The sequence below is a fragment of the Oryzias latipes genome, chromosome 8 (genome assembly GCF_053564925.1).
Source record: "Oryzias latipes strain Hd-rR chromosome 8, Olatipes_Hd-rR_3.1".
NCBI lineage: Eukaryota > Metazoa > Chordata > Actinopteri > Beloniformes > Adrianichthyidae > Oryzias > Oryzias latipes.
The window spans coordinates 9,127,893-9,396,222 of NC_136244.1; the positions used below are offsets into that span (position 1 = coordinate 9,127,893).

The following is a 268,330-nucleotide window of genomic DNA, read 5'->3' on the forward strand; positions in this document are numbered from 1 at the left end:
ATATTGTGTTTTTTGTTTTTTAAAGTACAAATATATTAAACACAATGCCATTTGCAGCTCCAGGATTTGTTGCAGAAAGTAAAAATGTTGGTTTGACTCCCAAACTGTTATTGCCTCATGCCTGTGATCACACGAATCCATGCACGCCCGGATGAAACTCCACATCATTGACGTATTATGCACCAAAACAAACTAGAAATGGTTTTATATGAACCTGCAAGAGTAAATGTTGATTTATTGACAGGTTTTAATATTTAAATGATAAAAAATTAATTAGAATTATAGCTAATTTTCTTTATTTATTAATTATATATTAGAATATTTTATTTCAATACAAAGGAAGTACATTTAAAGATGATTTATTTTAATTTACTGACACCTTATGTCCATTTATTGTCAATTTATTGTGTTTTCGCAGCAACTTATCTCATGAAACAAGGATATTTACTCATTGTGGGTTTTTTTTGGTGCCTTCAGCCACTGAATACAATTTTTGTGCTCAGTAAAGGTCTTTGCTTAAAATTGACCAATTCATGCAAAGTTCATAAAACAATTTTTTTACCCACAATTCATAAAGGACAGTTCCATTCATGGCATGCTTTAGAGAATAGAAGTGAAGAACCGCTATTGTTCATAAAGTTTTGTTGTCTCTGGGTCGAGTTGGGCTTTTGCTGGTTGTATTTAATACTCTCAAAGTATTACTAAGTAGCTTGGGGTGCTTGAGTATCATAGTTTTGTGTTTTTGTCTATCGTGTGGTAGATGAAATTAAATATTCTGGCATCTTCTGGCCTGTGTACACTGCCGTGGTTTTGGTCAACTGTAAGTCGGTATGTTTATTTGGTAAACAGAGTGTGTGTGTGTGTGTGTGTGTGTGTGGGTGTGTGTGTGTGTGATTCTGTCCAGGGTTTGTCAAAAACATGAAAATATCATTTTTGGGTCACCCTTTTCAGAACAATTCTAACAGAAATCAGTGCTCATTCTGTCAGACTAAGGTAAATACATCAGGGTTGTATTGAGCCATGCAGGTGCCATCAGTAATGTGCTTTTTTTTTTTAAATTGCATGGATGTTACAGTACATATGCGACTTTTCGACCTACCCAATTTGATACTGAAATTTAAAATTAACATCCCCCATTAACTAATGAATAAATGAAGATAGGTTTTTGTAGTGTTTCCCTATTAACACTGTTTTTTTTATTTATTATTATTTGGAAGGTGTTTGGGCTCTTCATTGTAAACTTTCTATGTACAGAGATGTGTGTAACTGTCTATTACCTGAATGTTTCTGAAGTGCAGTCTGACTGTCACACCAATAAAGACAAAAACATGTTTTAGACTGCCCGTTTCTCTGATTTGTAGGTTTTTTAAAAGGAAAAATAAATACATGCACACAAAAAATTTAGTTAGAGGTTAGATCAGCGGTTCAGCTCAGGTAGCGCGGCTAGTCTGCAGCCCCCCCCCCCCCCCCCTTTGACTTTAATCATACACATTTATCTTTAAACTAATATAAACATATGCATTTTTTTTAATTTATTCATCTTTAAATCTACTGGTACTGTTCTCGCGATGCATCAATTCACCTTCCTGATTTTGTATAAACCTTAATTTTTGGGTTACTGTGCAACAACAAAAAAATAATAATTAAGAACAATACTTTTTTAATTTGCCAATAAGCATGTAACGGAAGAAAAACCTTTCAGTTGGCTTTTACTAAGCCTGGTGTAATGTAATAAAACAAAAAACCCTTAAATTTAGCACAATATTTGGCACTTTCATATAAACATACTATGCAGTAGGAAAGCTACAATGCAACAATTTACATGAATGAAATACACCCTTGCCCCTTTTAATATTTACATTTTAATAAATTATTCCTCTAAAATAAGTTCTGCCATCTCTAATAATGTAAATCTTACATAATTGTGCATTATTTTTGTGCGATGCATGCGCAAATTTTGTGGCTTTCCACAACCACTCCACATATGTCTAACAGACTTATCACAGATGTACCACCGATGCATAACTTTTATATCGCATACATATCACGTTCAAGTTGCGTAATTGAGGCACGAATCACTCATGAATTGCATATAAACACCGCAATTAGCATGCACTGTTCATGTTATACATTAATTTACATGTTCTTTGCATGGTTCATTCGTGCTTCTTCCACAGTTTTAATGTGGTTCATTCGAGATTCATCTGTGAAAATTTCACGTAAAGACAACAACATTTTACATTTTTCTACGGATTTTCATGTATGATCAATTTTCATCTGGGAAATACACACGTAGTGGCTGTGTGACATTGCCTTCAGATATAATCTCTTAAACTATCATGTTTCATTACAGAAAAGCTTTATAATGTACTTTTATCTTCATTTTATTGTTTTTTGTTTTAAAGGTGCCACAATGATACTAGTGGTAAATTATAATTTTTTCATAATTGCTTTTTTTTCACAAGTTACTTTTAGCATCAGAGTCTGTATGTTTTCTAATTTTGGGTTGTTGTTGACTTCTTCGGATCTGGGCGCCATTCAAAGTGGCTTGCTCCTGCCAGCATTAGTGTGAGAAGCTCAGACTCCTAGTCAGAGTCTTTAAAGCTTACCTGATATGTAAAAAATAAAAATTAAAAATTTTTAAGCTCAGGCTCAACCAAGTCAAAGTTCATCAGTAAACTCAGGCCAAGTTAAACCTCCCTCTTGGTAACCACAGAGTGTACAAACAAGCCCCATAATTCCAATGAAATACTCAGCATTTACAATAATAAAAGGCACGTTAACATCGTTTTAAATTCAGTCTGACTGACGCCGTTGAACGTGTAATCACTGACCTGCTGTAACCAAACTGGTAGAAACAGTCATTCTCTTGAAATCTGTCTTTACTAATCACCTCAAATGAAATCAGACTGAGTGGATTTAACATATTCAAAGTCAATTTCTTTAGTATGGACAACTGCAAGAAATGTTGTACTGTATTAGCCATCAAGAGGACTCTTATCAAATGTCTTTGAAAAGAAAGAAAAAACAAAAGTCTGAATTTCATTGATTTTTTTTTATTTTACTTTTCATTTGAAATGTGCAGTGCAAGAGCCCTGATGAGCCTATCAATCAAAGAAAAACATTTCTGATGTTTAATTTGAAGACGAGAAGATTACAGGTAAATTTCAAGTATGAAACTGAAGTTTGTTCTGATTTCCAAACAGCTTCGTCCCCATCTGACGAGCTAACAATCTGTCCACTCAGAGAACGCAGGCCCGACAAGAAAAGTCGTGAAGATTTACACAGAGCATTTGAAAGGCTGATGGTTTTCTACTAAAGCAGCACCACTAGGACACATGCACTTTGTTCAAATGCTGATGTGTTGACTAATGAAAAAGCAAAATAAGACAGTTTCAGTTAAGGAGCAAAGTGCTGTAGGAGGAGACACCATTTGTAAGTGTCAAGTTGAAGCATCTGCAGGAGATGAGAAAAGATGGAGCCAACACCACCCACCTGTAAACCACACACACAAACCAATCCCTATGGTCCTTAGAGCACTAATGCCCCAAACCAGCGTCTTTCATCTTGAGAGACAGACCTTTAACCTCTTTGGGATTTGCCTGGAAACGGGCTGTTGCCCCCCATGTGCTTCATCTGATGATGCGACTAATTGACTGCAAGGAGGGGAATTCTTCATTTTCTGTGATGTGCAGGGTCTTATGGGAGTTAAAGTCCTTGGGGGCAAGTACCTGTCTGCAAGTGGGGCAAACCTGGCAGTCCAGTTCGGCTGCGGTGTTAGCCGCCGAATGGGGTGTGTGCCAGGCATTGTTCCTGTTCCTGTTTTTCCTTCCTCTGCCCGCCTGCCTCTCCACAGCCTTGCAGTCTGCGTGGGCTGTCAGCAGCTCCTGCTGCTTGGTGGTGTCGGGCAGTAGTACCAGCAGCTCGTTGAAGATCCTGTTGAAGTTGTCTCCGAGTAGGTCCTCGCAGCAGCAGTGGTACTGTGCCGCTGAGATCACACTCTAGACGCAGAATAAACGCAGAGATTAGGGGAGTGATCAAAGTGCACGGAGGCTTTTATCTGGGCTGGTACCTGTCTGAATTGAGCAGAGTAGTTTTTGAACTGGTTGAACTTGGACTCGTCGTTGTTGAGGTACTTTTTAATGGACTGGATGAGCTCCAGGTTCCTCTGCTGGAAGTCATCTGGGACCAGGTAACCACTGCTTAACGCCTTGGGAGCGCTGGAGATTGAACAGACATCATAACAGGGGTCTACAACTGTGACAACAATAAACACTTGATCTGTCTGTTTGTATTTTTTAGATTTGAGAGGGAACAATGGGTTTGACTGACAATCTCCTTTTGCCTTTGTTTCTGTGTTAAGGCCATACACAAAGGTCATATTGAGTTCATCATTCACTCTGCGTACACACTGATGTATGCAGATGTCTGTCGAGGGTTTCGGCAGACATCTTTATGTGAATTCTGTTTTGAATTGTTGAAAAAGGGTCCATTCAGGCAGCACTGTTACTGTGACCCCGCCCACCTGTGATAAATAATGCCACTTTTCCATGTCAGCCTTTAATGAACAGGCAATTCAAATCAATGCGCACCATAAAATGGTAAATGGCATGTACTTGTATTGCGCCATTTACCTTCCTCTAAGGCCCAAAGCGCTTTACAGACACACACACACATTCACACACACACACACACACACACACTGGTGACGGCTCTGCTGCCGAACACTGGCGCCTTTTTTAGTGACCTTCCACCAGAGGCAAGGAGGAGTTCCGTGCCTTGCCCAAGGACACTTTTACACATGTGCGGGTGTGGCAGGAACCGAACTTCCCTTCTGATCAGAGGTCGACCGCCTTATCGCTGCCCCACGTACCACAGAAGTTCTTGTTTCAAACAAACATAGTTGCAAAACTACTTTAACTTGATGTGACAGTGTGGCAGCGTCAGCTGGTGGTGGCATCCACACTGTTATTTATTTTATGTATAAGACTGTTTCCTGTGACCTTACCTGTGGACTAATGGAGATCAACGCCCAGTAGGAGGGGCTTATGGGTTAAAAGGAAGTATCACAGGAAGTGAAAATGGAGAGAGAGACAGGTGTCACGACCTGATGTGCCCTGCGTGGAGCAGTTGTAGTGCTCGGGTTCTTGAATAAATGAAAGAACGTTCCCACCTTGACTCCTCTGCATTATTTCCCGGCGGGACCCACGACACTTTGGCCTATTTTCCTTATGCATTATTGTTATGAAAGCTAAATGTGTTTATGAAAGCTATCTGACCTGCCCTTTGTGAATTAAATAAATTTCAGATATATTGAACATGTTTTTGTATTTTTTTTGTATTAGTTCACATCATAGTTGGTGATGTCACAGTTGTTAAGGAGAAAATTTTAACTTGGTACTTCATGTCATACACATTGCTGACCCCTGCAATGAGTTATATAGGCTAGAGCAATGAGTTATATCACTAGAGGAGACGTCACGTGGTTCCTCATGGGAGGAGAGCACCGCCATCGTGGTGATGTCAAGTCACTGCTGCAGTGCATGCATGTGAACACATTTTTGCAAAATACCAGTTCATTGTGCAGGTTTCAACTGCCAAAATCTGAGAAATGAGTCCACGAAGGAGGAAGGCATAACATTTCACAGGTATGTTCTATAATTTTTTTTCTTTTAATGCTGCAGGGCCTTCATTAATAGTACACATGTTGACATGCATGATGCTGCAGGGCTATTAGCAACATGTACGTATAATCTGCTGTCGACATAAATGTAAACTTTATTGTGTTAAACCTATATACAGTATACTAGGACTACGCTATTATAGTTATATAAATTTTTGTACATTTCTGATATTTCTGATAGCTAAGTGGGCCTTAGCTATCACAAGAGCTAACCCATATGGATCACTGTGGTACCAACTAGTAATACAGTCTGGATATGTTCAAAACATTTCGTGGAACCAGATTTTGATAAGACCGGCCAGACTGTTCGCTTGAAACTCGGCACCATACTATCTGTGTTACACCAAATTGATCATTCACATGAATCAGTAAATCTATTGTTTTTCTTTGTTTTTTGTTTTTTTCTTTATTAGGGTAAATCTGTTGATGACTTTTGGATTCATTGTTGACATTGATTCATTATTATTATTGATTTATTGTTATCATTTATTATTAACAATTGATTTATTATTATTGACTTATTGTTGGGCTTTTCTAAATAATTTAAATTCCATGTCAGAGGTCTAAAACTTCTACATTTTTAAAAAATATTTTTAAAAATTCTTTGTGATCATTTTTTTTATTTGTTAGAAGTCCTGCAACTATGCATTTTTCATTAAAGTTTGAGCTTTTAAGGCTAACTGTTTCTCTTATTTAGCAAGAACAAATGATGTATAAATATCAATTATATACATATATATTATATATTTATCTATATGTATAAATATATAGAAATAATAATATATATAAATTATATAAAAGCTACTTAGATGCCACTAAAGGCTATAGAAAGCATTATCATGTGGGCGCCGATGACCTCACCAAGATGGCGTCGCACTCTGCCACTGTCGGCCAGGGGTCCCAAGCGGGCGTGTCTCCTCTAGCGATATAACTCATTGGGCTAGAGTAGTTACACTAGCTTGTTGCGTAAGCAAAGGTTGGACACCATATTGGATAGGTGGAGATACCGGCTCACAGGTGTGCTACAACTGCATAGACAGCAGGGAAAACAAGATAGTGACTTTCCTTTACTGTCACAACAGTGAATTTTTAGGCTGATCTTGTAGTCTATTCAAAGTCAGTGGTAGCATTATACTTCAAAATATTTCCACGTTCTCTAGCAGGACCAATCTTTTTTGGTTTTTTGGAGGATTGCCTGCTGAATTGAAGCATATTACTAAGCAGAGAAAATGAAACTAACCAGGATTCCCTCAGTAGCGGCGAGCGAAGACCGCCAGGTGCACACCCTTCACAGCGGTGCGTCGCAACCAGCCTGACAAGCCCTGGCCGCCCCGTGTTTTACAGGGAAGGCCCCCAGAACCTCACTGCACCGGGACCGTGGACAGAAGTGCTCACTGCGACCTCTTTCCCGTCCACGGGGCCCCCCAGACTGGCACAACTGTTACCATATACATTGGGCACAAAGCTGTCTGCTGCGACGTTGGCTACCTACCGACCTGTTTTGAAACACAGACTGAGGAGTCTAACAGTGTGTGTAAATCTTAGTATGTCTGTAGATTTAAATAAAATCGCAACCATTTATTAGGTATGCATTGCATTATATATATATATGTCCTATATTATGCAGTAATTTTTCATAGAAAAGTTTCAAATGTCCATCTGTTGCACATTACTACCATGACATGAGTCTTATTTTTATGATAAGAGTTTTTTTCTTTTTAAAATCAGACCAAAATTAAGCATTTTATGGTCATTTTACTGTAACTGCTAAGCCTCGTCTTATTGTTTACAGACCTTTCCAATATGGCGTCGCTCTTTACGCATCTTGGGCTAGCATCTCTAGCCATATAACTCATTGGACCCCTGCATTAAAGCATTAGCTTAAACGACACATCAAGAGAAGTTTCAGATCTGCTGACCTGTTAACTGCAGAGGGTGCAACCTCCACCACATTGCTGTTGAGGGGGATTCCTGTGAAGCCTGGAGGCGGCTTTGGGGCAGCGATTCCCAAACCAGGTGGAGGTGGGGGCATTGGTAAGGCTGAGGGGGGCACGGAGGCTGTTAATGGGAAGGAGGCCCTGAAACCTGACAGAAGAAAACAAAACAAAACAGTTTGAGCTTCCACTTCTACTGAAAACCTGTGTAAGAATCAATAAAGCATCTTAAATATTTCTATTTACAGGGAAAACAGACAAGAGCTCCAAAAAGAGACTTAAAGCACTTTGCATCATGTAATAGGTTGGAAGTCCGCCAACGTCCACTATCTACTTTATCGAATCTGTTTTTTAAGCGATCAGCCTAAGGTTATGTTAAACATAACCCAGAAAAAAATAAATGCTACGACAATGGGCAACCTCTGGTCCCCAAATATGAGGGATGCTGTCCATTTCTGTGTTTGTTCTTTCAAAGAATAACGTTTCGCATGTTGTCGTTTACAAATTGAGAATTCATTAGCAATAAAAACCTGATGTCAGGTGAGTTTTATTGTGATGCGTTCACATCTAACGAGTCTGAAAACTTTATTTGGACAAACCAGATAGCAGAACTAGCAGAACATTAGAAGCAGCTAAAATCCGTGGTCTCCAACCTTTTACAGGTCACGTACTGGTTTAATGTCCATGTTGTCACGGTCCGGTCTGTACAGGGCTGAAGGTGGTGTCTTATTTATTTTTTCTGTCATCCAGTTTTCCTTAATTTGAGGATAAAGTTTATCTTCATCCTAAAATATCGGAAGCTGATTTAAATTTTATTAATACACTAGATTTCGCATTTAGATAAAATGTGATATTTTTCCTTAACCCGTAGCTCCTAAAGTAGAAGCTAAAATATCAGTCTCATCCGACAACTAGTATTTTCTAAATAGAATATGAAACTTAAATCCACTGTTTAAACAGCTTTATTACTCTGACAGTTGATTGCTCAATATTATGCATTAATATTATGGTGTGTGGTAACAACTGTTGTATTAAAATCCATTTTTGAAGTACAGACTCCTGTTTTGTCTGTTAAATGAAGATTTCTTTTATTTTGAAGTCAAAGCCTCTTCTGTTTCCTCACTGGCTCACTTTTCTGCAAAAAAGAAACTTTCCAAATAAATTAGTTTATTGTCAAACTTTGCTAGCTTGGGCTTTTTTAATTTAGCTGTCTGTGAAGCCGTTTTAAGAAAGAAGCAGATGAATTTTCAACACGTGACTGAGTGAGTGACCTGACATGCATCAAGAAAAAGTTTAAAAGAGAGTCAAGTAATTTTCCAAAATCTCCTTCAGACTCAATTATACATAAAATAAAAAGTTCTTATTTTTTCTCTGCGCCCAGGTACCAACTGACCGGTGCTGGTCCGGTTCCCACTGTCTTAAAGTGTTGATCACATTAGAGTTTATCAAATTATTTAGTATCAACAAATAAACAGATGGAAAAGAAAGATATTTATGAAATTATTTAAAGTTGTGAAGCTAACCTGGAGGTGGTTTCTTAGTCGCGAGGGCCGGGAATTCCTCCTCCTGGTCTGGGGGGGGTTCGGTGCTTGAGACTGGGATTAGTAGCGGGTTTTCTTTGCCAACACTCTGAGGCGGATCGGGATATCCATTTGCCAACCTGCTCATCTCTGCCGGGGCTGTAACGCTGGAGTTCGGTTTGTTCCGCGTTTTCTCTGGGAGGTTTTCCTTCTGGGCAGCTGTCTCCACAGAGATTGGATTCACATCAGCAGTCATGCCAGGAGCTGTGAACGCAGACGTAGAAGCAGCACCTGCATTCTTCTGCTTTTTCTTCTTGCTGTTTTTGGGTGCAGGGGAGTCTGCACTGGCAGTGGAGTTTGAAGGGGGGGCGTGGACAGTCGAGGATTTGCTGTTGTCGGTTTTGACAGTAAGAAGCGAGGAGATATCCAACATGGTGGGGACTGAGCGAAACTCCCGCTGTGTCATCCCACTGCTCTCATCATCAGAGAGAGAAGGAGAGTGGCGAGAAGCCGCTTTTATGTTCTCGCCGACTTTCTTTTTCTTGCGCGATGATACAGAGTTTGATGAAGAGAGGAGCTCAGGCCCAGAAGTTGATAATGAGACAGGAGGGGTGGGTCTGGAGAATGGCGGAGGATGAGTGATGGGTGCAGCTACAGCTGTATGGTTGGACCATGCAGAACTGGTGCTTGCCGCAGGTTTGCGGGGGCGGACTTTGGGAACAAGAGCGGGAAAATCCTCCTCTTGAAAAGATGAAGTCTTCCTGGGCTGGGCGGAGTAGGCGGGGGTCATCGGGGCTGAAACGGCAGCAGCGGAGAGACTGGGGTACTCCTCCTCCTTTAGGGTTGCAGCACCTCCCACAGAAGCAGGCTTCACACTAGGAGGGAAAAAAGCCAAATGTCATACTTTTTGCACAAAAATAAATAAGCCTCTGAGAGGTGGGCAGGGCCGATGGCATGGGGCAACCCTGCCCCCCTTTCAGTTATGAGAGCTTGCCATTTCCTCGTTCTCCCTCTAGCTTACAGCCCCTCACAATCCCAATTTAACATTTGGGGGTGCAACAAAAATGGCAAGCAATATTGGAGCCATCCAGTCGTACAGTTTTGATCCAGATGCCAGAGCCAGACTTCTCCCTCAATTCAGTAACTTAGCAACCACTGTTAGTTAAAACACCACACAGTTTTCCACACAAGAGTCTTCTACAAGTGGATGATGCAGCAGAGCAGGGAGCTTGTGGCCTGACCAATGTATTTTCTCCGTCACAAATACAATCTTTTTCCAACTGCATTTTTTTTGTCTGCTCCTGATTCACCACAATTTGAATAAAGAAATACTCAGAAATGCAACTTTAAAGTTTTCGTTTCCTTATATATGTCCCCAGTGATCAGAAAAATGCAACAACAACACCATGTTCAAAACACAATTTTCATCAGAGTGGGTCTTTAAGGCTGCAGTTTACCTGGGGATTAAAGCTGTGGCTCCTAAAACTGGAAACTCATCATCACCTGGATTGGAGCTTTTCAAAGTTTTCACTATCAAAAAAAAAATAAATTCAAATTTTAGAACAGCAGCTTCAGCACTATAATTTTAAGATGGCAATAACAAAGAAAGTTGTGTATTTCAATTAAATATTGGTAAAGTTGAATTAAAACTTAAAACAAAGCAGGCATTTTATCCTCGTTTATTTATTTATTTTGTTTTACCTGGAGGTCTGTTAACTGTCTTGTGTCCAGTGTTGGCTTTGGGCTCCTCTGGTTCTGTTCTGTCGACCCGGTCCTCCCTGCAGTGTTTGGGAGTGCTCCTCTCTTGCACTGCAGCTCTCTCCGCCTGCCTTCGCATTGCCATGGAGGCTCTCAGAGCAGCCTCCACCTGCCTGTCCTCCTCTTCTCTTTCTCTGCTCGGACAAAACGAGCAAAAATCGAATACAGAAACCAAAATGATCTTGAGATTTTGACTGACTAAATGAGATGACATTTAAACAATGGTTGAGTGGAACAGAATGACTGAAATGGTCATTTGAACTCACCTGGAGTACCTCCAGCTCTTCTGACCTCCTGGCGGCCTTCCTCTTCCTCCACGATTCTGCCTCATTTCCTCATAGTCCTCGCCTGTCAGCATACCTACATGGATGAACACGTTACCTTTATTGAGTCATTTTAGAAAGTTACACATGATGACAGCGTGGCAACCAACCTTCGTTCCTCCTTTGTTGTCTCGTGGCGTAGTTAAACTGCAGCTCGATCTGGCGGTTCTGCCGCGCCTCAGCTCTATTCTTGCTATGCGCTGCGGCCTTGTGGGCTTTGTAGTCGATCTCAGAGCGGAAGGCGTGAGTAAACTGTTCGGTGGCACACCGACCTTCCTCGCACAGATAGTGACTCTCCCTGAAGTGTTCGCTCAGATACTGGTAGTCACTGTGGACAAAAAAAAAGTTGTAATTTTGCATAAATAAAATCAGAAAGAGCAGAACGCGCAGCCTTTTCTTTAAATAAAAACCTGTAATATTCCTGAGAGCCATCGGCATCACAGAAATGGCAGAAATAGTGATCCCTGCGCAGGTGCTTCAGCAGCTCATCATTATCGAGGTAACGGTCATCACAGAATTTGCAGAGTGGGTGTCCTCGGTGGCTGGTGTCATCCGTGTCGCCATGAGCTCTGTGACGAGCGAGCTCCTTACGATTGTACCATTTCCGTTCGTGAGAAAAGATCTGGTGAGAAATCAGAATTTTTGGCTGAAGAGTTGAATAGGAAAAACTAAGAACTGATTTTTAAAGATGAGTAAAAGAAATGGACTTTTGAGAATGATCTAAATATAAAATATTTTATATTTTCCTGCAAATCTAAAGTCATGTTTGGTGCATCCAATAGAAAATGTTTTGTGATTCTTAGAATGTTGAAAATACCATGTAGTCAAATTTTGATGCTTTAAGATTTTCCAAAAACAAAAAGTTTTACCTAACATGTCAAAACTAACATAACCTCATCTTTAAGGTAGATATTTGACCCGGTAGAATTTTACCTTAAGATGTTTTGTGCAGAGTTTGCAGCAAAACAGCTCATGCTGCTTTCTCATGTGCTTCTCCAGCTCTTCAAACGTGCAGAAAATCTTGGGCTCGGGGCAGCGGGGGCATTCTGAGAACAACAGACGCCTGATTTTGGGGGAGCAGATAACAAAAGAAAAACTTCTGTTAAAATATAAAGATGTAAAAAGCTAAATGTATATTAAAGCAGCTGAGTAATAGTACAGAAGCTGTGATATATTGATTAGCAAAAACTGGAAAACATCAACAGGAACATTAAAATATGAATATTTAACAGGAACAACAAACAAACGTCTCTGAACTGACACTCTTGAGAGAATCATCTCTGTATGTGTCAAACACAAGGATGATTTCATCAAAGTCTTGTGTAAGGAACATTTGCCTGTCATTGAATCGTTCACTAAGATGTTTGACTGTCACCATGGTTGCTGGTTTCTTGGCCATCTACCATTCCATCTACCAAGGCTATCTTGTGACTTGGAGTACCTGGAATGATGCACATTCAATCTCTTGGCTGCTGCTCTTCCTGTAACACTTCTAGGCGACCTCGTAGGCGACTTGATAAGGAGGTGCATCAACTTTGATTTTTCCAGGCATGGCAGGATTGTACCATCTGCAGCAAAATGGGCTCTTGGTGTCAGAGTAAACTCATAGTTTCCAATGGCTTCTTTCTGGTTGATGTCTCTGCTGGACCTGGCGAGGACCATCAGTCTGCCATTCATGTCCTTGGTCTCTTTTAGATCCAGATTATAGTCTAGCAGTTTCACTGTAGTTTTATGTTTTGCAGACAGGAACATCTAGTTGTTCTCCTTCTTTACAGGTGCCCATATGCTGACATCTTCATTGATTTGCTCTGTAACATAGTCTTCATACAGTTTTTGACCAGTCACATCTGGATTCAAGATACTTGGTACATACTCATAAGGGATGTAAGCATGAATCCAATGTTGATTAACTTTTTTTTTTTAAGCAAGTGTCTATTCGCACGTAATTTTTGAAATACGTGCGGCCAGCCCTGAACTTTTTTCTTGACCTAGAACAGTGCTTCTCAATTAGTGGGGCGTGCCCCCATGCGTTGCCAGGGGGGACGCGTACTAGTAGCGGTTTTAGGCACAGAAAATACGGTCAATTGCCCGGGGCGCAAATTTAACGGGGGGCGGTGGCGGCAGCAACTCAGTGCTTGGAAAAAAGTTCTGCGCCACTATTGGTTTCCTATATCTGTTATATCTGAGTGTTTGTAACAGCCTAAAACCTGTGAAATGCCGTCCCAGCAGCTGCGCGCTCCTGTCTTTGAGAAGTGAGCGAGAAGGAAAAAGGGAGGGATAGTGCGGTCAGGCTGCGAGGTGGAACAGCGCACGGAGCACAGCCTCGATTGCACAACACCAGGATCATCTCCTGGTGTTGAGATTTTTTTCCCAGTCACTTTAAGCTTCTTTTCTGTTTTAGACTATAACAGGGTTTCTTTGCGGCAAAATAAAGTTAATATTTCTTGAAAGTGGATTTATATTGCTTTTTTCATTTGTTGATGTAAAAAGATACAATTTTAGGTATACCTACAGAATTTTTATAGATACTGATCTTATCTATAGTCAATGCGGCGAGTGGGGGCGCGAAACATTTTCGTTTTCCTTGCAAAAAATAATTGAGAAGCACTGAGCTAGAGGAAGGATTAAGGTTAGGATTAGAGTTGTGGTTAGGGTTAAACCACCAAATAGTACCAGAGCGCGCCTGTTTCTGCAGCTCACCGCTCCTCCAGAGGATGGATCAAATGGAGAGAACACATTTCACACACCTAGGTGTGTGACACATAATAGGACTTTAACTTTAAGATTAATTTTATATACATGCAACAACAACATGCAACCTTGGATGCTAACACATAATACTGAGAAAATTAACATCACTGTGTCAAGAAATCAACAAAAAGCAAAACAAGAGTCATCTCATACCTGTACTGTGAATAGATCATCTCGTCCCCAAAATAAATATCATATGTTTTTTCACAGGGGAAATTCTGATACGATAGAGACTGAAAAGCCTCCAGTTTTTTCACAAACACCACCTATAACAGAAAGAGACAAAGAAGATGGGAAAGGTCACTAGCAAACATACAAAGAATCCTACATCAGAAGCAAAATATCGTTCTTCAGATGTGCAATTTCTGTTAAAGGGCAGAATATAACTTGCTGGGTTTCTTGATTCAAATTTGCAATGGAATCGAGATCTGGATTTTGGATTATTATCATTCTACATACGCTTATAATGGATTTATAAATGTTCCAAGTATAAGTTATTTAAGGGTCTTTCTTTTAACATATCTGGGTTTTATGACTTTCCTATAGACCACGTGTAGCTCAAACTAATGTCAAACAGCTGACCGTTGGAGCACAGAAAAGCTCTCCTAGCAGCAAACAATCATAACCACTAACCGGAAGTTAGAATCCCTAGCAAATTAAAAGCCTTTCTATATAGATAGATGTGTGGGACATAATGTAAGACCTAGCGTTCATTTAACCTAAACGACAATATGGGTTTCTTATCAAAAATGTACATCCGATATGTGGCAAAATGGAATGATGTTTTCAATCCTGGTGGTTGAAAACATACCTTTACTTAGTACCTAGCCACGGGTTGACAAATTAAACAAACAAAATTATAAATTAGTTAGAAAGTTAAACAATAGTGTCCTTATAGAGAAAATACAGCAAATTACGCCGATTATTGTAGACTACTTTATGTTAAACACTGGACTGACACTGACAGTGGGATGGGATGTTAGCATTAGCTTGATTGGCTAAAGACTACGAAGATAAACTGTTACTTTGGTTTAACGAATGTATGGACCAACATTTCTCGTTGAATGAAAAGCTTTTGTTTTTAAACAGATGCTAACACCGAACTAACATTAGAGCTGTGATTCCCCCTTAAAAAAAGCACTACTCAGCTGTATGGCCTGTCTAGCTTAGTCGGACCTCGAGTTAAAGTAGAAGGGACCACGAACCTTGTCGAGCTCCTCCCGGCAGACAGCGCAGTATTTCTGCTCGCACAGCACCCTCATCTTCGTCGAGCAACGATAGCAAACTGGGTGATCACATTTTCCCAAAGCAAATATTTCAACGTCTTGACAACACAAGACACATGTCTTTTCTGGGTCTTTTGCTGGATCCATGTTGGTGATAAAGGCACAACTCAACGACTAAGGAAGTCCACAGCCGATGAAATGCTTACGTAATTACGACAGCGCGAACTATTGCCGGCTGACGCCGGCCGGGGCACGGACGACCTATAAACGATATGGACGTCACAAACTTACGGACACCGGATGTTGCTTTACCCCACCCTGTCATTATAGATCTACATAAAATATCTTGACTGATCCACGTGTGGAGTGAAGTGTGCCGTCCTGTGTTTGCTGACGGTGTAGTTTAAAAACGCTCACGTGTTTCTTTTTTACATCTAGGATTATAGAGAAAAATTATGCTCTGTTAGGTTCTTTATATGTGAATTTTTTTTTTACAAATCTTAAGAGTTTGCTGCAAAGACAATGTTATATGTTTTTATTCTAAATGCATTTTTTATGGGCAAGAACTTCATATTTAAAGACCCACTCCGATAAACAAAAATGGTGTTCAAACATGTTATTGTGGCATTTTTTCATTATGGAGGACATGCACCAAGAAAATTAAGCCTAAAATATAATTTGGGACTATTTCTTTATTTCTAAGAAATGTAAATGTGAGTCAGGAGCAAGTAAAAAAAAGTTGCTTGAAAAATATTGCATTTGAAGCTATTACGGCAATTAGAAGCTATTCGCACCATTCTGAGGCATCTGCTTCTTGCAAACCAACAGATCCATGTACATCTTTGTTGTCCTCGTGTGAGCTGGGATCTGGTTAAAAACTTTACGTCTGGATAGCTCCAATATTGCTCATTTTTGTTGCAATGTTCGATCAAGGTTGTGAGGGGCTGTAAGCTAGCAGAAGAACATGTAAACAGATGGATGATGGGAAATGAGCCCAGGCTTTCTCAGTGCCAACATTCCCACCCACAACTCCAAGGTCAAATAAACTCTTGCCTCTCTGCAGAAAGTATGTCCTAGAAAATGACACAGTTTTTTTTCCCATTTTGCCTGAAAACGGCATAATCACAATTAAAAGACACTGGTAAAACGTTTACAATAGATCAAAAGATGATTGGAGTGGTTCTTTGAGTAGATATTATTTGAGCTTGTGCTGGACAAGTGTACTCAGCCAACCTAACTACACACGGTATTCTTCTGTCTCATTGTTGTGTGCTGGTTTTGTCGAAAGGGGTAGAAGTAACCAGATTACAATTTGTATTCAGTAGTAATTTGGTATCTTCAAAGTCATGCCAATAACAAAATGAGTTTATGCTTTAAAAATCTTGTTAACCTTAATAAATGATGGGAATCTGCTTTGTTTAAGCATACAAATGATAATTAGTAAAAGCTGTTTAAAGACCCACTCTGATGAAAATTGTCTATCTAGCTAGGGTCCGTTTTTGTTTTTTTTTAACATTTTTTTAACAACTTTAGGCATTTTTCCTATGATGGTGGTCATATATTAAGAAAATTACGTTTAAAATGGCATGTTTAATGTATTAATTGTTGTGAATCAGGAGCAGACAAAAAAAATCTTTCAGAAAAATACAAACTCTCTTAAATGTGGTGTGCCTCAAGGTTCCTTGGCCCCTTGCTTTTTAAAACCCTTGTGCTATCCTAGGCACTTTAACATTGGGAGTTGGATCATCTAGACCAACTAGACAGTGCTCTGAACCTTTTTTCTTCAATGATTTGTGAACCTCACTGGTGTTCATGGATTACATGAAATTTTTCCACCTTTATTATCCACCTTTGTCATGGTAGGAATAACACGTCAATGTAAGGGTGGGGTCATCTAAGATAGCACAAGGGTTACCATGCTTCCTCTGGGGAATGTCATCAGAAGCCAAAACATCAGTTATCATAGCTATGCTGATGATACCCAGCTGTACATAGCTATCTAGCTAGGGTCCGCCCACCACTCTCTCTTGCTAATATGGAGATGCCAATGCATGCTTTTATCATCAGTAGAATTGATTATTGTAACACCCTGCTTGCTGGTTTTCAAAAACATTAAGAACCTTCAGCTCATCTCTGCTGCACGAGTTCTTACCAAGACCAGGAGGCGGCCTCACATCACCCCAATTTTAAAAAACCCTTTTGGCTCCCCATAGGCTTCAGGATCGATTTTAAGATACTTTAAACAATTTTTAAATGTCTTAACGGTCTCGTGCCTTCTTATTTATCAGATCTTGTAGTAAAATATTAACCCTCGCGGAACCTGAGATCCTCGGGCGCTGGTCTATTAACCATTCAACCTGTAAAAACCAAAACCAATGGAGAGGCCGCTTTTCAGCACTATGACCCCTGTTTGTGGAACAGTCTGCCAGAGGACCTGAGAGCCGCAGAGAGCATTAATGCTTTTAAGAAAAGGCTCAAGACCTATCTGTTTAACCGGGCTTTTAGCTAATTTTACTACTTTTATTATTTCTTTTTCTCATTTTATTTAAAATTTGTATTTATTTATCCATTTTATCCTGTTTTATGAATTTTAGGTTATCAATGATTTATTTTTATTTACTTGTTTTCAATGTTTTATTGTTTATTTGTTTATTGCTTTTATCAGTATGTTTTACTCTTTAATTCTCATTTTTATTTTTGCTTCATCAGTTGGATCTTCTCGCTCTGGGTCGGCTGCTGTTCAGCCGCTGCAGCTCTAGATGGGGGGCCTGCATTGCCGCCCTGCTGTGGTGGGGCTGGTCCCCGCCTGTGATGCTGCATTTTATGCAGCTTTTCACAGAGAGGGAGGTTCCAATTATTATTAGCGTTTCCAATGACAAACATTTGGTTCTCGTGCTCAGCCTATTTCCTATTTCTCATTGTCTTTCCCCATCAGTTAGGGGGTGGGAGGTGTGAAAGGGTTGGGGGGTTGTGTGTAGGTACGGGAGGGGGCTCTTTTAATTTTCGTGCTTGTTTTTATATATTTATTTTCTTTTGTTTTAAGGTAAAGCACTTTGTGTTATGCTTTCATAGGAAAAGTGCTATATAAATAAAGTTTTATTTAAATTGGTTTGCTGCGCACCAATAGTCCTGCCCACGATTCAAAAGCCAATTTCTAATAAACTATTGCCACTTTGCCGAAACTATGTCCTAGACAATGACAGGTTTTTTGTTTTGGGCTAAAAATGGCATAATCACAATTAAAAGACCACTGAGAATGCTTTTAATATAGATCAGAAGATGATGGTCTGATCTTGAAAGACAAGAGCAGCTGGATGAAGTGGTAAAATGTCCTTAAGAGGTTGTGGAAGCTGGAAAATCAGATTACTGTGTACATGTAAACCTGTAAAATGCTCCACTGGTAACCAGGTTTTCTCTAGGAACCAGCAGACAGAGACTGTGTGCAGTTGTAGATTCAGAGCATGTCCCATAGGTGGCAGCCTAAGATTATTGTAAAATGTTATGCTTGGAAGTCAGAGAATTTGAGACAAATAATGAAGAGCCTTGAGTGGGATGTCTTGCCCAGTGACACAGCGACGGTTGGCTGGGGATTGAGCCACTGCCCCTTCAGTCATGGCCGACTTGCTCAACCACCTGAGCCACTGCCGCTGTAATACTCATGTTTGATTCTATAATGAAAATTCTTTAGTTTCATTGCTTTTAATCTTTATTGGAACACTTTTAATATTCAATATTTGAACATTTGTGACTAAATAATTTATTTTACTTATGCTTTATTGTAACAAAACACCATCTCATCCCCCATGTTGGTAAATTTTATGCTCAAATCAATGTTTGCTGGGTTAGTCAGTAGCTAACACAGCAATTTCCTTTAAATTTAAGATAAACTAAGACAGGAAAGTGTTTTTATAAGTTTTAAGCAACTAATGATAGCACGTGTACGATAAAGGCCTGTAAGAAGATCACTGATGCTGCAACAGGTATAAAAAGAAGAAAGTATTCAACATTTTTTGTGTAATCATGTTTTTTTCACCTTTTTGTTAAAAAATTACAAATCAACTCAAGCATTAAAGAACAAACTCACTTAAAAAAAACAACAGTTTTTTTTACTATTAGGACCACAGGATTTGAATTTCGATCACAGGAATTTTAAGTAGATTTAAAACATTCATCACAGTTTTCCTTAAGTGGTCGAGTGTCCAGGATTACTGGGTGTCCCGACGACTAGCGTTTCTTGAGATGGCTGTTGCCGAGTCCCATGACTCTGAAGGTGAAGCTGACGATTTTCTCGTAGAGAAGAAACATGAGAGCAGCAGTCAACACGGTCTGCAGAAGTTTGGCTTCCAAGCCTTTAAATATGCCCAGAATGCCATGCTTCCTGCACAAGAAAGAAAAGGTTAAAACAGCAAATCCATATTAAACTGAAGCAATTTAAACTGCATGACAACAAGAAGCGAACAGTTAAGCAGAGCAGCCTTCTTTGAGCATCTGAAGGTATTCGCACTGGATGACTCTGATCTACAAAACTCTTTTTGATCTTGTCCCAACTTATAGCTTTTAATTCTGCTGCATCTTCTGCCTAGAACACCTTACAGACTGAAATGAAGGTGTCTAATTTTATTCCTCTCAATCTTAAAAAAAAAAAAGTCTTTGGAACAGCGCCTATGTTTCTGATATCACTATCTCTCTATATCTATTTATATATATATATATATATATATATATATATATATATATATATATATATTTATATATAATATGTCTTGTTAATAAATGTCAAATAAAAGACAATGTCTGCGGAAAAAAAGATGGGATTTGGGCAACACGTCAAAAACCATTAGCTCCACCTTCATTTGAATTTCCTGGGAAGTTCCTTACAGATGCAACTTCCCACAAGTGTTACACAACTTTCATCTTTGCTTTTTTCACTTTCCTTTTAAACCTCTGAAAAACAACTGAAAAAAAGGATGTCAACTGTATATCAGTCTAATTTGACGAAACCCACCTTGCTTTATTGACCAAAAGAGTCTTGATGGTCCTCAAACTGGACAATAGTTTGGATTTTTCTGTGGGTGTTCTGCACTGACCAAACTGTGTAAAAGCAACAAGAAAAACACACATTTGAGGGGAAAATAAACTTTTTGGTGAAATCTCTTTTTTTTTTCTTTTGACATAAAGACATTCACAGACACTTACCCTCAGAATGGACTGTACAGTTTGAAGTGGATATGTTACAGTAGTGGAAACAGCTTTGGCAATAGCCCCGATTACAAAAACCTCCAGGGATAAAAGCTTTGGGCAAAAGAAACAGACTTTATGACAAAAAAGATGTGGAGGATTCAAACACCCCTGCTAAAAAAGTAAGCAACATTCTTTCCCTCTTAACTGTAAGCACATGACAGTCTAGGACTATTACCGGTATTATGTTTCACCTGTGGTGCTCTAGTGTACCACAAAAATTGCTCCATACTTTCAAAAAGTAACAATAAATCTATGATCCACTCAAGGGATGAAGACTGAATATCATGTGTCTTCTTATCTACAAAACCTCAGAATGTTCAAATCCGTTTAAGCCACACACCTCCCTGGAAACCTCTCTTCTGAGCCACCTCTTCAGAGTTTCATAAATCATGAATTGGATGGCGGGGTTCAACACAAGCAGCAAAGAAGGGAAGGTGCCATTCCACAGTGCTCCAACGCCTTCCTCTTGGATGATTTGTGCAAATGCATCTGGACAAAGCCAAAAGTGCAATTTGAGAAATGGGTGAAAAAAAACACAAAAAAAACCTTCATGCCTATTGATGCAAGAATGTATCAAACACCTTTAGCTCCAAATTTACAGGTACTTTAATTTAGCCTCAACATGAAACCAAAAACATAAGTGAAATTTTACTTTTACATAACTGGTAATAAATTCAGGTGTCAAGGGATTAACAAATGTAAAGGAACTAATCTAGCAAACAACTTCTTACCCAGAATCCCAGAGTAGTTGGTGGGTCTTATGTCTGTGTTGCGAAACTTGGAACCCTGAAGCTTGAGCCTGGTATTCACCACCCACAGTGGGGTAGTGACCAGTACATTTACTACGCCTGGAGAGATAACATCAGTCAGGGCAAAGATTCACTGTGCTGCTGTAGATTTTCCAGTTTAACTCACAGCAACTTGTGGGTGAACATGTTCTCTGAAAACCTGACAATGACTCTTAAAAATGCAAATAATCAACTTTGAAAGGGCCTAAATCATTTTCTTAACCGGAAGTAAAATGACTCGATCTCTGAGGCACTGGTTGATCACCGCTAGCTCTGTGGAAAAGGTGTGTGTGTTAGTGGTGGGGGCGGTGCTGGGAGCGCAGACTTTTTCTGGAATGGGATGTTCCTCACTTTCATAAGTATAAATGTGAGAATCCACTTCCATGGATTGTGAGGGGCTGGTCCTCACAGTGCAGGTTTTTACTCTGAATATTTTTAAGGCAAACCTGCCACTCATTCTTCGAGAATTCCAACCCAAAGTAGCTTTTTGGAGCTCTTGTCATATTCAAAATCTGGCTCCAAGTTTTCAATAAATGGAGTTTTGTTGCCGAGAGCAAAGGTTGCTAAAAGAAAACTCAGAAATGGGCGAATGGTTTAAAATACCACTTTGGGGTTATTTTTGTGAGGAATTAACATTATAATACACTTAAAAGCTCAAAAAGTTGATTTAGCATCATATAAGCTCTTCATATGTTATGCATTGATGAAGTCAGGAAGGCATAAAAACTAGAGACACAGATATCAGTCTAGTCAGAGGCTACATTCAAATTCCCTCACTACTCCCCAATTTCGAAAAGACTTTATAGTGCAAGACTATCTAGTGTGCTGAATTTAACATATTTCAAACACATGCTTACTATTTACTTTTTTTAAAACAGCAAATGTGACATCACTGATTTGCCAAAGGAAGAACCTAATAAATTGTGGTGCATTGTGTTCTATATTGAAGTAGTGAGCATCGACACACAGTAGGTTTTTGCAGAGACTTCTGGGAAATTTCTAGGCAACTGGATTTTGGAATTGTGGATAGGGACACCCCAAAAAAATGTTGACCGCAATATATATTGCATTGGATTGTCAGGAAGTTCGGACACAACCTGAGACTCCAAGATTAAATGGAGTGGCGTTTCACCAAAGCTAGGTTTTTTAGGTTTTGTTCAGTGGCCATCTCACCTGCAGCGATGCCTGTGATCAGGTCAGTGCTGGACGTTGAAGGCCTTCCCTTCAGCAGGCTTGCTTTGAGGCAGTGATAGCAGTAGAAGTAGACAAAGTTGGAGCAACACAGGCTGCAGATGACAGGGAACCAGCCTCTATAGGGGGCTAGCCTGCAGACAAAACACAGACTTTTATTCACTTTTTAAATAATCTGTATTAGCCTATTACAGACACAAAACTTGTCTTAAGTTATCAGAATGACACACAGAGGACATTATTTCACTCACAAGCCTTCTTCTCTGACTATGTCTTTCAGAATAGCTAGAGTTGATTTGGCTTTCCTGTTTTCATCCACTAAAAACAAGCAAAGGACAAGCTGTTTTCATGAAAATGTTAGGTCTCAACTAACACAAATGCATCTACAGTCTTTGTAACGTAACATTTCTGCTGTTCCTTACCCTGAAGTCGCAGCCTGGTAGTATCAAGGGGGAAAAATAGTGTCATTGAAGCCACACTTCCCTAAAGCAAGGACAAAATTTAGTTAACTTCTTGAAATTCAGAAGAAATAAAGTTTGTGGACAAAATCAACATATAGTGCTTAAATAGCACAGGGAAATCAACTATAAAGAACTTTTATTAAAGAGAATTGAATTAATTGCCCAAATCAGACATTTACCATTCCAGTACTGACAAAAAAGTCATCTGTCAGCTTAATAGATTAACATAAAGTTACTTTCTCTTTTGTTACTTTTGTAACCCCACCCGCCTTTTGCAAAAATGTACAATTCATAGTTCTATGCTCCTTTCTGTGTTTGTCATGACATGCTCTGAATAAAGTATTTTAATAGGTCTGTACTCTGTTACAATACTGCAGTTAGTTGCATTGTGAAATCCAAGTCAAGCAGGTGACGCAAACTTACCACGGCTCCCGCTACAGCATGAACGAGGCTCTCGTACGAGAAAACTTCGGAAGCCATCGTCTCGGTGGTTTGTTTTAATACTAGGTCCTGCCCGGAGGAGCACAAATATAAATCGTCTTATTATGAGCGCATTTCTGGTGTTACTATGGCCGTTTCCGCTGTTAGCTTTATTGTTCGTACGTCATTTCCTTTTCTTTGGATTTGCATAACGGGTAATGTAGTTTGATGAAGAGTGCACGCGCAAACAAAACATTACATTTTTGGGGATGATAGCTCATAGCCAGTATTTTATGCACATGACGTGAATCCTTACTTGTTTTCTATTTATTGAGGTGTTTGTAAAATAGAATGAAAATGCAGGAAAAGTGTTCTAAATTAGCTTAGTTAGATGAAGCGTTAATAATTTTGCTACAACTTTATATAATTTTAGGTGGTAAAAGTAAAATTGCTCTTAACACAGTTTTGAAATATATATTATGGATACAGACAGGATTTTATAAGTATTTAAACAACTCTAAATTAAAATGGTTACGAAAACAATTAAAAATAACAATTGTATTTAACCCATTTTTGGTTCATATTTAATGCAACAATTACACTTACTGCAGGTTTTCAGTTTAAATGTGTAATAGCAATTTTTACTAATACTTAGTAAGCCGGGAACGTTTTGGGCCGGTTTTACAATGTACTGTACTTATTTATCTTCAAAACAGTTTTTTGTGGCATTACTTGATATACATCTTTTTAGTACAACCTCAGCTTCTATTTTACAGATTTTTTTATTATATTACACAATGTTTCCCAATGAACCTTAAAGTGTCTAAAAAAACATTTTATGCTGCAAAAATCACAGGTGAGATCAAGCAGTTTTTGTTTTATAACAAAAAGATCAAACATGTAGAGTCAAAACAAATATCAACAAAAAAGCAAGGACGAGGTCAACACAAAGAAACAAAAAAAACAGGCAAAGCTCCACTCAAACGTTCCATGGATTTCTAATGACAATAAGGTATCATAACTCTTGTTTTGTTTGTTTTAAACCAAATATTTTAAAGCTAAAAATGTTTTGAAATATTCACGATAAATTTTGAATAGAAACAAAACTATTCATACTGTTCTTTTTTTTTTGCAATCGATTGGACAAACTGATAGAGGTGTGCATCTGTGATCGGGAGGAGAACTGTGTTGCAGAAGAGGATGAGGGCCTTAACTCAAAGCATACTGGACAATCCCAGACATCCCCTTCGCAACACGATGTCTGAACAGAGGAGCACATGGAGTAAAAGGCTCCTTTCACTGCGCTGCAGGACAGAACGCTTTAGAAACTCATTTGTCCCTTCAGCTATCAGGCTGTTTAATGAACATGCCTTATATAAACTGAAATTTTATTAACTGTCATTTTATTGTTATTTATTGTGTGTGTTTTGCTGCTGGACACCTGAATTTCTCCCTTGGGAGATTAATAAAGTTTCTATCTATCTATCTATTATTTTTGCTTCAATACTTTACAGTGAGGCTTGGTAGATGCTAAACCAAGCAGGGCACATGGTAATAAAAAGTGCATAAATTATTGTCACACATGCTTTTTCTTCTTTTAAAAGTTTAATAAGCTTGTGAGAGAAAATTAGACACCTATAAGGTAGTTGGAATTTTTGTAAACATGATGGAGTTGGTCCCCCACACAGTATGTGAGCATATATGAACATGGCATATATGTTCCTTCACTTTATGCAAGGACAGATAAAATAAAAAAGAAAATAAATAAAAGACCTTGCCGTCCCATCAGTCCACAGCCCATTCACTCAACCACTGCTGACATATCCTCCTTTGCTCTTCACTCTCTTCAATGCTCTCATCCTTCTTCAGTTTTATTTCTCCCTTCTCTATTTCTACCAAACCTTTATCCTCTTTTTTAGTCTTTCTGTTTTCCAACAAAGCCTCCACTGTGGGTGTCAGTGTCCGTAATGAGCGCTGCGGGAGCCATTTTGGGTCAACTGTTGGGACAAAAGGGTCTCCGGCAGTAACCAGCAGAGGATCTGGTTCCAGGGGAATGTGAAGGAGGTGAGCATGCAACATCATTCTGTACGGCGAGTTATCAGTCCCCAAGCTGTAGGTAAAGTCCCCAACAATGGAGTGGCCAATAGCGCTGCAGTGAACCCTCAGCTGGTGGGTTCGACCTGAGACAGGCAGAAGACAAAAAATATATTTTCCAATTTTGTAAAAACATTTCTGTGGATTCAACAAAGCACATCTAGTTTCTGTGAAATCATTAAAAAAGATTGAATAAAATATCAACTTATTATGATTTTACATTAAAGGTAGTTTAATTACCAGTGAGTGGCTGCAGCAACACCTTAGTGACAGGATCTCCATCATACAACCCATACTCCAAGACTGTAAGCTTTGTTTCCGATGGTTTAGGATTCTCACAGCCTGCCATGGTGCGACAGGGTAACTTAAAGCAAATGTGCTGCACAGCATTATAAACTTTAAAAATGTCAGTCACACCGGAAACATTTACCTTCAGATCCCTCAATAAGCATCATATGCTTTTTTCCTTCTGTGCTATTTTTGCCAATTGAGAAGCGTATAGTTTGTGTGGTTTCTTCTACCGTCCCACGGACCTGAGCACCAGAAAAATGTCAAGATAAGTAATAACAATTCTTAAATAAAAACTCATAATGCAGTCTGAAAATGAAATATATAACTATATATTAAATTGATGTTAAATTGTAATATTATTGCATGCAGGCAACCACTGCACTCAGTACCAGAGCGAGGTAGGCTTTGGTGACAGTCCGATCTTTAAAACAGCGATAAGCTCGACCAGCAGCAGCCTTGTTAAGTGCAACACAAAGAGCCCCACTGGTGGAGAAATCCAACTGATGACAGAACCTGTCGTAAAAACATCAAAAATAATGAAAATGTAGCTTGTGATGCTAAACACATTGAAAAAAATGCATTTACCTGAATCCATAGTAAGTGCTGGGGTCGGCCAGATCAGGAAAGTGGTGCTGAAGTTGTGCCTGCACTGTCAGTTTCTCATACCACATCTTACTGTCTATGCGAATGTCCCAGTGTTTGTCTAATACAAGAAAATCTTTACTGTGGTGCAGAACATGCAGGTTCTCGATGCTTGCAGGTTCTGTGGTCATCATGTCTCAACAGCTCTGTTGGGAGAGAAAACAACGCTCATTTTAGAAAATATACTAAATACAACATTGTTCAAAAAGATATAAAGCACAATCCAAAAGGTTTTCATCGTTAAAAAAAACTCCATAATTTTGAAAACATTAGTATTAGTATATTAATTCTACACACACAACATTGTTAACATTTAAACACAAATTATTTTTTAACTATATGTTTGAACCCCAGAAAATCCAGCTGTCACGCTTCCTTTGTGCTCCTAAGATGATTTTTGTAACAAGAAAGAATTAGCAAGATATAAGTAAAGCATGACAACACAACGCACGGGCTAAAATACGTAGCTTATCAGTCCGTTTCTATCTGTTACTATAAGGCAACACGATACATTCCTATTTGAAATTTATTTGACTATTTCATAGTTTTATTATTATTATTTTTTAAATAGGGCATAACTTACCTGCAAAATTTTAAGACGCAAGCTCAGAAATTGTAGACAAACCTGAAGGCTTCAAAATGCGCAGGCGCAGAGCGTTCACAAAGTTTTTTTTTTTTGAAGCAGGGTGACGGTGAGAACACTGCCACTAACTGGTGTGGAGGTCAAAATACATCAGCATTTGATCTCAAATCTTTTAAGCACAAATACTACATATTTTTTAAATAAATGAAAACATCTTACTGGTAACTGTATAACATTTTTACTTATGTTCTCAGTTTTTTTGACATCTTTTTAAAATCGTTTTAAAGAAAGGGGTTTTTGCTACCCATTCACTCTTTTATGTTGTGTTGTGCAAGGGTTGGGCATATTTGTCATTACAGACACGACATTTTGCCTGTTATGTTTCATATTTGCATATACACAACCCATTGTTCCGCAGTTTCTCATATAAAATAAAAAAAACAATGATTAAACATTACAAAAGGAGTGTAGGCTACTCAAAAAACAATAGGAAAGATCATCTGAGGTGTATCAGAATTAAATAAACATCGGGCCCTTACCAAAAAGTAGTCTTTGCAAGTATACTACAAGTTTGCTTAAAAGCAAGACAGTATACTTGATTGTATTTTGTCAACTTAAAATTTCCCAATGTAGTTTAAAAAAGTGTTCCGTTAGTTTGTTTCCCAAGCTACACATTCATGGTCTATAGTATACTTGTCATACCTATACTCAAGTATACTTAATAAAATAAACTTCAGGTGCTTTTTGCTAAGGGGTGTGGAGATCAGAGCACTAACAGTCAGACAATTTGTGCCCAGTTATCAAATCAGGAATAGTTCTCAAATCCGTTTTTTTTTCAGTTTCTGTTTCCATAAATTTCCCAGACAGTTCAAAGCTGACACAAGGAGTGATTACTGGAAACACAATGTGCTGAACATAGGTGAATAATATCCCAGCTTTTCCATGGAATAATCCTTGACTGCAGCCAGGTGTGACTTAGAGGTAAGATGATTAGGAATGGTTACATAAGTCATATTTCATAACTCAGCCACTGTTGAATTTCCCAGAACACAGTATGTCAGAGGAAAACCTAGATGTGCTGTTGTGTCTCCGCAGTTGATTTTCTGGTTATTGTTGCGCAACATGTCATAGAACTGAGTGACGGATTGCCAATCCACTGCTTTGCGTGCAAACTCACAGACAAAGATGGGATGGGAATCAAAAATGATACCATCAGATGGTTGAGGGTGCAGATGAAGAGAGGACCAGTAGATACAGCACAAAGATGCAGGTATTCCTGAAGTTGTTTTCCTAATAGGAAGAATTTGCTTTTTGAGCAAATTTGGATTTCAAGTTTTTTGGACCCTCAAGTGCAACAATTTTGGAGAACCTGGTCAAGTGATATTTGTTGTTTTATGTTTTTCTTCTCAGTGAAGAAAGAGCCATCTCTACTTTTGACCTTTTTGTTTTTTGTTGCATTGAAGAAACTTTCCTCAAATCAAGTGCAAAGTATTTTTCCCAGGATGCACAGCACCACGTTCATGCAGGCTCGATGTGATGAGCCTTTAACAGCGTCGGACTGCTGCCTCCCTCTACTGCTGGCCTTGCTGACGCTGGCCCTCTTGTACTCCTTCCTGTATCTGCCGGCCACAGCCCAGAGAGCCCTGCTGGAGCAGGCACTCAACTCCAACAACACCACGGCTTTGCTTCACAAATGACTGGAGTGGACAGACAAATGCAGACAAACATCATATACCATCTCACATTGTGTTTACATCCCCTCTTTGTTCTGCTCCTGTTCAGTTTTCTTCATGTTGTGGTGAACATTGGCTTGCTTGGAGAAGTTTCTTGTATTTTTAAAGTGGCAGCTGGTAAGAAAATCATTGACTTTGCTGGTTTAGACACAGCACTTCACCGCAGAGAAGAAGCATTCTGCATTTCTGTCATTGCTTCAAAATCCACTTAACTTACTGTTCAAACATGCATTTGAAACACCCTCTTTTTCACCTGATAATCATAAACGTGGATATGTTTTTTTCCCCTTTTGACTATTATTCAATCAAAACCAACAAAAATATAATTTGTGTTTTGTCCTTTTTGTGCTTCCTGTGCATTTTTAAGCCCGTTTTTGATTTTATTTTGAAATGCTTCTCTGGTTAGAACATAGAAAAGCTTCTTCATTTTTCCCTTGTGCTATCCTAGGCACTTTAACATTGGGAGTGAGGTCATCGAGACCCCACAAGACAGTGCGCTGAACTTTTTTCTTCACTGATTTGTGGTCTTCACTGGTTTCCAATGAAATCCTCTCCACCTTTGTCATGGTAGGGGGAACACATGGTCATCTTGACCCCATAGGATAACACAAGGGTTAACCCCACATCTTAAAAAAATAAAACCATGCTGTTGTCAAAACCAATAAACAACCAATATGTCAAAGTGGGGCTGAGGGATTCAAGCATCAGCCACATGCCTTTAATCCCCTGGCACCGCTTCACAAATTATGCAATTCAAATCCCATTAAATACAGCTCATCTTCTCATATTTAAGGTTGCTTGGACAGTATTAGCACTGAGTTATGTGAGCATATGGTGGACTTATCTGACCCCCATTCTCATGGGAAACATTTAATGTTTTGACAAAAACGTGTTGCTATTTCATCCTTCCTGTGCTATTAAATGATTTAAAACATTGAATAAAATTGTGTCTTGTTGCATTTTGCTGTTGACTGTCATTTAACTGCAGCTGAGTGTAATTTTAGGATGTTTTGTACAATTTTGCCTCCTTTGGTGATGTAAGACAGACTTTTTTAGTTAGCGGGCTAATTACTTTGAGATATAATGGCTTTAGTTGTTGAATTTTTTTTAATTAATTTTATTAATTATTGTATTATGATACAAGAGATTCAACAGCAATAGTAGAAGATGCGACACTTGTTACAGACAACTCATTGCAGCCTTCAGAAATAATCCCTGTAAATACTTTATGTGAAGGAACTGCAACCACCTGGGCACATGGATCTTTTTGCTTCTTCTTATTTTTCAAAATTCATTATATTTAGAATTTATTCCTAAAAAAAAGAATTCAACCATGCAGCACACAATAAACCAATGTTTACAGTTTGTCTTAGACCACAACAACTCAATAAAACAGTGTTATGTTTGGATACATGAACCAATTCCAAAGTCTTCTTTTTTGTTCATTTTCATTAGCTGGAAAGCTTCAAACACATCTTTAGTTACGTCTAGTCCGTTTACTATCAGTGAAAACTTACTTTTTTGGAAAACATTTCACATACAGCAAACATTGTGAAATCCTACGGAACTTACATGCATCTCCATCTACAATATATACAGTCAAGTTTTAGTTGTGCTGTTTCTACAAACTTTGAGCTTTTAGGAAGAAAAATTAAAACTCATATGATCAAGTATAACTTAAAATACTTTTTGAAACAAAATTGTGTCAGCGTTTCTTTTTTTATAATTTACAATAAAGAAAAGGAGAAACTGTAAAGCTCAGATTAAAAAAAGATTGTATATTTGTTATTAAAGACAAGTAGAAAAATTAGCACTTAAAAAAACATCTCTTGATTTTCATTTTCTTTTGTGAAAAAGAAGTTGTTGTTTTTTTGTTCTAAAGTGTATAGCGATGCTTTTAATTTGGTGATTTATGACTAACTTTTTACAGGCTACTATTGATATCCAACTACGTTAATGTGCATTCCTTTCATTAAGCATTAAAGAATGAAGGCAAAAGTCACCTCAAGCTAGAAGATAGGCATCTCATAACCCTGAATTTAGATTTAGATTAAACAAAACTGCTTGGTTTGCTTTGGGAGCTGTTGTTCATGAGCACCACACTATATCTTCGGCTAAATCTACCCTTTCATAACGGACTCCCTTTCTAGGACAGGCTGGAGAAGAGAAAAGGAAACGGAGGAATCTAGGATCTGAAGGACCCAGAGGAAGAAGAGGAAGAGGGCAATATTAAGGGATGAGATGAAGAACAGGAGAAAAAGAGGAGCCAAAATGTGCTCCCTTAGTTCCAGTCCTTGCTGATGTTGATGTTCCACTCCCAGGTTAGGTGGATATTCTTGTCATCATCAGTGAAGCAGGACTTGACTAGGTATTGGCCACGGGACAAGACGCCTTTTGGCGTTTTGTCAGGGGGGCACAAAAACTCCTGCTCCTCCTCCCGGGGGCCGTAACTTCCCACCATGAACACCATCTTGTTGACTGGAAGATAGATGATAGAGAGTACATCATGCAGAAATAAAAGCTGCCAAAATCAAAGATCTGTGATAAACCTCATACTTTTCACTCCTTTTCTGTAGGTCACATGCCGGTACTTCAGGCCAGAAACTATTTCTCTGTTCACCTGTAAACACATAGATTTACATTTTAATATGACATGAGACTAAATTTGATTTTTCATCAACTCTTACCTGACATGTCAAGAGTTTTTAAAGTAAAAGCTTCTCAAGCTGTAAAAATCATGTCATTTGAGAAAAAAAAATCAAAATCTGACCGGGTTCATTTTAGGTTAGAATTTTGAAGCAAAAAATGTTTTTTTTTAATTATTTAGACTGAAGCTTCATTTTAAACATGCACTATGCATTTATGAATGTGGAAACAACTTTTACAAACTTTTTGCTCGTCTTTATCTTTCTGAACAAGCTGCATGTCTGGTTTTCTTTGATAAAAGCACTGGCTTCAAAACATTCTTTTTAAGTTTTACGATGCTTGCCTCCTCTGCATCTCATCCTCTGGCTATAAAGACATTTACATCTCATTCTCTAAGTACAATGAGTCTTGTATTACTGTCTGCAAATGGAAGCAGATGAAATGGGAAAAGGCTTTTCAGTTTTGCTCCAACTTCATGTGAAATAATTTTATATCTTTTTATGTATATGTATGTATATACACATACATATATATATACATATATATACTGTGTATATACATACATACACATCAATAACAATAATGACTTGTAAGGAAAATGCTTCTGATAACGTTTAAAATTAATTTCAACATTTAGCCTTTATTCTGAAAGGCCAAACTTGACCTTTATTTTTCTTTCATGTTGTTGACAATGCTTCATGTTAATGATTACAGTAAATGCAAGATCAACATCTACGTTGACATTTTTGGATCTTTCTTTGTTTTTCATCACATTTTTTGTTTAAATTAGAGTTTAGTCCTGTTTATGCTAATTTATTGATTTAAAAAAGCAATGTGATGACATGATGAATTTAGGATGTCATAATTAATTCTCGGTGCATTACAGATGCAACACAACTCAATCCTGTGAAGCTTTGCACATAGAAAAACCTGAAAAGACAGAAAAATCTGTCTTAAATAAAGTGGTTTTGTTTGATGCTATACGGGGTCTGATTTTAAAGTGCACATTGAGTCTTATTTAGCACTGTGTTATCAGGCATATTACCTTGAAGTGTATCTTTAGCCTGTATTTCACTCCTTCCTGCAAGGTGAAGCTCTTCTCCTTCAGAGCGTTCAGGTCACCTGCCAAAAGACAAACAGTGATATTATTAAAGGTGATGTCCCATGAAACAGTTGGAAAGGAGGCAGCATCGTGTTCAAGAGATTTATCTGCAAATGTGCTCTTATTTTTTCGATTTTGACTCCCAGCTGAACCGGGAAGAAGATTTAGAACATGCATCATCATTTGTGGTTCAATGAGGTCTTGCTTAGAAGGAGGATGAGGAGGAAAGCATCTCGAAATGTGGAAGCAGAGGGAGAGATGCAGCCACTTTCTAATCATTTTATATGTCAATTTCACTGAGCAGCAGTGCTGAGTGTTTTCTAATGGAGGGAAGGAAAGTAGGAGAAAAAGGAGAGATAAAGGGAGAGGGGGAATAAACAGCAGACAGCAGAGTTATGAGGAGGTGAAGAGCACGGCTTAGATTACTGTTCACATATTTAAAAATTTTTGTTTTTAAGACTTTATGACACATTTTAAAAGTTTTTAAGTATATATCTAATATCTCCAAGGGTTTCCTAATCGAGGCTAAGATCTGTTTTGAATCAAATCCTACGTCCTCTTCTTCCTCCTCCATTGCCTCGTTTCACCCTCTCTTCCTAATTCATCCCTAATTCATCTCCTCCTCTGTTTTGTGTCGCCTCATGACACCAAGACAACGGGGGGGGGGGGGGGGGGGGGGGACTTGCATTTTGTGGGAACGTTTGAAAAAGACAGTAGGTCAGTGTGGAATGCTCTCAACCTGTCCAACACACTCACAGGTCTGTCTTTGACTGTCACAGCAGATGAGCCAATCCTGAATGTGAATTACATTCATACCGCTAAAACATGTACGTGATACCTTGTAGGAATTTATGCAAAATGTACAACCATGTCCCATTAAAAGCAAAACTGTTTTTGCAACTTTTAAAGAAAATGCACAACTTTTTTTATATTCTAACATATAGAAAAAAGTTTATTTACTGTAAAAAAAAAAAAAAATTTACTGTAATCTTATTGTGGTCCTCTGGTTACTGTTGAGAATGAGGGTTTTAAAGTTCCACTCTGATCATCTTTTGATCTATTTCAAAGGGTTCCCAGTGGTCTTTAACCATAACTGTGTGGGTTTTTGCCAAAATAGAAGAACACTGATTTTTTTTCTTGAACAGCAGTAGTTCATTAGAAATTTGCCTCTGAATTATGGGCGGGACCATTTGCCCAGAGCAAGCTCCCCCTCCCCATTGCTGAGACCTTTTTTACGATCATTTTCAAACAGCATTTTTTCATTTTTTCATGTGCTCCTGATTCACAATGATTTGAATTTTAAAAAACTCTTTAATCTTTAGCTGTTATTGGAGCTGTGTATCTTCCCTTCAGAGGGAAACAGAAACTGACATATTTATAAAGCTGCAAAACACTAAAACCCTTTTCTGTTTTTGAGGCTTTGGAATAGGCTTGAAACAGAGTTTGAGCAATTTTCAAGCTGGAGTCAGTTGAAAAAGCTGTTCAGAATCATACTTTTTATAAAACACAACAAGCGTGTCATCTTGACTTAGAGTTTATAAGCAATGTGGATCTATCTGGTCTAGTTTAAGAATGCAGCTAGAACCTCATGTTAATGTGGACTATTTGTACAAACAATCAAAAATATGGCAAACGAGGTAAACACAACTCAAATACTTTGTCAGTCAGGAATACAGAGAGTCAGTAGATATCAAATGTAATGATGATTTTGACTGAATCTTCCATGTCAAGTTTTTAAATAAAGTTGGCTGTATTTTGGACGGCTCTGACAAACAGTATGACACAAACATCTGTATAACAAATCAAACATGTTTAGAGATGAAAACTCTGCAATCTTTTTAAATTCTGCTTTTTGTGTGTTCTTGTAACAGAATTTGGATATGATTTAAGACAGCCACACATCTACTTTCCAATTTGACGATTTTTGCTCAGGCGCTTGAACAGGTTGCCCATTGATCGACCCCTGTAGGTACCAAAAGTATTCAGCTTGCAATAACTGTTCAGGGTCCTGCGACTATGATGACATCACACCGCTTGGACAAACTACAAAGCTACGTAATGTCGAGCTGTTCTTTTCCCTCATAACTAATAATGCCTTCCTGCAGTAAATACAAAAAAGCAATTCAAACATGTTATTTTGCTCAGCTTTATAATTTAATATAAGTGTAACGGTTTTAGTTTCTTTACTTTTGTTTTCCAGTTGTCTTTTGTTTTTTCATCTTTGGAGTTAACTTCCTGTTTTGTTTTATAGGTTTCCTGTTTTGTTGTTGTTTCGAGTTTTACTTTTGGACCCCATCTGCCCTCATTGTTTCCATCTGTTCCTCGTCAGTCCTGTATGTATTTAAGTCCTCTCTTTCCCTTCCTCCTGTGCTGGTCCATAGTCTGTTACTATGCTGTCCCCCCTGTTTCGTGTATATCAGATGTTTCTAGTGTTTCGGGTTTGCCTGCCTACAGCAATGGTTTTTGGTTTGTAGTTTTGTTAGGTTATTTTTTGAGTATTTAAGATCCTGGGGGGGGTATTCCAGAAAGCAGGTTATACTAGCTCCCACGGTAAGTTTGAGGCTAAGGAAGTTGATAACCTCAGCTTTCGGTGCCAGAAATGGAGGTATGTTTCAGGGTAGGTCAAGTTGCCATAGTAACTCATGCTCTGAACATAACCTGGTCTGGAGCAGGTTTAGTTGAAGGTTAGTTTGTTTACAGAGAGGTGAAGCAGCATGCCGTGTCCATTTGAAGATGATTTAGTGAATGAAGAAGCTCAGATAATACTTTTTCCACCGTGAGAGGGTGATTAGACCACGTATGGATGTTGGAAAAATAAACTTTTTTACTTTGATCTAACTTAAATATTTGCTTCAGTTAAGATAATTAAAAATCTTTTTTTGTTAAGTCAGTTTAAAAATAACACATAGTTTTCAGACAGTTATTTTGCTTACATTGAAATTAATTCAATTAAGCAGGTGTATCTTTGGTGCTGCTGTTAGATTGGCACCGCAAAGGATTGTGGGATACCATCCCCTTTGCCTGTCTGGACGGATTTGGGTTTAAGTGTGGTTTTTTGACTAAATGTGTTTAGTTGTTTAGCTGTTTTACTGTGTTTAACCGTGTTTTGCCGGGTTATTTTGTCCTACTTTGCTCAAGTCTCTGCACCATGAGTGAGAGGGAGGGAGAGGATGATGAGTTTATATAGCATCCCTACGGACAATTAAAATATTGACAATGTTGGAAAATTCCAAAATGAAAGAACCCTCTACGCATAAACTGTTTTGTTCTTTTTATTGTTATAAAAATGAGGATCTGCCGGCTCAAACTTAGACATATGAGAGTTCAAGAATTATAATTCATTACGATGGAAAAAAGATTACTTGAATTGGAGTAATATGACATTTAGTTAAATAAATATGTAAATTTGAGTTGTATTAACAATTATTGAGTATTATAGACATAAAAAAATTCGGTTGAATACATTTAACTCAATTAAGTGTTACCAATAGGAGTAATTCATTTAAGCTGGCAACATTGGATAAGGTGTGTGTGTGTGTCTGTGGGTGTGTGTGTGTGTGTGGGTGGGTGGGTGGGTAACTAACTTATCCAATGTTGCCAACTTAAATGAATTACTTCTATTCTGAATTACTTCTGAAGTATAGCGCTTTCTTTTTTTCTCCACGCGTTTCCATGGTGACTCCGGAAATCAGCGATCTAATGAGAATGTCTTTATGTACCTGCTGTGCACGTGCATTAACCCAGTGTTACCAAGTCGAGCGTAATTGCGCCAACTCATTACCGGTCTTTTGGAACCGACATACCCCGAGTAAGCAAGTTCAGGTGGATTTCAGCCAGAGTTCAGGATTAAAGTCAGGCTAGTTTAAACATGCTTCCTGATCTCCTGGAACCTTCTGCCTCTTTCTCCTCTCTGCATCTGGGTACTCTCCCAATCCCCCGCCGTAACAATAAGTTTATTGTCTTTATATCCAACCTGGCGTTTACTTTGAACAATTGATGTACATTTTATTGTTTTTTTGTTTTTTTGCTGTATGTCACCTGTGTTCTAAAACGAATAAAATAATAAAAAACTGCGAGGTTGTTTGATTTCTCCTAAGGAGTAGCGGCTTTACCAACATTGCAACCCAACCCAAAATGGACCTGAGACCTGAGTCTGCAGTGCACCTCCACCTGGAGGCCACAAACCACTCGTTAGAGGAAGGTAAATGGCATATGCTTATATAGCGCTTTCTACCTTCTTTCGAAGGCCCAAAGGTGAAGGTGAAGTCCGAATTCTAGCCAGAAAAGATGGTTTGACCGAGGAGTCAGAGAAGCCATCTTTGTCAAGAAGGATAAACCTTCTCTTAATAAGAATGGTTTCAGGTTTATTCTTCCATCCATCTACGGCAGTGTTCTTCTACACCCAAACAAACCGAACCAGTTCCACCTGGGTCGTTGACAGCTGAAAGAGATGACCAGTTTGGGGAGGGAGTCACTGTCTCCCCAACCCCCAGCTGAGGACGAAGGACTCTTAACGACCTGAAACCATGTAGTCTCAGGCAACATTTACACTACATGGTTCAAGTGACCCAATTCCAATTTTTCCTCTCATGTGGCACAGATCGGATATGACCGGTGAACGTGTAAGCAGGACAAAAGCGCATGGATTCCGATTTTCTCAGATCGGATACAGGCCTCATTCATATGTGGAAATAAATCGGATACGTGCATTTGCGTGTGCCATGTAAGCAGACAAATCGGAATTTCCCCCGTAAATGTGAGTCGTACGTCAGTGACGTCAACTCAGGACACCACCAACTGAGATCACATGACTTATTAAGGTGCTTTTGTGCGCTGATGTAGCTGTGTTACCTTTCAGCCTCAGGCTTCAGATCGTAATTGGAAACCGCTGTTATTTCCGGTCCGGTCCCGGTAGGAACGCAAACGGTAACTAATCAAGCTGGACACCGTTGCTATGGAACAGGCTATAAGCCGGTTATATCTTTACTTGTGTTGTTGCGGAGTGGGGACGTGTATGTGTGTAAGGAGAGGAGAGGGGGTGTGAGCGCGGAGCGGGAGAGTGTCGGAGAACCGTAATAAAAGGTGTCTCCCCCAAAAGAACTGTTTTGGAGGCTTTCTTAACCCACTTTGGAGGCTGAGGATTCCGAACGGGAAAGTGAACCCCGAAGTAGAATCCGCCTTCGGCCCTGGAGAAAATCTCCTGTGCGTTTCTGACCACGATCGGAAAAAGAGAGGTCATCGCGCAGGAAAGGTTCAGCGCTTGAATCAAACTGTTAGTACAGCACGTCTGCAAACCCTTCCTCATTCAAAACTCAGAGAGAGCACATAAGCCGGCCGAGCAGCCCCCCTTTTTCCTTTCGTATCCCCTCTCATTCGCCTGCTCCATCCTGGAGCGCCCAAGGCAACGCCTCCTTCCTTTGCTGCGTTGCCTCCATAACAACCACAGTCACACAAAAGTCCGAAGTAGGTCTGCGCAAGGCTGCTACGTAGTCCTCAGAACGTCTACGTTTGATAGGTTCAACATTGTATAGTGTAAATGCAAAAATCAGATACGGTGATGTCAGCGGGTCGTCAAAAAAATCGGACATAGTCAGAAAATCGGAAATGGGCATCAAGACCTGCAGTGTAAATGTGGCCTATGATATTAGTTATCCAGTTTCAGGTTTGTCTCCTCCCCCATGAGTCTTAATAGATAAGAATTAATATACTTATTATGTCTATGAAGACTCTCATTCATTCAGGTTGATTCCATCATAGTAGTAGGTTTAAAGGTTGTCATCTGGACATGGTTTTTAAAGTTGAAGATGTGACAGACAGGGTTGTGGGTGGTAGTCCCTCATGGTGTACCATAGGCTAACATTCAAGGCCACCACCTGTCTGTTGAGCTGTGATTGGCCCATGAGGTTGATAAGTAGCAGCTGTGGGACTTCCAGCTAGATGCTGGTTTCCTGGTTTGGCCTTGGTGAGTGATCTTGACATGTGGACCTTTTTACTAAAGTTTTTAATAATTTGAGTCCTTTTACTGAAGGTTTTAAGCATTTGAGTTTGCAACATTTTAAATTGTATTTATATTAACAGGTGGTGGAATGAGTTCTGACCCTGGGACATGAGAGGTAACATAAGGCTTTGTAAACATGTTTGTCCCAGGGATAACTAATTTGTTTTGTTTTGTTTTTTTTTCCAGCAGAGTTGCCACTGCCGTTTTGCATTTACTTTTTTTAGCGACTGTTTTTAATGGTTTAATCAAGCTTGACACCCTTGTTTTTATCCATTTTAAACTGTGTTTTGTGCCCCTTTTTAGTCTTTTGGTGGTTGGACCTGGCTGGAGGTGGCTGCCTCCTCCCTTCATCCTTATGGTAGCTGGTGGGTGCCATATAGTCGCATCGCGTAAGGGGGTCCCCTGTTTCGGCTTACAAGTAGTGGTGTACTGCTCAGGTCCTCTGTTTTGTGTTTTCTATTAATCACTGTTGGGGTTGTGGTGCGTTTGTGTATTGGGGCCCTGAACAGGTACTCCCGGTGAGGGTTTTGATTGGAGATCTCCCTTGGCGTTGTTAGTGGTAACCCACCGGTACGGTGGGGCTAAGGATTCCCTGGAGGCAGCTGCCCTCATGCAGTGTTGGAGCGTGGTCCAACTGTCTGAGTACATTGTAACCTTATCTTTTATGGAACTTGTGTCAAGTTTAATTGTATATTAACCACTACCAAATCCAGGCTCCATTTGGGGTGCAAATGTAAGCGGGCATTCGGTCACAAAGATGATTCACCTCTTATCCAAAAGGCTTTGTCAACACAGGGGTGAATGAATAATGGACACATAAGCACTTTGAGCATCTGGAAAATGGCAGATGAATCCAATCCATTATAATTATTTAAAAAAACTCATATGGAGTTCTGATCGAAATTTTGAGAACAATCTAATGGGTCATGGTTTGCATTGAAAAGCCTTTAGTGTATTTTGTTAAACTCTGCATTAAAACTGAGAAATGCTGAACAAGTAACTGTAGCTTTACCTTTTACAGATTTAACTGGTAAACACAATTGCTCCATTCTTTTATGATATAATAAATGCTATCTGGTAAGTTTATAACAAATTTTCCTTTAGAAGTTCCAATAAATGTTGTAGGTTCTGTTGCTTTAACTCTTTGCTGAACACTCCATGCTTTTAAGTTCACCATCTTGTTTTTTTTTTTTTTCCCCTTACTGGCATCCAGCTGCCAGTAAGTTCCTGAAATCTACAGCAACTTGTTTAGTGTAGCTTGGAGTTATGCTTTGGGTCTTTAATGTAAGCATTTTGGGGGTTTGACAGATTAACTACTGTTGGCACATTTACAAACGCTGCAAAAAAATGTGGCTACCAAAGCATGAATTAAAAATTGCCAAATGAGTTTCAGGTATTCTAGTAATACAATATTGATTTCCACACAGCAGTCTTGTTTCAGACTGTGGAAGAAAACGAAAATACTTTTTGTTTCTACTATGCCAGCTGTGAAATGCTGGAGTTTACTCTAGGCTCTTTACTGTAGTATGAACCTGACTCTTGCTCTTCTCCCTTTCATGGTAATATCGTTGTAAGTCACTGCTGCAGTCTGGAGAGTATAATGGGGTCTCTAATGCATTTAGCCTACAATGAAAATTCCATTTTATGTCAAGAGCCACACGCTTGCATTTCTAATTGCAACATGAAACCAGTGTGTCTCATTACAGCACTGCAGCTCCAGATTTACAACGGTTGGTTTTGTTTTTTTTACACATTTAGTTTAAGTTTTCTGCCAAAAAAATTCCCTTCCTTTAAAAAAAAATGATTTCACCAAACATTTTTGTTGGATTAAGAAAAAGGGAGATTTTGTTTAAAACAATATTTAAAATAAATACACTGTTTTTTTTTAAATATTTAATAGAGGTAACGATAATCAGAGAGTAAAATCAAATTAGCAACTGACAATCTACTTCACCTGCCCAATAATTACTCTAAAGTAAATCAATTTTAAACTAAAATAACCCTTAGGTGTTAAACCACCAAGCAGTTCCCTAATTCTGCCTAATACTCTTCTAACATTCTAGATAAATTTTAACTAATCAATAAATGGCTTCATTAACCCTGTAAACCACACTATACTAAATAATCGACAGAAAATTCATTTCTTTGGAAATAAAATGCTTTTCAAACCCTTAATTGAAATCTATAAAAACATTTTGCAATTTTTTTTTTATTTATTTAATGAGCTATAGATAGTATCAAGTATGATACTTTGAGTGATTTGGTAACTTTTCGCTCACAACAACCTTAGTTGAAGTTGCAAAATTGTTGAGTTTTTAGAAAAAAGCACCTAACCCACTGTCTCAAATTTGATCCAAAAATTTTTAAGATTTTTTAACTTACAAAATAGTTATCAGCACATTTTCCATTTTTTTCTAACAGGTAGTAATTTGAAAAATGTATAACTATGGCGTTTCATGCCTGCCATTATTTAAACGAGCGCAAAGACAACTGAGCAAGTGTTTTCTGGAACTGAGTGAGCAAACCTTACAACTGCGCAAGCCCAATTCTAACGGAGCGACCCCGCATTTTACAGCTGCACGGTTGCAATCGTAAAATTAAAATGTTTTTATAATGGCAACCATTATTTTACAAAAATGACAGTAAAAATTGTCAAGTCATTTAATGACGGATCAAGCAAAGTCGCGGAAGACGTGAGTTAACTTCAAATTAAAGTGAGAAACCCACAGGTCTATGGTTGTTGAGCGGCGATCCTGTGAGCTCGTTGGGTTTGCGCGCAGTGTTGAGGGGGTGTTTTTGTCACTTGGGGACGGTGTTCAGGGGGTGTGTTTGTCACTTGGGGACGGTAACCTTTCTGGTTGATCTGATTGGCTGAAATTTGCATGTCAAATCCGCTGAGGCAGCTTTCATTTTTTTTAGAGGTTTTAATAGAAAAAAAACTGTGGATATAACGTGGATTAAAACGTTAATGAATACTGTGATTTTCACATTAGAAGAACTTGCAGCACAAAAAAAAAACACTGCACTTTCTTACCTTGGTCTTGGGTCGTTGGTTAACATTTTAATCCACATTACATCCGCTGTTTTTTATGCTATTAAAGCCTCTTAAATAGCGGTGGTGAACAAGTTTAACACAAAGAGCTGAAATTTTTAATTGTGATTGTCAAAGAGCCACACCACGCACTGAACTGCAAACGCAGGAGCGAAGTGAGCACGCAGGACCACCGCACCGTTAGGATTGCAACCGTGCAATCCAGTTGTAAAATGCAGGGTCGCTCAGTTAGAATTGCGCCTAAGCGGTTGTAAGGTTCGCTCACTCAGTTCCTGAACACACCCGCTCAGTTGTCTTTGCGATCGTTCAATTCATGGCAGTGATGAAACCCCACAGGTAATGCTGTCTTTTTTGAAACAATTTAAAGCTCAATGTAACATTTTACTTTCGAAAAAGTATGACTTTTTCTTGTAAATTACGACTTTTTTAGGCATGATTGTATAACTTTATTCTTAAAAATTGCTGAATTTGATTTCGTAATAGTACAACTTCATACACAAGATTTTTTTACTTTTTTACTCACAATTTTACAAATTTAATCTCACATATTTGTTAATTTTCTTTTTTTATATGGTGGCACTAACACTCCGTCCCACCTTTTAAATACCCAAATTAAGATTTTAAAAAGTGAAATAAACGATGGATTCTTCTCACTGGTTGAAATTAAGTGAAATTAATAGCCTGATCTCTGCCTTTAGGAGCAGGTGATTGCTTTTTATTTTGTATTTTTTGAAAGTAAACAAAAATATTGTGGTAATGAGGAAATTTCTCATTGAAAAAAGACAGAAAAATATTTTATTAGGAAAGAGCATCTATTCTAAAGCTTGTACCTGTCAGATCCATGGTGATTGGTTGAGGAGCCTCGTCACACACCAGGGTCAGTCTGGTCACCTTCACTTCTGGCCCAGAGGGGTCTTGGGGGTGGAAACAAAGTGTTTTTATTAAAGAGGAAGGAAACAGATTCATTTAATCAACTGTTTACTGTTTGATGTTTGAAATAAAAAAGACAAAATTATGTACAAGCTTGGCAAAAGAGTAATTGGAGACAATTTAAAAAAATTATCAGATAAATTACAAATTATAAAGCTGAAATAAATGCATCTATAATTGCTTTGTAACTAAAGTCAATGTCCTCATGTATTGATCACTATTTAAGCTATTATTTAATTTATTTGATCTATTTTATGTGAAGCAAAAATGAAGATTCAAAACAATAAACAAATGTGAACATTTCTATATTAAAATTAATCAAGAATTTAATTTTTTTTTTATGTATAAATGTTTTTTACTTTTTACACATTTTGATTTTTTTACATACGGAAAAATAATAGTTAAAAATAATCCAAGTTGTTTGTTGGGTTGTTTTAACTCAACTCTGAGGTTAAAAAGGATTAACTTTTTAATGTTGATTTGATTCTGGAAAGAAAAAAACGTACATTGGGTCAAAATGAAACCACTATAACCTAAAAAATTAGTATTGCTCCAAAGATAACCCAACATGAATAAACAAATTGGTTAAAGAAATAATCCAACTGTTTGAAGACTGTAGTCTAATATATTATTTTTTTGTAAATATCTATTCAAAAACATATCTAAAATTAAAATGTGAAGTGTTTTTGGGTAAGGTAAGAAAAAAAAATCTGCTGTTCATCATTATTGTCAAATGAAAAATGTGGCTTTTTACTCCATCTTTTTGTCTCCCATGGCTGCACTTTCATGTGTTGTTTGGGATTTGTGTATAGACTTTTTGTCTATAGAATCCTTTAGTGGATGTATGGATTTAACATCTCAATTTGGTGAAATACACAGGTTAAAATGGACAGTAACTTCCTCTGGTCTTTCTTCTCTCTTGTAACAGCCTTTGATGTAAAAGCTGCTGAGCTGTGCTTAGTTGCAGCAGAGGGAGCTGTCAGGGCTATTTCACTGAAATCAAGACTCTACGTCTGGACTGAAGATGCTGATGTAGCAGATCTGCAGTATATGTGTGAGTAAAGCTCAAAGACGTTTGGAGTGAAAATTGGTATCAGATCCACTGTCATGCTCACTGACATCGAGTCCTCTGTCACCTTTGGCCCGGCAAACCAAAACGCCCACCTGCTGTCACAGCTTCCGGCCCCAGCAGAGTCTGCTTGTACTTCACCAGGCTCTCGTCGTCTTTGTCCATCTGCTGGATCTCCTGCAGCGACTTCTGAGTTGGAGGATTGTAGTTCAGGTTCCCTTCATCCTCCTCTTCCTCAACTGGCAAGTTGTTCTTGTCAGCCAACAGCCCTTCAGAATATAGCAGGCAGAGAAGCCATTTTGTTCAACTTTGTATTCTGCATCGTTCAGGCTGAAAGTCACTTCATATTTGTACGGGAATACAATTGCATTTTGCTTGTAATTTCTTTAATAGAAATTCATTCATTCATTTTCTTAACAGTTTTTCCCTTTCGGGGTCACGGGGCTGCCGGAGCCTATCCCGGCCACTTGTGGGTGAAGGCAGGGGACGACCTGGACACCTACGGACAATTTTAGAGTTGCCAATTAACCAATGAAGCATGTTTTTGGATGGTGGGAGGAAGCCAGAGACCCCGGAGAGAACCCACGCATACACAGGGAGAACATGCAAACTCCACACAGAAAGGTCCCCCGTTGATGTAGTTTTTCACGTCCCCCAGCCGGGACTTGAACCGGAGGCCTTCTTGCTGTGAGGCAAGAGCGCTAACCACTGATCTCCTGCAGGAAATATAGCTCACCTAAAACTTGGTCACACGAAGGCATTACTGTGTGCAGGACAATCAGGGCCATAATTCTTCAAAGAATTTAAGGTGATATTACATCACAGGTGAAGTATAATACCCTCTGCAAGCTTAGATTTCATTGTAATACATGGATACATTCCCTTTCACCCCCACAAAGGTTAGAAAACTTAAGTAAAAGGGGTAATTTGACCAAATGAAACCATGTTTGGTAGTCACAACATTTTTATGCAAATTGGAAGACGAGCAATTTGGAGAGTTGACAGATGAGTCACAATTACTACAAAAAAAAGATGCACAATCATTTTGCTCCAGTCACAAATTCCCCCACACAACTCTGAATTTAATTATAAAGAAAAACACGAACATACCCATGGAACACAATAATCCTCTGTTTCAGTAATACTAAAACAATAGAGTGGAGATCAGCCTGCAGAGGTGTGAAAGGTGGCAGTTAGATGCAGAGACTACAAAAAACACACAATTCTACATGCCTGCACAAATGCCAACGGTGCAGAACTGTTGCAATGAACTCTGCTATCCGTGTGGGTTTGCCACAGTCAGGACCAAGCCCATCGCCATGGCAACCTCTCTTCACTCTCCTTGCGGTGACATCACCTTTTGCAATGGATGTGTTTTGGAAACTGTTATACAACCCTGTGCTAGTGCACACAGATTCGCATTAAAGACTCATTACGATAAAAACTGTTATTTTTTTTAATGTTCTTGTGTTTTTTAATGCTGATTATGGAGGACATATATAAAAAAAATTAAACTTAAAATTGTATTTCCAAGTATTTCTTTATTCAAGTTGTTGTGAATAAAGAGCAGACAAAAAATGCTTTTTAAGAAATGGTGTATCTGTGATGTAGAAAATACGCTGGGCAGGTCACAAGCTCCCTTCTCCGCCCCAATCTAATGCATCCACTTGTGGACGACAAAATCCATGTAGTTGTTTCAGGTGGGGGTGTGAGGAGCTGTAATCTAGCTGGAGAGTGTGTAAAGAGAGCTCTCAGTTATAGGTGGTAGGAAAGAGGGGCGGGGTTGGACTGCATCAATGACCCCCCCCCTACAGCTGAGAGGGAATTTGTTTGAACTGCTGCCGCGCTGCAGAAAACACAGGATTTTTGATTTGGGCTAAAACTGCATAAGCGTAATTAAAAGATCACTGGGGACATTATGAAAATAAATCAAAAGATGATCTTTGTTTGGTTTTTTGGTATAGAACACACATGTGCAAATTAATAACAATCTTATTTTTTGATTTCATGTACTATTTCAGATAATTTACACTGTATCTGTGTTCAGATCTTCTACAAGTTCACCTCTTTTCCCATTTTCCCATTTCAGTTGCTTAGTTTCAAACCCTTGTTTGAAATCTACAAAAATATTTTCAAATTTATTTTTTTTAATGCGAAGGTATCAATTATGACACATCGAGTGATTTGGTAAGTTTTTGATCACAACAACGTTAGTTTAAGATGCAAAAATGTAGACACGAGTGTTCAGGGGACAAAGCACCATTCTCTCAAATTCTCACATTTTTAACATGATGTAACCGTGTTAAAAAAAATTATCAATGAAATTTCATTTTTTCAATATAGAAAGTAGTGCATAACAATACCATAACAATAGCTGAGTTATTCTCACCATAAGGTTTTGAAAATTAGAATAAAAATCCTGCCAAGGGTTTTTTAAGATTTAATGGCAGCAGTTATTTTGAAATGAGCAGGAAACGTGCTTCTACTGCCCCTAGTGGAATGATGATGAACTACAAGGTGAAAACATGGACAAAGTATCACAAAATGGGTTTTTAACAAAAAGTTTTAATCGCGCCAATGAGATAGAGGTTTCAAAAGTGTATGCATCAAATATATGAATGATTATATGGGATTAAAATATAAACAGTTAACTAAGTCAAGCTTTCACAAAATTGAGGTAAATTTAGGATTGTAATGTAATTTTTTTTTATTGAAATCATGAAAAAAAAATTTTTAACAGCGACAATGGTGGGCTTTAATGAACAAAAGGTGTGTAACCTTCATCCATGAGCACATTTGCATATGTTATACATAATATTATATAGGATCTTAAAAAATATTTTTAAGAAACACTTGTATTCTTTTGAAATTGCAATTACTTTTGGTCACTATAAAAAAGTAAAAACCAGTTGTTTTAAAGTAATGCAGAAATTCCTGAATTCCATAAGAATTGCCAAAAATTCCAAAACCTGTCTGTAATCCGATGTGGATACTACAGTCTTTCAAATATGAATCACATTTCTGCATTTACATATCAAACTGTGCAGTCCTCCCACGCGTGATGGCGTAAGTGCACACATTTGCACACACTGTGTTCTTCAAACCAGTATGAAGGCTTTTATTAAAAAAATACAGCTTCCTTTCTGACATCTGGGAGCTTATCTTTGATCTCCAGACTGCTGACCTGTCACACCAACTCAGTCAATTACCATTCGTTTTTTGAGAGGCGAATTTTTGCACCGCAGAGAAGCGATTCCCTGAAACTCAGAGAGCTTTAATATTGACGCCTTGTTAAGCTAGAGCACATGAGAAGAAATACAATCTTTGAAGAATGTCTACTTTGTTTAAAGGAACGTCAAAGAGTGTGCTGTCTTTAAAGAAAAACTAAAAATTTGACTTTTTCTTAAACTCAGTATTAGAAAAAAAACATAAAAAAGTACACATTTCCAGTAATTGACAAGTTTAACACATGCATCCCTAATGGAGAACATCGACCATTTTGTTCTGTTAGTGAAAAAAACAACTTCACAAACCTGAACCTAGAGTTTTTTGCAACATTAAGAGTGATGCAGTTACAAACTGCAACATGTTTTTGTTTGCTGGTAATTACCAATAAAACCAACAAGCTTTGAGAAAATAGACAGAGAAATCTGTTTGGCAGCTCTCACAGAGCTTCAGGGAAGGCTGCCTGCAGAGGACTGCTCACATGAGAGATGACAAATACACACACTGTGGTGCACACATGGATACACAAAAAGGTAAGTTTTGGCTCAAAGGAACGAGGAGCACTCTCATTTATTTATGGCAGATATGGAGTAAAAGCCTACAGTCTGGCTCTGTCCTGTGATACAAAACATCCACTTAGTGTGTAATGAGATGAAGCGTTCAAGCCCCAGATTCCCACAATCTGTCAAAACAAGCAGGAACACTGGTTTAGGGTGAATACGTGTGCCGAGTTGAGTTTTCCCAGTGGTTTCATCCACTGCAGATTAAGACAAAGTCTACCAGTATATGTTTGCAAAACAGCTGTCCTTACTGAATTCTGTACAGCGAATACACAGGGCAGAATGTTTTTTTTATTTTATTTTTTATTTATAGTCATGATGCTAACCATTAAATAAACCAAAACAATTGTGTCAGGATCACTAATAAGTGTCTCGATTTCCCATCTGAAGCTAAGAAGAGATTTCCAATGAAAAGTCTATGTAAACGTTTGTATACAGATGTTTGGCCTTCCGCATTCAAAAGTCTTGCGTTCACGCTTTTCCATTTTCCGGCTCTACTTACAAAACGTGCGGCCATTAAACACAAGCTGTAAGTCAAATCAACTTTGACCAATCAAGGACTCGGGTTTGATAGTGACTCATGGTTGACATCCCTTTTAATTCACGGAAATGCCAGCCGTTTGAATATTGATCATGGAGGGGAAATTAATCATTGTGGTTTGTGCCCAGCTGGAATAACATAACATGTCTTTCATATATTGGAACAGAGCTCTGAAAGAAAAAGGCTGGAGCACGATTTGTGAGATTTGCACTGCTTTGACAATTCACATTGAAGTCTCTCCCAACTGCAGGTGGTGGACATGTGTTAGGAGTAAAAGAAAAAGAAGCCGCTCCCTGTTTGTCCAGTGTAAACACCATGGGCCAACCGTGCTTTTAAGAACCCGCGTTAAGTACATTTTTGAATCTGTGTCAAATCCCCAGAATCTCTGTGGCTTCAGTATATTTCTCCCTAAGAGAAGAGATCACATCTCCCGTATTGTCAAAGCTCTTTATTGGCTCCTGGTTGCTTACCCCTTTAAATATAAAATATCAGTGCTGAATTGTAGGGCGCTCCATGGTCAAGCTCCTTTATATGTCTGTTATCTGATCCCCCCCAAAAGACAATCTCATGCATTGAAGTTGGTGGATCAGAACCTTTTAACCCTTGTGCTATCCTAGGCACTTTAACATTGGGAGCTGGGTCATCTAGACCCACTAGACAGTGCGCTGCACTTTTTTCTTCAATGATTTGTGATCTTCACTGGTGTCCATGGATTACATTAAATCCATTTCTCCTTTATCCACCTTTGTCATGGAAGGGGGAACACGTCAATGTAAGGGTGGGGTCATAGGATTGCACAAGGGTTAATGGTTTCTCACACACCCTTTCGGACCAGAGTTGACAGATTCTTCCAGTCTGCTGCTCCTAACCTCTGGAATGATCCATTGTCCCTGCATTCCTTTTATAAGTCTCTATGGTCACAGTTCATCCAAACACGCAAGACATCACCGACCCAGAGCCAAACCACCAAAGATGAAATGACTGCAGCTAAAAAACTTCTGTCCACTTGGGCCAATACGAACCAGCAATGACGTTTTTTGTTCTTTATACTAGTTAAGCACCTTGTGACTTCTGTCTGTGAAGTCACAAGGTGCTATATAAATAAAACTTACTTACAGATACTAATGTACAGGATAACATTTTTTGTAAAAAGTGTTAAATGTGAGTGTTTTTGAAAATGCAAAATTTGTTCTTTACAAATAGGACGTTCTTGAAAGGAATGTGTTTAAAGTTTTGTGCCAATTTGTTTAAAGAAAAGAGTTTGGTATTCATTTATGAAAAATTACGTTAATGAAATATCCTTTTTTAATGTTTTCTTTACTTATTAAAAAATTAATCATGTACACAGCCCTGCTTTTGTGAATGTAACAGTCTGTTCTATTCTGTTCTCACATCGTAAAAATTTGAAATAAATTGGAATTAGCTAAAAAAATGCTGCAAACACAACAGCTCATGGGTAGGAGGGAGGAAGTTACTTGAAGTTTTGACACTTTGATTTTGCGTATTTTAATTCACTCTTTATATTTCGGATACAAACATTTTTGTTATCGTGCAGCAGTTTGTTGTTCCACTTTCTTTTTGGTTGCTTGGAAACAGCTCATAGCCAGAATGAGGTGCATGTGCTTTATTTTTACACCCAACTGATAAAATGAATACATTTTTATTTTAACCTCAAGATTTGATTTAAAAAAAAGAAAAATCTGCAGGAGGATAACCATATAAATCAAAAAGGGAAAATATGACTCCTATGAAAAAAAATAAGGCAGAAACCCTGCAGTCATAAGGCTTTTATAATAACTTTGCCTCTTTTTCTCTTCACCCAGAAAACCTAAAACTGTGTCAAAAAAACGTTTTTCTGCTGTACACTTGTGTTTGCAGCATAAAGTTTATTTGCTGTTTTTTATGGTCCTAAAGCATTAATATTTGGAATTAAGAACCGGATACTGATAATTTTAAATAAAAAATAAAAAGTTAAGTAAAGCAGGGGTGGGATTATATAAGTTTGCTTCCTCGAACTCCCTTTGAAGCATTCTTTTGAACTTCTTGTGGCAATTGTGGTAGTTAATAGTTTAATTATGTTATGTTTTATATACAAAAAGCAAATGTGTTTATTTATTTTTAAGAGTAATAATTGAATAAGTTGACTTGAAACGTTCAAAAGTAACAATAAATTAAAATTTATTGAAAATTAAATAATCAAAATCAGCCATTACTTTTGAGTTGTTGATTAACAGAATTATTTAAAAAAACAAACTAACCACTGTAAATCTAGTCATCCACAAGTAGAAGAAATCAGGATGGAGCAAGGCAGAGAGAATCACAGATATGATCTTTTTCAAATGGCCTCTGCTCCTGACTTACAACAATTACAGAAATACCCAGAAATACCCAGAAAGTCCGATTTTCTTCATATATGTCCTTCATCGTGAGAAAATGCCACACAAATGTGTTAAAAACACAACTTTCAACGTGAATCTTTAATAAAATTTATTTGTTTTTGGGTTAAGGTTAAAGTACACCCTCCTGCTGATTTATCTTGAAGTAAACAATTGTAAAGTTGTGTAAAAGGAGCTCTGTGCTCCAATGGCTGCAGGTTTTTAGAGAACTGTGAAGACAACTGTGTTCATCCATTCAATCAGCACCATTTCTGATTCCCACAGAAACACCCATCTTCAGTGGCTCGATGGTGAAACAGCAGCCTATGTAATGGACCCACTTGGCGGGCCTCACACTCACCTCTGCATACTCCTCCTCTTTTTGTGTCAAGGACCAATAAAAGGTAGGATGTGAGACGCAGATTCAGCACAGCTGCTGATAGACTCTTAAACTGACGGCAGGAGTTTGTCGAGGTGGAAGTGACAAGAAACAAGTGCAAAGCAGTGAGGATGAAGCAGCGAGCTGACAATCTGGTGTTCTGGCTCAGAGAGGTAGAGCAAGGATGAGACTACCAGAGAGGAGTGACAGGAAAGAGAGAACTGAGGAAGATGAGAAGCAGCAGATAACAAACTCTTCAGGAAATGAGCAGACAAGACGAAGAAGGACAGAGGGATGGGAATTATGTGGATGATAGACAATAGTAGTAATAGACGTGTCTGAATTCCCTCTGGTGTCTGATGACTGACAACTGAAAAGACTGCATCAATTTAAACGACACCCACTCTTTTATTTTAAAAGATGCCTCCTTTATCATTCCATATTTTTGCTTTTTTGATCACATTTCCTTCCACATTCAACATTAAAAAAGAACATGATTTTAAGATTAAAACATTAAAGCAGCTAGAATGACTTAATATTGAAAAAAATACAGTGCCTTGCGAAAGTACTCGGCCCCCCTGAACTTTTCAACCTTTTGCCACATTTCAGGCTTTAAACATAAATATATAAAACTGTAATTTTTTGTGAAGAATCAACAAGTGGGACACAATCATGAAGTGAAACAAAATGTATTGGATATTTCAAATTTGTTTAACAAAAAAAATGGAACTATTGGGCATGCAATTTGCCATGATACAAATTCTAACAGTCCATTCAGTAGGACTATCAGCTGTGTTTCTACCTGACTTCTGCACAACACAACTGATGGTCCCAACCCCATTCATAAGGCAAGAAATCACACTTATTAAACCTGACAGGGCACACCTGTGAAGTGAAAAACATCTCAGGTGACTACCTCTTGAAGCTCATCAAGAGAATGTCAAGAGTATGCAAAGCAGTAATCAAAGCAAAAGATGGCTACTATGAAGAGCCTACAATATGACATATTTTCAGTTGTTGCACACTTTTTTGTCAGCCTGAAATGTGGCAAAAGGTTGAAAAGTTTTATGGGGCCGAAAACTTTTGCAAGGCACTGTATAATCCACATAGATTTGTTTTCTTGTGACTAACATCAAGTACTGTCATGTGTGCCTGGTAAAATGCATTAGATTTAATCTTCTTGCATATCAAGGAAAACATATTAGGATTCTTTTAAAATATATAATTTTAAATCGGTAAAGTTAATGTTTTTAGTTTTTTTTTTTTTGTGGGATTACAGTGCAAAATATGAAAATCTGTTAAATTTGTTTTCAATAAATAAAAGTTTATAAAAAATCCATACAATCAAAAGATTAATTTCACATTAACAAAAAAAGGGGTTATTTAAAAATGTCAATTCGTACAGTTAAAAAGTTCAAAGACAACTAGAAATTTAATTGAACAATACAACAAAAAGTCTTAAATGTGTTTTGTTTTGTTGTAAGTAAACTCCTAAAAACCTGTATGGATAAAACACAGTTATCCACTGCAAAGTTTGCATTTTTATTGCACTTAACTATTTGTGCAAAGTTTTAGTGTGTTTTAAAGGGACCCGAATCATTAACTATGAAATTTCAGATGTGGTTAATTAAATAAAAACTATTGAAAATACATTAAATAATTAATAGTAAAAACAATCATTTACCAATCTTTGAAAACATAAAAATCATGTAACAATAGTAGAAAAACAGTATCAAATCTTTTAAAATGAACCATAAAAATAAATAAAAGAAATGGTTTGGTTTCTTCTTTTACTTTACCTCACTTTATCTTTTTTGTATTTAGGCAGTGATATTTTTCAACTAAATTCTTTAAGCTTTTAGTGTCATAATCATAAATTATTTTTTGAAGCTGTTATTTAGATTATCCAAATCTTCTTTAAGCACACTTTAGATGAGAAAGCTCCTTAATTTTTTTTTCTAGCTTTTAAAAGCTGGAAGTGGAGCCAGGAAATTTTGTTCTGCTTAAAATTCACAAAACCACATTGTCCTTCTTGCTTTGAGATCTGCTATTGTATATCCTTTTTTCTTTCCCGTTGGTTTGCTTTATACCTTTTTCATTTGCATAAACTTTCCTGTTTTTTTTTCTCTGATAAAATTCTTTTGCACACATCTGTATGAACAGAGACCCCGGTTCAGTTACACCATCTGTTACTCCTTAGCAGCTCTGGAGTCAAACACATCATGCTGCTGCAAAAACAGAAAAGGCACAGTTTGACTTCCGTATCATCTTGTTGAAACACACCTTTACCCTCCTGCCAGCAATTCCAGTGCTGTATTTTGACTGTAATTACCAACCATGAGCAAATCCACACATGCAGCAGGGGGAAATCAATAGTTTTTTTATCCCCTTTGACAAGCATTTTCTACACCACACATAAAACTGTCCACACCCACCAGGATAGAGACCCACACAAACACACACACTTAGTTAAATCATCGATAGTGCAACACGCTTTTCAGCAAAGTGGGGTTTCAGCTTTAGAAGACCAACTTCCATGGGTGAACTCTCACCTCTGTAGCACATGGTGAGCCAGAGCAGCTCCAGCGCCTGACCCCCAAACTCACAGACGTCCAAGCCCAGCATGCTTCCTCTTTGTCAGGCGTTCTGAAGGGAACTGGAGGACCTCCACAGGTAGCAGGGAACAGAGGAGCATCCACAGAAGTCTTTCGGAGAGAATTCTTTTGGGGGGGTTTCAGTAAGGAGATGCAGTTGGAGATTTTGAAGAGGAGCAGGGGGGAAATGGGGTGGTGTGGAGATGCAGTGAAGCAAGCAGGGTATCCTTGGGTGTGGGTGTGGATGTGTGAGCTAGAGAGAAGGAGGATGGAGGGAGGGAGAGGCAGACGTGGGAATCAGTTGGATTTCTGCATGACCCCTCTTCCTATAAAGTGGCTGCAAAAAACAAGTAAGTTTCAGAGCGGAAACGCTAACAAATGTCCTTTTTTCTATGTTTTCTTTTTTAAATTATAAATTATTGGTGGAAGGCAGAGATGCCGAGAGCTTGCTACTGGAGACAGATGCTGCTACAACCGGCAGAGCTGTGTTCAGCTGGGCGTGCGCCGCACTCAGACACTGGCTATCGATTTGCAGACAAGCAGCCAACCCCTCCCCCCCTGCACTTCTCCTCGTGTCATCAGACTGCAATGAGCTCATCTTTTACTCCTTCCTACCTTCCTCTTACTCTCCTTTCCCAGGCTCCTTTCTTTCTGGATCTCCTTTCCTTCTCCATCCCCTGTTTTACGCCCTTTCAACTCCTAATTTTTGTCGTCACTCTATCTATGGTGTCCACACTCCCCCTAGTCAATGTGTTTAGTTACTCTCTTTTTATATCATTTATTTCTTGTGGAATCCTTTTGTCCTCATTTTTTTATCTGTGACCACGCCCTGTCAGCAGCACACATCAACCCTATAGATTTTTTCTGTGTTTTTCTGTCTCTGAAGTTTTGACTCTGCTTTCATCTCTTCTCCTAATATCCCTGGAGCTGTGAGTGGTAATCTGGAGTACAAAGCAGGGTTTGATTCTCCCACTGGACCAGCAGACACCTCCCTTTTTCACGTACAAGCCTCACTCTGTCAGTCATTGTCTGACACAATTTTTGTGTTAAATATGTCATCCTTCCTTCTATTTTTACTTAAATTTATTAATTAAATTGAACATTTACAAAATTGCATGTTTAAAAACATGTTTTGCTCTTTCTTCAATCAATACTGACGATAGATTATAACACTTTGGCAGAGCTGAGATCAATTTCCTGAACAAGAAAATACCTGGTAGATCACAAAAATCCATAATAAAGTAATCAAAGTGAACACAATAAATTATTTTAAAAAGAATTACAACACAAATTTTGTGAAAAGGTGTAACAAAAGATGAGAAACAAACTCATCCTTCAGTTTTCAGACATGGTGAGAGCCAAAATTCAGAACAATCTGACCTAAATGAGGCTGCATCTACAGAAATTAATTCAGGAGCACATAGATCGCATTCAGGTTACTGATTTGGAAAAACTCTGTTTTTTGTTTTTTACCCAAAATGCATCAGGTGGAGGAAAGTAATTTGATTAGAAAAACAGCCACACCTCAGTCGCAGAACACAACCTTAAAGATGGTTGTCACTTTATTCAAATTCAATCTATACTGTATAAAATGTTTTGCTACTTTAACGATTTTAACGTCTTTGGTTCAAGAATGTGTCTTTCTTACTGTAAATTTGTCAATTACAATTTATTTATAATCTCATGTCATACAACAGTCCCTAAAAGTCCTTTAAGACACATCAAATAAATATATAAATACAATCAAAAGTAAAAACTGCTTTATAAAATGGAGGTCCCAAAACTTCCACTTATTGAGAGAAAAGTATGTGATTCAAAGAAACATTTCAAGCTAAAAACATTTTCTTTTCCATGTTTTTTAATAGTTTTTCAACCGTTTTCAGAACACCCTGAACAAGTTGCCAGTCTGTTGCAGGACTAAATACTTTTTAAAAGAAAATTGTATTTACCAGTATTGGTACTTATATCTCTGCTGCGATTAACGCAGTTTCTAGTCATATCAATCAATAATTTTTAGTGCATAGCAAAATCAGGTTGAGTTGCATTTTGTCTGTTTTATTTATTTATTCATTTTTGTTTTTGAAACAATAACATACAGTGTGTTCCAAATTATTATGCAAAATGTATTTAAGTTTCAAAAAGATAAAATTCTTTGTTTTCAATTAAACCTATTGATGATATTCTGTCTCAGGGCTCTTTGGATCACTGACATGAATATCAGATACCTGTGATGATTAGTTTGCCAGGTGAGTTCAATTACAGGAAAAACTACTCAAGAGGGACGTTCCACATTATTAAGCAGACAAACATTTACAAGAAATTTGGGAAAGGGAAAAAAAAAAAGGATCTCTCTGCTGCTGAAAAAGCATGAAATAGTTAAATGCCTTGGAAAAGGTATGAGAACCTTGGATATTTCATGAAAACTTGTAAAATTAAGAGATTTGTGGCTGATTAAGAGCACACACAGGTTTGTGCTATGATGGGATAATGATGCCTCAATGAGTGAAGAGTATTGACACATTACCCAAACTGTGTTGTTATATTGACATTGTTGCTCCCTCTCCTGTGAACTCTTCAATAATTGTAAAATCATTGCAAGTAAATGAAAAAAATAATAAGAATTGGAAAAATGAAAAAAGCTGTTAAAGTCCCACTTGAATGAAAATGGTGTTTTTAACATGTTCTAGGAGTATTTTGGAGGATGGAGGACATGAATAAAGAAAATTAACATTAAAACTGCCTTTTTGAGTATTTCTTTATTCAAAATGTAGTGAGTCAGCTCCCTGCTCCTCTCAATTCCGATCCATCACTTGTGGACAAATAAATCCATGTTCATCTTCATTTTCCTGGTCTGAGCTGACATCTGGATCAAAACTGTACTGTACAAAACAGCATGGACATAGTTGCAAGCATATTTGAAGCTCCAAGTGTCTCTGGAGTCCCACGAACATCAAGGTGTAGGATCCTCCAGTAGGGGTCACCAACCCTGTTCCTTGTGGGCTACCACCTTGCTTGTTTTGCAGCTGCTTCAGTAGATGCTGATTAGCTGGACTGAATCAGCCCAGTTTCTGATCGACTAAATACACCTGATCCAGATGAGCTGATGAGCATTTTTAGTTTATTAGCTTTTAATTTTTTGCATAATCTTATCTTGTTGCATAATCTTATATTGTTGATAAATGAAGCATCAAAAAGCCTAAAGAGCCGTTTGGGAGCTGAAAGAGGCCCTTTATAGAGAGCCAAACTAAAACAGCTGAATCTCTAGGAAAATCCAGAATTTCCATCACAACAATGAACCCACACTGGCAACAATGTTTCGGTCCGTTATAAAGTCTGGGTAAAGTGCAGCACCTATTCTGTTCAAATCGCATGTCAAACAACTTGGCCATTGACAGACTGTAAATGTGCTCAACAAATGAATTGACGTGATGAGGCCTCGTTTCCATCGGTAACGTGATTTATCGTCTACTCGAATCACTACTGAGCAACACTTCCAGTTAAACAAAAACGGATGCTGTGTCGACGAGGTGTTAAGCTGGACATGTCTAATGGTCAGCCACCCCTAAACAACACTCACAAACAGAAATGGCTGCAGTGGCGCCCACTGCAGCATTATGTCTGCGCCAGACATAATGAAGACTAACTTTCAGTCTTGTTGACTGATGACTAGCATGCAACCCTGGATGGTTCAGATGGATGAAGAAGTGGGTGGTTGGTGGATGGCCGCCCTGTCCCAACAAGGCTCAGCAAGGAGGTGGCAGAGTGATCTTTTGAGCCAGAATCATGAGAGAGATGGTTGGCCTCTTATTGGTCCCTGAAGGTGTGAAAGTGACTTCTTAAAAGTATGTGGAGTTTCTGACTGAGCACGTTCTTTCGTGGTACAAAGAGAAGAACCGTGCTTTCCATAAGAAAATGATCTTCATGCATGACAATGCACCATCTCATGATGAAAGGAATACCTCTGCATCTTTGGCTACTACGGGTATAAAAGGAGATAAACGGATGGTGTTGCCCCCATCCTCCCCTGACCACAGCCATATTGAGAACCTTTGGAGCATCCTCAAATACCTCAAATTATATGAGGGTGGGAGGCAGTTCACATCCAAACAGCAGCTATGGGAGGCTATTCTGACGTCTTGCAAAGAAATTCAAGCAGAAACTCTTTAAAAACTCACAAGTTTAGTGAATGCAAGAATGTTGAAGCTGCTATAAGGGACCCTATGTTCAAATGTAACTGGACCAATTGAGATGATACTTCTACCTTCCGTCTCTTCTCTATTCTTGATCATTATTCATCATTTAGTTCTCCTGCTCCTACACCTGGCTGTGGATTCTGCCTCTGGCTCGTCTCTGCTCTGTACCTGGCCGTGTACCTCGTCTCTGCTCCTGCTCCTACACCTGGCTGTGGATCCTGTCTCCGGCTCGACTCACGCCCCTGACTGTCCCCCCAACTTCGGCTGAATGAAGCTCGTCTGCTGGACTATTTAAATGTATAGTTGTAGAGTTAGATAATCTAATTCTTCTCTAAGAGTTCTGGAAAATCGCCTGTCCGTCCTGGGGGAGGATCCCTCCTTCATGTGGGCACCCCTGAGGTTTTTTGGTTTTTCCGGAATCTGTTTTTTTTAGGAGTTTTTCCTTACCGAGAAAGGGGGTCTAAGGGCAGGGATGCCAGTTTAGCATAGTCAGTTTGTTAGTTCAATTTAGTATTTTCCTATTGAACTCTTTGTATTCATGATCCTTTTGAGTTCATGTTTCACTTTTTCAATTACCGATACGAAGCCCATTGAGACTACTGTTGTTGTGAATTTGGGCTATACCAATAAAATTGAATTGAATCTAATTGAATTTTGATCGGAATAGCGTTTCCTTCCAATATGACCTCCTAATCCAGCAAATTAAATAAATGACCATTCACAGTTCTTTAGAATCTATTAAATGTTTACCAGTGCATTCGAATGTTTTTATTTTTGAAGAAAAATACTATTATATTTGGGAGTTATTTTCAATAATATTTAATATTTACTCTAATGGTTAGTGACTAGCAAATTATGCTGTCATTTGGATTAAGTCAATATCCTTAACTTTTTTATCTCTGTCACAAAGCCTGTAGTGGGACTAAGTATTTCTAGTACTAATTTTTCTTTTATATTTTTACTTCTTTTAATATTTTTTACTCCTGTGTCCCTTTAGTGCCTCCGTACTTAGTCGTCATCAACAATGTAAATATTATTTTTGTATAAAATTAAAGTTTTACCAATGTTGTACAGTGTTTAATCCATAGTTTTAGCATTACTGTTAAAGGATTTCACACTCATACAACAGATTAGATATAAAAACTTCATTAGAAAGCTCTTATTGAACAGTTTGTAACATTACCAGAAACTTTTTTTCAGTAGAAAAGCAACCAAAAACTGTTGCAACACTGCCATCTGTCTACTAATAACAGAAAGCAGCCTCTGATTAAGAGATTTTAAGGTACTCTTTGAATTCTTCACCATGCTGTTAAAAAAAACATTTATTCTTTTTTTGTTTTGCAAGATTAAATAATTTAAATATCCTTTAATTAAAAAATCAAACTGGCTAATTTGAACATATGATCAAAAATCTGTTTAAGACCTGAGTAACAGAATAATCCCCTAAACTCAGGAAAAGCTTCACATGTGGATTATCACAGTTTATAAGAGGTTTATGATTTTAAAACATTTAATAACCTGCACTTTGATTAGCTGCAAGTCAAGTTCAGAAAATCAAATTACTGAGTCTCCAAATGTTTTACTGATCTGACAAAATGCTTGCAAAAAATGATTTTTAGTGTACTCTAAAAGTCTTCAACAAGTACAAATATATTTAATATATCTGTAACATTAAAAAAAGATAAGCTAAAACACCTTTTGAGCAATTTTACTCCAACAACTACAGAATGTCTTTATTAATTCACAAAACTTTCTAGTGGGTAAAAAACAGGCAAAGAGGCCATTTCTCCATTTAGTATAATACAACTAAGATAAGACAGAAGACATAAATCATAAACAGTGACAAAAAATAACACTGATAGCTTCAGAAATGTTAGATTCAAGCAGCAAAATGAAAAACAAACAAATACACATTTGGTCAAATACCTCTGTGTTGGCATTTTGGGGGCTTTAAACCGCTGACTCCTGTTCAGTAGGAGAACAAAGTGCAAAACCTTCAAAAGTTATGAAGGAAACAGTTTCCTACATTTAAGTACCAATACGATTTTTGCCTGCAGTCGTCCCGCACACAAAAGGTACTGAGGTCAATGATAAAGAGGTACACAGAGGAGGTATTTGCCCCTTTGAGCAAACAAAACATGAGCAATAAATATGATTTACTCAGTGCAAACCTTCACAAACACAGACAGCTTGAAAACTCACCAAGTGATGGGAAGCCAACCGTTGCGCACAATGGATGCATTTTTGGAATAAACTTCAACTTTTCACAATTTGATGGATCTTAACATGACTTTGGACTTATGTTATGGTCATATAGACAGAGATTTTGTGTATTCAATCTGAAGATAATTTCACATGAGAATATTTTCGAAATTAAAGTTTTTCAACATTTAATTTGCAATTTGAAAAATTAACATTCTGTTATTGTAGTTTATCTGGGTTATCTGAAACCAAATAAAGCTTTCGGCCTTATTTATGCTAAATACAGCAGCTGAAACATTAGAAGTTTCACTATAATCTATGCTAGAAAAAGCATCAAAGTGAAGCTACATTAAAAAGAAGGGATCCAGAAAGAGTGTCAGTGAAGCTTAAAGTGTCACCAGTTATTCTGACTTGAGTTGAAAGGCATTCAATTAAATAAAAACAAGAAGTGATGCAGATAGCATGATGAGGAAGTACAAAAACAGCCAGTAATCAGAAAACTTTGGAACAAAGTCCAACTTTCAAAACCATGAGGAACTTTGTGGATTTTGTTTTCTTTTTGAGAAACAGCAGATCTCTTGGGAACTTCAGGCGTGTTGTTAAAGCTGCACAGCAGGCAGTCTCTGAGGCATCAGGCGGTCACAGTTTGTGTTTGTATTATGTCTGAGCCAGGTGGAGCTCCTCCAGCCCATGTTTGCCCAGGTGATATCTGGCCAAGTCTTTTCTGGTCACCAATCCGACCACCTGAAAAGAACCATGGTGACAATCTTCAGTTTCCAGGAGAAAACCATTGACATGTACAAATTCAGAACCCTTACCCGGTTTGTATCGTCTATGACAACCAGGTGTCTAAGCCCGAGAGCTCTGAACAGCTTAAACACTCGAGGCAATGAAGTTTCCTGCAGGTGAAAATTGTTTAGCATGAGCGTTCGTATAACATCCGTCAGCGTGGTTTCAGTAGAATCCGTTACCTGTGTGACGGTGTAGGGGGTTGGGTTCATGAACTCAGTGAGATCCATCAAACACTCCCTCTCATCCTGGGAGACGTGGATGCTCTGGATCGGGGGGAAACGGGGGTATGCATCCCTGAAATCTTTTAACTGAAGCTTCCTGCGGGTCAGCCGGGACCCGGCTAACTCAACAAACACCTGTTGGGAGAAAGCGGGAAGGGTCGTCACATAAAAGCTGCTTTTTTTGTTGATGCACACAGAGCTGCAGGCGTTGCTGTAGTTACCTTGTGCTTGAGGAGAACGATGAGCTGCGAGCGGAGGATGAGGCCACAGAGCTTAGCTGGCTGAGGGGGGGGGGGGGGGTCATTTTTATATAAGAGCATGACATTATTGCAGAAAATATGAAAATAAAAATGCAATAAAAATACCTCATCGTTTTCAGAAACCTGCACGACAACAGGGAAGCCGTTATGATTGGTGGAGGTGTTGCTGAGGACATCTACGATGGTTCCCACTTTCTCTATCCTGTTCAGACATGTGACTGGAGAGCTCATCACCTCTCTGGGTTATGAAAGGGGGGGTGGGGGTGGGAAAGAGTTTTAAAAGCGAAGGAAAAGAAAATAATTAGAGCATTTCTAATGAATCAGGAAGGATTGTACCTGGTGGTCAGCCAGTGCGAGGTGGCAGGAGCCTCCCAGTGCAGGAAGGGAACGCTCTGCAGCTTGATGTGAATGTCGTACAAACCCTGAAACCGGAAGATCGGTTCAGACACAATGTTTACAGGAAAATAATTACAAACAACAAATAAAAAGGATCCCATGTACATTCAGTCAGCAGATGTTCTGTTTGGTTTGTTCTAACAATATTATTCTGGAGATTTATTAATAAAAATCTGCTCATAATACCCGTAAAACTATGAAATTTGCAAACATCATTGTATAAAATTGCATTTTCATTTAGTTTTTTCACATTTTAAATTATTTTTGAGAATACTTGCAAATTTTGCTTTTTTTAGGAGCTAAACCATTGTGGAAAGAAGTTCTAAGAGCATTTTTAAGTTAATTGTTTGGGCTGTGGATGACTTTTTACAGATGACATATGCACTCTTGTTAGTAAGCTTTTAAGAAAGAGTTACAAACACTGATTTCTTGCTTAAGTTAGTTATTTTTTCTATTAAAATTATCAAAAAGTAAGAGGAAAATGACAACAAAACCAAACTGTCATGACATGTTGGTTTTAATTTAAATCAGGCATGTACAATGTCTGGCCCACGGGCCTAATAAGCCCGCATTCAAATTTTTTACCGGCGCTCAAGCACATGTCATAAATTCATTAATCAGAATCAGAATCTTTTATTGTCGTTATGCAGTGAACAAAGAAATTATTTTTGAGCAGCTTTTTTCAATAAATACTTACACAAGTATGAAAGACTGTACAGTAAAATAGAAATGATCATTGCACATAAATTTAAAGTGCAGCCAGAGCATGTGACAGTGTATTTAGTGACGAGTGACTAGTGGGTTATGTTAAGTCTGTGTGTGGGTGGGAGGGAAACATGTGTGTAATTGGTGGAGGAGGGGGGGTGGATGGACTTCACAGCTCTGGGGAAGAAGCTGTTTCTCAGTCTTTTGGTGTGAGGTCTGATGCTCCTGTATCTCTTTCCAGAGGGAAGAGGTACAAACAGTTGGTGTCCCAGGTGGGTGGGGTCAGCAGCTATCCCACCAGCCTTCCGTCGGACCCAGCTGTCGTACACTGAGTCGAGTTGTGGGAGAGGTCCTCCCACAATCTCCTACCGCTACCAGGAAAGTGGAAATTGACTTTTTTTGGTGCAAAGACAAAACAACTGTGTCTGCCTAATATGCCAAAAGACCGTAGCTGTTTTTAAGGAATTTAATATCAAGAGGAGACATTCAAACTTTGACAAACTAACTGGAACAAAACGGTGAGAAAACTTAAAGCAACTGGAAATTCTTAATGGCACAGCTGCGTTTTTCGAAAGAACCCTCGAGTCAAATGAAAATGCCACAAAAGCGAGCTACGAGGTAGCGACACTCATTACAAAACACTGCAAACCTTTTACCAATGGCCGATTTATTGAAGGTTGTGTGATGAAAATGGTGGAGAACATTTGCCTGAGATGAAGCAGGAGTTTGCTCATGTTTGCCTGAATTGGAACACTGTGGTCCGGAGAAATTAAGACATTTCATCCAATATTATCTGTTCATCCGACAGTAGAAGGCCAAAGGAGTGGAATTTGAGGGAGGGGTTTTTCATTTGCCTGAGATGAAAGCATGGCCGTGTTGAACACTGCTCATGTTTTTGAGATGTTTTTCTCCATGCATCCAAATGATGCTCCAGACCACCTGCAGACAGTGCTGATTGAGCAGCACGCGACGTTGAGGGAAGCAGTCCACAACAACAGCTCCCTCTTCTCACTTTTTACCGCCAGCTGGATAAAGGCAGCTTTCAACAGATGCAAAACATCTGCTATGAAAATGTTGAGCTGTGAAAAGACATTCTCCATCACGAACTTTAACAAAAAATGTGTGGGACTAAGGGACTGTCACTTAATTAACATATTGCACATCAAAACTTTGAGAGTCTTTGAGACAGATTTGGCCTTTTTTGATGCAGTCGAGATCTCAGTTATTTGATTGTCTTCTGTGGTGATTAAATAATAAAATTCCAGTATTGTGTGCGATTAAAACTGTATTTAGACGCGTTTGTGTACTATGTGTAGAAATGAAAATACCACTGCAATAAAAATGTTCACTAAACTTGTCATTTGTATTTAAATCTTATATAAACAGTTCAAGAATGCAGGCCAAATGGTTGGCCTAAATTCTTTGGACACCCTTGATTTAAATGATTTTAGTGGCATTTTTCTTTCTTTTCTTTTGGTTGTTTTTAACTGTAAATTGCTTTGAGTATTTCAAAGCATGAGACACACTTTATAAACATAAATTTTGATTTAATTGAAGTAAAAATACACCAAAAAAAATCAAGGGCAGAAATATTTTATATAGTTTCTAGAAATCCCACCAAAGAGTTGCTTTGGACCACTTTGGGTAGAAATGGGGGTTGATTTCTTGCCCTGTGGCTCATAACTGACCTCCTGAAAGTAATCCCCAACGATTTTAGCAGTCAAAAGGACAAGCATTATGGGAAGGCCGTATGTTACGTTTCCCGTCGCCTCCACCAGTATGACAGTCAAGCTGAGCGTCATTCTGACTATCCCACCTGTCCAGAGAAAATGGTGTTAAGGCAAACCTTCAGAATGAACAGATTTATTATTCATCAACAGCAAAAGCTAAAAGCTGAGGGATGTACTCACCTAACTGAGCTGCAGCTCCGATTAAGGCGTATTTACCAGGATCGGCCCAGATCTATCAGAAGAAAAAAAATACTTTCAATATATCTTCTAGACCAGTGGTCCCCAACCTTTTTAGCGCCACGTCACACAAAGTTCTCACGGACCGGCCTTTTTTCTTTTTTTCTCCAATAAACTTTATTGCACATTTCTCAACTTGACGGACCGGTCTTAAGATGTTGGCGGAGAATTACTGTAGCAACGCCACGCAGAAGGAGGAACAGATATGTGACAACACAAATCCCGAGCTTTAATTTTGACACGCATGGATAGAACATCGCGCAGGAGTCATCATCCTCTCCCCTTCCCACACTCATGGTGCAAAAAAGAAGTACTGTCTATTAAATGTAGCGTTCTTTTTTGGAAGTTGAAGGCTCCTCTTCTGTCTCCTGGCTGGGCGTTTTCCCCTTGGCAAAGAAACTTTCCAAAGATGTTCGTTATTTACTCATTTTGCTAGCTTCTTGGTTTTGTTTGTCCGGTAACCTATCACGTGACCGAGAAGAGCGCCTTGGCCTGCTTCAAGAGTGACATAGTAACAGAGAATCAGGAAATTTTTCAAAATAAAAAATCTTTCAGATTCCGATAGAAATAAACCGGAAGTCATGTAAGTTATTCTATTTTTTCTGTGCTGCCCAGTACCAAATGACCCACAGTCCGGTAACGGCCCGCGGCCCGGGGGTTGGGGACCACTGTTCTAGACACTATCTGCTCTCAAGCCACTTTCCTAGTTTTATTCAGAACCAGAACCAGGAGGAAGTAAAAAGGACTGACCGAGCCAGCAGAAGCCAGAGAAGCCAGCCAGATACCACACAACCTCCCCCAGGCGGCGCCTATCAGAAGAGAAGGAATGAAAACCCCCGCGGACACCGCCAGTCCGTAGGTCCAACACGCCAAAAAGAAATATGTTATGGTGAATAAACCCAGCGTCAGGGGGTTGTAGGTTCCTTCAAAGGAAAGAAAAGATTAAAAAGCAATCAGAAAATGACCTTTTTTAGACCAAAGAACTCTCTTTGTCTTTCATAGACAAGCTAGACTTTAATCTGATTGTTGTAATTAGTCTTTATCTAGGAATTTCAATAACATTTGCAGCTTTAATATTCAGACATTGCTGCAGCGTCATCTTGAAAACTGTTACCAGGCTGGTTGTGGAAGAGGCTGCGCACACTTCTCTCAGGAGTGTTGAAGAAGGCTGTGGCCATGGAGTTATACTCTCCATCTGCGCAGAACAACTGGATGAAGGACAAAAAACAAAGTTTTTCTTGTTTAACTCGTGATAAAGACAACATTTTATTTGATCTTAGCTTAATTTCAATCTAAGGTTGAGAAAAAACTGGGGGTTTTTGTGAAGAACAGCATCTGCTTTGGCATAAACAAGAGTATTCTAGACTGAGAAGTCTGAAGCGGCTGATGATGAAGTGGTGGGAGCACCTGCAGTGGGTACTCTTCTGCATGCTCCGAATCCAGAGGCTGACAGTCATTGGAGAAATAGATCATGGTGAACGACACAGTCGCCGTCACCGCTGCAACCAACATGGCCTCCATCACCTGCAGACACGGCCGGTGAACGTATCTGGAAACACAGAAGCTTCTATTAAAACCTGCTGCGTTCCCAGGAGGCGCTCCCCTATAAGATAGAAATGTCCTACAGACACAAGCATCACACTGGAAACATTTAGAGTTTGGCTTTAAAAAATAAAAGCTTAATTTTACACTCATTAAATGTTACAGTAACAAACTTGGATCTTTTTGTGAACATTTGCAGTGACGTTTTTTTTTTTAACTGTACACCCCAAAGTGTTTATTTCTGCTTCAAAACTGGATCAAGTAAATTCAATTTCTGAATATGAATAAATATGAAATCTATTAAACTTTTCTGATAATTCCTGAAACAAGAACCACATTAGTCAGGTAATGGAAACTCTAAAAATATCTTAAAATAAAAAAATTAAGCAAAAAATGTTTTTTGGGAAAATAGATACATTTTCTTACAAAAAATTTATAACAGAAAACTTTAATTTTGATGAGATCATGGATTATTATTGATCTACTGGCAGCTTTGAAATCTGAAGAATGACCATTTCTAAAAGATCACAAGAGCTGAAGTGCTCAGGTCTTCTCTAAAAACACAATGTTTTCATGAGCCAAAGGAGTTTTCAGAACTACACCTGATCCTGAAGATTGTCAGCCAGTAGTTGAGAAAATTAAACAGAGCTCCCAAAGCTCCACCTAAACAGCAGAGGAATGAGACAAATTACCAACAAATTACCAGATGGCAAAAAAGGAAACAAAAGATTGTTTAAAATTATTGAAAACTTAACAAGAAATAGAGCCAAAACTTGGTAAAAGTGTGTTCAGATTCCTAAATTTATGAGGAGATGACATTACCTCAAAACCGTTGTTCATCAATTCAGACAATGTAAGAGATTATAAGGAGGAGGAATGTGTGTGTGTGTGTGTGTGTGGGGGGGGGGGGGGGGGGGTCAGGACATATTCCGACATTTTTTAATCACACACACGATATCATAGAGTGCCATAGATTGGTTTAGGGCACTATCTCTCAGAGAACCCAATGTGTGTTTGTTGAAAGTGTGAAAACAGACTTTTTGAACATCAGTATCTTACCTATTGCTCCCATAGCAATGAACAACGGAATTTCATAGAGGTTGTAATTTAAATTCTATAGGAAAAATACAAAGAGGTACGATTCAGATTAACATTTATGATTCAAAAAAATATGTTGAAAAAAAGTAGTTTGGTTCTCACCTCACTCTCAAAACGTCCAAAGTTAATAAGACCTGGATTGGAAAGGTCACCTGTATTATTGTGATAAATACTCAGGAAAAAGTTCAGAGTGAAGGTGGAGATCATGGAGGCAAAGAACTGCAAACGAGGAGAAAAGAAAGTTAACTTAAATAGAATAAACAGAGAACACAATCATGTGTCTTCTCTGACCTCAAATTTAACTGAATGTTATTTGTTTGATTGTCTCAAATCCACTTTGGGTTATTAATGGTGTTTAGTGGCAACATAAACTTACAATTCTCCACGTCAACATCTGGTTCCAGAAGGAAGCTCCTTCCTCCAGAGAGAACAAAACACCGCCTGTTTAAATCCAAAGCAAAGTCATGCAGAAAAACAAAAGACGTGTAAAGATTTGGTTTTTGATCATGTTACTTTTATTTGACAGTAAATAAATATTTCCTCTTCAAACATTTTCATTGTAGTGCAAGTAATCCTATTCATTACAATTCATACAGTGTGATTTCCTGGATACTTTTTTTTTACATTATCTCTCTCATAGTTACTTCTAAGAACATTCAGACCAAACACATCTTCCTAAGTGAGACGACTTGCAGTGACTGACCAATACTTTATTTGCTCCACTGTTTAAAATCAGTGTTAAACTGCTAGGAAAAAAGACTGACTAGTCTTTTCTAACACTCAAAGACCAAATACTCCTTTCCAGAACATAAATGTACCATTTTCATACTGTGGGGTTAACAGGGTAACATTTCAGGAAGAAATATGGTGTAGCTTTTTTCAAACCATTAGTCTGAATGTAAATCCTCAATGTTCTTTTTTTTTTTAAAGATTTTTATTCAATTGAACCTTTTCAAGGGGCCTTATAAGGACATTATTACCATATGGGAATTTCTTCAAACATTAATCTGTATAAAGATCCACTCTGGTGATCTTTTAAACTATTTTCAAAGCGTTCCCAGAAGTCTTTTAATTGTGATTGTGCCGGTTCAGATCAGTTCAGATGAGGAAAATGAAGACGCACATGGATCTACAGTAGTTGTCTATGAGTAGATTCATCAGAAAGGAGTGGAACGGGGAGCTTGTGACCTGCCCAGCATATTTTCTACATGACAAATACAATCTTTTTCAATCGGCATTTTTTCATCTGCTCCTGATTCATTTAAATTACGAAATACTCAGAAATGCAACTTTCTGCTTAATTTTCTTTATATATGTGAAAACACCAAAAACACAATTTTCATCAAAAATATACTGCTTTAAGTTAGCTTTTTTGGGCCAAGACAAGCAGCAAAGAAATCTATATAATGGAAAATATATGAACACAAAAACAAATGAAATTTTTCCAATGATCAAAAGGGTCGGCGGTTCGATCCCCGCTCCCCCCAGTCAACTGTCATTGTCTCTTTGGACAAGACACTTCACCCTTCTTGCCTCCAGTGTGGCTCCACCGGTGTGTGAATGTGAATGAATGTCCCAGTGATAGTCAGAGGGACCGTAGGCACCAATAATGGACACATTGTGAGCGTCTGGAAAAGCGCAGATAAATCTAATCCATTATTATTATTATTAATATAACTTTCATATTCTTTACAGACTGATTTCAATGAGCATTACCACCAAAATCCCTTTAATGCTGACTGTGTTTATGCGCATTAAGAGTACATTTTTAGCACTGTACGGTTTCAGGATTCTTAGTTTTAAGAGTTTGCTTAAACTTTTTTCTGCAGTTTTGTTGTTTTATTCTTCACAAAAGTTCCTCGCTTCTTACCTACAGGAGCTCCAAAAGCAGCAGAGACTCCAGCAGCAGCTCCAGCCGAGACAAAGTCCCTTTTTTCGGTGTCCCTTCGGAAATATTCAAAGATCTACAAAGTAAAATGGAGGCGCCTTACGGGATGTTTTTCCGGATTTAAAAAAATTATCCAGAAACAATTCTGTTGGCAATGTCAGTTATCAGACACTGACCATTAGATCTTTCTTTAAGGTGGTGCTTCTACCCTGGGAGACTCCTGCAGCAACGACAGCGCCTGAGTGAATCATGGGACCTTCCTAGGGGATGGTTAGCAGATATGTTACATAGACTTCAGACAACTAACAGCAAACATTCCAAACACTGGTTTTTAAATCAAGAAAAATATTTTTTTAAATCTTCAAATGCATCTCTTCCTCCTTCCTTGAAAAGCCAGAGGGCAAAAGACTAACAGGTGAGATGTTCAGAATGTCGTTTACCTTCCCCACAGCGAGACCTCCAACCACTGAACAGATGACACCACACACTTTTATCACCAGAGTCTGTGGGGGACAGAGGGAAACATAAGCATGTGCGTCTGTAGCTCATTCGTCCTGCCGCTCGTATTTTCATGTGCTTCACCTTGAGCCGCACCACTCTGGGAATCTTGACTCCATTCAGGTAACATTTGATCTGAGGAATCCCACTTCCGGCTGCTACAGGCTAAAAAGGAAATTAGACAGCGAAGGGAAAAAAGTGGCGTTTAATGGTTTCTAGTTGCTCTCAGTTGTCTCTTGTAAAAAAAAAAAAAAAAAAGAAAAAAAAAGAAGGTTAACAAACCATGAAAGCGGGAACAGAAAACGTTTTTAGAGTTTGGTTGAGCACAGAGGAACATGCAGCTATTCCCCTTTTCACTTATCAAAGAATTTATCAGACCAAACCAATCGAAATATGCTCTCATGCTCTACCAACAAAACCGAAAAAAAGAAAAATAGGAAGATCACCATGATTGCCACACTGATTTCCTCTTTCAGCCTCACCTCAAAGAAGGCCACAAGGATGGATCCCACCATGACAAAGGAGAAGTTCAGGACAGCCCAGAGGATGAGGGAGATGGACAGTCCTCCCACTTCTGTAAACCTTTCAATATCTGTGACACTTTAGAATGAAGGTATACACACAGCTGAGGTCAGCCAGTTTCTATTCTTTTTCTCTCAAACTATCTGACCCAAGAAAATCAGAAAGAAGAAATGACATTGCTCAATAGAGAAAATAGGTTCTCACTATCTATGGTAAGTGGCCTATACTTAAATAGCACTCTACTACCTTATTAGAGGGCCAAAAGCGTTTTACTGTCAGTGCCATTCACCCATACACACAGATTCACACACTACATACACACTGGGCATTTAACCATAAGCCCATGGTGTTCACACTGGATGAACAGGGAGGGGGTTCTTCCTCTGTTTACTAGCCCATGTCCACCACCTACAGTTGGAAGAGGCTTAATGCGAAATGACAAGGCAGCACAAATCTCATCAGTCTTGCTCCAGGCTTTTCTTTCACAGCCCTATTTCGATATTTGAAAGCCTTGATGTCATATAAATGTGGCTCGGCACAAACCACAATTATTACCTTCCCCTCCATAAATTAAAAAGGGACCCCACCTATATCACACTACTAAATCCAAGTTCCTGATTGGTCAAAGTTTGACCTGATTTAACTTTGAACATGCGTTCAATGGCCGCACAATTTGTACTTAGAGTCCAAAAACGGTAGTAAAAACTTGCATAGCAGCCTGTGAATGCAACAGTTTTGAATGCGGAAGCCTAAAATGTACGTGCATTTACATAGCCTTTTCATTGGAATTGGCTGCTTGAACGCACATTGTCGAGGTTGGTGTAAACCTAGCTTGATTGCAGCTCCGCTGCTGAACACTAGCGCCAACCTATAACCACTAGGAGCAATGTGGGGTTCAAAAACACTTCGACATACGGGCGGGCAAGGCGGGAACCAAGCCTGTGATCTCCCAATCAGAGAGCCACCGCTCTAGCTCTGCACTAAGGCCACCTACGGTATGTCTACTAAATATAAAATGTAATAAAATCTCAGGATACTTTGTTTAATTGCTTCATATTTGTATCCTGCCAGCTTTTCCACCACAATGTCGATAAAACAGGCGATGAGTCCCGTCAGCAGGCCGATCAGCCCACAGATCAACCAGCGGCTGATTTCAAGACAACGGAAACCCTTAAGACACAAAAAATGAAAAGAATGATTTGCTGCAAAATGCCACACAGAAGCAGCAACATTTTAAAACAGCCCCTGCTCCACTCACCGTAAAACTCATCCGCCTTTCCTCCTCAAGAAACAGCTGGTTTTCACTGTTATCATAATCCAAACTCTAAAGTAACACAAAACACAACATGAGGTTCAAACATATATCTTAACTGTTAAAGTCCCACCCCGATCATCCTTTGATTTATTGTAAAACCTTTCCCACGGGGTTTTAATTAGAATTGTGCTGTTTTTAGCCAAAACATAAAACCTGTGTCATTTTCTAGGCCATAGTTTCTGCAGAGCGCCAGGAGTTTCATAGAAATTCACCTCTGAGTCATGGGGGGGGACTGTTGGTGCAGAGGACCCCCCGCCCTCCCTTCCTCTCCCCATTACCAAGAGCTCTTTGTTTATAGAGCGAAGTAGTGTTTTTTACGTCACAAATAAGCTTTTTTTAAATGCCATCTTTTCATCTGCTTCTGCTTCACAAGAATTGGAATAAAAGACTACTTGAAAATACAATTTTGATCTTCATTTTCTTTGCATATGTCCATCATCAGAAAATGTCACAAGAAGATGGTAAAAACACATTTTTGGGTCTTTAAAAGCCTTTTTCTTAAATCAGAACCAACATAACGATCAGAGTGAATTTATAGCGTAGCAAAAAGTAGATTACAGGCGCTGGATTATGTCATACTGGAAACTAAAAGCTTTTTTTTTTTTCCTTTGTCAGAACGAAACCTGCTCAGCACATCCATTTGTTCACTCCTGTTTTTGGGAAGCACAGCTTTTTTCCCCCCATTACAAATTCCTTGAAGTTTCTCACATTTCTCTTCTTTTTTTTGTTTGCTTGTTGCACAACTTTTTAAAATATTGTCACACTTGCGTCTCCAACCCGGTTCCTTGTGAGTTACTGCACTGCTTGTTTTACAGCTAGCCCTGCTTCAGTAATTACTGATTGGATTGAGTGACCCCAGTTTCTGAATGACTGAACACACCTGACCCAGGTGACTAACAATTACTGAAGCAGGGCAATAGCTCACGAGCAACGGGGTTGGAGACCACAGTAAGAGCAAGTAATTTAGAGAATTTCACAACCAGAAATGCACCTTTTTTTTTAAAATCATCTTTCTTTCTTTTTCCAGAAAATTCTTTGTTTTTGTGTCTCTACAACAATTAAGCAACAAAACCCTTTTTTATATGAAACAAGATCTGCTGGTAATTGTAATATTGCAAAATGTTTCAGCTTTTATTTTGGAACAAGGTGACGTGTTTCACCTCATATTTAAGTGACAGGAGCTTCTCATTGTGTGGGATCTCTTTAGGCTGCCCTCGTGCCGACTCCTGCAGAGAGAAACACACCAAAGTTGATCTATGACCCTGCATGCACCACAAGGCAAGGTGAAGCATCAGTTGGATCAAATATGAATAGAGAAGTGCTGCTTTTAAAAAGCTTTTTAGATTTTTTTTTTAAAGGAAAAAGCAGATCGTGTTAATAAATAGTAGAATGAAAGACAAGCAGGAAAGCAGCAGCATTTTCTCCACAAAATCTAATTTAGGATGAACTCATACAAGTTTCACAAAAAGTTTTTTTTTTTTTTTGCTTTTTGGGGAACTGCTGGGGAAAGAGGGAAATCCAGTTCATGAGAGCAGTGCATGCAAGCTGATTTGAAGCATGCTCAAGCATATGCACAACTCACAACACAGCCATGACTACAGAAACACACATTCACATGATCTGAGTCACATTCCCATCAGGAAATTCAGAAAGGACTTCTAACTGTTCCTGTCAGCGCAGGAAATGAAGACAATGTAGGTTTTAATGATGTCTCCTGAGATTCTACTAACAAATTTAATCAGTTCCGACAACAGGGTTTTTTAAACGATTGGACCACAAATATACAGCATCTGCCACACCTTTTTGCTTCCAAAAATGTATGGGAAAAAGCTGAGATGTAAATTCAATGAGAAATAAAATGTTTGTCCTCGTGATCAGACCACCCAGCAAGTTTGCCACTCGGATCATCTTTTTGAACTATTTTAAAATTGTTCCCAATGTTTTTTTTTTTTTTAATTATGATTATGCCGTTTTTAGGGGAAAGTAAAAAAAAAAACAATTATTTTCTGTGACAGATTCTACAGAGCAGCAGGAATTCCTTAGAAATTCGCCTCTGAGTTGTGGGCGGTACTGATGGCACGAGTAAGTCCACCCCTGCTTCTCAACATCCTTCTGTTGACGCCCTCTCCCGCTAGCTTACAGCCCCTAACAACCCCACACTAACATTACCAGAGCAACAAAAATGGCGATCATTATTGAAGCTATCCAGCTGTACAGTTTTGACCTCAAATGAGGAAAACAAGAAGAGGTGGCTGGATCTAGTCGTCTACACGTGGATGCATCAGAATGCCGCGGACGAGCAGGGAGCTTCTGTGTCTTCCAAGGATATTTCCACAGTGTAAATACGATCTTTTTAAAAGAGCATTTTTTTTCGTCTGCTCCTGATTCTTTTGAATACTTTAAGCATAATTTTCTTTATATGTCCATAATCAGAAAAATGCCACTAGGAAACACCCAAAACATGATTTTTAACAGAGTGGGTCTTAACGTCAGAGTTGGAACAAGCTTTGGTTACTTATATAACTTATGTTTGTTCAAAAAATTGGTGCATTTTTGAACATGCGCCACATTTTGTGATTTGCAAAATCCCATTCGCAAACATGCACAGCGGAGTGACGTCAGCCATGACCCGCATCACCCTTCTCAGCTGACTCGTGTTATTTTGTTAATATCTTAACACTTGATGAGCATAACAATTTCGCCCTTAGAACTCCATTTTGACAACAGATCTAAATCAGTCTCTCTCTTTTTTTGACACCAGACACAATGTGAGGTTGATTCACAAACTGACCAGGAAGTTGCTTATCTAGTTTCTAAGAATATCCAGCCGCATGTGTGACCAATAGAAGCAGCAGACAGGAGCAGCAGAAAGTAACACAGCGTTTGGAGATTGGGACTTTACCTCTTCTGCCGATATCTCCTCTTCCAAATCCACCGTGCTCAGTCTGTCTATTTGAAATAAACTGCCTCCTTCAGAGAACTAAAAACACCACAGACGGTTACAGGAGCTAGGCTGATGAGCCACAATTCATCATCAAAAAAGGTCTTTTTTTGGCCCCTTTATTTGGTCAAAAATCAGGCGTCAGCATGAAATAGTCTTTTCGTGTTTGGCATTCTAATTTCCACTGTAAAATCGCTTTTCTTGATTTTTTAATCAATTTATTTTCTTACGATTGACGTAACTTTTACGGTATCTATGACTGAGGCTGAGCGTCATGCTATTTATTACCACTCATTAGCGTAGCATGACATAAAAATATTAGGATTACGTGCGATAAAATCATACAAACCATGCAGTCTTCATTTTATATTCGTAAATAAATTAGGTTCAATAGTTGCTTTGGTTCTGGGTAGCACAGCTGTTAATTCGGTGTTTGCCTCTCTAAGCTAGCTAGCTGTACCTGTCTGGAGTGTCTGGGCTGCTCGGATCCGTTGAGCAGCGGGGTTCCCTCTCCCACTGGCCCGAGTTCATCCCCGCGGCTGGACCACGACACCTTCTTTGTGATGTTTGACATGATGGTGGCTAATAACCACGAGGTCAAACTATAGAGGGATAGTTGTTGATGGCTAACTACCAAAATCGGATATCCCCATGATCAGTTGTTTAACTCGTGACGCTTTGTAAGGGGCGCGTGAAAGGACAAAAGTGTGTTTGGCGCGTTGGTTTGTGGGACTTGTAGTGATTAACAGGAAATCCAACATCATACATTTTTAAGAGTTTTCTAATAGAAAAAACAAGTTATTTCAAGAAGTCTAGTGAAGGGATGATCTTTGTTCTATTTTTTTGTGAATATTGATTTCTATTGTCTCTGCTGCTGGTTGAAGTTGTGGTCGCAAGGTCTCTGGTGCCTGTCGTGGCGATGCTGTCAAACTGAAGAAGGAGTCTCACCAGGGCTAGCTGCAGTGGTGGCTTTTCCTTTTGGGTACACTGGATTTTTTGTAAAGTGAAAGAAAAAAATAAGAGTCTGCATCAAAGTGAATTTGTTTCCATTATCTGACTCCTCTTGACTCTTGGTGTTTGACAGACGAAAAAGTCTATTCTAGGTTGTGGAAAATGGACAAACGATCAAAGGAAACATCAGGTGCCCTGTTTAAAAACAAAAGAAGACAAGACACATGGCTAATGAAGGTTTCCACTAAATTTGATTAGTCTTGTCAATTAGCTTAGTATTTCATCTAAGCTCTTCCTCTTTCATCATACATATAGTCTATGCTTCAGATGCAATATATACAATCATTTTTGTCTATGTTTTTTGTTAAGTTTTATGTGACACTTAAAAAATAGAAAAATAGGTTCTTTAGTTTCCATTGATGTTCATTCAAGAAGTAAACGGAAATTACCGGAATTAATACATTCATAATTCGTGTCAGGGTTGTATTTAGCTAATGAAAAAAAGAAAAATATGGCAATTATTACAAGAGCCAGCCAGCCTTAAAAAAACACAAGCTGATAATCTGTTAAGTGTGAACTAACTTATATACTTCATCTTTTTTATTTTATTTTAACTGTCCTGTCCAACAGCTGGGCAAACAGATGAGAGCTGAAGGCCTCTTGTGTTGGACATATTTTACTTTAACAACAGGGGTTATGAGTCTTCAGACAAACCAGAGGTATGTCTGAATAAACCCCTTTTGTAATCTAGGCGAAAACTTTATTAATTTTAATCATATTTAAAAATCTTTGGTGTTGGACCGGACGGAAAAGGAGGGAGGGAAGAAGAGAGAGGGATTTAAGAGAGGGGGGGTAGTAGGGTGATGATAGAGGGGGGGGGGGGGGGGGGTAAAACCCTGAAGCAGCATAAAGCAACAAGTTGCTGGATGTTTATAATCATTACAGTCAGGTTCAGATGTAATACAAGTCTATAAGGGTGGGGCCTGTCCACACACACACACAAATGTTATAAACATACCTGTTGGCTCCAAAAATGTTCACCTGTCAACATGTACACAATAGAAATAATGTTCACACACACATACTTGTGCATTCAAACCAACTAGTGTGAAATATTTGATTAAATCATGCAAAGGTAAGCTAACACCTGTGCTCAAGTGAGTGTTTATGTTCTTCTAAAATGGATGATGGAATGTAAAAAGAAGGTGGGTTATCCCCAAACCAAGGCCGCCACCGCAGCGGCAGCTAGAATCCCCCCCAACACCCCCACGGTAGCAAATAGGATAGCCAGGGGGGCCCCCAAAGCCAGAGAGCAGGTAGGCATGGGGGGACAGAGAGTGCAAGCTCCAACCCAACCAGAAGAGCTGCCCCCCCCCCCCCACACACACACACACACACACCACCACCACCGCCATGCCAGGAGGGGGGGGGGGCAGAAGGGTGTGTTTCAACTACCGAGAAATCACAATCCTCAGCCTCCCTGGCGAAGTCAATGCCAGGATACTGAGGAGAAGAGTCCGTCTAAAAGTAAAACCTCAGATCCAGATCCAGGAACAACAGTGCGATTTCCGTCCTGGTAGTGGAACAGTGGACTAGCTTTACATTCTATTTAGGATGCTGGAGGCTTTGGGGGAGTTTGCTCATCCAGCCCATTAGTGTTTTGTGGATTTGGGGAAGGTGTCCGACCGCATCCCTTCTGGGGTCCTGTAGAGAGTGCTCTGGGAGTATGGGGTCCAAGGAGCCTTACTGAGGGCTGGCCGGTTTCTGAGGAGGAGCCCTGGTCATAAATTACCAGCAGTAAGTCGGACCTGTTCTCAGATCATCTTGGACTCCAGCTGGGCTGCCCTTTATCACCAGTTCTGTTCATAGTCTTTATGGCTATGAACAGAACTGGGTTAGAGTTAGAGGCTGGGTCCCCTGCAGAGAGCTGGGAGTAGAGCAGCTGCTCCTCCACATTAAGAGGAGCCCGTTCGGGTGACTTGAGCATCTATTTGGGATGCTCCCTGGACACCTCCCTGGGGAGGTGATCCGGGCATGTCCCACTGGGCAGAGTCCCAGAGAAAGACCGAGGACGCGCTGGAGAGACTATATCTCTTTCTGGACTGGGAACGCCTTTTGGTCCCCCCAGAGGAGGTCTGGGCATTTTTGCTGAGACTGCTGCCCCCACAACCAGGTCCCGGATGAGCGGAAGATGGATGGGTGGAAAAAAAACAGGGGGGGTTTCATTCTAACATTTTCTACAAAAAAAAAAAAAAGAATTACAAACAGGCTGGGCACTACCCTCATCTGATCATGAAAACTATAAGATGAACGTGAATTAATAATTGAAAAGCCCCAAGGTGTCCATACATGACCGGGTCCATTTGGTGATATGACGAGCACATAAACCAGTCTGTTTTGTTCTTCCTACTTTATCCACAAACATAACACAGCAAACTTTGGGGAAGTATTATGTCTATTGTCCAGTATGAACTGTTTCTCTGTTTAGTTAGTCCTAGCCTGTTTGTGGTTCTTTACTCATTAAGAAAATTAGAATGAAAAACACCCACGTTTAGATTATTTTTTTTATTGAATGCAATACACTTCTACAACAATGTCATGTGTTAATGAAAAATAATTCCATGAGTTTCTTGAACTTTGTTAGTTTTTTTAAATTGGGAAATTTTTTCAATCTTCCAATGGCGAGAAAAAATGTCACATGTGCCTGACAACTCTTCCTGGTTGTTGCATAATTTCCAATATTTTGGCAGCTTCTGATGTTTTCAGAAAATGAATAACTACTGGGGTTTTTGAGTAATGTGTAATATATAAAGTATAAATATAAAGTAATATTTGTAATTTTGTATGTTATAGCTTTTCACATAGTTGCCCAAAAAATACATTCTAATGGATCTGGATTACTATTTCATGTTTTGTTTTGTTCCCTGACGTAAAAACAAAAAGTGCCACTCTAGGTGGGAAAAATCCACAACATAATAGAATTCAACAACAGAGTACCAAAGAAGCTGAACATAAGCTACACTCCAACACTGAGTGCAGGAACAGAACCACCTAAATACAGCTCAAGCAAGAGTTTGAGGGAAAGTGTGTGTGGGGGGGGGGGGGGGGGGCATTAGCTTTGCCCTGACATTATTGTGATAGCCCTTGGAATAAATCCTTGGAACCCTGAGTGGAATTTGACGGAGTTTTAGACCCACATAAAACAAAAAACTAATATTACGAGATTTAAAGTCGTGAATTTAAGAGAAAAAAATCCTCGCAAATTTACCAGAAAAAAACACGCAAATATACGAGATTAATCGTTCAATCATTATGTTTAAGTGGAAGTGAGCATAGAGCAGCAACAAGTGAGCAGATTGACTCAACTTAATTGAACAGGTGAGCTGATTGTTTATTGATAACGTTAGAAATGTTTGGAAGCTCATTTGCTTGATTTTGATTTATTAATGTTTTATTTATTGATGGAGGTTTGCAGGATCTCTGCAGCCCGTTGATGATCATGAAGCCATCGGTTTCCCCCTGCAGCTGTCCACTTCCATCCTTTCTTCCTCCAAAGACAAGACCTCAAAGTCTGTGTGACGCTTGCGTTTGAGGAGCACTTTACGGCATTTTCAACATTCAAAGGCTAATATAACAGACTATTTACATTCATATTTGTTGTTTAATGTTGAAACGGACGTTTCATCTGGAGGAGGGGGCGTATGTACAGTTTACACATTGGTGTTCTGCGCATGACAGATTCATGACGTAAGGAGAAAAATGGACTTCTGGGTATGTGAATGAAAAAGAAAATAAAGTAGTAGTCCTCTTCACCCAAACGTGTCTCTGAGCTACTTATTTTACATATGAAACTTCGCTTTATGACACCGAACCCCAGAAAGCCAGCTCCACTGACAATAATCTGATTTTGAGTCGCCAAAAGGTTCAGAATCTCAGTTCGGTAAAGTTAGAAAGATATTCACAGATTCGGACTTTGTTTTTGAAATCTATCCGGAAATAAAGCTTCACCAAATGCTCCACATCTTTCATCTTGCTAGGCTCCTATAAAGAGACAACTTTGGTGCCTTTTACTAATCTATGACTTGTTTTCTCGAAGAAAATCGTCGTTTTCTCGTAGTTTAACAGTTATGACTTTTTTTTCTCGCAAATTTACGACAAAAGTCAAAACAAAAAAATGTAAACTGGCCCTAAAACTCTGTAAAATTTCACACATTAATTTTGAACATTTTCACATTGTTTTGACCTTTTCGTTGCTTTGTTTGTAGATTTATACTTTTTTTGTCTCTACATGTTTGATATTTTATTATAAAACAAACTATTTGATCAACATTTTTGCTGTATAATAAAGGGGACATTTACCACCCAGAATTGAATTGTCTGGACAGTTTGAGGTTCATTGTGTAACATAATCAAAAATATTATAATGTGAGGTACTATTAATACTAATATCAAGTACAAAAGGATAATTATTATAGCAGCTAACTGTAAAGCAGTAAAAATGCTCAAAAAGACCCCAGACTACTAAGAGTTAACATTTTAAAAGAAATAATCTAACATATGGATCCATAAGGTTATTGTTTAAGAGTCAATATTGGTGCCAAAAAGATTAATAGTTACACTAAAGCCAAATTGCATTGTCTTCTCAATCAGCCTAATAGTACAGTGAAACTCTGAATCTCATGGTTGATAGAATTAAACAGAAAACCCTGACCTTCCTCATTTACTCATCTAGTTTGGGAGTTCTTGCCTCTTCTTCTGCTTTTTTCTGTTTGAATGTGCTAATCCAGGAATCACACAGCGGCTCCCCCTCTTCTGCTTTTTGTTGGTAACACATTGCAACATTGCATGGTTTTATCTTTATTTTATTTTCGGTACAGTAAACCACTTCAGAAAAGGACGTTCAAGTTGACAGGCTGTAAGATGGACGAGGAAACAGCACTGCTGAAGGAAAGAGCTACATCTGCTGGATCTCAGGTTAGAAATCCACATTCTTTACTCAATGTTGGCATTTAGGGTAAAAGTGAAACTCTTATAGCTTTATCAAATGTTTTGACAGTTTGATTCCATTTTAAAGATATTTGAAGATATTGTTTCAACCATTATAAAAAAACAAGGAAACAGACTTCATATTGGATAAATTCAGATAAAGATACAAATAGATGTGATTTTCAGACTAATACCCTATAAAGATCACAAAACAAATCTCTCCAATACAAAATAACAATAGCAATAAATAATTAAAATGATTTTAAGGAGAGACTATTTCAGTGATGAGAGCACACGAATTTCTTTTTTTTTTTAAACAGAAAAAAGGTTTAATTTTTAACCATATCCTAAGAGATCAGACCCTGCATGAAAAACCCATATTTGGTCATTAAAAAAAATTCCAGATAAATAAATGATAAATGTACAATCATGGTTTTGTCATAAGTCTTACCCGTTTTTGACTTCATCTATCACCATTTTCCTTTTCACAAATTGAGGACAATTCCTTTTCTACATTGCTTTTTTTCTGGCTATCATTGCTTTTTTTCTTGTCCTCCTTTTTTATTATTCTTGTCCACTTATTTCCTTGTCATTTTCTGTGAAAAATGATGGAAAACTCATGTTTAACTAATAATGAAATTATTTGACAAAGTTCAATAAATTCCCCCAGGTAAAGCAGGACAGAACAAAACATCTGTTGTTTTCTTGATCAAAAACACATATTTATATCCAAACTTAATTAATTAGCTCATTTAAAGAACAAGAACAGACTGACATCCCTTTTGTTCTTCAGATTTTGTTTGATATAAACATGTAAATATTACTGAAGATGGTCACAGGAGGGTGTGCTCTAAAACTGGTGCAGGTTTTCTGACAGTTTGGCACATTTTATGCATATTTTAGTGTGATAAAAATTACAATGATAAAATATCTTCAGTAGATGTGTGAAATTGTGTCTGTTTTCAGTTAAAATGGATCCAATGTGCAGAATTATAGATCATATTGAGCCTTCGTCTCTGTGAGGACATTCATGAACTGAAGTTTATACTTTAATTGGATGCCTTCTGTTTCCTCCCTCAGATTAGAAATTCCAGACTTTTCCTGGCCGTGTTCTCGGCAGTCCTGGGAAATTTCAACTTCGGGTATTCCTTGGTCTATTCCTCTCCAGTTCTGCCCAAACTTAAAAGTCCAGATGCAGACCCTCGGCTCAGGATGGACACAGAACAAGCTGCTTGGTTCGGCTCCATCTACTCCCTGGGTGCAGCGGCTGGTGGGCTGGGGGCCATGATGCTCAATGATCTGATTGGACGGAAGCTCAGCATTATGACGTCCGCTGTGCCATCCACTCTTGGGTAGATGTCAGCATATTTCAGTCAAACAGTGTTACATCCCTGATCTGGGGGGAAATGGCATAAATGGGCAACATAAAGAATTTAGAAACTGGGAGGTTTAAAATGGCAGCATAGTCTTTTACTCGGGTGACTGGGAGTCACAAAACTAAGGCCAAACTAATAAACACAAATGACTGGGACAAAACAAAGTGTAGCAAAGTCTGAATTTTATTAACATTAACTCTCAAGCTTTTCAGCAGTAAAATTAATAACAAAAACAAAGTATTCAGAAAATTCACCAAAACATAGAAATTAGCAATTAGCAATAGCAATTTGGTGGACAGTAATGATGGCTTGATCATGTTTTGCTGCCATCACATGTGTGTCTTATCTGCTGTGCTGGTGCTTGGTCATGATGTCACATATAGTGAATCGAATTCTGTTCAACATCTTTACATTTTAGTAAAATAAACCAAAAATTGTATTTTCCATGATCAATATAAAGGATTTATTTTATTTTGAATCGATTTTATGATGGTAACAACTTTAACAACTTGCCTCAGACAGATCGATCTGTTTGGGTAAGAACATACTTCGATTTATCAATGAAGTTGAGGAATCATTACAACCCTAGAAACGTATTTTCTAGCACCAACAGGTTTGTGAAGTACTTTTATTTCAGTGTTTAGTACTTTCTCCTGGTTGTTCAGTAGTCATCTAATTTGCAGTGAATAAACTTAGAGTAGATTTGTTTGTTTTGCATTTTAAGCTCTATCTAAACTCTTCTACTCTGATGAACTTTAGAGACAATGATTGAGAACACAAGTGTACATAAGCTATGTGATTTTATTTGCTCTTTGCAACACATCAATCAAATGCATTGAGGTAACTTTTGCTCAAAACATCATCCATCTGCTCCTTAAAGAGGAGATGCTCTGCAAAAATAAATAAATAAACTCAGGGTAAAATTCCAATTTAGGTTAAAAAAAGACCAATCAGGTTAAAAAAAGATTACATTGGTTCATATAAATGATGTAAACCACCAACTGAATTTTTTTGTTTAGCCTTTTCTTGTATTTCTGAAAACAAAATAACTCATTTTTAATTGATTTAATAGCTCCTTTTCAGTTTAACTAAAAAAATGTTAAAATAGCCTTTTCTTATTTAAAATGAACCTTAAAACAACTTTAGTTTTTAATTACCTTTTTAAAACATGAACATAATTAAATAAATGAAGGAGGTTTCGAACAAGATTTGAGCATGAAGGATGACATAACTTTATTGTAGTCTGTGTTTTGCATGATGTGGTGTCATGTGTGTTGCAGGTACATGCTGCTGGCAGGAGCTGTGGACTTGTGGATGCTACATTTTGGCCGTTTCCTAACGGGGGTCGCTGCCGGCATGACTGCAGCATCCATTCCAGTACGTTCATTCAAGCCTTTCAAAAAAAAACGTAGTTTTCTGTTGAAAAACTTGGAACCAAGAATTATTTATTTGTCATTTTTATTAATGAGCAATGAAATTGCGTTTAGAGCATCAACAATTACCCTAGTTGTTTCCAAAGTGTGGAAGGCTCCCATTTACCAAATAAATACCCAATGAATAAATAACCAAAGTGCAACATCAGTACAAAAACACAGCAAGGACTAAACAAAATAAGACATTCAATGTCATTCAAGTCAATAGCAGCTTGACGTCCAGTTCACAGTTATTTTCGAGGTGGATATGGTTATTGTGGAGCAGGTTTGGGGGTACAGTATATACAGTCTGTTGAGATATGAAGCGGGGGATATGAAGCAATGCAATTCAGTTCACAGTTAGAGCAGGATATGGCAATTACTCAGATGAGAAGGTTGGAGAGGGGTGGGGGCGGTTGGTGGGTGGGACTGTTCAGTAGCCTGTGGATAAAAGCTGTTATTCAGTCTAATTGTCCTGGCCTGGATGGACCTTGAAGCGTGGAGATCCTGTTGGAATAAAAGTCCACAGACGGGAAGTTTCCAATTCAAACCAAAGATTTATTACACTAACAATATTTCTAATACAGATATGCGGGCTCAATCAATTTCCCTGAATGCCTATTATTAAAACAGGGCTCACATCAGGAACACAAAGAAAGAGCGCTGTTTCTATCCCTGCCCAGGGATTTATACAATGTATTGATGAATATGTAAATGCAGAAAGGAGGGTGAAGAAATCGCCTGGTCAGTGGTCTCCCTTTCCACGGCTCCCAAGGACGTTAGCTGATACGTCACCATCTGCACAGAAAGAATCCACAACACAACCTGCAAACAGCCTCCTCCCACACCATGAGTGCCTTGCACCCACCTCCGCAACCTGCCCTCCCTTGTGTCTGCTCCTCAAAACTTCAGTGGGGCCTCTCACATGTATGGCATGCATGATCTGCTGATAATGATTCTGAACCAGTTCTATGGGTTATATATTCTTCATTCTGTACCTCCTTCCTGAGGGCAGCAGGTGGAAGACATGGTGGGCTGGATGGTGCTGGTCACGCAGGATGTTGTGGACTCTCTTTAGACAGCAGGTGGTGTAGATGTTACTCATCTCTGGAAGACTGGTCCCAATGATTTTCCCTACTGTTTTCACCACCTGTTGGAGTCTAAGCTGATCAACATTTGTGCAGCTTTAAAACCACACTAAAAAAACATGTCAGAACGCTGCTGATGGCATAGTTGTAAAAGTTCACCATCAGCTGCCTGGAGATTTCACCAGTCTTTAGTTTCTTCAGGTAGTGAAGGGGTTGTTGGGCCTTACCCACCACTGAGGCAGTGTCTGGACCCCATGATAGGTCCTCTGTCATAGTTACCCCTAGAAATGTAAAATTAGTCACCCTCTCAAACATCTCCGTCCCAATGTCTCTGTGCTGATGTTTTTTACTACATCTGCAGAAGCCGACAATAATTTCCTTGGTCTTTTTTATGTTTAAGATCAAGTTGTTATTGTTCAACCATGACACCAAGTGTTGCACTTCTTTCCTATAGTCCCTTTCATTATTGTCATTGATAAGTCCAAGCACTGTAGTGTTGTCAGCAGACTTGACAATTAGGTTGGATGAAAATGATGAGCGACAGTCATATGTGAACAGAGAGTAGAATGAAGGGCTCAGCACACACCCTTGGGGAGCCTCTGTATTGATTAAAAACCGTAGATGAAGTGTACTTTCCCAATAAAACAATTTGTTTTGCGGTTGGTTAAAAAATCTGCAATCCAATTGCACAGTATGGTGTTAAGTGCAAGATGCTATACCTTGAACCTTGAACGGCCAAATAACATTAAAGGCTGAACTGTTGTCAACAACAAGAAGCCATGCATAGGTGTTCTTACCAAGCAAGAAAAGTAAATTAAATTATGCCTTTTTTGTACATGTTTTTAACGGGCTAGCTCCAGAAAGGCACAGGAAGGATTTTCCTTAGGGTCAAATGCATAATTTAAAAAAAGAAAAAAGTAGCTCTGCTGGTATTTCTGGTATTTAGTTTGTAACAAAACATTGCAAATTATACAAAATTGAAACTTGTTGAAAAGGTTAAATATGACCTGCCTCCCATGCCTTAAAGCCAAAAATATAAACCCTTTGCCTTTGCCTTCATAATAACTGCAAATTCTTAGCATTGCTTCCAGCAGTACTATTGCTTTTGCTTAGAGGTAACTTCATCGAAAGGGGTTGATTAAAATAAAAAATAAAAACAAAAAAATGTAAGTCTTCATTTTTCATTCCATAATTTTTTTTAATTAGTGGACTTAAATTGAGAACACAAAGAAAAACATTTCACCATTGTGCATAAAATCGACACACTAAACACTGTCCATTTTGAAATGATGTTACACTTGCAGAATTCAAGATAGATTCTTTATTAAATTATATTACTAATTCTAGATGCCACAAGTGTTGGTGTAATTTGAACTGTATGTTAGAACTTTGAACTGAATCGTAGGGAAAGTGAATCATTGCATCCGTACTCCATACGTTTGTTTATGTTGAAAATGTCAAACAGTACTGTACTAAATTTAATATATTTAATATTGTTTAATTACAGCAAGATTAGTATTGAACGGTTTTTCTTCGTGGTTAATTTACTTTTTAGCAAATTAAAAATGAATTTTTTGTGTTACATTGAACTGAAACAAAACCATGACCCAAAAATGGAGGTTTCCGTAGGCCTATCCGTATTACCAATCAAGTTGGCTGTAAGTGAATGAATGTTGTTTGTGGTTTACGAATGACCAATAAGGGGTTTATTCTGTGTTTCTGCTTCAGGTGTACATTTCTGAGATCTCCCACAAAGGAGTGAGGGGAGCTCTGGGCTCCTGTCCTCAGGTCACGGCTGTGTTTGGGAGTCTGACTCTCTACGCTCTCGGTGTGTGTCTCTGCTGCAGAAACTGAATGTTAAAGGGGTTGTTTTTATTACACATGTTCAGCTGTTTTTCCTCAGACACAGCAGATGCCTATCAGTATAAAAACAAACTTTTATGATAATCACAAAAATCCTGTACATCAAAGAGTTGACAGAAAATTAAATTTTTTTGGAATTGAGATGTTTTTTAAACCCTTCAAGAAATCAAACTAAAAAATTGAAATTTATAGTATTAATTATGGCTGATTTATTATGCTTTTTTCTTACAATATTAGTTTTCCATTCAAAAAATTGACTCCAGGGAAAAAGCACCTTATTCACTCACTGTCTCTAATTTGATGCACAATTTGTTTTTAGCATGATGTAACTGTATCATAAATAATTAATTGTCAACAATTTATTTCATTCTTTCAATACAGCAATTAGTCATTTAAAAAAGAAAAACAAGAGATGAGTTAATATCACCATAAAGTTTTTAAAAATTAGCAAAACATTTCCCTTCAAAAATTGTTTGAGAGATTTCACAGAGGCAGGTGTTTTGAAATGAGCAGGAAAATACCTTCTGCTGCCTCTAGTGGAAAGACGATAAACTACACAGCAGAAAACATGGACAAAGTTATATTCAATGGGTTTTTAAGAAAAGTTTTGATTATGCTATATAGATAGGGGTCTCAGAAATCAAATATGATAAAATTGGTTATATTAGGTTAAAGAAAAGAAGCAACAGTTGTTTAATTATTAGTCCTATGAGCTTTTTTCCCTTTTTGCAGGTCTGGTGGTGCCATGGCGTTGGCTGGCAGTGGCAGGGGCTGTGCCAGCTATATTGATGGTTGTGCTGCTCACATTTATGCCCTCCTCCCCTAGAAGACTCCTCTCCCTTGGCCGGCAACAGCATGCAGAGAAGGTCCTCCGCTGGCTTAGGGGAAATCACTACAACACCCACAGCGAGCTAAGGGACATACAGGTGGAAGATTAGCACAGGCTTTTATTTTGACAGCTTGCAATAATCTTATGTGGCAGATCAGATCTAATATGAATGATTTCACCAACATAGGAGAGCATTGACAGTCAGAAGACAGTCAAATGGTCCCATCTCGCCACACCCATCTACTACAAGCCAATCCTTATCTCAGTGATGATGCGTTTTCTGCAACAGATGACAGGCATCACACCAGTCTTGGTTTATCTGGAGCCCATTTTCGCAAAAAGCCAAGTGTCAATTGAGCCAAGGTTGTGCATCAAACAAACAGCATTTGGTTTGTTCTTCTGTTCTTGGTTCTAAACACAAATATCAACTTAATTTCCCTTAGGTACGATGCTGCAATAGTGGGGGCAGTCCGCCTCTTTTCTGTTGCCATAGCAGCATTTTTGATGGACAAAGCTGGACGAAAAGCCCTGCTGTACACCTCCAGTATGCTAATGTTCCTGGCCTCCCTGACCCTAGCCGTCGCCTCTCACACCACGACCTGCCCTCCGGGGCCTTCTCCTCCGAACCATACAGTGCTGGGCTATGGCACCCATGAGGACATGGCCGTCGCCTTTCAAAGCAGCCAGCAAACCGCCGCAGGCCTCATCCCTCTCGTCTTTACTGTGGTGTTTATATTTGGTGAGTTTTCAAAGGGGTTTCCCTAAAATGCAATGCTTTTTCCAGCCTCTTGTATTACAGCTTAAAGCTGTATTAAAGGTAAGGCTTTGCAGCAACAACTTTCAGTCACTCCAATTCATTTTTAGGGTTTTTGGTTGGATCTTTGGTATGTCGTTTTCTCTGTAACACGGCTTGAGTCCTCATAAGTGAACTCGAACTATTTTGCTTATTATTTATTGTTTATAATAAAAGATGTTGCTGCTATTTATGAATCTGGGATTTTACTAATGCTATGGTCACATATACAACTGTGACCGCACAATGGGTAGGAATCGGCAGAATCTTTAAGACGCCTGATTTTGTAAAACATCATTTGCATGGTCATGAATGCAGATGGCGGCAGTCAGTCAGGCGGGGATAACAGTTATACGAAATTGGGCAACAGCTGGGCGGCCACAGGCATGTGGCAGCAAGATTGCCAGCATGTGCCAAGATGTTCCATCACCCAATTTGGTGATGGCACAATTTGGCCCAATTTGACCCACAGTAGCCGGGATCGCCAGATTGTCGTCCAGTCATCTCGGGGCCCCCGGCCCATCTCAACAGCCCTCATCGAGTACCCGTGCTGCTACCGCACAATTTCTAACAATTGAACAATGGCAGTTATACTGCACCGGGGCAGGGGGTGGCTGGAGGGTGGCAGCCTGATATTGGCCGATCATAAGACAATTTTGGGGAACTTGGAGACCCCACCATCAGTCAATTATCACGCTGCTGTCTTTCTGCTGCCCGCCCATCACTGGACTGTCACAACCCAACCCTAAAATGTGCTCGGGTGGCCACTTCCTGATGTCAAAAAATCATCCGTTTCATTTGAACTTTTTCTTATGACCCAGAAAGCCGCAGTGTGTAAAAATCAACTGCCGCCTCCCAATTGCAAATGCCACCGCGCAGCCACATGCTGAATTTGCTGAAAAACTTGCATTTAGGCCACTGCATGGTGGCCTTTTGACCTATGTGTCTCTAAAATTTAGATAATTTATTTGTATGGTGCCTTCAAATGACCACAGTCAAACAAGGCGTCGTACACTAAATCCAGAAACATTAAAAACAACACCAAAAGTAAAAATGATAAATGAGTATTATAAAAACACAAGAGAAATGCAAAATAAACTATAAAACACACCAGCAGAGCAGAGTCTCATGCTCTGTCGACAGCCTGGCAATAAAGACAGGCTTTGAGAAGTTTTTAATAATAATAATAATAATAATGGATTGGATTTATCTGCGCTTTTCAAGTCACTCAAAGCGCTTACATTGTGTCCATTATTCATTATTCATTAAACTTGTTTATTCTGATTATCAGTTTAATGACAAGGCTAAATGATAAGGCTAAATGCAAACCATTAATATTAAGAAATGTTGTCAGACTAAGGATATGGAAATTAAAAAATATGTAAAAACTGTAATTTCATTTAAAGTAAATTTCATTTGTAAATCTTTTAAATTCACAGATAAGAAAGAAATGCTGCACGTCATGTTTGTAGTTTCTTTTTGTGTAACAATTGTTAAAACATTTTATCACAAAATACTTAGTTTCTAAAATAAATTAGTGAACTTTTTTTATATTAAAAACTGGTCCTTACTCAGACTGCTTTGTTGCTGTTTGAAAAACACTCCCAACTGTCCCTACGGCTTTTTCTTTTGAAAATCTCACCCCGTTTTTGACAAAACATGAAAAGCCACATTTGTTTATTTATGAGGTTTTGCTAGGCGGAACTGGTTGTTAAGTTGTCACACCCATCTCAGTGAAAAAAGTCTCAGTCATCAGAATGTTTGTTATCTCGCAGGATATGCCATGGGATGGGGCCCGATCACATGGCTGCTGATGTCTGAGGTGCTCCCGCTGGTGGTCAGGGGGAAGGCCTCAGGACTGTGTGTGACCGTTAGCTGGCTGACAGCCTTCGCCCTCACCCACGCCTTCACTCACCTAGTGGACAGCTACGGGCTGTACGTCCCTTACCTGATTTTCACAGTGGTGTGTGTCTTCTGCTTGCTGTTCAACGCTGTGTGCATCCCGGAGACAGGTGGACGCTCACTGGAGGAAATAGAGAACTATTTCAGGACGGGACGCTCTTTCACCATTACCAGGAGTGCATCCACCTTACAGTCTCACTGAACCATCTGACCTTTGTTCTACAAATTCTAGAAAGTGAGGTAGATGCATATGGAGCTACTACTTATTTAACAAACATATGTTGATGTTGGTTTTGAGTTGTTCCATGATATTATAGCTTTGACTGACCAGAACACTTCCTGCCAAAATACCCATCATTTTACTACTTTTATTTCTTGAAAATTTGCCTTTTTTTATGTGACTTTATGCGGGCATATTGGTCCAATCTATCTATCTATCTATCTATCTATCTATCTATCTATCTATCTATCTATCTATCTATCTATCTATCTATCTATCTATCTATCTATCTATCTATCTATCTATCTATCTATCTATCTATCTATCTATCTATCTATCTATCTATCTATCTATCTATCTATCTATCTATCCATCTATCTATCTATCTATCTGCAATGTGGCTCAATGTAGTAACACACAAACGCAACAACACACAAAGGTTTAAAGACTAGTTTAATTCAAATGTGTAAACACAGATTTGCTAGAGCACATTAGCCAATTTATTTTATTTTTGTGTCATTTTCCTTATTTAATTTAACACTATGTATATATATATATATATATATATATATATATATATATATATATATATATATATATATATATATATATATATATATATATATATCTTCTCACCTTAAAGTACTTCACACACACGTTATATAGAAATGTGCTTTTGAACAGATACTCTGTAGAGCAGGCGTCTGCAACCTGAGGTTCCAGAGCCACATGCAGCTCTATTTTCCCTTCATTGTGGTATTTGGGTTTGAAGAAAAATGTAAATGGTTTGAATGAATAATAGTTTAGTGTATTAAGTTTGTGGTGGTTTATTACTGTATCAGAATAGCTTAATAAAGCACATATTCTGCTACACAACAGCGTCTTATTGTTGTTCAGAGGCAAAGTATATAACTGCATTTACATGTTTAGATTTTTTTTAAAAAGAATCCTAGCCTAATGTTGGCATGTTTTAAAAGATTGCCTAAGTCATAATGGAAAATATCATTGTTGACTTGACTTTCTTAAATATTTAATTCAAGCAAAACTGCTCTAGCAGGAGGATCTTATTTGAGACAGGGTTGACCTTATTTTAAAATGAACTTGTATGTGCAGCTGCTAAAAGTAATATGAATTAAAATATTTAGAAAAATCTCAGTTATAATTCAATCATTGTAAACATTTAAAAGCTACTTTTAGTAATGAATGCCTCAATGACCACAAAATATGTGTATTACAGCCTCTTGTACAAAAAATGTAACAGGTGTATTTTTCTAAAAAAAACACAAAAATTAAATGGAGCTGAGCAGCTCTTGCTGGGATTTTGTTGATAAGAAACTGACTCAAATGGCTTTTGTAGTGGTACAGGTTGCATCCAGATTTAGAGTATCACAAAAAAATCTATTTAGGACTCATGACGCTGTATCTGTCTTTATTTTTACTTGTTTGTTTAGTATTAAAAGTGTTAAAAACTAACCTGGCGGAGCGGACACAAAGAAAATTTGTTTGCACAGAAAAAGAAACCTATCTACTGCTTTCTTTTGCACCACAACAGCAAAGGGGACAACTTTTTGTGACTATTTTATAATAAAAAATAAAGTTTAAGCGTGTCAACTAACAGAACAGCAGCTGAAAAAACTGGTTCATCAGAGAGCTGGAAGTAATGTCAACACGCTCAGCAGGACGCATGACATACCAGAGGGTGAACTCAGACACATGGTTCAGTTTTTCCAACAATTTCCAAAATTGGACTTGGGCCATTTACAGTAAAACACAAAAGACTGATTTTACGACAAATAATTGATCATATATTTAAGGTTTTCTCCTTTAAACACAAAATTAATGTCATGTTGTCTTGTTATGAAACTAAATTTGGCAAAAAGAAGCAATTCGTTGAAACCTGGTTACATTCCTGAAATAGGCCCACGTATGTGTCATGCCATTTGCACTTCTTACTAATGCTAATAGCTAATTAACTTTTAGTAATAAGCAAAGAATTGTTTACATTCATCACAGGAATGGAACAATTGCTCAATGACGATAAGACAAATATACAGTCACTGATTTTATGTCAATCACCTAAAAATATGCTATTTCAACTATGAAAGTTGTGGTGCTTGTGAGAAAAAAAAGCAATGATACCAAAGAAAGTTGTGTCGCTAAAAACAAAGATTGACCTCTCATCACTTATTTTAGAGTGGCTGACGCGGGTTATTTCTGGACCTGTGACTCCGCCCACACCTCCTCAGGTATTGCCAAAAAAGATTTGTGCTGCTGATGGGTATCTACTGTTTGTATTGTAAACACTTACTCTCATTCTGGCACTTAAAGGACAAGAAAAAGAAGGGAAAAAATGCAAGTGTAGCATATGAACATGTGTTCAATAATAGTTGGATTCAGGCTTTATTAGAAAATCAATGTCCTGAAATAACCGTAAACCGTAAACCATAAATATGTAAGAAGTACATAATAAAACATTTCTAAGGTGTCAGTGCTCTTCAATTTTAGATGACTTATTAATAAATCTTCATTCATTTCACAATGTCAAAATCAAATAAAAGATAAGAAGAAAACATAGCAGTCTTCCAGATTTTGTCTGTAAATTCATCTATAGTACTGTTCCTGTTTGCTGTATCTCATCTCACTAGGAAGGAATTTGTTGCACTCTATTACACAATACTGCTTTTGTACACTCTTGAAGCCTTACGAAGACTTTGTGCACAATGAAAAGTTCCATCTATAGTGTGGTCAATGGGGCTGCTGGTGCAACAGCAATGTGTCTGGAACTTGTCCTCTTCAAAACTTTTGAAGCATGCACCACATTATGATTTTTTTCTGAAGACACTGTAGTGATAAAAGCCAAATCCACTCAAAAAGCAAAACTTACATAATAGGAGAAAGCATGCTTTTCTGCACAGTGAGAAGCAACCAATTCTACAATGAAATGTAAAAAATTGTATTTCCATGAACCAAAAAACTTGTTTTGTCCACTCAGCTACTGAGTAATTCACCTTTTTAAATGCGACTTGGATTTAATTTGAAGATTTCATCACTCCGCCTTTTTAGAGCTCCAGGGTAAACAGTGCTGGGGATGGTTTGTTTTTAAGAATGTTGCTTGTCTGGCCCATCAAAACACACAATCACCTCACCCAGTTGACATCAAGCTGAGCCAACACCCAAACTCTCTTGCACCGCCTTAGATTCTTCAGATGAATGATTTAGGGTAACAGAAATGAAAAGGGGGGGGAGGAAAGCACTCTCAACTTAGTGAAAATGTTGTAGTGTAGTGTAAAGTGCCTTGGATAGCACATAAGTGAGCCACAGGTGAAACTATTTTAGTGTTTCAAAACTACAATCATCTTGTGATCAAGTGGTCTTTATTTATAATTATGCAATTTTTAGCCTAAATTAAACCTCTAATTAAACCTCTAGTTTTCTAAGACATAGTTTTCTCTGAGTTGTGGGTGGAACTGTTGGTGCAGAGTAAGCCTACCCCCATTTCCCATCATCCATCTGTCTACTCACTCTCCCGCTTGCTTACAGCCCCTTACAACCCCAACCTAACATTACAGGTGCAACAAAAATGGCAAGCAATATCAGAGCTAGTACAGTTTAGAGCCAGTTACCAGCTCAGACAAGGAAAATAAAGGGAAATGGATCTGTCTGTAAGTGGATGCATTGAGATTAACCCTTGTGCTATCTTAGATGACCCCACCCTTACATTGACGTGTTCCCTCTACCATGACAAAGGTGGATAAAGGTGGAAAGATTTCATGTAATACTTGGACACCAGTGAAGATCACAAATCATTGAAGAATAAAGGTTTAACGCACTGTCTAGTGGGTCTAGACCACCCAACTCCCAATGTTAAAGTACCTAGGACAGCACAAGGGTTAAGCGGAGCAGGGAGTTCATGATTCACCGACTGCAGTACCTGCGTCACTGCTACAGGCGTTTTCCAAAGGCATTTTTTCGTCCACTCCTGATTCACAGCAATTTGAATAAAGACATACTCAGAAAATCAGTTTTAATTTTAATCTTCTTTATATATGTCGTTTCATGGGAAAAAGACTAGAAGAACATATTAAAAACACCAAAAACACAATTTTCATCACACTGGGTCTAAGAAATGGCACAAGTTTGATATGTCAGGCTGGTCATGGCAATCTGGAAGGGAAAAATCAACATATATTAATTGCAAGTCACTGAACTTGAATAACTTGCACCCACAAACATGTAATTTGTAGGGGCATGTGTTGCCTGAAGGTTGGTATTATATCCATGCCCCTTTAGGCATTACTTCATGTCTAGTACACAAGAACAAAGAAAGAAAAACCCTTTGCATAAAATGTTCAGTGGAGTTTTCAGCCTATTATTTTAGGAAAATGATCACATTCAATTCTCCAAAACTAGTGTTACTTTTAGGAAAGCGCATCCAGGAGCTGATGTAAATTGATTTAATGCATTTTTCTATTGGCTCAACATCGGGCTAGTCTGCATGGAGGAACTATTTTTTTGGGCAATTGACTATCCATTATTCCATCCTAAGTGAAGTGAACTGGAGCAATAATGCTTATCACTAAAATTTAATCTATGGGTAAAGTTTGATTTTTGGTGGGTGGGGTTGACAGAGAATTGGAATTTCAGCCTTAGTTACCTATACATATAAGTTGAGGCACAAACGGTTGAATAACAATTTTTGGAATCTAAATGTTTTGTTTGTTTAATACCTTTTAAGCAGATTTGTTCTTTGCCAACACTGACTAGAAGGAAACAGGTTATTCTCTCCTGAGAAAGTGACACATAGATCCACTCCCTTTGATAATCTCAGAGAAACAAAAAAAGTTATAACAGAAGATATGAGCGAGTTCTGATATAGACATCATCACCACAAGCTGAGTCATTTTGCTGCCTTGTTCATTGTTTTTCAAAAGGGTGGGGCTGTGGGAGGGCACTGCCAAGGCCTTTGGAGATACAGGTGAGACAGGTGGAAGTATCACTCCCAATCTGTGAGAAGTCATTGTGAGCAGCAGCAGCTTCCACGCACCTCTCCATACGAGACCGCAACACTTCACTACGGTAAGCCTGAGACATTCATTTATAGAGAAGACATCTGCAGGAGTATGATATGAATGAAGATATTCAACTTTTTGCTCTTGTTTATGAAGAAAAATGGCTTTTCCAAATTGTTTTTTGCACAAAACCTGTTGAACCTAAGTTTTAACTAATTGTTTTACTGAAGGCTCATATAGATTTCCCTTGAAAATCTTTCCTAAATTTTAAAAAGAAAACTGAACCAAACAGCATCATTGAGGAGAAACAGACAAAAAAAACGTTGGATCTTTTCATGGACTTTTACTTTTAGATATATGTGGACACATGTGATCAACTACACTCTGACGTGTGACTGATTTTAAAAACAAAAAATGAGTTCAAAACAAACATTAATAATTTAATAATTTGTTTTATCTACAAAAACACACAAAAAATTATTTTGGGGAGCATTTAAACCTAATAGTTTATAATCCTAAATGTTGTGATTTAGTATTTACTGCTAAACCCTTAAGGGGGTGAAAATGTGTCGTGTTATGAAAGGGTTATGAAAAAATGTTACGTACTCTCCTGACTAAAATTAATATTACTGGAAAAACGGGTAAAGTGATGAGAGAGCGATCTGTCTTGTGGTATTTTAGTCTTTCCTTTATCTTATCAGTCCTGAATGCCTTTAACCATCGGATTGAGCACATATGGATGCCACAATCGTACACTGACCCACGTGTTTTAATGTGTACACATGACGATTATTACTGTCAGAAGGATCAAGCTTTTAGTTCACCTGTTGACTTGAAATCCTTCTAGTTAAGCATCTAAAAACCTGATTGACTACAGTTCTTACAGCTTCCCCTATCCCCACTCCTTTTTTTTCTTTTTTCCATGAGCTGGATTGGCGACATGCCAAATTTAATGTCACATTCAGAGAGAACACATTGTTTTAACCCATCCTTCACTCCACCCCTTCTCATGAGATTGCAAGTATGTCAGCAATGCGACTGGTGGACTTTTCAAGCGTCCCACCCGATCCCCACGTCCAACATTAGCTAGATGATTCAGGATGTCAGCAGGTCACGCAGTAATCGAGTAAAAAAAAAAAACAGCAGCAATTTTCAGATTTCTTTTTTCAGATGCCAGATTTTGCCAATTTAGGTCGTACATATTAGTTTCAAGTTAAGTAAAACAGAGCATTAAATATAAAAGAATTGTTGAAAATCTTGTCTCCTAAATTGAGATTATGCATCAATAGTAGGTCTTGAAGTAGAAAGGAATATTATGGATTTTAAGAATTCAACTCTAATAATCAAAATTCTACGTTTTGAGTTTTTTTACTGGGTCATTTAGTTAGTTTCTACAAAACGTCCTAGTTTAGATCAAAAGGATGGAGATAATTAGTAGAATCTATTGAGACAAATAAAAGTAATTTAAATTTAAACTGTTGGAAAGTTTTTAGAAATTTAGTTGCTTAATACACAACATGTACGGGTAATACAGTCGTTTAGACCCTCTTTACTAGTGGCATTCTTGTATCTGGAATAAACAGACGCTCCTTTCGCAGCAGTTATGGTCATTACTTGGTAAGTTTCTTTCTTCCTTCTCAGTCTGCCAGTAAGTCTCATTTCCTCTTCAACTCATCTGCTAATTAGTTTTTATCCTAGGCAATTATCAAATGTTGGTTGTCATGGTTACTGCAACAGAAGAAGAACACATCAGTCAAGCTTCCTATAGAGATGAGACAACATGTCCAGAACCTGCGCAGCTGAAGAACAGTAGAGCTGTTCCATCTTTTACACAGATCATCCTGAGCACATTTGGGTGCCACACCTTTATCTGTGACACACAGAGAAAAATGCAGCCCTGTGGCATTCCTGCACCAACATTTGGGTGTTTACCGGCCCTTTGTTTCTTGTCCATGACACAGGGACAAAGCCGTAACCTTTGGCTGATCCAAACCACATCCACCTGTGCTGAGATGAGGCCGCACCCTGGCACGCTATTCATAAAGGCCCTAACGTCTCTGGGACAGCTTTCATGCATGTCCGTTTTAGAAGTGCTCATAGTTTGGTCTGAAACTCAGAACTCATTCATCATCTTGACCGTTTTTTCCCTTTCGGCGTCACGGGGCTGGCGGAGCCTATCCCGGCCACTTGTGGGAGAAGTTAGGGGACAACCTGGACAGGTTGCCAGTCTGTCGCAGGGTAGAATGTCCACAAACACACACCCATTCACTCTCACACCTAGGGACAATTTTTAAGAGTTGCCAATTAACCTATAAAGCCTGTTTTGTTGAAGCCGGAGACCCCGGAGAAAACCCACACATGCACGGGGAGAACATGCAAACTCCACACAGAAAGGTCCCCCATTGATGTTGTTTTTTCATGTCCCCCAGCCGGGACTTGAACCGGAGGCCTTCTTGCTGTGAGGCAAGAGCGCTAACCACTGCGCCACCGTGCCGCCAAAAACTGTGAACTGTTTTACTCAAATTAGTGTAAGTTAGGACTGAACCGTTTTCTGGTCTTAGTTTTTAGGTAAAAAGTCCTGAAAGTCCTAAAGTCCTAAAATTCCTAGAATCTAATCTGAGACCATTTGAACAAAATATTTACTAAAAAAACAATTTAACCAATGTGGTCACCATTGAAAAGCAAATTAATGTAGACACTTGTTACGCTTTTTCGTTATTTGGAGGTTTAAACTTGTGCCTCATATGTCCAAGACAGATGAAGGTTTTAGTTTTTTTTAATCTAAATTATATATCTAAAGATATATATATATATATGTGTGTGTATCATTAAAAATGTAGCTGTTGATGATAATAAAAACATTATGAAGAATGCATTGCAAACATTAAAACTAATACCTATCCTCAAAAATAAAAGCATCAAACTGCTTAAAGCACAAAAGTATATTCATTAGTCAAATTTAAAGTTTAATTTCCCAAAAATATCAATGTAATCCAGATAAGATTATGATTTTCAAAATCAAAAGATGTTACTATCATTTCTTTTTTAATTTCTTGCCAAAGTTTTAAACTAAGAAGTGCTGCCACCCAGATAATGATGTCTTTTACTGCACTTTTGTACATTTTTGTTTTTCATCCAACAACGATTTTTCTTAAACTGTTTGATTGTTTTTTTTATAGTCACAAGTTTGGAATTTTTAAATAAGTATTTACAATGTTTCCGTTGGGCAAAAATCTATTTCGAAACAGCAAAATAAATCTTTTTAAAGGAATCGATTGCCCAAAAATTATGAAACGTAAGACAGAATGTGAGCTCTCTGTCCCAACATTTAAATTCCACATTATTTATTGTTCATTTTGCAGCACAAAGGTTGAAAAAAGATGAGTTTTTCACACTGAAAAGCCATTATTTACCTTCACAAAGCATGAACAAACATGAGAGTACATTGTAATACCTGCAGATTTTTATCTTTCTTTGAACTCAAGGGAAACAAAAATGTGCCTTTAACAAATCTTTTTCTTAAGTTTATGTTGGTGCCTACCGATTGCTGTGACCTCACCTGAAATTTAGCTCCAGTTTCCTGGAAACACGAATTAACCAGTACATGGGATTAATTTTATTTGAAATAAAGAAGTGGAATATTTAACAATCAATATTTTGCTTAACATTTTATGTAAAGATGTGAAGAAATGTGTTTTTTTTATTTGTAAAGAGTCTTACGTTTGTGTCATAAAACATTTTCTCTCTTTTCTCTTTCTTTCTCCAGCATTATGAATACAAATGAAACAAGTGATCCTCCTTCATACCTTGAACAAGGTACAACTAAGTGCGCACATACATTTACAGTCATCCCTAATAAGTGTGTCACTAAAAATCCTGCTCCTCTTCTATCTTGTTCCAATTGACCTCTTCCTAATGGTTTGGTCCAGGCAGTGGAGTGAAGGTGTACCATGTCCACACCCCATTCACCCATGTTCCATCAGAGTCTCAACAGGAACCTCAACCTACAATCATCAGCGACAAACACAGTAAGGTCCAAAGCGTGTGTAGCCTCGGTGTCAAAAAACGTGCCGTTGTCTTTAAGTCTCTCTGTCTTTCTGTTAGGGTTCACAACCACAAAAGAAATCTCTGGGTCTCATCTCGAAGCTGAAAAGGGCAACAAAAATTATGCGAAATACGATGTGGGCTTGGGCCGTTCTCCCGGCATGACAAACTGCCCTAAGTGCGAGAGACAGGTCGAAACTGTCGTGGACTACAAGGCAGGGACCTATGCCTGGCTGATGTGCTTACTCTTCATCTGCTGCGGGTGAGTCAACCTGGGCACCAGCAAGAAAAAAAAAGATTCCATTTGAGGAAACTCATTAAATCAAAAGAAATATATATAGGATGTGTTCCATGACCTCACCCCCTGAAGTCTTTTGATGCAAATATGTTTTAAGCCACTTTTGCTCAAAATTACCTTAATTTAGCATCTATTTGAAAGCCAAAACATGTCAAATATTTTCTTGAAAGCTGGTAATAAATTCAGGCAAAAAGTGGTTAAGGAACCGAAAAAGAATGGGCACTTTGAAAAATATGGTCATGATGCTTTAGATATATATGAATAATAAAACAAAAACTTATAGTGAACCATTCATGGTTTTTAGAGGTTTGCAACATCAAAAACTGAAATTGGGGTGGAAAAAAAAAAGTTTTAGTATCCTAAGTTATATTTCAGTTAACATTTACCCAAAATGCTTTGTGAGGCTCCATGTTTATAATAGTCTCTTAGTTCAAGGGTCTGCAACCTGCTACACGTGGCTCTTTTACACCTCCTTTGTGGCTCTCTGATTAAAGAAAAACAAAAAGGCTTTAATTTTAAAAAGTAACTGTAATCTACAAAGTAAATAGTTCAGTAAAACTGAGTAACAATGTTTTTTTAAACTTTATTTAAGTTATTCACAGAATTAATTACAAGTCAACTAAAAAATTTAGACCCATTTCTGTATCTCGTGTAAAAAAGAAAACTTTTTTTTTCTTCAAATCACTGACATTACACTTTGCTACATGTGCTGAATTGAGGTGATCCTATGTCACACAGGGTGTCTCCTAACCCTTGTGCTATCCTAGGCACTTTAACATTGGGAGTTGGGTCATCTAGACCCACTTGACAGTGCGCTGAACCTTTTTTCTTTAATGATTGGTGATCTTCACTGGTGTCCATGGATTACATGAAATCCTCTCCACCTTTTTCCACCTTTGTCATGGGAGGAATAACACATAAATGCAAGGGTGGGGTCATCTAAGATAGCACAAGGGTTATTTTGACAGGCAGAACTTCTGTCAAAAGTTATGAACTATTTCACAGTTTCAAAAAAGGTTATTTTCTCTTCATGTTTATTGTTTTATACATGCCCCAAAATAACAGGTTATTCATATTTATATTCATGTTCACAATAATATTTAATAATAACATAGATACAAATTCTAGTCCAATTTTTCTAAATTATGAAATCAGATTTTGTCGCTGCCTTTTTGGTTTTTGTAAGTGAAACATTGACCTGAGAGGCTCTTTAACTATTAAAGGTTGCAGACCCCTGTCTTAGTTCCATTGATTTTATTCGAATTAATTTCTTTTATAATGAACATGTTCCGGTAATTTATTGAACGTCCAGTACAGTATATCTAATGTAGTATACATGCATGTAAAGATATTTTCCTCAAACAAATAAAAGAGTGAAACAGTTTTGCAATGTTTTGTAACCATAAAACATTAAAATAAAATAAAAATAAAATAGGGGTCTGCTTATTAGAAGTAATATATTTCAAGGGTTTAAATAATTGATTTTGATAACTTTTAATTATATATTTTTTATTTTTCCAAGGGCAAATGTAGTGTTAATTCTATTTCTTTCAACTGATTTCCTGACCATTGTCTCTAATGTGATATTTTGCCTAAATTGTGCTTCAGTTGAATGGAAAATTGAGTCATTAAAGATAAAAACAATCTTATGTTTGGATTTTTCCCCCCCAAACATGTCTATAATATGTTTCTATGTTAGTTTCACTGAATTAATCTTTGGTGTCTCTTTGATGCAGGTTGATTCTGTTGTGCTGCCTGATCCCGTTCTTTATGAATAGCTTCAAAGACGTTTATCACTCATGCCCCAACTGCCACAAGATCCTGCACATCGAGAAGAAGAAATGCTGTGAATGACAGGGAGGAGGACAAAAGGAAAATTAGAAAAATAACCTGCAAATGTTGTCTTTAGCACCAAAAAATAGCAGAAATAGCATCTTCCATCACTGACAGATAAATATAAATAAACCTATTTTTATGGACGCTGTAATTAACCAAAATTTTTTTAATAATCTCCATATGATTTCCAATAAACTGAGAGCAATTGTGCTTGCGGGGGAAACGGGTCAAAGAACACCACTTGCACTTTCATAGTTTTTTAACTCTTACATTGTCAATATTTACATTTAGAATGAAGGCCTTGTACATAGACTAGTTTGAATCCCCTGTCAGGGAGACATGTTTAAAGCAAACCAGAGGAAAGCTGCCTCATCCACAGTTTCTTTATTTTTTGCACAAACACATTTTTTGTTTCTTTTTCTGGTTCTAAGAAGGAAACACAACACAAAAAATAAATAAAATGTGTGTAATATTTATTGGATGTCAGCCAGAAAGCTACTCTTTTGAGGAATCTGATGTTTTCTTCATCACAATGAAGATCAACATGATTTATTACTGTACATTTGTTAACAGCTACCAGAATACATAGCATTAATAATAACTTGATGAACTACAGGGAGACATGCAATAATAAGCAAACAAAAAACATTTTATTTGAAAAAAAATGCTTTTTCTGTTTTATCAATCTGAAAATAAATATGCATTTTTTCTTTATCTCAACAATGTGTGATAGAAACCTTGCAAAATACTTTGATCCTGCTAAGCAACTGAAGTTCCGTTATTTGCATTGAATAATTATTTGAAAACATTGTTGCTCCTAAGAAATATGATTCTAATAAAAACTCATTTTCTGCTGTTTTTAATGATTTACCGTACATGTGCCAACTTTGTTCCAACTATTCAACAAATGTTTGGAGGTTTAGGCCTGGAATAAATATGTTGTAATAAATCCTACTCTATATGGAAAAAGTATTAAAATATCCAATTAGTGCTGCATTGTTTTAGTTTTTATCTGAATCTTTCTTTGCGGTACTGCCAACCCACTTTTTCAAGTTGTGCCCAAATATGGAGACAGAAGTCAAATTTTGCATTTTTATAGAAAATTTTATTCAACATACATTTTTCCAGCAAAAAGGCAATATACAGGAATAGTTGTCGTACACTGCTGCTACACAGAAGATTTCAAACTGGAAAAGATCAAATTAAGGTTGTGATTCTGCAGGTCATCCTTGAGCTAAAATATTTTTTATTTCTTGAAACAAAATCCACCACAGCTCCTTTCTGAAAGAAAACAATTCAAATGTAACAGAAAAAAATTGTAATGGTACTTTAGGAACGCAAAAAAAAGAAAAAAAAAACTACACACAAAAAATATGAACACCTGTCTCCTTCTGTACCCAACAAGAATGTTGTTTTCTCTTTAATTTTTACACGTTCAGTTTTAAATATACAATTCTTAAATGTCTTTACAGAGCCACCTATGCGCTATAAGGGGTTGCATTCCATCTGAGCTTTAAAATAAAAAGAAACAAACTCATATGTAGGTGTTAAGTGTTCCTTACAATGCTGGTTTTGGCTAAGAAAAAAAATCCCCAAACCTTCAGGGCTGAAGCTCTGCCCAAGCACAGCGGAGTTCCTGCTTACAACCACCAGGGGGCGACAGACTTAGGAGATGGAAGCTTGTGTGCATGCTTGAGTTCAACAGGAATGACTGGGGGGAAAAAAGGGAAAATAAAGGAGAGGAAAGGAAGTTAGGAAAAGGAAGGGGCTCTGACTGAGCATGTGTGAGCGAAAGATTACATTTGCCAGTCCTGAGAAATCCCGATTTAAGTGCCAATCTTTATGATGAAGCATTTCATTTTGAAACCTTTTGTCAAATGTTTTACTTTTATTTTGGTACACATCTGGAAAAAACACAAAGACGTATTTCTCTTCCAATCTCATAAGTAAAAGACTTGTGTAAACGTGTAAATACTGTTGTATTACAGGATGAGAGCAGAAACTTAAGAAGCTGCAAAACTGCAGCACTGAGGCAGCCTGAGTGGGTGTCACTTCTGCCAAAAAAAAAAAAAAACAACTTTAAAAATGACATCTTTTATCAGTTAGTCCTACCAAACTTTTTTTAATTAAACTCTGCACAGAGCAGTATGATTCCTCATTAAACAACTTTATTTAAAATCATTCCTCCATAGCTCATAACGTGAAAGTTGAGAGGGGGACATAAACTGGTGAGTGAGGTGAGAAAACAAAAACTTCCATCTCAGTTCCATTTCCCTCTAAGTTCGTTTATCATAAAATCCGTGTTCTCCCACTTCAGGACAGACGGAGAAACGAAACAAAAAAAGCAGGCAGCCAACATAATCAGGAAGGCAGAGAGGGAAAGAGAGGGGCCTTAAAAAAATATACAACAAAAATGAACAGTCAGGAGGTGGTTGGTGCCGTTTATTTTGTGGTTGAAGTATAATCCGTCAGCTGCAGCGAGACCATGTATCACTGAAGACAGTGCAGGTGTGGAGCCGTCGACGTGTCCAGGGCAGAGTGTGAAAGTGATGAATCCACCCGTATGCAAGCACACCCAAAAATCATCTCTGGCACGCACCACACACGCGCACACACACACGCACACAATTGTGCGCGGTTGGTTACAGTCTGTGGTTAGGGGGGTTGGATTATGCAGGAAAGGAAGCAGGAAGGAGGCTGTAGAAGGTAAGACAGGCTGCTTTAGTTGTGAATCTTGATTGCTTTCTCCAGGTAGGTGTAGCGGCCTCTTTTTGGAGCTTTGTTGAAATGATCCAACCCTAACCAGGGGCGCGGGTGGGACATGTTACCTGCAAAAAACAACAGATTATTCAAAAATTATTTATATTCAAGAAACAGCATCTGTTTTAAAGGAAAAACATGCGCCCTTTAGCTAAAACTAAAGACTAAAGACAATGAAAATTGTGTTTTTGGTGTTCTTGTAGCACTTTTCTGGTGGAATACATAAATTCACAAAATTAAGATTAAAGATTAAGATTGGTTAAAAAATAGCAAAATTATAATTATAATTAAAAGAACACTGAGAACATTTTGAAAATACCGTATTTTCCGGACTAAAAGTCGCCCTTTTTTTCATTGTTTGGCAAGAGGTGCGACTTATACTCCGCAGCGACTTATATTAGAAATAAATTGAAATAAATACATTGTTAACCCTCCTGTTATGTTCATTTGTGAGGAACAGAGATGATGTTCCTGGGTCAATTTGATGTATGAGGTATGTTAAGTGTTAAGAGTATGTTAAGTGACTCAGAGAATCAGCAAACCTTTTTTACAGTAAGATCTTGAAGGCTAAAAACATAATATTTTTATTTTCCAATGATTTCACAGACACTGAACCCCACCTTGCCACTGGTGGGAGGTTGGCGCCAGTGTTTGGCAGCGGAGCCGCCGCCAGTGTGTGAATGTGTGTGTGAATGTGTGTGTGCATGGGTGAATGGGACTGTGACTGTAAAGCGCTTTGGGCCTCGGTAAGAAGGTAGAAAGCGCAATATAAGTATACGCCATTTACCATAGATTCAGAAATGCAATAAAAAAAAAGACTACTGTTTCTACAAATACAGGATGAAAACAGTATTAGTTGGCCCATGATGCTTCATGAAAAGAATAAATAAATAGGTTTGAGAAAGAATTACTGTGAAATTATGAGATAAACAGTCTACTATGATTGTGTCATATGAGTTTGTGCAAGTTATTATATCTTGGTCTCAGATTTTGTCAAATAAATTTCCCGTCAAAATGCAACTTTTCTGTGTTTTTTTCTACTTTATAATGCATTTTTGGACTGGTGCGACTTATACTCCGCTGCGACTTATAGTCCGGAAAATACGGTAGATCAAAAGATGATCTGAGGGGGACTTGGAGGTTTTTTAAATACTAGAAATGAACTCAAAGCAGATTTTTAATCTTAAATTAAAGATTTCAGTAAAAATTAATTTAGATGTTAATTTGATTAGCTCAGTGGAGTCAGCAAATACCTGGCTGCGGTTCAAAGTCCTTCAGGTTGACCTCATACTCATCTTCATTGATGTACTGATGCCGGCCCATCATCACAATGGCAAATTTGAACTGGAAACATGCAAAAGAGACATTTTCACTCAAATCTATTACAACACTTGATTTTATGTTATTTTCTGCTTTTGATCATATATTGCTCCATTTTATTTTTCTTCTTCCCCCTTTAACAACAGAGATTTAGCTCCAGCATTGACATTCTTTCGACTAATGCAACTCTTCAACTGTTTAGACAACTAACATCATTCCAGTGGATTCTGAAGCAGAGAAAAGCAGATTTGTGCTTTACAGAAGTAAAGTGCTTATGCAATCGACTTAAATCAGATGATTCTGTTGAAGTTAAGTGTCTTTTAAATGTTGTATAACGGTACAAACCCGAAATGAAAAACCACTTTTCTCTGCACCAGGATTAACTGATTCACGATCATGTCTACGGGTCCAAGAGTTACAGAATGTCAAAGAGCATGTGTCGCTGGTGACATGTCCAGAGTTAAAGTAAACTACTCCCTCATAGAGTTGTAAAGTGCTATATAAATGAATTTTATTTATTCATTTATAAAACTGAAGGAAAAGGATAACACTCAAGGTAACTTCAGCCTTATCCTATCAATCTTTGAAGATTATTAAGAACCTGTGACATGTTACTCAGAACAAATCAGAGATCATTTGGCATTTAAAGATTTTACAGCCATTTGAGCAAAAATATTATGATGCACCTTTTCAAACTCTTTCTCCTGGATGTCCAGCATGGTCTGGATCCTCCTCATCACCTCCCGAAATGGCTCACCCTGCACAGAGGATGTATAAATCAAACAAACAGCAGGAAGAAACCTAACTCCATCAGTAGCTGCTGTTGTACCTGTCTGATCTTGAGCAAGAAGGGAATTCCAAATGTGCCGAAGACTTCCTTGTGGAAGTGGGCAACAGGGATTAGAATTTCCGTGTCTTTGTCCAAATCTACCTGGTCCAAGGGAATCTCCTGAAATAAAGAAACAAGTTGGGAGTGGTGAGAAGAAAACCTGTACAGTCCAAAAAAACAAAGCAATCAAAGTTTGGTCAAACAAGAAGCAACAGTGACCTCTAGTGGTGGAGAGAGGAAAGACAAAATAGTGACTCAGCCTAATATTCCAGTGTAGCTGCTGAAGAGTCTGACGGAGGAAAACCGTCTACAAACAAAAACAACGTCCATCATGGACTCTTACCTCTATTCTGAAGGTGCGGCTTGCAGCAGGAGATAAACATTCTAGCAGCTCGTCCTCCTGGTGAACCCCAATGATTTTATAGCTTACTATCTCTAACAGCCTGCAGATGAAAAAAAACAACACAAAAGTTGAAAAATAGAAAAGCAAACAATTCTTTAAATAATTAATATCGACTGAAAAAATGAAAAGCGTATTTTTTTTAAATAAATTGTAGTTAGGAATTTGCTTTTGTTTTGAGTCAACACAAAAGTAAATTTAGAAATTTAATGAGTCTTCCAATTACAGCTCAAAAAAGTGACTGAAAAATAGTTCTTTTTTACCCCTAAAATAGTCAGTAGGGGGTGCGTTTGTGAACATTCACTGTCTTGTCTTTAGGAGACTGCAGACTGAGTGTTTTCAGTAAGAAGAATCAGGAAGAACATGGTTGAGGAACTTCAAGAACAATACTCGAACTTTAAAAACTTGATTTTTAGCAGACATGCCACATTCAAGTAGAATGGACAAACTGTTGAACCTTTTTTTTAAAAAAAAAGGCAAGATCAATCCCTTCTCCCGCACTGAAAACTGCAAATTACTCCACAAACTTCCAAGACCACGTGTTAAATGCGAGATCTTAAATAAGCGTATGGCCCATGGTGTTCAGACTGGAAAAGCAGGGAGGGGCTTCTTCTTTTTCTACTATTTCCTAGTGCATGTCCGCCACCTACAGTTAAAAGAGGCTTAATGCGAAATGTTGAAGCTGTGAAAATCACAAATCTTTCTCCAGGCTTTTTCTTTCACAGCTCTATTTCCATATATGAAAGACTTTGTGTCATAAATCACGCTGGATACAAACAGCAATTATTGGTCAAAGTTCAACTTTGTTTAACTTGCAATAAGTCTTGAATTGTATATAGAAGGTACAAGGTTAAGGTTATAAGTTGGAGCTGCATATGAACAGACAAAGATGAACAACGAGCCACTATTAAACTGAAATGTCACCAAACTTAGAGGGCTTGGTTACCTGAGCTTCTCAGAGCTGTTTTCAGACAACTCCACTGCCTTTTTACATTCTTCCAAAAGGTCCCTCACACAGCCGTGCTTGTCAGGATAGAGGGTGATCTCCTGCAACAAAAACATGCTCCACTTGAAGCTGTTGTTTTGTGTGTTTTCTTATGTGTTTTTTTGTGTGTGTGTTTACCTCCTCTCTGAACTGGCTATTGAGCCATATGGATTTAAAACTCCTCCTGTTTTCAAAGTCTGTTATCTTCATCTTTAGCTGCAGACACCAGAAAAGACAAAATACATTTTATTTAAAGAGCTGAGTCTCATTTGTTTGGCGTTTCCACCACATTTGTAAACAGAATTTAAAATTATGGCCCGCAGCAGCAGTCACCATATTGTTTTTTAGCAGTTTGAAAGATTTCTGCGTCTTGGAGCAAAACTTTGACCCCCGCCACACGCACGAAAAGTCAAAAATTTGCACACACCTAGGACCCGGCAAAAATGAATTTTAGTGGTCGGTGCAGTCGCTTTAACAAGGAAGTGGATATATTTTTGACAGATGACCAAGTGACTTCACACACATCAAGAATAAGTCAGATGTGGCGGAGGGAATCCACTAGTTTTCCAAAATAAAACTTCCTTCAGTTTTATTATGGAAAATAAAGAAAATAGCAGATTATAAAGAAAAACAGGAAAAATGTAAGTTGAGTGTTCCCTTCTCTATAAACTGTCCCACAGATGGTACAAGTCTGTGGCCCAGCATATGGGGACCACTGCTGTAGAGAAAGAAGGTTTGCATGAACGTCCAATGTCTTCTTTGAAACAATTAATGCTGTTGTTTGACCCTTCATGTTTGACCCTTCATGTCTGCAGATGAAAAGCCTACGATTCATCAACAAAGATGGTCAAAAATATATTTTAAAAAGATCCTTTAATTAAACAGAAAAAAAAAAAATCAAATGAGTACATTAAATGCTATGTGGAAAATCTCAAAAAAGAATCATGGCAGAAAAATCTATAGATTTACTTTCCATGGTGTAAATAACTATTTGAAGCTCTCCTCCCTACCTGCTGGTAATAAAGTTTCTTGGGCTGCCGAGGCTTGAAGAACTGCAGCAGGTCTCGCAGCGTTCCCTCATAGTTGTGTCTGAGAGGATTCCCTGGACCGTCCCTGTACCTGGCCACAACACCACCAGGCAGGGGGAGGGAGGGGGGACAGGACAATAGAAGGACAAGGAGGGGGGTTTGAAATGAAAGGTAGTGAGGAGGAGGAGACAGAGGTTAGGAGGGAAGGTGGCAGAGAGTGGAAAGAACAAAAACGCAGGTGGAGGGGGGGACAGGTTACGCAATATTTCTTATTTCAAAAAGATACAGTTATCAATTCATTCAAAAATATTGAGTGTGTGTGTGTGATTGAGACAAGCCTCCTACCCCTGTGACTTGAAGAACTGCAGCAGCATGGGATCTGTGTTTAACCTTTGTGCGACTGTTTTGGCCACCTAACGGAACAAAACATCACAAGCATTGGTCCATGTTCTGAAACTACAGCACTCAAAACAACCTGGAAGCTTTAATTAAAATGATTCAAGGCGTATCTGCCCTGAAGATGAACCTGCAAAAACATAAAAACCCGTTTTCTTAATTAATGACCAAACAACTATTTTGCCAGTTTGTAATAATTGTAACTTACTGGATTTTTCGCACTATAAGGTGCACTTGAAAGCCTAATTTTTTTTCTAAAATTGACTCTAATAATCAAGAGGGCCTTAAATATGGATCAATTCTAGTTATGCTTACTGATGTGTAAACTATTTTGAAAGCTACACTGCACCCTGCCAAAACGGCCGGTTTTTTTTTTTTGATTAACAAACAAATCAGGGTGTTTTTGTGAATACGGCAGGTATTGTTAAAACCCTAACATGTAGTGTGTTACAAACAAGTTCTAGTGTGGACGCAGTTAAAGTCAGACTGACTTATCTCTAACTCTTATCTTGCTTATTAATGCACCTTACAGTTCGGTTCTTCTTATAGATGATGCAAGTTTGAAAATAACGATGCATCCTATAGTGTGGAAAATATGGTAATCAACTAACCAGTGTAAACCAACTTGTACCTGAAAATAGTTCATGCGGTTTGAGAGGGTGACCACGAAGCCAGGGTCGTTGTGGATGGTCTTGTCACAAAAAATGACGTCAACTCGGTGGTAGAGATCCCGGAAGTAGTCTTTTGCTGTAGGCAGCTCGCTATTGTCATTCTCTGGGTCGTCCCTGTGGGGATGGAGAAACATGTTGAACAGGCAGACAATGCTAAACAACAACACAAGCAGGATCATAGCAAACAAAATGGAGGACAGAGAACATTTCTAGATCAAGCATCTTGAAAACTCCGGTCAGTTTTTTATTTGTAAAAAGTTGTTTCATTAGACAAAAAGGCAGTGCACCTACAGGTGATAACTGTCACAACCAACTAAATGATTTATGGCAGAGCTGGTTGAAAATAAAAATACGGCAGAATACAGCAGCATTTTCAACAAAATCAGTTCAGTAAAAATACTACAACTATTAACTAGTAAAAATAGGTAATTAGTGAGATAGTTTGGTGACTTTATCTTTAATATCTTCAGAAGTATTGAACATTTTTGATCAGATGTGATTCAAATCTGGAGCTGTGACGGGGTGGGATTTTTGATCACCGCGGTGATGAACCAGCAGGGGGCGCTGTGTCGCTGTTCCCCCAGAAGCCCTCGAAGTCTAAACACAGGACTAGCAGAAAAAGTAATTTATCAGCAAACATGAATGTGTTCCAATCACACACCATATGCAGAACTTTCAAAAAAAATAAAAAATAAAAACTTTATACAACAAAAAATGTGCGATGATAACCACGGTGATGCGGTCACCGTCACACCCTTATTCGTATCTCCATTAAAATTTCTGACAAATAAATGATGCCTTTTGTTTAAAATCGTTGCAGCATGAATATGATGATGAATATTCATTACTAGCTCATGTCAATTGAACCATTTTTTTTTGTTTTGAGAATACAGAATTATTTATTTTAACCTCTTAAGACCTGGCATCAACATGAGTTGACATCACATTTTGTGCTCAACTAGGGCTCTGTAAGAAAGGAAGAAAAGGATCGGGTCTTAAGGGGTTAAATCCCCTTCCCTGCAGCCTCACTGCAGCAGGGCTCCACTCTCATTAAAAAGAAACAAAAACAATATTTTTCTGTTAAAATGCCTTTGCAAGTTGTTTGCATCAAGACAACCCAATAAAGACACTTGCTGTCAGTTTAAAACGTTTTTAAAAGAGTTATTGATCCTGGAAGTATGTGTATATCTTTCTACCTTAGCTTAGTTCATCTAAATTGTTTATGCGCCTCCTGCTCAAACTAGGGCTGCGATAAATTGTAATCCGTTCATAATGTGTAGACTTCTAGTAGAGTATTTCTCTGGAATAATAAATAACCCTGGGATATAACGCACTCATGGGAATAAATTAAATATCCAATTCTGATCGGGAGACAACATCCGATTTTCAATTGAGTCATCAGCCATGTGATCTGGCCCTATTTCCAAACACGTGATCGGATCGTGACATCCCTAGTTGTATTGATACCAGCTAACCATTGAATAATCATCATATTCAAGCTACAGAGTCATCAATAATTTTTAAGAATTTTAAATGAAGATATGAATCACATTTGGTTAAAAAAAAATTAAAAATTCTCAAGATATTAAAAGCTAAAGTCACTAAACTTTCTGATGCGACTACTCTATATTTACTAGATAGATATTTTTTTCCTAGTTATTAGTTGCACTATTTTTATTTGATTGTTCAAGTTACTTCACAGAAGTTCTCTGTTTAAGTTTTAAATGATAAAAGAAGGTTAATGAAATAAAAATGTGGGACACCCTGAATCCGTTTTCTAAATTTGTCCATTTGTTAAATGTGTTAAAAAAGTATCGGATCTGGAATCCGTTTAGGCAGATGCTCTACACCAAATGACTCTGAATCGGACCCCAAAAAGCCTGATCGGGACATCCTTAATAACAACAATGTCAATATTAAATACAAATTCCTAACAAAAAACTTTTTTTTTAATTCCTATTTCTAGCCTCCCTGCCCCACAAATTATGCAGCTCTGTCAATTTGCAGGACAGAAACATCCCATGACAGAAAACAGAAGGACTGACTGTCAGGCTGGAAGGCAGATGAACAGCAGTGATTCAAGACTTCAAAATGCTTGTAATCTAAGAGCTGCAAGAAGCAGATCATGTAAGAAAAATAATGAAATAAATTCAAGTCCACTCTGTGAACTGTGAACAATTGAGCAAAAACAGTCCATCAACTAGGAGAAATAGTTAACTAGTAAAACTAGCTGATAAAGAGTAGTGAGAAAGTTTGCTGACTGTAGGTTTAGTATCTCCAGAGCTATTGAACATTTCTGATCACATGTGATTCTCATCTCCATTAAAAATTATTTTTAAAATCATTGTTGTAGCATGAATATGATGAGAAGTATTCAGATGATTGCAATGTTTTTATTTTTTAAAATCACTTTTCCTGGAGCTTGTACAAAGAGTCAGACTATTTTAGTCGATGCTGCTTAATCAAATCAAGACACATTTTGATACATCTAAGTTTGTCTGCCTTAATGTAAAAAGGGTGATCTTTGTTCTAATTTCTTGTGTATTAAAAAATAAATAAATAAACATGGGTGATCTTTGTTCGATGATCATTGATCAGTTTTTTTTTGTTCTAATATTTTTAGGAACTACAAAAGCAAAGAGCTACAAACTGACCTCATCTGCCCATGAAAACTAAAATGACCTGCAAATCACATTGGCTTTTCAAATGTGTCCCGTCTTATAGACATTATCTGTTTTGTTTTGTCAGTCTGTTTTGTTCTCTTTTGTTCCAACTTTAACCACAAACATTACAGAGCAAAACTTTGGATGTTTCCTGGGTTTTTTAAGGTTTTTGTATCCAAAATATTAAAATTGTTTTACTTTTCCAATAGCTCATTTTCCCCCAAATCTTTTAAGTATTGCCTTTTCACTTTCCAAAACTATTGCAGGTTTTTTATAAAAGAGTCAATAAGCCCCAAAGTCCGAACCTGTGAATCTCGACTACCTTTCCAAACTTTTGTGTTCCTTATGCTCAAACTAGTGTCCTAGTCTGCTGTGCTTTACAGCAATAAAATGTTGTGACTTCTTGTTGAGTATTTATCTGTAAAAATAAGCTTAAAATATATATTTCTAATCATTAAGTTCAAATCAATGTTTTTGTTTCACATTTGCAACTACCGTCCACAAGGTGAAGACAAACCCGACAACTCAAAAGAAAAACGAAAATAGATCTGAGACATAATGAAATAACATCCACCGGAGTCTCCAAACAACCAAAATACCAAATTTTTATTGATCTGAATGCATTGATCAGACTGATATGAAGCTTAAATACCCCAAACTTACTTCTGGAATACAATGATGTCCCCGTCCATGAGCTCATCCAGGGCCTTGTCCAGAGAGACATCATAGTCCTGTATCCGCTCCGTTAGATTGGGCTTTACTTCCTGCAAACCCAACAAGGAAAAAAGACTTAACCTGCAGCCAATAGGATCATTTATGTGCTTCAGGAAGCAGATTTGAGAGCAAAAGCTGTTGAAGAAATGATAGTGTGACAAAACGCGTATGCTATACAGTGCAGCGTGTGATAGAGAGAAAAGAAAGACGAAGAGATAGAATAGTAGCTCACCTCATAGAGGATAAGGCTATTTTCCTGCTGAAACCCTGCTCTCTCACACATGACTGGCAGCAAGTCTCCTGGAGAACAGAAAAAGACGAGCAATAAAGTCTCTCAAAAAAAAGCTTTATACCCACATAGAAGCATAGAAACTAAAAATGCCAGCTCTTACTTATTTTACAGGATATGGGTGTATAGATATGTCCACAATAATTTAAGCTTCTGGTTTTTGGGTCGTACATCTTCAAGAACAACATGACGTCATCTACAAAAGAAAAACAAGACATTTCACAAAGACCGTCTGAAAGACTTTTATGACATTACATTCACAGCATGTACCAGTAGTGCAACTACTGGCACCTCCAACAGTGTCAACAGCTTTGGATCACAACTGTAATTTAAAAGCAGCATTTCTAGTCTTTCAAGTTTGATAATGGAACTGCTGACACAAAATTCAACTCTACATTTCTGTGTCGTGTTCCAAAAACCCCTAAGAATTTCAATTTTAAAGACATTTCTTATCTTGTAAAACAGTGGTCGCCATCTTTTATTAGGCCACAAACAGGTTTAATGTGGTAATATTTTCATGGACTGCCTAATGTTGACCTCCATTTTATTTAAAGCTTTCGATTCACTTAAACCACATGTGTCAAACTCAAGGCCCGGGGGTCAAATGTGGCCCGCCATGTTATTTTATGTGGCCCGCGAGAGCATAAAAGTTTTTCATTTCTTAAAATAAAACTTTTCTTTAGTTGATTACATATTATTTATGTGTAGCTGTTGTAATTATTCAATGTGTACAGGTCTGTATGCAGACAAATTGTTGTCATCAAACCATCAGTTGGATGAATAGGCTGTGCGCAGCCTTTTTTCGTAAAATGTTACACGTGTAATAAACGTTCTTTCCAACTCAGTCTTATGTTATTTTTCTTTATTCACTTGGACAATTTGATCCTTCATTAATGGAAATATGTGGGTTTTAAGAAGCGGACAAAATTTAAAAGGATTTATGCTAGAGTAACAAGCAAACGCATTTTTTTATATACAACTGTAATTGTCACTTTTAAACGTTATAATAAATAAATAATGAGGTTTTTTGTAAATTAAAGAGTAGTTACATTTATTTGTCATTACATTTAGTTATATGTATAAGTTATATCTGGCCCTTTGAGGAAAGCCACTGTGCTGATGTGGCCCTCTGTGAAAATGAGTTTGACTTAAACTGTAAAATATCATTTGAAACTTTACATACTTGATTTTATGTAGAACGCATTTAAATGTGGCGTGTATTTTCTCTGAAGTGTTAGTGGAGCTAAAATTCCAGACACCTAGTTCAGCCATGTCTGACTTTTAAGTACATTAAATTACAACAAGATCAAATGATACAACCGTAACAAAACTGGCGTTTTCTATATATAATAATAATTAATGTAAATTCACAGTTTATGCAAATTGCTTGTAACATTAACACGTTGATGGCTGCTTATTGTGCATAGCATGCTTAGTATGGGGAAGCATTCTCACAAAAATGTCATTTTAAGTAAAGATTTCTGTTTTTCTTGCAGTCAAAGGCTCTTCTTCCGTTTCCCCATTAGCTCTTATTTGCACAACAAGACTTTCTCGGGGAGAAAATTTGGCAGTTTTGTAAAATAAAACTCATCAGAATCATATAATAAATAAAATGAAAATAATGTAAGTTATGCATCTTTTCTCTGTGGTGCAGTAACAAGTGACCCACAGATCGGTGCCGGTCTGCAGCTAGGGGGTTGGGGACAGATGTTATCATTAAGTTTGGTAAAGCAGACATGGAAAAATCATAATAATAACTAACGATCTTTGTCAAACTTGGGTAATGTGGCCACACTGTCAGCCAGTCCTGGATCCACCGTCTCCAGAAATATTGTCCAGGGGTTCTCGTTGTCACTCAAGTCGATCATCTGCAAAAATTCGGAAAAGCATTTATAATATCTTTGCAACAAGACTTTTGATGAGGAAAACTATTCAAGTTTCCTTAGTTTCTATAATCACATGTCAGTCTTTAAAAACCTACATTTAAGAACAGAATTTAATAAAACCTCATTCCTTAAACATGCTTGTACAATTTTCGTGTTTTTTGTTTTACAGTTTCAAAATAAAGACATCAGTTTTACCTGAAACAGAAATCTCAATACTGTCAACACTCCCACATCCCAAGTTATTCACAGAATAAAAGCACATACCGACTTGTTGCAGTCGGCCTCATAGTCCAGCATTGCAGGTCGCTTTGTTCCGTTGCTACGAGCCTGCATGGGCCACAGCCTCATCTGGTCTTGTGGGAAACCCTGCAGCACATCAATAACATTTCTAACAGTTCACCTTAAACACAAAGACGGCTCTTATGCTTTCCTTATGACATATAAACGGATAAAGCCCACACTTTAGAGCTTTCCATATCAATTCAAAGTCAAAAAATCTGCGGTTCTGAGTATTGTGTTCACAGAAGTGACGTGTGAAGGCGCCTATGTAAGGATGGAATCATGGTGTTGTTGTAGAACACAAAGGGGCAGAAGAATGCAGCTTTTTCTTCTTTTGTATCAAAACACTTCTGCACAGTTATTCAAAACTATTTTTCTTAGAAAAATAACTATAGTTGAATTCATAGTTTACTTTGAAAGTCTCAGCTCTAAAATTAAATTAGGCTTTGATTTATTTATTTATTTTAAATATAAACTGGTTTTGATCCATTTTCAGTATAAATGAGTAGCCAATACAGATCGGCTAAAATTCCCCACTGGGAGCATCCATGTATGTCCATCTACTTCCTGCACAGCTTCCTCTTCACACATGAGTCTCACCATGGTTTGGGAGAGGTTCTGGACAAACTCTTGCAGGGTGGAACTCTTCAGGACTTTAAAGACAGTGTACTTCACTTTCTCCTCATCGTACATGTCGTTGCCCTGGTGACCACAGAACTGGTCCTCCATCACAATCTAATGAGAAAGGGGGGGGGGGGGCATTAGCAATGCATTTTACTTCTTTAATGATGAGATTTAGCTAATAAAAATAGCAAAAAACATGAAAACACATGACTTGATATAGCTGATGTAAGCCGGATAAATAGTAAAAAACACCTAATATATGGCTAATATATATAATAATTTGTAATTAATATGACTTAATTGATCACACTTTTCATAAACCTTTACTTTGACAAAAACACTGTCAGTGCTTTTGCAGAGGACTAAAAAAGCAACAGATAATTACCGTAGTCCATGCAAGCCTCTGACAGGCTGCTGGCAAACAGCAGTAACATCATATTGACATTTAAAATACACCATTTTTGTTTTCCTTTAGAGAGCAAAGACACAGCAGAGAGCTGCAGCTATGACAGTGCAAACTGGAACTCCACATCAGCTGAGCAACCAGAAACCCACTCAGCAACGAGGAAAACGAAGAAGTCTATCAAACTGGGGTTAGATCAAATGGCAGATAACAAGGAAGCCAGGAGCAGAAATGTTTAACGCATCTTTGGTCCTGAGAAGCATCAATACTTAAAGCTCTGGTTAGCTTAATTGTCGTTTAAAGATGCCAAAAACAAGCAGAACATCTATTTTATCATGCAGTAGCTTTATGCACGATAAGTAATGGGTAATTTAGACCATTTAAATTGACAGAATCAACTGTGTACCAGTATGTGTTGTATGGGATCAATTTTGTTTGCTCTACAGCTGAAGAACATCGAGTCAATTTTCTGTATTTGGGAGCCGCTTCACTTTGGTGAATTTTATTGATTTTTATATCACATTTATTGGATCTTTAGGGAAAACTTTTCTTCAATAAACCTATTTACAATTCAAGTTTTTCAATTTTATTTGTATAGCCCAAATTCACACCACCAGTCAACTCAATGGTCTTCGCTTTTACTTGCATTTCTGTGTTCATTCCGTGTCTACCCATCTTCACACACCTGCAGTGCACAATCAGAGCAGCTCTCAGTCCAACTAAATTGTGTTATGATAAGGCTTTGGTTATGATTGAGGTAAGAGCAGCTTTACATTTCAGAACGATGGTCGCAGAGCTAACATCCCACATACATACAGAAACCTAGATCCAACACCACAAATCTAGCAATGCTTTTTTTCTTTTTAAAGATCGGCAGTAAAGAGGAACTGAAGGGTTAAGCTGCCCCAAATGATAGTTTAATTCGAGTATGCAAAATATATGTTTAGACTGTTGATATTCAAAGTTTTGCTGGGCAACAATTATAAACCATTTCCATAAGTCCCTGTCCTTTGGCAAGTAAAGTGGTCTCTCGTCTATCATGGGAGTTGCATTCTAAAAATAACCCACAAAAGCCCAAATCCACAAAGTACCATAGTCAGCTTTAGTTTATACAACTGAAGCTGTGTTTACATGGGCAAAAGTAGTCGTAATGAAAGCCGGATCAGAATAAAAATGCGTCATATACACACGTCGTTTCGGACCGCAGTCTGTCCGACCGCTCTGCGTGAGCGAGCTGCTGGATTCAGGAAAACCGTGTCTCCAAGAAGGACGGTTTGTGAGCCAACAGAGGTGGCTTTTGAATGGAGATATTCTGTGCAGTCCTGAGAAACCATGTGAACAATCATGTGAATTCATGTTTCCAATTGTGTCCCAGACAAATAAAGGCTGATGTCATTCCCACATATCGGCGTGCAGCCAAGATCCACATCGCGGCGTTGACTGCACCGAATTTAACTGCATCCACGGCTGAATGTTGTTGTTGGCACGTATTAGCCTAAAGGCCCGTACACACCGGGACAAATATTCGCCAGGCATTATTCGCCAGCGTTTTTCGCCACGTTTTTTGTGTTCACACCCAGGCGATTTTCGCTGACGAGCCGAGTGAACATGCAATTTCCTGACATTAGATCGCGCTTCATGTAAAACAGAAATACCCCTGTACACAAGATGGCGCTGTGCAACTTTATGCTTCTTAAAATCGCTTTTCACTCAGAAGAAGAGAGCAAGTATTTACGCGCTTGTCAGAATCAAACAAAGAAAACATGGATATTTCAAGCACCAGTAGCTCTAGTTCCAGTTCCAGCGATGAAGAAATTATTGTTCTGTTGAATGATGAAAGACGCCGGAAAAGACGCTGATTTTGGGTACATCCCATAGTTACGAAAAGAGAAGAACATGGGTAGTTTTATCGACTGGTACAAGTGCTGAAAATGTATCATGAGCGTTTTTGGGGATATTTTAGAATGTCCGTCATTATTTCTTTGTGGCAGTGTAGACGCTACTTGGCGTCTATCTTTTTCGCTGGTATGTGTGCTCAGAAAGGCAGTTTATTGTTTGAGCGCCCCCAAGTTGTGTTTTACTGTAACTTCAGAAGCTCCAGACACGTGTGCAAAAGCGCCATTCTCATTGGTTGTTTAGTTTTTGACGCAGCGCGTCAAACCAAAAAACGAACCAGAGGCGTTTTTTAAAAAGTGACGCTGTGAAGCGTGGCGTTTTTTCGCGTCGGTGTGCACGCTCACATTGGTGCCCTTTGTTTAGTCACGAGGCGTTAAACGTAGGCGAATATCGCGCGCGAAATTCGTCCTGGTGTGTACGGGCCTTAACCCCAACTCTTTCGGCTCCGTTCCACCAAGACAAAAAGCATGACTTAAGAAAAATTATGAGCGAACAGGCACTCAATAATAATAATCATAACAATAATAAAATCCTGTTTAGAAGATCATCTCACTCTATGCTGCAGGTTTGTTTGTTTACAACAGAATTCAATATTTCTTTTTCTATGGTCAATTCCGGTATTTTAGAGTTCTGCGCATGTCCAAATGATTTGTTTCATGACCGAAAGTGTTGCGTATGTGAACATTTGCTATAATCGGATAAGGTTTTTCTGGGCCCATGTACACAGTTCAATTCTGATCCGATCTTTGATCCAATCAAAGATATTTTGCACATGTAATCGCAGCTAATTATATATGTTTTAAGGCTGTAAAATTCCTCACTTATACACATTTCTCAGACAGACTATCATTTTCACACTTTTCTCTTAACTTTTAAAGTCTAAACCTTTAAAAAAATATAAGATTAATGATATCGCCTTTTACAGAACATTAGTAGTAGCGTCACACATGCACCATTGTCCACAATTTTGGGAGTCAAGCACACATTGCTTTTATGGCGTTTCATCGCAACCATAAAGTGAAAGGGCGTAAAGACAACGGAGCGTGTGTATTCAGGAACTAAGTGAGCCAACCTTACAACCACGCAGGCGCAATTCTAACAGAGCGACCCCGCATTTTACAACTGCACGCCTGCAATCCTAACTGAGCAGTGATCTTGCGCGGTCAATTCCCCTTTGCGCTCTTGCTTGGATTTGTGCTCAAGGTTAAGGGGGCGTTTTTGTCACCTGGGGGTGGTATTGAGGGGTGTGTTTGTCACTTGGGGGCAGTAACTTTCTGGTTGATCTGATTGGCCGAAATTTGCATGCGAGGCAGCGGGGCAGGACTTTTATTTCTCAGAGCAGGGGGAGTTAACAAGTGGCTTTTGAGCTGCATGCTACTCTCTGCCTTTTATCATAGTTTTTATATACAGTACTTTCACAACCATAAGGCAAACATATAAGTCTTAAATTTTCTCGAAAATGTACGGAGCGGTCCTAATGTGTTGTTGTGTGACTTTGGTAAAGAGGATCTATGAGAGAACAGCATGAGAACGGTACGGACAGAAGTGAGGACGTGAAAGAAGACCCTTTTTTAGTGATACATATTTAAAAATGGATACTGTTTAATCTGGTACCAATGCCAATATGTTACTTTTGAAAGATTGCAGTACATAAAAGGGGGCTGGAACCAATACTTGGTTGTCTTTTTTTGAAAGGTCCATCTACTTTCCAACAATCTGTTTGCTTTTTCAAGATTGATGCAACCTTCAACAAAATATACAAAACTAACTTTCCTTTGGAAATCAGGTGCATTTTGCTAGTAAAAGTCAGAAATCAAGCAGGGCAGCACCCTCCAGGTCTGGAGTTTGTGTTAACAACCAATCATTGCACATTTGGTTCAGCCTTTCAGTTTTGACCCATCACTGGAAGTTTCTGCACAACTTTGTTATACTAAAAACACAAAATTTCACCCACGCACAAATTAAACCAGAGTCTTCCTAAAACGCTAACTTTCTGTCTGAAAACTACTTCCTACTTGCATATAAAAGAACTTTCAACTTCTTACCTGAACTTGCATGTAGAGGTGAGCCTCCTGGCGCTCCTTCCTCTTCTGAGCCTCCACCCTCTTCTCCTCCTGAAGGCGCTCTACAAGCTGGGGGGGGATGTCCACATCAGTCAGCGGTTGGAGAACCTCACCTGTGACGTCAGACATGAATCGAGTAAATAAACACATTTTTAAAAATTACGTAGAGAAGAAATTCAGAGTTCTTAATGCTTTAAAGCCATTAGCTTCCCTTCATTACCAAAGAGTCACTTACTGAGCTTGGACTCTCGGATGTAGACCAACATATAGGCATTGGTGCAGTGGCGGACAGAGAGGTCATCGTCATGTCCGCCATAGTTATGCTCTATAGCCTCTTCCTTGGTGCACCGTGACACAACATCATCATCAAACTTACACCACTGAGGAAGAAGCAGATAAAGCACAAACAAAGAGGTTAAGAAAGATAAAATTTATAAAAAAGTCTTTTTAATGTTAAAACTTGAAAGTCAAAGATGCTGTATATAACAGAAGACACTTTACTGCATTTTTGTAAACTAATTTCATAAAACTAATCATAGCATGAGTCAAAACATAAAAAAATAACAGCCACAGTTAGTGTAAAAATCATACACCCAAAATAATGCTTTGAGAAAGAAGTATTTAAAAAAATTTGATCTCACTATTGGTTCCTTGGCACTCACTTTACCATCTCCTTTGGGGTTAAGGTAGACGACATAGTGCCCGCCGTGGTTGTCCCCACTGTGCACCAAGACAGCATGGAGAATGTAGTTTGCCGGATCCTTTGAGTCTGTTTTTTGAAGGAACTCATCCAAAGGCAACTGATCTGGAAACTCAAACCTGTTGAGATTGATTGACAGGGTCAACAGCCAATCGGGATGGAGAACACAATCGCATTGAAAATAAATCTGCAAATAAATCTTCATCTGTGTAGCGTTTAGTTTTGCCTGAAGAAACAGCGGAACATGCTGCAATTTTTAACAAGATCAGAACTGACGATAAACCCGCTGGACCTACAGCAACAACAGAAAGTTTAGTAAAACGCGTAGATTTGGAGACAGCGCTGTTGCATAGCATGGTGCTACAATGCTATACTAACTACCTGTTCCAATTGTTGCTTATATGTAAACAATTTCAACTTTTTTTTTTCTTATACTGAAAAATAATTTGTTGTGGAAATCAGATAATATTGACTATTCCCCTTTATATATTTTAAAATACCAAAATAAAAGCACTGAGTTTGCTTGGGTAAAAGACACTTATATATGAGATACAGTTGCAGTGCTTAACATTGTGATCACTAAATAAACCAAATTTGACAATTTTATTACAATGGAAGACATATTGAAATTCAGGTAGAGTTTTTTATAAGTCATAATTTAAAATAAGAAAATGTGTTCCGGTACAATATCGGGATGAGTATTGTATCGCCAATACACAACCCTACTTTAAATGATCTCACCCAAACATGATGGCATGCTTGCAGACGCTTCTGTTGAGCTCTTTAGAATAAATCCATATAAAACAAACTACTCTCTCAGCAAATCCATGTCTTCTATAACGTAGCAATAGGGCTAAAATTTTAAAAGTAGCTCCACCCACACACACAGCAATTTGGGTTTTTATGCTGCAATTTTACCAAATTTGTTTCTGATGTATGCTGATATTCTGATATCTAGGCCACATAAACTACTTTATAAACTGGAATTCAAAGTTTGTCTATCTTTAGCTTATTTTTAAGCCTCTGACACTGAAGAATAATTATGGAAGAAGCAGACACAAAAACGGGAAGAGAAGTAAAAGTTGAAAGCTTGTGAGGGAAAGTCTGATGGCATTTGCTCTACCTGTCATTAATCTTGATGTTTTGGTCAGTCTGTGGGTCATACATGAATCTCATCAGCTGCAGGTGGAGGATTGGAGGGAAGGTCAGGAACTTAACACCTTTCTCTGCTTCCTGAAGCGTAAACAGACGTGGAAGTTGTGAGGTCAGAAAGTTGTACACACTAACAATTTAAGCAAAACAAAATGATTACAACCCTTTATTTTAAGGTAAAATTCACCGTATTACATTTTTTTAAATATATTTTAAGCAGCTCTACATTTCATATGTGTAAAGGAAGACAAATAACTCTTCAATAATATTTAAAAGACACATCAGTGTCCATTTGGAGGAAAACACTAAACAAAACTCAACAAAAGAAAAAAACAAAACAAAGAGAACCATTTTCTTACAATTCTGAAGGCTCACCTGAAGGCCGTGCTCTCCTGCATCGTATTTGTTGTCTCCATCTAACTGTTCGGTTGCAACATAATCCTTGAAAGACTCAAAAACTGGAGAGAGAAAAATTCTGGTTAACTCAATTTAAAGTACATCAAACTAAACTGACAAATTCATTTAAAAAATGTCCTCTACGGAGGAAATTTGGATGGTTTGGATGGTGCAGCAGCACAAAATACAAAGAATGTGTTGGGGTGGGGGGTGGGCAGTTTATATGGAGTAAATCCAAATGTTTCTATGGTCTCTGACACTGTGGGGAAAACAGTTTTCTCTCATAAATCCATTTACTTTCTAGCTAAAAAATAAATAAAAAAAATCAGCAACCCAAGCAGATTATTGTAATGTCATTCATATAAAACCAACTTTCTATACCTCTTCTTTGTATACTACTTACTGTTTTTCTTTCCTTTTATGCTAAGCTGAATGTCATAATAGTCCTCAATCCGCTCAGACCGGTAGTCCACATGCTTGCATTGAATATATGACTGGAAAAGGAAAACAATACAGAGAATATTTAGACATTCTGGTCAACTTACTGTCACATTATTTACAAGACTTACGATTTAAAACTAAAATTGTGAATATTAAACAGAAGAAGTGAACCTAGATTCCGACTTTGATAACTGAAGGCTCTAACGCTCGTTTTGATTGAACAATAACCTAAAGCAACAACCCAGAATGTAAAAAGAAGACAAAAAAGGCGAAATGCTTACCACCATCTTTCCTCTAAAGAGTTTGGGGATCGTTCCCTCAACACATGTTCCTTTCATCTTATTCTCCACATTGTCCAGAAGCTGGAACACACATGTCATCAGTCATCATCAATCTTACACGTTTCGAAGCATCGATAAGAGGACTCACCACTCTGCAAAGCTCCTGAACGTCATGTTGCATGAAACTGTCAAGTGTTTCCCACCTTCATGAAAGACACACAAAAGTCAGATTAGGCTTTTGGAATGAAGGATTTGGGAGATTTTAAGCACTACAGGTGTTCGTTTGTGCCACTAATTGTCATTTCCATATCTTCAGATCACAGGTTTAAAGTGATTATAACCAAGGCTCTAAAAAAAAAAAACATTTAAGTTCAATCTGCAGGGAAAAATAAAAGCTCAATGCATTTTTATTTATTTGCTTTCTATTGATTTATGGGTTTGAGCAATTCACTATATTTCACTTATTTGGAACGCCAAATAAAAAATATTAGAGGTCAAACAGTGGAAACAAAGAAATTTCTAAACCAAAAGAAATAATTTGTTTATGTACAAGGATTAAAAAAATGAAATGAAGTAAAGAAAAATGTTAGAACTATAAAAAAAAGTTAAAAAAAAAAAAAAAATTTTTTACTGAGGAATAGAATAGTTGCATCTATTCAAAAACCAAAAAAAAAAAAAAAAGCTATACATTTTTCATTAGTTAAACAGTTAACACTGCAAAATTCTCAATGACCCAAACAGAATATAGAAAATGTAAAGAACATAACAAAAAAAATGTAAGACAAATGTATGACTTATAATACGTCTTATTCATCTTTGAGTTGTGTTTAAATACTCATGTCATGAATGAAAGTAGAAAGAATTTAACCGCTGATGATGCCTTTTGGACAAGGATTTGAGGAGAAGAAAAAAAATACCCAAAAGACTTTGTGAGCTTCTTGGTTCCGACTGGCTTGTCGCTATGTTGCAGTTCGTAGAAAACCCTCTGCAGCGCCAGAGGAACACTCTTTGACGAGTCATCTCCTTCTGTGGGCATCATGTACACCGCCTGGACAAAGAGAATTCAAAGGAATTGTACTGAACCTTATAGTACGGAACAAATTAAAAAAAATATATACATTTGGACAAATTAAAATCGATAACAAATAAGTTTCAGGTTTAAACTACAGAAATAGCAAAAAATGAGGACGACGGAAATTGCTAAAGGTTCAAAAGGGGCGTTTGAGTTCAAAAATTTCTATATTTTACCTTTTTCTGACAAAAAAAGGAAAGAAAAAAGATCCTAGGTATTTAGTTAACTGAAGCCAGAAAATTAAGCTAACATTTTTTTTTAAAACCACATGAAGTCGTACCCGCCGTAGCTGGTTAGTGAAGAAAAGTGTTTGAAGGAGACTGTTCATATAGCAAGTCGCTCCCTGGTTCTTTAGTCCAACGTAGCCAGTGTGTTTCTTAGAGTCCCAGCTGATTAAGGTGGACAAAAAGTTGAGATTTTAAAAATAACAATTAATTGAAAATGAACAGTAACATAAAAAAGGCAAATTAAAACATACGCCACTCCGTGTGGGGCATCGGCCTGGACATAAACTTCAAACGTGACTTTATCATCTTCAATGAAGCCCCTTTCTGGATCAGTCACATCCTGAAAACCAACATTTATGAAATTAACAGAAGAAAGCAACTTCTCCTGTCAATCCTAGTATTCATGACAAAATTCTACCAACAGACAGAGAAATAAATAATAAATAATTTAATACAAAAAGTTCTGGATAGACAATCTCTGCTTTATTCAAAGTTGCATTCTAAACCATTCCTAAAACATGATGGAGTCTGATACTCACACTCCAGGACATGAAGTTGGAGAAACCCCAGTCGTTCTCTTTGTGGAAGAAAAGGTGACTAATTCTGCGACTGAACGACTTCTCATCGTCTTTGTAGTTGATGATTTTCAGCATGGCCTGAGCGTGGCAAGACCATGATCTAAAAACCAAAACATGCGTTTTATCTTAAACAGTCAATGTGTTTAATGTACAAGAGGCAACATTTTTAAAGAATTTACTTTTATGTTTTTGTACGACAGTGTTTATTCAGAAATTCTTTGCTTTATCTAGAAAAAGGTGACCGAAAAAATTTCCCTAGCAACAACATATCAACTTTTGTATAGTTATAACACAAGAACACAAAAAAAAATTTTTTTTATTCGTATACTTTCTAAACCAGTTTCTGTCCCTTTTGGGGTCACGAGGACGCCGGAGCCTAACCCGACCACTCATGGAAAACCGATGCATGCACGGGGAGAACACGTAAACTCACACAGAAAGATCCCTCTTTGGTGAAATTATAAATTTATAGTGATAAATACATTAATTTAAATTAGTAAAAACAAGAGACCCAAAGGTGATCATAGTTTTCTTTTTTTAAACGAAGATACTTCCAAACCTCAATCATATAGACACGTACGTAGAGTCAGACTCTGCGTTGCACTGCAGAAAGAAGCCCACGCTCTTCTGGTGGGGTCGGTCGGGGTAGAATCGCGGCATCACCATTATTTTCCAGGGAAGGTTCCGTACAAAGCAGGACGGGCTGAGCACTGACTCACTCAGGCGGCTAAAGCGCTCCACCACAAACCGGAAAGTCGCTTCCGACCTCCAGCTGGTGTCTGCAAGAGGAAGGAAACGCAAGGGGAAAATTAAGGAAAAAACAGTTACTTCTATGTTACACCCCAAAGGACATTAAATATGATACTAACAAGTATTGTGATTCCAAACAAAGTTTATATATAAAATTATAATATATGGATGCGCAGAACCAAACTATCACAAAGTACAACAACAATCATGAAACTTTATTTCAATGAAATAAACTAGACTTAATCTTCATTACAGACGTTACGGTAGTAAATTTAAGCATTAGGTCTGCATGTTTGTGCTTCATTTGGACAATAAAAGGGAATTCTAAATAGATGTTTGAATGTTAGATTCATATAAATACAGACAAACAGAACACGTGACTCTTGTTCCTGAACTAAAATTCTTCACAAAACAATTATTACATTCAAACAAAATGGAATTAAAAGCTTTAAAAGCATTCTAGTGTTTTGTTTGGATCATACCATCTTCCATATCCTCTTCTGTATTGTTGTGTCCATCTGCCATAGCCACATTACCATTGATCACTGGGTTGGCTGGGATTCTTGGAGGGTCGTCTGTTTCCCCAGCTAGACAGCAAAGGGACACCAGGGGTCAAAGGTCAACGGATGGAGGAATGTGAGCTTTGATAGCACAGAATAAGACTTTTCCCAAATGGAGGGGAGGCAGCTAATGTTACACTGCATTAATTTTAATCTTTAACATGTCAGACATAAAAGCAGCTTGATTGGCTTTAACCTGGCTGAATTCTGGCTATAGCTTTTGATGTACTTCAGCAGCAAAGGCTGTTTAAAAAAAATAGGCTAAATATTTATTGATACCAAGCAGGGTTAGCGTGTTTGTTATTACTGAAAAAACAGGGTTAGCGTGTTTGTCATTACTGAAAAAGCAGCTCTGCACAGACATATATTCCAGCTGAATAAGGGCCAACAGTCTGTGTGGAAACGCAACAAGTTTCTAATCGCAAGTAAAGAAAAAAGGGAATGAGGACAACAAAAAAAGCTACAGATCATAACAGTGATGGCAGATAGAGACAAACACTTGTACATCAATCTGACAGAATAGATTTTTTTGCTGCCCACTTCCAGAATCAGCACTGTATATGCTGCACTTCTGGTCAACACTACTGAGCAATTCCTGTAGATGACTGACCTTCTTTCACAAGTGGATTACACTTGATTAATGAAGTATGTTCGCTGCATGACACAATTGATCTATCCTGAAATCTCTGACAAATCTATATTTATAAATTTGACATGGGAGAAGCTTGATTTGTTAAGGAAAAAAATCTGTTCCAAAACAGCCAATGATGCAGAAAGTCAAAGTTCTACTATAGCCAATTTGTTTGGTCTGAAGAGGTGTGTTGCTAGAATACACGTAAAAAAACACAAGAAAATACAACAAAAAAATTCTTAACTTTATCATAGCTAAATCACAACACAGATGGGCCACATCTATGATTTGGTAATGCCTGACACAATTAATTAGTGTTTTAAGAATGGACAGGTAGATACATGTGTTGGGAAAAGCAGATGATACCATAAATTATACTAAATAAAAGATGCAGTGAACTCTCACCACTCTGTACTTGTTCCAAAGTTGACATAAGGTGAAAGGGGAGTAAATACGATTGTGCAGACAATTTTATGCATTTAACTGATCACACGAGCTTTACTAGCTGGCATTGATTGATTTCAAATCAAACACTAATCAAAAACACAGATCATTAAAAATGGCGAACTCCACGCCTGTTGGTCTGACATACAATGAAGCACCAAATCCCCGTGCTACCCCCTGCCTGTGCGAGCCAGGCGACCGCAGCACCGACTACCGTACTTGCAAGCTCTGTCGCACGTTTTTTTCCTCAATAAACACCGCAATGCTACAAGTTAAGACACAGATTCTCAGAGAAAAGTGCAGTTACAGCACAGAGTCAAAATACGTTTCTTCTCCGACCACTATTGCACTAACGAGCACACGTGTTTTTACCAATGCCGTTAAAGTAGAATAGGGCTGACGCATTTGAGCTCCCGTTAGCTACTAGCGTTAGCCAGACATTAATGTACAGCCTTTCATTAAGTGACACTGGCTGTAATACAAAGTAATATACAAACGTAAACGCATGCGTTAAAGTATTTCTGGCCATTCTTTAATCGTATTTGATTTTGAAAGCACAACATAATATACGTTACCCTAGAAATCAAGGCCTTACACTCAAGCATTAGCCAAGCGATTCCAAATACAAGCCACCATTTTGGAACGCCACACACACCCCCTCCATCATTAGCATAAGCTAACTAGCATGCTAACTAAAGAATGCACAAAAAGAAGTGGGCCTCCGAGCTAAATGGCTAGCTTAAGGTTAGCCAGGACGCTACCAATGCTTCGTACATTTTAAAACTAAATTTCCACTTGAGGATAGATGACGATCCAACGTCGATATAAAATACATTTTAACTTCGAAAATACCAAATCGAAATACATGAGTGAGTCCGCCGTGACAGATTTCCCTGTGTTTCAGAAACCGCATCGGGAGTCCAAGCCTACAAACAAGGCGCTAGCACTTCGGTCTACGCGCTAGCGTGATTTTTAACATTTTAAATTGGGAACATTTGGCCGTTAGGAAACAGCTAAATGTCACTTTTAGAGCAGAAAATGTTACCCATTAAGATTAACTCAAGTATTAAAGTGCTAACTAACAGAAGAAATAAAGTAAGCAAACGCAATTTACCTATTAACTGGTTCATGAACCATTAATCAATTTGTTTACAAATTTAGGTTAACAACAAGCGCATACCCGGTATTGGTAAAAGGACTAAACTGCAATCTTGAATACAGAGACTGTGACAGAAAAGTTGTCATGGCACCGAATGCAGAGGGGGAAAAACTGTTTATTTAGAAACTAGGTTCAGCTCAGAATGAATGGTTTTTGTAGCCGATCGTTAATGTATTTAGGAAAAACGTCAAATCTCGTTTAATAACCGTTTAGTCTCAGAATGCGAGAAATTATTAAAAACATGTTTGCTTATCCTGCATGAGAGCAAAATCAGCACAAAAAAGAAAACAAAAGAAGGAAAAAAAGAAAAGGGGTGAAAATGCAGCCGGCTATCCATCCCAGACAGCGCCAGGCCTTGTTGTTTACTGTAACGTTAATCGCAGCTCCCGGAACGATTTTCCTACTAATTTCTCGTGCAACCGTCAAATCGCAGCTGGAATTTTGCAAATAACTCGTACACACCTATTGTGTCATTCCTTACCTTCCATCTCCATGTCCTCTGGCTCACTGAGCTGCTGCTCGCCGGCTTTCTGCTGTTGCTGCGTGTGGTGGTGATTCATGTTGGCAGCTGCCGTTGTGGTCGTGATGCGGTGCACCTTGCTATCTCTTTTATCCTCGACCTTGTCCAGGTTCGGTTCGGTTGTGAACCGGGTTCTGGACTGTTGGTGAGGCGTGGTGGGATGCGGAGGTGGGGTGGACAGGTCGAGCCCTGGCGGCCGGGCCTGCTCTGTTACGACCTCGGCCTTGTCCGCTGTCAGCGCCGGGGAGTGAGGAGGGGAGGTCGGTGGGGGAGCGGGTAGAGAAACGCGGACGTATTTGCTCGCTATTCGCCCAATCTCGGCGCCTTTGGTGGGTGCGAGTAGCTTGGTTGACGGACGAAGCTGAGTTGGGGCACCAAGGACGGAGGCCCGCAAAAATTAACCAAGCCAATCCGGTTTTACCCCGGGAAACGAGAGGCAGAAAGAGAACTTATACTAAGCACGACTTGCAGTTGAAGCATAAATACCCTGTGCAATGACTAGCGCTAACTAAGCTACCAGACAGGCAGCCAGATAGTGATAAAGGTGCAACAATGAAAACAAATATTCATTTGCTAGGGAGGCATTTACCAACTTTGCCTGCCAGATCCCCAGTCAGTGTGCTCCTCCGATTGTCCCTCGTCTGGGGGGAAACGAAGGAAAACGCTATCCATTCAAACCAGTTTCCATAATGGGAACCTGAACTTGGAAGTTCGCGGAGACAGGCCCAACATAAAACAATTCCCCCTATCCGCCCCTAACAATATAAACCACCGCACGCGGCGCCTGGCTGCATTTTAACTGACCTCGCTTTTCTTGTTAGGAATGTGCCCGGTCATGCAACACTGCGCGGCTGCGGACCCGCTCCTCTCGCACTTTGTGATGTGTTGAGTCTGAGCTAAATCTCAAAATGGCGGTCGCGCTCTTCTCTGAAATGTCACATCCGCATGGAGTTCCAAACACGGACCAGACCCGGCCCGTTCAAACTACAGGGAAAGCCAGATGATGATGATGATGTTAACAAAAATTATAAATTAGAAATAATAATGATGATAATTATATCATCATCATAATTTGTGTATTCATATGTGAAATATAAATATATGTCTCTTTTTATGTAAAAACAAAAAAAAATTAAAGCTTTTCACTATAGTTCAATTTGGCGGATTGAATGCTAATTGATTCAGCATAGCTCAAATTATCTTAAGTGGACAATATCTAGACCTGTATATATTTTGAAAATAACTGGTTGAAAATATAATTTAAAAAACAGGTACGTTTTGTTTGAATATGTAGCGGCATATGATAAAATATGTTCTGTGTGTGTGTGTTCCAGCCGCGTGCCTATTGCTGGCGGCAGTTGGAAAGATCGGTTGGAAGAGGCTAGAAAAATTACCAATTATAAAATCAATACATAATAATGTAACAAAAAATTGTGGACAAAATTTAATATCTTGGATATTCATCAGCAGTCACAATGTTACACATTATTATGCAACCAAAAATTGATTGATTGATTGATTGATTGATTGATTGATTGATTGATTGATTGATTGATTGATTGATTGATTGATTGATTGATTGATTGATTGATTGATTGAGTGAGTGAGTAACAGCAGAGAAAAGCAATATTGAAGTGGTTGAGTGGTGCCCTAATTTATAAGGATGGAAGTATAATAAAATTAAACCAAGATCCCGAGATGTTAGGCTTCCTTTTTGTCAACAAAAGATCTTTGTTTTCAAAGGTCTTTGTTTGAACTGGTGCTGTTGAGGCTTAAAAAAATGGAACCCTGAATGATGTCTAAAAGACTGGCAATTGTCTCTGACTGTCCTATTAATAACAAATAACTCTTGCATTCAAACTGAATGTCTTGATTGCTCCTACTTTAAAATGTAACATTTTAATCATTTTTGATGGTTTTGTTTTAGCTGCTTAGTATATTCTGCCTTGTGTTAATTTTTATCACATGAAGTTGGAAGTTGTTGATATAGAACCTTGTCACACTGAGATCAGGTCAAGTTTTTCAGCCTATCACTTATTGTGGAATCATGTGGATGAAGTGCTTTCTGTAGTTTTGTATTCTCCTGTTGGAAATACAAGATCATTGTTGAAAATTAGATTACACATGCTGTACCATGTGTTTCTCCAAAACCAGTCACTGTCATTCCTCATTAACTACTGGAGAAAGCAACATAATGTGTTCACCTGCAAGGATTTATAGAAACAGTTGAGCCATTCTGTTTTTCTCGCAGTTCTGTCTACGTTTCGTATCTCAGAGATCACTCTTTCATGTTTTTTCGTTCACATTGTAATAGTTCAAATTGAAGGAAAGAAGGGGGTGTGAATCTGACAGTTGGAGTGGAGTTTCGGTTAGGAATCCTCTACTACTAAATCTTTTTTTCCGTGCTGTTTGCACAATAAAGTTTCTTGCACTGGTTCTGATTGCTGCTGTGATGCATCAACAGGATGGATGCTAAACCAGGCAATTGTGGGGATATCCACCTGGAGATTTTAACTTAACCCAATCGAGTAAAAGGTGCCATAGACAATAAAGCACTTACCCCTCAAACTTTAGCAAGCTGTGTCAAAATCAGAGTACGGTAGTTGCACCAAGGTGCAGAGAAGACGGAGGATTTGATGGCAGGAAAATAAACAAAGTGGTTTCTGATTTTTGGATGGATGTTGTCTCAATATGTGTTTGCACTAAAGGCCAATAATGCTTCAGATTAAACAGACAATTTCTTTTAATAAGGCCTCAGGAAGCTACTTTTTATTTTTGCTGATTACGGGGTTGCTGAAGAATCTGACAGTACAATTGCAGAGCCTCAGGACTTCCAGGCAAATGCAATAAAACCTTGTTAATTGTTCTGTTTCTTTAAATCCCCCCTTTGTTGGAAACAAAAAGGGAAGACATAGCATTAATGTGTGGTCAGGAAAGATTCACTTCACTGGTTGGGCTCCAGAAATGTAGACTTACCGTAGTTTGTTTTACTCATTTTTCTTGAATGAATCTCTACATTTTCCACAGATTAATTTTTTTCTATGTTCAGCAGCTCATTTGGATTATAAACAAATCAGTGTTTACATTAGAAGGGAAAGACATTTATCACAGAAAATGCCAGGATGCCAGAATAGCTTAGTCATTTTATGTTATGTTTTATTTAAAGCATAAATAAAACATAACAAAGACCAAACATAACAATACACATTAACATTAAAAAAATAAAAACAACTTAACCTTTGTTAGGGGTTCTCATTAAGTTTATATTTCTTAACAAAACCAAGTAATTTCAAATCACTTTTATTTTTAATATAATCAAGGGGCCGAAAATAAAGACAGAGCTCTTTATAAAAATGATTAAAAAGACGTTTGGTCTTCAAAATGTTATTTTTGTGGAAAAAAAACTTTCTCTGCAATAGCCAGATATTGAGATCTAAATTTTCTAGTCTATTAGATATCACCACCATAAAACATTTGAATCCAAATAAACTGAAGCTGTGACTTTAGAAAAATACCAAAAGCAAAACTCTTCCCAAAATGTATTTATAACTCCATAATTAAAGAATAAATGATCCACTGTCTCAATGTAATTGAAACAAAAACTGCAACTATTCTCTTCAAAACCAAATCCATGTCTCAAAATTCCTTGGATGGGTAAATATCGTTAATTATTTTTTTCTTTTACTTCTGGTAAAATAGAAAATTGAACAAATTTGGATCCTAATTCAATCACCTTTTCTCTAGAAAAGTGTTTAGAAATGTTTTTTTTGGATGAGATATTTGGACAAACAAACTCTAAAGGTGTTTGGTAATTCTGTCTTTGTAACAGGCTGTCTGTCCAGTTGGAGAGAAAGAAGTTTTAAATTAACTTTGTTTAACAATAGATTTTGTGATAATTTGACCAATGTCAGAGGAAGAGCTTTGATCACAGCATCATCCAGCATCATATTGTTTCCAATCCAATAACTAATATTTAGAACAAAAGTTTTCAAACGTCAAAATATTTCTAGAATTATCTAGTAAATGCAGAACAGACCATATCCCCTTAGTCAGCCAGATATTGCCAAACAAGGATTTGTGTCTTCGTAACACACAACAGCAGTTCCAGAGAGGCATGTTGTGCGGACCGAAAATTGTGCTTACAAGTGTGTTTCCAGTACTTAGTTGTTGTTGATGAAACGCAGAAAGTTTGATTGGCAGTCTCTTCAGGTCATATCCACATCTCAGCAGAAAGTTAATTCCACCTACATCCATGAATATCTTAGAGGGAAATTGATACCAGAAACCCTTTTTATTCTTTAAGAAGGATCTCAGCCAGTTGATTTAATCGTACCATCTAAACATTCAACATCAATAGCTTTAAATCCTCCCTCTTTATGATCCGTTAGCATCAGACCTTTTCTGGTATTTGTTTTTTTATTTCCAAATGAACTTAAAGTTAGCTTGAATTATGTCTTTAGTTGCAGGTTTGGGGAAGAATAAAGAATGTGCTAGGTTGATTAATCTTGATAGGGATTCCATCTTTACTAGAAAAACTCTACCCAGAATAGAAATATCTTTTTTAGACCACATATTTAGGTTTCATTTGCACTTATCTAGAGTTTTCCAAAGTTTAGATCCTCTAATAATATAGATATAGATTTAACAGGAACGTTAAACGTCTTTTATCGGAAGTAACTCACATATTTTCAGATTGAGTTTCAGACCAGACGCTCTGGAGAAAAAATATATATGTAGAATCATAGGAATCTCACTGCTGTTCCTCATAAAAATAGCTGTGTTGTCAGCGAACTGAGTGATTGTTATTTATTGGCCTAAAATATTAAGATTGTCCAATTTTTATTTTTTTTAATCAAAATTGCTAACACTTCAGCTGCAGCGATGAAGAGTAAAGGAGAGATAGGAAAACCCTGTTTATTTTAATGGGCAATCTCAGCGATGTTCCATGACATGACACTATTCATATCCCTATAACGTGTAGTGGTTAAATTTATAAAGTTGGGTCCGAAACCAAATAAATCTAGAGTTTGAAACATTAATTGATGGGTATACTCTAGACTGTCGTAAATTTTAAAAAGTAATCAAGGAACAAAATGAAGCCTTTGTCTTAAATCAGATTGTTGTATTCTAACAGGTCCACTGTGAGGCGGAAGTTATTATGAATTGGTCGGCCTTTTAGAACGCCAGATTGAGTATCAGAAATAATCTGGAACATCCCAGTTTTCATTCTAGTGGCAAATATATGGGTTAAGATTTTATAGCATGGTTATTGGTCTCAGATTTTCAATCAGTCAAGGATCTTTGCCAAGTTAAAGAATGAGAGTGATGATGCCTTGCTTCATAGTGTATAAGCAACATAGCAACATCATGTGATATTTTATTATTTTTGTTTAATTCTTATATGTTTGTAGTTTAATAACTGGTCATTTTCATCATAATTCCATCAATTAAATAAATGACATGTATAACAGGCGTAATTACCTGTAAATCTTGTTAATAATAGCTTTTCAAATCACATTATTGATAACTTTTTAAAACAACTCTATAAAAAGCTTTTTTGAATGTTTTGTTCCTTTGTGAAAATCTCCGGATGGACGTTGTAATAACCCAATTCTGCATTTAAAAAAAACAGACCCAAAGCCCGTCCCTTGGCGTTAAGATGACCAATTGGATTTAGATATTGGGTTTGATGGGCGGGATCATTCACACATCATGTTAGTCTGCGTTCCATATATCCAGTCGTCGGCAAGTAGGAAAACTAGCCTAGTCTTATCTCAGTATTTACTTACACAGAAGTCATAAACCAACATTTCGATAACGGGGCTCAAATTCTGATAGAGTTTGGGGCCATTAAATGGAGGAGAAGAAAGAAGACGGAGATTCGGAAATACAGGAACACGGACCCGAGCACTGGTTCTCAAAATGGGAGCGGCAGTGTTTGGCCGAAGCAGAGCAAAGAGACCTAAGCGAAGAGGAGGCCGACAACAACCAGGATAAACTGTGGCATCTGTTTCAGAACTCTGCTACTGCTGTCGCACAGTTGTATAAAGGTTTGGAGGGCAGCTGTTTCTTGACGTCTTTTCGTTTTCGGACACATCTTTGCTTATGCTATCGACTTGTGAAAGCAATCTGGCTACAAAAGCCACACACAGGGAACTAACGCTGGCATAAGTAGTTGGTTAAATGCTAGCTAGTTTGTCGGCTAGCTGGTGTTGTGCCAAGATAATATAAGTTTGTCGGCTAGCTGGTGTTGTGCCAAGATAATATAAGTTTGTCGGCTAGCTGGTGTTGTGCCAAGATAATATAAGTGCTATGAAACAATCAACGATGCCAGACGTCGTGCCGCTACAGGGGAAACAAATTCTGTCAGGGGAAACATATCTTGGTATAACACCGGGAATGTAACATTGATTGTCAGAGAGATGACTTTTTTTGTTTTGTTTTATAAACAGACTCAATTACTCAATATAAAATTCGGAACCAAGTATGACACTATTTTCCCAATTTGTAAAGCAGTAGCTTTGAAATAGCTGCTATTTATGTTGTTCTGTTGACATTAGTTAAAATGTAGCTAACGGTGATGTTAGCCAGGCTAGTTAGAAAATGGCGATGGAAACAACAACCCTAGCTTCGGGACATTCTCAGCTGACAATCTTAACATCTGGTACACATCTTACACGTGGCCGTTGAAGTGCCATTTACCCCACAAGTGAGTAGTCGACCGAGAAGAGGGAGAAAAGGAGTGAAAATTAGTTTAGTCAAAATTGTAATCAGAATCTGGTCAGGGGAAATATCGGTTCGTTGCGGAGTCACCACCACTTCAGTCATTGTTTGACTTGATGTGTTTTACATTGACTGACTTTTTGCGAGTAAAATAGCAGCTTTCTTGTGAAATTGTGTAGTGGAAGTAACTTCCCGTATTCCATCTCTCACAGACAGGGTTTGCCATCAGCAGGGCCTGTCATTGTGGGTGCCATTTCAGAATGCAGCTACAGCAGTGACCAACATTTACAAAGGTAACTGAACACATTTTCATAGGTTTTATGGTTGTAAAGATTTTCGACAACTGTTTGGTTTGGACCCCTTACACTCTGATTGTGTGTTTACTTGACATGCTTTATTGAGACAGTATTTAGTATTTACAGTATTTACACAGTTTACATCTTTATTATTTTTTTAATCTTTCAGTTGGCTGCAGAAGTTAATTGTTTTGCTTACTGTACATAAAAATGTAATTCCTTTATTTTTTGTAAAAGACTATTTTGTGCTCTGGAACTTTAAATGTTATTTAAAAATGTAACTATAGTTTAACATTTGAAGAATTTGAATTCTGTTTAGCTATCATAAGATTTGCACTGCAGATCTAAGAATTATTTTAAATATTTATTTATAATTTTTTTAAATTTTTTAACCACTTTACAATAGAACGTTGGCTCCAGTGTTGTAATTCTTTTGAAGAAGCAGTGTTGCGCTTGAACGCACATTGAAAGTTGAACCAGTTCCACTTTAACCAGCCAGCAACATGGACTTGGTAGTGACGAATGGATGGCGTCCCTTTTTAATTTACGGATGTGCCAACCATTTGGAAATTTATCATTCAGGAGAAATTGATGATTACATTTTGTGTCTGGTCAAATGCAGTTATCAGAATACTGGTGTGAAGTAAAAAGCTTGAAGCAAGATTCACAAGATTTTCACTGCCTCACCATTTGGCACCAAGCCTTCTTCCAACTGTGGGTGGCAGACATTCGCTAGCAAACAGTAGAAAAAGACAATGAAGAAGAAGAAACAGATTCTGTTGCAAAGAAAAGCAGCTTTGCACTGATTCGCAACACTTCACGTTATGAAGTCAATATGAAAGCCAATATGAAAAGCCACTTTTCTCTGCATCATATTCAGTTTACGGTGATTGCGGGAAGGGTTGAGGAGTTATGGTATAAAAGAGCGCGTGTGTGTAGGTGTCCCCAGCAACATCTCTGTGACATGCCAGAGATGCTATGGGGTTGTTTATTGACTTCTGATATGGGGATCAGACATGATGATTTTCTTGTTGTCATGTATCCTGTCAGAGAGTGTAGAAGCCCACCAGAGAAGTTTTGATCGGGGTATCCAGATTGGCCACCAACGCCGAAATAAGGTGAGTCACAGTCACTACAGACCATTTGGTGTGTGTATATGTGTGTGAGGTATTGTCATAAATCAGACATAATGAAAGACCTACTCTGGTCATCTTTTTTACCCATTTTCATTGTTCCCAGCGTTGTTGTTTTTTGTTAAATAAAAATTATGTCGTTTTTTTGGGAAATTAAAAAAAAGTCAATTTCTAGAACATAGTTTCTGCAGAGCGGAAGTAGTTCATTAGAAATTCACCTCTGAGTTGCTGTCTGTACAAGACGCATTTCATTCTTAACCACTCGCATACATATATTCTCACCCTCACATACATTCTCTCTCTTACATTAACATATTCTCACACTCATAATTTATATATATACATGTGAAAGAAGTATATATGTGTGTGAAAGAAGTATGTGTGTGTGAGTACAGCGGAAACAGAAAGCAGATGATTTTTTTCGTGCTGTGATTGGCTGAGAGGCCGCCACATGCTCACATGATTAGACCAGTCGGTAATTCTAGCAGGTGGGGGTGAAGCCAATCAGAAGGTAACAAACTGACAAATCCGGGGAAAGAAATTTTTTTCCCCAAGTTTGTAATTAAAAAAAAAGTGTTTATTTTTGCTTAATGAGGGGTGCGGTTTTATGATTGACAGATGATGATCGCGGTTGGTTCTGGGAATAGAATGCTGGCGTTTTATCTCGTTTCATCCGTTTTAGCTTTAGAATATACGCTATATTTTGGTTTTTGTTCTGCGTTTGGGGTTTAAAATGTTCTAACAAGCTCTCACGGAGTCCTCTGTTATCTTTTTACCAGTAAGTAAAAATAAAATCACTTTATATTTAACAAAAATAGACTGTATAAATATATACATTGTAATAATTTCAGTTAATTCCAGTAATTTGATTACATTTTCAAAATGTCTTCACATTAATATCTTTAGATATATGTCATGGTTTTTAATATTAAAAACATTGACATTTTCTCAGAATTTTCATTAATGTCACTTTCTTTTATTAAGGACATGAGGACAGAATTCAGATTTGCTACGGTAACAGCAGAATCTTCTAAAGTGATGGACATCACACAGATTATCCAGATTTTTGAAGTAAAACTATGAAAACATAGAGAAAACTATCTACTCTAATAGGAACATTTAATTTAAGCATTTACTTTTTATATAGTTGTACATGTTTAATTTTGTCTTGTATGCTCCTGTAGGCCTGCATCTTGTTGTGATGAGTATACTCATAAACAAAGACAATCCAACACTTACAATTTTAAGGCAGTAAAATGTTTATTTGTGGGATTTGGAGATGACTCCTGCTGCAGTGTGTGATTCAAAAAAAAAAAAAAGTTTAACATATTCGAGTGACCAGTCTCTTACGTTTATTCGCATTGATATGATATACAAGAAAAGCAAAAGGAAATATGGGTCATCATTTACAGTTGAATCCAGAAGATTACATGCACCACATAAAAACACACCTATGGCTTTTTTTTCTCACCGTCAGACATGATATAAATATAAACTTCTCCTGTTTTAGGTCAATTACAATTAACACAATTATTTCCTTTTGCTAAATGTCAGAATAGTGAGGGTAGGTTTTTTTTTTTAGAAAAGTTGTTACTCTTATCAAAGTCAAAAGGTTCCGTACGCTAAGATCCCTATGCCTTTAAAAATCTGGGAAACCCCAGATGGTGATGTCATCTCTTTGGATGCTTCTGATATGTTTATTGACAGCATTTGAGTTGATTAGACACACACTTTGGATATATATTAGGTTACATTTGTTAAAGTCCCATTATCTGTCACACACCTAGGTGTGTGAAATTTGTTCTCTGCATTTGACCCATCCCCTGGGGGAGCAGTGAGACACAGCTGCGACCTTTGAACTCCCAACCTTCCAGTCACAGGGAGGACACTGTACCACAAGGCCACAGAGCTGGTCAGTGGCCCGCTCAGTGAAACACGCTTGTTTGTAAAACATCGTGGGACAGTCGAAAGAAATCAGTCAAGATATTACCACAAGTCTGGTTCATCCTTGGGTGCAATTTCCAGATGTTTGAAGGCTCCAAGTTCATCTGTTCAGATAATTGTACACAAGTATAAACATGGGAACATCGAGCCATCGTATCGCTCAGGAAGGAGACTGGTTCTGTGTCCCAGAGATTTACGTACCTTGGTCCGATATGTCCACAACAACCCAAGGACAAAGGCAATAGATGTTGTGAAGATGCTGACTGAAGTTGGGAATAATGTGTCATTAACAGTGAACCGAGCATTGTACAGACATTGGCTGACAGGCTACTATTTAACTATCAATATGTTTAGAGGAAAAAGGGGGAAGCCTGCAGGCCTCGGGACACCATCCCAACTGTAAAACATGGGGTGTTAGCATCATGTTGTGGGGTTGTTTTGCTACTGGAGGGACTGGTGCACTTCACAAAATACATGGCATCATGAGGAAAGAACGGTATGTGGAAATATTGAAGCAACATCTTAAGACATCAGCCAGAAAGCTGAAGCTTGGGCGCCAATGGATCTTCCAAATGGACAAAGACCCGAAGCATACTTCCAAACCGGTTACAAAGTGGCTTATAAAATATAACAAAGTCAATGTTTTGGAGTGGCCATCACAGAGCCCGGATCTATATCCTATTGAACATTTATGGTCGGTACTGAAAAGGCATCTACATGCAAGAGGGCCTACAAACTTGGCTCAGTTACACCAGTTCTGTCAAGAGGAATAGGCCACATGTTCTCAATGGGATTAAGATCTGGGGCGTTTCCAGGGCATGGACCCAAAATTTCAACGTTTTGGTCCCAGAGCCACTTTTAGTTATCAATTTTGCCTCATGGCACGGTGCTCCATCGCGCTGGAAAATGCATTGTTCGTCACCAAACTGTTGTTGGATTGAAGAAGTTGCCGGGTGTTTTTGGTACCATTATTTATTCACGACTGTGTTTTTGGGCAAAATTGTGAGTGAGCCCACTCCCTTAGATGAGCAGCAACCCCACACATGAATGGTATCAGGATGCTTTGCTGTTGGCATGACATACGACTGATTGTAGCGCTCACCTTTTCTTCTCCAGTCAAGCCTTTATCCAGGTGCCCCAGACAATCGGAAAGAGGCTTCATCGAAGAATGTGACTTTGCCCCAGTCCTCAGCAGTCCATTTTCCATACCTTTTTTGCAGAAGATCAATCTGTCCCTGCTGTTTTTTTTTGTTGTTTTTTTTTGGAGAGAAGTGGCTTCTTAGTGCCTTTCTTGACACCAGGCCATCTTCCGAAAGTCTTCGCCTCGCTGTGCTTTCAGATGCACTCACACCTGCCTGCTGCCATTCCTGAGCAAGCTCTGCACTGGTGGCACTCCGATCCCGCAGCTGAATCCTCTTTAGGAGACGATCCTGGCGCTTGCTGGACTTTCTTGGACGCCCTGAAGCCTTCTTAACAAGAATTCAACTTCTCCACTTGAAGTTCTTAATGATCCTAGAAATTGTTGATTTAGTAGCCACAATATTCTTGCCTGTGAAGCCATCTTTATGCAACACAATGATGGCTGCACGCATTTCTTTGCAGGTCACCATGGTTATCAATGGAAGAACAATGATTTCAAGCATCACCCTGCTTTTAACATGTTAAATCTGCCGTTCTAACCCAATCAGCCTAACATAATGATCTTCAGCCTTGTGCTCATCCACATTCTTACCTGAGTTAATAAGATTACCGTAATCGTCTTAGCAGGTTCCTTTATGACAGCAATGAAATGCAGTGGAAAGAACCATGCAATTCATCTGATCACTCTTTCTAACATTCTGGAGTATTTGCAAATTGCTATTATAAAACCTTAAGCAGCAACTTTTCCAATTTTCAATATTTATGTAATTCTCAAAACTTTTGGCCATGACTGTATGTGAGTGTGAGAATGTATGTGAATGTGAGTATATTTATATATGCGTGAGTGAGAATATAGGTCTGTGACCGTTCAGAATTAAATGTCTCGCACGGCCCTTCATAGGGAGCATGTGGCCGACCCAGTGTATTTTTTCTAACAACCTTTGTTTTATTTCCTTCTGATTTACAATTTAGAAAAAAAAACAGAAATATAGTTTCAAGCTTAAATATATGTCCTCCATCATAAAAAAAAATGCCAGAAGAACATATTAAAAACCGTTTTCATCGTAGAGCGTCTTTAACAAAAGAGATTTCAAAACTGTGTCTGAAAGTGCCACATTTGTTGACCTACAGGACATGTTGGCATGGGTGAAAAAGCGCAGAAGAACCATCAGAAGAGAGGATCTCATCAGTTTCTTGTGCGGCAAATTGCCTCCTCATAGGAGTAGCAGGACCAACTCTCGACTGGCTGTGGTGGCCCCCAGCCGGGCCAATTCACCTGTGGAGACCGGCTCATCTGTGGAAGCAGACCTGGAGCCTTTCAGAGAGGCCATAGCTCTGCATGGTAAGCAAATCATAGCCTTGCCTGGATAAAAACCTTTCTGGTTTTTCATAAAAGTGATTGTTCAAGTTACTAAATTGTCTCCAATTTGTTTTGGAGCCTTCAGAGTTATCTTGGTGAAGATAAAAGTGGAGAAAGGTCATCTTAATTCTTTGCTGTGGCATTAGAAGACACTTCAAAAGTTCACAAGGACTTTGGCCTGTCCTCAATACTGTGTTTGTGTGCGATACTATGTCCTCTAGTTATCCTCTGTCATATGGTGCATAGATAAGTGTGTTTTGCTTGGCTGTGGAAGGATGGGCCTGCCCTGTAGTGATGCAGCGTGTGAAAGAGTTCAGCTCCACTCCAATTCTGTAATGTTACAAAGGCACTTCTAATAAAATTCAATACAATGTGCCTCTTATATTTATAAAATACAGTTTTTATAAATTTTCTACGAATACATTTTTTGCATTTATCCGCTACGTCTTAAAGTTCGGTCCGTGAAAATAAATTTTGCATTTTAAACGGGTCCGCGATTACGTGTAGGCGCCACACGGAACAGCTCTTTAGCACAGCATCGTAGCGTTTAGCATCAGTATGTAACAATTAAAAATGTCACGTTCTGCTGCTTCATCATCTTAAATTGAATGCTACACGGAGGCAACTAGCAGAAATTGTGCGGGTCACATATAAATATGTGCGAATGGCCTCTGCCCTACCAACATCAGCCCAGCTAGATAATGCAATGCTCACCTTCTGCCCAGGTAGAGACATTGAAGAGAGCTGTTGTTAGGAGCTGTGCCCCAAAACTTTAACCTGCCAGACCCTTTACATAGATCTCTTACTGTGTGTGTGATGTTATGATGCATGTTCTTAAGTTAAAAAATAAAGTTTCTTGTATCAGCCAAAGATGCCATCTGAGAGGAGGAGCCTTATTATTTTCAAAGGACTTTAAAATAGTCTAAATGAATTTTTTTAACTGCAATTGAGATACATTTGCTATGTATGTAATGCAAAAATAATGCAAGATAAAAAACAGTTATAGTTTCAAACTTTTTATTTTTATGGTGGATTTTTACAAGGTGTTGCTTACCTCATTTTATTTGCATGTGTGGTAGAGAAAGATTTTTTTAAAAAGAAAAGGGCTTTGTTAGCTTTGTGAAGTTAATCAGCCATTCAAGCTATTGAACTTCATTTATTTCCCTCTTTTCTTGGTTTGGGTGACAAGCATTTACAATCTTAGTTACATAGATTTTGGCTTATAGGCAAAATCACATATATTTAAAAGCTGTTCATTTGACAGCAATGTGTGTTACCTGTAACATTCGAACGTGCAGTTGTTGTTTACAGATTACTGTTTACAGATTAATCTTTAGAGATGATATATATTTAAATATACCACAAGATCAATCATTTTCCAAGCTTTAGTTAGAGCCATGTTTTATTAAAATCTAATAAGAAATGAGGGAGCTAGCTAGCTAGCTTGATGCTTGTTTGTCCTAAACTGGAACAACTGGGATCTGTTGAGGTGACTCAATGCATAGCAATGCATCTCCCTGTGTTTAGCATCAAATAGGCAAAGGCCAACCCAGTAATAAATATATCAGCGACATCTGCGCTTTGCGAGAGACCGACGAACTGACTTTACTTCAAACAATGGAATCACAAGAGAACAGGGACCTGGGACAACAAAATCTCTATTTTATGTATGTTATTTATTTATTTTGTGCCAAAAATAAATGGTATAAAACAACAAATTAATTAAATCGATTAATCACCCAGCCCTAGTCATAACTAGTATTCTGTGTGATTGTAGGGCTAGGGAGAAGCATTCAGCCTAAAGGATCAAGTATTATGATGCTGGATGTTTTTCAGCCTCTAATAGCCGTTTTTATTAAACACTTCCAATGATAACAATAGCTGCATTTCAGTTACACATGTGGGCAAAACTATTGAAATTGTAGCAATGTCGAACGAAAAAACAAGTTTGCAATTACTGTTTCCAATAAATCACAATTATGCGAATAAACAATATTTTGATTTTACAGAAGTTACATTCAAATTTCTGCCACAGCACATCATCATCTATCAAAGGGGACGTCAGCGTCTTATTCAGGCCATAGGGCAGCAAGCTCCTTACACGTGGGAGCAGCCACGAATGAGGCTATTTTGTAAAATAGTGGTTGGTGATTTTCCAGGGGAGCAGTGAATCCAACAACTCTGCTTGACATGATCAACTTTTGATGAGCTGTGGGACCTGCTGTGGCGCCTGCTGTGCAATACCCAAGGGAGCCAATTCCTACCAAGAAGCGCATCGCCATCACTATCAACAAACTGGCTACCTGTGCAGAGTTGTTGGTCATGTGACTCATTTAATTTGGAAAAAGTTTTTCTGGGGCAGTTTTGTGAAATATGTCAATTTTGATATGCCTCAAAAACTACCTCCCCAAAAAAAAGCTTATTTCGATAATTGCAAGTTTTTTTCCAAAATTGCCATGTTTCCACAAGGCAAATTTATAATCGCAAATCCAATTTGTACAATTTCATAGTGAATGGAAACGGAACCAATGACCCTGATAAAAATGTCAGTATTGCTGTAGAGGAGCTGATGTTGAAGTTTTCAGTTTGGGTACAAATTTAAAGACCTACTCCAATGAGAGAGTGTTTTTAACATGTTCTTGTAGCATTTATCTCATGATGGATGATTGATTAGGAGTAGACAAATATCTGCCGTTTGAAAAAGCTCATATTTTTGACTCAGCAACTGAAATGGATGTGCCAAAGTCTCCCTGCTCCATTCAGATGGACCAGCCGACAAATGGATCCATTAGCATCTTCATTTTTCTTGTTCGAGCTGCCATCAAGCTCAAACTGTATGGCGGGATACCTCTGATATTGCTCGCCATTTTTTGTTGGACCGCTAATGTTAGCTTGGGGTTGTGGGTTGCTGTGGGCTACCAGGAGGGAGTGTAAACAAAAAGGTGGTGGAATATCGGCAGAGGGTTATATCTGCACCATTGGTCCCACCCACAACTCAGGCAAATATCTAACCACTGCCGCACTGCAGAAAATATGTCTAAGGGTGGTAAGTAGTATGTAGTATATGTTTTGCTTTAAATATTGGTCTTTGACCCCCCCCCTCTCATTTCCATCCTGTCCTCTGGTCCGTCTGCAGGTCTGAGTGGGGCCATGGCGAGCATTAGCGTGCGCTCTGGTGCTCCGGGCTCCCCCACCCATGTAAGCGGGAGCAGCAGTAACGCAGGCGGAGGGGGCTCTTCTGGCTCTGGATCAGTGTGTCGCGGCAGGCGCAACGGTCTCCAGGACGTGGACCTGAACACTTTCATCTCAGAGGAGATGGCACTGCATCTAGACTCTACAGGCTCCGCCTCTGCTGGAGGGGGAGTGACCAGGAAACGAAACTCCACCCAGTGTAGTGATGTAATCACAGACTCTCCCACTCACAAACGCAACAGGATGATCTGATCTGCCACCTAGCGATGTTGAGGAGGAGGGGTGGGAAGGATTGAGTTGTTGAGCCACTTCCCTTGTGTGGGGTCTCATGTGGTACAAATGCACCTGTGTTGAGACGGACACTCAGATGCATGGATTTAGTGAAAATCACACCCACAGTGAGGTTTCATCAGTTTAGTCTCCTTTTGTCAACACTAAAAACAAATCCTTAATACACAATCAGAACGAGTGTGTTTTTGTGTGAAGACCAGCACACACTCCTCACACCTCCGCCTTGCAAAGGAGACGACAAAAAACTCATTTAGGAAGCAGACAGCTCTCCATGGGTGAAAACAGACCATGCTGCTAGACGAACACAAAGCCACTTGGATGTTTGCAATGTCTGTGCCCGTCCCTCACCCCATACTCACCCACCACCTTAAATAAGGAAGCGAGGGCCATAATCAATTCATTTCATTTTATCGGACAGCCCCGTCATCATTTCAGCTCTTAAAGGATGTCCTTGCTGGAGATCATCCGACGGCGTCCAACAGCAGCCTGTTAAAGTCTGATCCCTCAGACTCTCCTTGCCACTTTTGCTTTAGTCGTTGACCGTCACGTTTTTGTTTTAACTACCAGTGTTAACATTATTTGTTTGTTGCAATCGTTTGCAGCAAAAGTTCAGTTTGCATTTAAGCTTTTTGTTTTTAAAAGAGAAACTCTTGTGTCCACAGCTTCTGAGACTGCCCACTTGTTTACTGTGATGCTCTCTGTTCACCCTTAGCAAAAGCAGCTGCTGCTTTTTGTGGTTGTGTGATGATTCTGATGAGTTGCAATTATAATTTGTTTTTTGCACTTAGCGTTTCCATCTCTGAACTCGTGCAAACAAATCGGCTCTTCCATTGTAATTTGCTTGTAGCCTTTGGAGTCCCAAGCAGTCCGGCTAGTGTTCAGGTTTTGAAGAAACAAAAAAAAAATTCAGAATTCTTAAAAATGACTTATTTTGGAGCATTTCTTCAATATTTTATGACTTTTGCTGTTTAAAATATAATTTAACTTATTAAACAGTGATTGGTGCTGAAAGGAAATTTAAAAAAGATCCCAGAAATGTTTTTTGTTATTGGTGTGTGATTTGAGGACCACCCCGTCAGATGCTGATGAAACAGGTGTTGAAGGGCGTGTGTGCATTATTAAAAACATAGTTGGATTTTGGTACAGAGCGATGGCTGCGACCCGATGCCTTTCATAAAGTCGGAGTAGGAGAAAACGGTCAATTTTTGGGTGTTTTCGGCAATCAGATAATGTGAAGTACCCCCTGCACACGTGTTTGGCATCTTTGGGGGTAGCAGCTTAACCCTTGTGCTATTTTAGATGACCCCACCCTTACATTGACGTGTTCTCCCTACCATGATAAAGGTGGAAAGATTTCATGTGATTTATGGACACCAGTGAAGATCACAAATCATTGAAGAAAAAAGGTTCAGCGCACTGTCTAGTGGGTCTAGATGACCCAACTCCCAACGTTAAAGTGTCTAGGATGGCACAAGGGTTACACTAACAAAAATGATCAAATCTTTTAAAAAATAAATTAGAAATACAGAATAAGCTGACATGCTTCTAAAAGTATTGTTCTACCTGTAATACACGCAAAAGCTGACTTGTAATGCTATAAAGTTTTTTAACTTTCATTTTATTTTTCCATCTTTTTTGGTCTCAGCTTTTGAAGCATGCCAGTTGTGAACTTGTTACTGTGCTGAAACGTGGCAGTTGGCTCTGCTCATCGCAAAGATTTGTTCATTCTTATACCATCAAGTTGGAGTTTGAGGTTTTATTCTGGTTGAAAATGAAACCTCTGAGATGATTTTTTAATTTTATTTTTAAAGTCACTTTTCTAGCTTGGGTCAGCCTTAGCTAGCTTTGCTATAGGAATTTTCCCACAATGCATTTCTAGTATTAAGTCATAACATACTTCTGTTTGAGGGAGTGTATATGAGGATTCATGAGGGCAATCAAAAAATGTAATTTAATTAATCGAAGGAAAATGTTTAACAAACCGAGTTACCTGTTCAGTCTGCATCTGCAAAATTCCAGAGTCACTCCAAGCCTTCAGCAACATCGTTACCAAAAACGCTGACTCATGCCACATGTCTGTGGAGCCAACTCAATCATCATATGCTTCTTGGATTTTTGTTTTCATCTAATAAATGGCTAAACTGTATACTGAACACTTGTTGGTATCCATATTGTCACAAAAGAGGATTTGGGTAAGGTTGCATTTTTCCAAAAGGATTTCCAGTCTGCTCATCAAACTGTCTCATTGTTATAGGAAAAACTTTTTGTGCAACAAATATTTTGTTCAAATCGCATCAGATCAACAATAATGACACGATTAATGAATCCAGATGAAGGCAAATCGGGGGAAGCTTTTATTTTTTTTAAACTCCAGTGGACGATGCAGCATCTTCCGCATCATTCAGGTGTTCTAGGCCAAAAAGACCCAGTGACTAAAAAGGAAACTTACAGCTGGTAGTGTGATAATATACTACTGTGAAATTTATCGTTCAGGTATTCCAACTGCGATTGAAACACCCCCCTTTTGCCTCATTAAAATCTATAAAGAAAACAGTTTTGCATTTTGTGGTGTTTTATTATACTATTTGAAGTGCTCTTTTTTTATGCTTATTTAACAAATATCCACTTATTTTCCAAGCACTTGACTGCAGCTCTGATAAACTCATACTGCTCTGTTGTGTGACAAGTTGTCCACAAACTGTCAAATACAACAGAAACACAATCTTAGTTTTAAACACTTACAGAACGTTTTTTCTGTAGAGAATGGGGCCAATAATTTTTGTGCTTAAGCATTAAATACCTTCATTTCTACTCCTCGTCTGTAACTTCAGCAAAGACTGGAGTTTTGTCAGGACACACGGAGAGCAAAATCCATGATTGATTATTGACAGGTTCAACTTTTTGAATTTAAGGATTCTTGCATTAGGATCCATTAGGTTCTATTTTCTCATAAAAGTCTCAAACTAAATGGTTTTTGTTTGCCAATGAGACTCGAGGGTAGATGTTGACCTCATAGAATCGGTTCCTCCACAGCTTCTGGCTGAATGCATGAAAGATCCTGATTTACAGTGAAACTCAGATCTGGCTGAGAGGGAGGAATTTCTGGTAGTAGCTCTTGGTTACATCCATCATCAGGTCCTGTGTGCATTCTGGGAGTTCTCCTGAGAACAGACCTGGGAGGAGGAGGAGCAGGAGCAGGAGGAGGGCACAGACATGGGTGAGAACCAGACAGCTAACAGCACAGGGGAGAAGTCAAACGGTTGGTTTTTCGCTCACCTGGACATCCTGAAAAGACTGTGAAAGGTGGGACTACTGTCTCTGGAGGAAGTACAGTGTTGTCTAGGATCTTACAACAGTCTTTTAGGACACAACGCCGGCCCTGCAGACGACACAAAACAAAAGAACAATTGATGCACCATTTCTTTAACCCTTGTGCTATCTTAGATGACCCCACCCTTACATTGCCGTGTTCTCCCTACCATGACAAAGGTGGATAAAGGTGAAAAGATTTCATGTTATATCTGGACACCAGTGAAGATCACAAATCATTGAAGAAAAAAGGTTCAGAGCCCTGTCTAGTGGGTCTAGATGACCCAACTTTAAAGTGCCAAGGATAGCACAAGGGTTGCCATCCATGTTTAAGTCCAGTGAAGAAGAAAAGCTGTTTCAAAAGAACTGCCGTAGCCTTTGTGCTGTCCTCGGCACTTTAACATTGGGAGTTCATTCAGCAAATTCTTCATGAAACGGTTCGAAATTACTGTTTACTCCCATCTATTGCTATGTGTATTGCTGTCCTGAATAAAAGAAAAAAATCTTGGAGTTAACTGACTAAAGTTTAAATGTAAAGAGATCTTCAGATCCATTGAACTTCAGATTCCTTTTCAACCCACATCATTCATAACTGCATCGCATTTATGACAACCAAAACACAGATAAACACGTTTTAAAAGACAAAAAACAAGCATGCAAATATTCAAATCCACTATTTTCAACAGTCTCTTTACTGCAAGTCAGCAGCATGACTGCCATGTGACATCATCACCTGAGGACACTTTCCCCACTGAAGCCGTTTTCTATCATTCAAGAGGACTTCCTTGAAGTTGTCTGTACTTTCAGGCCACTTACTATAACACAATTTTTGCCAATGTGGACATAGGAGCCGATCTGCGCAGCGTTGACCACGCAATCCTCCTCTATGAAGACATGGTCTCCGATGTGCAGTGGAAAGAACGCCACTCTGGAGGGAAATGAGGAAAACAGAAGCAGTTAAAGAGCACTGTTTGACTCAAAAATAAAGGTGCGTGTTGCTAAACTAAATAACAAAAATAGAATAAGCTGAATGTTTAGGTTTTTTAATGTATTATGGCATTCGGGTGAACATCCATAGTAGGATTTTGATCTGTAGAAGAGAAAAATAGTCTGAAAAAAAAAAGAGAAAAATAGTCTGACATTTTTTTTAAAAAAAATTGAGATTATTATAAACGTGTATTTACATGTTGGTAAATAGTTTGAAATAAATAGAATTTCTTTTTTATTATTTAAACATTGTTAAATTTAGGAAACATAGTGGATTGCAGCCTAAATGCATATAGCTGAGTCCACATGGATATAATTATTTACCCTTTGCTAAACTTCTTGAAAGGGGGTCGAATAACACTCCGGCTTTTAATGACACAGTGTCTCCCCACTCTGACGTTGGCAAGGTCTCCCCTGATGATGCAGTCATTCATGACAATAGTCTGAAAGGAGACAGGAATCATAGCAAAAGTATGAAAGTGTATTGCATTCAATTACAAAAAAACAAGTGATCATTGTTCACATTTTTTTGTGTATTAAAAAAACCATGTGTGATCTTTGTTTAAATATTTTCCAGGATTTTCATTTTAATATTTTCAAGTAGTACTACAAACAAGCTGAAACTGAACCTCATCTGCTCATGAAAAACTTAAAGATGAGCTTTATGAGCTCATCACGATATCACCAGTCTGTTGTGTTCTTCCTCTTACTTTGTTCACAAACATTACAGAGCAAAACGGCGGGGAAGTATTAATAATTGACCATTTTGAACTGTTCATTTTGTTTGAGTCGATGCCGACGACAATATCGAGCAAAAAGCAGCGTAGTCCGTGGGCGACCTGCTGAATATGGTCAACTTTGATTTAATGTTTTCCCTGAATTTGCTATATTTTTCGGAATTTGCTATAATTTTTTCTGAATTCGCTTTACTGATTTTGAGAATTAGCCACATATATATATATATGTATTTTTTTTTTTAAGGATAGTTGTAGTCTTAAAGTGAGGAGACAAGTGTCTTCTTACTCGAACATGCTGGTTCACTAAGAGAAAGAGTAATGTTATCGTGGATTTTTGTATTGTTTTTTTTTTAACAATAATGAGTTCTTATTGTGTTTTTGACATTATTTATAGAGTTACTGGCCTGCCTCTGCAGCTTCACATCAAGGCAAACTCTACAGACAAAAATAAGCAATTCCTGTTGATCAATCCAACTATATCCGAAGTTTTGCTCTGTGATGTTTGTGAATTTCGTGGGAAAAACAAAACAGACTGGCGATGATATCATGACGAAGACATGAGCACAACGAATCATGTCTATAACACGGACACTTAGTGGCCTTTTAACTTTTAATTGCAGCTCATCTCGCAGTTTTCATGAGCAGATGAGGTTAGTGCCCAGCCTGTTAGGAGTTCTTTGCCTGTTCTTGAAAATATTAGAACCAATAACACGGAAATGATTTGAATAAAGATCATCTGTGTTTTTTTCTGTTTGTCTTATAATACGCGAAGTTTTATTTATGGCAATACGCTTCCATTAAGAGCCGTAGACACCGCTGTGTTGTAAATTATAGTATACACAATAGAATACAGCCCCAGTTATTAGCTTTTTTTCTTACTTTGCCATTAAGGACGATGTTCTGACTTCCGCACAACACCGACTGCCTGCTCACCTTGTTGCCAGAAGCCTGTGGTAAAATATAACATATATATATATTATTTAAACAACCGAAAAATTGTATTTTGTTGTACAAATTAGCGGAGTTCAGGGCACCACAACGCCCTTTTCTGCCTCAGCAACCGGCTAGCATAAAACATACATACTAGTTCGCGTAACGTACGAAAGCTCAAAGTAACTTTACCGTTTCGATATATTCCGCTTTGTTGTATAATATTTCGGACAATTCCATTGTTAGTAATGCAAAAAAACGTTACACATAGAAGATAGTATTCGAGAACGAAAACTAAGGCTCCACTTTTGCTCCACTGGGTTCGATGCTCATCCTCCGCGCAAGTCCGGACATGACGTCATGTTCTAAATAAAAGTTTTCATTCTTTTTTTCATTTTTTCTTTTATAATTATTAAATGGGGAGCAATGTCTGGATTTAAGGAAACTGAATTATAAATATTATTATAGAACATTCTGATAATATTGAACAATTTATCACCAAATTTCAAAAATGTCAGTGCATCAATTGCAGTAAAAATACACTAATGTGTCGAATGGTTTATAAAAATCAAGTAATAATATCAAACTATCAGAGTCAACAAAGTCAAAATAATCCAACAAATCTACTACCAAACTGAAAATGGATATTTCTTCCTTTGATGAATGCCAACTGACTTTCATCCACTACATCCTTCAGTCCTCTGTTGAGATGCTTCTCAAAACATGACCTAAATTCATGAATCCTTGCATAATAAAGTGATTGGTCTCCAATTATTCAAATATAAAATGTTTTGTTAGGTTTAGGGGTTAAAGTGATTAACCCCTATCTTATTGTGTTGGAAAGACCACCTGCTGAGATGCATTCTAGAAACCCATTGTTTAACAAACGTCTAATATCTGTCCAAAAGAATTTGTAAAATTCTGTTGTTAAACCATCCAAGCCAGGAAATTTACCAGAGAACAGCTTAAGCACAGCAGCATCCATCTCTTCAATTCTTAAATCATTCTCCATAAATTGTTTACATTCTGTGTCAAGGATTTTGTTCAATCCTCCAATGTTATCAAATAAATTTACACAGTCAGCTTTGGAATGATTAGATCACTATAGATTAGAATAAAATCTGTGTATTTCTCTGGTTATCTCACTTTGGTCTCCATGAAGAAAATGCCCCCAGGATGGACAGGGGATGTACCAGAACTCTTGGAGAGAATTTGCTTATCTAACCCTACAACTACACATTTATATAGTCTAGATGGGTATTCATCCAGAAGAGAAGGGGACGGCCGGGGGCACAAGACAAGCCACAGGTAGGGTCCACAACCAAGTCTAAGAGCAGGAGCGGAGATGAGGGACACGGTCAGGTACAGGAGCACAGATGAGCCAGAGGTAAGGTCCACAGCCAAGTACAGGAGCACGGAATCTGGAATCCCCCGTAGGGAAGTGGGACAGAGGGACAATACATGAATCGCACTGCACCAAGCTGAGGCATGGAGAACTGAATGATAAATAAATTACGAAGAATAGAGGAGAGGAGGAGAGGAGAAGCAGATGAGATAGAGGACAGAACCCCAGAGCACCACCCGTTCCCCAGCTTCTGGTAAGGGTTAAGCTTAGGTTTCAAGTCAGGGCTAGGCTATAAAAAAAAAGGGGGGGGGGGGGGGTAGAGGGGAGTCTTGACAGTAGTTTGTGGGTACAGTCGTGGATAGATTGTCATGCAGGCAGGATCTGGAGGTCCCTTGAAAATATTTGTGTGGTTGATATGGGATCAGAACATCCCTTGAAGTGTGTGTGGTGCAAGGGTCAGGTCAGGCCTAATTGTGGAGATGGAGGCTATACTTACGACATCCAGGGAGACTATCTGATCAAACAGAGGATCTCTCAGGTTTTCAGGACCTTAGTTTTTTCCGGGTTTAGAAGGAGGTAATTAATTGTCACCCAGGTCTTGATGTCTCTGATGCAAGCATTAAGTTTCTCTATATGGTCATTCTGGTCAGGTTTAATGGATAAATACAACTGCGTATCATCTGCATAACAGTGAAAATCAATGCTGTGTTTCCTGATTATGTTTCCCAAGGCCAGTATGTAGAGCATAAACAAGATGGGTCCCAATACTGAGCCCTGTGGGACTCTGTAGCTAGCTCGAGTGCAGTGATAGAACTGTCCATTTACATTAACAAATTGGTACCTATTAGATAAATAGAATTCAAACCACTGGAGGGCAGATCCTCTGATCCCTGTGTCATGCTCTAACCTTTGGAGTAAAATAATAAAATACTGTGGTCGATTGTGTCAAAGGCTGCCCTGAGGTTTAACAGGACCAGAATAGAGAGTAGTCCTTTTCTGAGGTCAATAATAAGTCATTAGAGACTCTAACTAGTCCAGTTCCAGTGCTGTAGTGTGGTCTGAACCGGGACTGAAATTCTTCAAAGTGGCTTTTGTACTTTAAGTGGCGGTAAAGCTGCTTAACTGCAACTCTTTCTAGGATTTTTTAAATAAAGGGGTGGTTTGATATTGATCTATAGTTGGCCAGGTTGCTAGGATCTAAACTGGGCTTTTTCAGAAGAGGTTTAACAACTGCATTTTTAAAAGACCATGGCACACAATCTGTTTCTAGAGAGGTATTTATTATAGTTTATATGGATTCATTAATTATGGGTAGGTTTCTTTAAAAAGCTTTGTGGGGATTGGGTCTAAAAGACAAGTTGAGGTTTTCGAAGGCTTAATAACTGATGTAATTGTGACACATACATACATATATTCAATTACAAAAAAACAAGTGATCATTGTTCACATTTTTTTGTGTATTAAAAAAACCATGTGTGATCTTTGTTCCAGGATCCAAGATTTTCATTTTAATATTTTCAAGTAGTACTACAAACAAGCTGAAACTGAACCTCATCTGCTCATGAAAAACTTAAAGATGAGCTTTATGAGCTCATCACGATATCACCCGTCTGTTGTGTTCTTCCTCTTACTTTGTTCACAAACATTACAGAGCAAAACGGCGGGGAAGTATTAATAATTGACCATTTTGAACTGTTCATTTTGTTTGAGTCGATGCCGACGACAATATCGAGCAAAAAGCAGCGTAGTCCGTGGGCGACCTGCTGAATATGGTCAACTTTGATTTAATGTTTTCCCTGAATTTGCTATATTTTTCTGAATTTGCTATAATTTTTTCTGAATTCGCTTTATTGATTTTGAGAATTAGCCACATATATATATGTATTTTTTTTTAAGGATAGTTGTAGTCTTAAAGTGAGGAGACAAGTGTCTTCTTACTCGAACATGCTGGTTCACTAAGAGAAAGAGTAATGTTATCGTGGATTTTTGTATTGTTTTTTTTTAACAATAATGAGTTCTTATTGTGTTTTTGACATTATTTATAGAGTTACTGGCCTGCCTCTGCAGCTTCACATCAAGGCAAACTCTAGAGACAAAAATAAGCAATTCCTGTTGATCAATCCAACTATATCCGAAGTTTTGCTCTGTGATGTTTGTGAATTTCGTGGGAAAAACAAAACAGACTGGCGATGATATCATGACGAAGACATGAGCACAACGGATCATGTTTCGAAGGCTTAATAACTGATGTTCCACTTGAGCCACAGCAGTGAAGCAGTCTAATTCATTTCTACCGCTTCAGACTGCTCTGGGTTGATAGTAGGAATAACTTAACACCTTATGTCTAATATTTGAGTTTTTACTATCAAAAAATGTAAGAAAATCATCAGAGCTAAGAGTAGCAGGAATATGTGCTTCTACTGAGCTATGACTGCAAGTTAATCTGGCAATTGTACAAAAAAGAAATCTTGGAGTATGTCCATTCTCTGATATTAAGGTTGAAAAGTATTGGGTTCCAGCTCTACGCAGAGCTTTTTTTAAATATAATTTAAGAGGCCATGTTTCCAGGAATTCAGACTGCTCTGAACTGGAGTGGCGCCATTCTCTTTCTAATTTATGGGTTACTTGTTTAACCCTTGTGCTATCTTAGATGACCCCACCTACGTTGACGTGTTCTTCCACGACAAAGGTGGATAAAGGTGGAAAGATTACATGTTATCCATGGACACCAGTGAAGATCACAAATCATTGAAGAAAATAGGTTCAGACCACTGTCTAGTGGGTTTAGATGACCCAACTCCCAACGTTAAAGTGCCTAGGTTAGCACAAGGGTTAAGAGAACGTGTTTCAGAATTAAACATACTCAGTTTTGTCTAAACATTTAACATTTAGTGTACTCCTGAGGGCTTGCAAGGCATCATTAACAAACTGGTTGTTTATAACTGAAGCTATGGAAGCTGGTCTCAGAGTTTTTGCTCAGCATGTCACTAAGTATTGGTTGAACTGTTACTTTAAACTCAGACACACAACGGTCAGATAAGGTTCTTCTAAGCGTTTTTTATTCACTAGGGTAGTAGCATGTTCTAAAGTAAACTGGAAGGTAATTAGAAAGTGATCTGAAATGATGGGGTTATGGGGAAGGACTCTCAGCTAGGTCATCTCTAAACCATGAGTTAAAACAAGGTCCAAGGTGTGTTTGTGACAGTGAGTGGGTTCATTTATTTTTTGTGTGAAACCGACATTATCTAATGAAGCTGCAAAAACCATTTCCTAGACACTCACTAGTGTCATCAACATGAATATTACAATCCCCTATTGATATCATTTCGTCAGAATCTAAAACAGTAGTTGATAGAAAGTCGGAAAACTCAAGTAAAAATTCTGAATACGGGCCGGGGGGCTGTTAAATAATTATGAATGAAATTGGTTTTTGAGTCTTCCTGTTTGGGTGATTTGTAGACAATATGATGTTTTCAAATGAGTTCTAAACATGTTTAACTTTAGTGCTGAGAAGTAAGCTAGACTGTGATATTTCTCAGCCAAACCATTCTGTAGCAGATTCCACCTGTTTGTGCTGGGTGTGCTCAGCCACTATTCTGTTAGCTGCTCGTTGTCTCCTAGAAGTTCAGTGTCTCTTTTCTCCAGTCATTTAATAACTCCTTTGTTTCATCATATAGCCTCAGAGTAGGCATCAATTCTCTCTTCAAACTTTTTCAGCTGTCTGTTTATCCATTTTCTCAGTTTACTTGTCCACCTTATCCATCAGGATGGACATGGCTTGCAGAACTGTTTTGCTCGCTCCTTCTCTTTAGCTTTTTATGATGAGCGTATGCAAGGTTTACCGACTAATCTTCCAACTGTCGGCAACCTGTACCTGTCAAAGAGCCATGTGGATCAGTATCCCACTGAGATGAAAGCACAGGGAGCCGCAACACTAGGAGTGTTAGAAAAAATGTTTTTGATATATTGTAATAGTTAATTTTGCAATACTTGTATTGATTCAAATGCTGTCAGGATATATATTTAATTATTTATTTTAATTATTGTTATTCTTTATGAGTGTGATGTTTCCTTTGATCTTTTGTCCATTTTCCACGACCTTGAATAGACTTTTCAGTCTGTCAAACTCCCAGAGTTAAGATAAGTAAGATGATGGAAAGAAATTCACTTTGGGGGCGCTCATGTGTTCCCTACGGGATTGCCACTGACTTTCTTTTTAGAAGAACTTTCCATTATTTCCCATTATTATCCATTATTCTTCAATGTATTAACAATTTTCCTATAAACCATTAGTCCTCTTGTGTAACCACACAAGAGGACTAATGGTAATGACTAAATGAGTCTCTGGAGCCTCAGGTAGCAGAAGCCTGCTCTGGAGATGTAGTACAAAGTACAATAAAAGGTACATTTCTATAAACTCTGAGTAACTGTAAAACTAGCCATTAGCCATTACTTGACTAACAAGAGTGATGTCATTAAAAACAAAACTCTTTTATTCATATGTGTTGTGTATCTGTTGTGCCAGATATAACGTATGATAAAAAGTTGTGTTTAAAAAACAAGGTACCAGGCAAGCAAAAATTTTAGATTATCTGTTTAAAAAAAAAGTGAGGATAATGGTCTGTATAGAAGATAAATTGAATAAGAAATGTTTTAACCCGTTTATTTTAAAAGTGTCATTGAAGGTTGAGAAGTTTAAACCACAATGTATTACAAAAAAAAGTGTTCCTTTGGCAATTAGTTGTTTTTATTTTGTTTTATTTTTTTTAAATATATGTACTAAGGGTAACGACAGGGGGATATTCCAGAAAGCATGTTTAAACTACCCTGACTTTAACCCTGAGCTTACTCTGGGTATGTCGGTTCCAAAAGACCGGATATGAGTTAGCGTAATTACGCTCGACTTTGTAACCCTGGGTTAATGCACGTGCACGTCAAGTACATAAAGACATTCTCAATGGATCGCCAATTTCCGGAGTCACCATGGAAACACGTGGAGTGCTATACTTCAGTGAGACGGAGTCTGAGATTTTAATGACGACGTATTAAGATTATACGACCATCAAAAAAGAAATACAGCTGCATCATCAAAAGAAAGAGTTTTTGGTTGGAGAAAAATAACAGACGAAGTAAACACACAAGTTTCTATCTCATTTCTATTTTCATTGTGACACATACATACATATATATATATATATATATATATATATATATATATATATATATATATATATATATATATATATATATATATATATATATATATATATATATATATATATATTGTAACCCAGGTGATGTCTACTGTCTTTGCTTTGCCTGCCTTGCCCCTGTATTTTTCTCCTTCCTGGTCACTGGCTGTGTCCGAATTACCGCCCTAACCCCTATATAGTGCACTATATAGTGTGGTTGCCATTTTGTAGTGCTGTCCGAATCTACAGTTCAAAAATCATGTGCACTAGAAATTTCCCAGAATTCTATACGAAAAACCAGTGTGGATCGATGCTCACTCGATCGGCGAATATTGCCCAGAATGCACTGCATTCATACCAGAATGCATTGCGTGTGACCCACAATACACTGCGCTTGAATTATTCGAAGATGGCGGACGGTTGCGCAAGAAAGAGGACTTAAAAATGTAAGTATATTTAAAAGTATCAAGTATCTGTTGTAAAATATATTTGTAAATACGTAAGATGATGTGTTTAATATGTTATATTCCTCAATCGACTATCTACATTGTTTGGAAGCTCATCAATATCGGTAATGCTAAAGCTAACGCTAGCGCGAATTAGCGCCGAATGCTAAAAACAAACGCTGTTGATATTACATAAAAAAATGAGTGAGTTCTAACCGTAGTAAAAAATTATTAACACATTTTTTAAATGTGTTTATATATGTAGGGACTGACGAGGATAAGGAAAATCTGATCCATCTGTGGATGGAGAAAGAGCCTGTTTGTTATCAGGCAAGCTCGTGCCGGATGGGAGTGAGAGACACTTGATCAGATTTGTATTTATTTATCATTAAACTGTAATCGTTGTCATGTTTGGGTAAAGGTTGTTGTTGAAAGAGGAGAGGAGGAAAGAGCACGAAGGGACAAAGAGTGACAGGAGAGTCTGTTAAGCTTACCTGAGTTTAAAATATTGTTCACAAAATGTAACGTCGTCGTTGTTTTTGCAATTTGTTTAATAAATGCAGTAACAAAAATGAATTATTTACATGTATTATTTAAATCTGTGCCATTTTTAACAATCTCAAAAGAATTTTCATATAAATATCAAATGTACATATTTACATTTTCGTTTTATATGTTAATATTTATTTTTATACATCTTAACAATAATCCTGGTCTTCTAGAGTCATGTTTGTCACAGTTGGAGCTGATGGAAAGCAGAGATTTGTCCTCGCAGACGGACGCCACTTTACCCGTCCTACTGGTTCAACATCTGTGGCTCCAAGCAGTCCCCTTCGCTGATGCACAGATTGTGCAGAACTGAACTGCAGGCAATGATTTTCATTGCAAAGGTTGGTTTTACTTCCAGTGCCCCCAGAAATATTGCTCTCCTCCTCATCTTCATAATGCCAAATGCTCTCTCCACCACAGAGTGTGCCTTGGCGTGGTGCTGGTTGTAACGGGCCTGAACCGCATTCCTCATGGGTTCCCTGTAGGGTGTCAGCAGCGTGATGGGATGAGCAATGCAGGGATACCCACCATCACCCAAAAGGATCCTTCAGGTGGGTATGTTTGATTTACATAAATTGGGCTTTTACGTAGAACCTGTGAACTGAGGACTGATCCTTGATTCCCAACAAAAATATCTATAAATTTGGCATTAGAGTCACATACAGCCTGCAGTTGAATGGAATAAAAAAGATTCCTGTTAAAATAACAAGCTGCATTTTCTTTTAGGGCCTTTATTTTTTTGTGGCAGCCATCGATGCTCCCCACGACCTTTTGGAAGGTGGAAGACCAAGCAAGCTGCTAAAAAACCAGAGGTGACTAATGGCAGTTCATTCCCACTGGATGCTGGGTGACCCTGCTCATCAGCTGGAGGATCCGGTCTGCCGTCCTGTGGACAACGTCGCTCACAGTGGACCGTGGCATGTCAAAGGCCCTGGTAACCACGCCGTAAGATGCGCCACACGCCAGCCAGAAAAGAAACACCAGGACCTCAGTCTCCTGTACACCCCCCCCCCCCCCCCCCCCCCCCCCCCCCCCCCAGAGTGTGAGGAACCCGAAGCTGCTCCACCAGATGCTCAATGGTCCTGCGGGTCAACCGATCTGCCGGTCTGGTCTTGTGTGGGACTGACCGTCAGCGTGAAGGGCCATGACAGACACCTTTATGTTGGCAAAGCAGTAGAGACGTGGAAGACCCTGTAAAATAGAAAAATAATTATTTCATTGAGAAAATTAAATCTGATTTTTTTTTAATGTTTCATTTTATTCTGATGTCTTAAATTTTAGTTTATGACGTATTTATAAATGCTGGAAAATCTCGTGGGTTTTTTTTTGGCTGGGTTTTTGGATTTTTATATAAATATTTAAAAACTAAAGTATTTTTGTTTAAATCAAGTGATATGGTTTGACTCTGAATAAAAAATACTAAACTTTGATCTCACAAGTGTTTCATGTAGTTAGACTATACAACTCATAGTCCAGTGTTGAAAAATAATGTTAAAAACTCTTACCCAGCTGACTGTGTAACCTTGAGCACAATTAGTAACAAATGCTTAAATTGAACTATTAAAAAACTTTAAGTTTAACTCACAGGTTGTTCATGTCTGGTCCAGAGGAAATCTTCTGAGACGTCTGTTCCTCCTCCTTGCTGTCCTGTGATGCTGCATATCTGCTCGTTTTTGGTTTGATCTCACGAAAAACGGTTGAATTATTGCCAGGAACATGGACAGGTTCATATATAAAGCTATTTTCAGTAAGGTAGAATATAAAACTACAGAAAAAAAATGCTTCCTCGCAAGAGCCCGTAAATCGTTCAGCGGCACAAAAATAAATATTGCCATGGACTAATGACATGAGGGTTTATTTATCAGCAAATACATAAAATCTACACCAATGTGTTTGTAATCTTATTATTTATAAATCAGCCACGTTTTCCATGATCAGAAAACAGCAGATTCATAAAATGTTCATATTTATTATATTTTTACTTTGACAAATGGGTGTCATTCTCGGCGTCAAATAGAAGTAGTACCCCTCCAGACCAGGTGGTGGCGGTAATGCGCCACTTTGTTTTGGTGCCTAGCGCCATTCGAAAACACCCGAAAGAGGAAACTAGTGAGCACGGGTGTCCGAATTGCTAAAAAAATTCAGAGAACTATATAGAGAACTATATAGTGCCGCACTATATAGGGTTTTAGTAGTTAGGGGTTAGGGCGGTAATTCGGACACAGCCTCAATATTTTTTTACAACTCAAATTTACATATTTATCTAACTAAATGCCATATTACTTGAATTCAATTAAATGTTTTTCCATCTTAATTTATTGTACTTCTTGAACTTTCACATGTCTAAGTTTGAGCCTGCAGTTATTCTCATTTTTATAACAATAAAATGAAAGAAACACCAGTTTTTTGCTATATGTAACATGTTATTTATCATTTCTCTGACTTTAATTATACACCAATTAGAAGTAGGGCTGCTAAATAAACTCATCATCCTCTCCTTCCCTCTCACTCATGGTGCAGAAAGAATTAAACATAACAGGATAAATAACTAGGTAAAACACAGTAAAACAGCTAAACACATTTGATCAAAACCCCACACTTAAACCCAAATCCGTCCAGACAGGCAAAGGGAATGGTATCCTACAATTCCTTGCGGTGCCGATCTAGCAGCACCAAGTTCTTCTTCTTTTGGCTTTTTCCCATCAGGAGTCGCCACAGCAAAACAACCTGTCTTTTGAGGTTAACTTGGGAATGTTTTACGCTGGATGCCCCTCCTGACGTAACCCTTTCAATCAAACCGGGCTTGGGACCAGCATAGAAGCAGAGAAGGGAATAGGGAGCAGTCCGAATTCGAACTCTGGTTTCACAGACGGAAGGTGCTGCAAACCAGCACGAGCTAAGCTGTCTCCTAAGCTGCCCCAAAGTTACACCTACTTAACTGAATTAATTTGAATGAAAGTAAAATAACTGTCTGATAACTACGTGTTATTTTTAAGCCGACTTAACTTAAAAAAACGATTTATCTTAACTGAAGCAAATAATTAAGTTAGATCAATGTAAAAAAGTTTATCTTTCCAACACCCATAAATGGTCTTATCACCCTTTCATGGTGGAAAAAAAGTATTATCTGAGCTTTTTCATCCACTAAATCATCTTCAAATGGACATGCCATGCTGCTTCACCTCTCTGAAAACAAACTAACCTTGAACTAAACCTGCTCAGAACCAGTGCTTTGAACTTCAAGGTTAAACAGAAGTTCTGTGATTGACTGTTTTTGCCTGATGGTTTGTATGGTACTTGATACTTTCATTGTTACATATTTTGATTTTCAATACATTTTGAACAAATGTAGAAATTTATACACAACGTGAACTAAGCATGATTATATTGTTTTTTTTTTTTTAAAAAGCGTGCGTGTCAGTGTGTGTATGTACACCCACACACCCACACACACACACACACACAAACTTACGTATAAGCTTTTTTTTAGATATAGATAAAATACTTGTTATGTTATGCGCATGCGTACTGTGAAGCCATTGACTGCGTTCTTCTTCTACGCTTTGCACATTGCTCATCCTCTGCTGGATCCCTTTCGTCATGGCGGCTCGTGTCCTGCAGCAGTGTGTCCGCTCGTTCGCACGGCCCTCGTTGAGGCTTTGCACGCGTAATGTAGCAGTCAGAGCCACTGCCACTCCGGCAGTTTTCATCCACCGACCTCTGTCCTTCGCTGCAGAGAGCCCGAGGACGCGATTGTTTGGTCAGAGCCGGGTGAGTCCCTGCTACCATGAACAGTCGTGGCCTAGCACTTGGAGCTTGACCTACCGATGTCTTTCAAAACTCCACCACTGAAATGACCTTTAAATGCTGTTTTTCTAGATTTTATTTTCCACCCACTTGGACTTGTATCAGTTAGGTGAAATGACGACACCGGGCGAGGCCGTGTTTTACAGTAAACCGCAATGCGCGTCACTTTTTGCTGGATTGTTATATAGCATGATAGGCTAGCAGGTTAGCAAGTTCAATGACAGTCAACATTTGTGTTTGGTTTTTTAGCGTGTTTCCTGCAAAGACTTTAATTTGAATTTATTTTTCATCCCACCTTTGCATTGTATGATGATGGAGACATATTATGTGAAATGTATTGTAGCACTAGTGTCAAATGTATGCAACGCGCTGTGGAAACACGTTTGTTTTGCTTTTTCTGTTAGCTTAGTGAAAAAACTCCAGTATTTTTTTAACTTGAATCTAGTTCTACATCTGTTTATGATGTAATCTGTGAATGCATTGTCTGGAATTTGAAACGGCATTGAATTATTTACCAACAAATCATGATTGATCAAATCTAAATTTGTTTACCTTTAGTTAAACTTCTTTGTTTAACCAAAACTCTTGTCTTCTCCTCATTCAGTACTTTAGCTGGTGAAGAAAACCATTTTTTAATCAAACAAAATTATTAACATTTTATATCTAATAAAAAAATCTGTTATCTGTGAATTTTTTTTTGAACTCCTATCGCTTATTGAAACAAAATATTAGTTTATTACACTTTTAACTCACAAAAAAAACTAAAGAAAATCTCAGATTTAAGTTAATTTCTGACTTAACATGTCTTTGGTCATAACTTCTTGCTTTGGTCTTTTCTCTCTTACGTCCTGTTTTCCTTTCTCGTTCAGATCTCAGTGGGTGTGTTTTGCCGACAGTATGGTGACCTGCCCCCCCTCACCTTAGAAACCATCAAAGAACGTGTCATGTATGTACTGAAGCTCTATGACAAGATCAACCCAGAGAAGGTGGGCAGAAACGTACACATCTGCAGAATCTTTCCATTTATGTGCAGATAGGAAATTATGAAAGCTCTGTTATGGGACACTGTGAGAGACCTGTTTGTAAACTGAAATTATACTAAATCTGTGCCCCAGCTGCAGACCTCCTCCCACTTCATGAAAGACTTGGGATTGGACAGCTTGGACCAGGTGGAGATCATAATGGCAATGGAGGATGAATTTGGTGAGTTGACCTTTACTGCAGCAACTTCAGAAAATGCACGATAAATCTACATGGAAAATGAGAGGATTGATGTTTAAATCGGATTTTTGTTATTGAAAGACCTGGATGAAAAAAGATGATCCAGTTACCATTGAGATTCAGGGTACCGGTAACCATCATAAGTGCTGTGACTCACTCATATGCCATAAAAGCAGATTTTTTAAGTATATGTCAGTCTATTCCAACGCTCCTGTTGCAATCAAGGGAATTTTTTCTTATCTAGTTTTAACTCAGAACCAAACACAAAAAATCTTTTTTTGAACTGAACAACTGACATATGCAACTGGCTCAGACAGATCAGCCTTGCAACCTCCCTAATTTTCTGTCTTTTATGATTTCTTCCGCCATGGCAACAGAAGTGATTGACATATTCACTCTGAAATGTATCCGACTCATTTAATTCAAAACAAGTTCCCATTACAGTTTTGCGAAATGTCAATTTCTATATGCCTCAAAATCCACCTCAAAAACATTTTTCTTTTTTTGATATGTACATGTTTTTTCAAAATAGTTTCCATTAGGCAAATTTCGGATCACAAATCCAATTTCTCAATTTCATAGTCAATGGAAACGGCGCTATGTTTACACAATTACATTCATACTGACTCAGCGTTCTTGTCGGTCTTTCAGGCTTCGAGATCCCAGACGCCGAGGCAGAGAAGTTGATGACTCCAGAGGAGATTGTACAGTACATCGCAGACAAGAAAGACGTTTATGAATAATCTGCTTTACATCTCAAAGGCAGGTGTCCTCCCTGTCATTGTTCGATTGCACTCCGACAGAGTCTGATTAGATTTCTTTTCCCATTCCCTACACAGGAAGTACCGGTGGCGCTTTCCCACCTCTGCCCAACCATCAAAGTTTGAGTCACTTTGTGTGTATTTAAATGTTTTGGGGCCATCAGAGGAATTAAAGAAAAACCATGTTTTAGGTTTTTTTTCTTCATGCTCCCATGGTTCTGATGTATAATTTCATAATAGATCAATAAAAACAATTGGTGTCTCTGTACATTTATTCAGTTACAAGTTATTATAAAGTGCAAAAGCAGTTGACAAAAACTGAATTTTCAAAATTGCAAAACTGCAAATCTTGGGTATCTAAGAACTATTTTTTTTTCCAAAGATGTCACAGCAACAAGTAAATCTGTCCAATTCTGAGGCAACAGTTAGAGGAAGACTTCTGCTTCACTCTTGGAGCATAATCCTTAATGATTGAAAGATTGTCATATCTTTGAGTAGGAACACTCAGGGGATGATGGATTCATTACTTTTTTTGTAATGCCATTAGCTTATTTGATTCGATTAACCCTTGTGCTATCCTAGGCACTTTAACGTTGGGAGTTGGGTCATGTAGACCCGCTAAAAAGTGCGCTGAACCTTTTTTCTTTAATGATTTGTGGTCTTCACTGGTGTCATGAACTATTTCTACCTTTGTCATGGAAGGGAGAACACGTCAATGTAAGGGTGGGGTCATCTAAGCACAAGGGTAAGTTTTTTTTTCTGCTGCACCCATGTACCAACTTAAGCCAGATTTAAAAAGCACAATTCAAATTGTCCAAATGTTCTTCTAGTCTGACCATTTCAGAATGTTTTCATAATCTTTTTAAAGCGTTCCCAGTGGTCTTGTGATTATGCAATTTTTAGCTAAATCAAACACATCATAGTCTAGGACAGTTTCTTCAGAGCATATATATATATATATATATATATATATATAGATACATCATTAGTTCTTAAAGAAGAGAAACAGTCAGCCTTAAAAGCTCAAACAATGCATTGTTGCAGGACTTCTTACAAATAAGAAAATTACAAAGAACTTTTAAAAATAATTTCTAAACATTTAGAAGTTTTAAACCTCTTTGATATGTAATTTAAATTATTAAGAAAAACCCAACAATAAATCAATAGTAAGTCAATACAAACAAATAAATAAGTCTATTAATAAAATATAAAAATTCAAAAGAAGTCCAAAAGTGAATAGATTTACCCTAAAAAAAGATTTATACTGATTCATGTGAGTGATTAATTTGTGTAACACCGATATTATGGTGTCGGGTGTCAAGCAAACAGTCTGTCCTCTCATTAAAATCTGTTTCCACAAAATGTTTTGAACATAGCCAGACTGTATTACTAGTTGGTACCACAGTGATCCATCTGGGTTAGCTCTTTTTATTGCTAAGACCCACTGTTTCCTGAAGTCTGAATCCATTGGAAACCTGCAAGAAAAGTTCAGTCACTGAGTCAGAAATGTATAAATCTATATTACTATAATAGCCTAGTATACTGTATATAGGTGTAACACAATAAAGTTTACATCTATGTCGACAGCAAATTATACGTACATCATGCAGCATGTTGATAATAGCCCTGGAGCATCATACATGTCAACATGTGAATGATTAATGAAGCCCCTGCAGCATTAAAAGAAAAAAAAATCAAAATACTTACCTGTGAAATGATATACCTTCCTCCTTCATGGACTCATTTCTCTGATTTTGGCAGTTGAAACCCACACAATGAACTGGTATTATGCAAAAAATGTGGTCAAGTTACTACTGCAGTAGTAACTTGACCTCACCAAGATGGCGATGCTCTCCTACCATGAGCAACCACGTGACGTCTCCTCTAGCTATATAACTCATTGCTCTCTCCTGCTAGCTTACGGCCCCAACCTAATATTTTTGTCACAACAAAAATAGCAAGCTATATTGGAGCTATCAAGCCATATGGTTTTGAGCCAGATGCCAGCTCAGATTAGGAAAATTAAGACGTCCATTGATCTAGTTGTCCACAAATGGATGCATCGAAGCAGGGAACTTGTGGGCCGCCCAGCGCATTTCCTGTGAAATACTCTGTCTCCCACAATCTAAAAAAAATATGTTACAAAAACACGGTAAAGCCACAATTTTCATTGGAGTGAGTCTTTGTAAATGTTGGGAATAACTGTTGAAACTTTTTCAGAACAGATGTGAACAAAGCAAATCGACACAGCAGCGTCATTGTTAGTCTTTTATTGAGGGTTGTACCCAAGTTATACAGCTTTGTATGGTGGCTGCAGGAGCCAAAGGGTTACAAACAGTAATCAGTATACAAGTACAGCCAACAGAAAGACCTACTACCTACTAATCTACACTGTAGTACAGATTCTCATAAGAGCACTAAAATCCTTAAAAATAAAAGGAAAAAAAAAACAAACCAAGCAAAAGTAGAATAAAAAGATTAAATGAAACAAATATACAGCATTAATGGAGACATTCATTAAAGTACACTGGAGTTTTTTTTTCTCTTAATACAATGTAATATCAGGCGACTTCGTATTTTGTCAATTTTATACCCATACAAATAAAGATTGTCCTTCAAAAAGTGCAGATTCCACTGAAGTTTTAAGATAAAATCCTTTGAGTTGAGGAAGACATTTGAAATAAAAAGGTACTTCCTGTTTTTGTGTCGATAGAGGAAGACTCGCCCCTCCACGGTGAATGTTTCTCATATATTATATAGTCTCAACAGTCTGCCCAAAGCAATGTGCATTAAAGGTTTTACCGGTGATCCCACTACACTGGATTGATCAATTTTTTTTTTTTAAAGTTTCCCCCACAGTGCCCCCCTCTGGTGTAACAAGGAAAGGAGCTGGAAAACTAAAAGAAAAATGACATAAAATAGACTTTGCCAATCGGAACCTGTCTCCTTCTGCTACAACTAGCTCGATTGCTGTTAGGTAATAAAGGTTTGTCAGGTTTATTAGTACGATCCAAAAATGGCACATTTTTGATGGATATTGGGAATTTAATTTTTTTGTAGCTTTTTTTTTTTTTTTTTTAAATTAACCCAAGGTGGCCATTGAAGCCTGGGTTCAACACTCCACTGCATAGTCTCTCTGAGCAAACCCCACCCACCCCGACAGTCCCTGCCCACCCCACATCTTTGTGCTGGTTAGACTAAAGCTTTTCAGGGTTTGTATGTGGTCAATAAATGTAAAAACAAAGACAGCAGATTATCACAGTTTTTGTTTAGCTTTTTGTTTTTTATCATTGTACATATTTAAAAAAAACAGCCTTAGCACTTTTAATCATCTGTAGGATGAGTTGGGTGTGCCATGATAATAAAGCATCTACTCACGGATAGTTAGGAGATAATGAGTCACATTTTAATTCTTAAATATAAAAAAAGTAGTAGAGTATCACTAGCCAGCTTCCCTCTTTCTAAAGCCTCTTTTCCTTCTTTCTTCCCATCTGCTTGGGAAGCTGCTTGGCAGCCTTGGGGATTGTACATTGCTCATGGTGGTTCCTTGCGTAATCCTTTTTGTTTTTTTGTGTGTTTCTCTTCAAGCATTTAACATTGTCCAGCTTTTTAAAATACACACATACACTAAAAACAAAGATCCCTTTTATTTTACTCTCACTACTCGATTTGGCATAAGAGTTCACACACAAACACACACACACACCCTTTGATGGACAAGCTTTTACATCATCTCATACACAGAAGAGACGTCAATGGTCACACAGGGGAACCAAAACTGTAACAACATTACTGAGAGGCATGCTGCTTGTCCCTTCTCTCACAACTCAGCAGCTGCTCCCCTAGCTGCTGATCCGGGATCAGTTTTGTCCCAACAAAGGTTAAGGTAAGGATTGCAAAGAGGGACAAAGCTGCTCTGGTATCAGCAGTAAGAACAATATATTGCCCCAAGAAATAATTTAAAAAAAAAAAGTTTAAATTATTTTCAATCCGTACAAAGGGAATAAAGACAATCTAGAGCTCACTTGCCGTGCACCTCTTGTCAGTTTTGCACTTCCTCTCCTGTAGTTAAGTTTAGGGGTCGGAGAGGGAGAGCTTATCCTGGATTAGCCAGCAAGGAGGCAAGTGAAACCCATTGTCCCTGAAAAAGCCAGGAAGAACCAGAAGAGCTTGCAATCAGCAAGTCAACACCCACATCAGGTCGAACTTCTCCCTGTTTCAGTCAAACTGCATGCTAGTGTTGCACCAAACCCTCAGATCCAACAGATAAAAGGTTTTTGATCTTCTGACTCAATTACGGCTCACTTTGGGTGGCAAAGATGACTTGCATCTCCCCATCTGCCAGCTCGGCAAGCTGCCCTTGTTTCGTTAAGCAAATGAAAGCGGGCAGAAACTGTCACTCACTGGCACTGTCAAGACCTGAAAACTCCCGAAAATACTTCCCTGACCAACCAACTGCCTTGCTTGGCTTTCCTGCCAATCTCCCCAAGTGCAAAATCCAAGGCTCTTCAGTTCAATTTGTCAAATTAACTTAACTCAAATACACAAAATAAACATGTTTCATTTGAAAACAGCTGTTTGAGACAAAAAACAAAAATAACACAAGATATATATAGTTTAAGCAAAGATGTGGAAATCAGTAAACTACTCTTTATGATTGAAGTATTTGGTAGAGAGCATTCAATACTGGCACACACCACTGTCAAGTCTGGCTAATACTCACATACACTTTGAAGTTGTTAAATTATCACGACTAAATTCAAGAAAACACGAGTGAAGCCAACGATTATAGTACTTCTGAAATAAAAACCGAGGGTGGAAATGTGCACACGCGATAAGCTTCACAGAAAAAAAAAAACAAAAAGACAAGAAATTAAGGTCCATGGCTTCGCTAATGCTGATCTCGCACGCTTCCATGCATTCTTTCTGCCGCTAAAAACAATAAAAACAAACTTGTGCATTGTAGTGACTTAATCACCCCTAGATGAGTAGATCTAAAACCCACACTCGTACATTTTTATGTTAACAAACTCCAATGGTAGACTCTTTTTGTTGTTTACATTCACACTGTTGCTGACACACACCTAGAACCCCGAACCCTGCAGATCCCCCCCACCCCCCCCACGACGATTCATGACGTTAGGAAATTCAAATGAGCACCCCACCCTCCCCTGATTATTAGGAGGAGAAAAAAATAAACCCTAAAACAATACAATCATGTTCTATTTGTAAACAGATAGAAGCCACTTGACTTGTTGCATCTTCGGACACATTTAGGATCAAGGCAATGAAATGTGGACGACTTTTTCACTGTTAAAAGATTTTCAGCCAAAACAGGATCTTTGAGTTTAACTTCTTTTTTCACTAAACACCACAGATGGCAATCATTTAAAAGATTTTTGCTTTTTTTGAATGAAAAGAAAGTGGGGAAACCACCTCTCAAGTAGGCCATGTCAATGTGAGAGTCGACAGTATGCATAGATACAGATTTGCCATTTTCTTGGTTTAAAATCCAGACAAGACAGAACATTTTCTATTGAAAGTCACAATTTTTTTTATCTCATCGTTTGAGCGGAGGAGGAAGAGAGAAGGAGCTCTGGGATTACTACAACTTGCCCTCCGCCTCCTTCACAAAAGACCCTCCCCTCCCTGTTTCTTTAAAGACAGCATATTGAAAGCAATGTATTGAGCTTCTCCAGCTTAAAGCAGTTATTTGGCAGGAAAAAAAAAGATCTATACATAGTTTTCAGTGCTATAAGTTGGATTTTCCTTTCCTACAAGGAGTAGTAGTTTTTTTAATTCATCAACAAGGGGGGTGTAAAACTGGCTTGATTTCCTGAGGACCATTGCTGGTTATTTAGCAGACAAAGAGGAATAGTTTAAATAACCAACGCCATGGCCAAAAACACTGATCCAAATTCCCAGAGATACAAAGCATCCTCTCCATCCTCAACACTTTTTTTTAAAAAATATTTCTTTATCTTATTTATTTTTTATGTATTTTTTAAAAAGCTTTTTTATTTTTTGTGCATTTTCTAATTTATCCGATCTTCTTTTTAAAATGAAGAATCAACACGTGTTCTGCCTCCTAAGTCTTGTAAACAAGAGGTTGCAGTGTGGCACCTCCAAAACATTAAAAGCCTATTCTGAAAGTGCTGTCCCCTCCCAGCCCACTACGGGGCTGAACCGGGCAAGGGCTTGCTAGATAGGCCCCACCCCTCCTACACCCAGAGCGGGTGTGGCTGCGACTACAGTCCTTTGCACTGCAGAGCTCAACGTTTTCAAAATAAAAGTCGGTGCAATACTTTTCAAATGTTACTCTTTTCTTTTTTGTATCACCAGATAATTATCCTTGTCAGGTTTAATGTTGAACTATCTGTTGATTTCCACGACAATGCAGTACTGTAGGCGTGCCAAGGCAGAGAGGAGCGCACACGTACGCGACCATTTGCAGTCGCACGAGTATTTTCACACCCACACACACACACAGGATAAGGACCTCAATGAGTAAACCGCTACACTGGAAAAACTGGCTGCTCCCTCTGTATTGCAGACTATATACATATGCATGTATACATACATACACACACACATATTATATATATATATATATATATATATATATATATATATATATATATATATATATATATATATATATATATATATATATATATATACACACACACACACACACACACACACACACACACACACACACACACACACACACACATTTTTTGTGTGTATGAAAAAAAACACATTCAGTGCAAAGTTAAAAGCTCATACTCCAACATTGTCAGCAAATGCAAAAACAGAAAAAAAAAGTTTAAAAGTTGGAATTCAAGCACAACAAATGAAACAATGAGCTCGACTGAAGCTTTTTTTTTTCTTTTTCTTTTTTTTCCTGGTCTGAAAGAGCACTACCTGGAAGCAAATATCCATCTGTTCACATTATAGAATTGGCCTGCATGATTCAAGTATTCTGACTGATATGTTTTTGGGCTAAAACAAAGTGGACATATGTGCAGAGAACGTAACTTGTATTCCACAGGGTAAACCCCGCTTTGTTGAATAACTTGTGAGAAAAAGTCCTACGAGTGCCATTGCGTTTAGAACTACGTTTTTTTGTGTTTTGTTTTTATCTGATTTACTTAGCCGGTTTGATTGGCTGCTGGTTCACAGGGAGTCTCCACCCCCTGTCAGGTGATCCACTGGGAGGAAGGAGCTGATTGGAGAAGGGCTGTTGATCCTCCCAGGGTCAGCACTGCTGGGGTTCCCCCACAGGGTACTGGAATAGGACCTGCTCCAGAGGGAGGAGCCATGCAGCTCACCACTGTTCCACTGGTTGGGTTCAGAAGCGCGGCTGGGAAAGGACTGAGACTGATCCATTCTGCTCTGGGAGGAGCCAATAGCCTGCCAGCCGGAGGTGGGAGTGGCCAATGACTGCCCTTGTGCAAAAAAGCGGCTGATTTCTTCCTCACTAGCAAACTCAGCCATAATAGTAGTGTTCCCCAAAACACACCTGTAGAGACAGCAGATGACCAGTTAGTTGCACCCATTAGTTTTTACAGGAGCGCTGTCTGGAAGTGGTCAGGAAAGATCATCCTTACATATGCAGGCTCTTCTGGGCCTTGGTGGCTTCGTCCTTTGAGCTGTAGCAGACCACGGCGTTACCATGTGGCAGGTTGAGGTGGAATGTGATCAAAGGGCCATGCTGCATGCACAGGGTCCTAAGTGTGGAGCCATCGATCTGCAGAAAAAGAACACACAAAGGGAATTAAAATACTCCCATCGCTTAAATACTAGCCATAAACTACAAACCAGCTGAACCACTCAGACAAAAATCTAAACTGCAATGGGACTCATAAAATACCTAGGAGTCTACTTGACAACAAAACTAAACACATTGAAGAGCAAACAGCTGAGGACTCCACAACAATGCTGGAGGCTCTTTGGAAGCGCAAACGCCAATCATTCACACATCTTTTGGACATGCAGTAAAATTGATCCCTTCTGGCAAAGCATCATCAAAACCATGAAGGACATACAAGGGTATGAAATACCCGTGGAACCACGGATACTATATCTAGGATTGTTACCAATAGGAGTGATACAAACAGAGGACAAGTACCTGTTTAAAGTCATGATTATGGCCTGGAAAAAAATCATGTGCTTAAAAGTGAACCACTAAGAATGGATCTAATGACAGACATAATGGAGGAAATCTGTTCTATGGAAAAAAAAGACATTACACTTCCGGTAGAAAGCTGAAAAATTTCAACTCCGATAGAGGAAATGGAAGCAACATACATCCTGCTCAGAACTTAAAGCTCAAAACGAATTTTTGTTGTACCCCGCTTGTTCAACTTTGTTTGTTCTTTTGGTATTTTATTTCTTTACTTTATTGTTGTTTCTTATCTTTATTTGTTTGTATTTTAAAAGTGCAAAGCGTAAAATAACAAGTAAGAAAAAAATTCTCCCATCGGAGGACTTCCGGTTTCCTGGCAATGGAGTAGGAGCGCGCTGTGAGGAGCTCAGAGTTTCTTTTCCTATTTTTTCTTTCAGCCCTCTACAAACATCAAACACGAAAAGACCTCCATTGCAACGTTTGCCCCCTCAACAGTGCAAGGGTAACTTCACCTCAAAATGTCTTCAAAGAACACCAAATCGGCCAAAAAAAGGAGTCCGGGTTGACTTTTGAGGCCAACACGATGCTGCTGGAGTAGCACCGCGAGTTTAAAACCTCCTTCAACCTGTCGAACTCAAACACGCCTCTCGGTGGAGAACCATGGGCACCATGCTTCATCTCTGGAGCTGGCTTCGGAGGACCTGAGTCAGCGGGTGACAGACCTCGAGGAGACGTTTAACACCCTTCGTGAAGCTAATGCTAAGCTCAAAGCTAAGGTGGCAGACCTGGAGGGAAGGAACTGATGTCAGAACATCCGCATTCGTTTGCATCGCTACCAAGCCAAGGAGCTCATCATCAGAGAGGGGCGCGCTGGTGGGGGAAGCTGGGTTTCTGACAGAATTTTTTGCCAAGTTCTCATCCTTACTTTCCCCACAGCTGTGTCTTGTGCTGTCTGACTCTTTCAGGTTAGGATCTCTCCCCAAATCTATTACTGAGGCCTGTATCACCCTCATTGCTAAAAAAAAAAGGTAAACAAGGAACATGTTCATATCTCCAGAAACCTGGAATTTGATATTTAAACAAGTGAATTCTTTATCTCTCTGTGCTCGCCACTGTCTAATCCACTTTAAAGTTGTACACAGATCAAATATCTCTAAGTCTAAACTATCTCACATCTACCCAAATATCCGTCCTTACTGTGATAAATGTAAAACTGTGGAAGCCACACTTATTCACATGTACTGGTCTTGTCCATCCCTCATCCCTCTGGATGGAGGTGTTTCAAACCTTACCCCGACTCACAAGCAATGGTTGGCAGATACCATGTCTTGTTTGCAATTCTAGAAGAATTGATTCTCACTCAATCATAAGAGCAGGCCCTTTTCTGGAGACATTTCAGCAGATATGAGAGCGAGGTAACCAGGACACATTACCATGTCGAACATAGACCAGCTTCAAACTCATGCGGTGCCAGTCCCCTGTCAAAGATGACTCGCAGTGACAGAATGGGATGGGGGGAGGGTAAGGGTTGTTTGTTTTTTTGGTTCTGTTCTGTTTGCTGTATTTTATTTTTTTATTTCTAATTTTTATTACTTGCCATTGTGACTTTGCATTATGTATGTCTTTATTCCTAAGAAAAGTCAAATAAAAATATTTTGAACTTAAATGACTCCCATCGCCCACACAGTAAATTATTTGCAGGTTTGAGAATACAACAAAACTGCATGCATTGAGGTACCTGAGGTGTGAGATTTTTCAGAACGAGCCATTGAGTTCTTCCTGAGCTGCTGCCGTCACCCCAACTGGAACCTGGAAATACAAATAGCATGAAATAAGGGGACTGCAGGGGATTTTATCAGAGCAAATCATCTGCAGCTCTCCACTGTGAACTAAGAATATCCAATATCAAAACAACTTTAGACCCAAAACAAAATGTTATAAACTACAGGTTTGAAATGCTTAGATAGATTTTAAGGTATTAAAATACAATAAATTAAGTATTTAATAATAAAAACATACAATAAAAAGAAAATTATAAGCATTATATATTGCTTCACCTCCTGACTATTAAAACATTTGTCCAGTCAACTTTTTTTTAATCCAGAAAAATTACAATTCCCAGAGCCCCACCCCTTCACATTTTCTATCATTGAAAATACCCAAAAGTCTTCTGTAGAAACCAAAAGAAGTTCATTCAGCAAATGCAGTGGTTGAAGATATTCAGGTTTAGAAATGTCCTCTACAAAGAAAAAAAAATTACATAGCTGGAAATCAGTAGGATATAGCAATTTCAAAAGAAAAGGAAACACTTCTTTTTTTAACTCAACAAACCAGCTTGTTAAAAGTAAACAAACTGAAGTAGACTGTATGAATTCCCTCTGAACCCACCAGGTGTGTATCTTGACTCGGTGAAGCCCCAGCCCCCCCGCCTCAGAGCAGAGCTGTCCCAGCCAGAGGGCTTCTGGCTGGTGAGGCCGGGTGGTGGCCTGGAAGGAGCTGCAACCGGCAGCGCCTTGGGAGTCAAGGGGACCTTCCAAAGCTCATGGGCTAGGGAGGAGTTGGACACAGAACCACCTCCAGGAGACCACTTTGACTCACTTGGTCTAGCTGCAAAGCAAAAGAAAACCATTTTCATTTCATTAAAACCTCCAGACCATTTAACAAAAGATCTTGTTTGTATGCCTTTTTTATAGACAGTTTCCACAATATAAGGCATACTTAAAAGCCTTCAAAAACAACTGTGTCTTCTAAACTGGAGCACCTTATATATGTATTAATTCGTATTAAATTAAGGTTCTCTGAATTATTTATTTTCACATGAGCCTTTTTTTTTTTTAAAGGATGGGTTTTAAGGCTACCTGAAGTGCTTTGTGCTGTACTGGTGAGGGAACCGCTGTGGCTGGAGGCACGAATGGATGACCAGGCACTGTTAGAAGGCATCGTGGTGTTCAGTGATGAGGGTGGCCCTGCAAACCAGAATAGCCAGGGGTTAGAGACTGGATCTATGCATACAGATTCCACTGTGTCGCCATCAGCTGATCGGTCAAAACTTGTCTGCAGCCTACCATTGTTCCTATCCCTGAGGTGATCGGTGTCACGAACTGTGTTGATGGAGAGGTTGTTGATGACACTGCCGGGGGTCACATAAGGGTCAGTCTCTGGGTCAATGTTGGGGTAACCTTTCCAAGGTTCCCCGGGTCGGAACTCTGCAAAATAATAATACAAAGCAATTACAATTTTTTATTGTACTGGATGATTACTGCATTTTACCTTTTTGAAATTTTTAGATATTACAAAATTACAAGAATAACTTCAATGAATCTGTATTTCTGAGGCAAAAACAACCTTAGCTGCTAGCTCACTGTGGTACTAATCAATGTCTGTTTTGAATCAGTGATAGAACATTTACCTGGGGGCCAGGTGACAGTGTTTGCATGGGAAGGGGGGGAGTTGGCACGGGGCGGCCAGCCATCACCCACTGAGCCTATTGGTTGGCCGGGAGGGCTCAGGGGAGGTGGACCAGGAGGCAGGAAGTCATAGAAAGGAGAGTCATCTAGACGCAAGTCAGACGAGATAGCACCTGAGAGGGAGCAAACAGACAATGGGTACAGTCAAAGACACCATCGTCTTTTTTTGTTTTTGTTGCAATTTTAATACAAAAAGTTATGGATGATCAGCAAGAAAACCAACTTTGAACACGATTATTTACATTTATTAATGTGGAAATAGAATCTAAGTAGCAAAAAAAATGTATTCAGTCCGATACATTTACCAGATTTGCTGTTCTGCTCCAGGATGTCAGTAGCCCAAAGTTTTTTGAGTCTGGACTGGTGTGGTTCTTTGTAGGTCACAGCTCCACCACTACTGCTTCCACCACTAACGGCAATATCCAGGGGTACATTCAGGTTAGGGGTCAAGCCTAATGTTAGATGAAGAGAAGAGAAGAGAAACTCTGGGTTTTGTTTGAAAGGACGAAACTTATAATAAACGTTTAATAAAAATTATAATATATACAATAAAAGAAAAGAAAGAAAAAAAAATAGAATCGGTCAATAGTTGACATACTTAAAGGGAAGTTGCCTAATGGTCCGAGAGGAGGAGCATTCTTCTGCATCTCAGATGTATTGTGGGACATGTAGCCGTCAGCATATGATTTAAGAGGTGGAGCTTGCTTTAGCAGAGATGGATCCAGGTGCCGTGGGGGCTGCATCATTGACAAAGATGAACCAATAGGACGTGTCTGGATAAGGAAACAGGAAACAAGACACTTGGATTTTGTAGAAATACCAAAGCCTTCTAGTTATTCAGAGTTTTTTTGTTGTGTGTGTGTGCACACCTGTTCAGTCGGACGACCCACCGGTGTCGCTCTCGCGTTTTGAAGCTTCTGCTGTTGTTGCTGGAGGAGCAGGCGCTGCAATCACATAACACAATGTAAGACAGAAGCAACAAAAGGTTGTTTTAGAAAGCTGGAAGTTAGGCCTAAAGGTCTATGTACCTGTAGCTGGTTGATGTGGTTCAGCTGTGACAGCTGGTTGAGCTGAGAGAGTTGGTTGAGCATAGCCACCTGCTGAGGGCCAAGCAGACCTCCATTACCCCCTGGGTACTTCAACAAGGATGGAGGGACCTGGACATCAACACAAAAAAACAAAGCAAAAAAAGCATTTTTGAGATTTTCAATGTTTTTCTTAAACTTAAAATTTATATCAGGTCATCTGCTGCCTGTTTCTTCACATCGTGCCCAAAAAAATGTTCAGCTTGGTGACACTGTTGTAAAGTACTTTTAAAAATAAAATGATTTACTTTAAAAACTACAGGAGGAGCTGCATGAGTCACCAACATGTTGAAACGTTATAAAAGTATATCTAGCATGAGGCTGCAAAGCACAAATGCGTGGTAGTCAACACATTTTACATGTTTGAATACTTTTTTTTTTTTAGTTAAACCAGCTGTTCTGTGTTCATTCAAGCACCATCAGGATTAAAGCTGGAGTCAGTCTGGGCCAGAATGTTAGTCTATTTGTTAATAAAGTCGAAACTTTATCTAATGATTTGACCTTTAGATTATGCAATATTTTTTTTAGTCTGAAATAGTTTTTAGTAGGGGTGTGTATTGGTAAGAGTCTGGCGATACGATGCGCATCCCGATGTGTCCCAGGATAAGATAAGTATCCCGATATTGTACTGGAAAACTTTTTTACTTTTTAATTTTTTTAACAGTATGACTCAGAAAAAAACTGTATCTGAATATCAATGTCTTTCATTATAATAAAATGGTACAATTCAGTTTATTTAATGATCACAATGTGAAACACTGCAACTGCTTTTACCCAAGCAACACTGCTTTTATTTTGGCAACTTAAAATATATAAAAGGGAATAGTCAACATTGTCTGATTTCCACAACAAAATATTTTTCAGTATAAAAAAAATAGAATGGATGTGCCTTAACTAATAAGGTTCTAAAAGTATGATTGAGGAAATAAAGTGATGTCTACTTTCAACATTGCTTAATGTAGCTTTTCTAGGACTTTTAAATTGTTCAAGAGCTTGAACAGTGCTTCAAAAATAAAGAAAAAATAAACAACAATTATTCATTCCAGAAACATTAGAGTGTGATGATGCAGCATGACAGGGTGAAAGAGCACTTTAATGTGGCTAAGATGCTTTGTTTACATGCAGGTCGCTGAACTAGAATCTATTGTTGTGAGGTTCTGCAGAACTTTGGCCCGCTTTGCCAAAAGCATTTTGCCAGATGCTCCATGCATTAGCCACTGTGCAGCTGCATTGGTTCACTCGTTCTTATCTGAGCTCGCTACAAAGCACCGCAATCCACGTTTTTATTTGATACTGGCAGGAACATGGCACAGAGTTTCAGTTTGGTACCCATCCAAAGGAAAAAATAAGTACTGCATGTCTCGTAACAATAAATCAAGCTACTTCTTGCTAATATCTCCTTGTTTTTTTTGGTGTGCTGTAGACTTCAAAGCCTCAAAGAGGCTCCATGTGCTCTGCTCCCAACTAGCGGTTGTATATCGTTCAGGAACAATGAGCAGTGATGTGGAATGTACCTGAGACGGCAGGAGGGGTGGAGGCACTTGGTTACGAAGGTTTGATTGAGGAGGGGGCTGGGATTGGGTGGTGCCCCGGCTGTGTGCTACGCTGCTGCCACCCAACATGGAGTTTACATTCTAAAAAGATAAAACAACATAAAAAACAACAATGGTATTTAAATTGTATGTCTCTCAGGCAGAAAATAAAAAATTAGGAAGCTTAGTGTTCCCCTTTTTCATGGTTATGTACAATTTTCAGATGCAAAGAATGACAGTTAAAACTACACATGAAAATAAATACTTAAGATTTTTTTCTAATGCAAAACATTTTTCTTCATTTTCTAAACGCTTAAAAACTCACTACGATCATCTTTTGGGGTATTTTTAAAGCGTTCACTGTGGTCTTTTAATCATGACTATGCCGTTTTTAGCCGAAACTTAAAAAAAACCCAAAAGTTATCATTTTCAAGGACATATTTTTTGCAGGGCAGCACTAGTCCTTTAGAAATTCAATTATGAGGTGTGGCCGAGACCACTGGTGCATAGTAGCCCCAACTGCCAGCTCGGACAAGGAAAATGAAGATGTATATGGTCCAGACATCTTCAAGTAGATGCTTCAGAATGGAGCGGAGCAGGGAGCTTGTGGCCTGACCAGAGTTTTTTTCTACATCACAAATAAGCTCTTTTTCAATCTACATTTCTTTCAGACAAAATGACAATGATTTATCAAATACGGAAGGATGTACATACTGCAGGCGTTTGCCTTCAAAGTAAAAGCTTTATTAACATGTGGAAACCCTCAATAACTACGTCTGTGCCTGACGTAGCACAACAATGAAACGACAAGCTCATCCTACCACACTCACCTGCTGAGCTGCCCCAGAACTAGAGTGGAAAGGAGATGGCCCAGAGTTGACACTGGGGACAGGTTTAACAGAACTGCTAGAGGAAAGGCTAATGCTCTGACTGGAGGGAAGCTCATCGGAAGCTGGACTATTGCAAGCAGAAAGCTGCAGAAGCAAAGCCCAGGTGGACGGTAGGTGGACGGCAAGCACAGAGGGATATGAAGCACATCAGCAGCCAAAGAAACACAGAAGGGGGAGAAAAAAAAAAAACGAAGTTAATTTTGAAGGAAACAAGGAAGAAAAGGGAAAAAGAGAAGGAAATTAATGAGCAGAGTGCGAGTGCAGAAAAGACGAAGTCGAAAAGGAAAAAGAAGGAAGGTTTAAAGTTTAAAAGGTTGTCTAAAAGGTGAAGCAGTAAGAAAGTAACGTTTGCAGTCACAGGCTGAAAGCAACTAGCGATAAAAAAAATAATTAAAAATACTAAAGGAACTCCAATTTCCACATTCATTTAACCTAAATATTCTCTTTCAACAAAATCTTGTATTCATTTAGGACTTTTTTTCCTAGAGAATAAAGACTTGAATTTATCATCATTTTGTTCAACACATGTCTACGTTGTGCATTTTATAATGTCGTAATTGTAAAAGTTTAACAAAAAATATGAATCTGATTTGTTTTGTCTCTAGTCAGGTTGAAAGTAGAGCTCTGCAATATGGCCAAAAGATAAAGATTTTTTTTCATTCTAAATTCGATTTTAATCTATTTTTTTTCCTTTCTCCTTATACTTCAACAAAAAATACAAATTACGATGTTTTACAAGAATTATTTTATGTCAACATCTCCTTTGGAAATATGCTCAAAGTTCAACTGAATACAAGCTTTAAAAATGTTTATAGGTCAATGCAGCTGATGTTTTGTGAGCTACCGCTAGCTTGAGCTCTAATAAAGAGAAACGCTTCTCACACTTGACGGAGTGTCTGTTTCAGGTGTTAAAACAAATTTGTCGCACTCCCACTTTGGGCAGCTACAACCTTCAAACTGATTTTGCTGCGTGTGTTTTGATGCTCCAAGATGAAAATCACAACTCCATTGGCCATCATTACATTTTTTACTCACCAGCCAAGATGATGGAAAAAAAAAAAAAATCTACCAGCCAGGCTCATTTTTACTGGACAAATTATTACATTATTTAGCAAAGAAAACCTATAGGTGTTTTTTTTTTTAATTTAATGTTGAATGTAAAGTGAGATTACGTCACAGCATAATGGAAACATGGGATAAAAACATCTGTTTTGAGTGACTGTCTTTGTTCTCTGCTTTTGGCATTTTTACGCGGTCTATGACGTGGTTTATTTTCTTCTATTTCCCACAGCTGGAAGGGCAACCTGTACCCCATCAGTCAGTCACCTGAAAATCCTGCGCTTCGCAGTCCTTGTCAGGGTTAGTTCATTCTAACTTTATATTTCGCTAACCTATTGGCATTGGTTAAAAAATCAAACATACGGCAAACGACTTTTTACTCGCTTTTTTTGGGTATGATAGAGGCATGCTGCAGGGTGGTTACTGACAAGAAGCCAGCTAAGAAGGTAAGCTGATTAGTCTTTATAACATATAGATCGTTGGACTGTAGATTTTCAGAAAATGCATCTTTTTTTTTCCTGCATCTGCCTCCAGGTGATTCATTTTTGAATGAAATCAGTCTAAAAACATTATAATCTTTTGGATTTATGCCTTAATGTCATTGATAGTAAAAATGCCGCGCTCACAGTTTTTTGATGAATGTCCTCTGAATTAAGTTTGTTTTATTCATCTGCCACGTCTTAAAATCTGCTCTGTCAAAATATTGTCTGACTGTAAACCAGTTTGTGGTCGCAAACTGGTGACACGTGGAGCAGCTCGTTAGTATAGTATTATAGCATCATAGCATGATAGCATCAGTGCATAACAACACCGTTGTCACCAAATCAACACTCTTTATTAAACTCTTTTGCTGCAGTCAGTCTAGCAGGTTTATCCTCCAATTGCGTCTTGATCCAGTTAAAAATTGCCACGCCATATAAAAAGTAATGCAAGGAAAATACATACTGATGAAAATTACAGAATTGACCTTGGATTAAAATCCCATGAGCAAAGTGCATTTGAATGAACTAATGAACAACTGTTTACAGACAAAAGGGACATACCTTGTCATAGTAAGGACTTCGATCCATTGCAGAATCCTTGTGGAGCTGATGCCGGGGCCCTGAACTCTTCCCCATGATGCTGCTCAACTCCCCCACGCCACTCATGTCCACACGCTTGTCAGCCATCATGCTTGGCCCTGATTTTAAAGAGTCATCAGGGGAGTCTCTCTGCAAGACAAAGACAACAAAAAACTGTTTTCTTTTTGTCTGGATGGAAATTGATCACATTATATTCTGTAAAAGAAAATGTAAAAAGGAGTAGCTTATCCTTATGTAAGTAAGCTGAACTTGAACTAACTTTGAACTCAACTTTGTAATAATGAAATTTACTTCACCTTTTCAAAACATTTCCTGTAATGTTACACAAATAAAAGCGCAAATCTGTTACATCATTTTAATTTTGGATTGTCTCAGAAGTATTCATACCATCGCTGAACAAAAAGAAAACGTAAATCTCAAATTTAGATCGGGTACTTTAACACAAAACCAGCTGTTAGCCCAAAGAAAACCAATGGAGCTATTTACACAAGCTAACCTAAACTATCCCACAGAGGACACGATAAACTGGGCTTGATTTCAATTAAAACAATCAGAAAGTATTCTAATAAACATAAAAACTATGGATATTGCAATCAGATCTTGTGGCCCGATCACATGGTTGATGACTCGATTGGATCAATATCGTATGTTGTCTCCTGATCAGCATCGGATATTTAATTTATGACTATGAATAGCGCTTTATATTTCAATCTTATTATTCTGGATAAATACTCTACTGGAAGTCTGCATCTCATGAAAATATCACAACATTTTATTGCCATAAAGCGCAGCAGAATACAACAGTTCAAGCAGGAGTTCAGTTAAGCGGGCGAGATATTGCTAGATTCGGACTTCTGGGATCAATAACCCTTTTTTGAAAACGATTTAAACTGACAACAAGTAGCTCTATTGGCCTATCTTAACACAAACAACCTATAAATGCATTTTAACAGAAAAAAAAGATCAGGGTTTTGTTTCTTATTAATGTTAACCTTTCGGTGCTGCGACAGAGACGGCTGTACAGCAGCTGCTAACTGTACTAATTGCTAGCTCTGTGATTTAACCCCTTAGGGACCAAAGCTCTTCTTTGATCTCCCTTTTTATTTCTCGGACAGAACCCCAGTTAAGTGCATTTACTTTCGTAATAAAACCCAAAATGTGATGTCTTAAGAGGTGAAAAAAGAATCCCATAATCTTAAAAAATAACTAGATTTAAAATTAATAAATGGTTCTACTGATATCAGCTAGCTATGAATACTCGTTTACTGCTGAAACAGATAAATTAATTTTTTTGATTAAATGAAGAAATAATTATCACATTTGGTTAAAAACGTTCAAAAGTTCTGAAGATATTAAAGCTAATGTCTTTCTCACATGACTATCACCTATATTTACTAGATAATAGTTTCTTTTTATTTTACTAGTTAATAGTTACACTATTTTTACTCGATTCTTCAAGTTACTTCACAGAAGTGCTCTGTCTAAGTGTTAAATGATAAAAGAAGGTTAATGTGATAAAAACGTGGGACAATCTGAATCTGTTTTTTTCAAAATGTATTAATTTTTTAAGGGTTACAAAAGTAACAGATTGGGCCTCTGTATCAGCAGATACTTAAAATCAAATGATTCGGAAACTGATCGAGCCCAAAATAACCTGATCAGGACATCCCTAATAAAAAACATCTCAACTATGATCAGAAAAACAAATAAACTTCAGTCTGCCTTTTTGGGTTTATTCTACAGTTAAAATTTTACAATATTTCCCACTTCTAACATTAAGAATTAACCCAAATTGAAGATGCCTTTGAAATCCCACACTGTACAACTTGCCTGTGATAACAGAAATGGCAGAACAATACAAGCTTCAAATTTGAGTTTCCAAAAACCAGAAAGGTCTCCAGTGGCACCAGGAAAGGTTGCCAGATTTGATACTAATTTCTATGAGATTGGCAACACTGATCATGTTTTACAATTTTATTGGCACCAACTCAAAAACCCTAACTTAGAAAACAAATGTTTCTTGTAGTGTTAAAAGTTACTTTTCTCTTACAAAATCCATTAGAATATTGAAAAGCTCTTCTTACAAGATAAAAGAGATTTGAATTGAGTTAAACACAAGACTTACCTGGAAGTTCATGTTGTTGAATTGGTTGACAAAAGATTTCATCCAAAATTCCTCCTGTTTGTTGACAGGTTTGTTCATCTAAAAACAAGACAAATGAAACCAAAACACTTTAAAACATCAGTTTGAAACTTGTTTTGAACTTCTTTTTTGAGTAAACCATCCATTCATCCACCCATACACACATATATACATACATACATATATACCAGGGGTGGGCAAACTACTGCCCGGGGGCTGGATGCAGCCCGCCTCCATGCTTGGTCCGGCCCACTGAACAATATCAGAGACCCATGTTTTTTTTTTTTTATCTGGCCACACGATCAAGACGTGACATTTTATTCCCCCCTTCTGCAGTCTGTGCTCCAACCTGAACCCCTCGAAAAATCTCTGTCAAATAGAACAGAAGACAGTCTTCACTTTCTACGTCGCAGTTCATCTTTCCCGGTTTAGCTCATTCTTTTAGAGCGATTATGCCGCAATTTTTAAACAGCGCACCCGTTCTGTGTCCTGATTGGCTATAGACCTTTTCAATCAATCTCCTCCGTGTCTCTTGTACAGAAACGCGGAGCTCTTCAGATCAGAAATCTTTCATCGATCAGATCTTTGTTTTCATTCCAAGATCCTAGACCTAATTTCTATGAAGTTGTGAGAATTTAAACAAGAGAAAAGTGAAAATGTTCATGTCTGTTTGAAAGAAGTGTAGAAAGAGGGCAGTGAGGAGTTTTACTGCCATGAACTCAAACATAATCAGACTCCGTGGATTTCACAGATCACGGGTTATTTTTAGAATGCAACTCCTGCATGCAATAAACGAGGGAACTCTGTATTGTTTAAAAGGAAACGCAGATATACGCTTAGCTGCAGCAGAATACATAGAAATTTGCTTTTTTAATATTACTGGATGAAAAACAGACGTGCAGAACATAGCGCAGCTGCGCAAACTGAAACAATGTGTGAGGAGCTTGGAACCCTCAAAGTCTTTATTAGGATTATGACGGGAGAAGATTGACTATTGTTTTTTTTGGTGTTTTTTTTTTTTTTTAACTGTATCAGTACATTTTTCCTGAATTATTGTCATTGAAAATCCTAGAGAGTGTTATTTGGTCATAGTTTTATTTCATAAATAATGTTATTAATTTAATTAAAAGGATTATGAATGAAACTTTATTCATATAGAACTTTACAACTCCTTGAAGGTACCAAAGGGCTTCACAATAAATAAAAAAAAAGAGGTCTAAAATGGGAACAAAAGTTTTAAACTAAAAATTCTAGAATATTCTGTTTTAGAATATAATTTTCCATCCAAATGTTTTCATCTACATTCCATGTTATTTCCACTCCACGCATCTGCCCTTCTATCGAATTGAACCCTTCTATCGCGAGCTAAAATACTTTACTTCCGGAAAGGAGAGGAAGCAATTCATTTCTCTGTCTACTCTGAGACTGTTTGAGGGAGAGTGGAGTATGGAGCAAGGACAGCCAACGCAGCTAGTTAATTAGCAGCTCGGCTCTTGTTTTCCCGCTACGAGTGACAAATCAGCTGGGGCGTTACAATGCATATGCGGGAAAAAAAGAAATAAACGTATCGAAATGGTGCAGAAGTGAACCGAACCAAAACTGCCGTACCGAAAAAGGTTCAACTACGTGTATTGTTACACAATATACGGTACACACCAAAGGTTTAGACACACCTTCTCATTCAAAGAGTTTTCTTTATTTTCAATACTATGAAAATTGTAGAGTCACACTAAAGGTATCAAAACTGTGAATTCACACATAAATAAATAAAAAAGTGTGAAACAACTGAAAATATGTCAGATTGTAGGTTCTTCATAGTAGCCACCTTGTGATTTGATTACTGCTTTGCACAGTCTGGGCGCTTCCCATTTTGACTTTGGGGTTACAGTCCATATTCTGCACACATGGTTCTGTATATTATTCCAGCCACTTGATTGTGGTGCTCCATGTATGCTTTTCCTGCCAACGTCTTACAACCTGCGGTTATTTGCTGGATTTTTTCAGGTGCCTCTTTACACAGCCTACACCTTGGGTCTTGTCTGGTGTGGTAGATCTGAGCCTATATCACTGGTGCTCAGGGCTTGTTCCTGAGCTGCCAGGATGAGTGCTTCAGTGCCGTCCTATGGGCCAGCCCTTTCTAGCTATTGGTAGGACTTCTTGATATCAGCCACTTCAGTTATGGTCTGGTGGTACATCCCATGTAGGTGCTTGTTCTCCCATGAGGATCTGTCCTCCAGCACCACATCCTCTGCTCTCCATTGCCTGAGACATTCACTGAGCACACTGTCAGTTGAGGCCTTGAGCTTGATGCATTCATGGATCTTGGATGTTTCATCGAGGACAGTGGCTTCGACGCTCACTAGTCCGCTGCTTCCTTCCTTGTGAATAATATTCAGTCACAGGGTTCTGGATTTGTAATGGAACCCTCCATGTACTGTGAGGAGTTTTCGTATACCGAATTTTCACAACCATAGGGTGCACCGGGTTATAGGACACGGTCTCAGCCACGGGGGATTTTTTCCGTCTTTGACACATACAAAAGGCGCGCCGGGTGTTAAGACAAGGGCACGTCGTTCGGACCCTCGGAGCCTCTAGAGTGGGTTAATAAAAATCCAGTCTCTGTTACTGTTCTCCCTTACTGAGTAATACAAACTGAATGCTCACTCACTTGCACACTCTTGTCTCCCTTCCTCCTTATCCTACACACACGCTAAAGACACACAACACACAGATTTGCGCCCGGTGCCGTCTCGTCTCCTTAACACACCCCCACAACTACACATTAGGCGCACCGGCCATAGGGCGCCCCCTGCTGGCTAAAGAAAATTTATGACTTTTAAGTGCGCCTTATAGTCGTGAAAATACGGTAATTTATTTTCACAGCTAATTTTCCTACCCAGAAGTAAGATTACTTCATCCCCGAGGCACCGGCTATCTGTCCTTGTGGGTTCCAGCCATTAAATTATGTAAACCTAGAGCCGGCCTCGGCAGCGTGTCTGCGTTTCGCCCACAAAAACAAACATCTTAACTTCTGCAAGATGGATATGCATATTGTGGATATAAAATGAAAACGTTTTTGCTGATCACTGCTAGTTCCATGGAATAAACGTGTGTGTGTGTGTGTGTGTGTGTGTGTGTGTGTGCCTGGGGGCGGTGCCGGCTGCTCAGACTTTTCCTGGAAGGGGCTGATCCTCACTTATCTACTCATCTACGTCACAATGCGAGAACCCACTTAGTTTCTTAGATTGTGAGGGGTTGGTGTTCAGAGCGCAGTGTTATTACAGAAATGCAAGAATCGATCAAATTATTTTGGGGGAGTTTTTTTGTGAGAAATTAACAAAATAAACTTAAAAGCTCAAAAAATTGATTTTTGCATGATATAGGCCCTTTAATAGAATAGCATTTTAAAAATATACGTATATAGAGAGGTCACAAACCTTGTTGGAGACTTTAGGCTTGTAGTTCCAGGTGTTTTGGTCATTGGACCTGCTATCCTGCTGACTGTTGCTCCACATTCCGATTTCCACCTCTTCTTCCTGATCCCAGCTATTGCCCATGGATACGTCCTCACTGCACCAAGTCTCCATAGGCTTATGGCTAGTAGCTATAGAGCGGAGGCAGATCATTTTTTCACTGGCTGGAACCACTTCCAAGTTTGAATTCACTGTTTACATAGTTCACTTGTACAGATTTACATAAACACTTACTGGACTTGTTCTGGCTGCCCCATCCAGAAGAAGTCTCTCTCTTATCTCTGCTGGGTTCATCCCAGCCAGTACTGGTGTCCACTGGCTTTCCCCAGGCAGATGTACCATTATCCACTGTAACCGGTGGATCAGTTGTAGGCTCCCCCCATGATGAAGAGTCCTTTTGTTTAGGGTACATCTCACCCCAATCTGAATAAATGGCAAAAGACATGCATTTATAATCCTAAAAATAAAAGACTTGGCATAATTTCTTTTACCAGGATCATCACATTTGGTGATCCATGTGATGCGGTCATAATAGCGTTTTTGAACGCACATGTACAGTGGTGGACAAAATTGTTGGTACCCCTCAGTTTAAGAAAGAAAGTCCACAATGCTTACCGAAATGAATTGAAATGTTCAAAAGTAACAATAAATTAAAATTTCTTGAAAAAAAAAATCAAAATAAACCAGCCATTACTTTTGAGTTGTTGATTAACAGAATTAGTTAAAAAACTAAACTAATGAAATGGAGTTGGACAAAAATGATGGTTTCCGTAACTTAATATTATGTTGCACAACCTTTTGAGGCAATCACTGCAATTAAATGGTTTCTGTATTTGTCAATGAGCCTTCTGCACCTGTCGACAGGTATTTTGGCCCACTCCTGAGCAAACTGCTCCATTTGTCTCAGGTTTGACGGGTGTCTTCTCCAAATAGCATGTTTTAGCTCCTTCCACAGATGTTGGAAGGCTGCACAAACCACAATTACTAATTTCTCTTCCATAATCAATTTTCAAACAGTTGGCACTTCTGTGAATTAAAAGGGACATCATCCACACATCACTACCAAATCAGAGTGCCTGATTGGTAAAAGTTTGACCTGGTTCAACTTTCAACATACATTCAATGACTTCCGGGTGAACATGGCTGGCTAGAGGTTGTGTCTGTACTGAGCTCCCGCTACCACCAAGCTTATTAAGCAGCAAAACGGAATACTGTCAACATTACAACCCAGAATACGTGCTTGTTCATTTTTTTAAATACCTCAAGCGTAAAACTTTAAACATTTAACGACGGACAATGTCAAAACAAACTAAAATTCAACCAAAGAAAGTGACGCCTGCCATGACTGCAAGCGCTTGCCAAACTGAGGAGCTAGCAGGCGACCAGGTTTCAGCAGAGACTTCAGCTCTCATTCGCGAGGTGACCCGAAGCTTCACAGAGATAATGGAGCAGAAATTCTCTAAGCTCTCGGAGACTCTGGAGACAATCTCCTCTACGCTGGAAAGTAATACTACTCGCATTACTGCGGCAGAACAGAGGGTTTCTGATGTGGAGGACACGGTTGCCGAGTTAGCCGGGAGGTTAGCCGATGCAGAGAAGAAAAATCAAGGCAATGGAGAATGCTTTGGATGATGTGGAGAACAGGAGCAGACGGGAAAACATCCGCATTATCAACCTGAAGGAAGGTACGGAGGGTAAAAACCCCATTGAGTTCTTTGAAAAATGGTTACCCTCACTGCTCGGCTTGGATAAGAGCCCCAATGCTGAAGCCCGTATTAAAGTGGACCGCGCGCACCGCAGCCTGGCGCCCCGCGGTGACCGGTGATAATTAAGCTCCACAATCCCAGAGACAAGCAGCGGATCATGTCAGCAGTGAAAACGTCGCCCAGGCTGCAATATGAAGGACAACAACTCTTCATACACCAGGATCTTTCTGCAGCAGTTCGGGAGAAAAGGCGCGGCTTCAACGACACCTGCCGGTCCCTGATAGAAAGAGGCATTCGATTTAACATGCGCTACCCAGCTACGCTTGTCATCACACATAACGGCATTGAAAAGAAGTTCACGTCGCCGGGGGACGCACAAAGCTTCATCAACGCTCTAGACTGAAGTAAGATTGAGACTAAGCCGGTTTATGCTTCCTGACTAAAACAAAGTTTAATAACAAGCAATAACTTTGCCTAAACTACACAAGTGCTTACAGATGAGGGTGATGTTTATGTGCACGTGTGCATGCATATATGCATATTTGAGGGAGGGAAAAAAAAAAGGGGGTCATAGAACTGTTAATGGGTCAGTGGACTTTGTTTCAGGCATGTGTGAAGGGTTTACTTTTTGTCCTGATTCAATGTTATGTTTTATAATTGACAGCATCTAGATTATGTTTTTGCTTGGTGGGGTGGAAGTGGGATAATTATTTTTCCTGTAGAGTGGAGACTGCTTTTGGCTACACCTGGTTTTGTTATACCACCTGTTGGGTGGCTTTTTATGTTGCAAATAGATTTTCTCAAATATTTGCTTTACTACTGACTTATGTTTTGTTGGTTCTGTGTGTTCTTTTTTGGCCATCAAGGAATGATGGTATTGTTCTTTCCACCACAGCTGACTCGGCGTATTGGTCAACATGGGCAGCACATCCCTTTTTTCTCTATGATGGGTTTCGGTTACTCAGGGTTACTGTACTGTATGATGTAGCTGTCTGTTTTGCTAATGAGTAACACAAAAATAACAACTCTCAATGTCAAGGGAATTAATCATGTCATTAAGAGGCGAAAAGTCCTGTCTATGCTTAAGAAAGACGGGGTGCAGATTGCATTGTTACAAGAGACCCATCTGACCAACTTGGAACATTTAAAACTGAAACGAGACTGGGTAGGTCAAATTTATTATTCCTTTTTTAACTCTAAAAGCAGAGGTGTGGCAATATTAATCCATAAAAATTTAGCTTTAACTGTGGATAAAGTGATACAGGACGCAGACGGCCGTTACATCTTGGTTACAGGTCTGTTATATGGAGAAAAAATCCTCTTAGGGAGTGTTTATGCACCTAATACCTTTGATAGCTCATTTTACTCAAAATTTTTGGCAGAAGTCAGCTCCGTATCTTCAACTCACATACTAATTGGCGGTGACTTTAATTGTGGATTAACACCCAGCACAGATTATAATCCACCTAAAACTCAGGCACCCTCAAAAATGACAAGGGCTACAATTGAGCTGTGCTCAGATCTGAGTCTTTTTGATGCCTGGAAAATCTGTAACCCACGTACTAAAGATTTCACCTTCTTTTCACGCCCTCATCTCTCTTTCTCTAGGATTGACTTTTTATTTGTTTCGAGATCAGTCTTGGATAGAACCCGGGTATGCTCAATCAATCCGTGTGTTCTTTCAGACCACTCATCGGTATCAATGGAATTTTTGCCACCCTATCTTGACCCTTTATCCAGACATTGGCGTCTAAATCCAACTCTCCTTAACGATCCTTTATTTGTTAAATATTTAGAGGATCAGTGGAAGCTTTACATCTCCAAAAATGACCTACCTGAGGTCAGTGCCTCCACTTTGTGGGAAGCAGGTAAAGCATATCTCAGAGGCTCCATCATCTCTTATACTGCAGCAAAAAAGAAAAAAACCCTGGCCAGACAGTTAGAACTTGAACAACTCATTGCTACTCTAGAGGGGGATTTTAAACAGTCCCATGCCATAGCGGTGCTCGGAAAACTCGATGCTGCTAGATCAGCTCTGGACCAACTACTGACTCAGAATGCACAAACGGCAATATTCTATGCAAAACACAGGCTATTTGATTCAGGTAATAAACCAGGACGCCTTCTTGCCTGACTGGCACAAGGGAAAAACAGATCCTATGTGATATCTTCCCTCAAAGACAAAAAAAACAACCTGCACTTTGAAACCAAACAAATAAGTAAAATTTTAAAAGAATATTTTCAAGAACTGTACTCTTCCGAATATCAAGAAGCTGTCAGCCCCCCTGAAGACTTTCTTGACCATATTAATCTTCCAACAGTATCTGAACAAGACAGATCAGACCTTTGCAGACCTATAAAGACTCAGGAGGTCATAGAAGCAATTAAATCTTTAAAGGCTGGAAAGGCCCCTGGCCCACACGGATTTGGGGTTGATTTTTACAAAAAAATGGCCAAACATATTGCACAACCATTATTAAATATGTATTTGGAAGCCTTTAGGCTGGACTCTCTCCCACCCACACTGAATCTTGCCCACATTACCCTAATTCTGAAAGAAAACAGACCTCCAGATCTATGTACCTCCTATAGACCAATCAGTCTGCTTGGTGTTGACTGTAAAATTTTATCAAAAATCTTGGTGAGGAGACTAGAGGGGGTTCTGCCATCACTGGTGAAGTCTGACCAGACAGGATTTATCAAGGGCAGATACTCCCACTCAAATGTACGTCGCCTTTTAAATGTTCTGCAATTTTCACAAAACACAAACTACAGGGGCTTTAGCAATCTCATTAGATGCCGAGAAGGCGTTTGACCGGGTGGAGTGGGAGTACCTATTCAAGATTCTTGACAGGTTTGGTTTGGGTTCTGAATTTGGTCGGTGGGTGAAATTACTATACAGGGCACCAGCTGCAAGGATACTGGTTAACGGTTCGGTTTCTGACATGTTTCCCCTGGGCAGGGGAACACGTCAGGGATGCCCGCTATCCCCCTTATTATTTGCGCTTGCATTGGAGCCATTAGCGGAAGCCATAAGAACCAATCCTAAGATTTCCGGGGTCAAATTAGGAGTTACGGAGTACAAAATCTCCCTGTATGCCGATGACGTGCTATTATTTCTTACTAACCCAGAGACATCAATCCCAGTGTTAACCGCAATTGTTGGCAAATTTGGTCAGCTCTCCGGGTATAAAATTAATTTTGATAAATCTGAAGCTTTGTTCTTGAGGGATCAAAAACAGTGGGTTCCTCCATCAGACTTTCCATTTAGGCGGTCAAGCACTGGCTTTACCTATTTGGGTATCAGAGTTAGTGCAAATATTGCTGAACTATACAAATTAAATTTTGGTCCAGTCCTGGCCTCGGTGAAAAGGGACCTTAATAGGTGGTTTGACCTCCCATTGTCGTGGCTAGGTAGAATAAGTTTGATAAAAATGAACATTCTGCCTAGGGTACTATATCCTATGCAAATGTTACCTCTCAAAATTAATAGGAAAACATTCTCAGAACTGGAGAAATGCTTATCCAAGTTTATCTGGCATGGGAAGAAACCTAGATTGAAAATTAGGACTTTACAACTGCCATATGAGAGGGGGGGTCAGGCTCTTCCTAATTTTTGATTTTATTACTGGGCTTGTCATGCGCGAATAGTGTCGGGGTGGTTGCACGCTTTTTTACATCAGGGTGAGTTAGCTGTGGACAGTTGGTGTTGTGACCCGTTGTCACCTCTCAGTCTCTTATTCACAGATGTAGTTGGACTCCCAGTTGAGGTTAAGAACAATAATGTTATGCTCACTACAATTAAGGTGTGGCATGACATTGTGACTTTTTGTGGACGAAGGAAGTTTTCTAGTGCAATGCAACCTATAATTAAAAATAAAGCTTTCCCACCAGGTATAAGCTTTAGTATATATGACCAATGGTACACTAAGGGCTTAAGATTTGTAAGTAACCTTTTTGAAAAAGGTGTTTTTATGTCTTTTAGACAAATTCAAAGTAAATATAATATCCCACAGAAACACTTTTTTGGCTTTCTCCAAGTGAGACACTTTGTAAAATCATCTCTCACCTTTCCAGCTGATCAACCTATATTGAATTCCCTTGAAAACTTCCTTCTTAAATTAAATGACGATGCCACAACCAAAAGGAACTTTATTTCACTTTTTCACGAACAATTAATGCTGTTAAACCCCCTCTCAACTGGAGGAACTAGGATTCTTTGGAGCCGGGATTTGGGAGTGGAGCTCAGTAGTAAAACGTGGTCTAAAGCTTTTGTATCTGCCAAGACAGTATTCACATGCAACAGACTTAGAGAGAATCAATATAGAATTCTGCACAGACTTCAATACACTCCACAGCTTCTGCATAGATTTAGGAACATACTATCACTGCATCTGGCAATGTCCTTTGATCATTAGATTCTGGAAAAATATTGTAACAGAAGTCAGTTGTATTTTTCACAAAACAATCCCTCTGAACCCAGCGTTATTTCTTGGCGTGTCAGTGGAGAGACCACCTCTATCTGGTCAGGAGATGGTTTTATTACAGAAGCTTTTACACCTGGCGAGACGATGCATACTGCTGCAGTGGATTCAGGAACAACCTCCTTCTGTCACACAGTGGTATAGAGAGGCATTCAAAGTTCTACCTATGGAACGCCTCAGTGCCCTCTTACAGGGCAACTCTGATGCTTTTTATAAATTATGGAGGCCTCTGCTTGATCATCTTCCTGGTGATCTAGTCAACATTCTTTATAAAGGCAGTCCAAATGTTGTCCTCTGATTGAACTAATGATGACTAGGTTCCCCATGACATAATCCATGTAATGTACTAGTTGTATGTAACTAGCTGATGTGTTGCCTCCGTGCTGTGACTTTGTTGTGCTGGAAATGTTCTTGTTTTTATGTTTTTTTTTTCTTCTACTGTTTGTTTTTCTCAAAATAACAATAAAAAACTGTTAATACAACATACATTCAATGGCCTTGCATGTTGCACGAAGAGTACAAAAACTGTTGAAAAAACTTTCATAGCTAACACGGCAATTACAATTGCCGAATCAACAGATGTTTGTATTGGTGTGGAGGAAGCTGCAGAAACTTATAGCAGCATACTGCATTCAGTAAAAACACAGGTAATCTTTGTTCAAATTATTTTCCTGTTTCTCTATTTCTCTTTTCATTATAGTATCTTCTGCCATTTTTGGCACTTAACTCCTTTTACAATTTTTCTGCTATTTTAAACTATTAAAATGTTCAGCTCCTTCAGCTTTTTTCAGCTATGAGCTGGTCCTTTTTGTCATTCAAATCCTTGACCCTTTCAAGATATTCCAGGATTTTTGCCTTGATTGAAATGCTTGGGGAACCCTTGAAAACTTTTGCTTCTTTCTTTGGTGCAAATCTTGCTGGTTTGATACCACTCGCACTCGCATTTTTGTTATTCTGCTGTTTTCACTTTATTTATGGTCAAATTTAATCATTTCTTTATTTACATTTTTTTTGGAAAATTATTACCCTTTAAGTTTCATTGTCATTCAGCAATATAGCATTCAACCCTGCATTTTCTACTGAAAAATGAATCTCCTAAGTTTTTTTTGTGATTTTTGTTCTAATATTTTTAAGAACTTACCGACTCTTGAGAGTCAGGACAAAAGACCTTCAGAAAAACTGAATCTGTTCTATTTACTGATCATACTGTTCAAAATGTGTTTTGATTTTTATGATATTTTATACATTTTTAACCCACATCTTTAATTTGATATAAATGTTTTCTCAATTATAAAGACAGTGTTTTTCAATGCTGGTGACTATTTTGACCTAATGTGGAAGAAAAGAGAAATAACAGAGGGCCTAACTACCATTGATTCATTCTTTCATTTTTTTCATTCATCTATGCGTGAGGAAGCCGGAGTCCCCAGAGAAAATCCACGCATGCACGGACAGAACATGACAACTTCACACAGAAAAGTCTCCTTTCTGTTGTCCTGTTTCAGGTCCCCCAGTCGGGATTTGAACCTTTTAAATGTGAGGCAAGAGCGCTAACCACTGCAGCCACTAATGATACATTTGAGCATAAATATCTTAAAAAAAGTAACTATCTAGGCTAATCACCATTTCTTAAGATCCAACATAGTGAGTAAGTCGATCGATTTTAAATTAATGGTTTTAATCTATGAAAAATACTTATTTGGGACATGTTTTGTCTTGACTCAAGAATCGGTGACCTACAAAAGGAAGGAACTCCATACTAACTGACCTCATCTGCTCATTAAAAAAAGTTGAAAATCACAATGTGGCATTGTCGTAGACATGGTCTGTTAAGTTGGTGCTTGTCACAATGTCTGTTTTTTTCTTCCCACTGACTTTATCCACAAACATTACAGAGCAAAACGTAGTTCCATTGACCAGGATGAACTGTTAATTTCTTTCTATGGTGATGCAGAAATTTAGTTACAGCTGGAGTTTGCCTTGATGTGAAGCTGCAGAAGCAGGCAGGGACAGTCAATAAAGTACACAAACACACCCTAGACAAACAATGGTTTTTCAGTAAGTTATCTTACAAAATATTAAAATAATAATAATGGATTAGATTCATCTGCGGTGTTCAAAGAAAAGTGTTCAAAGAAAGATTCATTCACTCCTCATTCATACTATTCATACTAATCATGGTAAATCATAGGAGAAAATTTGATTTCAAACAACAGATTGTTCGAACAACATTAAAGCAAAAGTGTTTGTCTATAGCAGGGTAAAAATGTGGAATTCCCAGGAGAATCAGTTAAAAAGTTGTCAAAATATTATTCAATTTAAACGCATGTATAAAGCTAAACAAATTAGTTTGTACAAACTTGACTGTTGAATGGAATTTTTGGAATGTATGTATTAAATGAATGGAATGTATTTACTGTGTAGTGGAACTGTATATTGTGAAATCTGAGCACAGGTGATGGTGTGAGCAATGTAAATATGATGCAATGTTTAAAAGGGAGCAGATAATTATAAGAATTGTATTCTTCAAATCTGCTCCCTTCTAATCATGAAAATGTTCAATATGTAAGAGAAACTTGTAAACATTTGAACATCAATTTTCATGAAAGGAACAAATAAATAAATGAATGAATGAATGAATACTTGGCGACTGTTTTCTCTCTTTTTTGAATTCTCAAAGTTAAAACCTTCATAGAAATTAAGTCCAGGATCTTAGAATGGAAACAAAAATGAGCGTTGAGCTGGTCACCCAAAGACTTTCCTGCAACTCCCAAACGAAATAAATAAAGAAACACCTCATACTGGTCAATATTTAACACTTCCCCAACGTTTTGTTCTGTAATGTTTGTGGATGAAGTAAGCAGGAAGAACAAAACAGACTGGCAATATCATGACGAGCACAAAAACAAAACAGATCATATCTATGACATGGATGCATTGTGGTTTCAGCTTTCATTTGCAGCTCATCTTATACAGGCAGGACTATAAATATAATATACAGTAAATTTTAAATAAAACAACTCAGATGCCATTGAAGGGCAGACTTTGAGCTTCTTTTCCATGGGTTGAACAAAAAGATTGCATAAAAATGTGAAAACCTAAAGCATTTTTAAACACAATCCCTTCATTTCATGGGCTCGTAAGTAATTGGACAAATGAAATGAATGAAAACAAAATGGTCAGTGATAATATTTGGTTGAAAACCCTTTGTTGGCAATGACAGCCTGAAGTCTTGAACTCATAGACATCACTAGATGCTGGGATTTGTCCTTCTGCTCTCTGCTCTGCCAGGCCTTTACTGCAGCGGCTTTCAGTTGCTGTTTGTTTGTGGGCCCGTCTGAAGTTTAGTCTTCAACCATTGAAATGGAATGCTCAATTGGGTTAAGATCAGGTGACTGACTTGGCCATTCAAGAATATTTCACTTCTTTGGTTTAATAAACTCCTGAGTTGCTTTGGCTGTATGTTTTGGGTCGTTGTCCATCTGTATTATGAAACACCGCCCAATCATTTTGGCTGCATTCACCTGGATCTGTGCAGACAGTACGTCTCTCAACACTTTACGAGCCCATGAAATGAAGGGATTATGTTTAAAAAGTGCTTTAGTTTTTCACATTTTTATGCAATCTTTTTGTTCAACCCATGGAATAAAAGCTGACAGTCTGCACTTCAATGGCATCTGAGTTGTTTTATTTCAAATTCACTGTGGTAATGTACAGAAAAAAAATTAGAAAGAATGTGTCTCTGTCCAAATATTTATGGTCCAGACTGTAGTTTTCATTAGCAGATAAGTGCTCAGCCGGTTTGGAGATCTTTATTTTTGTAGTTCTTAAAAAGTAACAGAGAAAAGATTTGAATGAAAATCACCTATGTTTGCGTTTTTTTTAAATAAACAAAAAATAAAGATCAGCCACTTTTTTAAAATTGTTTGCAATAAGCTTCAATAGTAGCATCATCATTAACAGTTTTTAAAAGTTCTATGACAGACTTCTGCAGTTGTCCCCGTTTTTTCCTTTTATTGTGGCTCACCAGTCCCGCTTTTCTCATGCTGCTTATGTTGAAGGACTTCGAGCAAAGTCTGGGTTTGCACATTTCTGGAGCAAAATGTGTTTCCGGGTCTTTTAGTAGCCACAGTTGATACCTCTCCTTGAAAAGCCACTCCTTGTTAAAGGTGGCATTTCATAGTATGTCACGATAACATGAAAGCACCACGCGCTGAACTGATGACAAATCAAACTGCTTTACAGAAACATAAATTTCCATCACCGATAAGCATTTATACATTAAAATTTTCATTACTTTTCCAAAACTTTACAGAACGTTTAGTTTTTCACAAACTTTTCAAGGATTGCATATTCACTTTAAAAACTTTTTTTAGGTTTTTCATGACTGTATGAACCCAAGAGGATGAAAATACTAAAGAAATTTACCAAAAGGAGAGCAAATTTACATGATCAAGTTTATGCAGACATTTACTCGCCATGTGGTCACTATCCCTTTAACTCTTCCTCGCCAAGGAGCAGAAAATCCTGGCAAATGTTAATTTTGTATCCTTAAAAATAAAAATCTATCACGATAGACTCATTCTTCTATCGAGAAAGGGAAAGTATGTATTCTTTCAGTGAAAAAGCATTTCACAAACATCCGCTCTTGGGCAAAGTCGTTAGAATTTATAGAAGATAGAATTACATACCTTTTGACATTTGCTTTCCTTTGAGTTTACAAAACTTCTTTTTAAATAAATAATTTTTGCATAGTCAAATAAAATTATCCAAACTGTCCGACATACCTGACATTTTTTCCTGGTTTTGAGCCTGCATTGAGCCGTGTGATGAGTGGGAGTTGTGTTGAGAGGATATGTTCATGGCTTCTTGATCTGACTGATTAGACTTGCTGTTCCACATGTTGACAGAAGTACTGCTGTATTTACCTAAAAGACACATTAGTCATCAACCAAGACATCTATCAGCATTTTAAAAATGGTTGATCGCCAAGCATTGAATTGTTGTTTTTGGAGGGATTTGTGTAAATGTTTACCAGGATCTCCCCAAGCTGCAGTTCCATCATCGATTTCCATTCTTCTACGAATGGACTCTGGAGAAGGTTCTTCCCAACCTGTTGATGCTTCTTCCTTATGACCAACTGCGGGAATAGGACCTCCGCGCCAGCCTTAGAGTGGTAAAAGGCAAGTTATACAGTGCCTTACAAAATTATTCACCCACTTCGGTCCCTTTCATAAATCACTCATGGTCAATAAAATTTGTCTTTCCTCACAAAAATTTAATAGAAAAAAAGTTTCGATGCGAATGTGAAAACAGAATTCTACAAATTAATGTCAATGAAACAATGAAATATACTTGCATAATTATTATGCAAGTATATTAATAATTATATATATTAATATGTTAATAATTATTATACCCCTTTTAAGTCAGTACTTAGTATATGCACCTTTGGCTGGAATCACAGCACTGATTCTTTGTGGACAAGTCTCCATTCGTCTTTGCAAAACTGCTCAAGTTCTTTCAGGTTGCGTAGATACAGGGCATGAACAGCCCTTTTTAAGTCCAGCCACAAATTCTCTATGGAATTTAGGTCTGGGCTTTGACCTGGCCACTCCAGAAAATTTACCTGGTTCTTTTATTCCTATGTAGCTTATGCAGTATGCTTTAGATAATTGTCTTACTGGAAAATAAATCTCCCAAGCCGTAGTTCTCTTACAGACCGAAAAAGATTGTCCTCCAAGATTTCAGTGTATTTTGCAGCATTCATTCCGCCCTTTATCTTTACCAGCCTTCTAGTGGCTGCAGCTGAGAAACATCCCCACGGCATGATGCTGCCACCACCATGCTTCACAGTGGGGATGGTGTATTTTTTTTTTTTTTTAACTTGTCCTGTACAACAGCTGGGCAGACAGATGAGAACTGAGGGCCTCTTGTGTTGGACATATTTTACTTTAACAACAGGGGTTATTAATCTTCAGACAAACCAAAGGTATGTCTGAATAAACCCCTTTTGTAATTGAGGCCAAACTTTATTAATTTCAATCATGTATGAAAATCTTTGGTGTTGAACTGGACGTAAAAGGAAAGAAGGGAAAAAGAGAGAGGGATGTTAGAGAGGGGGGGGGGAGTAAGACCATGAAGCAGCATAGAGCAGACAGGTTTACTGGTTGTTTATCATTACGGTACGGTTCAAATCTAGTACAAAAAGGGCGGGGCCTGTCCACACACACACTCAAATGTTATCAACACACCTGCTGGCTGAAAAAATGTCCACATGTCAACATGTACACAAAACAGTGTTCACACACGCATACCTATGCCTTTAAACCAACTAGTGTGAAATCTTCCATTCATTCAATCATGCAAACTATTAGTGCAAAGGTGAGCTAACACCTGTGCTCAGGTGAGTGTTAATGTTCTTCTAAAATGAATGGTGGAATGTGAAAAGAAGGAGCGCCCAGCCACCCCCACACCTAGACCCCTGCCGCAGCAGCAGCGGCAGCGGCAGGCGGAACCCCCAACGCCACACGGCAGCAGGCAGGGGACAACCGCAGGACCGCCGCGAGGCCCCCAGAGCCAGAGAGCAGGGAAGCACGGGGGGGAAAGAGAGCGCCGCCCCAGCCCAACCAGGAGAGCAGCCCCCCCGCCGCGCCGGAAGAGCCCAACGCAGGGCCCCACCCGAGAAGGGTGCTCACAGCCCCAGACGAGCACCCCATCACCACCCAGGTGTTCCGGGCATCCCCCCGCCCCAACCCCAGGTACGAGCCAGGACCCCCCAAGGGAGACCCGCTCCGCACTCCAGGCAGCCACCCACCCGGCCCACGGTTGGTCCAGGGAGGAGCAAGGCAGGGGCCAGCCACCCCCACCCCGGAGGGGAGCACCCCGGGGAAAAAGGGGGCCCACAAGGGGTGTTGTAAACATGGCCCGACCAGGCTTGACTACTGTTGGAAAGTGGGCGGGGCCCAGCGCCCAGGGGCAAGGACCAGAGCCCACCCCCAGGGACACGGACACCCCCGGCTCAAATGTAATGTCAACACATACCTTTTGGCAAACTCTAGTTGAGCTCTAATAGGTATTTTCTTCAACAGTGGCTTTCTCATTGCCACTCTCCCATAAAGCTTTGACCAGTGAATAACCCGGACAACAGTTGCTACATGCACAATCTCTCCCGTCTCAGCAGCTGAAGCTTGTAACTCCTTCAAAGTAGTCGAAGGGGTCTTAGTGGCTTCGCTCACAAGTCTAGTTGCACGGTCACTCAGTTTATGAGGCCTTATCTAGGCAGATTCACACGAGTCATATTTCTTCCATTTCTTGATGATGGATTTCACTGATGTTCAATGCCTTGGAATTCTTTTTGTGTCCATCCCTGACTTGTACCTTTCAACAACCCTTTCTCTCAGTTGCTTTGAGTGTTCCTCTGACTTCATGATGAAAGGGTAGCTAGGAATACCGCTCCACCAATATCTGGACCCTTCATAGACTGGTGTTTTATAACTCAGTCACTTGGGACACACCCACTCAGGTGATCTTCATTTCCCTAATTGCAAGAATATTGCCACTAATTGGATGGACATCTATTGAATTTGACCATTAAATTTAAAAGGGGTAAAATTCATATTTTTGTTTCATTGACATTATTTTGTAGAAATTTGTTTTCACATTGAAGTTTTTTTCAAGTAAATTATTGTGTGAGGAAAGAACATTTATCTTTGTTGACCATGAGTAATTTATGAAAGCATCAAAAGGGACAAACATCCAAGGGGGTGAATACTTTTGCAAGGCACTGTATTATTTGAATGTCAGGAAAAAAACTATTAGATCTATTTTGTTAGAAAAGAAAGTTTTCGTTGTCACCTGTGGGTTTGTTCGAGCCTTGATTGCTCCTGGATTCTGGGCCGCTTCCCCACTCATTGGAAGGTTTAGAATTTGATTCTCCCCAGCTGTTAGCTCCATTGCTGTTCTTCACTGGCTCACCCCAGCCTTGAGTGCTACTCTGAGGGTTAGATTTGAGTACAGAGTTCCCCCAGTTGGAGCCCTGGTTTGGGGGGATCTGGTCTGGAGTATTTGATCCTCCGTTGCCCACCCAGGTATTACTGCTGCTAGTTTTGACCCGACTTGGCTCACTCCAACATCCAGAGCCGGACCGGTCACTGTCGCTGTCCCAGCTCGCTGAGCCAGCACTTTTCTGAGGCTCCCCCCAATGGTTATTGGCCCCTGCTTTGGTGTCATCAATACTACCTCCCCAGGCATCACAACCACTCCCAACATTAGGACCCCAGCCTTGCTGTACAGTGGAGGTGTTTGTCCAAGTACTTGATCTAAAACCAAAATGGAGATGGTTGGTAAAGTTTTTTGTAATTTATTATTCTCAGAAGAAATAATAATTACCTCTCTTCTTTCATATTGTTGTTCCAGGTGTTGCTGTTGTTACCGCCCTTGTAGTTGGATCCATCTTCCCAGCCACCATGGCCACTTCTTCCATTAGGTGGGCCTTTTCCATCCCACCCAGGAGTTTGTCTCCGATCTCCCCAGCCAGAAATTCCACTGTTGGGGCCTGCACCGTCTGATCCAACACCCCAACCTAAACATGAACCAGAAGTGCAAAAAAATGTTTTAGTACTTGATCGTATCATAGAAACATTTGTTAAAATGCATATCTTTTAAACAAGAAAACAATCCAACATGTTGTAACTCCTACCTCCAGAGGTCCGTGAGGGAATCATCTGTGGTCCTGTGCCCCAGCCGGAGCCTCCACTGTAAAGCTTTCTCTCATCTCCTCTGAGACTCTGGTGCTGATTGTTTGGAGAGTTGACATCCCAGGCAGTGTTTTGCCGTATGGGTGTTTGTCCCCATCCAGTGTTAGACAGAACCCTTGGGTCTACATCGGTACGGGCCAGGGCTGGCACTACTGGCGTAGAATGGATTCCTTTTCTGCGGTTTCCTCCTTTGGACTGGTTGCATTCTCTGTCTGAAGTGGATCGACTCCCAGAACCCTCGCCACTTCCTTCACTTTCTCCAGACCGGCCCCAGCCTCCGGTGACACTTCCCAAGCCATGGCTACCACTAACCCCTGCTCCTCCAATCCCCATGGCGTCATCTTCCAGACTTTTCCAGCCATTGTTTGTAGACACCCCTTTATGGCTTCCGGTATCTGAGTGGTTGTTACCAGAAATAGTCAATCCCCATTCCCCATTCGACATTTTGTTGTTAGATGTGGAAGAAGACGATGACGAAGTAGAGGATGCACTACTCCCCCAGGGGTGAGGCATTCCTGCTTGAGGGGTCATAGCAGTTTGGTTTCCATTTACTGGTGTTTGACCTGCAGAACCTGGAACTTGAGTCGGACCAACAACCCAGGACAAGTTGCTCTGAGGCGGATTATTGGTGGGAGCCTGGTTATAGTGTGAAGCCCCAGTGTTATGGTGGTTATTATTACTCTTGAAAGCAGCAGCAGAGGAGATTTGAGAGTTCACAGTGTCTGCATTAGGGGGGCCCTTTTCAAAAGGGTAGGTAGATGTGCCCCAAGGCGTACCAATGGCCCCAGTACCTCCCAACTCTCCTTGGGGGGGGTGGGGGGCTATTGAGGGACTTCCACAGGCCAGAAGACCCCGATTTCCTCCCCCAAAGGAACCCCAGGAACAATCCCCGTCAAGTTGGGGTGAGGCGGTAGAGTTCGGTGGAGTAGAGGTCATTGTGGTGTTAGTAGTAGTAATAGTCATGATAGTGTTATTTGGTCCATTGGGTTCAGTGCTTAAGTTTGTAGACTGCAGGCCACCACTTCCGCTATTGATGTCCAACACTTTGCCGTTTGATGAACCATTGTTTACTGCTGTGTCTTCCATTAAACTGCTGTTATCCAAAGCTGCCATTCCTCCCGAGCCCAGCGGTGGGACCTGTTTGGGCATCATACCCAGTTTGGAACTCACCACCTGTGCCTGTGGAGGCAGTTGGCCCTGGCACACTGGGCTTGGGGTTGGATTTTGTGGCCAGGCACCATGGTTGTTATTTGGATTTAAAGTGTTTGGGTTTAAACCCACATTGATACAGGGACTGCTTCTGTCAGTGGTGACCATGTTGCTTTCGGAGGACGGGCCCCACACACCACTGGTAGTGTGGTTGCTTAAGTTATTGCTGCCAATACTGTTTGACCCCATGTTGGGGTAGTGTGAGGATCCAGTGATATTGTTCCCATTACTTTCGTTTCCAACACTTCCACTGATTACTTGACAACTGTTGCTTTCACCATTAAAGTTAACTTCCAGCATCATGGTAGAAGCCCCCAAAGTAGAGTGGGTAGAAACTGCAGAAGATGTCAAAGACGAAACATTTCCTGATATCATCATCACTGTAGGCACAGCAAGAGAACCAAGGTTCTTATCTGAGCCAATTGACGAACTAGAATCTGCGTCTGTGCATTCTGATGCCAACTCAGGATCTGAACCTGAACCACAGCCAGAAGAGGAAGAAGAGGAGGAGCAAGAAAATGAAGATGAGGAAGGTGGCCAGACAGAAGAGCTAGTTGAACAAGGATTATTGGATTTGTCTGTGTTTCCATCAACTAGCACTTTGCCCCAGTTGCTGCTGCTGTCACTGCAAGAGGAACCAGAAGACCAAGGGGAAGGCTCATACTGTGAGTCCAAGCCAGGACGATCCAGACCTGAGGAAAAAATAAACATAAATGTATTAAAAAATTGTATTCACCGCAACAAAAATTATATTTGGCACAAAATAAATTATCACATTTCTCATTTCAATGCCAAAATAACATAACACTATAGGTTGGTCATTGAAAAGGACCATTTAGATCAAGTTTTAGTGGCAACCTTTGGTTGGCATGACGTTGGTTAATTAAAAATGTCTATTTTACCAAATTATTTCATTTATATCAACCTATTTTATTGCACGGGTGAATTGTTTTGCTTTTATATAAAATGTCATTAATTAATATGATACCTTTATTTCAAATTATCTTAGTAAACAAGTCAAGCAAGTAAACAATAATTTAAGTGCATTTAAGTGTATCAGAATTGCACTCAACAATGGAATATTAAATAAGATCCGTTCTGCAAAGATGTGGTCCAACTTGTGTACTCAATGAAGTGTACTTTTTCGCACAAACAATAAAACACATTATCATTAGCAACAAATTGGTAAAATTGTGTGTCGTAAAATTTTCTATAAACTACGTAAAAGGTGTGTGTTACAAATGTTTTGCTGAAGAGTATTTTCTGTAAGTTTGCTACTAGACCTTTTTATCCTAAAAATTCACATATTTGCTGTGTAACATCATCCTTCATTGATTTAAAAGAGAACAAAAATATTTGGTCTAATCTGGTCTTGGTTTCATTACAGAGTATTGAGATGAACAAGAAATAGCTACTTTCTGCTCCATTACACTTATAAATTATATTAAAAACCTAATGCAAATCCTAGTGAATGTGATTCCTTAGATTATTTTTTAACACAGTTAAAGTACATTTATGGTAAACATTGCAGAACTTTTTTTTAAGTGGGGGAATCAAAAAATCATTTTGCCCCACTGTGTTTTTGTTACTTTGTCATTTATCTTTATCATTGTCAAAAATTTAAATACCATCCATTATGAGCTAAGATAGAGTTTTAGCAAATTTTCATTTGAATAATGAGGAAAAAGACAGGAAGTATAAAATTTAGGAAATCAAGTTTAAAAAGAAAGATATATGCAGTCACCTGTTTGATTAGGGGAATGGCTGACGGAATCCCGAATGGGAGCCATGCCTGAAAATAGATAGCAGGAGACCGTCAAAGACTGAGAAGTATGAGATAGAAAAAGAGCAGAAGCCACTGAGAAAAAGGCAGACAGACATAAATAGCTGTTTAATGAGAACGAGTACACAAGAATGTCATTCAGTAATGAGAATGAGAGAAGAGCACACATGAAAGAAAAAAAAAAGATGACAAATTTAAGGGAAAGAAAGATTTGAAAGCTTTAAGGCATAAATAGTTAGTAGCTGACATATAACATTGAAGAGTCTCGAGTAAAATCTGTTATTGTATATTTTGTTCTTTACTACAGCAGTTGGGAATCACTACCAAAAAAAGAAAAGAAAGAAAAACAATTTATATTTTAACTTTATTTTGCTACGATAAGAAAAGCTGTTCTCACACAAGTGATTTTTAATGAACAAAGGCAAAACTTCCACTACAATTCAGAACTTCTACTTTGAAAACACATAAAATTGTCTTTTATTAGGAGTGTAGTAAAAAAAAAATTTGATTCAGCGATATATTGCGATATTTCATTTGCCGATATTTGTATCCATTTAATATGCTGTCAGGACGATATTTAATTATTTATGTGTCCTACAGCGTCTGACTCCAGTTTTCCACTTAGACCCCAGACCGCTAGTTGGCAGCACCATACATTGAGCCTCTTTGAGCAGCTCTACACCATACCAACACAACAACAAGATCGCAGCAAGAAGTAGCTTGTTTAGTTTTTTACTTTAGATAGGTACCGAACTGAAACTCTGTGCCATGTTATTGCCAGTATCATATAAAAAGATGGATTGAGGTGCTTTGTAGTGGGCCCAGATAAGAATGAGTGAAGCACTGCAGCTGTGCAGCAGCTAATGCAATGAGCATCAGGCAAAATGCCTTCTAAAAAGCGGTCCAAAGTTCTGACGAACCTCACAGCAATAGATTCTAGTTCAGCAACCTGATGAATCGGTGTGATATGTATAAAGCTTTAAAAAAAGGCCAACTTCATGGCAATGAGCATTGAAATACATGTTCACTTTCGCGTGTGAAAGAACTGAACTGCAGCGCTACAGTGCAGACTGTCATGCAGATAAAGCATCTTAGCCACATTAAAGTGCTCTCCTTCACCAAGTCACATTGCCTCATCACACTTCAATGTTTCTGAAAAGAATAGGATTTGTTTTTTTCCCCTTTATTTTTTAAGCAGCATTCAGGCTCCTGAACCATTTAAAAGTACAGAAGAAGCTACATTAGCAATGTTAAAATCAACACTATTTTTTTCTTATACTAAAAAATATTTTGTCGTGGAAATCAGACAATGTTGACTGTTTAAGAAGAAATATATTTTAAGTTACCAAAACAAAAGCACTATGAATTTGCTTGGGTAAAAGTAACTTGTATTTGAGATACAGTTGCAGTGCTTAACATTGTGATCATTAAATACATTTAATTTTACAATTTTATTACAATGAAAGGTGTATTAATATTCAACCAGAGTATTTTTTTTAAATCTTTTATTTTAAGTCATCCCCTTAAAAAAAGAAAAGACAATGTGTTTCTGTACAATATCAGGATATGTATCGTATCACTACAATCTTGAGGATACACACCCCTACTCTTTTTGCTAAAACAGAAAAAAATGCTTACAGAAGGAAAATCAATAGAATGTTTTATTAAATTAATGTTTGATTGTAATAAATACATATATATATTATTTTCTTTTTCAAGTCTTCAAATACATGAGCAAAATAATAATGACAACAATAACCTTGCGTTTGGTGTTGTGTTTGTTTGAAATTCAAAAAAGGTGTGGAAAAAAGTTGCTGTATGCGCTAAAGTAAGTGCTTAAAACCTTTTTTAGAGGAGTTTAATATTTACCTTTGAGTGCCACTGGCAGGTGCACCTCCTGGCTGGGTAGGAGGGCGTCCCCAGGTCCCGTAAAGAACAATTGACCTTTGGTTTCCAGGACGACAAGGTGGGAGGTCAAAGATATTTGCTCTCTCAGTGGAAGCTCAAAAGTGTCAGATGAGGAGGCAGGACTTGTCAGGGTAGGCAGCGGGCTGCTCAGCCCCACTCTTCATCGCTGAAAACTTCAGGTGTATTTATATGTGTGTGTGTATGTGTGTGTGGGGGGGTATTTGGATATAATGCTGTTTCCTCTCTCGGCACACTCTGGCACTGCAAGATAGAAAAGAAAGACCAATCATCAGACATAAGCACCATTAACATCAGTTTCAGATGCGGTCCTGAAGCTCTTTGAAGTTCCATTCTGATCCCTTTTTGATTAATTTAAAAAGCATTTCCAGCTGTCTTTTAATTATCATTATGTCATTTTTTGCCCAAATAGAAAACCTTGTTTTATTTTTTAGGAAAGTTTCTGCAGAGCAGCGGTAGTTCTTTAGAAATTCACCTCAAAATTGTTAGCGGAACTGATGGCTTGGAGTAAGCTTGTCCCAATTTCCCATCATCCCTTCCGTTGACGTGCTCCCGCGCTAGCTTACAGCCTTTCACACCCCCAACCTGATACAACCATAAAGCTCTAGTTGATAACATATACATTAACCAAGTGCCAAAGACGTCTGGACCCAATTGGTAACACAAATTCACGTATTGTTGGCACAGTTCCTTAGGACTGTGCGGGGGGGGCATTTCTGCCTTCAAAGGTTGCCTACGTCAGCTCGCAAACCATCCCAAAGCCGCTCCTCTGCTTGGAGACGCGATTCTCCTGAGTCCGGCAGTTTGCTCACGCAGAGCAGCCAGAAGCTGCAAACAGAAGCTACGAGTGATCAGCTGCTCTGCTCATAGACATGCACATGCAGTGTGCGTGCGCGCACGATTGCGCAACAGTACAAGCACAATTGATTAATCTGTGTGCACGGCTTACCAGATTTGTTTTCTTTTTAACCACTGGCACCTGGAGGGCTCAGTACTAATCAGACCGAGGAAGTAGTGTTTTGTTCCTAAACATAGTTGTAGTTTTTTATTTCTTAACATTTAGCTTTGATTAAATTAAGATTATTAAAAATACTGGCAATAGACAATTTTTATGATTCTATTACTTTTAAAATTAAGTCTTAATCTATGAATGGACGGTTTATTATTACCTAACTTGAAGCTCCCGCCATGTGTGGGAGGAGCTACCGTCAACAGCTTTTCTCAACCTCATCACGGAAGACGCAGATGATGGGAGATCAAGTTAATTTATCTTGAAGAACTGTACAAAAGCGGCGGTGCACGTCTACATTAAATCATTCAGCAATCATTCAGAGACTCTCCCAGGGAGGAGCAGCTGCTGTCCCGGCAGGAGAAACCCACTGCTCTGTCTGTAACCAGTGGAAGGGGTTTTGTTGCAGAATAGAATTTGAAAGTCAATTCCGACATCCCCTGATCTTCTTAATTTGATCTTAATATAAATTTTTCAATTTGCAACATGTCATGATGCACTTTGTTTATATGGGCATCTTGAGTATTTTAAATAAATAGGAATATCTTGAGTTCAAAGATGTCACTAAAAAAAATCTGGTCAACATATAAACAGGAATTATGTTATGTTATAAATTATATTATGTTTGGCATTTATAAGAAATAGAGTAAAATAATACAGAAAAAGGAGACGAAAAGCTCAAAGCAAAAAAATGAACAGGTGAATTTAAAAATCATTAGCTTAAATTGCCCATTTCCTTTAGCAAAACAAAGCTTTTTATACAAACGGCCAGTCTTTCAACTGTAAATGCTTGTCAAAGGCTTCATAAAGACAAAAAAAAAAAAAAAAAAAAATCAAATAAGAATACATTTCATGCCAACCTTCTTCGGTTTGTCCATGATTAATAAAAAGTCCAAATGTGAAAGTCATCATTTCCAGTGGCGAGGCTCAGCATATGTCAGTGGTCATATTGAAACGGCATGCAATGCATGTGATTACATAGAGAGTGCATGCTAAGAGTAGATAAAGAAATATCCACAATTAGCCAAAAATATGTCCACTTTGGGAGGGGTTTTAAGGGGCCCCCATCCATTCCAAATTTGAACCAGGGCCAAAGTGCATACAAAGTTTCAGGTTTAATCGCTGCTGGCTTGACCAATATAACACTTTTGTGTTTTACTGCAACATGTACACACAAAGTTGCCATTTACTCCTTTGCACGTGTATTTAAAAAAGTAGAGATTATTTAGTTTGCTATCACTGAACACTACACAACTTTCAGGGACTCACCATCACAAGACAAACATTTGCCTCCTTTCAGGACAATAAAAGACAGACGCTTTCAGATGAGCAATGACTACACTCCTGTTACTGTTTAACAAGCCCAAGAGGTGCCTCCAAGGCAACGAAACAACGCACCACCAATGTGATACAATGACACGTCAAACTCTGAATTACATGTCTGTTTGGAAAATACACGGCAACACAGAAAAAGGAGATGATGTAACATAGCTACAAATGCAGGTCAGTAACTCATCAAATTTAAAGAAAAAAAGAAGATACATTGTTGGATTAAGGCTTTTTATGCTGAAGTATAAACAAGTTTTTGCACTATTAGTTGGAAATTAGGTTCTTTAATGCCAACTTTTTTCCTCCATCAATACATGTTTACTCCAGATGAGAAATCTCACTATTGGTGCCAATATCTAAATCAGTGGCTTTCATCTTTATGGTTTAAACTTTTGAAAGCTACGTTCACAAAACCCATGGCAACGCGTGTTCAAGCGACAACTTCCAATAAAAAGCCTATGTGACCACATGTAAATGCATTCTAAACTTTAGCGTTCACTCATAGCTACACAGTTTTTTGAGGCTCTACATGCAGATACAGTCACAGTCCAAAATGTTTGTAACATTTAAAAAATGAACAAATTTAATACCAGATCCAGGTGTTTTTTTCTTCACCTTTTTCATTGTGTCAACATTTCCTATGTCATTTAACACCTAAACAGAGCACTTCTGTAAAGTAGATTTAAAAATTAAGTAAGGATAGTGCAATTGCCAAGGGGAAAAGGTAACTAATTACCATGTCCTTGATTAATTTAAATAACCAATGATAGATCTAAAAATATACTTTTTGGTCATTTTTGACACTGGATTAAATCATGGTAGAAACCTAGACATATTTGCTTCTTAAAAATGAAAACTGATTACATTCAAAAAAGTTTAAATGTTTAGAAAAAAAAGACAGGAGAATTAATTTAGAGTTGCTTATGATGTTGTGTACAGTGTTTATTTTCAGCAATACGAGTTAAAAGCTACTTTTGATAAAATTATAAACCTGATCTCATAATAGGAGATCTTATTTAATACTAGGTATTCCTTTTTAGTCATTCGTGCAAATAAAAAGAAACATGTTTTCGAGGCAAAAAGCTTACTGCCCAAGATCAACTGACATAGTTGGAGAAGAAAAGAAATATGCAGATAAACGTGACATAGTTTGACAGGTCTTTCTAACTTGGGAGGCAAGCATGTGCTAAAATAACAGCCCAAAGCAGATGAGAAACCTCCATCATAAATATAAAAACCATGGTAATTTCTACTCAAAACACACAACACTGCCAAACTGTGTGAAAATAAAAGCTCACTGTAAACATTTGATCTGAATGATCTGATCACTGAATATAATTTCTGTTGTAAGGTAGTTTACCAAGTTAGAGCGTTTGTTACACAAACAACATACAAATTTTCCCATTTTATTAAAGGAGAAATAGGCAACAAAAACACAAAACGCTCACTTTTTTCTATTCGTATTTTGGACAACTCTGTGAAAAGGCGAGAAAAATAGCAAGTCGGAAATTAAAGCAGGTCATGTTGCATTTTTACTGTGAATTTTACAACGAATTTCTCTAAAAAAAAAAAAAAAGACCATTGTCAACCATGCAGTCTTCTTTAAAAACTTGTTTGCAACTAGTGTTAAAACTTAGCTCGAGCACTCAGTAATTTGGATCAGATATTTAAGATTTTATTTCACGTAATGGAAGTCATTCAATTAGGGGTGTGACGATAACCGCGTCATTGCACTTTTTTTGAAAGTTTTATTGTTGTTGAAAGTTCTGCATATGGTGCGTGATTGGAACTATAATAAACACATTGAGTGCGCGACGCAGCCGCCCGGCAGAGGACTGTGTTGGGGGGAGTTATTACCGTTTTTCTTCACTCTGTAACACCAAACATGAACACCCACTGTTAGATTTCGATGATTATCACTAAACGTTTTTGGGAACTATTTTGTGCAGCACAAAGTTACGTGTCTAGGTAAACAAAGGCGAGGGGGCGGGGGGGACTGATGCAGTTAACCGCAACACCGCGCCCCCTGCTGGTTCTTCGCCACGGTGATCAAAAATCCCACACCACCACAGCTCTACATTCAATGTCACAAACAGATAGCAAATGACTTTTTGTTTGTTTGTTTTAAGAAAAACACCAGATATTCAATTCAGTGCTAGGTGTCAAGAGAGTCAAATGTCTGACAATGCTGCACAACAAGCGTGCACCAATTTGACAAAACGGACCACTACTGCTCAAATAGATTCACCTTCTGCCGTTTTATCCCTTTCGGGAGCATGGGGCTGCCGGAGCCTATCCCGGCCTTCTTGCTGTGAGGCAAGAGCACTACCCACCTACTGTGCTGCTCAAAGAGAGTGAGTACTCAATATATTTCTAGTAGGGCTGGGCGATAAATCGATTTTATCGATTAATTCAAATTTGTTGTTTTAGACCATTTTTGTAAAATAAATAAACAGAAAACAATTGAGATTTTACAGCAGCAACCAAAGAGGAGCTTTTTTCGTGAGGCCGAGTAAAAAAAAAAAAAAAAAAAAAATTTTTTAAGTGTTTTACGCACACGTGTAAAGCGTCACCCACACCCGCCACTTCTGTATACTTTTCCGTATTGCATTTGGTCTAGGCCAGGGGTGGGCAAACTACGGCCCACCTCCATGTTTGGTCTGGCCCACTGAACAATATCAGAGACCCATGTTTTTTATTTTTATCTGGCAACACGATAAAGACCCACATAGAATATGACATTTTAGTCCACCCTTGTGCAGTCTGTGCCCCAACCTGAAACCCTCTAAAATCACTGTCAAGCAGAACAGAAGACAGTCATCCCTTTACGTCGCAGTTCATCTTTCCCAGTTTAGCTCATTTTTTAGAGCGATTATGCTGCTTTATTTTGTCCTGATTGGCTGGAGACCTTGTCAATCATTATCCTCAGTGCCATGTCTCCAGTACAGAAACGCAGAGCTCTTCAAATCTACAGAAATCTGTGATCGCAATCAGATCTTTGTTTACATTCTAAGATCCTGGACTTAATTTCTATGAAGGTTTGAGAATTTAAACAAGAGAAAAGGGTGAAAATGTTCATGTCTGTCTGAGGAAAGTGTAGAAAGTTGGCAGTGAGGAGTTTTACTGCCATAAACGTCTGTAATCATACTCCGATGATTTCACCGATCACGGGTTATTTTTAGCACGCAACTCCTGCAATAAACGAGGGAGCTCTGTACTGGTGAAAAGGTTTTTGATTTGATTTGATTTGAAATGGTTTATTTCAAGCAATTAAGTAGAAATAATACACAACAGCAATATAAACATCAGTTATACATTCATACAGTAACTAATCAAACTTAGGATAATTAGACATATTAATAAATATTGCTTGAAAGGGAGTGGGAGGAAGCGAACTTATATAATCCCACCCTGATTATACTGTAACCATTTTATTACATGATTTATCAATATCCGGTTCCCAGTTTTTATCAGACAGAATTAAAAATCATAAGATATCGATAAAACACATGACAAAGATGAATTACTTAAGTATTACGTCAAAAATAACTATTTTAGAAATCAACATGGCACATGCAGATCAGTCATCTGGAATATATGCAGATTATGTTACTTATAAAAGCCATTCATATGAATAAAACATAATACTATATCAGTAAAGCAGACAACACTGTTTCAGGAATTTTCATAGCAAAAATTTCATCAAGTATCAAAAGTTAAAAACATGTGCAAAATTATGCTACATTAGGAAAGATTTTTGAATCAATTTATCAAGTTTTGGAGAAAGTGAAGTAATATCATTAAAAGTCAATCAATTTAACAATTTTCAATAAGTGATTAATCATTTGTTTTACTTTTTTTAATTTTTTTTATTTTTATTTTTTTTATAATAAAGTAATGCTGTAGTGGAAAAATAAAAAGGGTCCATAACTGTCGATTGTCCAAGGTTGGTATTTCTTCTTTTACTGATAACAGCTGATCTCCTGGGTTCAAAACAGAGTTTATAGTTCTCTTCGATGTTATGTCTGCAGACATTAGATTCAGGTCCATATCCTTCTTCAGCTGATATCAGCGACGGTGAAAGTTGAGGTCAAGTTGTCTGCAGGTCAGAACTCTGCTGTTATTCGGGTTACGTAAAGTGATGAATCCACGTGTCATATTTCTTGAAATTATTTGGCTCTTCGGTTTATTACTCCATGTTGTTTCAGACGACCGTGATCAAACACTTTTCAAAGTCTTTCATGGTGTTCACAACCACAACCTTTGACCGGTCCTCTGGACCGAGCGGTTTGACATAAATCCTGCAGCCTTTAACCCAAGTGTTCTCAATCTGCTTACGCTTCCTGAGAAGCCGTGCATGTTTTGAGATTTCAGCATTCCTTCTGGTCAGATGGTCATTCAGATAAGCAGCCGAACCTTTCAGTTGTTTCCTTTGGGTCATCAAAGCTAGCTTGTGTTTGTGATTCACAAACCTGATGAGGATCGCTGGTTTATCCGTCTCCTTTCTCCTGGGGAGCAGGTGGCAGGTCTCGATGGTATTGAGATCCAGGGAAATCTCTTTAGATGTGAGAAATGAATGTATTTGCTGTTCCAAAGACACTGCACAGATCTCCGTATTGGCACTGCTCGCTACGCTAGCGCTAGCATTAGCAGTGCTAGCTTGAGGCTTGATTGGTACTCCAGTGAGAATGACATTATTCATCCTTACTTGCTGTTCCACATCGTCCAGTCTTTTCTCCAGAATCTCGACCCGGTTTTCTCGCTGCTCATTTTGAGCCCGAAATCTTCGGAACTCTTCCATCATATCCCAAAGTGGGGTTAGCTTAGCTGACACTTGTTCCATAAAACTTTTCAGCGTTTCTTGAATAATGTCAAGAGTCTTCTTGAGGTCTTCATATTCCTGGGGTTTCTTCGGGGGCATGGTCAGCTCTCTTTTTTGAAAATCAACCTTTTAAGTAATTTGAAGATAGTTGTATTCGCAGAGAGGCACGCCACGCGTCCTGCCGTGTAACCCGGAACCGGAAATACTTTTTGGAAAAGGTAACGCAGATATATGCGTAGCTGCAAAAGAAGACAGAAATTTGCTTTTTTCATTGTTACTGGATGAAAATTAGTTTTTGTGGCCTTCATACGAAAAAGTTTGGGGACCCTCTCTAGCATCCATGTGGCGTTGGAAGATTTTTTCAATCTTACGATCATTCAAACACCACATGAAAGCAGCATTTCTCGAAGTTTTACATGAGGTACATCAAGCCGTTGGTGCAATTGGCTAAAAACTCTGAAATGCTCAGTTTTAAAATATAATTTTCAATCCAAATGTTTTCATCCAGATTCCATGTTATTTCTTTCTCACTCCACGCATCTGCTCCTGGTCCAGCCCTTCTATCCAATTTTAGAACCCTATATGGCCCGCGAGTCAAAATACTTGCCCACCCCTGGTCTAGGCTGATGAAGCAGCGGGACATGTGGCGGTATTCAACGGGATTCAGACAGAACTGGAGAATAAAACTTCTAGACTCACAGCAGCAAAAGGAGTTAATGATCTGGAGTCAGTGCTGTTGATAGACACTGATGCTATCATGCTATGATGCTACAATGCTATGCTGTTCCGCATGTCGCTAGTTTCAGACCACACACTGGTTTATCAAAGAGACAATATTTTCACGGAGTGGACTTTAGGACGTGGCAGATAAAAACAACGAACTTAATTCATAGTACATTAATTAAAAACTGTATTTTTATACAATAACAGACATGAATTCACTTTAAATGAAACTTTATTAGCAGTATCTAACATTACAGAGCCGGTTGAGCTGAAAGAAGCCCTCCCTTGTGAGAGGGCTACATCTTTACTATCAATGACATCATGGCAAAAATCCAAAACATTTTGTTTTTAGGCTGTTTTGTTGTGATTTCATATAAATAATCAATCACCTGGAGGCAGAATTAGCAAAAAAGTTCCTGTGAATCTGCAGTCCTCTAAGTAAATCTGTCCCTGTTTTTCCCCCAGCGCGTTTTCATTTGAGTTTATAGCTAGATTACATTAGATGGATCAAAAAACAAACAAACTGTGAATCGAATTTATTCAGGCTCTGTTGAATAAAATGTATTTGATTCTGAAAATTACGGGTGATACCCGGCTCTATGTCTGATGTGTTTAAATAGCAGCCAGTTCATTTCAGGTCAAGGTAACTGAGCAAAGGCTGCAACATATTCCCGTCTAAGGAGAGCTGCTGAATTGAACAATCTTCCATGTAGGTTTCTTTAATGTACCAACTGAAACTATTCATTAAAAATAATTTGTTAGAATGAAAAGTACAAGTTTCTTATCACTTCACATGTAGTATTAAGAAACTTAAAGTTCCACCTCACCAGCAAAGCCGCAGATTCATCTAAAATACTTTCTGTAGCCTAATGTAACATTCTGGTTAAAATTTTTTTTAAAAAAAGTCAAATTCTCCCTTTTGTTGCCTCACTTGTTCCAGTCTGACGTTGATGAGTGGTTTGACTGCTCTGAAGGGCAACGGTCAACAACCTGAGCCCCAAACAACGCAGCACCAAAGTAAAAATGTCGCAACATCTAGGGAATTTATGACAGCAGTATTAGATACCAACTCTTCAGCTGTAAGCATGAAGTAATTTCATGCACTCTCACAAATGTTTAAAAACAAATGAACATAAAGGTTTTACAAGAACTGTGAATCATTACAAGGTCCAAACAACATAAAGAATACAGGTTATATTTAAAAAAAAAAAGAAGACAAGATCTTTAGTCAAAAAACATTAGTTTCCCTGGCTAATTTAAAAAAAGAATGAGTGTATTTAGAGATTTTAGTGTTACTGACGCTAAAGAGTCTCACTACTTGTTCACTTTTTGTGAACCAAACTGTTGTCCTGCTTTCATCATGAAAGCTTTGCAACCCGTTAGAACAGAGGTTTGTGTTTGTTGTGCTTCATAACAGTTAACAGTAGCGCAGTAAGAGATGCTAGTACATTAACCCAATGCACCATGGGCGTTGTAGTGAAAAGCAGTAGCGCTGATGCCAGATATTACATTTCTGAACTTCATTATTTTATTCACTTTTTACACTGTCTGACACCGGATCCTGCGGTAAGCTATTAGGGGTTCACAGATTATCTGACTTGTACCAATCCCTAGCCTTTGTTCTTTTGACAGACATATTGAACTATATGGCTTAGGAATGGGATGACACTTCAGTTCATATGAAAGTCAAGGCAGGTGAGCGAATACTTTGGGTAATATAGTGCATTTTAAGCAGCAACATAAGTTCCAGGAAAATAAAAGCAAACCACCATAATAGAGTATATTGGTAAACACCATGAGTTGACTTAACAGGATTGTTTTCTTCACAAAATAAAAATTCGGGTAATTTTCCTACTCCAGATAAGAGAATTGACCAAGCAGATCTAACACTAAATAACTGGTTACTGAAACCAGCAATAGTGGTCATAACTGAACCGTTTGAGTATACAAAGTAGTCATGAGACATAGTCCTATTGTGTGCTTACATGTGCAATGATTGTCTAAACACAATGAGCAGTACAAACACCTCCCTGTGCACAACACATCAGGACGCTGGCTTCTCATTTAGAAATGGGGGGAAAGGCTACAATTCAGCACAATGTGACCTGACCAACCCAGACCCCCCAATTCAATTCAAACGGAACTGCATGTGCTAGCATAAGCAGGCGCAGCTCATCCCAAGCCCCCGCCCCTCCCAGCGGCTTCCCAAACTCACAACGCTGACAGAACATCACTCAGACAGCCATGACATCATATACTGGGATTCAGAAAATGTATTGCTTTCACTTTGGTTTACACTGATAATTCAACAAATCAGATGGGGTATGGTTAAACCTATTAAACATTTGTGACAAAACACCCCAAAGAAAGACCCACTCAAATCATCTTTGGATCTATTTTAAAAGCATCCAGTGATGTTTTAATTATGATAATGATTTAATTATGATTTTTAGCCAAAATCAAACACCAGTGAGAGCAGCAGCAGTTCATTAGAAATTCACCTCCGAGTTGTGGACAGGACTGTTTGTGTGGAGTAAGTCCGCCCCCACTTCCCATCATACATCTGTTTACATGCTTTCCCACAAGTTTACAGCCCCTTACAACCCCAACCTAACATTAGCGGTGCAACAAAAATGGCGAGCAAAATTTGAAGCTATCCAGCTGTACAGTTGACCCAGATGCCAGCTCAGACGAGGAAAACAAAGACAGACATGGATCTGGTCGTCTACAAGTGGTTGCATAAGAATGGCTTGCCAACGTTTTTTCTACATCACAAATACAATCCATTTCAAACTGCATTTTCCCCCTCTGCTCCTGATTAACCATTAGTCAAGAAAAAGTCAGAAATGCAGTTTTGAACATAAATTTGTTTATATATGTCACCAATCATCATTAACTGCATTAAACCATTTCAGCATCACCAACAGTTTCCTGGGTTTAAAAGAGTTTCACTCACCCGTTAAGACGCTTTAGTTTCTTTGGTGGCAACAGTTTCCAATTCCAAATCTCTTTAGCAAAAAGAGAAAGGAAATAGTTTATTCCCAAAGATAAATGAATAAAGTTAAGTGTAACCAGAACATTTTCCTGCAGAAAGTACCCGATTGTGCAAGAAAATGATTCTAGTGAACACCATAGTACAAGTTCCCAGAGGCATTAACTTGTAATATGACCTGCAAACTTTGAAACATTCCTAAAATCACATTCAGGGCAAACATCCAAATTATCCTGCACGCATAGACACTAGCATGAAGTATTATGCAAGTTCAGTACATACACTCAAAGTGAACTGTGGTGAAATGCACGTTTACACTGCCTTAACGTGGTACAGAGGTTTCTTACAGCTCGTCAAAGTGAAGGGAAACCAAGTGCGTGTAAAGTGACAGCAGGGGACAGTGAGAGTCTGTGTAGGTCAAAGTTACAAGTCGGGTCCTGAACGGCCATTATCTCAGCTGTTGCCCGACTTGCAGCTTAACCAACATGGCTTCTCTCTCCAGCTGTAGGTTTGCAATCAAATCTAAGAACCTCGAGTGATAAGTAAATTTACCACCGATGCATATTCATCTAAACTCTGATGTCCACCTCGGTGTTGTAAGATCAGGACGAAAAGTAATGTGGATTTGACTACAAAAAAACCCAGACCAGATTAGGGGTTTAGGGGTATTGCTGTCGTACCGCTTTATACCATAGGGGGCTTTTATCTAACAACTCCGCAGGTTAATTTCAATATAGATTTGAAATTAATTCATGACATTTTTAATTTATATGCGAAGTGATAGTAGTAAAACAGTGTTCTTAATGCAATTTGTGCACAGTATTACCTGTTCCCACCGACGAACCTGCGTCGTCAAATTAGCATGTTGCTAAGCTAATGCTAATAGCAACTACGAGGTATTTTTCCTCTAATTTAGCGATATTGGTAAGTTGTTTACAGAGAACAATGATAGTCTAGACAAAGTAAAAAAAAAATACATTTAAGACAATTAGTTAACAAAATACGCATTTTCCTAGCTACAAACATACAGCGACCAATCTAGAATAGTTAAGCGAAAGGACAAGGTTAAACCGCCTTGTTAACACATTTAAAATGGCTTTATTTTTCATTTGCGTTTAGGAAAAAACAAACGAGAGTTGCATCTTTAGCAAAACTATAAAACCAAACCGCCTTTCTAAACGCAACCTGATAGGATAGGAAAGGATAGCATAGTAGTACTTAACAATATTAGCTCCGTCATAGCTAACTAAACAACAGCGGCTGGTCAACTTATCTACCGACCTCTGGTCTTTCCTCCAGCTCCTTGCCTGCATAGCTTAACACAAGAACATAAATAAAAAATAAATAAAAATTAAAACAAAACTTACCTCATTGAAATATAAAGTGCAACAGAGAGTGGAAAATAAACTAAGTAAGGCTAAAGAAATGCAATGCGTTTGCAGCATCTACGAGTGGGGGCATTCATCCTCTGCACGATCGCCATTTTCTTGGCTCGCCGCTTTCGTTTGTGCTCTACGCTCCCCTCCTCTCTGCGTTCACTCCGTAGACATTAATAAGGTTTACACTGGCTCAGGCTGTGTACGTGTGTGATTCTAAGAGGGGGGAAGGAGGCGGGGGCGGAAACGCATAACCACTTCCTCTGACTGAGAAGACAAAACGCTGTAAAAACAAACAAACAAGAAAAACAATATATTATAGAAAAGCTATTCAGTCGCATTAAATTCTGCTTTCATCAGACAAACATAAACAAAAGTATATTGTTTGACGATTTATAAATTTATTAAAATTTAAGAAAAAAATTTGATGTAAGATTTGAAACACATAGGAAATGCTGTCCGTTTTAAATTTGTCTCAAATTATAGAATTTTGAAAGTGTGTCACTCCCCATCTAAAACATACTTTGGTATTTCTACATAGTTAAAGTTTGATGGCAAGTACGACAATTGTGACAAATAAATGCACATTTTGTGTATGAAATTACACATTTAAAGCAAAATACTTTAACTTGTGGATGAACAAGACAAGGAACTTTCCTTTAATAAATTTGTAAAATCAACTGAAAATGGACAAAACTAGAAAACTATTGACAAGGTAAAAATACTTATAAATACAAATACTAATAAAATACTAATAAATAATAGTAATAAATAAATTATACATATACATATACATATATATATATATATATATATATATATATATATATATATATATATATATATATATATATATATATATATATATATATATATATATATATATATATATATATATATTGTCTATCTATCTATCTATCTATCTATCTATCTATCTATCTATCTATCTATCTATCTATCTATCTCTCTCTCTCTCTCTCTCTCTCTCTCTCTCTTTCTTTCTCTCTCTCTCTCTCTCTATCTATATATATATATACATACATATATTTATATATGTCTATAAAACTAAAAACAAATGCCCCTCTAACCCTTCCGCAGGTGGTTTCTCCTCCAAGCTCGGGTCCTCTTCCAGAGGCCTGGGAGCTTGAAGGTCCTGTGCAGTATCTTGGCTGTTCCTAGCACTGCGCTTTTCTGGACTGAGAGGTTTGAGGTCTTTTCAGGGATCTGTTGCAGCCACTCCTCCAGCTTGGGGGTTACTGCCCTGAGTGTTCCAATTACCACAGGCACCACTGTCACCTTCACTTTCCATGCTTTCTCCAGTTCTTCTGAGTCCCTGGTATTTCTTCAGTTTCTCATGTTCCTTCTTCCTGATGTTCCCATCGCTTGGCACTGCCACATCCACCACAATGGCTTTCCTCTGTTCTTTATCCACCACTACAATGTCTGGTTGGTTCGCCATTACCATCCTTATCAGTCTGGATCTGGAAGTCCCACAGGATCTTTGCCCTCTCATTCTCTACCACCTTCAGAGGTGTTTCCCATTTTGACCTTGGGGTTTCCAGTCCATATTCTGCACACATGTTCCTGTATATTATTCCAGCCACTTGATTGTGGCGCTCCATGTATGCTTTCCCTGCAAGCATCTTACACCCTGCAGTTATGTGCTGAATTGTTTCAGGTGCCTCTTTACACAGCCTACACCTTGGGTCTTGTCTGGTGTGGTAGATCTGGGGCTCTATCCCTCTGGTGCTCAGGGCTTGTTCCTGAGCTGCCAGGGTGAGCGATTCAGTGCTGTCCTGTAGGCCAGCCCTTTCTAGCCATTGGTAGGACTTCTTGACATCAGCCACTTCAGTTATGGTCCGGCGGTACTTCCCATGCAGGGGTTTGTCCTCCCATGAGGATCTGTCCTCCACCACTGTATCCTCTGCTCTCCATTGTCTGAGACATTCACTGAGCACACTGTCAGTTGGGGCCTTGAGGTTGATGTATTCATGGATCTTGGATGTTTCATCCTGGATGGTGGCTTCCACGCTTACTAGTCCTCTGCCTCCTTCCTTGCGGCTAGAATACAGTCTCAGGGTGCTGGATTTGGGATGGAACCTTCCATGCATGGTGAGGAGCTTTCGTGTCTTAACATTCGGGGTCTGAATCTCTTCCTTTGGCCATCTTATTATTCCTGCAGGGTATCTGATTACTGGCAGTGCTTAGCTGTTTATGCCCGGGTCTTATCCTTGCCATTGAGCTGGCTTCTCAGGACTTGCCTTACTCGTTGGAGGAATTTAGCTGTTGCAGCTTTCCTTGTTGCCTGCTCCAGGTTGCCATTTGCCTGTGGAATTCCAAGGTACTTGTAGCTGTCCTCAATGTCTGCTATTTTCCTTCTGGGAGTGAGACCCCTCCTGTATGGACTAAGTTGCCTCTTGTGATGGCTGCCTACGCTGCCACACCATCAGGGCAGTAACCTCCTGCACCACACCCTACATAAATCTGTTCACTTGATTTGTTTGCATATACTTTTAGATTTCTTTTTCAAAAATAACACACACATTTGATCATAAAATTTATTAACATGTTTCAGTTTATTTTATTATAATTTGATGTTTTGTTTGAGTAACCAGTGATAAAGGTAACCACTGTTGCTGCTTCTTGTGTCAGGCCTGACACAAGAATGCATGCCAGTCAGCAGAGGCCTTATATTCAGCAGGCAGCTAATTGGACTGAACCATCGCCCAGTGGACAAGGAACTCTTTTTGTGTTTCTTTACTTTAGTTTCCATTTTGATGGTCCTTAGTTTCATTCATTGTGTATGTTAATTTATCACATGTTGGACATTAGTTTAGTTTGTTTTCTGTATTTTGTCTTAGTCTTTTTAAGTTCCCCCTTGTGTGTCTAGTTGGTTTGATCAGCCACTATATATGTTCCCTTGTGTTTTCAATTAGGTAGGCCAGTTTAATTAAGTTGGTTTGTCTGTTCAGTTGTCCTCTGTTACACTTAAAAGCTTGAGTTAATTTTGTTACTTTGACCTCTTTTAAGGGCCCATTTTTGCCCATTTACACTTTTTGAAAAATAAATTTAAATATTTTTGATAAAATTATTTGCTGTCCTTGCCTTCTACTGCTCGGTCCACCACACATCTCTTTGTCACCATCCGGCTACATTTCTCGAGGAGGGGGGGATAAGACCATGAAGCAGCATAGAGCAGCAAGTTTACTGGATGTTTATCATTACGGTAAGGTTCAAATGTAGTACATAAAGGGCGGGGCCTGTCCACACACACACTCAAATGTTATAAACACACATGCTAGCTGCAAAAATGTCCACATGTCAACATGTACACAAAACAGATAGTGTTCACACATGCATACTTATGCCTTTAAACCAACTGGTGTGAAATTTTTCATTCATTCAATCATGCAAACTATTAGTGCAAAGGTGAGCTAACACCTGTGCTCAGGTGAGTGTTTATGTTCTTCTAAAATGGATGGTAGAATGTGAAAAGAAGGAGGGAGAGTGCCTAGCCACCCCCACACCAAGACCCCAGACGCAGCAGCAGTGGCAGCTGGAACCCCCCAACGTCACACGGCACCAGGCAGGGAACAACCGCCCCCCGGGCGACCACATCCAATACCCAGGCCAGGGCCACCAGGACCGCCGCGAGGCCCCCAGAGCCAGAGAGCAGGGAGGCACGGGGGGAAAGAGAGCGCCGCCCCAGCCCAACCAGGAGAGCAGCCCCCCCGCCGCGCCGGGAGAGCCCAACGCGAGAAGGGTGCCCACAGCCCCAGACGAGCACCCCACCACCACCCAGGAGTTCCGGGCATCCCCCCGCCCCAACCCCAGGTACGAGCCAGGACCCCCAAGGGAGACCCGCTCCGCACTCCAGGCAGCCACCCACCCGGCCCACGGTTGGTCCAGGGAGGAGCAAGGCAGGGGCCAGCCGTCCCCGCCCAGGAGGGGAGCACCCCGGGGACAAGGGGGGCCACAAGGGATGTTGTAAACATGGCCCGACCAGGCTCGGCCACAGTTAGAAATTTGGCGGGGCCCAGCGCTCAGGGGCAAGGACCAGAACCCACCCCCCAGGGACACGGACACCCCCGGCTCAGGTGTAATTTGAACCCCCTCCCCGCGCGGAGAGAGCACTGCCAGGCCCAGGAAACCGGCAACCAGGGGACACGGCCGCCGTTGCCAAGGGCCCCATACCCCCCACCAGGGAAGGGGTAGGGGGATAGATGGTCCTAGGTCCCACCTTACTTGCAAAATGTGTATGTGTGTTTGTGAGGGTGTGTGTGTGAATGTGTGTGTGTTTATGTTGGAATGTATATTTTGAGGGGGGAGGGCGGTGTACTAAGGGGGGTGCAGTTAAAATTGGCGGGTAGGGCACTGAGGGGACATCTCCTGATTACTCACAGTGATGTCCCCTCACCCTCCCCACCAAAGGGGCCCTAAATGTCTAAGGTGCGGTTAAAATTGGCGGGTAGGGTGCTAGGAGGACATCTGCTGGTTGCTGGCAGTGATGTCCAAGCACCCCCCCTACCAAGGGCCCATGTCTAAAGTACAAATAAAACCGAAAGAGGGGGGGGGGCCACTCCATACGGCAACCATGGGAGGGGTACCACTGCCAAGTAGCCCCCCCCCCCCAAGGCGCATCGCAGGCTAAACCCCCCACCCCCTCACCCTAATATGAGGTTATGTGAGGAAGGGGGTAAGTTGGGGACAGCTGGTAGACTGTCCCCCGGTGGTCAAACAGCCCCCCCCCCAGCCCAGGGGCCCCATCCCCGGAGGCGCCGACACCCCATGCCCAGCACCACCCACCCCACACAGAGAGAGAGGAGCCAGAAAGTGCCCCCCCCCCCCGGAGCGAGTCCAGGCCCCCACCCCCAAGCGCCGGTCCTAGAAGAGCTCTGGGGCCTCATTTATAAAACTTTGCGTAGGATTTGCGTCAGAAGTGGCGTACGGATGAAACATAGGATGTGCGTACGCACAGAAATATTCAGAGTTATAAAACCGTGCGCACGCACATCCTACGCATCTTTCCCTTAATAAATCACTACCAATTCTAAATGCAGTGCAGCTTTTGCGGCTTTATGACACGCCTATAGTTGCCCATAAATAGTCCGTGAAACGCCCACAAATGAATATTCATTGATTGCGAAACCATGCCAAACACGGAGAGAAAATCAAAAAAACGTAACTTCACTCAATGTAAAGTAGAAGTTATCGTTGGCGAGGTGGAAAAGAGGAGAATAATGTTGTTTGGAGGGCACAGTGTGGCCTTACTAATGCCAAAAAGGCACGTGAGTGGCAGACGGCGGCAGACGCTGTAAATGCTGCAGCCTCACAACCTCGGACCGTGGCCGAAATAAAAAAGAAAAGGTCGGACATCAAAGTCAAGGCAAAAAAACGTCTAGCGCTGACCCCCCCCCCCCCCCCCCCCCACACACACACACACCCGTGTCTGCCACGGGTGTGGGGGGGGGGGGGGGACACCGGAGCTGACCCCTCCTGATGAGAGACTGGCGGCAATAATTGGGGAATCCCTTTTAAGTGGAGTGGTGACTGAGGCGCAGGGGGACACCGACGCGCCAGATGCACCGGGTGACACACCCCCAAAAGCCCGCAGAGGAAGTCGGAACCGGCTCATAAGCCACTCGTCCTCGTTTGCCAACAAGTCTCCTTGCTGTCTAAAGATGCGTTCACTCCGAATTCTTCCATTTGCCACATCTTCTAAGAGCGCAAGATCAGCCATTGTGCGTCATTACGCATTGTGATGGGGCATTTTATTTCCCTCCATTTAATTACATCTGACAAGCTGCAGATGTCGGTAATAATCGACGTGGAAATGGGAAATTGATCAGCGCAAATGTAATTTCTTGTTGCTTTCTGAATGGTCGAGACATACGCCATACATTGTTTCATCAAAAATAAAACAAACTAAAGGCATATGCATGAATACCATAATTCTGTAGCTTATGAAGAAATGTTTTACTATGAAAACAACTTTCCCTAGTGCAGTGTTTTTCAACCAGTGTGCCGCCGTGGGAGATGGTCAAGTGTGCCGTGGGAAATTGTCCTCATTAACTGATCTAAAAACATTTCCCATCTCCAGGATTTCAGCTCTCTGTTCATCCAAACAGGCCCTGATAAAACACTGAGTAGTTAGGAATATAAAAGATGTAAAATACATTTTCTTTGCGTTTATTTTATTTTATTAAAGACATTTTGATAAGAATGACTGTACAGTACCGCGATTCAGCTGCACCTTCGGCTGTATTTTGGAAAAGTCCCGTCCCTTTAACTGTCTCCACCAATCATTCTTGGGGAGCTTAATCACATGTCATCAGTCTGACCAATCAGAAGTGGTTAAAGTCTTCACTTCCTTGTCCCGATTTAGCTCGTAAAGTCGCTCAGTTCTAACAAAAATAGCAGCTAAAGCTCGTCTTTAGCGGTGTAGCTTTGCACAGAATCCGGTATCAGACCGTGGAACAAGTGAACAAAACACTGAAGCACCGAAAACCGATCTCCAGCCGTTTTATGCACTACATCTCCCATGATGCATTGGGTCATGAGATTGACAGCGCACAAGGAGATCTGTTGTTAAACGTCTTGAAACAACGAACACACATCAATCTGTTTTTAAATCTTCTAACTTAACTTTTATTGCATTTTTTAGAAAAGCAAACAGCTGCAGTTTCCAGCTTTTTCTGACACAATTATCTCAAAAATGCATGTGAGATTGTGGAGGGACTGTAGATCAATACAGACCATGAGTTTCTCCTTTTTTTTTTTTTTTGGATGCTGGTGTGCCGCGGGATTTTTTTTAAGGTTAAAGTGTGCCGTAGCTCAGAAAAGGTTGAAAAACACTGCCCTAGTGGACAATTAATGCATCTCTCTCTATCTATCCATCTGTCTGTCTGCACCTATATCTGCTCCGCCAGACGGACACATTGACGAGAATATCAGTTTTGTACATTATTTCGTTCTGTTAAATATATTATTTATGAGGATGAATTGCACAACATGCCAATATTGCAGAAAATATTTCACTTTTCTTTTTGCAAATATGTGTTCATTTGAATTTCTGTTGTAATTTTCGCTTTATTTTTTTGTTTGTTTGTTTCACTGCTGATCGGTCCAACGGGTGTTCGTGTAAGCTGTTAATTGTAAGACTTGCTTTGTGAAGTCTTCATGTTATTTCTGAGAGGCAGTATTGTCATTTTCACTTTCACGTGTTTCTTCCATCTGCCGACGGCGTCGCCGTTTCTCATTTCACCCGTTTTTGTGCGTACGCCTGGGTCAGAGCTTGCGTGAAGGACCGCACATTTTCCCGTCAAGTTTGCTTTTTATAAATCTCAACTATTGCGTAGAGAGTGGCGTACGCCTTCTTTTGTGCGTACGCAACGTTTATAAATGAGGCCCCTGGTCAGGCCTGGACGGGACCGAGGCAGCCAACCGGCCGGGGCAACCGCCGATGGCCTCAGCGGAGACCCCGACCCGTCAACCCCTCAAGGTCCCATACCTATAGTGGGCTCTCTCCCCCCCCCCAGAATGCCCCCCCACAGGACAGGGCCGACAAGCCCCCCACCCCCACCCCAGACCCCGCAGCCGAAGCGGATGACATCCAGAGCGACCGGGGGTCCCAAGAGGGTTGTCCACTCCCGTCCCAGAGCCAGGGAAGGGTTGATCCCAGCCCCTGGTGTAGATGGGCAGCCCACCCAGAGCCCGAGCAGGGCCCCCGCCAATTTTATTTTTTTAATTTTTTTATTTTAAACTTACCTCCCTCCCCAATAATGCATCCTCTGTTCCCTGTTAATGTTAATGAAAAAAGGAAAAGAATTGAGAATGGAGATATGTCATTGGTTCAAAACTGGCCATAAGTGAATTTAAATGTACTGCTTTATAACTTTCTCAATGCTCATGAATAAAATTTTGAACAAAAAAACAAAAAAAACAAACAGAAAAGTGCTTCATCAGTGAGACGGCAGCCTCTGCTGGTGCTGCTTACAGGAGAAAGCAGCAACGCATGAGTGTGAGGCAGTGACCATTGACCCACTGGTTTCAAAAACAACCCCCATCATTGATGGCAAATGATCTCACCTATCATTTTGTGTTGAACTGTGAGAGGCAAGTTTTGCCTGCTGCCAAGTAATAATTTTATTTGACCACATTTCAAAGAGAAAATTAGAGTTGTATGGGACATTTTCCACCGGGATTTCAAAACACTGTTGCTGCAAAAAGTATCCTGTTATTCAAATGAAAAGGTTTTCCTTTTCAATCCAAATTACCCTAACAACAGTATCATTCAGCACACAGTGGCGGTTCTACACTAACTTACTCCCTGGGCGAGTAACCCCACCAGCCCCCCCGCCGCACACATACAAAATTTGACAACATCCTGTTGTGTTCCCTATCTTCTATTTAGCCATTTTACACAAAAAATGCATGAATTTTCTAGACTCGTATTACAGGGGGGTCAAACTCAGTCACACAGGGGCCTAAGTTAAAAACACGCTTAAGGTTTTGGGCCAAATAAGATAAACATTAACTGAACACACCAAAGCTAAACTTTTAAACCTTTTAAACTGAACTTTTTGAACATAAATATGAATAAAAACAGGAACATTAATCCAGAATAACTCAAGTTAAACCTTTTTACTAACTTGTAATATTTTGCTCTCCATAGAAATATATTCTGTCAAAATTATACAAATATGAACATGCTGCAGAACAAAACAAAGAAAGCCTGGAAATATTAATAAGAAATTACAAATCAAATAATTCCGTTTTTTTTTGCTCTTTTATGATTTTTTAGAGCATTTTTTTAGAGCTGAACTCCTGCTTCATTTTTAGCAATAATTTCTTAATGTGTGACGTCCTGTGTGTGTCTTTGTGAAACATATCAGAGGGATTAGATCTAAAAAAAAACTTATTGTGATTAATATGTTTAGGTCTTATTAAACATTAAAGACTAAATCATAGAACTCATCAGTGGGATCACTCCAATAATATTTGGCATTTCCCTAAATTTGTGCAACACCAACAGTAGAAATCCTCCAAAAAAACTCAATCCATAAAAAATGGTCTGCGCCCACCAGCACAGGTGTTTGTTCTGCCTAATTCCTTTTCATGTGCCTGTTTTACGTTGTTTCACTCTGAGTTATTTCATCTTTTTTTTTTTTTTTTGCACCATGAGTGTGAAGAGGAAATAGGATGAAGACATTCTTAAGAGTCTGATGTGTCACAATAAAAGCGTAAAGTGTCGGCAGCTGAGGCAATTTCAAATTAAAAGCTCCAAGCTTCCTCTTTGAATATGGTTGCACATTATGTGTAACGCATCGGGCACGGCAAATGTCGCCCCCTATGAAGTGCCGCCCTGGGCGACCGCCCACATCGCCCATATCAAAAACCACCACTGTCTGCACAAAGAGACACATTCTTCTTCTTCTTACTGCCTTTTACGCCTTGAGACGCTTAGGGCAGCAACGAAATCTTTCCACTTCTGACGGTCGCGGGCCAGGGTGATGATGGTTCCCCAGGTGTGTCCAAATTCCTTCAGCTCGGTTTCTACTGTTCGGCGCCAGGTGATCTTCGGCCGTCCTTTTTTTCTTTTTCCATCTGGTGTCCAATGTAGTGCTGTCTTTATTATTGTGTGGTTTTCACTCCTGAGTACATGTCCTATCCATGTCCAGCGTCTTTTGAGGATAATTGATGACATGTCTTCTTGATTGCTGCGGAGGAATAGATCTTCATTGGAGATCTTTTGGGGCCAGAAAATTCTTAATATCCTCCTTAAATTTTTGGTGTGGAAGGTCGAAAGTTTGGTCAAGTCCTGCTGTGTCATTCTCCAGCACTCTGCTCCATACAGTAATACTGACAGAACACAGCTGCTGTAGAGCTTCAGTTTTGTCTTAGTGCTGTACTGTGATGTCTTCCAAATATTGTTCACGCTTATGAATGCAACCCTGGCTTTATTAATCCTGTTCTGTATGTCCTTATTACTTCCACCTTCTGATGTGATGATGCTACCCAAGTAAGTAAAGCTTTCAGTAAATGGTAAATTCTGATCATTGACCTTGATGGGGGGCTGTGACGTAGTATTCAAGGTCCCGCTCTCTATGAGACCACCTGTAATGGGTGCCCATGGACTGACACCTTGTCGTGGTTGGGGGGCTTGCGTGTCTTGATGACCTGGATAGCTATGCTGGCTGGAGCTTTGTGCTCCTGGTAGGGTCTCCCATGCCAGACAGATTGAAGGGTAGAGACCAGACCAAGAGCAGTCCACTGGCCCTCCAGGTTGGGGGTTTGGCACAGGGCTAACCACCCGGTCCTATAAAACTAAGATGGTTACGGAAACAGCAACAAAGAGACACATGCACCCCATCTATTGACAGCTGTAACAATAAAATGGGATTGAATGCATGCATGGAAAAAAGGTTTCTCCTCGACTATGTGGTTTTAATTCAAGTGAATTCCTTATGAATGAGAAACCATGGACAGAAATCAGTGTTTGGTAAACATGTCCAACTTGCCATACATAAGCGACCCGTCGCAATTTCTGGAAGGCACACTCGGCAGTGTTTTACAGGTTACTCATAGGGCGGTTCAGTTAATTAACTCACCTGCTCAGTGTCCTATTTAAGCCAGGTGCGCAGTTATCACCTTCAGTTGTTACCTTCAGCGCTCATTCGTCGCCGTTCTCCGTGCCCGCGGGTGTCCTTCTCTTTCGGCGTCTTGCTGTATTACCCCCGTCCTTCGGATGGATGATCCCCAATTTTCTGATGTGGGGTTTTCGTTTCGCCGCGTCTGCTCTCCTTTTGCGGCGATTCAGCGGGGGGCTGACGGTCTCAGCGCGTTTGTGTTGCCGCGGTCGCATGCATCTGCAGGGGGTGTGTTTTCTCCGGTGTTCGGGTTGTCCGTGGTGCCCGATCAGGAGCTGTCCGGGTCTTCTCGTCTGCCGTGGTCATCAGAATTTCTACGGTGAGCGGCATGCGGTTCGTTTCTCGTGTTGTTTTTCTAAGGCTTCCTGCTTCCTTTTTACTCGGTAATCGGTTACGTCACGCCCCTAAGGACCCTGGGAATTGTGGTTTTGGACTCATGGTCCACTTCATGGTGCACTTCTGATTCATTTTCTGCTGTGTGGTTCTGCGTCGTCCGGTTATTGTTTCAGGGGTTGGGGGGTCTTTTCTGTGGTTGTGAAGGCTGGCGGTCATCGTCTGGACGGGTTTCTCATGCTGGCTAATTTTGTTGTGGCTTTTGGCATTTTTCTCTGTTGCTGTTTTGTTCATTGGGAGCTGAATGTGACTCTTGACTATCTTTAATTCGATGCTGGCTTTATTATGGCGGTTATTCTGTTTATTTTCTTCGTTGTTGTAGCTGCAGGTTTGTCAGCATGTGAATTGGTCTCTCTTAGGCCCGTCTATCCTCTTCGGACATTTTCCCCATGATTGGTCTCTTTTATACAGCGTCTATGGCTCATTTTGATTCACTCGGCGATCCTCGTTCGTTGCCCCCCGCATGTTCTGCTCCGCCTCCCTTTCCCCGCTCTGTGTACCCCAGTGGGTCCTGCCCTGGCTTCGGGGACTTGAGTCAGCCGCATTAGTGAGTGTGTCAGTCTCGTCGCGGCCTTGTTTTCTCGACTGGACAGTTAATTTGTTATTCTCTCTCTGGTTTGGTTTGTGGGGGCTATGTGATGGATTCTTCCGGGGCATCGTTTTCAAATCCGCCACTGAGGGTGGCCCCCTAGGAAGTGTTCAAGTTGACGTGACTTGATCTGGACCTGTTAGCGGCTCGCAGTTCATCTTTCTAGGCATCAGTGGCTAGTTCCTCACGCGCATTCAGGATTAGTATATATTTTCTTCAGCTGCCCATGCTGTCTCCACGATTTTCCTCCGAACGCGATATAAGGCTGAGGATGACTGTTATCGCTGATGTTCTCACTGTTCTGCCTTTATACCTCTCAGTGGCGTCTCTTGGCATTCAGTTGGCGCTCGAAGTGTTTGTCGGTTTACCTTTCAGCTGTCGTGGCAGTCCTCAAAATATCGACTTTATTATCAGAACCCCTGTACTGGATATTTGTAAGCGATGGGTTCCCCTTCATTTTGCGAGTTATTGATGATTTCTCGGTGGTCAAATTTCCTCTGTATCCCTGGTCTTTTGTATCTCTGTGGAAAAAACTTTATTTTCTGGGTTTCCACGTTGTCTATAATGTATGGTCCTCCACCTGTCCGGATTTATTTTTCTTCCATGGATCTGGATGGTTCAATGATGCTTGCCTCTCCCCATTATGTCATCTCTAACTTTTGTGCAGCGTGTACTTTATTCATTTTTTGGTTTTGAATATGATTTGTCAATGATTGGGCCACCTGGAATTTGCTGTGGCTTTGGTCCCACGGTCGTCCGTTTCATCTTGTGTTCTTGTTCCAGGTAGTTCGATCCTGGGCCCCGTGTTCCTGTTCTGGATATTCATGTCTTGCGTTTTGGTCTTTCCTTCTCGATGCTTGGAGTGGTTTTGTTATACTGATGACTGTCGTGTCTTCAGTCTCCCTCCACTCATTCTTCTGTGGCTGCGCCCTCTGGTTTTGGGGAGAAAGATTTATGCAGAGTGGTTTGTGTATGTCCAGCCGCTAGAATCCACAGCTCTGATGGTTTTTAAGGCACCGTGTGGTTATGAGAGAATTCAGCCATGGGGATTATATTAAGGCTCTTTAAAGAGTGAGATGATAGTCAGGGCCGGCCCTGGTCTTCCGGGGGCCCTAAGCGAAATTTAATTTGTGGGCCCTCTAACTGATCAGCAGCACCAACAAAACGCAACTGTTGTTGTAATATAAATGAGATATATCTAGTGCAGAATGTTGGAAAGAAGTGCCTTCACTGTTGTGCGTGTGTGCACAAATGTATAACTGTCTTTTAAGTAATAATGAAACAATAAGTTTGATTTGGGTTCCATATTGGGTAGATTTGAACTTACCAGCAGCAGCATCAACGTTTTCCCTTTCAACAGAAGATGTGGTGACAGGAGTTTCTTCTGCAGCTAAAAAACAAGAATTATTATACAATAATTAATGATGAAGTTAATAAAATAACTATAGCAGAATACTACTAATAGTTTAGTGGTTCAGTTAAAATCTGTGTGCAGGTTTTTCACAATGTCATGATCTTTTTATATATTTATGAGAAATAGATTGTTGGATTATATATTTGCACAAGATCATATTTATTTATTTAATTATGAACAGTTTGGGGCTCCATACTCTTCAGCCGCTGTTTATGGAAAAAAGGGGTTATGCAGACACCTTTTAAATTACTATACATGCCACATGAAGGGATGTGGATGCTGCACCTCCTCCAATACTTTTTGATACTTTTTGAGAGCAGAAGAAAATGTTGGCTGACACGGAACTGTGCAAAACATCCTCATTATGTAAAACCAAAACTGCAAAATACAAATAAGAAAGAACTGTACCTATTTATAAATAATAAATGTGAATAATAATTTGAGTATAAATGGAAATATAAGCATTTATACACTTCTTATTCTATTATTTTGTATGTTCATAATTTTACAATGAGTACATTTTTTTTGTCATTAATAAATTAGAACCTTTATTTCCTATGTATTTGGCAGTTTTGATTCTCCATATTTCATGCCAATGCAAGATTTTAAGACACATTGTTGGAAAAAGTCAGACTACCTGACTGTATAACAGATAAACAGGAGTTTTTTTACTGACATAAACCGGAAAATGCAGAACGCACTAAATATGTGTTAGCAAAAATGAAACAATACGATAACGTGAGTTAAACATTTATCAGCCATCACCGTTGTCGTTATTTAATCTTCTCTTCGCCGTTTTGGAAGGTCATGTCTGACCTCATCCAGGAAACTTGGGTATCAGAATTATTTTAGAGTTTTCCATTGGAAATTACGAAACGGGGTCGTTTATATGCAAACTTCACCTGTCTTTCTAACTTTACTGAACTTCGGATCAATTAGTATTTTAAATCGCGAATGCACAGAAATACTGGATAATGTAAAAAATATGGCCCCATCATCCTCCAAACTTACCTTGTGATTGATGCTGAAGTTGTTCATCTTTTTTCAGTTCCTGATGGTTAAAGTCTATGTGGCATGAAGTGCTCTTGTTGTCGCTTTGATCAGTGTGACAAAATGTGCTCGTTTTTTTTCTTTTCTCAACTTTATTGAAACAAAATGCTCTCGTAAATGCACACTGTGCCAGGCTCAGATGCAGTGATGTTGACCAATCGTTGCTGAGAGTGGCGTAACGTCATTATTTGGGTTGCCAGATTGGTTCAGGTGTGTTGACGGGGGGATCACAAAAGTGCAGGCAACATTCTTTTGCACAACATTCACAGCTATGAAATAGGTTGCCAGATTTGGGTCTTTTTTTAATTTTATTTTTTCTCCACTTCGGGGCCCTGGTGGTGACGGGGGCCCTACGCGGCTGCGTAATTCGCGTATAGGGAGGGCCGGCCATGATGATAGTCTTATATGTCATCGGTTGTCTTGGTTGGTGTTTAAATAACACCGTGAGCAGTTTTAACCCTGACCGTAAAACCTATATCACTTACACTCTCAAGCTTAGTTCAAGGGTTAAAATCTTGGGTCCACAAGCCAGTCTTCTATCTGCCCTGCTTAAGCAGATGACACCCGGCTAGATGCATCTACATTTAGGGGCTTGTTATGCTCCGCCTCGAATTGCTTAAGTTTCAGTCTAGCTAAATTACTATCCAAACCTACGATCCCTTGTGGATCTCCTGACGCCCTTGGCTAAAATTTCAGTAGTCTGTGCTTTGTTTTCCACCTATTGGAGAACCACTAATATCAAATACAAGAATCAAATTCAGCCGAGCTACAATCCATTGCTACGTGGGATGTTGACCTTCCTTATCTACAATCTCCTTGGTCCTCGGTTACCCTTCCCATCGCCTGTTCCTCGATGACCTTCGGAAGGTGCGTCCCTCTGGAACTGTCAAAGGTTACTTCTCTTACCATTGGTGTATATAAAATTGGTGTTAAGATATCGTGCGGGTTATATATTTCACTGTTGGAATTTGTGATTCTGGTGGTTTCTATGGTGCAATAAATCCACAATGGGTCTTTACCTTAACTATCTACTAAATTTCACTTTCTCAGATTTGTTCTTTAAAAGCACTGTTATTCCATTTATCTCAAGCATTTTGAAACTGATCAGTTTCTGGGTTATTTATATACCGGTATTCTTTGCCGAGACTAGTACTGCTTTTGTCTTTATCTATGCATCGCATCCTGAGCCTGCGAACCCCTACGCCCCGATCAGCTTCTCCGTTTCCAGCGAATGATGTCATCCCTGCATTCCTTGATCTGGTGCTGCAACGATGTCTGCTCGACGTACCTATTGCTGCACTGAAAGTGAAGGGGCGGTGGACCTCCTCTGCGTTCCAAAGACACTTCTGACTGAATCAATCAATATGTCAACAGCAGAATGAATTTAAATTCTTGGATTATAGATGTTAAAAGAAAATTATTTGCGAGGTGGAAGCCTCAAACTTTAGGATGTTCTAAGTTGTATTATAGTATGCTGGAGCTCGAATTTGGTTCTTAAGCTCATTTGTTTGTAGTATGCCAATGAAGCATAGTATTTATGGCCGTTGAGCTCGTTCTTAATATTTAGATGGAACCTCAACTAAATGGATGTTCCTTGAGCGCGTATAATTGGTATGCCAAATGGAAAAAAATTATGGCCATTAAGTTCGTATTGCTGTCGTTGTAAGCTTTGAAATAATGGATGTTACTTAAGCTCGTATAAATAGTTTGCTAAAATCGAAGAAGTTATGGCCGTCAAGCTCGTTCTTAGTTTAATGGAAGCTTGAATAATGGATGTTACTTAAGCATGTCACAGTACGCCATTAGAAGCATTGGATTGGATGTTAAGTTAGTGTCTCATACAGGTTGTTCTTGGCGGTTTAAATTATAGTTCCACACAGCATTTGCGGACTTGGGCTTTACGTTCTAAGATCAAGTATGAGTAATTCTTATGTTCTTTCCCTCTCTCTTTCAGATAGTATGTTCCCCTAGTGGTTTCCACAAACGGGAGCGGCCCTACGGTCAATGGTGCCGGGTCACACATAGTAGATTCACTTGATAGTATGTTCCCTTTGTGGCGCTTTACTCGAACGGGAGCAGCCCAACGGTCAATGGTGCTGGGTCACACATAGCAGATCCACTTAATAGTATGTTCCCTTTGTGGCGCTTTACTCGAACGGGAGCGGCCCAACGGTCAATGGTGCCGGGTCACACATAGCAGTCATACTGGGGAAATGAAATGAAAGGAGAATGGAATGCCGCCGAAAACACACCTCATCTTATTACACACTAATTATACATTCACATTTTTCTTCTTCTGGATGATCTTGGCGTTGGGGGTTTTGTTACCCCAAAGTTTTATGGAAAATTATATTATGGAATTGAACGGAGCCTTATGCCAAAACGAAAGATGTGAATGCCAACTTAAAGAATGTGAATATTAAGTATGTGGAAATAAATATTTCTTACTGCAAGAGTTGTCTGACAGAAATCTTGATATGCACAGCAGTGTGTACACAGCAGGCTGAGGTTCAACCATTTGTAAACAACACAAACATACACCTACGGCTTCATTTTTACTGTACTGATAAAATATAACTACATCATTTTAAGAAGCAATGCATTAAATGCAACATTTGTGCACGAACAAGGAAGCTTTTTCCATTTATAAAGGATTTAGTTTTAGATTTTGAGTCAGTATTATTCAATACATACTCATGTCTGGTCTGGTCTGGTCTGGTCAGATCTGATCCGATTCGATCAGATCAGATTGTCAATTCGATTCAAACTACAGGAGCGAAGTGAGCCACCCGGCCGGTTGGTGCAGAGACAATAATCTCCTCCTGAACGTGGAAAAGACGAAGGAGATGGTTGTGGATTTCAGGGGAGCGCACACTCAGCATGCTCCTCTGACCATCAACAATACAACAGTGGAAATAGTGAGCAGCACTAAGTTCCTGGGTGTGCACATCACAGAAAACCTCTCCTGGTTGGATAACATCGCATCACTGGCTGGGAAATCACAGCAGCGTCTCCACTTCCTCCGCAAACTGAAGAAAGCCAAAGTCCCTCTCCCCATCATGTACACTTTCTAACTTTCTACATAGGTACCGTGGAGAGCATACTGACCAGCTGCATCACGGTGTGGTATGGTGCCTGCAATGCGTCCTGCCGAAATTCCCTCCAACGCACCGTGAGGGTGGCTGAGAGGATCATCGGTGCCCCCCTCCCCTCCCTCTAGGACATCTAAAACACCCGTCTCACCCACAAAGCCCTACGCATTGCAGATGACCCGACCCATCAATCCCACAGCTCCTTCAGTCTGCAGCCATCTGGGAGGAGACTACGTAGTCTTCAGGCCAGGACCAACAGACTCAAAGACAGTTTTCTCCACCAGGCTGAACTCTCTCCCAGGCCTGCCCCCCCTCCCCTCTTGTTGCCCCATTGCCCCCGGCTCTGCTGAACTCTGAACTCTGACACACACTCTACCTTATCAGCACTGAACTGCACCTTCCACCAGTCCACTGGTGAAGAACTAGACTACAGTCACTTCATTTTTTTTCTCATTTTTACAGTCACTTTATTTATTTTTTCATTTTTACAGTTGCTTTACTTTTCCCTTTTTATAGTCACCTTATTTGTTCGTCTTATTCTATTTTATTCTGTAACTTGAAGTTATTTTCCCCGTTTTAGACTGCAGTTTGAATAGAAACGGAATTTCCATTTCTATGCATGTGAAAACATTATAGAGATTGACAATAAAATTTACTTTGACTTTGACTGGGTGAATGGAGCAGAGAATCCGGGTGGGGCAGAGTTAACTAAGGTGACCGCTCTGGGAAAGAAGCTGTTCCTCGGTCTGCTGGTTCTTGTCCTGGTAACCCTGAAGTGTCTGCCTGATGGCAGGAGAGAAAACAAGGGCAGGGCGATATGAGTCCTTCAGACTAAAATGCCAGCCTGTGCAGAGCGCAAGGCTCAGCATCTCTATCTCTCCAAAACATACAGCTTTTATGCGAATTTAAAAACATCAAGAGGGTTAGAGGAGGAAAAAAATAGTCCTGTTGAGGAAGGATGGAGCAGAACGAAATGGGAAGGAAAAGAGGATCAGGGAAAAGAGGAGGAGAAAGTGAGACTGAGTGATTATGTGAACAAGGTGAGAGATGCAGACTGACAGACAGAAGAAGGTTGGATAAGAGATTTGCATGTCAAGCAGTAATAGGTAGATGTACAGACATCCACATTCGTGTGCTTTAGTGCGGCAGTGCATTCGAGAGTACACACACATCTGTGTGTCCATTTAACACAATTCTTCTCTAAAAACATTGTTATTTTTATTTTGTTCTAAGTTTCATTTGCCCTTGCAAATTTGTTTTGCACTTAGCACACACTTGAGCTCAATGGCTATAAAATATTATCAAATCTTCCTATTCCTGCCTCTCTAATCATTATCCCCCCCTGAATAGGGCAGATAGTTTTGATGAGTATTTGGTGATGCTATTTCACAGTCAAATGAAACTCTAAATTCAAATTCCCCTCCATTTAAATTCATATCACTGATTCAGTGCTGGCCTCAGTTCCATTTCATGTGGTAGCTCATGCAGATCTATGGTCACAGGGTGCAGTGATTGGCTGGTCTTGTGATTTACCCCCCTGCTGCACATTTCTGTTTAACACTGACGCAAACTGCACAAATTCAAAGGAGCATATCGAGTTCCTCTGTCCACCGGGAGGCTGGCTAGCATAACGGGCCAGCCCACTGAGTGCCCAACTTAAGCCAATGCAAACACAGGTGAGGCCACCACGGAAACTGCCCTATTCGGGGCCCACTTGGCCTTGCTGGCTAAGTTCTAAGTCATAGAGCTCACCAAACAAAATTTGCACTACCTGCATTTTACTGTACATATTTTAGGGTGCACACCGTCAAGGTGGAAGGTGCACCATACTATAATGCAATCACACCCAAAGCGAGTCGCTCGGCAGAGGCGGACGGTTTCAATGTAAAGTCAATGGTACAGTGGTGATCTGAGGCCCAGCAGCAGATATGAGCGGCGTGGTGCAATTTGGGCAGCACGGCGCAGCCAGACGTTTAATATTTGAAGTCTCGCAAGGTCGTTGTGTCGCGTCAACAAATGAAGGACTCAACTTTGGGTGTGTGACGTTTTCAGTGACTCGATCAGCGGGTAAAATACACATCCAGGATGCTACTAACTACCAAACCCGCGTCCCTGATTAGTCAAAGTTCAACGGTTGAACTTTCAGCTGACTTCAGCGAAATTGCCTAGCAACGCATTGATGCGAGAGTTTTAAACACAGAAGCCAGAAACGTGGATTTAAGGGTGTTTACACCCACTTTTCATCGAAAGCGATTACTCAAATGGCAGTTGCTGAGGCCAGTGTGTACGTAGCTTTTCAAATGTTAGCTGTGTTAAAAGAATCAGGTCACAATGGTCACAATACCTGTAACTCCATATTTGTTTGCAACATGTAAAAGAAATAGGCAGAAGTTGAGACAGGTCCTGGGTGGTCAGGATGAGCTTCCAGAGGACTGGGAAACTACAGCAGAAATTATCAGGGAAACAGGTAGGAAGTTGCTAGGTGTGTCATCTGGAAAGAGGAAAGACGGTAAAGACACTTGGTGGTGGAATGAGGAAGTACAGGAATGCGTCCAGAGGAAGAGGTTGGCTAAAAGGAAGTGGGATGTAGAAAGGACTGAGGAAGGTAGACAGGAGTACAAGGAAGCGCAGCGTAGAGTGAAGAGAGAGGTGGCAAAGGCCAAACAGAAAGCTTACGATGAGCTATATGACAGGTTAGACACAAAGGAAGGAGAAAAGGACTTGTACAGGCTAGCCAGACAGAGAGACAGAGATGGGAAGGACGTGCAACAGATAAGGGTGATTAAGGACAGAGATGGAAAGGTGCTAACAACCCAGGAGAGTGTACAGAAAAGATGGAAGGAGTATTTTGAGGAGCTGATGAACGTGGAAAATGACAGGGAAAGAAGGGAGGAAGATGTGGTCGTTGTGGAGCAGGAAGTAGCAGAGATTGGAAAGGATGAGGTTAGGAAGGCTCTGAAAAGGATGAAGAGCGGAAAGGCCGTTGGTCCTGATGACGTACCTGTGGAGGTATGGAAGTGCCTAGGAGAGACAGCAGTGGAATTTCTAACGAGGTTGTTCAATAGGATTTTAGAGAGTGAGAAGATGCCCGAGGAATGGAGGAGAAGCGTCCTGGTTCCGATCTTTAAGAACAAGGGTGACACGCAGAACTGCAGCAACTATAGAGGAATAAAGTTGATGAGCCACACAATGAAGCTGTGGGAAAGAGTAGTGGAAGCCAGGCTTAGGAAGAAGGTGGAGATTTGTGAGCAGCAGTATGGTTCCATGCCCCGTAAGAGCACCACTGATGCCATTTTTGCTTTGAGAATGTTGATGGAAAAGTACAGAGATGGTCAGAAGGAGCTGCATTGTGTGTTCGTAGATTTAGAGAAGGCGTATGACAAGGTGCCGAGGGAGGAGCTGTGGTACTGTATGAGGTCGTCTGGAGTGGCAGAGAAGTATGTCAGAGTAGTTCAGGACATGTATGAGAGAAGTATGACGGTGGTGAAATGTGCTGTAGGTCAGACAGAGGAGTTCAAGGTGGAGGTGGGACTACACCAAGGATCAGCTTTGAGTCCTTTTTTGTTTGCTATGCTGATGGACAGGCTGACAGACGAGGTAAGACAGGAATCTCCCTGGACAATGATGTTTGCGGATGACATTGTAATTTGCAGTGAGAGTAGAGAGCAGGTGGAGGAACACCTAGAGAGGTGGAGGTTTGCTCTGGAAAGAAGAGGCATGAAGGTCAGTCGTAGTAAGACAGAATACATGTGTCTGAACGAGAGGGATCAAGGTAGAAGCGTTAGGTTACAGGGGGCTGAGGTGAAGAAGGTGCAGGAGTTTAAGTACTTGGGGTCAACAGTTCAGTGTGATGGGGAGTGTGGAAAAGAGGTGAAGAGGCGAGTGCAGGCAGGTTGGAGCGGGTGGAGGAAAGTGTCAGGAGTGTTGTGTGACAGAAGAGTGTCAGCAAGACTCAAAGGAAAGGTGTACAAGACAGTGGTGAGACCAGCTCTGCTCTATGGGTTAGAGACGGTAGCAGTGAGACAGAGACAAGAGGCTGAGATGGAGGTAGCAGAGATGAAGATGTTGAGGTTCTCCTTAGGACTGACCAGGTTAGACAGGATAAGGAACGAGTACATCAGAGGGACGGCTCATGTTGCCTGTGTTAGCGACAAAGTCAGAGAAGCCAGACTGAGATGGTGTGGACATGTTCAGAGGAGGGATAGTGGATATATTGGTAGAAGGATGTTGGAGATGGAGCTGCCTGGCAGGAGGGCAAGAGGACGGCCAAAGGGGAGATACATGGATGTCTTAACAGAGGACATGAAGTTGGCTAATGTTAGGGTAGAAGATGCCCATGATAGAGTGAGGTGGAAAAGGATGATTCGCTGTGGCGACCCCTGATGGGAAAAGCCGAAAGAGAAAGAAGAAGATGTAAAAGAAATAGACTAATACCACTAAAACAAAAGTTGCTGTGACTACACTTAAGCTGCATTCACACCGGACGCGAGTTGCGTGGCAGAGGTGGCCAGTTTCCATGTTAAGTCTATAGTACAGACACAATGTGAGCTCCAGCAGCACGATTTGAGCTGCGTGGCCATAGTTTAAATATTTTTAAGTTTTGTGAGGTTGCTGCGTTGCATCAACAAATTAGGTACTCAACTCAGGGTAGGTGACACTTTCAGTGACAATGGGTCAGGTAGAATACACATCCAACATGGTAGATTGATCCGGTAGTTCCATGCATTTTCTTAATCCGCTGTTTCCCTTTCGGGGCAACAGTGTCCTGGCTACTGTAAGACCTGCTGGGCCTCACGCTTGGGAGGCGAGCTGGCAGCCAGACAGAGGCAGCCTGGGTCGGCCTCCTGAACTGTTTTCTTGAAACAATAATAATCTGTGTTGTAAATGAGATCAACAAAGACACCGCTCCATGTAGCGAACAGGCTAAAAACATTAGCTGAAAGCTCTTCCCACATCAAGAATACATTCTTGGACAGGCAGCAGGCAGAGAATTTGCCATGTGGTGAATGAGGGGCAGCCGATGGAAATTTGTCGCATTTATTGTGACAAACGCAGCTTAACTCCCAACCTTGTTAGTAACATGCAAAAAAAAAACAGTCTAACATCCTTACACATTAGCTGATTTAGCATATCTATAATATTTCACACTCCTTGGTGTGTGAAAGCTAATGGGACTTTAACTTTAAGATTACATTTGGTGTGGTTAACCTGCTAATCTTTCATTATCAATACGTTGTTTTTTCTGCCCTTTAAAATACAATCCTTGTACAATATTTCAGTAAAATTCATTAGGACTAACTGCTAAGTTGCAAAGATTTGTTTAAACAAACAATTTTAATTCATACCCTCTTCTGAATTCTGATGGAAGTTTATCAACAAACAAAAAGATATATACTGTAATCTGATGCAATCTTTATGTAAAACTAATGAAATGTTATTGTTTGTATTAATGAAAAGATTTTCTTTTAAATCAAATGTACTATTTTAGTTATTATCTTTTTATTTTAAGCTGTAAAATCTATTATGGGGAGTTTGGTGTAGGGGTAAATGCCCAACTGGGATATGGTTTGCTCTGAGAGGTCACAATTGTAAAAACAACTTTATTATTCTAATAATAACTATATTATATAAAAATAATAAAATCTTATCAAACATTTTCTGGATGACAGAATTTTTAAGAGGTAAGGTGTTAATTTCAGTGACAGAAAATAAATTAAAATAGATGCAAAAAACAGTAAATAAAACCCACTTTAATCTCAAATGTTCCATTGATGCAAAAATTAATCAGTTTTGCCTCTTCGTTGTTGAAACTCAGAATCTTACTGGCAACATTTAACAATAAAAGTGCTGGAGAACCTGTTTCATTTTGGATTAAATTTAAGGATTAAACAAAATGTCACAACTGGTCTCAATTTTCTTCAGTTTAGCAGTAGTTATCTGTAAAACTCATCAAAACTATTGTGGCCTCTCAGGTTAGCAAACCATACCTCAATTGGACATTTACAGCACAAAAACTCACCACATAAGATTTTGCAACTTAAAAGTAAAGAAAAACCTTAAACACAACAAACAGCAATATGTTTTTTTTAACCCTTTATTTGAAGTGTAATACAAACTTTTTTCAATGTGATAAGTATAATTATTTAAAATTCTTGATTCTTTTTATGCATTAACAGAACACTCCTCTATTTAGGCTGCCTAACTTCTACAGTTGTCTTTTATCATAAAGTTTGTGTTTGAAATGTTGTTTACCAAAAGAAAAAGCTCTATAGAAGCATTTCTGTTTTGAGTCAACAAATGCAGCTTCATTTTGAAAATGAAAAAGCATTTCTGGCATTGACTTTTATTTTTAATTATGCTACAGAAATGCTTTCACGATGCCAAATACAAGAACAGTAAAAGTGTTTACATTGTTTATTTATGTTTGGCGTTTCTTTGTTGCATTATTTATTGATAACAGTGTAGTATTACACTAATTGCATAAACTTCCACCTTGTCAAGTACAAAAACTTCCTGCTTGGTAATTTAATTTAATCTATTGTGTCTAGGGAGAGACAAGTTTAAGTTTTGCTTGGTTTTATTCACACACATGCAGCTTTCTTTACTATTTATGAGAATGCTTGTGTATCTGCATTGGCTTATTTGTGAAGGAGAGCCATCTGGAATCGCATCACATTGCAACTAATAAAAGATGGTCAGATCACAAGCAAAACGTGTCAGAGAACTGTCTCCAAGGGTGGGGGATGGGGGATGGGGGGTGTCAACAAGACGTGAAAGCAACCCACTGAAATGCAGCTAGATAAACTGAAGTTAGTGAATTTATGAAAGCGAACTATTTTATTCATTATTTGTAAAAAAATTACCCACTGATCAGCTGCCAGATAGTATCAGAGTTTTCCAGCCCAAAAGTGATCTAAAAAGCTTCATACCCAGAAAAAAGAAACGCCCAACCCTTACAATTTATCAGAAAAATTATTCCACAAACTTAATTAAAACATTCAACACCTTTAGGAATATTCTATTCTTCATCATCTGTGTCTTATATGCAAAACTGCCCATTGGCAACACTGCCAATGATGCACTTTTTATTTATTATTTGCAATTCATTGACTTTTTTTAATGAATGATGCACTGACTAAAGAGCAGATTTAAATTTAAATGTACAATTCACAATGACAAATAAATTCTGCATTAAAAAAACCAAAGATTGAATATTTGAGCTTTTAAAGCCAAGTGACTGAAATGCACTAAATAAATATAAAAGAAGCTCTTGTTAAATTTTATATTCTGAAATAAATCATGCTTTCTCTGATTATACCAAAATCTTCCTCTACTTTTTAGCAGAATAAATTCTGCATTCCATCTGCACGCACAACTTTCACCTTTACAGTAAAGCAAAAAAGTATTTCATGAGCCTCCAATTGGGAAAGGTTCTCCCACCTGAATAAGATGAGAGAGGCCTGTAATTTTATTCATAGGCATACCTTAACTATGAGAAACAAAATGGAAAGAAAGACAAAAAAATACTACATTGTCTGGTTTTTAAAGAATTTGTATATCATTAAAAAAATAATTTATGCAACCTGGACAATTTCCTTTGTGCTGCTCAGTACCCAGGTATTTATCTCTGAGTCACACTGGTTGAATTCTTGGCTACAGATGTCCAGGATCGATTTTAGGTCAGTGGTTCGGATCATCTCTCGGTGGGTGGAGTGTCCCTGCCCCAGGTGGAGGAGTTTAAATATCTGGGGGTCTTGTTCACGAGTGAGGGAAGACCGGAGCGTGAGATTGACAGGCGGATCGGAGCGGCGTCCGTAGTTATGCGGTCGCTGTGTCGGTCCATTGTGGTGAAGAGAGAGCTGAGCCGAAAAGCAAAGCTCTCAATATACCGGTCGATCTTCGTTCCAATACTCACCTATGGTCATGAGCTATGGGTCATGACCGAAAGAACAAGGAACCGAATACAAGCGGCTAAAATGAGCTTCCTCCGTAGGGTGGCGGGGCGCTCCCTTAGAGATAGGGTGAGAAGCTCAGTCACCCGCGGAGAGCTTGGAGTAGAACCGCTTCTCCTCCACATCGAAAGGAGCCAGTTGAGGTGGCTCGGACATCTAATCCGGATGCCTCCTTGACGCCTCCCTGGAGAGGTGTTCCGGGCATTTCCCACTGGGCGGAAGCCCCGGGGAAGACCTAGGACACGCTGGAGAGACTGCGTCCCTTGGCTGGCCTGGGAACGCCTCGGGGTACCCCCAGAGGAGCTGGAGGAAGTGGCTGGGGCGAAGGAAGTCTGGGCATCTCTGCTCAGTCTGCTGCCCCCGCGACCCGGTACCGGATAAGCGGAGGAAGATGGATGGATGGATGGATCGGATCAAATCAGATTGTTCAAAAGGAACCAAAGTTCTTAGAACCAGCAGGTACTTCCTGTTTGGAACGTGAGTGACGAGGGGTCACTCAGTCTGGTTCTCATATATATTCAAAGATCACAACAAACTTTGGCCAGTATGGCAGATATCATATATATATCCTATAAAAACTTACCAGTCTTTTTTTGTTTGTTTGTTTGCCATACAATAATTAAAATTTCTATGATCCTAGAATCCATTTTCAAAGTGAACACGTATGTTTAATTAAATTAAATTAAATTTAATTTATATAGCCCAATATTACAACAATAGTCATCTCAATAGGCTTCATGCTGGTGATTGTGTAATAAACATGAATCATAAAGAATATAAATCATAGAATTCAATAGCTGATTGCTAAACTAAGCTAAGCAGACTGAACTAAACTGGGTCTCCCTGCCCTTAGACCCTCCTTCGCGGTAATGAAAAACTCCTAAAAAACAGATTTCGGAAAAAGAAGAAGAAACCTAAGGGGTGCCCACATGAAGGAAGGATCCTCCCCCAGGACGAACAAGCGATGTACCAATATTCTTAAAGAGAATTAGCGTATCTAACTCTGCAACTACGTATTTAAATAGTCCAACAAATGAGCTTCATCAAGATAAGTGAGTGGACGGCTGGGGGTGCGTGACGAGCCAGAGGTAGGGTCCACAGCACAGTGTAGCAGCAGGAGCAGAGACGAGGTACACGGTCAGGTTGCATGGAATCTGGAATCACTCCCACTCCGACAGAGGGATTGATAGAGGGACAATACATGAATCACACTGCACCAAACAGAGGCATGGAGAAATAAATCATCAAGAATAGAGGAAAGGAGAAGTACATGCGAGTAGAGGATAGAACCCCAGTGCACCACACGTTCCCCAGCTTCTGGTAAGGGTTAAACTTAGGGTTCAGGACAGGGTTAGGCTTTAAAGAAAGGGGGTGGGGGTGGAGGGGAGTCTTGTCAGTGGTCTGTGGGTACAGTCGTGGATAGATTGTAGTGCAGGCAGGATCTGGAGGTCCCTTAAAAAAATATTTGTGTGGTCGCAGTGGGATCAGATCATCCACCACATCATGCACCACATGCACCACACATCATAGATGTGTAGATGCAACTCTCCGTCTATCTTCTTCGCTGGTATGTGTGCTCAGCAAGGCAGTTTTGTGTTTGAGCGCCGCCAAGTTGTGTTTTACTGTAACTTCAGAGGCTCCAGACACCTGTGCAAAAGCGCCGTTCTCATTGGCCGAATAGATTTCGACGCGACGTGTCAAAAAAAAAAAAACGAACCCGAGGCTTTTTTTTTTTTGACGCTTTGACGCGTGGCTTTTTTTCGCGGCGGTGTGCACACTCTCATTGGTGCCCTTTGTTTAGCCACGAGGCGTTAAACGTCGGCGAAAATCGCGCGCGAAATTCGTCCCGGTGTGTACGGGCCTTAATAGCAACTAATAATTATGTTGCAGTATGGTGAGCAAAAAATCTTGGAATATCTTCCCGTTTGTGCCAGCTCTGCTTCTAATTCTATCACATCACAAAAATGAAGAACAAGAACAATTGGTTTTTTGAACAGAGAGAACTATATAAGGATCTAGCAGCTCTTCCTTGTTTCTATTATGAAGGGAAAATATCCACAGTTGCCATTCTGCAGACCATAAACAAACAGACATGTCAGTGACTGCTCCGTTTGTAAGCAACTTGGAGTGCTAATGTTGCAATCCAGCTCAGTTCTGCATGCTTTTGTCAGCTCCTGATTCACCACGATCCTCAGAAATGCAAATGTAATCTTAAGTTTCTTTATTTATTTTTTCCATAATCAGTAAAAATGCCAAAAAATCCTGAACCAAAAGTCCAAATCATGAAACAACAGAGAAAAGGTGATGGCGCTTATCAGTGCATGAAAGTTGGTTTAGTTTGAAGAGCTAGCCGGGCTAACCTCCTTTCCAGATAGTATATGTTATCAGGTTTACTGTGTGGCATTTCCAGCCAGTTTGGTCTGAAAGCAAACCAAACAAAACAACTGTGAAAATTGTCAGTCATCCAGGCACATCTGGAAGGACTGCCGCTGCAACTTTCTCTGTGAGGAGCAACAATAAATTCAAGCTTTTCTTTTATTTTTGAAATCTAGAATGAAAGTAACTGAACAATCATCTTCACAGCCTGATTCTGGCATGTGTTTTTTTCTCTATGGGATTGTGACCAGAATCACGACATCTTCACTGACTGTGTTCTTAGATTATTCACATCTTTTCATTTCGTGAAAGTCCCCAAGCAGATGTTCCTCAGCCAGTGATGGAATTTGTGAGTCTGTTGCAGCATGTGCAAATGTGTGCATGCAAATGGGCTTCTTTTGTGTTTTTTAATCTGGTGAGGAATTTAGTATTTGTAATGGGGTCCCGGCGACATGCACCCCATTGTGCATGAATGTGAGCCCCCTGTGCTTGTGCCCAGACTACTGCATGGCCCTGTCTGTGACCACAACTGTGTGCAGAATAGCAATGAGCATCTCATTTTACCTCCAGTGTTTGAGTGAGATGGAGCATGCATACATGCATGCCTTTGCCAAGAGGTGTGTGTTGTTCTGCTTAAATACTGACGTGATTGAGACATTAACCACAAATGTATTCTTTTTTGCATTAATAACAGCAACAGTTAAAGTTGTGGGTGAATTTACTGACCTGAAATAAAAAGCAAAATATCTATTTTAAAAAAACTGGGAAATAATCTGCAGAAGCCTGTGAAAGGGACATTGACAGGAAGTGATAAAAGCAAAGGTTTGTGATGCGGGAAAACTCTAGTCTGAGTGTGGAACCCACAAGATTTTACCCTCAGTGTGAGTTTGCATCTGCAACAGCCCAAATCTTTGCATTTGCTCATGCAGCATGTGCATTTTAAGCGCAGGCACAGAGACTGGATGAATCCGTCCTTCCTGGAGGGTTGCACAGATCATGCATATTTATGAAGATTCTGGCCTTGTGCTCCCCTCTTCTCTTTGGTTAATCTGTTGACTTATTTGTTCCACCACGCCAGAGGGCATGCCCTAAGCTGTCTAGACACCTTATTTATAGTTGTGTGCAGGTGCATCCTGAAGAAAAGCTGTGAGGGCTCTTCAAAACACAAAGGCAAAACCTTCATGTGCACACTCTTCAAACACATCTAAATAAAACCATTGAAGCCTCCTTTTATGGTGTAAGTACATCCTGTCCATTTAAATGTATACAGACGAACATGTCTCTGATCAGTGTAGACATTCCACTGTAGTCCTGGTTAGGTAAGCATGCGGCTTTTGTTTAATTTGTGAATCCACAGCAACTATCATGCTTGGTCGTAACGTGAGCAGACCCAAATGCTGAAACCCAAAACGACAGACACTGGAAGTGGCGAGAATGGATTTAATTTTGACAAGTCTTTGATCACTGGGAGACTAGTGGCGAAGATGTCACCGGAGCAGGAGATGCCAGATGCTGAGGAGGATGTTGGAGCCGAGCTGGAGCGACTTCTCTCTAGTGGAGCTTGATTTGCGAGGAACGGGCTTGAAGGCAGGATGGAGTTAGAGTGCTGGAATTTTGAGGAGCTGGAATACAGACTTGAGGCTGATGGTCTTGTGGCTGGACCCAGGTCGGCGTGGACGGATGCGAGAATTCTGTAGGCAGATCGAGAACTTGGATCAGGCGAGAGCAGGGAATTAACAAGAGCATGAATAATCAAAAACAAGAGCTTAGAGAAGACCAAGTAAGCACCATAGAGGGCAAACAAACTGGCGATGAATACTGGTCTGGAGTCGTCTTAAATACAGGTGCAGATGATGAGGTGAATGCCGACAGCTGGGTCCAATAAAGGAGGAAGCAGAGAAGGGAGGGGCAGTAGAGGACTCCTGGGGGTACCATGACAGCAACAGCTTATTATCACACAGAGGGAAAATTGGCGGAATTCTGTAAATGGTGTGCCTTCTTGCCATCACAAAAAAGGTCTGTCTGATGCCAACTCTGCCCTGAAAAATATATGAAAAAAGGTTGATTTCTGCAAATTTTGGGCAGATTCAACCTGCAACCATTGACCCTTACTATAATAATCCCTATCTATATTTCTACTGATAATCTAAACTTGTCTATCAATAATTTAACAATAAAAAAATCATTATTTCATTGGTGCAAAATGTTCCAAGCCTTTTAGCATTGAAAGTATATTTTGCATGACAAGGCGTGCCCTATAGTAGATGGGCTATTTTGAAACTTATTTCATAAGGCACACCAAAAGGGGCATTAAGCAGAACAAAAAAGTCAGCCAGACATTAATAACTGCGTTCAAGTAACGCTAGAACTTGTTTTTAAGTTCAGTTTAGCTCAGGCGGTAGAGCAGGTCGTCCAACAACTAAAGGGTTGGCGGATCCCCAGCCAGCTGTCGCCCCCCGAACATGGCTAGTCTGCAGCTTACCGCTCTCCATAGGGGATGGGTCAAAATGCGGAGAAGAATTTCCCCATTGTGGGATAAATAAAGTATCAAATATTTTATTATTAATTATTATTATTATTAACTCAGTACACATTAGCCATGTTAGCTTTATTACAATATCTTTTTTGCAACACTTATAAAAACTGATTGAGCTGAAACAAATGTTACTGTGACTATGCTAACTCTCAACCTTGTAACACATAAAATAACAGTCATACACAGCTCTACGTTAGAAATATCACACAACAAACATTTTGACAGAGCTCCGTGCATCTTTTAAAATCTCTTCGACATCAGAAAAACACAACCAGTTTATTTACGCACTCTGGATTACAAGGCGCACTGCTGTCTTTTGAAAAAAATGAATGCTTTTAAGTGTGCCCTACAGTGCGGACAATAAGGTATTTGGGGCAAAAAGTATTTAGTCAGCCACCACTTGTGCAAGTTCTCCAACTTAAAAAGATGAAAGGGGCCTGTAACTTTCATCATAGGTATACCTCAACTATCATTACTACGTGATCATTACTAATGTTTTTGTAGAAATCTTCAAAATAAACAACTCTGATCTCTTAACATCATCTGTGTCTTTCTTGCATTTTAAATTAGATAAACACAGACACCACTCCATGTAGCGATCAGGCTAAAAATATTGTAGTACACAATGGTTGTTCCTCCCACACGCGGCCAAGCGATTTTTGGGCAGGAGGTGAGCAGAGAATTTGCTGCAGGGCGAAATAGAGAGGCATCTGCCGCAAATCTGCAGCGCAAATCATGCTTGGTATGAACGCAGCTTAAGATCCGCATTGATCAGAGATGGGATGGTAGCTAGAAGACTGGGGGGGCGGGGGGTCTTTCTCCAGCTTTAGGAGAAGAATGGTGTAGACAGAGTTCATACACTGACGAAAAATATAAACGCAAAACTTTTGTTATTGCTCCCATTTTCTATGGTATGAACTCAAAGATGTGAAACATTTTCCACATACACAAAATAACCAGTTATTATATTGTTCACAAATCTGTCTAAATCTGTGATAGTGAGTACTTCTCCTTTCCCAAGACAATCCATCCCACCTTGAAGGTGCGCCATATCCAGATGCTGATTAGACAGCATGATTATTGCACGGGTGTGCCTTAGACTGGCCACAAGAAAAGGCCACTCTGAAATCTTCAGTTTTGTTTTATTGAGGGGGTCAGGGGACTCAGACAACCAGTCAGTATCTGGTGTGACCACTATTTGCCTCATGAAGTGCGACACATCTCCTTCGCATAGAGTTGATCAGGTTTCTATTGTGGCCTGTGGAATGTTGGTCCACTCTTCTTCAATGGCTGTGCGAAGTTGCTGGATATTGGCAGGAACTGGAACACGCTGTCGTATACGCCGATCCAGAGCATCCCAAACATGCTCAATGGGTGACATATCCGGTGAGTATGCTGGCCATGCAAGAACTGGGATGTTTTCAGCTTCTAAGAATTGTGTACAGATCCTTGCAACATGGGGCCGTGCATTATCATGCTGCAACATGAGGTGATGTTGTTGGACGGCACAACAATGGGCCCCAGGATCTCGTCACGGTATCTCTGTGCATTCAAAATACCATCAATGAAATGCACCTGTGTTCTTCGCCCATAACATATGCCTGCCCATACCATAACCCCACCACCACCATGGGCTACTCGATCCACAACATTGACATCAGAAAACCGCTCACCTACACGACGCCAAACACCCTGTCTGCCATCTGCCCTGAACAATGTAAACCGGGATTCATCTGTGATGACAACACCTCTCCAACGTGCCAGACTCCATAGCATGTGAGCATTTTCCCACTCAAGTCGGTTACGACGACGAACTGGAGTGAGGTCGAGACCTCGATGAGGACGACGAGCATGCAGATGAGCTTCCCTGAGACGGTGTCTGACAGTTTGTGCAGAAATTCTGTGGTTATGCAAACTGATTGTTTCAGCAGCTGTCCGAGTGGCTGGTCTCAGAAGATCTTGGAGGTGGATATGCTGGATGTGGAGGTCTTGGGCTGGTGTGGTTACACGTGGTCTACGGTTGTGAGGCCGGTTGGATGTGCTGCCAAATACTCGGAAACGCCTTTGGAGATGACTTATGGTGGAGAAATGGACATTCAATTCCCTAGCAACAGCTCTGATGGACATTCCTGCTATCAGCATGCCAATTGCACGCTCCCTCAAAACTTGCGACATCTGTGGCATTGTGCTGTGTGATACAACTGAAGATTTCAGAGTGGCCTTTTCTTGTGGCCAGTCTAAGGCACACCTGTGCAATAATCATGCTGTCTAATCAGCATCTGGATATGGCACACCTTTGAGGTGGGATGGATTGTCTTGGGAAAGGAGAAGTACTCACTATCACAGATTTAGACAGATTTGTGAACAATATTTCAGAGAACTGGTTATTTTGTGTATGTGGAAAATGTTTCACATCTTTGAGTTCATACCATAAAAAATGGGAGCAATAACAAAAGTGTTGCGTTTATATTTTTGGTCAGTGTATTAGCTGGTAGTGAGTGGTGATCTTTAATATATATAACCATTTTTATAAAAAAAAATGGTGCCAAGATGTCCCAAAATTCTTTTTAGAATTCTGCTGGGAAGCCATCCGTCCCCGGATCTTTGTTATCTGTTATCAGCCGCAGAGTATCGTAAAGTTCTGCCACAGAGACGGCTGAGTCTAAGGCTGGGATTTGTTCTTGGTTTAGTTTGGGTATGTTTAAAAACTCAAGAAATAATTTAACGTTTCGTACTGATGGGTCAATAAATTCCTATAAAAATCTTCAAACGTGTTGTTTATTTCATTTGGGTTGGTAGTGATATTTACCGTACTGTTCGTTCCCCAATCCAGGAAATTGCGATTTTTTCTTTATTTATTTTTTCATTGATTAGCAAAGAATTTACCAGATTTGTTTGCCTGTTCTTTGTAACTGTAATTGAGTTTGTTTATTAATTCTACAAAAAAATTCAAATTTAATTTTATTAAGATCTTTCGGAATATGTTCTTGTCCGGAAGCATAAGCAGCATCAAGGACTAATTTTATTTTCTAATTCAGATATGGCTGCCTTTTCTTCTTTTTTTTGTTAGATGAAAAGGAAATGATTTTACCACTTATTACTGCTTTTACCGCTTCCCAAAGTACACATAGTGTGACATCCATAGTATCATTGGTTCCATAAAGATATCCAATCCTCTTTTAAAATAAATAATGAAATCTTGGTCTTTAAGCAAAGATGTTTTAAATCTCCAGCTATTAAAATATTAATTTGATATGTTCTTAGATATAGTAATGGAAACTGGTGCATGATGTCACAAGAACAGGCAGACGACTGGATCCATTAGCTCAGCTAGAAGTCCACAAAGCTAAATCAGGGTCGGGCAGTCAGGGGTCGATAACAGGCAAGAAGTCATCAGATAAGAGACAAGGTAGTCAGGATCCGGTCGAGAGTCGTGCAAGAAGGCAGGCAAACAGAGTCAGAGACAAGGTCAGGAGACCAAAGATCAGGTCAATTATAACGCTCAGTAAAGGAAGGCAGAGTGGCACAACCAGTATCTTCTATTTTCAGTGACAGTGGGTAGAAAACCCATCCAATATAGTGAAGTGATCCATGGTTCTCTTGAACTTCCTGTCATTTTCTTATCCCTTTCGGGCCAACAGGGAACCCGCCGGCTCCGAGGCGAGCTGGCGGTCACAGAGAACCGCTGGGGGGGAGGCAGCCTGCTTGAGTCTCCTGAACTTTATGATTTTTCCCTCTTTTCATCATTAATAAAAAAAGGTACCCTGATTTTATTCTTTTATTTTTTTCCTCTTGGGTTAATGCGGGACATCAAGCCTTCAAACTTGGTCAAAGAGAGACGGAAATATGGAATTACATGTCTGCCATAAAGTGAAAGGGCGTTAAGACAACTGAACGGGCGTGTTTAGGAACTAAATTGTGCTGGCGCAATTCTACCCGAGCGACCCCGTATTTTACAATTGCACGGCTGCAATCCTAACTGAGCAGTGATCTTGCGCGGTCACTTCCCCTTTGCGCGCTCACCTGGATTTACGTTCAGTGTTAAGGGGGTATTTTTGTCACTTGTGGGGCGGTGTTCAGGGGTGTGTTTGTCACTCGGGGGCAGGAACCTTTCTGATCTGATTGGCCGAAATTTGGATGTCTTACCGGCGAAGCAGAGGGGCGGGACTTTCACTTTTCAGACCAGGGGGGCCTAACAGGTGGCTCTTGAGCTGCATGCGGCTCTCTGCCTTTTATCATATTTTCTACATACAGTACTTTCATGAGGACGGTACGGAGTGAGGAGAGGACGTGAAAGAAGACCATAGTACAAAGGTGCAGATATGAGTGCTAGGACATCACTGCCAGCAAGCAGCAGTTGTCCTCTTAGCGCTCTACCCGCCAATTTTAACCGCACCTTAGACATTTAGGGCCCCTTGGTTGGGAGGGTGAGGGGACATCACTGTGAGTAATCAGGAGATGTCCCCTCAGTGCCCTACCCACCAATTTTATCCACACCCCCCTTAGAACACACACCCTTTACTCCTCCAAATATACATTCCAACATATACACACATACATGCACACACCCTCACAAAGACACACGTATTTCGCAAGGAAGGTGGGACCTTGGACCATCTGTCCCCTACCCCATCCCTGGTAGGGGGAACTGGGCCCTTGGCAACGGTGACCGCGTCCCCTGGGTGCTGATTTTCTGGGCCCGGCAGTGCTCTCTCCACGCAGGGAGAGGGATCCCTGAGTTCTCTGGCAAGGCCAAGAGCTGGGGATCGCATCACACCTGAGCCGGGGATGTCCGCGTCCCTGTGGTGTGGGTTCTGGTCCTTGCCCCTGAGTGCTGGGCCTCGCCAAATATCCAACTACGGGTGAGCCTGGTCGGGCCATGTTCAAAACATCTTTTGTGGACCCCATCTTCTCCTAGTGCCCTCCTCCTGGGCGGGGGCGGCTGGCCCCTGCCTTACTCCTTCCTGGACCCACCATGGGCTGGTTGGGTGGCCGCCTGGAGCGCGGAGCGGGTCTCCCTTGGGGGGTCCTGGCCCGTACCTGTGGTGGGGCGGGAGGATGCCCAGAACTCCTGGGTGGTGATGAGGCGCTCGCCTGGGGCTGCGGGCACTCTTTTCGGGTGGGGCCCGGCGCTGGGCCCTCCTGGCGCGGTGGGGGGGGGCTGCTCTCCTGGTTGGGCCGGGGCTGCGCTCTCTGTCCCTCCCTGCTCTCTGGTCTGGACGCCTCGGGGCAGTCCTGCTGGCCCTGGCCTGGGTTGTTCTCTGCCTACTTCCGAGTGGCGTTGTGGGGGTTCTGGCTGCCGCACCTGCTGCGGCTGGGGTCTTGGTGTGGGGATGGCTGGGAACTCTCCCTCCTTCTTTTCACATTCCACCATCCATTTTAGAAGAACATAAATACACTCAATTGAGCACAGGTGTTAGCTCACCTTTGCACAAACACTTTGCGTGATTGAATGAAATATTTCACACTAGTTGGTCTGAAGGCATAAGTATGCGTGTGTGAACACTATCGGTATTGTGTACATGTTGACATGTGGACATTTTTGCAGCCAACAGGTGTGTTTATAACATTTGAGTGTGTGTGTGGACAGGCCCCGCCCCTGCTAGTTTTGTATTACATCTGAACCTCACTGTTTTGATAAACATCCAGCAACTTGGTGCTTTATGCTGCTTCATGGTTTTACCCCCCCCCCCTCCATAATCACCCTTCTAACCCCCCCTCTCTAACATCTCTCTCTCTTCTTCCCTCCTCACCTTTTCCGTCCGGTCCAACACAAAATATCCTCAAATACGATTAAAATGAGTAAAGTTTTGCCTTGATTAAAAAAGGGGTTTGTTCAGAAATACCTCTGGTTTGTCAGAAAATTCAGAACCCCTGTTGTTAAAGTAAAATATGTCCAACACATGAGGCCTTCAGCTCTCATCTGTTTGCCCAGCTGTTGGACAGGACAAGTTAAAAAAATAAAAAAAATAAAAAAAATAACTTGTTCGCCCCCCCCTTAGTGTTAGAGGCATTCACAGAAAAAACCGTTGGATGTAACGTGGATTAAACATTAACCAACGACCCAAAACCAAGGTTAGAAAGTGCAGCGGGGTTTTTTGTGCTGTAAATTTTTCTCGTGAAAATCACTGCAGTTGTTACCATTTTAATGCTTTTAATCCACGTTACAGCCGCCGTTTCTTTTCTATTAAAGCCCCGAAATGAAAGTCCCGCCCCGCTGCTTGACATGCAAATTTTAGCCAATCAGATCAGCCAGAAAGGTTCCTGCCCCCAAGTGACAAACACACCCCTGAATACCGCCCCCAAGTGACAAAAACGCCCCCTTAACACTAAGCGTAAATCCAGGTGAGTGCGCAAAAGAGAATTGACCGAGCAGGATCACTGCTCAGTCAGGATTGCAGCCGTGCAATTGTAAAATACGGGGTCGCTCGGTTAGAATTGCGCCAGTGCGGTTGTAAGGTTCACTCACTCAGTTCCTAAATGCACGCTCAGTTGTCTTTTCACCCTTTCACTTTATGGCAGACATGTAATTCCATACAGAAAGACCACAGAATTGGTCGTCCAGATGGAGATTTCACTGCAGGAATGAAGCTGAATGTACCAAGAGAAACTAAGAATGATCTCATGAACCCAAACATGGAGACATGATCTTTGATCAAAGTTGTAATAAAGGTTTTTGTAGAGCTCTTTAAAATAAATAAACCTGATCTCTCAACATCATCTGTGTCTTCCATGCATTGTAAATTAGATAAACACAGACACAGCTTTATGTAGCAATCAGGCCACTTGTGACCAGGGTGTCAAACTTGAGTTACACATTTTTGGACAGGCAAAAAAGGAGAGATTGCGGACATGAATTTTCTGTGCTAATCACGTTCAGTGCACCGTTTATTACTCACACCCCTTAAGTCTCAACAAGATACACTCCAATACACAAAAGCAAACAACACATACCTTACGCAAGAAGGGTGGTACCTTTGATCATCTGTCTCGTACCCCATCCCTGATTGGGGGAACCATGCCCTCGGCAAAGGGGGCCATGTCTATTGGGTGCCTGCATCCCAGGCCAGGCTGACCCTTCTCCATGCAGGGAGAGGGATCCCTGAGTTCTCTGGTGGGACCATAAACCAGGGATCATATCACATCTGATCCAGGGGGTGTCCATGTCTCTGTGGTGCCGGTTTTGGTCCTTGCCATTGAGCATTGGGCCCCTTCCAAAAAGCCTGGTCGGACAATTTTTTTTTATTTTATTTTTTTAACTAGTCCTGTCCAACATCTGAGCAAACAGATGAGAGCTGAAGGCCTCTTGTGTTGGACAGATTTTACCCTAATAATAGGGGTTATGAATCTTTTGACACACCAGATGTATATTTGAATAAACTATGGTGGGGTCATATGGACCCCAGAAGAAAGCGCAGTGAGGTAATTTTGTCTTTTCAGTTTATGTTCGGGACATATGCACCCCAAAAGACATTGCAGTGAGCTATTTTAAATGGTATATGGTGGTCACCCCATAAGATACCGCAGTGAATTTTATTTAACTTGTCCTGTCCAACAGCTGATCAAACAGATGAGAGCTGCAGGCCTCCTATCTTGGACACATTTTACTTTTACAATAGAGGTTATGAATGTTCTGACAAACCAAGGAAGTGTCTGAATAAACCCCTTTTTTAATCTAAGCCAATCTTTATTCATCTTAATCACATTTGTGACATTTTTGTGTTGGACCCAATGGAAAAGGAAAAGAGGGAAGAAGAGAATATGAGGGATGTTAGAAGGGGGGGGGGGGCAAGGAGGGTGGTTATAGAGGGGTTGGGGGGGTAAAACCATGAAGCAGCATAAAGTACCAAGTTGCTGGATGTTTATAATCATTACGGTTAGGTTCCGTTGAAATACAAATCTAAAAGGGGCGGGGCCTGTCCAAAGACACTCAAATGCTCCAAACATATCTGTTGGCTCCAAAAATGTTCACATGTCAACATGTACACAATACAACTAATGTTCACACATACATAATTCAAACCAACACGTGCGAAACATTTCATTCAGTCACGTGACCTATTTGTGCAAAGATGAGCTCGCACCTGTGCTCGAGTAAGTGTTTATATTCTTCTAAGGTGGATGATGGAATGTAAAAAGAAAGAGGGAGATTGCCCAGTCCTCCCCACACCAAGAAACCCACCGCAGCAGCAGCGGCAGCCAGGAACCCCCCCAACACCTGCACGGTAGCAGATAGAGAACAACCGCCCACCGGGCAATCACATTTGCCACCCAGGCCAGGGCCACCAGGACCGCCACAGGGCCCCCCAATGCTAGAGACTTGGGAGGCATAGGGGGACAGAGAGTGCAAGCTCCAGCCCAACCAGAAAAGCAGCCCCCCCCCACCGTGCAAGGAGGGCCCAACATGGGGCCCCGCATTGTGTCATATTGATGCCACAAGACAGCGCAGGGAACGTTTTTTTTTAGTATATAGTGGGGTCATATGGACCCCACTAGATGGCCTAGGGCATTTTTCTTAGTGTAATTTATGTGAACCTCAAAAGACAGAGCAGTAAACTTTTTGCTTTTGTTTCTGGTGGGGTCATATGGAGCCCACAATAAAGGATAGTAAACAGTTTATTTTTAGTCTATGGTAGGGTTATATGGACCCCAAAAGACAGCGCAGTAAGCCATGTTTATTTTGAGTACATGGTGCTGTCGTATTTTTTAAGTTTATGGTGGGATCATATTGACTCCACAAGACAGTGTACTGCAGGTGTGTCAAACTCATTTTCACTGAGGGCCACATCAGCATAGTGGCTGTCCTCAAAGGGCCAGAAATAACTTATACATGTAACTAAATGTAATGAAAAATACAGGTAATTAGTCCTTAATGTTAATTAAATCATTATTTATTTATTATAACTTTTTAAAGTGACAATTACAGTTGCATACAGAACATAGGTTTGCTTGTTAATCTAGAATAAATCCTTTTACATTTGGTTCTGTCAGGTTAGGTTATATAGACAGTGTTTCAGTCCTAATGTTTAGTTGCCCAATCCCATATTTCAAGTCAGATTCCCCCTAGTTATAAATAAATTCACACCAATTTTTATTTTTCTTTATTTTTTTATTTTAAGAAATTAAAAACTTTTACGCTCTCGCGGGCCACATAAAATGACACGGAGGGCCACATTTGGCCCCCGGGCCTTGAGTTTGACACATGTGGTGTACTGGACTGTTTTTGTTTAGTTGAAGGGGGGGTTCATGTGGACTCCACTAGAAAGCACAGTGAACAATTTATTTTGTTCGGTTTATGGTGCGGTCATATGGACACCAGAAGACAGCACAGTGAACTGTTTTTTGTTTATGGTGGTTGAACTATTTAATTTATTTTGAATTTTCATCGTCATCCCTGGCAGACATAAAATCCTGTCCATTTTTGGCCTTGGAGGGATAACGTGTTGACGTAAGGGTGGGCGAACGACCCCGCATTTAACAACTGCATGGTTGCAAGCTTTACTGAGCGGTGATCCTGCACGCTCGCTGGGTTTGCACGCAGTGTTCAAGTGTGAGGTATTGGGGCCAGGGTGGTTTTTGTTCTGCTTTTATTTTGTTACTTTCAGTTTCTCACATGTCTTCTCATTTCAGGTGTCTTGATTTCTCCCCAGTGTAATTCTCCCTCAGTGTCATCACCTGTTCTCCCTGATGTGCGCACATGTTTATAATTGTTAATCTGTCCTCATGTTTATAGTCTGGGTCTCCCCTGCGCTTGTTGCCGGATTGTTTTGTGCGTTTCTTAGCGTTACGAGTAATTTTTTCATTCGAGCAGGTCTACCAATTAAATTTGGACTTTATCTTGAGAGATCATGCGTCCTGCATTTGTCTCCACACGGCATCCCTGACATTACAATCCGGCCAAATGGACACAGTGGACGAAGAAATTTCACGAGCGGCTCTCACCAGCCAGGAGCGGATCGTCCGTCATCAGGAGGAACAGATGAGCTTTTTTCAACGAGGTTTGGTGGAGATGTCCACTCGCCATGAGCAACAGCTGGAGAGCGGATCGAGCGGATCGAGCTGCTAGCGGGGCAGATCCAGCATCCTTTCTCCTCCACTTCGGTGCATGTGGTTCCGGCCCAGATATCCCTTGCTCCTGCTGCTCAGCTGGCCCGACCAGAGAGATTTTCTGGCGACTCCGGGGACTGTTAGGCATTCATCACACAGTGTCAGCTCCACTTCGAGCTGCAGGCTGTCAACTACCCCACAGATCGATCCAGAGTGGCCTTCATGATTTCTCACCTCACCGGCACAGAGCCGGAGCTTGGGCCACCACGGAGTGGCAACGTAGAGCAGCCACCTGGTCCATCATCCACCGTGCAGGCCTTCAACCAGGTGTTCCAGCACACAAAGCCGGGGAGAGATGCAGATGCAAATAATGTTTAAGGGTGGGGGAATTCGTAATCGGGCCTTAGTAGACTCCGGATCTGAGCAGAACCTCATGGATGCCGAGCTAGCCAAGCAAGCTGGTTTTAAGACTGAGTTACTGTCCCGCCCTTTGCAGGTCATGACCCTTAATGGTGAGACTGTTTCCACTATAGACCAGGTCACTGGGCCACTCCACCTAATTATTTCTGGAAATCATCATGAGCACACCCGGTTTTACCTGTTCAAGTCCTCTCATAATCCGGTTGTTTTAGGGTTTCCCTGGCTCATGACTCACTATCCTGTGATAGACTGGTCATCCAACCGGATGTAACCAACTGGAGTAATCACTGCCACAATGCCTGCTTGCGTTCAACTCGGTCTCCAGGAGCTGACCCCGCAGCCCCTGTAGGGCAGCCGCCCTCACCTGTCCAAGGTTCCGTTAGATTATCATGACTTAGGAGAGGTATTTTCTAAATCCAGAGCTCTCTCGCTACCACCTCACAGACCCTATGACTGTGCAATAGAATTACAGCCCGGTGCTCCTCTGCCTAAGAGCCAGCTTTTCAGCCCGTCAAGACCGGAGAGGGAGGCAATGGAGCAGTATATCCGTGACTCACTGAGCTCAGGTCTTATCAGACCCTCTTCATCCCCTGTTGGAGCTGATTTATTTTTCGTAGGGAAGAATGATGATACCCTCCGCCCATGCATTGACTATCGTGAATTAAATCATATCACCATCAAGAACCGTTATCCTCTTCCTCTTGTGAACTCTGCTTTTGAGGCACTGCAGGGTCTTCATTAAATTGGATTTACACAACGCTTATCACTTGGTGCACATCAGGGGGCGGCAGTGGCTCAGGAGGTTGAGAGGGTCATCCAATGATCGAAGGGTCGGCGGTACGATCCCCGCTCCCCCCAGCCAACTGTCGTCGTGTCCTTGGGTAAGACTATTTACCCTCCTTGCCTCCAGTGGGGCAGCTGTGGCTACATCAGTAGCTTACCAAGTATGAGTGAGAAGTGAATGAATGAATAATGGACACAATGTAAGCGCTTTGAGTGACTTGAAAAGCGCAGATAAATCCAATCCATTATTATTATTATCATTATTATCAGGGCTGGTGACGAGTGGAAGAATGCGTTCAGTACTCCACTCTGGCACTTTGAGTATTTAGTTATGCCTTTCGGACTTTCGCACGCTCCTGCAGTGTTTCAGGGGATGATTAACAATGCGCTCAAGGACTTCCTTCATCGCTTTGTGTTTGTGTACTTGTATGACATTCCTATTTTTTCCAGGGATCCCAGCGATCATAGGCGCCATGTTCGTTTGGTTCTCCAGCGGCTACTAGAGAACAGGCTTTATGTAAAGGCAGAGAAATGTGAGTTTAACTCCCCCTGTGTTTCTTTTCTGTGTTTTGTTATTGCAGGCGGGGAGGTGCGACCTGATCCTACTAAAGTGAGCACGGTTGTTAATTGGCCCACTCCTGTGAACCGCAAACAACTCCAGCGGTTTTTAGGGTTTGCCAATTTTAACGACGTTTTATAAGAAACAACAGTTCTGCAGCTGCGCCCCTCACAGGTCTGACCTCCACATCCACACCCTTTCACTGGACGGAAGCCACGAATTTTGCTTTTCGTAAACTTGTCAACCCGACCCCTCCAACCAGTTCGTAGTGAAGGTAGATGCTTCTGACACTGGGGTGGGGGCAGTATTATCTCAACGGGTGGGTGCAGACAACAATCTTCATCCTTCTGCGTTTTTCTCACGTCGGCTTACACAGGCTGAGGGGAATTATGATGTGGGGGATAAAGAATTGCTAGCCATTAAGCTTGCGTTGGAGGAATGCAGGCACTGGTTGGAGGGGGCAGCTCAGCCGTTTGTGCTCTGGACTGATCATAAGAAACTGTCTTATCTCTGGACTGCAAGACGGTTGAATCCTACGCAGGCGTGGGGGTCCCTGTTTTTTGACCCGGTTTGACTTTGTAGTTTCTTATCGCCCTGGCTCCAAGAACGTCAAACCAGATGCCCTTTCCCGGCAACAGGAACCTGCTGTGGGGAACCAGCAGCCTGCGAATGTGATACTTACTTCCTGTGTTCTGGGTGCACTCTCTTGGCAGCTGGAGTGGGACATCAAGGTAGCACAAAACAATGAGCCAAACCCTGGAAAGGGTCCTCCTGACAGACCTTTTGTGCCTAGGGCCGTAAGGAGTCAGGTCCTTCAATGGGCTCATGTTTCTCGTCTGTCCTGCCACCCGGGAGTCCGTAGAACCATCTCCTTTCTACGTCGCCGGTTCTGGTGGCCCAGTCTGGCTGACGACACCAAGGAGTTTGTTTCTGTCTGCTTGGTCTGCGCTCAGAACAAGGTCCGTAATCTTCCACCTGCTGGACTTCTTCATCCCTTGTCAGTTCCAAGCTGCCCGTAGTCCCACATAGCACTAGACTTTGTAACCGGCCTTCCCCCCTCTGCTAGTAAAACTGTAATCATGACAGTTCAAGTCAATTCAATTTTATTTGTATAGCCCAAATTCACAACAACTGTCGTCTTGATGGGCTTCGTATCGGTAATTGAAAAAGTTAAACATAAAATCAAAAGGATCATTAATACATAGAATTCAATAGGAAAATACTAAACTGAACTAACAAACTGACTATGCTAAACTGGACATCCCTGCCCTTAGACCCCCGTTCGCGGTAAGGAAAAACTCCTAAAAAAAACGGATTCCGGAAAAAACGAAGAAACCTCAGGGGTGTCCACATGAAGGAGGGAAGAGGCAAGTTACCTGAACTCATAGAGAAGAATTAACTTATCTAACTCTACAAATACATATTTAAAGTCCAGCAGACGAGCTTCATCCAGCCGGAGTTGGGGGGACAGTCGAGGGCACGAGTCGAGCCGGAGACAGGATCCACAGTCAGGTGTAGGAGCAGGAGCAGAGACAAGGTACACGGCGAGGTACAGAGCAGAGACGAGCCAGAGGCAGGATCCACAGCCAGGTGTAGAAGCAGTAGTAGAGGTGAGTCAGAGACAAGGTACACGGTCAAGTACAGGAGCACGGATGAGCCAACTGGAATCTGGACGCACTCCCACTCCCTAGGATGCGAGAGGGAAAGAGGGACAGTTCATGAATCGCACTGCACCAAACAGAGGCATGGAGAACTAACGATGAATACTGATCAAGAATAGAGGAGAAAAGGAGGGTAGAAGTAGATGAGAAAAGAGGACAGAACCCCAGTGCACCATAGCTATCCCCAGCTTCAACTTCTAGCAGCCTACTAACAACAAATTGTTATTGTTATTAAGTTTAATTTAAACACATTAACATTAAGTAAAATAATCTCTGAATACTAACTAGTCTGTTAATAAGCCTGTCCAAAGAGGACTGTTTTCAGTCTAACTTTGAATGTAGAAACTGTGTCGGCCTCTCTTACATGAGCTGGGAGCTTATTCCATAAAACAGGGGGTTGGTGGCTAAACACTCTACCTCCAACCATACTTTAACTAATTTTAGGAACCACAAGGAGTCCTGCATTTTGCGAGCGAAGTGTTCTGTTTGGGTGATAAGGGACTATGAGGTCCTTAATATAGGACGGGGCCATACCATGTAAGGCCTTACAGGTAAGCAGGAGGATTTTGAACTTGATTCTAGAATCAACTGGGAGCCATTGAAGTGAAACTAACACAGGAGTGATGTGATCTCTTCTGTTAGTTCCTGCTAACAATCTAGCTGCTGCGTTCTGAACAAGCTGGAGACTTCTTAACCCTCCTGTTATGTTGCGGGTCAAATTGACCTGTTTTAAAGTTTGAACATCTAGGAAAACTATTTAAAAGTTTTTTTTCAGCATGAAACTTCTTCTGCTTGCCTTTAGTGTAATCAACATATATTATGAATTTGGTTCTTCTCACATATTTGCAACCCCCTCCTGCATGTTTCTATCACATAGATACTGTTCGGGTCAATTTGATCCGGCAGTCAAACTGGAGGTACAAGGATGTGTCATTATTAGTAGTATTCCTTTATTTGCAGCTGTTAGACATACTTCGCCCCAGTCATACACGTAGACACACACGCACACGCACACCCACACACACGCGCGCACACACACACACACACACCCACACACACACACACACACACAGGTGCATAGGTGTTATGACTTTTGACAGGAACCATTTATGTTCTCGCGGGAAAACTCAACCCACATTCAGTGGACACTCAAAAGGGGAGGGGCAAAACATATAAAGATTCTCTGCATAGGATTCCTTCCAACATTACACTCTGTCAGGCAGACCTTTACAAAATGAGCAGCAGAAGCAGAAAGATGACAGCCCAGGAGGCTCTGGAAGTCATCACTAATCATGATCAGAAGAAGACTATCTTGAGCTAAATTCTGATTCTAATGATTCTGATTTTGAACCAGATGAGGGAATTGTTATTCCTGTTCCTCCAAGCAAGACATTCATATCAAAGAATGGTGAAATACATTGGTCTTCATCCTCAAATATGCGTCAGACAAACCTGTCTGGAGAAAACATAATAAAGACAGTGCCAGGGCCCACTAGGATGGCAGTGACTCATGTGACCATGTCAATTCAATTCAATTCGTATAGCCAAAATTCACAACAACAGTCGTCTCAATGGGCTTTGTATCGGTAATTGAAAAAGTAAAACACAAAATCAAAAGGATCATGAATACATAGCATTCAATAGGAAAATACTAAATTGAACTGACTAAACAGACTAAACTAAACGGTTATCCCTGCCCTTAGACCCTCCTTCTCTGTAAGGAAAAAGTCCTAATAAAAAAACGGATTCCGGAAAAAACAAAGAAACCTCATTGTTGCCCACATGAAGGAGGGATCCTCCCCCAGGACGGACAGGCGATTTACCAGAACCAGAACATAGAGAAGAATTAATTTATCTACCTCTACAACTACATATTTAAAGTCCAGCAGACAAGTTTAATCCAGATGGAGTTGGGGGGACGGCTGGGGGCGCGAGTCGAGCTGGAGACAGGATCCAGGTCAAGGCAAGCATGACCTGTGCGAAATGTGCAAAATTAATTTGCACAAAGCACAGTGTGATGACTGGTCACTCTTGTGCTGTGTAGATGTACAAAAAACGCACAACTTCATATTGCAATTGCTTGTCTGTTGTGTTGTGATTTTGTTTTTTTCTGGTTCACAGTACATGTATGTAAAACAAAATTTCAAGATTATGTTTCAATGTTATGTAAAACTATTGTTTTTTATATGTTAGTCTTTCAAAAGTAATACAGTAGTGAAAAATTTGAAAAAAGTTTGAACATGTATATTTTTAAGAAAAACGAGTGAATTATCAAATAATTGAACCACTTCCTGTTAGTGGTAAGGAACACCATTTCACTAAGTTTTGATAGAACAATAAGTAATGGAGTTAGTAATGAAATATTCACACTGCTTGTTAGGATTTTTTGGGTTTCAGACATCTTTTAATTAATAAAACATGCACCGGGTCAAATTGACCCAGGAACATCATCTCTGTTCCTCACAAATGAACATAACAGGAGGGTTAAGGAACTTTTAGGACATGGTGCTAACAAAGAGTTACAGTAATCCAGTTTAGACGTAACAAACGCATGGATGAGTTTTTCAGCATCACTCTTAGAAAGTATATTTCTGATCTTAGCAATATTCCGCAGGTGAAAAAAGGTAGTTCTACACGCCTGAGATATGTGAGCCTTAAATGATAAATCCTGGTCAAATAAAACCCCAAGGTTTCTAACTGTGGAATTGGGGGCTATACTTATGCCATCCAGGGAGACTATCTGAGAAGACAGAACCTCTCTGAGGTTTTTAGGACCTAGTATAATGACCTCTGTTTTTTCTGGGTTCTAGAGGAGTTCATTAATTGTCATCCAGGTCTTGATGTCTCTGATACAGGCATTCAATTTCTCTATATTATCATTCTGGTCAGATTTAATGGATAAATACAACTGCGTATTGTCAGCATAACAATGATAATTAATGCTGTTTCCTGATTATGTTTCCTAGGGGTAACATATGTATTATAAACAGGATGGGTCCTAAAACTGAGCCCTGTGGGACTCCGTAGTTAACTAAAGTGCACTGAGAGGAATGCCCATTTACATTAACGAACTGATACCTTTTGGATAAATAGGATTTAAACCACTGGAGGGCAGATCCTCTGATCCCTATGCCATGCTCTGATCTTTGGAGTAAAATACTGTGGTCGATAGTGTCAAAGGCTGCACTGAGGTCTAACAGGACCAGAATAGAAAGTAGTCCCTTTTCTGAGGCCAATAACAAGTCATTAGAGACTCTAACTAATGCAGTTTCCGTGCTGTGGTGAGGTCTAAACCCCGACTGAAAGTCTTCAAAGTCGCTGTTGTCCTGTAGGTGGCAGTAAAGCTGCCTAACTAAAACTCTTTCCAGGATTTTAGAAATAAAGGGGAGGTTTGATATTGGTATATAGCTGGCCAAGTTGCTAGGATCAAAACTGTGCTTTTTCAGAAGAGGTTTAACAACTGCATATTTAAAAGACTGTGGCACGTTACCCGTTTCCAAAGAGGTATTTATTATCGTTAATATGCAATCATTAATTAGGGAAAGGTTTCTTTAAAAAGTCTAGTGGGAATTGGGTCTAACAGACAAGTTGAGGATTTGGAGGACGTAATAATTGATGCCATTTCCGCTTGATCCACAGCAGTGAAGCAGTCTAATGTCACAGAGGTTTCTATGGATGCCTCCACTTTTGCCGCTTCAGCCTGCTCTGGGCTGATACTAGGAATAACTTGATTCAACTTATGTCTAATATTTGAGATTTTACTATCGAAAAATGTAAGAAAATCATTAGAGCTGAGAGAAACAGGAACATGTGGTTCTACTGAGCTCTGAGTTAATCTAGCAATAGTGCTAAAAATAAATCTTGAAGTATGTCCATTCTATGATATAAAGGTTGAATTATACTGGCTTCTAGCTCTACGCAGAGCTTTTTTTTTATAATTTAAGATGCCATGTTTCCAGGAATTCAGAGACTGCTCTGAACCGGAGCGGCGCCATTCTCTTTCCAACTCACGGGTTACTTGTTTAAGAGAACGTGTTTCAGTGTTAAACCACGGTGCTACTCGGTTTTGTCTAACGAACTTAGGTTTCAGGGGGGCAACAACATCGAGTGTACTCCTGAGGGCTTGAAAGGCATCATTAACAAACTGGTCATTTATACAAGGACTGATGCCATGGGAGCTGGACTCAAGGCCCGTACACACCGGGACGAATATTCGCCAGCCGTAATTCGCCAGCGTTTTTCAACACGTGTTTTGTGTTCACACCCAGGCGATTTTCGCTGACGATGAGCCGAGCGAACATGCAATTTCATTCCCTGACATTAGATGGCGCTTAATGTAAATCAGAAATACCCCTGTACAGAAGGTGGCGCTGCGCAACTTTACGCATCTTAAAGTTGCTTTTGAAGGAAAAAGAAATCTGTCGCTTTGAGATTTCTTCCATGCGTGTTTTTATTGTCCCTAACAAATAGCTCTAAACAAAATAAAACAGATTGATCTGGGTTCCCAAATCCAATGCCTGCAAAACGTAAGAAGTTACATTCGAACTTACATGCAGCTTGTCTGGGACAAAGCTTCTTCCAAAGCATGGCCCTTTTAAGATGTGGTCCGAGTCCCTCCTCCTGAAAACATCATGGCGGCCGAATCTCCGCCTCTGGTCACTAGAGATTGGCTGACAGAGGAGCCCACCTACTTCCTTCAGCCCATACTTGGAATCACAGCATCTGTTAGAGAAGCCAGCCCACTTCCTTAAGTCCATACTTGGAATCACAGCATCTGGTCTCTGGGGAGCCATTTCACAGATGGACACAGTATGGAATCCCCATGAGGTCCAACACAGGTGGCAGGATCTTTCACCACAGTCAGTCATAAAGCTTTGTTCTTCACAGGAGAGCGGGCGCCTGCAGAGGTTCCCATACATTGAATCAGCCCCAGAGATGATCAATTTATGGTCCATGTCAGACCTACAGCCCAGCCTTCCAAATGGCCTTAGAAGTGTCCCTGCAGGGGGTGAGCTTGGAGCTGAAGTCAAAACCTTCTCACATATGCAACTTAAGGAAGCTTTTTCAAAGTTCAAAGGACAGAAACAACACACACTAATAAAACTAAACTTCAGTGAGACAGAAAAACATAATAAAATGAAGACAACAAATATATATTCCTTCACTTTTCACTCAGAAGAAGTGAATTTACGCGCTTGTCAGAATCAAACAAAGAAAACATGAATATTTCCAGCACGAGTAGCTCTAGCTCCAGTTCCAGCGATGAAGAAATTATTGTTCTGTAGAATGATGAAAGACGCCGGGAAAGACATCGATTTTGGGTACATCCCATAGTTACGAGAAGAGAAGAACATGGGGAGTTTTATCGACTGGTACAAGAGCTGAAAATGTATCATGAACATTTTCTGGGATATTTTAGAATGTCCGTCAGTGAGTGCATCTTCTTCGTCTAATTTCTTCGCGGCAGTGTAGATGCTACTTGGCGAATATCTTCTTTGCCGTGACGTATGTGTGTCAGCAAGACAGTTTTGTGTTCGAGCGCCCCCAAGTTGTGTTTTACTGTAACTTCAGAAGCTTCAGACACGTGTGCAAAAGCGCCATTCTCATTGGTCTTATAGTTTTTGACGCGGTGCGTCAAACCAAAAAAACGAACCCGAGGCGTTTTTTAAAAAATGACACTTTTACGCGTGGCGTTTTTTTGCGTCAGTGTGCACACTCACATTGGTGCCCTTTGTTTAGTCACGAGGCGTTAAACGTCGGCGAATATCGCGCGCGAAATTCGTCCCGGTGTGTACGGCCCTTCAGAGTATTTTCTCAGAATGTCACTAAGTACTGGTTGAACTGTGAGTTTAAACTCAGACACAGATACGGTTCTTCTAAGCTGTTTCTTATTTACTAGGGCAGTAGCGTGTTCTAATGTAAACTTGAGTCTTCCTGTTTGGCTGATTTATAGACAACATGATGCTTTCAAAGGAGTTATACCTTTTTTCAACTCAGTTGTGGACCGTTTCTCAAAAGTGGCCCACTTTGTGGCCTTGAACAAGCTGCCTTCTGCCACAGAGACTACCAAACTTGTTATGACCTATGTGTTC

General features: G+C 39.5%; 12 protein-coding genes and 4 long non-coding RNA genes across 37 annotated transcripts; 6 read left to right on the forward strand and 10 right to left on the reverse strand.

Moving 5' to 3' along the window:
* Positions 1-3,036: 3,036 nt before the first annotated feature.
* znf598 (zinc finger protein 598) lies at positions 3,037-15,593 on the reverse strand. 2 transcript variants are annotated; one of them, XM_011478435.4, is made up of 12 exons: positions 15,175-15,593; positions 14,123-14,235; positions 12,152-12,281; positions 11,629-11,840; positions 11,329-11,546; positions 11,162-11,255; positions 10,839-11,029; positions 10,595-10,667; positions 9,141-10,012; positions 7,603-7,768; positions 4,073-4,220; positions 3,037-4,001 (listed from the first exon to the last, which is right to left on the reverse strand). In XM_011478435.4, the coding sequence occupies exons 1-12, from the start codon at positions 15,340-15,342 to the stop codon at positions 3,633-3,635; spliced, it is 2,754 nt and encodes a 917-aa protein (XP_011476737.1). In that variant the 5' UTR covers positions 15,343-15,593; the 3' UTR covers positions 3,037-3,632. The 2 variants fall into 2 exon arrangements, with proteins under 2 accessions (XP_011476737.1, XP_011476736.3); XM_011478434.4 differs by lacking the exons at positions 14,123-14,235; positions 15,175-15,593 and adding an exon at positions 12,660-13,129.
* A 3,282-nt stretch (positions 15,594-18,875) lies between these two features.
* Positions 18,876-23,479, reverse strand: slc25a17 (solute carrier family 25 member 17). Its single transcript, XM_023957711.2, has 9 exons — positions 23,300-23,479; positions 22,838-22,898; positions 22,667-22,733; positions 22,398-22,549; positions 21,168-21,284; positions 20,777-20,925; positions 20,392-20,487; positions 20,201-20,286; positions 18,876-19,573 (listed from the first exon to the last, which is right to left on the reverse strand). The coding sequence occupies exons 1-9, from the start codon at positions 23,354-23,356 to the stop codon at positions 19,420-19,422; spliced, it is 939 nt and encodes a 312-aa protein (XP_023813479.1). The 5' UTR covers positions 23,357-23,479; the 3' UTR covers positions 18,876-19,419.
* Positions 23,480-24,158: 679 nt separating this feature from the next.
* Positions 24,159-27,030, reverse strand: rpusd1 (RNA pseudouridine synthase domain containing 1). The gene is made up of 6 exons (XM_004071756.5): positions 26,907-27,030; positions 26,267-26,469; positions 26,071-26,194; positions 25,821-25,923; positions 25,631-25,732; positions 24,159-25,476 (listed from the first exon to the last, which is right to left on the reverse strand). The coding sequence occupies exons 2-6, from the start codon at positions 26,455-26,457 to the stop codon at positions 25,082-25,084; spliced, it is 915 nt and encodes a 304-aa protein (XP_004071804.1). The 5' UTR covers positions 26,458-26,469; positions 26,907-27,030; the 3' UTR covers positions 24,159-25,081.
* A 2,284-nt stretch (positions 27,031-29,314) lies between these two features.
* On the reverse strand, positions 29,315-53,824 carry arhgdig (Rho GDP dissociation inhibitor (GDI) gamma). The gene is made up of 6 exons (XM_004071755.5): positions 53,069-53,824; positions 43,532-43,705; positions 42,268-42,351; positions 32,331-32,407; positions 31,196-31,259; positions 29,315-31,117 (listed from the first exon to the last, which is right to left on the reverse strand). Exons 1-6 carry the CDS (start codon positions 53,139-53,141, stop codon positions 30,921-30,923), a joined length of 669 nt encoding a protein of 222 aa, XP_004071803.1. The 5' UTR covers positions 53,142-53,824; the 3' UTR covers positions 29,315-30,920.
* LOC144994266 (uncharacterized) lies at positions 38,332-38,765 on the forward strand. 2 transcript variants are annotated; one of them, XR_013657719.1, is made up of 3 exons: positions 38,332-38,349; positions 38,466-38,500; positions 38,575-38,710. It is a non-coding gene; the product is annotated as an uncharacterized LOC144994266 (long non-coding RNA). The 2 variants fall into 2 exon arrangements; XR_013657720.1 differs by having other exon boundaries at positions 38,335-38,349; positions 38,689-38,765.
* Positions 53,825-59,009: 5,185 nt separating the features above from the next.
* On the reverse strand, positions 59,010-74,361 carry clcn7 (chloride channel 7). Of its 2 annotated transcripts, XM_004071754.5 has the most exons (25): positions 74,111-74,354; positions 73,612-73,689; positions 71,870-71,935; positions 70,653-70,718; positions 70,432-70,564; positions 69,355-69,464; positions 68,957-69,037; positions 68,815-68,877; positions 68,551-68,634; positions 68,357-68,450; positions 66,863-66,927; positions 66,589-66,705; positions 66,448-66,502; positions 65,991-66,051; positions 65,254-65,395; positions 64,961-65,054; positions 64,597-64,769; positions 63,790-63,841; positions 63,568-63,695; positions 61,115-61,200; positions 60,884-61,016; positions 60,740-60,799; positions 60,477-60,653; positions 60,324-60,404; positions 59,010-60,249 (listed from the first exon to the last, which is right to left on the reverse strand). In XM_004071754.5, the coding sequence occupies exons 1-25, from the start codon at positions 74,222-74,224 to the stop codon at positions 60,163-60,165; spliced, it is 2,400 nt and encodes a 799-aa protein (XP_004071802.1). In that variant the 5' UTR covers positions 74,225-74,354; the 3' UTR covers positions 59,010-60,162. The 2 variants fall into 2 exon arrangements, with proteins under 2 accessions (XP_004071802.1, XP_020561081.1); XM_020705422.3 differs by lacking the exon at positions 73,612-73,689 and having other exon boundaries at positions 74,111-74,361.
* A 5,011-nt stretch (positions 74,362-79,372) lies between these two features.
* Positions 79,373-89,946, forward strand: slc2a6 (solute carrier family 2 member 6). The gene is made up of 8 exons (XM_004071911.4): positions 79,373-79,575; positions 80,668-80,939; positions 82,244-82,340; positions 85,192-85,291; positions 86,059-86,252; positions 86,343-86,518; positions 86,599-86,894; positions 88,724-89,946. Exons 1-8 carry the CDS (start codon positions 79,447-79,449, stop codon positions 89,050-89,052), a joined length of 1,593 nt encoding a protein of 530 aa, XP_004071959.2. The 5' UTR covers positions 79,373-79,446; the 3' UTR covers positions 89,053-89,946.
* Positions 89,947-93,989: 4,043 nt separating this feature from the next.
* Positions 93,990-101,253, forward strand: litafd (LITAF domain containing). The gene is made up of 5 exons (XM_004071753.5): positions 93,990-94,146; positions 97,846-97,895; positions 98,009-98,107; positions 98,184-98,385; positions 100,158-101,253. Exons 2-5 carry the CDS (start codon positions 97,850-97,852, stop codon positions 100,273-100,275), a joined length of 465 nt encoding a protein of 154 aa, XP_004071801.1. The 5' UTR covers positions 93,990-94,146; positions 97,846-97,849; the 3' UTR covers positions 100,276-101,253.
* An 87-nt stretch (positions 101,254-101,340) lies between these two features.
* usp7 (ubiquitin specific peptidase 7 (herpes virus-associated)) lies at positions 101,341-129,355 on the reverse strand. 13 transcript variants are annotated; one of them, XM_011478429.4, is made up of 31 exons: positions 128,336-129,355; positions 125,543-125,647; positions 124,891-125,089; positions 124,272-124,410; positions 123,984-124,072; positions 123,786-123,894; positions 123,351-123,481; positions 122,582-122,636; positions 122,434-122,514; positions 122,115-122,205; positions 121,691-121,773; positions 121,287-121,396; positions 120,105-120,282; positions 119,699-119,843; positions 119,446-119,576; positions 115,078-115,212; positions 114,463-114,564; positions 114,075-114,180; positions 112,416-112,508; positions 112,256-112,323; positions 111,973-112,073; positions 108,607-108,760; positions 107,925-107,992; positions 107,562-107,670; positions 106,690-106,767; positions 106,513-106,613; positions 105,510-105,609; positions 105,167-105,286; positions 105,024-105,095; positions 104,271-104,361; positions 101,341-103,085 (listed from the first exon to the last, which is right to left on the reverse strand). In XM_011478429.4, the coding sequence occupies exons 1-31, from the start codon at positions 128,412-128,414 to the stop codon at positions 102,979-102,981; spliced, it is 3,330 nt and encodes a 1,109-aa protein (XP_011476731.1). In that variant the 5' UTR covers positions 128,415-129,355; the 3' UTR covers positions 101,341-102,978. The 13 variants fall into 13 exon arrangements, with proteins under 13 accessions (XP_011476731.1, XP_011476732.1, XP_078807541.1 ...); XM_011478430.4 differs by having other exon boundaries at positions 107,562-107,664; positions 128,336-129,351; XM_078951415.1 differs by having other exon boundaries at positions 107,562-107,664; positions 120,126-120,282; positions 128,336-129,346.
* Positions 129,356-134,069: 4,714 nt separating this feature from the next.
* On the forward strand, positions 134,070-146,606 carry hapstr1a (HUWE1 associated protein modifying stress responses a). Its single transcript, XM_004071751.5, has 5 exons — positions 134,070-134,424; positions 135,310-135,390; positions 136,444-136,511; positions 140,742-140,952; positions 144,107-146,606. Exons 1-5 carry the CDS (start codon positions 134,229-134,231, stop codon positions 144,412-144,414), a joined length of 864 nt encoding a protein of 287 aa, XP_004071799.1. The 5' UTR covers positions 134,070-134,228; the 3' UTR covers positions 144,415-146,606.
* Positions 146,607-146,784: 178 nt separating this feature from the next.
* On the reverse strand, positions 146,785-150,773 carry dctn5 (dynactin 5). Its single transcript, XM_004071750.5, has 6 exons — positions 150,609-150,773; positions 150,366-150,434; positions 149,074-149,192; positions 148,579-148,690; positions 147,730-147,832; positions 146,785-147,626 (listed from the first exon to the last, which is right to left on the reverse strand). Exons 1-6 carry the CDS (start codon positions 150,654-150,656, stop codon positions 147,529-147,531), a joined length of 549 nt encoding a protein of 182 aa, XP_004071798.1. The 5' UTR covers positions 150,657-150,773; the 3' UTR covers positions 146,785-147,528.
* A 6,492-nt stretch (positions 150,774-157,265) lies between these two features.
* Positions 157,266-158,499, forward strand: LOC144994268 (uncharacterized). Its single transcript, XR_013657721.1, has 3 exons — positions 157,266-157,399; positions 158,122-158,289; positions 158,369-158,499. It is a non-coding gene; the product is annotated as an uncharacterized LOC144994268 (long non-coding RNA).
* Positions 157,933-160,189, reverse strand: LOC144994269 (uncharacterized). Its single transcript, XR_013657722.1, has 2 exons — positions 159,534-160,189; positions 157,933-159,139 (listed from the first exon to the last, which is right to left on the reverse strand). It is a non-coding gene; the product is annotated as an uncharacterized LOC144994269 (long non-coding RNA).
* Positions 160,190-161,489: 1,300 nt separating this feature from the next.
* Positions 161,490-164,005, forward strand: ndufab1b (NADH:ubiquinone oxidoreductase subunit AB1b). The gene is made up of 5 exons (XM_078951429.1): positions 161,490-161,719; positions 162,625-162,741; positions 162,871-162,958; positions 163,628-163,742; positions 163,820-164,005. Exons 1-4 carry the CDS (start codon positions 161,549-161,551, stop codon positions 163,717-163,719), a joined length of 468 nt encoding a protein of 155 aa, XP_078807555.1. The 5' UTR covers positions 161,490-161,548; the 3' UTR covers positions 163,720-163,742; positions 163,820-164,005.
* Positions 164,006-170,212: 6,207 nt separating this feature from the next.
* Positions 170,213-218,929, reverse strand: LOC101161975 (trinucleotide repeat containing adaptor 6A). 7 transcript variants are annotated; one of them, XM_020705418.3, is made up of 26 exons: positions 218,709-218,929; positions 217,306-217,357; positions 206,410-206,709; positions 204,502-204,549; positions 201,491-203,449; positions 201,181-201,373; positions 200,647-201,110; positions 197,825-197,956; positions 197,577-197,717; positions 186,834-187,022; positions 186,564-186,730; positions 183,109-183,186; positions 180,945-181,112; positions 178,783-178,926; positions 177,935-178,054; positions 176,364-176,492; positions 176,205-176,279; positions 175,934-176,108; positions 175,641-175,787; positions 175,278-175,421; positions 174,934-175,074; positions 174,727-174,834; positions 174,257-174,475; positions 173,607-173,677; positions 171,351-171,490; positions 170,213-171,262 (listed from the first exon to the last, which is right to left on the reverse strand). In XM_020705418.3, exons 4-26 carry the CDS (start codon positions 204,545-204,547, stop codon positions 170,917-170,919), a joined length of 5,496 nt encoding a protein of 1,831 aa, XP_020561077.1. In that variant the 5' UTR covers positions 204,548-204,549; positions 206,410-206,709; positions 217,306-217,357; positions 218,709-218,929; the 3' UTR covers positions 170,213-170,916. The 7 variants fall into 7 exon arrangements, with proteins under 7 accessions (XP_020561077.1, XP_004071958.1, XP_078807551.1 ...); XM_004071910.5 differs by having other exon boundaries at positions 175,278-175,448; XM_078951425.1 differs by lacking the exon at positions 204,502-204,549 and having other exon boundaries at positions 175,278-175,448.
* A 28,729-nt stretch (positions 218,930-247,658) lies between these two features.
* LOC110015501 (uncharacterized) lies at positions 247,659-249,665 on the reverse strand. The gene is made up of 2 exons (XR_002290711.2): positions 248,021-249,665; positions 247,659-247,923 (listed from the first exon to the last, which is right to left on the reverse strand). It is a non-coding gene; the product is annotated as an uncharacterized LOC110015501 (long non-coding RNA).
* Between the last annotated feature and the right edge of the window lie 18,665 nt (positions 249,666-268,330).

Bases quoted from the DNA above. Each gene is read 5' to 3' on its own strand.
- znf598 (XM_011478434.4), bottom strand. From the start codon at position 12,970: ATGTTCCTGTCTGCAAAACATAAAACTACAGTGAAACTGCTAGACTAT. The intron at 11,030-11,161 runs GTGAGTTCAAAT...TTGTCCGAGCAG, and splicing joins AAGAGCTGGAGGTACTCCAG to AGAAAGAGAAGAGGAGGACA. The intron at 10,668-10,838 runs GTAAAACAAAAT...TTTTTTTGATAG, and splicing joins GACAGTTAACAGACCTCCAG to TGAAAACTTTGAAAAGCTCC.
- slc25a17 (XM_023957711.2), bottom strand. From the start codon at position 23,356: ATGGCTTCCGAAGTTTTCTCGTACGAGAGCCTCGTTCATGCTGTAGCG. The intron at 20,488-20,776 runs GTGTGTGGCTTA...TTTTGCCCAAAG, and splicing joins GAAGAGAGGTTTCCAGGGAG to CTTTTATCCCTGGAGGTTTT. The intron at 20,287-20,391 runs GTAAGTGTCTGT...GCTTTTACACAG, and splicing joins CTGTACAGTCCATTCTGAGG to TTTGGTCAGTGCAGAACACC.
- rpusd1 (XM_004071756.5), bottom strand. From the start codon at position 26,457: ATGATGACCACAGAACCTGCAAGCATCGAGAACCTGCATGTTCTGCAC. The intron at 25,924-26,070 runs GTACTGAGTGCA...TCTGGTGCTCAG, and splicing joins CCAAAGCCTACCTCGCTCTG to GTCCGTGGGACGGTAGAAGA. The intron at 25,733-25,820 runs GTAAATGTTTCC...GCACCATGGCAG, and splicing joins GCTTATTGAGGGATCTGAAG to GCTGTGAGAATCCTAAACCA.
- arhgdig (XM_004071755.5), bottom strand. From the start codon at position 53,141: ATGCTGGGCTTGGACGTCTGTGAGTTTGGGGGTCAGGCGCTGGAGCTG. The intron at 43,706-53,068 runs GTGAGAGTTCAC...TATATTCTGAAG, and splicing joins GCTCACCATGTGCTACAGAG to GGCTGTTGGCTGACAAGAAC. The intron at 31,118-31,195 runs GTATGAGGTTTA...TCTATCTTCCAG, and splicing joins CTACAGAAAAGGAGTGAAAA to TCAACAAGATGGTGTTCATG.
- clcn7 (XM_004071754.5), bottom strand. From the start codon at position 74,224: ATGTCAAACATCACAAAGAAGGTGTCGTGGTCCAGCCGCGGGGATGAA. The intron at 68,878-68,956 runs GTGAAGCACATG...TGTCCCCCACAG, and splicing joins CCAGAGTGGTGCGGCTCAAG to ACTCTGGTGATAAAAGTGTG. The intron at 60,800-60,883 runs GTATTTTTATTG...CCCCCCCCTCAG, and splicing joins AGGTTTCTGAAAACGATGAG to CCAGCTAAGCTCTGTGGCCT.
- slc2a6 (XM_004071911.4), top strand. From the start codon at position 79,447: ATGGTTTTATCTTTATTTTATTTTCGGTACAGTAAACCACTTCAGAAA. The intron at 80,940-82,243 runs GTAGATGTCAGC...TGTGTGTTGCAG, and splicing joins GCTGTGCCATCCACTCTTGG to GTACATGCTGCTGGCAGGAG. The intron at 86,519-86,598 runs GTTGTGCATCAA...AATTTCCCTTAG, and splicing joins CAAGTGTCAATTGAGCCAAG to GTACGATGCTGCAATAGTGG.
- litafd (XM_004071753.5), top strand. From the start codon at position 97,850: ATGAATACAAATGAAACAAGTGATCCTCCTTCATACCTTGAACAAG. The intron at 97,896-98,008 runs GTACAACTAAGT...GGTTTGGTCCAG, and splicing joins TCCTTCATACCTTGAACAAG to GCAGTGGAGTGAAGGTGTAC. The intron at 98,386-100,157 runs GTGAGTCAACCT...TCTTTGATGCAG, and splicing joins TTACTCTTCATCTGCTGCGG to GTTGATTCTGTTGTGCTGCC.
- usp7 (XM_011478429.4), bottom strand. From the start codon at position 128,414: ATGAATCACCACCACACGCAGCAACAGCAGAAAGCCGGCGAGCAGCAG. The intron at 108,761-111,972 runs GTAAGTTTGGGG...CCATCCCCACAG, and splicing joins GACATCATTGTATTCCAGAA to GGACGACCCAGAGAATGACA. The intron at 106,768-107,561 runs GTAGGGAGGAGA...TGGTGTCTGCAG, and splicing joins AGAAACTTTATTACCAGCAG to CTAAAGATGAAGATAACAGA.
- hapstr1a (XM_004071751.5), top strand. From the start codon at position 134,229: ATGGAGGAGAAGAAAGAAGACGGAGATTCGGAAATACAGGAACACGGA. The intron at 136,512-140,741 runs GTGAGTCACAGT...GTTGACCTACAG, and splicing joins GCCACCAACGCCGAAATAAG to GACATGTTGGCATGGGTGAA. The intron at 140,953-144,106 runs GTAAGCAAATCA...GTCCGTCTGCAG, and splicing joins AGAGGCCATAGCTCTGCATG to GTCTGAGTGGGGCCATGGCG.
- dctn5 (XM_004071750.5), bottom strand. From the start codon at position 150,656: ATGGAATTGTCCGAAATATTATACAACAAAGCGGAATATATCGAAACG. The intron at 148,691-149,073 runs GTAAATAATTAT...ATTTCCCTCCAG, and splicing joins TTCAAGAAGTTTAGCAAAGG to AGTGGCGTTCTTTCCACTGC. The intron at 147,833-148,578 runs GTAAGTGGCCTG...TGTCGTCTGCAG, and splicing joins TTGGCAAAAATTGTGTTATA to GGCCGGCGTTGTGTCCTAAA.
- ndufab1b (XM_078951429.1), top strand. From the start codon at position 161,549: ATGGCGGCTCGTGTCCTGCAGCAGTGTGTCCGCTCGTTCGCACGGCCC. The intron at 161,720-162,624 runs GTGAGTCCCTGC...TTTCTCGTTCAG, and splicing joins GATTGTTTGGTCAGAGCCGG to ATCTCAGTGGGTGTGTTTTG. The intron at 162,959-163,627 runs GTGAGTTGACCT...TCGGTCTTTCAG, and splicing joins GGCAATGGAGGATGAATTTG to GCTTCGAGATCCCAGACGCC.
- LOC101161975 (XM_004071910.5), bottom strand. From the start codon at position 204,547: ATGGCTCCCATTCGGGATTCCGTCAGCCATTCCCCTAATCAAACAG. The intron at 176,493-177,934 runs GTACATTCCACA...GTTGATGTCCAG, and splicing joins CACCCCTCCTGCCGTCTCAG to GTCCCTCCATCCTTGTTGAA. The intron at 176,109-176,204 runs GTGTGCACACAC...TTCCTTATCCAG, and splicing joins TGGGTCGTCCGACTGAACAG to ACACGTCCTATTGGTTCATC.